Source organism: Meriones unguiculatus, chromosome 17 (assembly GCF_030254825.1).
Source record: "Meriones unguiculatus strain TT.TT164.6M chromosome 17, Bangor_MerUng_6.1, whole genome shotgun sequence".
Taxonomy (NCBI): Eukaryota; Metazoa; Chordata; class Mammalia; order Rodentia; family Muridae; genus Meriones; species Meriones unguiculatus.
This window is the reverse complement of record NC_083364.1, coordinates 37234525-37520142: the sequence shown is the minus strand read 5'-3', so window position 1 is coordinate 37520142 and position 285618 is coordinate 37234525. Positions and strand designations below refer to the sequence as shown.

Here is a 285618-nt window from a genome sequence, read left to right as displayed (position 1 = left end):
GTTTGTGTTCCATCTGTTTGCAAACAGGCTCTAATCACATACTAGACATTTACCCAGGACTAGCTATTTTACATATCTTTTGATCCTGATTTGAGATCGTCCTTATGAACCTAATGAAGAAATTAGGGAGAAATGAAATGAGGTGAAAACATTGATTCGCCAACATGTGGCAAATCCAGGGGGATGGTCCTGAGGTACAGGGGAGAATAACAAGCGGTTCCTGCCCTGAAGAGGTGAGGTCCGCCTGCATCTTTCCTTCCAAAATACTACGACAGTGAAATGGATTGACTGCAGAAGATTTGGAAAGTCCATGTAAGAAAGAAAAGCTGAGTAGCGGCTTGCCCCTTTAATCCCAATCCTCTGGAGACAGCCAGCAGGTAGAGCTCTGTAAGTTCAAGGCCAGCCTGGTCTACAGAGCAAGTTCCAGGACAGCCAGGGCTGCACAAAGAGAATCGAAAACAAAATGGAAAGAAAGAGAGAGAGAGAGAGAGAGAGAGTAATTGGAAAAGTCACCTAAACATTATATACTGTTTCATAAATAGGGAGAGTAGAGCTCATGTCTTCGTATTTCTGTGTCCACAAACCTCGCACACATCAGCCAGTGTTTTGGAGTAGGAAGAAAAGCCTCCTGTAAGCTCGGGTCTGAGTAACCACCATCAATATCTGGAAATCCCCTTAGCCTCTTTTCAGTGTCTGCCAAATAACTGACCCAGACAGGGTTCACCTACCTTACCTAGGCCAGGCCCATTAGTGTGTGACCTCTTTTGCGCCCCCTGCTGGTACCATGGCACTGCTGTGGTAGTTAACTGAACACTGGGCTAAGTCTTCCATCTTTCCCTCCTCTACCTTGGGCCGGAATACTTTCACACAGAGAGGTCTCTTAAGTGTGAGACTTAATAGCTTTTATTTGCCGCATCCTTCCACGTGCCACAGGAGGCTGGCAGGTTGGAGATCCCTTGTCTTGCCCAGACGGCATCATCCAACAGTGGTCCTTCAACCAGGCCACCTGGGGCTTTAAAAATGGACTGTTGTGGGCAGGAAGGGGGCGGGGGGTCGTAGTGGCTCACAACGTTAATCCCAGTACTGGGAAGGCAGAGTCAGGAGAGTCTTTGTGAGTTCGAGGCCAGCTTGGTCTACAGAGTGTGTTCCAGGACAGCCCAGGGCTACACAGAGAAACCCTGTCTCGGAAAACAAAAACAAAGAAAAAAAAAAAAAAGAAAAGAAAGAAAGAAAGTGCTGTTCTTCCTAGCTCCCAGGACCAACAGATTAGCACAGCTTTTAGTTCTCCTTAGAGCGGCTTCTTTGTGAAGTGGACAGTTAATATGGAGGCCCACAGCTGGTTCTGAGTGGCTAACTGTGGAGTGATCAACCCTAAATGAGAAGTCTTATTTATCACAGCCCCCCCCCCAGAGGGAACACTGAAGACCAGGGACAGAAAGGTTAGGAGAGCCAATGGCTGAGGACGATGACCATCAAAAAGTGTCTTCACAGCAGCACTGGTTCCCTGGACAAGACTGAGCCAGTCGAAAAGCTAACCTAGATTAGAGGAGGGACACCCATCCCTAGCCAAGGAGCTTTGGCAACTGAGAGGGTCTGGAGTAGGGAGAGTTGGCGTTCCTCAGGAAAATGGCTCCTGCAGGCAGCCTGTGCTCCGGTGGGAGGCCCTGAAGCAGCACATGGACAACACTGAGACCTATGAGAGGACATGAGATTGGGAGGGGGAGACGGCAGAGAGTTCTGGAAGGAGCTGGAGAGGGGGCGGGTGATAGGATCAGAATACATGGTGTATATGTATGCAGACCTCTAAGAATGGATACATTTTGTGTGTGTGTGTGTGTGTGTGTTAAATGCCAGCCAGACATAATGGCACATGCCTGGAACCCCAGCTATTCAGAAGGCAGGAGAAGCCCCAGCTCACAGCATGTTCTGTACGATCTGGTAAGGCCTCCTCCCATCAAATTTTCAGATAAATTTAGGTCAGCACACTTCCTAACATGCGAAGCTGTGGGTTCGATCCCCGCACACTCTCCCCTGCTCCAAACGCCTGCACACTACTTCACACCAACCCAGACGGGGGCTTTTGTCACGAGGTCCAGGCACTGGCTGGACTTTCCGTTTTTAAGCTGACCTCAGTCGAGGAGCGGCATTTTCACAGTAGTAGAGGGGACCGTTCCAGAACTGGTATGGCAAGGGAGCCTACAGCCCTCGTTGTGAAAAACATCCGTGTAAGTGGGCAATTTGTGTGCAGAGGGGAGCCCCAGGGAGGAAGAACATTTCCCAGAGGGCTCCTGCCCACCCCTCTGTGTGGGCCACACAGAAACTGTGCGTGTTTACAGGAGACAGGGACAGATGCAGGGAGACTATGTGATAGCGCCTCCCCAGCTCTTCCTTCTGGAAGGCAAATGCTCTCCACCCCGGTTGGCGGAGATCAGGTGCCTTGACAGACACTCACACGGCGCAGGCCATCAGAATGTCACATTTTTATCTGAGTAGGGATCCATCACTCCTTTCTCCACCAGCGCCATGCCAAGCACCTGGCACTTATCTCTGCAACAGCAAGTCGAGCTGGATATTGGGTTGTTTCTCCCATTTCACAGCGGAGGAAAATTATTACCAATCAATGCTAAGCAGAGGGCGTGCAGCCACGTCGGGCGGAACGGGTGACACCTGGCTCTTGCTTCGCTAAAGCTTTTTTTTTTCCCAAGCTAGAGTTTATGAACCGGGCTTGCTTTTGCCTGGGGAGAGGTGATCCAAAAGGTTGGGGGTAGGCCTAAGTGAGCAGCCACTCAAGAAAGGACAGCTTTCCAGGCTGGCTAGCATGGCCGGGTGTTCTGGGGCAGGGCACACTGAAGGCATTGCTGCTTTCTCCTCAGCCCAGCCTGAATCTTCCTTTCCTCCCTTAAGTAGCACAGAGATCAGGTGTTTGTCCCCCTCGGAGGCGAGGGCCACAGAGGACACACGAGGACCAGAGAGACATCGAGCACTCTCACGTCTTCTGTTTCTGTCAGAAATCTGTGGGGGAAACCGTTGCCATGGTATTGACAGAGGACATGTTGAACGGGATGGGTGTGACCTTGTACCTGGAGAAAAAGCAAACAGAAAGGAAGGGAGAAGGAGGCCACAACCACCATCGGGCAATAGGCCCGCCTGGAGGCCATCTTAAACAGGAAGTAATCCTCTCTCCTTTAGTGTTGAAAGGGCATCTGTGTCTGAGACAGGGTGGGCTCATGGTGTCGTCACCCTACATGGTACTTGCTTTTGACTGAGTAGAGTCTATCATTTTCTCTTACTCAAGCAACTTTCTGTTCTTTTATGTGTTTTGTTTTGTTTTGTTTTTCAGATCTTAAATCCAAATTTCATCCAAGAAGGTAAGTTTTTAAAGGGGATAGAACTGAGAATGTAGGGACTGGCTAAACAAATTATGTTATATTTGGCTTTAAGGTAGCTTTAAGCAATGGCCATATGCTTCTGTATTTATGGACAAGGAGAGATCATTAAGATGAACTATTAAGTGAACTATTAACTACTATGTAACGGGTTCCACTTTGATTGAAGAGATAAACAATACGTTTGTATGAAACCCAAAGACTGCATAGCGAAATGTTCCCAAGTGCCACCTCCTCATTATGCCACCATGGAGCTGTTGCCTCTTTTATTTCTGTTTCTAATTTTGCTATGAAGAGGGGCACAGAGATAGGCGTGGTGGCACTCATCTTTAGTCCTAGAACCTGGAGGCAAAGGCAGGCAGATCTTCCTGGGGTCAAGGCCAGCCTGGTCTACAGAGTGAGTTTCCCGTTGACCAAACAGTGTTAGGCCGAAGGCCGCCTGAGTCACGACGTCTCTGGGGGTGAGAATCCTGCGTCTGAAATGGCTGTTGTGCGTTTGCTGTGAGTAACGTGGATGTGTCTCAACGCAATTGCAGTGGCTCCAGAATTCCTTGTGCCCTTGGTAGACGTCACCTGCTTGCTCGGGGACACGGTGCTGCTGCAGTGCAAGGTCTGTGGGCGGCCCAAGCCCACTGTCACCTGGAAGGGTCCAGACCAGAGCATCCTAGACACGGACAACAGTTCAGCCGCGTACACCATATCCTCCTGGTAAGCGATCACCCAGGGGCTGGGCCCACAGCACCCAGGGGCTGGATTCAGGGTGAGACAGCATCTCTCATGGGTTACTAATCACCCCCAAAGGAGCTATCCTTGTGTTTATTCCCCATCACGCACTTGGGCCTTGATGAGGAGACAGACTGAGTTAAAAGCAGGAGTGGTTTAGCCCCACACACCAGAGTACCCCGTGTTCGAGTCTTAAGCACAGCCTCAGCTGCCCACTCTGTGGCTGGCCCTTCAGTTTGAGCCTCTGGACTGTGCTGGCATGTCCAGAGAGACATACCCGAGGCTAAGAGGAACCATCTAGAAAGTGTCTGTGCTGGGCCTACAGACAACCAATAAAGCATTATCCTTGAAATCATAGGCTAAGCCTGAACTGTAGACATAAAAGCTCCTGTGGTCCTGTGTCATAGCCACCCTCTGTCCAGGCATCCCCAGGGAGAGCTGTCAGGAGCACTAAATGCTAACTGGACACCCCAGGATGCTTAATGCCTGTCAGGGTGCTTTGAGATGGTGATATGACTCATCCCTTACCTAAGAACAATTTTGTGAGAAGTGAGGGTGGGGGAGAGGCAGGCTGGAGAGGAGGCACATTCCAGAATGTGTAGCCAGACACCAAGCTACGAGGCGTTTCTACGCAAAGGCCGCTTGGTTGATGCCTCCCGACCATTTTGCTCATTTGTCATCCCCTCCACCACCTGAATTCTGATCATCACTGTACGTTGCCGCTTATAGCAGACAAGCAGTACCGAGCTATAATGGCTCATTGGTCACTTAAAGAAAGGACTAGAATTGAGCACATTTCACTGATTGGCTTAAGGGGTGTATGTGAGTGTGTGTGTGTGTGTGTGTGTGTGTGTGTGTGTGTGTGTGTGTGTGGTGTTTCCAGAAGAGATGCCTCAGTCAGGCCGTAAAACCTCACGGGCCTGAGCGGCTCAGACTGAGAGCAATCTTTGTTTGGCAAAGGCCATGGAGGCCTCAGACTATGTCATACCCCAGGGATGGTGTCTTAGTGACCTTTCTATTGTGTGAAGAGACACCATGACCAAGGAAACTGATAGAAGAAAGCATTTAATTTGGAGCTTGTGCTTCCGGAGGGTAGTAGAATCCATGACCACCATGGCAGGGAGCATGGTGGTAGGCAGGCAGGCAGGCAGGCAGGCAGGCATGGCTTGGGAGCAGTAGCTGAGAGTTTACATCTCATCCACAAGCAGGAGGCACAGAGACCTGTGAGACAGAGACAGGAGACCAAGCCTGGCCTGAGCTTTTACAGTCTTAAAGCAAGCCCCCAGCGGCACATCCCCCCCGCACACACACACACCAGGCCATACCTCCTAATCCTTTCCAAGCACTTCCACCAACTGGGGACCAAACATTCCTATGAGCCCATGGGAGCCATTCTCATTCAAACCTCCACAGAGGGAGAGGGCTGGCCTCCCTGTAACTTAACCCTTTCAGAGCCGTTCCTTCTGTGAGGTGTTTCTGAACCCCATTCCAAGGCAAATGAGAAAGTTACCATTTAGGTACAGGAATTTACCCTTCCTTAGAGTTCACTGCACACGCATTGTGCGGTGTGTGTGTGTGTGTGTGTGTGTACATATGGGAGGGTACAAGCATGTGGAAACAAGAGGTCCACTTCAGGTGTCTACTTGCTCTCTGCCTATTTTTTCAAAACAGCATCTCTCATGAAGCCTGGCACCTACTGTTTCAGCTAGACTAGCTAGCCAGCAAAGCCTCTGGATCTGCCTGCTCCCCAACCCACCCAGCTCTGGGGCCACAGGCACATGCGGCACCCGACTAGTTACTAACTGGGATTCCCAAGCACTTCATCATCTCCTCAGACACCCACTTAATGATTCTTAGGGTCCCACATGTAAGATTTGAAACAGTCAAACACAAGGTTCCCTGTGTTATGTAATTAACATTGCAAACCAGTAGATTATAGGATTGTATTTATTTCTGGTTTAGATCTCACTCCATCCCTATTCCATTCCTTATTTACCCAAATCTGGGCGGTGAGAATAGCCAGAAAAGAATATTTCCCTGCACAAGGTAGTGGGTGCAGGGTGTTCGCCCAGGTGGTGGAAGGAGCTGAGCTGGAGGTACCCACTCTCAGCTCCGCACACAACCAACCAACCCGCTGGCATTTTACTCATCCCGCAACCGGATGGGAGTTTGAAGGAGATCCGTTTCATGTCCTAGTGATTCTGGGGAAATCACCCTCAAGATCTGCAACCTGATGCCCCAGGACAGTGGGATTTATACCTGCATAGCAACAAATGACCATGGAACGGCATCCACGTCGGCGACAGTTAAGGTGCAAGGTATGTTGTGCTCTCTCTCTCTCTCTCTCTCTCTCTCTCTCTCTCTCTCAACACAACAATAAGACTTAACATCTTAACCACTTTTAAGTGTGGTGTTTAATGGCCTTGAAGACACACCCGTGGGCTTGTGGCCACCACCACTATCCATCCACATAACTATTTTCCCTTTTTTATTGACTGTTTCTATTAAGCAATAACTCCAAATTCCTCCCTCCCCACTGCCCTGGCTGCCCCTCTCCTCCCTTCCCTATTGCAGCCTCAAAGGCTCCACCCTGGTCATTTTAACTGAACATGACCAGGACACCCTGACACTCAGGGAAGAAAGCATCGAAAGCAGAACCCAGGCCAATGGGAGGAGAACCGTCCCCGCTAAGAGCACCTACCCAAGCCTCCAGCATGGTTCCTGACCAGCTTTTCCCCGTGTGTGTGCGGCGTTTCATTGAGGGAGGCAGTCAGGCATCAGGTCCCATCTCCTAGGCCTCCCTGGGGCCTGGAGAGAGCTGTGCTGCTTGGACAGATTTGAGACAAGTCCAGTATGTTTCCTGTGTGGCACGCTACTCTGGTGTGCAACTCGGGGTTCTGAGAAGCCTCCCCGCCCCTCATCTGTCTCGGCAGGTGTTCCTGCGGCTCCCAATCGCCCCATCGCACAGGAGAGGAGCTGCACCTCGGTCATCCTCCGCTGGCTACCCCCAGCCAGCACTGGAAACTGCACTATTTCAGGATACACGGTGGAGTACCGCGAGGAAGGTGTGTTACTCTACTCTTCCGTATTTGCTCCCTCTCGGGAAGTCTTCCGGGTCTGGAACCCGAGATTTCATCTATCCTCCGTTTCACTGGAATCAACCTGGCTCCTGCGCCCTGGGAGTTGAGCACAGAAGCCTGGGACCAGGCTGCAGCTGCCCGCGGATGACAAATGGAAACCTCCTTGGTGTCATCTGGGCCCATCCACTGGGTGGCAATGTGTCTCCATTGCACTGTCCTGCTTACCCAGCTCAATGGCACAGTTAGGGGCCATTGAGCCCATTTTACAGATGTGAAGGCTAAAGCCTGAAGAGTAAAGAAACAACGCTGTGCTTAATAAGGAGCAGGCTTCCACTAGATCACGCTCTTTAGTTGGTTCCTGTGGTTTTCTGTCCATGGTTTTCATGGACAGAAACCATGACAGGATGATCAGAGCTCCACCCCTCTCCCTCCAGATAAAAGCTACAGCATGTGTACATACATCTGTCTTTAACTGTGTGGTAAGAAAGAAAGTTTAAGTCAGTTGTGGTGGCTCACACCTTTAATCCTAGCACATGACAGGCAGGATCCCCATGAGGTCAAAGCCAGCATGGTCTACATGGGTCAGCTAGGGATAGTGTAACAGTAGTAATAGTGATAATAATAATAATAATAATAATAATAATGTTTTAAAAGCTGCTTCCAGGTAATTATGCTTGTTGTGACATAGCTCTGAACCCCATCACGAATTTCTCAATGGAACTGGAAGCACCTGCTTGCCCACGCCCGCCATGACCACTTGTTTCGCTTTGCTTTCCATTACTTAATTCTTCTTTCTTTTTCTCTTTACCAGGCAGGAGCTGTGCACCTATAAAGCGATTTCTTCCTCCTTTTTTCTAACGCGGTCTGCGGCAGGGTGCTCAGGGCCAGCACAGCTGTGACTGCTCAGCCAGGGAACCCGTTTCACTGTTTCCTTCTCTTCGTCTTGCACGTTTGAGAAGGGATAGAGCTACAGGCCAACTTCTTGAACAGCCATCACTTAATCTGTTGTTTAGGAAACTGGGCTGAAATCCCCCACAGTTGTCCCACAAACTTTCAGAGCCCAACCTCGACCACACTGTCCTCTGAACTAATCCTGTCCATTCTCCTATCTTTATTTGCCAAAGGCCTTTGAAACAATGTCTTTTTGACCCTGTCTCTCTCCATTTCCTTGGAACTGCACACTAGGTTCCCAGGTCTGGCAGCAGTCCATAGCTTCGACCTTGGACACTTACCTCGTCATTGAAGACCTGAGTCCTGGGTGCCCTTATCAGTTCAGGGTCAGCGCCAGCAACCCCTGGGGCATCAGCCTTCCCAGTGAGCCCTCGGAGTTTGTCCGCCTTCCAGAGTATGGTGAGTGCCAGCAGACCCAGGCCAGCGAGGCAGCAGAAGCAAGGCAATGGGCCACTGTTACAAAATCACTGGTGTTTTTTAACCCTATGGGGAGGTGACTTGGGGCCGCATGGCAGCTTCCACCAGGCCATCTTTGAGAGGTAGAGCATCTCCAGGAGGTCTCTTGGAGCCAACATTACGTCTACCACCCTTGCTGACCCTGGGCCTTTTGGGGTTCCTCAGGGGAACCAAGAGGGACAGGCAGGAGACCTTCTGGCTCTGGCTCTCCTCTGGGACCTCTTGTGGAGTTCAAAGCCTGTTTTCCCCTGGGTGCCTCTGGCAGACATCTGTTTCCCACCGTATCAGGGACTGCTGTGCTTAACGACTTAAAACGCAGTGAGAAAAGCAGCCCTCACGAAGGACTTCCCTACCAGATGAAACGTCGATATTTGCCCCTTCCTTCCAGAATTTATTTTTCAATAGGATCTACATAAACTAGAAATTGGCTGAGACATGCATGTAACTACCTAGAAAAGAATATTTTACCAGTGCAGTTCTTATTTTACTCACCTTTTTTGCCAGCCCACCTTATCTGTCCTTCTCGGTCCCATAGACACTTTAGAAGAGAAAACTTGGTGATCTGAAGAAATATCCCATTGGTGACACTTTGGGCGGTGCACAGAAGTGGCTTGTGTGTGCTGAGGACGGGACAGGAAAGGATGGGAGTTTCTCTATACTTAAAAGTTAGCCAACTTGTGTCTCTGTGGGATAAAGGAAGTCTGGAGTTCCCGGAGTGCCTTGGGCTAAGCCCTGGCCCCAGTCCCAGGTCATGGTCAGCCCAGTCAGTTGCCTGCCAGTGACCTTGACTTGTTCTCACAGGCCTGTGACTCTGGAAAACCTTGGCCCTGGGTCCACACATCTCCAGCATTCACTGTGGGCACATCACCAGCTCGTGCTTAGGGAGAGCAGAGGTCACTGGTCGGTGTGGGGTCAGAAGAACTGAGCTGCCAGTGTGGTTCCTTTCTTTCCAAGCCACTAACTCCGTGTGGCTCGAGATGGCCACCGTTTTCCTTTGGTTGCTTCTAAGACCCGATCCTCAGCAGACAGCACAAATAAATATGAGTGTGTGTGCTTGTGTGTGTGAAGAGAACTCACACATCATACAAGGCCAAGCTGGGTCACCAAATCACCCACAACTGGCTTTCCTGGGTGATTTGGCAGTTGATTGTCAAGCTGTGAATCTTAACCCCAGATGGGTCACATATCAGATATTCTGCATATCAGACATTCACATTACGATTCATAACACTAGCAAAATTACAGTTAGGAAGCCATCATGAAGATAATTTGATGGTTGGGGGTCACCACATGAGGGGGTCACAGCGTCAGGAAGGTTGAGCACAGCTGACATATGAGAAAAGCTCACACAAAGCTGAGGACAGCGAGGCCGGGCAGAGACGTCTCTAGAATGCTTTGCTCACGCTGCTTCCTTTTCCCCTCCATGACCATCAGCTTGGTCATTCTCTCTGCGTCCTCCCACGCCCTCATTTTCACGGACTTTTCTAGGCCTTCAAAGCGGTCTTCTTTCCCCTTGTCTATGTTTTCTCTAGTTTTTTTGTGAAGCTACATTTCTGATCATGCCCCATGTCCTCCCTTTGTTTGAGGAGATGACAGACTGTCTGACTCTGCCGTGACAGACATTTTAAAAATAACATTCTGGAGAACCACAGCCTTTCCCCACTGGGTGGCCTCTATAGTTGGTCATAAGCATTTCCCTGGGGCTATTATGCTGGCGTATCTTCCTGATGTCACGTGTGGACTCTCCCTCTCCCAAAGATGCAGCCGCCGACGGCGCCACCATCTCTTGGAAGGAAAATTTTGATTCTGCTTACACTGAACTGAACGAGATTGGCAGGTAAGGATACCAGCCATCTCACGACAGGAGAATGACTGGTTTGGTATTGTTGGTGCTTCTTTCTGTCTTGTAAATGCATTCTCCCTGTAGTTAGAAAACAGCTAGTGCATTCCAGGGAATTTTCTACCATACTTTTTCTTTACTGGAGTCGGAAGCTTGCCTTGTCAACACTTAGCCTTTCAATTTCTAATATAAGATTTTTAAGCCTCAAAACTTTCCTGTGAATAGAGTTTTAGTTACATGTCTCAAGTTTTGATATCTGGTATTTTCATTTTTGTTGTTTCTGTGTATCTTTTCAACTATGGTTTATTTTTTGAACCACTTATAATGGGTTATAAATTATATACTTATAAATTATATAATTTATAATTTATATACATATAAATTATATAATTTATAATTATTAATTATATATACATGAGAATTTAAGTTATAGTTTGTTATTCGCTTCTAATTTCATTGCAGTGTGCTCTAAGAACTTGCTCTATGGCAAAATTTTGTAAAAAGGGTTATGTATTCAGGATCAGTGGTGAAGAACACTGGCTGCTCTGCCAGGGGGCCCGGATTCAATTCAGAGCACCTACGGGGCAGCTCATAACCATCTATAGCTCCAGTTCCAAGGGTTCTAATACTCTCCCCTGGCCTCTGGGAGCATTACACACGTGTGGTGCACAGACATTCATGAAGGCAAAGTAGCCAGACCATAAAATAAAAATAAAGGGGAAATGTTAAAAGTCTCATGTGCTCATTTCCCTTTCTTTTAAAAAGTTAATCTATTTTATGTGTGTAACCCTTTTGCCTGCGTGTATGTCTGTATACCACATGCATGCCTGGTCCCTGTAGAAGCCAGAAGAAGGTGTTTTAGGTATGGATGGTGGGTGCTGGGAACTGAACCTTGGTCCTCTGCAAGAACAAGTGTTCTTAACCACTGAGCCATCTCTCCAGCTCTATCACTGTGTATAGAAGTATACTCCGCTTAGGAAAAAAAATTAAACCCATACTTGATGCTCAAAATGGCAGAAAAATATCTTGGCTAAGAAATTATATTCATTTACCTTCGGTGTCTCAAAGAGCCTAGGATGCTAAGAAAAGAGAGATGATTTTTTTTAAAAAATAATATTATACTTAAAAGCTCATAAGGAAGGGTTCCTTTTCATTTTGCTATGTATTAGTATGTATGTGCATGTACTTTGTAGGGTGTGTGCATGCATGCCATAGCCCATGTGTGGAGCTCAGGGGACAAATTTGTGGAGTCTGTGCTCCTGTGCTTTTATGTGACTTCTAGGCATCAAGCTTAGGCTGTTAACTTTATACCTTCAGACAGCAGGCGCCTTTATCCACGGAGCCAAATCGCCAGTCCCAGAAGGAAAGATTTCTTCTTCTTTTATTTTTTTAAGTGTATTTGTTTTTATTTTATTTTATTTTATTTTATTTTATTTTATTTTATTTTATTTTATGAATACGGTTCAGTACCTGCATGTAAAGCATACGCACCACATATGTGCCTGGTGACTGAAGAGTCCAGAAGACAGCATCAGATCCCTTGGCACTGGAGTTATAGAAAGTTGTGAGCTACCTTGGGTGCTGGAAGCCTAGCCCCGTCTTCTGGAAGAGCGGCCAGTACTCTTAACCTCTGAGCCATCTCTCCGGTCCTGGAGAGGTCTCTAATAGTGCTTGATTAAAATGCTTCTTCAAAATGCTTGGGGTCGGAAGTGGGTCTGCACTGAGGATTTTGGGAACCTGTGTATGTACACAAAGCGATGTCATGAGGATCGGACCAAAAACATCCATCTCATATTTCCTGCCCACCTTTGCCTGAAGCTGATTTTATGTGACACGTCCAGTGTACCTGCATTTTAACTGTCACTCGTCATGGGAAGTCAGGTGTGGAATTTTCCACAGTGATTTCATGTCTGCACACAGAAGGTGTCAGGTTTTAGAGCATTTTGGATTTTGGAGTTTTGGATTAGGGACCCTCAACCTGCACGATGTTGCTGTCTCAGTGATGTCCTGTGCATGTACACACACACACACTCTCTCTCTCTCTCACACACACACACACACAAACCTAGTCTGACGAATGACACCCTGCTGACTGAAGAGCCTTGGAAAACCTTTCCCCTTTCTGTCTCACAGAGGCCGTTTCTCTATTGTGAAGAAATGCATTCACAAAGCTACCCGCAAAGATGTTGCTGTGAAATTTGTGAGCAAAAAAATGAAGAAGAAGGAGCAGGCCGCCCACGAGGCTGCCCTGCTTCAGCACCTGCAGCATCCCCAGTATGTCACTCTCCATGACACCTACGAGTCCCCCACATCCTACATCCTGATTTTGGAACTGTGAGTACAGCAGTCACGGTTCTAGCGTAGACCTCACCTGCTTGGGTTACCCGTTGGCACAATTAATGGGCAAGAGTCAGTTTTGCTCCGTGTTTTATGGTTTACAAAGTGCTACATGAGCCTTAGACTCTTTCACCTCCAGCTTTGTGTTAATGTTGCTCTCATTCTACAGACTAGAAAAGTCAAGACTAGAGAAGGTCTTTAATGCTAGCTCAATAAAAGTATGGGTAAAGAAATGGACCTTGAAACCACCTCCTCTCCCTCTACTTTTCCTTGTCTTTCTAAGCTTTATTTCATTTTTTTTTATATTTACAGGGTACAGTGTTTCATTGTGTGTATACATTGTGTGATCATCAAATTGGGCTATTAGTATTTCCCTCACCTTAAAAGCTGTCATTTCTTCATGACAAAAATGTTTTGGAAAAAAAATCCAGGCTGGAGAGATGGCTCAGTGGTTAAGAGCACTGTCTGCTCTTCCAAGGTCATGAGTTCAACTCCCAGCAACCATATGGTGGCTCACAACCATCTGTAATGTGAACTGATTCCCTCTTCTGGCAGGTGTATACATAAAATAAATAAATCTTAAAAAAAAAAAAAGACAAGTAGTTGTTTAAAAAAAAAAAAGAAGAAAAAATATCCCCTTCTCAAGCTATTTGCAATATATTAACATTTCATGTTGTTAACTATAGCCATCTTACTATAGACCAGAACACCAGAAGTTATTTTTCTTCCTAGCTGTAATCTGTACTAATTTCCCACTCTTGTTTTCATTTTCATCCTATCATGTACATTCAAGCTTGGCCGCTGTTTAAGAAGAAGACTTTCCTGGCGGTAGGCTGATTGACAGGAATGGAGTTGGCATGAGAGGAGTCTGTCCGTCAATCTCTCGCAGCCCCAGTCTACTGCCCTATTCTTTCAGGGTAGAATTCCTCCATCCAAGACATTCCAGGAATGGGAGATTATCTAGATGTCAAATGTAGAAAGATACAGCTCTTATCCTTAGGGGCCATAAGTCCAAGAGATAAATAATGCTTGGGAAATAATAATAATAATATTATTATATATAATAAATCATTGCTTATAATTACTTATTTTATATAATAAATAATGTATGGGAAATGCTAAAGACCATACATTACACAGGGTTGTGAGGACACAGAACTGTGCTTTGTTGGCTATGATTTTCAGGGAAGATGTGTGGGAAGCAAGGCCTCTGTAGAACCCAGCCTTACTCTGCTTGTAGGTCTCCTGTGGTGGTCAACAGAGATTGCTGGTGGGACCCTCCTCCTCCAAGAGATTGAGATTTTGATTAGACCCTTTCCAGGCTTGGAGCAGCATTGCTTCTCAATTTCCCCCGTGTTTGCTCCAAGTGGCTGTGGGAGCTGCATGTAATGAACACGTGGCCACACTTCTCTGCTCTTTCTCCTCTTACCTCATACCCAGTAGATTATAAGGAGGTAGGGAGGCTTCCAGGAGCTCCATCCTTTGTTCTGTCAAGGAAGGAGAAGAGTCCCATAGCAAGGAACCAGTTAGAGGAGAAAATGAAGACAGCCGTACAGGTTTCAGCTACGGTTGAAAGTTATTCCTGAACTGGATCACACTGCTTGGCATGGGCATTCCCCGAGATGTATCTCAGATGACCCACAGATGACCCACTTTACACTTAAGGTTTGATCACTTCTTGTTACAAAAGGGCACAGGAAGCCCAGAAAGAGCTACTTTTTAGTCAGCACCACCTTAGTTCTCTGCTGAGATACCATGGCCATGGCAACATATAGAAGAGAGATTTTATTAGAGGCTTACAGTTTCAGAGGGTTAGAGTCCATGACCATCATGGTGGGGAGCATGGCAGCAGGCAGGCAGGCATGGCACTAGGGAGGCAGTTGAGAGCTTACATCTTGACCCATAAGCACAAGACAGAAAACTAACTGGGAATGGTATGGGCTTTTGAAAACTTCAAAACCTACCTCCAGTGGTACATCTCCAACAAGGCCACACCTCCTAATCCTTCCTAAACAGTTCCACCAACTAGGGACAACAGACGAGCCTAAGGGGGCCTTTCTCAGTCATACTATCATAAGCATACTACCATATGCTATAGGCTGTGTCTTAATGCCTCATTGCTTTTCCTGGCTCTTGCACAGGTCTTATTTTGTCATTGATGGTGTTGTTGTCAGTGTCCAGTTGGTATTCTCACTTTAAAAGATGGTGTGCTTCCGGAAGCCAAAACACAGAGAGTTTAAATGGTTACCTGCAGCCACCAACTGGTGAGTTGGCAGAACCAGAACCTAAATCTGCATATGACTGGCTCCACTTATTCCATTCTCAATCAGTCTTTAGAGGTTGGCAAACTGTCAGAAAGGCGAAGGAGTTAAGAAGAGATCAAATATGTCAAGGACAACCCTTTCCTACTTCATATTTCTCCCGTCTAAAAATATTAAAAGTGAAACTACCTTTAACATAGATGAGGCTGGCTGCAGGCACACAGACTACCCGCGGCCCCCCCACCCCAACCTAACCAGGTTAGACCTCAAAGTCAACAAAACAAGTGTTTCGCAAGCAAGGCTATAAGGATTTCTCATGGAGCTTAACCCATTTGCAACTTGATTCATTTTAGTTCTGAACGTGGCTCTCACTTTGGGCTCTAAAGTATATGTGTGTTGCAGCACTAATCGTCACTAATAAGAGACATCTTAGGGCTCTTTTGGCTTTATACATACACGTGTGCTTTCTCTCTTTCTTCCCAAGCATTCCTTTCTCCCCCTCTTTGCTTTCAGGATGGATGACGGCCGACTCTTGGACTACCTTATGAATCACGATGAGCTGATGGAAGAAAAAGTGGCCTTCTATATCCGAGACATCATGGAAGCTCTTCAGTACCTTCACAGCTGCAGGGTTGCCCATTTGGACATAAAGGTAATAAAAAATCAATGCCTGTAGCAGTAAGATAGAGCATTCGAACTTATCGCCCACTTCCTTGAGGAGTGCCATTTGCTTTATTATTATTATTGTTGTTGTTGTTGTTTTTTAATCAAGACAGGGTTTCTCTGCGTAGCCCTGGCTGCTCTGGAACTCAGGGATCACCTGGCTCTGCCTTCCGAGTGCTGGGATTAAAGGCCTGGTGCCACCACTGCCTGGGAAAATTTTGAATTTCTTTTGTTTAACTTACTGTGACATCGTATGACTGTTAAATTAAAACTTGGCTTTCACCCAGTTTAAGCTCATTATTCGTGAATATAGGAGAACCCACCAGAGACATGGAGGCACATGGGGTAAGCTTTAACCAAGCCATCTACTTTTACAGACATCACTTAATGTCCTATTCTCCTTCTTCTGATAAACAAACAAACAAATAAATAACTAAATAAATAGATTTTTTTTTTTAAAGGAGCTTCTCAAGGCTGGAGAAATGACTCAGTACCTAAGGCCCACCTTCTTTTCCCAGCACCCACGCTGGTTGGCTTACCACCACCTGTAACTCCAGCTGTAGTAGATGCAATGTTTTCTTACGGTCTTCAATGGCACCTGCACACACGTGGCATACACTCACATAGATATAAACACATAAATAAAAATAAATAGTTTTTTCAAGACAGGGTTCTTCTGTGTAACCCTGGCTGTCTGTCCTGGAACTTACTCTGTAGATGGGGCCGGCCTCGAACTCCAGAGGTCCGCCTGGCTCTGCCTCCCAAGTGCTGAGATTCAAGGTGTATGTCACCAGCGTCCAGCCTGTGTGGATAATAGATAATGTATATAATACGTATGTATATATTTTTAACGAGAAGCTTCTGTTTTCTTAAAAAGCTATTTGTTTTCTTGATTCATTACACAAGCAAAGGGTAGGTAAGAAGGCATGCTATTCTGGGTAGGTTACGACTCAGGAGCAGAACGTCCACTTAGCATGTATAAGGCCTTGGTTGTATCCCTAACGCCAGGGTGGAAAGTACAGCAGCCATAGCGTTAAGCCCAGCAGTCAGGAGGCAAAAGACACAAGTATCTCTGTAAGTTCCAGGCCAGCCTGCTGTACATATTGAGTTCCAGGCCAGCCAGGAGTATATGGTTAGCTCTGTACCCTCCTCCCAAAGGCACAATTTTCGATGCCAGACTACTTATCTAAAGTACCACCTGAACTCAGAGTTCCAGGAGTTCAATGCCATATTTTGAAACCTCCTTTGCCTTTGCATAGAGAATACCCCACATGACAAGCTGTATCAAAGAATAACAGAACCATGATTAGCTAACAGAGTCCAGCTATGGGTCAACAAAGACCTGATCTCACCTCTCTTGTCCCTGCCTTCCTGGGTTCCTGCAGCCCGAAAACCTGCTCATTGACCTGCGGATCCCAGTGCCTCGGGTGAAGCTCATCGACCTGGAAGACGCTGTCCAGATCTCGGGCCACTTCCACATCCATCACCTGCTGGGCAACCCTGAGTTTGCTGCCCCGGAAGTGATCCAAGGCATCCCTGTCTCCCTGGGCACAGACATCTGGAGCATCGGGGTTCTGACGTATGTCATGCTGAGTGGGGTGTCCCCCTTCTTAGATGAGAGCAAAGAGGAGACCTGTATCAACGTGTGCAGGGTGGACTTCAGCTTCCCCCACGAGTACTTCTGCGGCGTGAGCAACGCTGCCAGGGACTTCATCAACGTCATCTTACAGGAGGATTTCCGGAGGCGGCCCACAGCAGCCACGTGCCTGCAGCATCCGTGGCTGCAGCCTCACAATGGCAGCTACTCCAAGATCCCCCTGGACACCTCCCGCCTGGCCTGCTTCATAGAGCGCCGCAAGCACCAACATGACGTGCGGCCCGTTCCCAACGTCAAGAACTACATCGTCAACAGGGTGAACCAAGGGACCTAGCCGTCTCCCACCCCAGGTTTCACATAGAAGCGCGGTGTGAACCAAAGCGAGACTGAACGTGTCTGTAAATAACTCTCTCCATCATTTCACTCCATGTGGTTCTCTGGACTGAGGGAGGGTCCTCTTAAAACTTGTCTGTGGTCACTGGGGCGGGGGTGTGGGCAGGGTCAAGGTCACCTTAATCCCAGGAGCACTCCAGAAGGTCATGCTGAAGAAGTTAAGAGGCAGAAGTTGCAGGAAGCATGAAAAGAAAGGGCAAGGCTGATGAGATGGTAGTTGGCATAAAAATGTTAATTGTACATTCCAAAATGGGCGGTTAAGGGGGCAAACTGTTCACCCACTGTGAGGAGGATGGTAGGTCTCTGACTCCCTTGAAAAGTTAAGCAAAAAGTTCTATTTAACAGAGATTTCAACTATTCTGCTTTAGATGGCTTAGATATAGTTTCTTAACAGGATACATATACACATACAGTATACTAGATCCCATTCAGGTTTCAGAGTTTTATAATATAGAGTTCTATATGAAATCAATCATAAGTAACTTTGAGTGCTCCCGTTACGACCGTAATTTATTTACCGAAGCATTGCATTATTTTGACTAAGCACAACTAGATGACGAGTTTTTTAGAGCATTTTATAAATCTTGTATAGAAATCTTTTATCAGAACCTGTGTATTAAGAGAAAGCAATGTGACCCCTTTTGCGATCTGTGAATGAGATATTTTTTTCTCCATCATGGGTTGCTCGACTAAGATAGGTTCTGTGTATCAAAAGCTCCCACCCTGAACTCACTGGCAGCTCAGAGTTCCTCCCATGGGAGAGCCTGCCAGGAAATAAATCCAAATCTAATAAGAGTTGGGGGTTTGTTTTTATGTCCCGCTGGGCCTGACATAGGTAAATAGGTAAATGAATATCACAAACTTCATCCGAAAGGGCACATAGAAACTTTTCCTACAGTTCCTGTGAACAACGTAGCAGCTCTTTCTGATTTCATAGCTGTAGAATACCGTTTTCAGAAAATCAGCTTGCTTATACCTAACCCCTCATAAAGCTTCGGGGTGCTTACCAAAAGGAGGCAGCCATATTAGCCTTTTAAAGGCTAGTTCTAAGTCCTTTCTGAAGCCATGGAGCAAAGCCTGATCCATCACTCTAATACAGCATGGGTTTTTAACTGTGATAGCAATACCTATCACCACACAGCCACCGACGTCTCTGGACTAAAGGGACTAATTATATGTGAGGTCAATGCTGCTTTCTCCATACAAGATTATTATGCCCGGTGCCCTCTGGAGGAAAAACAAATTTACCAGGGCATTTCATGGTTTTTTGGTTTGTGTTTTTTTTGTTTGTTTGTTTGTTTGTTTATCCTGTTTTTTGTTCTTTTTTTTTTGTCAGTTTTAGAGTGGTAGAGGGGTTTTTGTTATTTTGTGTTTGTACATGATCCACCCTTTTGTTTTCTAGAGTGTGTTTTAAAAATTGCTTGGATGCAAATAATACTCTTAAAAAAATAGAACTGAAGTGTTTATGTAAATCAGGTTCCATGTCATCCTGTCTCTCCTGCTAGTCGGACTGAGAACACTGAACTCATGTAGCACAAAGTGCAGTCAGGGAAAATGGAACTGCAAAAGTACTTAAACTATTTAAAGAAGAAATCATGGGAACAGCCTGAACTTTAATGCATAAAAACACTTATTCCCATGGTGGAAATATAGAATTAAAGTACTCGTCATCACCCCCCCCATCGGTTTCAAAGTCGGATTACCCATCATCTATCCTCCATCTGGTCTCATCCAAGATTATAGAGAAGTAAATTCGTAGAAAGTAAAAGCAATAAGACTAGATAGCACCTAGTATTTTGGGGATTAACCAAATATGTGGAAACCGACTCTGACTGTATAGCTTCCTTGTCTCTGGGAGTCCTTGGGTCATCAGGCCTCACTCCCTCAGAGCTTGCTTACTGCCACATTTTTCCTTTAAACCGTGATGTGCACACAGATACACAACCACTGATATGATCGTTAGAACGTGCTTACTAAAGCTCTTCTAGCAAACAAGTCTCTAGTATGAAATGCAGTATTAAGGCCTGGGCCAGAGGGCTTGTTGTAAGATAAAATGCAGGCTCTGAGGACTCCAGAGACCCAGAAAGTGATGAGGCCAGCTCAGTTCTGCCCACTTGTTCACTATGCCTTGAAAGAAGGGCTTCCTGCTGAGTCGCTTACAATTGTTTTGACCCGTCTGAGTTTCTGCTAGGGAGGAACAGCCTATGACTATGATGTGCAGAGGCTACAGAAGGGCCATCTTGGGAGATGACGGAACGCTACACAGAGCCAAAGTTTTCACAGCCACGTTTGTGTCAGAGTTGGGATGGTCCGAACATGGAGCTGCACAGAATTGCCCCAAGGACACAGGGAAGACAGGAAAGGACAGACAGAAGGGACGTCCTAAGAGAAAGGGAGCATACTTTGTGTAGTTTGTGATGACTGAAATGAAAAGTTGGGGCGCAGGGGGGGAGGTCCTATCTGCAAAGCGCCTGGTCCCTCCAACAGGGGAGACTACGGTCTTGGCTCAAGAATTCTCCCTCACAAGCTGGGAATTGGGAGGAATCCCATTGACAGGGATAGGAAATATGGTTTGGGGTGCAGTTGTGCTCAACTGTGGCTGCTCTCCTACACCTGCTTAGGCAGGGAGGTTTAGTCCTAGGAGAGGAGAGAGGAGAGGGGAGAAAATCTCCCACTCCTAATACCATCCCAGTTGTTCTTACTGAGAGCAAACAGCCAGCTGACCCCAGGAGAACAACAGTGCTGGTGAAAGTCATAGATTTCCTGTTTGGCTTGTATCCATCATTTTGAGCTCTTTTGTTTTATGTTAAAAAAAAAAAAAAAAAGTAGGGTACAGAAAGATGGAAAAGATCAGGACCACTCCAGGATCCCTGAGGAGAAATCTAGTAATTTTTGCACCTTTTACATTCGTTTTGAATTAAACAGATTTCTATCCACTGAAAACTGAATGTGGTTAAAAACTGTTAAGAAAAAAACAAAACAAAACATCATGCTGTTGGATGTGTCCTTCAGGTCTCTACCAGCCATAAGCAACCTAAGTGGGGGTGAAGGGGACAGAGGGCAAGCTTGCTTCACAGCTTTGTGCTTCGCAAAGCCTTTATAAACAGTAGTGCCTTTCAGAGGGGAGGTGGAGAGTGAAGAAGTTAGTGAACTGCATTTAGATTTGCTGATACTGCAGTATTTTTTTTTCCCCTTAGGTTTAAGATGTCTTCTTAATGAAAACATCTGAATGTAGGAGGGGACCAGGAATTTCTGAGTATCTATCTCAGCTAATTCTAAATTCATTCTTTCTTCCAGAAAGTCTTTCTTGTTTTCTGGCCCAACGTCCCCACGAATAAAATGGAATTTGGGGAGGAGAGAGAACGTTAATCTCTTAAGAATGTTGAGGAAGAATGTCCTTGTTGACACATCTATAAGATATTTTGATTTTCTTAAAGTGCTACACACTGCCAGTACTAGGAATTTTATTGATGGTAACTTTGAACATTCCACTTTCCCACAGTCTTATCTTTGGATACCATTCACAAGCTCATGAGGTTAACCCCTGAAATTGCTTTTCCTTGGAAACTATGGATACTCCCCGTCTACATGGAATTTGTTCTTACCTTATAGTTTTCACCCTTTAAGAGCTTGTCTACAGAAAAGGGTTAGGAGAGAGGATGAGGCCTTAACTGTCCATAAGCTGTTTTCGCCAGTATTTCCTCTGGTGGACATGAGAGTCTGATGCCTTTCAAGACAGCCAGCCATTCCCTTCTCCCCCCACCCTCCAAGCTTTATGCTCTGGGGGGAAAAATGTACAAAAAAGAACTCAAATAGCTACTTTCCTCACTGGGAGGGCAGATGTGAGAATCAAAACACTCCCTTGTCACAACTCATTTCTTTGGAGCCTCACAAGAAAAGGCTGGAAAAGGCAAGTAATATGCACAGGAGGGAGAAATAATTGGATTTTGGAGAAAAAAAAGCTTTGGCCCTTGAGAGCTGTCCCCAAAACTTCATGCCTGTGAGCCATTTACTCCTTCCTTTTTTTCTGTCCTATCTGGAAGAACATGGAAATTTAGATTTGTGAGAATATGAGGGAGAAAATACAATATAAAAATAATCATGTGAGTTTTGAGGAATGTAGACCATATTCTTTTCTTGCCTGGGTAACATTCCAAAGGAGTCTGGCTAAGGCCAACATATCTAAGCTTTCAACAACTTTATTTGCAAAAAATGCTTCATAATTTTTCTTTGCTATTTGAAATCTAAAGACCTGTAGGGAAGGAATTATTAGACCCAGGTAAGGCTAAAGGAAAAGCTCACTTAGATTCCACTGACAGAAAAGACAGTACTATGATAATAATTGTTTTCTGAAAACCTTAAGGCTGTCATTGTCTCATTCACTTTAAAGAGCTCAAAAGGGCTGACATTTGTCCATCGTCTTGGATGTTTTTTAATAGGAAATGTTGTTCATGAAAATTCTACATGGAAATTGAATGCAGAAATATCATATGGTCATACTTTTTATGAAAGACATTTTTCTCTTATTTTTAATATAAGTTGAAGTCATAGGAGAAGAATACTGTCATTTTACTACAGTGCTTTAATATTAAATGACACTAAGTAAAAACCTAAAATTAACACTTCCGGGCTATTGTCTTTTTCTATTAGCCTGTTTGCTAAGAAATTCCAAACTGTGGCCAGATTTAGTTTTTATCCAAATGACCAACCTAACAGTTCAGTCAGGTAACCTACTTTAGCGAAGGGGGAAGAGCGAGAGAACATGCAAATAGCAAGTCTTGGAATTCCTAAGAGTTAATTTAACCAAGCAAATCTGCCAGCGCAGGGATAGGAATTGCGTTAATTCCCCACTTCCATCAAGAACTAAGTCTGCATTCCAGAGTCCATGGAGACTATTACTGTGACCTCAATGACTGTGGCTACGAATCTGAAGTTAATAATGCTTTTGTCTTCTCTTGCTAACGTAAGCCATATCTATCACCTCTGTGTTGGATTTTTTTTTTTTTTAAACCCTGGTGCTTTTACTTCTGTTTCTGCTGAACTTCAGACTACTCTGTGGGGAAGTAAATAAAGCTAGAAGAGGGACAAAGAGAAAGACTGTGAAAAACTAGACATACCCTTGAGAAAAATGCTATTTATGCAGAGAACAGCAGCAATGGAGGGCAAACTGTTGGAAAATATGGATATATGTACATCTGTACATGTATATAGTGTAAAATATGTATGTATATGTTATTGCTCATATGCAGAAATCTATCCATTTGCAGGCAGCCCAGGTGGGTCAGGTTTTCTATTGGAAAACCATTTAGGACCATTCAAAACCTTTAGGAACACTATATGCAGAATTCTAGTCACATGGGAATTTATTTGCTGTCTTTTGAAGTCCATCTGGCCAAATGAACAAAGTATGAAACATATTGGTACCATAATTTATTTGATTATGTTTACTCAAAAGTCTATATTTGAATACTTTTGAATGTGTGTGTTTTGGCTTTTGTTGTTTGTTTTTTGTTGTTTGTTTGTTGTTTTGAGACAGGTCCTGGCTGTCCTGGAACTCATCCTGTAGAGCAGGCTGGCCTTGAACTCACAGAGATCTGCCTGCCTCTGCCTCCTGAGTGCTGGGATTAAAGGCACGTGCCATCATGCCCAGCCTATATTTAAATTTTAATATCTGATTTGCAAACTGTGCCAACACTTCTTGGTTTTGTGTGATCCCTTCCCCCTAAGCTTTCTGAGAATTTGTGGTGGGCTTCTCTGGCCATTCAGATAAAAGGCCTTATCCATGACTGGACAGGTTTCCCCATAGGGACCATTACACATATACATATAAGTACATACTTCCATCAGGCTTGTAACAGTTGATTTAAAAACCACTCCACAGTATTGGTAAATAGCTCTATATTTTCAAGGTGCAGAAGAATTCCACAGCCTTAATTATTTCAGTGTCTTGCTGGTCTGCCTTAAGTGTATCTTCCGGGGGTTTTGGGTTTTGGCTGTTTTATTATTTTAACTTCTCCTGCAGTTGTTCATTTTGTATGCACACGATGTTGTTTTGTAAAGGTAGGTTGTAAATATCTTATTTGGAAGTCAGAACCACTCATGTGTAATGTTGTAAAGTGCCGACCTGCTGTCTTGATATTACTGCTGCAGTAAACGTTCTAAGTTGTGGATGAAACTTCAAAAATGTACATTTCACATGTTATGCATTCCTATAAATATAATATACTGACGATACTATTTTTAGTCGCCTTTCCCCTTTAAAACTGTTATAACATTTATGTGCGTGTGTGTGTGTGTGTGTGTGTGTGTGTGTGTGTGTGTAAGTAAGTGGTCAGCCTACAGGAGCTGGTTCTCTCCTTTCACCAGAGTCCAGGAGATTGAACTCAAGTCACTAGGCCTGAGTCCCTTCACCAACTAAGCCATCTCATTGGTACTTGTTTTTTTTTTCTAACTAAAACTTCTGTCCTTTTATCCCTCCCCACTGGGGTAATTTTTTTCTCTCTCTTCCTCCCAAATATTTGAAAGCCCAGCAAGCTTTAAAAAAAAAAAAATTTTTTTTTTCACATTAGTGGACCAGCAAGATGCCTCATTGGATAATGGTGCTTGCTGTCAAGCCTGAGGATCTGAGTCACAGGACTGCATAGTGAATGGAGAGAATTGATTCCCGGTGGATCTCACAGGTTTATGCATACGGCTAGGAGTCCAGTCATCTGGGAGATCCTATACAGGAACGATCAGGCTTTCAATGGCTCCAGGAGCCTCACTGGTTGGAGTGAGGCTGACGGACGGTGTCCTGTCAATTAGCAGCACACAGAGAGAAAGTTGTTCTGATTTGGCAATAAGAACAAAATATCGTAACATTTGAATTCTATTTAATCAAGGCTTTCCTGCATTTACTGGTCAAAACTCTGAGTCTTACTGGATGTGGTGATGCATACTTTGAGTTTAAGTACTCGGGAGGCAGAGGTAGATGGATCTCTGTGCATTTGAAGGCAGTCTGGTCTACGTAGTGAAGTCTAGGCCAGGCCGGGCTACATAGGGAAACCCTGTTTCAAACACAAAACAAAGGCAGGGTTTTTCACACTGGGAGTTCAACACAATCTCTTTAGAGAAAACAAAAAATACAGAAATTAAATCTCATAGTCTGTTTGATTAGTAGCATTTGAGGTTGTTTTCTTTAAGATACAGCCTTAAGTTATTATTTATTATTATCATCATTATTATTATTATTAACACAGGCTCACTAGTTACTTGCAAGTATTTCTGCTTCAGGTTCCTAAGCAGCCAGGACCACAAGAGTGTGCCACCATAACCGACTAAGGGATTTGCAAACCAAATATGCTCGGGTTTTCAAACTGCCCACTGTTATCCTTCCAGATAACCGGACACTTGTCAGTTCATCCTCCCCGAACTCCCCTCCCGTCCTTCCTCATCCCCGTGCACCACGGATGGTTCAAAGGAAGTAAGCACACGTCTCTCTGCCAGCACCAGAGCGCACAGTGACCTGCTTTACATTTCTGTGAGCAAATTACTGTGAACCTCTCCCAGGTCGGCTGCTGTGAAGCTAATGCAAGAAGGGAGCCTGTTTCAGAGAACTAGTTTACGTGGAGAATGCTAGAGAGAGTAGGGGGAGTGGTGGTTAACAGTGGATGTACCAGATAAGGAAGCGCTAAGCCATAAACAAACCAAACAAAAACCAAAACAAACAAAAAAAAAAGTACGCGGCCTCCTGACTCCCCTAGGAGTTTTCGGGCTTCGTTCTAGCCTGCAGGCTTAAAATCCCAGGGCTCCAGCCAGGAAGCGGCGAGCACCAGCCCAGACCCCGCGGCCCAGGCCGGAAAGGGCGGCGGAAGAGGCGGGGCTTCGGGCTGACGTCACGGACCCCCACGGGTCTCGGCTTCCAGAACGAACCGAGCGCGCGAGAATGGCGGTGTCTAGCGATGCCCTGGGCCTTCTGGTCGCCGAGCTGTACGACGTGCAGGCTTTCAAGTTCGGGAGCTTCGTGCTCAAGAGCGGCCTCTCCTCCCCCGTCTACATCGACCTGCGCGGCATCGTGTCGCGCCCGCGTCTTCTCAGTCAGGTACCAGCCCCGAGGGACACGATGGCCATTCCGGGCGGTGGCGGGAAAGGAGAACCGGAGATGGCGGGGGTGGCCGGAGTTGGGGGCGAGGGAGCGCCACAGACCAGGCAGGCCAGCTCACCCTGCTGGGGGTCTGGAGAGACGTGTGGAGGAGCACGGAGCCGACGGGCTGGGACCTTGTTTCTCGGGCGACCCCGTGTCGACACGTGCTCTGCGGGAGTCAGGAAACCCTGTGGGGCGGAGAGGTCCTTGGGTGAGTTCTGTGTACCTACCCCCCCCCCGAATGTGAGAATTAAGGGAGGGAAGGAAAAAGGCAGGAGCGTGGAGAAATTAGCATCGGGTCAAAGGACTCAATTTTGCTGCACGTCCAGTAGCAAGAAATTGAAGCCACATGGTGGACACCGGGAAGGCAGGTTTATTTTTCGTTTTAATTTTTGGTTGGTAAGGGTAAACTACACGCTGGGGTTTCGGACCCGATGCTTCTCTTGCACGAGAATCACCTCAAAGGCGGCTTTTCTAGCGCGACAACCAGCCAGCTGCACTGCATATGGCACTTTGAGTAGAAGGGTGAAATTGCTGAAGTATTGCCACCAACTCCGTGAGCATTTTGAGCACTGTGAAATTTTTATTACGTGTGCGTGCATGCGTGCATGCGCTTTGGTACCCTTGCAAACCTGGCAGGAGTGTGTTCTCTCCGTCCATCATGAGGGCTGAAGGTGAGCTTGAACTCAGCTGGTTGAGCTAGACAGAAAACAGCTTTACCAGGTGAGCCAATTTGCCTGCCAGAATTGTTAATAAAACACTAGGTCTGGAGGCAGGGGTTAAAGGTCATCACAGTCGGCTTCCTAGGCAGCGTGAGGCCAGCGTGGGCTACGTGAGAAACTGTCTCAAGAGCAAACAAACTGAGTAGTTATAAATCAGAGTGGCTACCGTTTGACTAGGATAACTGTAGAATATTTCCGTCATTTGCAAAGGTCTGTCAAGACAGGTAGTCAGGCATTGATGGCGCACACCTGTAATTCGTGCATTTAGCAGAAGTAGAATTGTGAATTGGAGGTCTGCCTGGGTGACACAGGTTAAACAGGAAGACCCTGTTTCAAAAAAAAAACAAAACAAACAACAACAAAAAACCAAACATCCTCCTCCAGAAACTTACCCTTAAGTTCCTGTCACACACGGACGGTGTGTTTCTTGGGTACCTGTTTTGCCTAATTACTGAAAACAGACTGATAGATGGAGATGGCTTGAACTGTTTCAAAATTTTACTATGATCAGGAATCTTGAAATAGCTCTCATCAGCGTAGAGAAACTGTATTACTAAGAACTTTCTGGTGAAAACTGCATTTTAAAGAGGTTTATGTGAATAGGGGCTCTTGGTATATACATTTCCCAGAAAAGCAGTAGATTATATGCTTACTTGTAACTTCTTAGCTCTAAGTGATAATTGACTGGTTGTGTGTGCACATAATCAGCTGGAGGGAAACGGTAGTATTTGTCTCTCTAAAAAACAAATTCCTCTTCTTATACTGTATATTTAGGTATATGGCCACACCAAAATAATGCAAAAGAATCTCTAGCAGGCTTAAGATCATGAAATTGATGTGACTCTTAAATTTCAGTTAATATACATCTTGGTTTAGATACATGTAAAGAATGACAGATTAGTAAAAGCCTGCAAGGAAAAAAAAATGTATTGCAGTGTAATAATTCTGTGGATACAGTAGAGTGGTAATTTGAAAAAACATTTTCAATTTTTTTTTTAGCATTTGTGTGTGTGTGTGTTACTGAGCATTGAGTCCTGGGCTGTTGAGTATACCAGGCAAAGTAAAGGGCTCTGTCATTGAACTACTCCCTTATCTGCCCGCTCCCCACATTCATTACAGATAATGAATTCTGGAAGTGCTTATGATTTTTGTATTAGAAATTACACACTTTGCAACTTAGAATTAGTCACAGGCTTTTAAAAATACAGAAATAAGATGTAAAAGTAACTTTTATTCGTCTAAAGTAATTGTCTCAGCTTACGGCTTCTATCTGCTAACTTACGCCTAGTCCTGGAAGCTTCTAGCCTCCGTACAATCTTATCTAGGACTAGAATGTTTTCACGCTGAGACTTACTGCTGAATAAGCTCACCCTTTCTAGTTCTTTCTGAACTCAAGCTGACCGATTTGAATTGGCTTCTTTCCTATTCTCGCTGAATTGCCCTGCTTTTCCTCAAACTAACTCTAGCAATCTGTTCTACTCTCTGGCTCCTTCTCATTTTCTGGCTTGTTCTGTCCTCACTTGTGTCTTAGCGTGTTCTCTCTTCAACCTGTTTCTGTAAAACTCCCTCTGATCTCCACTGCCTCTCAACTCACTGACTCAATCGAACTAACTAGAATTTAGAGATCTGCTTGCTTCTCTCTCCTGGGATTAAAGAGTGTATATTCCAGCTGGATAACACAGACCTAGAAGATCTTTGGATGTGATCCCTTATCAGAGCAGCCATGTTCTAAATTAAAATTACATTACAGTAAGAAGCTAGGCATGGGTAGTACGTGCCCATAATTCCAACACTTGGAAGGCTGAGGCAGAAAAATCAACATGAGTTTGAGGGCATTTTAACACTTCAAAACCTCAAAAAGGAAACAACTGTCAACCCTCCCCCACAGGAGTAAGTGATAGATGATGAACAAGAATAAAATATTTTAAAGAGCTAACCTGGTTTATGAAGCAGCTCTGAGCCTTTAAGTTTTTGTTTTAAAATAAGGTAGTGTTGGGTGAGAGCACGCATTCTAACATTAAAATATGGTTGATTTGGCCTGGTGTAGTGGCATACCTTTAATCCCAGTGCTTGGGAGGCAGAAGCAGGCAGATCTCTCAGTTGGAGGCCAGCCTGGTCTACAGAGTGAGTTCCAGGACAGACAGGGTTGCACAGGAAAACCCTGTCTTGTACCTTCCCCCCCACCCCCCCAAAAAAAGAAAAAGAATGATCTTTATGGAAAAGATAAAATATTTCACATAGCAGGCTCTATACTTAGGAAAGTCTTCACTGAAGAAGACTTCTTTCAGAAAATAGAACCAGCCATGGGTCTGGAGATTGAAGGCCTGGTGGAAGTCTGGAAAGCATCCTGGGTCTTCAGTGTGGCTCATTCTTCATAGCACAGTTCATGTAGCCCTCAGAGCAGGTCCTGAATCTAGGGAACAGGTTCATGGCGTTTGTGTTTGCGTACCGGGTTTCAAGGTTGGTACGAACTGTTATGAATGCTTCTATCTTAGGATTTAATTAAAAGGAGAATTCCCCTGGAGGGGGGTGTTTCCATCTCTGTTGTTATGCTGTTGTGTGACTCATAGCATTCTAAGTAGTAATAACGGGAAGTTTATGTGTTCCTTTTCTCACAGGTCGCAGACATCTTATTCCAAACTGCCAAAACTGCCAGCATCAGTTTCGACAGCGTGTGTGGAGTTCCTTACACAGCGTTGCCACTAGCCACGGTTATCTGTTCAACCAATCACATTCCCATGCTCATTAGGAGGAAGGAAACAAAGGATTATGGTAAAAAAAAAATAGCATAAGCCTCAGGGTAATATGTAACCTGTTAGAATTTTGTTTTTTCCAGCACTGATGTTTACTAGAGCTGTTGAATGCTCTTCAGAGGCCCGGTCGGCTGTTGCATTGTCGGCAGAAGACCCCCTCCTGTACAGTCTGGGTGTGAAATGCTTTGTGTTGACTGGGGAGTAGAAACAAAGTGCTTGGGGAACCCCGACCTCGGTGTTGGCCCTTCTTCCACCAGGAGAATGTTCTAGGAGCACATAATTCTAGGTATATTTACATGTGGATGCATGCAGTCATGAAGAGTGAGATAACTATTACGAGCCTACATAGACACCGAGAATTAACAGGATGTTTGTTTATGTTGACCTGGTAGCGCTCTGAGTTTTTAAAAGAGATCTTTTAAGATTATGCTGTATCTGGGATTCGCTTCTAGAAATTATGAGAGTACGGTGCCGGGGCCAGCCGGGCAGAGTCAAACGGTTCTTGAGTTGGGTGTGAGGATTAAAATTAATAAAATAAACACACAGCACACAGGAAACTTTTTAAAGGTCCAGACTTAACAGCTTTTGCAAAAGGCAGACTGCTGCATAAGCAGCAAGTCTCAAGTGCTGCCTCATCCTCTGCCTCCAGCCTTCTGACCACTTTATTCTTTGAGGAGTTACTTTAGCCAGTAAAACATCTCAGAACAATAGTTTAATTTGCACAAGGAGCCTGAGGAAGAGGTGTAACCCTCACAAGCTATCCCACCTGTTGTCACAAACAAAAGGAGATGGACTTGCAAGTTCTCCTCTGCCATTAGTAAAAGGCCTCCAAAAGCCATCTCTCCGCCGAGATTTAAATAACAAAGCAGGCTGCTGAGTCATGGCTCCCGACAGTACGGTGAGATAGCTCAGCAGGTAGAGGAGCCTGTAGCTGATGCTGATGACCTGGGTCCTCCATGGTGGAAGGAGAGAACCTACTACTGCGGGTCGTCCTTTGACCTTTACACATGTGCCCATACACATGCATGACATTGTGAGGGAAAGGAAGGAAGGAGGATCTGCATATTGGCTAAGAGGTACTGAGTGGTGAGTTTCTTATCTGTACACAGGGAGCATAGTTCTGTTTCCTTATGCCTTCGGTGTCTGCAAGTACTCTGCCTCATTTCAGCCTAGGGAGATTTAGTTAAGCTATGGGAAAGATGAAAGTTGATGCCTACAGTAAGCACCCCCCCCAAAAAAAAAAAAAACCCTAAACTGTCTATTTATTTTGTTTCAAAAATATGTTAGGTAGGAGAAAATATAAAATTGAGTCTTAGTATGAAGTTTAGAGCCTGAGTTACATACATTTTGTAGTGGGGCTTAATGGTAGAGAAGTCATTGTATAACTCATTGTGGTGTCCAAGAAGTTGTGAAATGTTTCCCTTCTGAGTTTAGTTTATGAACATGAGTGTTGCTTGCATTTATTGTATGTGTACCGCATCTGTGTAGTGCCAGCAGAGGCTAGAATAGGACATTAGATCACCTGGAACTAATTATAGTTGTGAGCTCCATGTGGGTGCTGGGAACTGAACCTGGTTCTCTGCAAGAGCAGCCAGTGCTCTTAACCACTGAGCCATCTCCCTAACCCCTATTTTGTTAGAGGCAGGATCTCACTGTAGATCCCTGGCTGGCTTGTGTGGCCTAAGCTGATTGTAAGGCTCTAGCAGCCCTCCTCTTTGCAGCCCTCCTCTTTTATCCTAAGTATTAGGATAACAGGAATGTGTCTCACCTGGCTTTAAATTGCTTTAAAAGATATTTGTTCAGTTGGTCAGTATTGATGGGAAAGGAATGATTTTTAATATAAAGGCTAACATTTAATTAGAGCTGGCTTATAGTTCCAGAGGTTTAGTCCATTATCATCATGGCAGGAAGCATAGTGACAATGCAGGCAGACATGGTGCTGGAGAAGGAGCTGAGAGTTCTCCAGCTTTATCTGAAGGTAGCCAGAAGGACATTCTGTCCTACTGTAGCCTGGCCTCCAGTGATAAACTTCCTCTAATAGGATCACACCTACTCCAGCAAGGACACATTTTCTAATAGTGCCACTCCCCATGGGCTAAGCATTCAAACATGAGTCTGTGGGGGCCAAACCTACTCAGACCACCACCTTCCACTCCCTGGCCCACACAGGTTTGTAGCTATAACATACTACAAAGTGCATTCAGTCCAACTCCACAGTCCCCACAGTGTTTAAAAGTTCAAAGTCTCTTCTGAGATTCATGTGATCTCTTAACTGTAATCCCCTATAAAATCAAAAAGCAGAACACATACTTCCGATATACAGGATATACATTGTCATTCCAAAGTGTAGGGAAGTGAGCACAGTGAGGAAATACTGGACCAAAGCAAGAACGAAAACCAGCTGGGCAAATTCCAAACTCTGCATCTCCCGTGTCTGATGTCAAAATGCTCTTCAGATCTCCAGTTACTTTCAGCTTTGTTGACTCTAACACACTTCTTTCTCTTGGGCTGGTTCCACGCCCTGTTAGCAGCTTTCCGTAATGTTTCTGGCATCTCTAACCTCTTGTGGTCTCCAAGGCAATACAGGCTTCAATTTCACAGCTTCACACAATGGGCTTCCATGCAAGGACACTGCTGACGCATTTCATGGCTTCGGTGGCTTTCCTTAGTCACAAAAAGAAATTCATCTTGATTCTAAGGCCAGAACCACCTAGCCAAAACGGCCAACTTAGTTCTGCCCCCTTGTTTAATTACATCTTCACCACCAGTTTTCAGTGGTTTCTTTTACTGCCTAAGCTTAGCTGTTCTGAAACTTGCTCTGTAACCGGGCTGGCCTTGAACTTAGATCTGTGTGCCTCTTTCTCCTAAGTGCTGGGTTTAAAGGCATTGTACCACCACACCTGGACCCTAAGCTTTTCTTTAATTCCTTTTCATTATATCTCTCTATAAGCATAGCCACTGTGCCTCAAGATCTGGATCAAAAGCTTGTCTCTTCCAGCCTCAAAAGCCAGATCAAAGGCAGGTTGTCTTCCTGACTCAAGGTCCGGATTAGGTGTGCCCTTCATTTCTAGATGGTAGTCCATTTCAAGAATAGCCATCACAATCCGCCCCTTGTCAACCTGACACAAACCATATCTCCTTATGTCGAACTGAAAACAATAACCAGGTCATAACAACAACTAACATGATGTGACTCCCTTTTACGACAGAAAATGCATTGTAAATTTAGAATAGGTAGCAATGTCCCTTGGGAGGAACATCCTTTTCTCAAGATGGAAGCTTAGCTGGGTAGGAGCTTGCCCCCAGGTCATTACTCCCCTAATTCCATTTAATATCTTTAATTTGTTCATCTCCCTGAACACAGGATGTAGCTCCATTTCACTTCTTGGTACCCCTTTACTCCTTGAACCATATATTTTGTATTTTTCCTTTCTCAGTTTTCTACATTAGAATTCTTCATAAGTGTGAGCCACAGGACAGAGAGTATATTTGGCTGTTTTGAGATTTCCTTTGTCAGTACAATTAATACAAATCTCTTTAGCCTCAGACAGACTCTTTAGACAAGGGCAAAAAGCAGCCATATTCATCAAAATATCACAAGAACAATATCTAGGCAACATAATAAAATTCTCCTCTGAAACCTCTTGAGCCAGGCCCCCACTGGTTCAAATTACCCTTATCACCACTGTTTTCCATGCTTTTCTACTAGTATGGCCATTAAGTCCTGCTTAAAATATTTCACTGTTTTCCACCTCCCAAAATGCATATTCCTCCAAATAGGCATGGTCAGACCTATCCCTGGTACCAACTTCTGTCTTAAGTTGGGATTTTATTGCTATGAAGAGGCACCATGACCAAGGCAACTCTAATTAGGGCTGGCTTACAGTTTCAGAGGTTTAGTCCATTATCATTATGCATGTAGACATAGTGCTAAAGAAGGAGCTGAGAGTTCAAAATCGTGATCTGTAGGCAGCAGAATGGTATTCCCCAATACTAGCATATTCTGTCTTTTATTACTGTGTAAGTGATCTTGCTTTAAGAAAGTCCACATTTGTTCAGAAAGTGTTTCTATTTACACTGAAATAATATGTTGTACCATAACTTTCTATGTAATTAGCAGTTTGGCGATGCAGAGGACACTGAATTGTGTCACATGGAACTCAAAGTCAATGATCATAAATAAGATTTCAGTAATCTGAACTCTATAAGTACATAGCAAGTGTAGACACAGGAGACACCTTGAGTTAGCTGAAACATTAGTGTTTTTCAACAGAAGCTTTTCTTTTCTAGGTACCAAGCGTCTTGTAGAAGGAGAGATTAATCCGGGGCAAACCTGTCTGATCATTGAGGATGTCGTCACCAGTGGAGCCAGTGTTTTGGAAACTGTTGATGTTCTTCAGAAGGAGGGCCTGAAGGTGACCGATGCCATAGTGCTGTTAGACCGCGAGCAGGGAGGCAAGGACAAACTGCAGGCTCATGGGATCCGTCTCCACTCAGTGTGCACATTGTCCAACATCCTGGAGATTCTTGAACAGCAGAAAAAAATTGATGCTGAGATGGTCAGGAGAGTGAAGAGCTTCATTCAGGAGAATGTTTTTCCAGCAGCTAATCAAAATGGTTTTTCCCCTCCAGAGAAAAGAGCATGCAAAGAACTCAGCTTTGGTGCGCGAGCAGAGCTGCCCAGGATCCACCCACTCGCCTCAAAACTTCTCAAGCTTATGCAGAAGAAGGAGAGCAACCTGTGTCTGTCTGCTGATGTGTCCGAGGCCAGAGAGCTGCTGCAGCTAGCAGATGCCTTGGGACCCAGCATCTGCATGCTCAAAACTCATGTCGATATTCTGAATGATTTTACTCTGGATGTGATGGAGGAGTTGACAGCTTTGGCAAAACGCCATGAGTTCTTAATATTTGAAGACAGGAAGTTCGCTGATATAGGAAACACAGTAAAAAAGCAGTACGAAAGTAAGTGCATTGGAAAGAAGAGGTATTGGCTCATTTAAGTGAAAATCAGCAGTAGAACAAGCCATCAGGCACCGGAGTGAAGCCTTTGTCATTGTTACTTCCCATCTTGCAGTTTTGTCCTCTGTGTTGCTCTTTGTTGACTTGTATCTCAGGTAGGGATTCCACACCTCACTCTTACCTCAGGGTGTAAACAAACTCCCTTCGCTAGCTGGCCTGAGGAATACACCTGCTCCTGGGAGTACACAGTTGAGCTCTGACATCTTGGACTGAGATTTCTGTCAATTCCCTTAAAGAAAGTGGGTGAGCTGCTATCAGAAGGGTGCACGAATTCTAGGCAGGCAAAACAAAATGTGTTGGCCCTAACTGAAAATTGCCAGTATAGGAAAAGTTAGAAAAAAAATATAAAGTGATACTTTTAGCAGAAAAACTCATTGATAAGCTTTTTTCCCCTTTAAGTTTTTAGTATCAGGCAAAGCAGCTTAGGGGTGGCCTGGGAAATGCTTAGTCTTTTCTCATGCAGATTTCTGCTCTTAGAAACAAGGGCTGCAGTTTGTACTATGTAGGTCTGATGCTTTTTCTTTTGTCTTAGAACAGCCACATGATTTCCTATTTTTTAGTGCATGCCTATGCCTAATCCTTTTTCTTTCAAGTAGAATTGTCTGCTGCGCTATGTATTAATGATATCCTACCCGGACTACATTGCTTTGCTTAGTTGAGCTTCCTGGCTGAAGAGTTATATAACCTTTCTTTAATGTGTTGGTTTTTAAAAAAATCTGCATTTTTACTGTCAGTTAAAATGTGTACAGTTGCCTGTTAAGATTGGGACATCCAAGAAACTTTTAGAGGTTAAAGTTGCTCATAGATCTCTATAGGGTGAAAAATCTGACCTTTTTCTTCAAGAGACTTTCAGAATGTCACGCTTGAGTTCTGTTACAGTCCAGCTTCTTAGGAGTCCTCTCTAATGGCATATGCTTTATTGGTGGTCTCAGTCTGCAAAAAAAAAACAAAAAACAAAAAACAGCCCATTAGTGTTCCTGACAAGCCATGGGTCTACTGATAAAGTTCTTAAAGTGCTTACTAAAAGGTCATTTCATACTAAAAGGTCATTTGCAATTGATTGGGCGAAAGGGTATAGATTTATGTTTGAATCTTTTCTTAATTCTTCCTCAGGTGGCATCTTTAAAATAGCTTCCTGGGCAGACCTAGTAAATGCCCATGTGGTGCCAGGCTCAGGAGTTGTGAAAGGCTTGCAGGAAGTGGGCAAACCTTTACATCGAGCATGCCTGCTCATTGGAGAAATGAGCTCCGCTGGCTCCTTGGCCACTGGAAACTACACCAAAGCAGCAGTAAGTGCTGGGGTGCGACAAGATCTGTTTGTAGGGCAAGAAAGTACCTTCATCTGAGGTCTGTGGGACCTGTGGCCTCACCTCATGCCCCTCCTCACTTCAGCTATTCTAACACTTTATTAACACCAGTTGAATTGAAGTCTTTGATCTTGTAGCAGGTGAAGGGTTTGAATTAAGACATATTCCTATGCTTGACTGAGGCAAAACTCAAGGTAAAGGTTGAATTTTAAGTTGCTCTTCACCTTTTCCTATGGTACATTTTATAGTTGGATATTCGTCTAGAAAGTGGTTAATGATATAGATATTCTAAGGAACATAATTTTTGTATGGTGTTTTGCCTGCCTGTGAGTCTGTGTACCACCTATTTTCTTGGTGCCCACAGAAGCCAGTAGAGGGCATTGGATTTGTTGGAACTGAAGTTACAGATGGTTGAGAGCCACCATTGTGTGTGCTGGGAATTGAACCTGGGCTTTGTAGAAGAGCAACCACTGAGCCATCTATCCAGTCCTCTATGGCAAATTTACCCTGAATGGACCATAAATACTTGCTTCCCAGGTCTCAGAAGCAAAAGGTCTGGGAGTGAGGTCTGGCTCAAGGACAAGCTGTCCCTTACTGGAAGTAGCTGGGGGCAAGAGTGACCTGAGCCTGTGAAGACATAGTATGGGAATGAGAGGGCCAGTGGAGAGCAGGTGCAAAAAGAGGGAAAGTGTGGAAGAGTGCTGAACAGCTGTTGAAAATGTAGCTATTTTATCTATGATTAGACACCTTAAATCCTTCTTGGAAGGAGGCATGTTATAAGCATCTTGTTACCTGATGCTTGTACAGTCAGTGTTCTGATCTTTGCAAGCACGGTTCCTTGGAGGAAGGGTCATCTCAGGATCTTAGTGAAGGCAAGTGTGTTTTCTTCGTCACAGGTGACAGCTAAGCTGGCCTGTTTGAGATGGCAAGTTTCTCCTGTAATAGCATTTTACTGTGGCTGATTTTTCTGTGTTACTGTGTCCTTGTAACGCTGCCTATTGTATCCCATTTAGGTTGGGATGGCTGAGGAGCACTGTGAGTTTGTCATTGGCTTTATTTCTGGCTCCCGAATAAGCATGAAGCCAGAATTTCTTCACTTGACCCCTGGAGTTCAGTTAGAAAAAGGAGGTAAGCATGCTCACTAGCTGTGTTCCAAACGTGCTTCTTTATCCATGTCAGTTCGAGTGACACACTGTATGCTGTGCTCAACCTGTGGGTCGTGGTTCTTTTGGGAGGTCGCATATCAGGTACTTGCCTTACAATTCATAACTAGCAAGATTACAGTTGGGAAGCTTTTCAGTGAAATAACTATGGTAGGGGGAGTCACCACTACAGCATTAGGAAGATTGAGAAGCACTGATCTAGACTAGTGAATGGGCCCTTTGACCTGGTGATAGCATATGCTGTATTTATATGACAGCTTGCGGTTTAATTTAGGATAATAAGAATTTAGAAGGCTACTGGAATTTGTCCAGGAAACTTTTGAGATGGGCCTAGCTCACTTGGACCTTGGAGAGATCTGCTTAACTCAGCCTCCAAATGTTGGGGCTGAAGACATGTCCCTCCATGCTGGCCAGAAACCTGATTATTGTAGGTTAGCATTTCCAATCGCTGCACCAAGCACGCCACCCACAGAAAGCATTTTGTGTTTCAGTGGGGAAAACCCTTGGCTAAACAGAGGATTGACAGCAGCTTTGATGTGCCAGTGTCTGGCTGTGGTCCTTAAACTAGGACCAGTCTCAAATGCAGTTGGAAAGGAGTGAGCCAGGATTTACAGACGGGCGAGGATAAAGGCTGGATGTAGTTCTAAATAGTGTGTGCTCGGCCAACATGAGGCTCTGGGGCTCAGTTTCCAGCACCTCACTCTGGCTGCCAACAAAATTGTAGCTGTCCTGTAGGACAGAGTAAACGGGTCAGGTCGGTTTTGAAGGTGTAGACGTGACTAGTTACTATGTCTTGAATATTCCTAGGAATCTGTTCTGTATGCAGGATTTATGCCAGGGTCTAAAAGTACTGATTTTCAAGCACTGAACTCTTAAGAGTATTTTATATAGTATTTGCCACATTTAGAGAAAAGTACTGCCTTCTGGAGTTACTTTAAACAGTCTCAGATTTTACACAGTCTACGTAGTCTTGGAAATCAACATTTTTAAACTCTGCAGTTGAAAAGATTTCTGTTTGGCTGAAGAGATGGCTCAGAGCTTAAGAGCACTGGCTGTTCTTCCAAAGGACCCGAGTTCAATTCCCAGCAACTACAACCCTCAATAATGAGATCTCCGTGCCCTTTTCTGGTGTGTAGGCACACCTGCAGGCAGAATACTTTCCATTCTTAGCCCATCCATTGTTTGCTTTAGACAGGATCTCTATTTTGTCCTAGAACTCTCTATACACCAGGCTGGCCTTGAACTCAGAGATCCTCCTGCCTCTTCCCCAGGGGTGTGCACCACCACTCCTGGCTTTTTTTTTTTTTTTCCTTGTATAGCATAGGCTGGCCTCCAACTCCTGAGTGCATATGCCATCATTTCCAGCTGGCTAAAGTGGGGCTTTGCACATTCTAGGCAGGTTCTAACACTGAGCTCCAGCCCCATCACTAAATAAACGGTTTCTTTTTATTTTTAATTAAATGCATAGTCTTACTTGAGGCAATATTGAGGTGTCCCTTAATTCAATAGGGAGCCTCATCCGAATAGTAAAACAGGAGTGGCCTATTGTCATTACAGGTTCATAGTATGACCACTTAGTGTTGGGAGGCATATGGGCGGGGCGTGAATAGCCGCAGCGTGGCGCCCTCGCACAAAGCAAAGCTGGATTGGACCGCTACAAATTCCTTTACTAGATGGCACAGTAGGCCTTAGGCTTCTAGGAACCCATTTAACCTAATGTTTCTACAACAACAACTAATAGAATGCATTCATTATCCAGGTGTGTTGGCACTAGGGAGGCAGGCAGATTTCCGAGTGCAAGGCCACCTTGGTTTACATTGTCCCCCAAAACAAAGGCTTAGGGTCTGAGGCCTTGGTGGGACTGTAGCAGAAATGGTTATGAAGAATGTGTTATTCATAAATAAAGTGTTCTGCACTAATCCTAATACCTTAGTTGATTCAGTGGGCCTGCCACCTCCTGTGTTGCCCACAGGCTTCCTGAGTTTGCATTCTGTTAAATAGCCTTTTTCCCCCCTACAGGAGATCACCTTGGCCAACAGTACAATAGTCCCCAAGAAGTGATTGGCAAACGAGGTTCTGACATCATCATTGTAGGCCGGGGAATCCTTGAAGCAGCTAACCGCCTGGAAGCAGCTGAGATGTACAGAAAAGCAGCCTGGGAGGCTTATTTGAGTCGGCTTTCTGCTTAAAGAGAAGACACTGAAGATGGGCGTCCCAGCGGTCCCTGTCTTCAAACCAGTAGTGCCCAGGCTCCTGCCTGGGGCCTGTGACAGACTCTGCAGCTATCACTCATGGTCTTTAACTTGTCTTCGCTGAAGAGCTCTTTTAAGCTCGCTTTCACCGAGACTGGCATTTGTTTGGCAGCTACCACCTCTCTGATTCCCTGGACTAGACTGCTTGATTCTTTTAGTTGCAGTGAGACTCAGTCACATCTCACGATAGCCACTTACCTCCTTCACTGCCACAAAGCTGATCCATTCTGCTTCTCGGCAGCCAGGGTAGAAAGTCACAGTTTCCTCTTGTCTTATCTGGATAGCAGGCTGCTGTTTTAACTCCTTGTCAGTGCTGAAAAGGAGGAGACTGTTACTGAAGTGTTTGCTGACAGAGAAATTGGGTGGCCCTGGCAGTGTGATCTGACTGGTGTTTGGCACGTAGCGCTTAGCTGTGCCCATTGCAAGTGGAATTCACAGCCCCCATAAGCTTGAACCATTTCCCCGAGTCATATGTTTACCAAGCAGTTGCCCCGGTTTCTGCTCTCCATGGGTTATCAAGTTTGTATTCCTGCCAAAAGGAAAGATCCTTTCATGCTCGGATAGCTGTTCGTAAATAGTCCAGGTTTGAGCAAACTGCTGAGTGTCAGATGGGATGGTCTAAGAGTGAGTCTATATGTTAGCCATGTAGTCTGTTAGCTTCCTTATAACCGAGTCAGTGTAAAGCTTCCTTGGCCTGACTTCCCTCGGTGATAGAATGTGACCTGAGGGTTGTGAGCTGAAATAAACCCTTTCCTTCACAAAGAGTTGGGTATCAAGAATAGACCACTGTATGTTTTGGTAGTCTTCCCAGCATTGGGGGCTTGTTTTGGCAGTGACTCATTTTGGCCAGTTTCTTGTTTTGAGAAGGGATGTTATGTTAGCCAGCCTGGCCTTGAATTCACAATCTTGCATCAGCCTCAAGTGCTAGGATTACATTTCAGGAGTTTCAGAGTAGCCACCATACTGGGGTGTGCTGGAATTCCTCCCACTTTGCTCCATGAAAGTTACTGTGGTGCAGAGCTAACAATGGAAGCTTTACACACAAGGAAAGAACAAGTGGCTAGTCAGGCCTCCATGGTGACACACACCTCACACTGAATTGTCTGTTGCTGTGGCCCTGACAACTGGATATGTTGACCAAGCTGGCTTGGAACTCGGCCATCTGCCTACCTTGGCCGCCTCAGTCCTGGAATTAAAGGCCTATGCTAGCATACTAGGCAGAATTCTTTCAAATACTGGTTTTGTTTCTCCAATGAAGGTGTACACCAATGTGCTAATACTACTATAAAGGGCTACTGTAGGGACTAGAGAGATGGTTCCGTGGTTGAGTAATATGCTGAGGATCCAGGTTCATTTCCAAGCACAGTCCCAAGAGGATCCAAGGCTCTCTTCTGGCCTCTGAGGACACTGTAGACATGGTGCAGAGACATTCATAGAGCAAAACATATATACACAAAACCTAAAGATAGAAAAGATTTTAAAGGCTGCTATTGGTAATTTGATTTGAACCAACCTTACTGAATTTCTTCAGACATCTCATAAAGCAACTGCCAAAGAAGCCAACAGCTGCAGGAAAAAAATCTCAGAATCCCAACTGTCAGTGTACCTGGTAGGTGCTTATTTATGTGTGACCTGGAGAATCTCAGTTCAGATCCTCAGCGTCCATGGAAAAGCCAGCAGCACATCACGGGACACAGATACAAGCAGACAGACACATGGAACATAAAAGGATCCCTGGAGCTCATTGGCTAGATAGCATAGCCAAATAAGTGAGCTCCAGGTTCTGAGAGACTCTGTCTGGGGGAGGGGGGAGTAGATGGCAATCAGGAAGCAGAGGCAAGTGGATCTCGAGTTCAAGGCCAGCCTGGTCTACGTAGTAAGCTCTGGAACAGAGCGCCACATAATAAACACCGTCTCAAAAAAGTAAAGTGAATGACAGCTCTAACCCTGGGACCCACATGGTAGAAGGTGAAAACCAATTCCTGCAGATTCTCTGACCTTCATGTGCAAGCCACAGCCTACACACACAAGATGGAGAGCAATTGAGCCACCTAGTGCCAGTGCCTGGCAACCACGTACTTGCACAGTGGGCGCTCCTTCTGCTGCTGCTCCTTGGTCTTCAGCTTCTCTTTGCTTGGTGAGCCGGCCGTGCAGGGCTCCATAGTTCTGGGTGGCAGGTCCAGTAGCTTGTCCTTCTTGGCCTTGCAGAGTTTCTTGAGGTGTTCTGAGTCTTATTAATGAGAGGACACGGGTGATGGATTTGGAGAGCTTGGATGCAGTGCCTTGGCGACTTGAGGCTGAGACAGCTCCAGATGATCCAGTTGTTTCCGAAGCTCCTTGCCACACAGGCCCTGAACCTTCATTTTGGCCACGAACCTCTGACCTGCACACATGTGTGTGCATACGCAAACATACACAGTCAGCTTTTCTATGTCAAAGTAAACAAGCTCAGGTTCCCACTAAGGCCAGACCAAGCCTGGGTTACCTATGTAGCAGCGCACTACAGGGAGGAGTGGGCTCCAAGGGGGGCCAGGTTCTAATTTTGCAAGGTACACCTTACAGCCTCACTGTCTGAAAGCAAGCATTCTTCACATTTTAATGTATAGTCACATTACTTAAAACCAGTAAAATCTAGGCAGAAATTGGTTTGGTTCGCATTTCTGTTTTGTATATACCATGTCATGACCTTAAGAAACATGTTTTCTCAGTCCAAAGCTTTTGGTGTCAAACAGAAATAACTCCTGGCTTCCCTGAACCACATAAAGCCAAGATGCTCACCCATTAGTAGGTTTTGGATTGTTTGTTTTGAAATGGGATTTCTCTGTGTAGCCCTGGCTGGCCTTGAACTCAGTCTTTCTGCCTCCTGAGTGCCGGTACTAATGATGTGCGCCACCACCACCTGTCTTCATTAGTAGATTTACCAAACGTGAATCTACTAATGAATCTACACGGTGGGTGCAGCTCACCACTCATCTGTATATAAATAAATAAAAGCACAGGTGAGGGCAGCCTCACTTTGTAGCCCTTAGCGTGGTGCTTCTGTACATTTCATTGTGGGTGGGTGTCACTGTGAGGCCACGCCCACCTTGACTGCCAGTGCATCTTTGACCACAGTGTGAAAGAGCAGGCTGGTCAAAAGCCTGCTGAGTGAGTGCATTCCATCACCGAGCTTTCTGCCTAGTCAGGGCATTTCCAGACTTTCTGGGTGGAAGCTGGAGAAAGCTGTTTCTGTTTTTTTTTTTGTTTTGTTTTGTTTTTGTTTTTTTCAGAATAGTCTTATCTATAGCCTTTCCCAATCATCAAAACTGGGAATCAACAGTAGTCAAAAACCACATTTTCAAACTACTTTCTATCACAGTAAAATCAGCATGGTTAAGGAACAAGTGTCAGTATTTTTATCTCAGTCCATAAATTCCAAAAGTACCCATCACTTGTCCAACACCCACTATTTACCACCTCTGAAAAGTGGGGTTCCCCAGACCATGACATCATCCTTCACAGATTGCTATGCTTTTAGGTTCTATTCATTATCAACAATTTATGCCTTAAGTTATTTAAGTAGTTAGTCATTGGCTAACTACATTCAGAAAGACCACTCCAAAATCAGCTATGAGCAGTGAGCTGAAAAGGCCTGAAGAGGAGCAAATTCAAGGCTAAGTTCCCTTCCCTTCCCTACAGCCCCGGAGGCTCCCAGGCCTTCAGCCAGCTCTTCCCACAGATCTCCCTATGCCAGGAGAGGCATGTGACAGCCAAGGGCCCACTTATTAAGTCATCTATTCGTAGGGCTTCTTCAACCCGACCATTTGGCTCATTGCAGCCGTTTGGCAGCATCCAGAGCCTCTGGCCCTTTTGAATCTGTATTCATCCAGACAGATTTCAGGCAGATGAAGACAGCGTGGTAAGACACCTAGCTCAGACAAGGACAGAGGCAAAGCTGATATGCAGACATCTGCCTCTTCACTGTGAAAGTGCCCAAGGGTTCAGCTCCCTCTCCAGGTGTAGACAGAAGCTTTCCTCCAGAGAAGGTGTCTCCTTTACCCAAGAACTGAGCGGAAGGCTCCGTAGCTCCTTATGGCCTCCGGGGCTTTTTTTTTTTTAATTTTTTATTTAACTTTTATTAATTTATTAATTTTGTATCCCCCCATAAGCCCCTCCCTCCTCCCTTCCTGGTCCCACCCTCCCCACCAGCCTCTGGGGCTTTTAACTGAATGACTTCATGCAGGGCGGGGACCCCCTACCACCGATAAAGCAGCCAGGGCTCTTCATGATACTTTGCCATCAAGACTCAACTTTTAGCAAGCTGTGTGCTAACTCAAAGATGCAGCCCACTTCCTGCAAAGTCTGATGCCTTATTTTTACCCTATGTTCCCACCCGTTTCTAAACTCAGGACCGAGGCCTGTTTCTGTCAGGACTTTCACTGCCCTGGACCAAAACATTTGCTGAAACTTGCCTCATATCCAGATCCCCGGAGCTTTGGAAGCCAGCACAGCTGCGCCCGACAGCAATGGGAGCATATTCCTTCAGGTGTAACCAACAACGCCCTCACCCACACAGAAGCGAGGCGCAGGAAGGACTAACCGGTGGGCTACGGCGGGGCCTGTTCACAGCTTAGTTCACTGCTGTGGGAGACCCGCTCGCTGTGATGTCACTGGTGGGTCTAATCTGCTGGGCCCAGCGCAGGGCCAGAGCCATAAAACACGGGCTGTAAAGAGAAAAGTGCTCAGCAAAAGCCAACATTCATGTTTCCGGGGACTCGGATCCTTTCCTCACCGATCCCAACATTCTGTTTCTTGCCGAGGTTCTGGAAGACCAGCGGCTCCTCCTTGGCCTCAAATTAACACACGCACCAAAATGTTGCCTGTGTCTGGGACCATAGATTCTGCTCCGGGGGTATGGGGTGAGGCCTAGTAAACTGTATTTCGAATGGTTGTCGCAGGGAATCTGGACATTTCTTAAAGGTTGGCCTTCAGGCCTCTTCTCTAAGCAAAAGATAAATAGCATGGGGCTCACGAAAACAGTACAGGAAGAATACCACCAGAGTGCCCACAGTTGTGTAGGACTGACCCAGGATTCTGACTCGGGCTCAGGGCACACGGTAGCACTGAGGCCTGTAGGGTGTTTGGTGTGGAGGAATCTAGGAGGCGGTCAGTGTCCTCCCCACCCCCACCCCCACCCCTCTCCCTGTTAAGAGCTATCCTTCAGATCTGGAGTCCGCTCAACCTCACAGCCAGCCCTGGGCCGTCATCTTTTACCCTTACCCATGCTGATGTGAGTGGGTCCTGCCCCTCAGGGAAGCGCCACACAGCAGCCATGTTGAAGATGATGGCCCGCAGGTGTCTGCAGAACCAGCCTCTACCGGTTAAAATGGCAGCCAGGAGCAGCGAGCAGAACTAAATTCTGTTTGATCTCAGGCTCCGCTGGAGCGCCCAGAAGGACGGTGTAGGGTGTGTCTCCTCAAGCTGGGTGGGGCAAGGGATGATGGGAAGTGCTGGAGACTGTGGAGGAGTGAGGAAGCCGGCCCTCTCGGGACCACCTGTGTCTCCTTGGCTCTGCAGGCACAGAGCTTTCTGAGGCAGCTTATTAGCGTCCTGGTGTGCACACTGCTAAGTGGTCAATTGATTCTACATGAGGGTCTGAGGGAGGGAACTAGCCTAACGCCTCCATTTGTCCCTCTCTGGCTCACTTACCTTTTTTTTTCCTTTCTTTTTTTATGCTTTTTTTTTGGTTGTTGTTGTTGGTTCTTATTTTTGTTTGTTTGTTTTGAGATAGGGTTTTTCTGTGTAGCCCGGCTGCCCTGGAACTCATTCTGTAGACTCAGCTGGAACTCAGAGTTCTAAGTGCCTCTGCCTGGGATTAAGGGTGTGTGCAACCACTGCCTAGCTGACCTTTTTCTTGAGTCACTCTCTTCTGCATTTACCTTGGGTTCCGAGGATGACAGGACTGTTCCCTGTAGTAGCCATCTTTGTGACAAAGGACCAAAACTAATTACGTGCAGCGAGCCTAACAGGAGCTATCACCCCATGGTGAGATCAGTCAACAAACAGTTCCTGTGAAGGAACCCCTGAACAGGACAGGAGCCATCATCTTGTTGGAAACCAGATGGTTCACCTCAGGTGCCGAACATGAAGAAAAATTTCTCCAGCAGCCCTAAGAGCCAGAGCTGTCATAATAATCAGTCAGACCTCAGGCCAGACCAAGACGGCCTGCTTTTCGGCTGTGCATACCCCAACCACAGGCTTCCCCCTCACAGGAACACGTCAAGGTGCCTGTCAGCCTTGAGAGGACGGATTTGGGGCTCACTGAACCCCTTTAAAGCTCTCCCTCTGACAAGGCAGAGTCTTACTCCTATAAACCTAGCAGGGAGGAGGATCACGGGTTCAAGCAACTTAGTGCCACCCAACAGGCATGGCAGTTCACACCTGTAACGCAGGATCAATAAGATCCAAGGGATAGCAAAAGCCAAGTGTTCACCTCTGAGCGCTGTAATTCCCAATGTTTTCTTTTAACCTCATGACTTTATTTCCTATCTTGTCCAATTAGAATTTATTAGAAAAACGTTTTTCAAGACAGTCTATTAAAAAAAAAACACTGAGGGGACGGGCTTTCAAGTGCTTACCTTTATGTCTTTTAAATTATTAAACGACACACCTGTAATCTCAGAACTCAGGAGGTGGGGAAAGAGGCTTGCTCTGAGTTCAAGACCAGCCAGGGCTACATAGTCCTAAGGATGTCTGAGTTACAGAGGGAAGTCCTGTGTCCTGGCTCAATAATAAAATAAAATAAAAATAAAGTCAATGACACAGCTCAGTGAGTAGCCACTTGCCTCATGAGCCTGCAGACTTGAGTTCAATATTAGAACCTACAGAAGATGGAAGAACCAACTCTACGATTGTCCTCACTGTCGCACACGCACACCTATCCCTGCCGCCAAACCATGTGATCTATGTATGTTGAGACGGGTTTTATAAAATGAAGCGTTTGGAATACAGGGCCTCCTTATCACTTCTGGCTCACTATGCAACTTTTAAGGAATGAGGAAATCGCGGTTGGCCTTGGGTCAGAAGCTTGGGATACACTCTCCTGGCTTATGTCAAGAACTTCCAGCAGGGGGCAGCAGGACACCGTCAGGCATCTCTTCCTTGGGTCATTCTGGAAACACCCCTCATCAACCTAGGCATCAGGTGGAGACAAGGAGCTGGTGACCCTGAGTATTAGTCTGTGGCTCAAGAATGTCAGGCACTCACAGCACTGCCGATAAAAAACAGGGTTTGAGCAAAGTAAATAGAAGAGAACGAAGTTTTTTTCCTAATATATTTTTTCAGTTTACAAAGTCTCAAAGCCACCATTTTCTTGTCTTATATACTTTCGAAGGGGCTTATGGCCTTCTCCAAGTTCCAACAGGAAGGCCTCTTGTAATAAGTCCTCTTTGTCCCACATAATCGGCATCCACCCAAGAGCAGGCCAATCATGAAAAAGGACTTTGGTCTAAAACCCATCCTAGGCTTGAACCAGCGCACTGACAAAAATCATTATCAAGGGGCTGAGAGGGCTCAGCAGTTACGATTACTGACTGCTCTTGCACAGGGCCCCGGTTCAGCTTCCAGAACACACAATGATGGACTGCAACTCCAGTTCCAGGGGATCTGATCCAACACCTTCATCTGGCCTCTGTGGGTACCGGGCACACATGTGCTACACAGACATATATGCAAGCTACACACTCATACCTAGAAATTTTTGAAAAAGCAACTGAAAAAAATAAAACACTAGTGAAAGATTTGTCAAGGAAGTGGGACACTGGGAGCCCAGGCCTTAGCACCACGGGGTCCTCGGGTAGGCTGATCCTCAGCGAGACACTTTCCCTTAAAGAGCGTGCATGCTCCTCTGTACTCAAGGCAATGAGCCCAGAGGCTACTGGGAACTACTTTCTCCAAAGGGAATCTAAGGAGTGTAAGGACTCCGAAGCAGACAGTAGCTGAGAGGAAGTACGCCTTTGACCTGGGCGGGGCCACAGGGTTGATAAGGGAAGGGATCGGGTCATGGGGGAAGCAACAGTTTGTGTGGAAGCCACACGCTTCAGCCCTCTAGCATCCACAGCATCTATGTCTGGCTTTAGCATCGTTGAACACAGGTGGGAAGCATGCGAGCTTTGTACAGCTTCCACCTAGAACTCTAAGCAAAACCCGGGAGGCCCAACGGTACCTGCTCAGCTCTCTTGAAGGACTAAGTTCCCAGGCACCTGTTCAAGCCCCTGTAGAGATGGACAGGTCAAGGACCACTCAAGACGACTCAGAAAGGCAGGCACATGCCAGAGTGTATGAAGCCACCACAAAGTTGCTTGGTTTCGATTTTTTTTTTTTTTACTTCCAAATCCAGATAATCTGTCCATTTCATTACAAAAAGTACTAAACAGACATGGGCAGGAGGGGGGAAAAAGCCCCTAACATTTGCAGGCAACTCCCCAGTTCTGCCACTAACACCCACAGATGCCAGGCAGGCAGTCCTCAGGGAAACAGTAATCAGATCTACACCATAAATGCGTGACCTTTTTATTTCATAGAAAAAAAAGAAAAAAAAAAGATCAACCCAAAAAAGCCAGGCCGCACACTAGCTTTACACACACAGACTCTTCCGGATACCTTCCTGTCTGGCCAGGCAGGGAAAGGAGGGACAGGCCCAGCCTTCGGCAGTTCTTGGAGACAGCAAGCTGGAGGCACCGGGGAAACGGAGATCGCCAGGGTCTCGCCAGGGTCTCCTTGCTTTCCCCGGTTCGAAGGGAAGTGGCCCGTTGTGGTGCCTCTGTGCCTGCAGCCAGGAGTCAGGGGCAGCTAGCTGCTGTGTGGGTAGCAGGTCCCTGACGGCTGGACAGAGGGCGAGCACCTTGGTGCTTGCCTAGCTAGCGTGAGCAAGTGGGGAGTAGCCCAAGACACATCAGTCTTTGTCCTTCCTTCCAGCTCCCCAGGACCCTCAGTCCACCGAGCCGTTGTAGGATTTGTTGAACTTGTTGAAGGCGAAGTCTACGGTGTGTGTGGAGATGGGCTTTCTGTACAGGGGGTTTGAGGCCTGCGAGAGAAGAACGCCTGTGTTAGCTCGGCCTCAGGCCCAGCGCCTCCAGGAGTGCCTGCTTTCCTGGCTGGCTTTGTGCTCTGGGGGTTCCCTGTGAGCTTTTATTCTTCATCTCTGAAACGCAGGGCTCACGCAGAGAGCCCTGCAAGTCCTTAGCACCTGAGCACACAGACCCTCACTCTGGGAAGGCAGAGCTGCTTCCCCCGAGCTCCGCTCTCCTGGGCCTGCAGTGTGCCTGAGGCCGAAGGACTTGCTCACATGGCCATCTAGCTGGATCCGAGCTTGAGCTTTTGTCTTGGCTTGGGTCTCTGTATCTGTCCAACTCCCCACTGAACCCGCAGCTGCCGCATCACCCCACAGCAGTCCCCACATGCATCAGGGGTTTATATGCCCATCACAACTTCCGGGTGTGTGATTCTCCCGCCCAGCACTGAAGATGTTGATTCTTCATTGTTCATGGATTTGCTTGTTAGTTCCGTGATACTAGGGGTTGAACCTGGAGCCCTGCACATGCTAGGCTAGAGCATTACCACTGAACTAACTCAGATTTTGGTCCTTTTTATTTCGTGACAAGGGCTTGGTAAGTAACCCAGGCTAGCTTTGAACTTCAAACCCTTATTGTCTGGCTGGGTTTATGGGTCTATCCTAGCATACTTAGCTCACTCTTTGTTAGTTTGGTTCTTAATAACAAAGATAGGCCCCGGCTCTAGGCCAGCAACCTCTTCTGTACCCATCCCCCACTCACCATTTCATAGCGGGCCCTGGAGCGCTCACTCTGGAACTTGGCAAACTCTCGGCGGTCGTGAATGGTGACGAGCAGCTTCCAGATGGCCAGGAGTGCCATCCCGATCAGGAGGATGCTGCCAACCACAGCCAGCAGGATGGTCATGGCATTGGGGGCACTTCCACACTCTGGAGGGGACAAGGAGACAGGTGGACAGAGCCGTGAGCATCGGGATGGCTCCACCTCTGACCTCAGTTATATCCTGAATGAAAGGCTGCCTTCCCTTCTGCCCCCTTCATGCTGCCTCCAGGAGACCGAAGGCTGGGCTGGGTTCGGGCAGTCTCCCCAGTGAGCAGACAGCAGAAGACTCAGAGAACTCAGTCACTGTCTCAAGCTCACACGGCCAAGCGGTGACAGAGACGGGCATCCCGCTGAAGGGCCACACTTCCCCCTATTGGGCTGTGTCCCAGAGGCTCAAGCTTGGCCCAGCTCCAGTGCAGGAGGCTGGGCCACGGCTCAGCTTTCATGTCAGGGGCTTCATGGAGAAACCAGGCAGACAGGAGGTACCACTTCCGGAAGGGCTGGGCCAGGGCCAGGCGTTTCTGAGCCCTTAGCAAAGAGCTGGCTCCAAGGAGCAAATGTGCTTATTTCCAAGCAAAGACAGGGCTTGGGAGCAAGGCCTCATGGCTGCAGGCAAGCGCCCTGGGCTGGTACCGCACTTCCTCTGCCTCTGGCCCAGAAAGGCAATGGCTCAACTTGCAAACTGGGCTCCTTGACCTGGAGTCTGCAAACCTTTTTCTACTCCCTCCCTGATCCAAAAACTGAAATGTCTGAAGTCCCAGTCACTCTGAGGCACAGGCCTTAGTCCCAGTGCCTGGAACACAGGACAGAATTGTTGACACTGAGCAGGGTGGCGGGAAGGAAGGAATGTGAGGCCCAGGGCGACATCCGCCACTGGAATCTGCTCTGGGAAACAGCGGGAACCAGACGGGCTGCAGTGACCCAGATGACCCCCAACTGAAGAGGCAGCCCAGCATCGGCGGACCAGCTGCCCTGCACCCTCCCTGCAAAACCCGTTACCCCAGCATTTAACCCAGCATGCTACGGTTTCCTTCACAGTGCTGCTCCACAGCCTTGCTGCCCCAGTCCCAGGCCCTTGTTTCAGCAATACGGCTGGTCAGTGTGCTCCTCACACATACTCTGAGACAGGGCTTGTGTAGCCCAGGCTGGCCTTTAAGCACTCTGAATTTCTCATCTTCCCGTCTCTACCTTCCACAGTGCTGGGTTCGCAGGCTTGTGCTACCGCATAGGGATTGGCACAAGAAAGTCGGCCCAGGATGACCCCTCGGGCTGTCACCTACCTGGCTCCCTGAGGACCGTCAAGTTGGACCTTCCGCTGGGCAGTTCCGTGTAGCTGAACATCATGACGCAGTCCTTAGCAGTTTTGTAGAAGCAGAGCACAGCTTCCTGGTCATCTTTGACTAGGAGGGAAGCAAGCAGAAACGTCCTGAGCATCTCTCTGGGTAGCATCGGAACCACTGATAGAAGCCAAGCACCCCAGGAAAAGATGGGTGACTTCAAGGGGCTGCGGGGCTTTAAAATGAGCTCAGATTTCTCGCATCATGATCACAGGCCCAGGGCTGAGTTTACTGCTTTGGGGACATATGGCTCCCATCAGGACTGTCAACCCTCTGAAGGGTTGGCTGGTGGTGACATGAAATAAAAGAGGCCTTCAACGGTTGGGTGCGGGCACGGATGAATGGAACTGGATGTAACGGGGCCGAGTGAGCATCTGCTTTTGGGAACTGGTCCAGTCTGCAAGGCTGAGCTGACTTAAGAGGACAAGAGGTTGCTCTTCTTGGAACTCAGGGAGCTGAGGTTCTGGGGAGGAGAGGCTGGCTTCACGGCGTTACCCAACACGGATACCGCGAGCCTGTCCGAGGCCAGGCCATTGAAGACGCAGCTCTGCGCATAACAGGTCTCGCTCCTGACAAACCTTCCTTGGCTGCCACAGCCCTTCTTGCTCCCCATACCACCCCTGACCAGAGTGGACACTGTCACTATCCTGTCCAGGCACCAGGTCCCCAGAAAAGACTGATGTTTGGGAGGTTAAAGGGTTGGAGAAAAGGCCACCAGGGTACCTCCATCCCAAACCACAACCGTAGGCTAATCAATGCTGTGACGCTAAATATGTTTCCTTTCCTGTCTTTTCAGGCTGGTTGAACAGGAGCTCCAGCCAGGAAGCAGATGGACAGGTATGGCTAGCAAACACGAAGGCCCAACCTTTTCTCTCAGCCCCCTCAGACTTGGCGAGGGTGTCTACTTTCGAAAGCGCAAGGGAAAACTGGACGCCGTGGCACACAGTTATGATCCCAGTACTTGGGTGTCTGAGACAGGAGGATGGAAAGCTTGAAGTCAACCTGGGATATACAGTGAGAGCAACATAAAAACAGAAACAAAATAATAAGGCTGGGCGCAGTGGCGCACACCTTTAATCCCAGCACTCACGAGGCAGAGGCAGGTGGGTCTCTGTTGAGTTGGAGGCCAGCCTGGTCTCCATAATGACTTCTAGAACAGCCAAGACTACCAGCAGGAGACCCCGCCTCGAAAATAAAGAAATAAGCAAGCAAACAGGTAAATAAATAAGGAGAGAAAGAAAGAAAGCCTGCCTAGGGGCACATGAAGGCTCGGACTGAAGCAGAGTCCCCTTGGAGGGTCAGGCAAGGAAGGAGCTATGCATAAAGGCCTAGCTTGTTTGTAGGAGGTGGGAAGGGATCCCTTTTTCTTTCCTAACTATACCTGCTTCGTACAAAAGGAGCTCAGCCAGGCCCTGGAGAGCAAGCCAGGGAAAGAGCAAAAGGCAAGGACTCGAGGGTTTGCAAAGAATTCCCTACTCCCCAGGGCCTGGCTCAGGCCTGGCCACATGGTAGTCACTCACTGTATGCTCCTGGGATTTACAGACTCAGCATACACAATGCCGTGGTCAGGCCAAGCAGCCCACCAAAACCGGGGAAGAGGGAACAAGAGTCTATAAAGAGGGAAGCCAGGACAAGAGGTTTACAGCAGCCGGGGGTCAAGACAGAGGGCAAGCCTGCTAGCATTGGTAAGGCTGGAGTGAAATTTCCTCCTTCAGATATGCAGTCCCTCGGGAATCGTTTAATCATTTCAAAATGCAGTCAATTTAAGAAACTCAGTGTTGTACCTCCACTCCCTTAACTCTCCCCCCCCAAAAAAACCCGTCCACATGTGTTAGCATTCAGTCTCGACTCCCCTCCTCCACTTCCTATTCTTACTCAACTGAGGTTGCCTACCATAGGCTTTTTATTTATTTATTTGTCATTTTTGGTCTTTGTTTTTTTTTTTTTAATTTTTTTGGTAAACATTTATTTATTTACTATGTATACAGTGTTCTGTCTGCATGTACACCTGCGTGCCGGAAGAGGGCGCCGGATCTCATTATAGATGGTTGTGAGCCACTATGGGGTTGCTGGGAATTGAACCCAGGACCTCTGGAAGAGCAGCCAGTGCTCTTAACCTCTGAGCCATCTTTCCGGCCCCCACGCTGTGGACATTTTAAATAGCATCCTGTCATATCTATGTTCTTTTCTGCCCAGCTTCTTTACTTAACCCAATGTTTTGGAGGCTCATACACACTACCATGTCAGTGCTCTGCCTTTTTTTTTTTTGTGGTAAAATAACACTCCGTTACGGATGGATATATTACACTTAATTCATCAGTTAATAACAACCGACTATTACAATCAATGCTATAAACATGTATGTAATAAAAAAATCAGCCCCAACTCTTTGGAGCATGATTGTGTGATAATCCTATTAGTAGCTTTTTGGGCAGCTACCAAACTAATTTCTGTATGACATTCCTGCCAATCGTGTGTGAGGGCCCCACCAAGGAAAACTCAAGGCGGAGACCCTTCATTCCTCAGGGAGGAAAACAAACAAAAAAAAAAAACCCTAGATGCCTGCCAAGGTCCACGCCTACGCAGAACACTCACCGATGGCGTCCACCCACGTGATCACCTCGTCTTTGCACTGGTGGTGGCAGGTCTGGTTGTCGGGCTTCCCAGCGTGAAGCAGCAAGCATTCTACACAGTCTCTGGGAAAATGAATGTGGTTGTTAGCTGCTGTCTAACGCCCAACAGGCTCAGCTGCACTCTGGCAGTCAGGCCTCAGGGACGAGGTGCTCCGTCACCTTGCTGGTGTTAAAAGGAAGCCCCAGGGTCTCAGGGAGAAATGCATGCGTTTAGAGGTCTAGCTGGTAGACGGGCCAATTTGCCAGCTGCAGACCTCCCCATGCCTGACAGCGGGAACCAAGCCCACGCCCATCTGCACCCTGCTGCAGCGAACTGGCCAAGCACTCAGCTCCACGGAAGAGGCGGCAGGGTATAAAAACTACTCGTCCTTGGAGGAGCCTCCGCAGTCCCGGAGACAGCACTTGAATCCCTTGCGCTACCCCAGCCTCGTCTAGACCGGGCTCTGGAACACACCCTCTTCCAGGGGCCTTTTAGCAGTAAGCCTCAATGCCTGGGTAACCAGAGGGTGGGACTTCTAGGACTGATGACCACTGTCTGGGCACTGTGGGCCCCCACCCCACCCCACAGTGCCCACCTGCCAGCGCCCTTCAGGGCGTGCTTGCCACTCACCTGGTAATTGGCCTACACTACAGCTGGTACATTTTATGACAGAGACCTTCTCTAGAGAATAGATGAGGAGGCAAAAAGAAGCCCTCTCAGTGGCCCACCGCCCACCTTGGGCCGAGAGCATGTGTAGATGCTTAATTACATGGGAAGCCCTGTTGAGCGGTTATCAAACCCAGGTCCGGATCATCTACCCTCCAGGGGTTGCATCGGAATAGGGCATTTGGGGACATGGGTGGGAGGCCAGGCCTCAGCCAAAACCAAAAAGTTTGTGAGAGGGGAAGGGTCCCCGCCTCCTTGGGAGGACCAAGGTGGTGCCGTGGGAAAAGCAGAACGAGCAGAGCCAAGCAGGGCAGGGGGAAGCAGTCTCAGGACTGTGGGGACGTGGCACTTGGGGTTCTAAAGACACGAAAGGGGAGATTCTAAAGCCAGGTGTACAGGGGGAGGTGCCCTGACACTGAGGTGATGGGTCAGGCCACCCAAACCCAGCCACAAGGGTCATCCTGCTCCTCCTACCTGTCTACGGGGGTCAAAACCAAAGTGTTCTGGGCATCTAGAAAGCATCCTGGTAGCAGAGGGAAGCCACATATAACCATCCTGACTCAATTCGCATTTCCAGTGCAGGAGCTCTGGACCTGGACCTCACGGCAGGAGGGAGCTCCATCACACAGTAGGAGGGCTCCACAGACAGAGCTGAGGCCCAAGAGAAGCAGATCAGGGCCCCTCCCAGTAGGGCTCATAGCTGTGGCCTGTCCTGTCTGCTCCCACTCATACCCCTCAATGTAGCCAGGCTCTGCCAGGGGCCAGGAAGGGGTGGGCTCCGTCTTTGGTCATTCACGCTTGCTGGACCATCCTCCAGCCCTCCTGGATCAACACAAGCAGCCAACAGGATGCCTGCTTCCAGCCGGCTGGAACCACAGCTCCAGGTCACACACACAGCTCCCAGCTCTAGGTGGCCCTCCAACAACCCACGTGAATACAGCAGCCTACAACTGAGCCCCCTTCCTCCCAATGGGCTGGGGGAAACTCAGCATGTCTGCTCCTTTAAAGAAACTAGCTGATCACGGAGTTTTTTTTTTTTTTTTTTTTTTTGGGGCAAGGCACGTTAATTAAAATCAGCTGGAGCCGACTGCGGCCTCACCAAAGCGAAGGATGTGTTTGGTTAGTTCTAGAACACAAAGGGCGAAGGACTGAAGTATTCAGGGCCTCTCAGAAAACAGCAAGTAGGGAAAATGACCTAAAATTTCATTATCAAAAGAACTTGGTAAAAAAGAAAAAAAAAAAACAACAAAAAACAAACAAACAAACAAAAGGTTCCATTAGGCGATAAAAGAGACTAAAGGTCGTTGTGGTCCAGGGGTAAAGGAGAAGGGCCAGTCTTTATCTCTGGGCTTCGCCAAAGTGCTTCATTTAAAGCAAGGGCTGTTTTTCCCTGAGGCCCTTTTACTGCTCAGGACAAGCCTACACTGCCCGAGGCTCCCTGGGTGTGCAGAGGAGCTCTGTGTCCTGTCCTAAGAAGTGGGAGTAAGGCTCACCAGGGTCTTCCGGGAGCTGTGGGGGCCGGAGGATGGGAGTCCCTTGATCACAACATGCTGACTGGGGAGGGCCATGAGCGCACTCACAGGGGCGTGCTGTCTGGGCTACTCCCTGCCTATCTCGTCTCTCAATCTTCGGGCAGGTTCAGTTGGCCGCGCCCAGGCTTGTCTGTGGCACACGGCCAGGGAGGGTCAGGCTATTCAGAAGGCTTCTGAGCACAGCTGACCGGCAGCAATTGCAGGCCCTGCGAGCATGAACTCACTTCATTATCAGCCTGGCCAGACATTCACAGGGAAATCTGCCAGAAGAAAAAAAATCACACACTTGCGCTCCTTCGCCAAAGAGTAACGCAGCCTGTATGGCCGCTTGTTTCTGCTTGATGCCTGGCGTCCCCCCCTGCCTGGCTCCTCCATACCGATGATGACACAACTGTTATCCAGCAGGTTCTGACAGCCAATGTCGCGCCTGTGCTCCGGGGAGCAGCCTGGCTTGACACTGCCAGCGTGAGGAGCAGAGCCCGGGATGGCCATGGGGCTGTGTAGCCTGGCCCTGGGCTGGGCCAGTGTCTGCAGCCTAGGCAATCTCTACATTCAGCCCTGCTCTGTTATCAGCACAAATAGAGCAGAAAAACGCAAAAGCCCCTGCGATTGCTTAGGGCGTCGCTATGTAGGTCGGCTCCTTTCCATCCTATTGGCCTTTTGATTACGTTTTGTTGAATGCAGCGGTTCCCACAGGCCTGGTCTGGGATGCATTGTTTGGGAGACGCTCTGTGGAGGATCAAAGTCATCTGGGGCAAGGTCGCACGCCACATTCCCCTTTGGAAACAAACTGCACCTCGCTCAAGGCTCTGAGAAGGCGCTGCTTTGGCTGGAGCCGGCACCGGTTTCGTCTTGTCCAACTGCCACTCCTCCATCTATCTCTACACTGGCTTAGAATGGATCGATGAGCTCATTTTTTTTTCTGGACTGTTTTACTTTTCTTCCACCGATCCCCCAATTCCTTCCCCCACAACCACCAACACCAGCATGTCACGGCTGGTGTTTTGGGGACCGTTAGCACAAGTTTTGTTCAGCGGCTGGGAGGTTGGACGGCAGGCATGAGAGGCTCGCTGGGGAGGGCTGCCTGGTGAAGGACAGGTCTGGGGGTTGGGGTGGGGGAAGAGCAGAGCCTCACCTCTTGGAGCTACATGCATCTGGGCAGGTTGGGCATTTCTCACACATCTCCCCAAAGGCTCCAGGCTCTGTACACTGGCACTGCCCACAGACGCAGCGGCCTCGGTCACTGCAGATCTGCCCGTCCTTGCCCCGGCACGTGCTGATGTCTGTTGAGCAGTTACAATTGTCCCCAATGTAACCTGCATGGCACTTGCATTCTCCGCAGTGACACTCGCCATGGCCTAAAAGGACACATGCACGCATCAGTCAGGACCTGCTGGCTTTTATATATGAACACAGGGAACTCTCCCCACCCCCCCAAATCCCCAGTGCCTGCCATGTACCAGGGTGAGGAATCCCACAGAGAATGCGGCACTGACTTTTCCTCAGAGCCAGAGAGGGACTGGTGGTGCCACAGAATAATATGCATGACCTGGCAGGATCTGGACTGGTGCTTCGATTGGTCCAGACCCTGGTCAAGTCATGACACAAACCCAGAAAAGCTTCCTGATTCAATAGATGGCGTGAAAATGGTCCTCCATTGTGCCCGCTCCAGGAGCTGTTACTACAAAAAGGCAAAACTGCAGATGAGATTAAGCAAAGGCGCCTCTTCCAGACGGCCCAGTTGGGCCCTGAACCTAGCGATAAGGTCCTCACAACACAAGCAGGCGCTTGGGGGATGACGACAGAAGGTTGCCAGGGGACAACAGGAGCAATACACTGTGGCTGGCTTTCAAGATAGCTAAGAAATGCAAGGAACGCCAGAAGCTGGGCAAACCTAATGCCTCCAGGAGCATGGGGGAGTACAACCTCACAGGCACCCTGACTTCAGCCAGAGGAAACAAACTCTGACCTCTGACCTCCAGCGCTCAGAAAGAACAGATCTAGATGGCTCCAATGCACAAAACATATGGTGATTCGGTACAGGCCCAAGCACAACCAGGAACAGTCATGCTTCCTGAGTCCTAGGGAGATGCTGACTTCTGGCTCTAAGGCCCTGCCATCCTGAGGCAGGGGCCGGGGGGTGACAGGGGGAAGCAGGGAGGGGGCTGTGGAGCCTCAGCCCTCACTGGCACCGAAGTACTCTTCCTTGTATTCGTGTCTGGCACTGACTGTGGAGAGGTCGGCTCCACCCATTCTCACGGTAACCCTCAACGAAGGGGTTGGCACCCAGCTCTTGGGAGCCAGAGTCAGGTAGATCTTTGAGTCTGAGGCCAGCCTAGTCTATAGAGTGAGTTCCAGGACAGCCAGGGCTACAGAGAAACCCTGTCTCAATGACCACCCCCCCCAAAAAAAAAAAAAAAAAAAAAAGACAGAATCTTGAGAGATGAAACTGATACAGCAGGCTTGGCCATCATGAGATGCTACTGGGGACAACCTGGTTCTCCGTGCTGGATGGATCCTGTCCCCAGCCCGTCAGGGCGGAGGTGTAATAGGAATTAAATTATACTGGCAAACTGTCGTGTGCTTTCCAAAGAGCGGACTCTGAGCACGTGCGCTTCAAATGTCCTCCGAAAGTGTCCTGAGCAAGCTGGCTCCCCCGGCCCCGTGTCAGCAAACAGCTAAGGGTATTACAGACATGGCTTGAGAGCAGCTGGAAGGCCGACCGTCTCCAACAGAGGTCTACTGTTTGTCCCACGGTATAAAAATATGCCTGCCGTGGAAAGGAGGAACTCACATAACCCACAAAAAGCACTCTCGGTGGGGAACCCCAGCAATCGGTCTCAGCAGGGCTTCCCCGGGGGGGGGGGGTGAGGGGGTTGGGGGGTGGATGTTGTAAGCACCAGATTTGATGAGGTTTGCTCCTCAGGTCATCTCTGTTGAACGGCGGAAGTGCCCAATTTGACAACATTTCTTCCTGTCTATCCGGGACTTGCCGCCTGTTCGTCTGCTTGCTAGATGCCTAGCAAATGCACTCACTCAAAACAAGAAACAGGACTATCGTAGATAATTGTCTGGTACTGTAGAGCATCATCGCCTTAAGGTTCTGCAGGCGCCGAGGACAGTGTCGTCACTGAGTGGGGGTCCGTGTGATTACCTGCTGGGCACAATGTGGGTGCCTTGAAATCCGTGGCAACCGTGTCCTCTGGGGATCTCAACCTTCCAGTGCTATAAATGGCTCACTCTCCCCAAGGTTATCGCTATTTGCGTGTCTCTGGGGTCGATACATACGCACGCGGATGGGAGCCCGCTGATCCGGAACAGGGTGTCGTAGCCCTCAGAGCTGGACCTAACAGGCTGTTGCGAGCACCCTGGAGTGGGTGCTGGGAACTGAACTCAGTTATTCTCTAAGAGCAGCGAGTGCTCTTACCCACTGAGCTCTCTCAGTTTTTAAAAAGCTGACTGTTAAGAGCCTATCTTCCTCCTTGGCATCCTGCTGCTAAGGCTGACATCATCAAGAAAACCAGGCGTTTGCATGACCCCACCCATAGGTGAGACTTGGAGAGCCCAGCTTTGGGTCACAGTGGTGCTCAGTGACTTTACTCCACTTTGGAGTCAGTTATTCTGACTCTGGATCCCAGCATGCTCGTGGGCACTAATGAATTTGGTCCACAATAGAGACTAGGGACTCTAAGGGAATCACAGCCCTCAACTTCCCGGCCCTCCTCCTCTCCGGCTCAGGTGCCACAACCTGTAAGGGACATGGGGTGTGGGGAGACACGGGCCATCTGGAGTGTTCCTGTGCCCTAACCTTCTGTCACAGGACAGTCTCTTCACTCGCCCTGGGGCTCCAAGCCACAGAGCATTTCACAGGCAGCGCTAAGGCACATGGCCAGGCCTCTGGGAAGGGAAGAATGCCAGGCAGGCCAAGAGGAGGCTGAGGAATGCAGCTCACACTACGTAGGAGCTGGCACGCCATGTGGCTGCCACAGGAAGGTGCCCGTACAAGGTCACAGGCGTATGGGATTCAGGATGACCTCTGCCTCACCATCAGCATGTGACCGGCACTACTTCGGGACCTGAGCAACGGCAGAGCCCCACAGGAGCCTTCAAAGACGAAATGGATCCGACACACACAAGCCCCCTCACTCCCTCCACAGGGGCCGTGTTGGTCAAGAGCCTGGCTTAAATTAAAGCAGTTCACGGCTAAAGGCAACCTTGCCCAACATTTCATTACGAGAGACCTGCAGAAAAGGAAAAGACTGTGGAGTGGGCACATCCACTTACCCACACTCTGCCAGCTGGTACCTGGTGTGGCTTTATCATGTCTATCCATTCATCATGTATATTTTTAAAAAATGAATCTTAGAGTCTACTTTAGGGGATAAGTATCGTTTCTCATTTTCTGCTCAGAGACAAGCTTTTACCAGGTTGCCCAAACTGCCTTGAATTCACACTACAGTCCAGGAAGGCCTTGGAGCCCTGACCCTCCCACCTCAATTTCCCAAGCAGCTGATGTACCACCAGGCTCAGCCAGAGAACAATGATACACCATGGCCCCGGTGCTCTCCAACAGCTCACACATCACAACCCTCCAGAAAGCAGGGGCAAAGGAGTCGCAGAAGGTGCCAGACTTCCCAGCACGAGAAGCTGTTTTCCTGAGATGTAGGCCCCTTCTTGATGTTGGCAGCACTGTAAAAAGGATCCACGTGTAATTTCAAACAATATCCCAAAGTATCAAAGTTTTGGAGGCGTCCATTACCCCATGGGTGGGCTTGGGATGCAGCGGGTGTGCTGAAGGGAAGGAAGCCTTGATTTTTCTGATGACGGAACATCTCCATGCAAAAGTCATCTCGCTATAGAATGGGCATGCCTGAAGCTGGAGAGATGGCTCAGTGGCTTAAGCATTGGCTGTTCTACCAAAGGACCCAGGTTCAAATCCCAGCACGTGACAGCTTGCAACTGTCTATAACTCTAGTCCCAGTGGATTTGACACCCTCACACAGGCATATGGGCAAATACCAACGTAAATATTTATATATATATTTAAAAAGACAACAAGAACAACAACAACAACAACAACAACAAAATAGGCATACTCAGCAGAGGTGCCTGGAGCTCTGTACTCCCACCGTAATGGCAGAACAGCAAGGAAGCCCCATTTGCCTGGGAGCACATCTGATACCCTGTGGATCCCAGAGTTCCAAACGCCCAACCCAAGGCTACTGTGGCTGAGTGGGCTCCAGATCCAGAGAGCAAGAGAATCCAGGGCAAGAGATGGTGGGAGGCGGTGGTACATGAGAGGCCACCGTGGGCTCTTGTGGGGCACGAGATTCACCGGAGACGCAGCATGTCCCTAAAGCACCCCCTACCCACAATGCAGTGTGGACATGACAGGCAGATAAAGCAGCGTGGGGTGAGCCTAGCCTACCCAGGGAAAAGGACTGGGAGACACAGAAAACCTCCACATGTGGCTTTTTGGCTTTCAACATTGGAGGATTCCAAAGCAAATGACAAGAAAGCCAAATGGGAAAGGACAGCCAAGGCCTGTGCTTGGGAACACTGTGGAGGCCACCAGCACTCACGTCCTGAAGGGATTCTTGTCCCCAGCGGAGACTTTAACGGTTACAGTTTGGTGACCACGTGGCTGCTCGCTGCTTTTTAAAGACAGCAGAAGAGCTGGGAGGGGGTGGGGGGGCGGGGTTAGTGGCACAGCCCTAGCCCAACGTGCACAGGGCACTCACTGGCTTCCGTCCCCAGCAGCCCAGAAAAGGCTGAAAGCACTTAGGTGAAGACACGGCCCCTGCCACTGTGTCTTCCTTCACACTGACTATTGTTCCTGACTACTGACAGGGATCTTTCTCAGGGAGGTGGGCCAAGCCCCAAAGCCCACAACACAGTACTGCAAAGTATGTTAACTGGTAATGGGTGGCAGTTGGGAGACTTGCTGTCTTGGCTTAGTCTCCCAAGGTCCTTCAGAAAGTGTAACCAGCAGGAGCCCTACAGGTCTGATAACACTGTAACCTTATTCGAATGTCTGATCTCAGACAGCTTCAGCATCTTAGTATCTGCACAGCTTTGCCCTCCCCTCGCGTAGGAATAGTAAAATGACAGGAGGCATTTGGCCACTGCTCCCAGGATCAATAACCATCCATTACCAGCATTACAGGGCCCAGAGGACTTAAAGTGAGGCCTCTCCATCAAAATCAAGCCAAATGGTAATGCTGTTGGGACAGAGGGCACGGCATTCAATGATGTCTGCTTAGTATCACGCAGACGTAAATATGTCTTCATCGCGCACAGAGAGGGTATGCTTAAGGAGAGTGAAAACACTGCCGTGAATTGCTACCTATGTAATTTACGATTAGCACCTCCTTTGTCGGAATGATTGGCGGCTAAACGGACAGGAGGTTGTAAATGCCCCTGGCTATACAGAATTTCAGAAGTTCACAAAACAGGGCCTGTATGGGCTGGGAGCCACGTCTCCCTCCTGCCTCTTTTTTACCAAGCAGGATATTGGTTATTCAAAGAGGCCTGGGTGGGAGTTGGGGAGCCAGTGACCTGGAAGGAGCCAGCTAGAGGGAGCCAGCATTAATGCTTCAGGGAGACGAGGACAGGAGAGCATGGATCAGGCAAGCATGTGGGACTGTGAGCACAGACATCTCCCATGGGCAAGCTGGACAGGATGGGATGTGAAGCAAGCATGAGGATTGTAGAGCAGCCTTCTGAAAGAGAGGTTCAGGAAACCCGTTCGGGGAGACAGAGAAGTGTGGAACTCTGAAGGAACCACAGACAGGCGGGACAGAAGATAATGGAGGCCAAAGCTGTGCCTTTGTGAGATGCCCAGAGAGGCGGAGCTGGGCTGAAGATCATCAGAGTGGATCATGGAAAGCAAAAGGGGTTTGAGCTGGACCAAGTTCAAATCCTTCCTGTGCACTGTATGACCTTGGAACGTGTTTTCTTTCCTGTCAGTAAAAATAACACTTTGTGGCAATGCCTTAAATAATACTTGCCCTTGTGCAAGGAAAGCCCCTGGAAATGAAGGACAGAAGTGCCTGCCCCAAACAGTGGGGGTGGATTGAAGGGAGAGCTGTGGAGGGAGGCACTAAGGACTTGAGGAAACAGGACTGTCAGTGACAGGAACCGTAGAGGACCTGGCCGATAGCAGCATCTCCTTGAAGGAGGGAAAGGAATAGAGAGGACGGAGAACTGAGGACTGTAGACATTCCCAGGCAGAGAGGAGGCGCTGCTCAGCCTCCCCTGCCCCTCTCTCCGCTCACAGAGACATCTCAGGACAAGCAAAGGTGAGCTTCCATATAAGGCTGAGGTTGTCCACAGAAGACAAGTGGGAGACGGGGCCGGGACACTATGAAACATCGAGATCCTGAGGCAGTGGTCAGCAGGATTCTGGAACCGGCTTCTAGCCTGTACCCTGATCTGCAGGCACTCATGTCTTGGGCTCCTTATTTCTAGGTGAAGCTGTTAGAAACGTCTCCTCACTAGGTAGTCCAGTGAGGTGAGCCTACCTATCACTAGGGGCCTTCCTGCCAACCTGACTGAAGGCCTCCAAAGCTGAGTTCCCACAGATTACCCAATCCACACCCTCGCAGGCTGGGGTGCAGAGCGCTCACCCTGCCTGCGAGCACCAGGGCCTGGTGGAACTGCTGGAGCATGGCCACGAGTCTAGGTGGAGTGGCTGACAACCCAAAGGCCCGCTCAGCACCTGCCTGGGGAGCTCCCTGGCGCCCGAAACACCGGCACATTCAAACCTGAATACACGCGTGCACTTTGAGTCAGCAAAGAAGTCTGCCGGCCTCAGTCCTCCGGCTGCAGGCCCAGGAGGCGCCCACTCTACCTCACCACAGACTGGGCTCCTGAGAGCCTGGAAGACAGCGGCCTTGGAAGAAAGGGGCCAGCTTGATGGTCTTCATCTTCCTGTGTTCGACTCCAAAGAGTCTCAGGCAGGCAGAAGTCCCAACCTTGGGTACAGATCATCCCTCCACAGATGTTTCCGAACCAGCTCCTGTCTAGAACCCACTGGCTCCCTCCCCTCGGGAAGGCATTCTAGCTGTGGGAAGGCTGAAGGGTAGGTGGTCCTCAGCCTGGAAGGGCGCTTCCCTTCTCTTCGAGTTCCTCCTACCCCACCCCCACCCCGACAGCTCACCCTCCTGTGTATATACACCTCCTCCTCCTCCTCCCCTGTGGCTGTGCCTCCTCTCTCCTCACAGCCCCAAGGTCGAGGTCATCTTCCCACTCTTCAAGTCACAGCTGAGCCTCAACTTTCAACGCCCCCCCTGCCGTCTCCCTCAGCCTCAGAAAAGACCACATGAACAGGAAGTAGTTAAAGAAATGGAGGGAGTCTGTGAGCTGGAGGACTTGGAGCATCAGGATAACTTCCCTGGTACCTCAAGTCCAGCCTCACGTCTGTTCTAGACATCTGATGAAACCCTGGGCAGAGGTGGTACTCTCCAACGGCTGTAATGAGAAAAGGGAACCATGATTGACAGCGGTGTGTGATCACCCTGCAACACCCCAAGCCAGCTTTATGTGCTGTGCGTGTGTGTGTCTGTCTGTCTATGTTCCACAGCTCCCTGAGTCAGGGCCTACAGTCTCTGCCTTCGTGTCTGTGGGAAGGGGGAGCGGGAGGCCTCCGCACTCAGGCATCCCGGACACTCTGATGCCAGGCTGTACAGCCTTCACAGGTGGACTGACTCTGTGCCCAGACACACACCCAGGACTCTGTCTGGGACTTTGAAGAGGAGGGGCAGTCCCTCTGGAGACATGCTATTCCTGGTTCTCTGGTGACAAACTGGCTAGAGTTATGTGATGGAGCCTCGCTGTCCTCACATGTCCCTGGTTGGCCAGGGTGTCTTCTCCGCTGACCCTGCTCCACTGTTTGACACTTCCCCACCCCCTGCACAGAATTAGTTACACAAAGAGCCCAGACAAAGGACTTCTGAGATGCTGGGGTGTTCTCAGCTCCCTCACCGGGCTCTCAGCGGCAACAAGATACACTGCTGGCAACAGTGTCTCTTCACCAGGAACTCCTGAGCTCAGGGCAGCCCCTCCCACAGGGAAGCACACAGCGGCAGGTTTAAGCAGGCAGCAAGGGAGAGAGCTCAACTCAGCATCATCCTTGCCAGTCCCGCCCCTGAAACCCAGCTAAACTGGAGGGCTCTGCCCCAACCCCTTGGCGATCTCAGCACCCACTTGCTGATTCTGGCCAGACTAGTACCTTCCACAGTAACAGAGAGCGCCTATCTACCTTGCGGGGGAAGGGGGGCCTTTGTGAACACGCAAAAGAAAGATGGACAGTTTGCTTTGACATTTAATCCCACTTAGATCTGGCCATCCTCAGAGAAAGTGACAGGACACTGGCAATGGGCCAGTGCTACACCGGGGCCTGGACTGCCTCCCAAAGGTGACTGTGTTTAAAGCTTGTTCTCCAGGGTTGCACAACTGCGACAGTGTGGGGCCTATCGGAAGGGAGCGAGCGAAGTCACTGAGAGTATGCCCCTGGAGGGGATGTTGGGCCCTTGGCCCTTTCTTTTTTTCTGCTCCCAGACGTGACGAGGTCTGAAGCCCCTCAAGCTGAATCAACACAGGAGACAAGGAATCAACCTGAAACCCCCGAAACCATGCCCCCCCCAAGCCCCCTCTTTTCTTTTCTTATGTTGAATTTCTCAGACATTTTGTCACTGCAGTGGAAAACCAACACAGCTAGACACTATTCTAAGCAATGCACACAGATCACCTTCGTCTACCCAATCACTCTATGTAGGGAATGACAGGTGTGGGAAATGAAAAAGAGAGGCAGTTCACCAAAGCTACACAGCTGATGGCCGGGATGTGGGCCACATGTGCCTGACTCCAGAGTCTGTACTCTGGCTCTGGGATATAGGTCAGTGGGCGGACACTTGGCTACAGGAGTGTAGACATTTTGTTTGTTCTGGCCTGGAGTTTACAGATATCCAACTCTCAAGTACTGGGATTAAAAACATGTACCACCACCGGGCGCCCTGGTGCGCACCTGTAATCCCAGCACTCTGGAGGCAGAGGCAGGCGGGTTCCTGTGAGTGCGAGGCCAGCCTGGTCTACAAAGGGAGTCCAGGACAGCCAAGGCTACACAGAGAAACCCTGTCGAGGAAAACAACAAACAAACAAAAACCATGTACCACTGTACTCAGCACAGGAGTCCGTATTTCTAGCTATTATGCACCTCCTCTCTGGGGAGTGCATCATGACTGAGAAAAGCCTAAGGGGACTCACGATAGGACATCCAGAAGATGACGGAGCTGCACGCACAAGCCCAGGTCATTTCATCGGAAGGATTAGTCAGCCTTGGCCTCCCTTATCTTCTCTGCCGAGCAGGGTTAGATTTAGGTTGGTTCCTCCCACCACAGCTGCTACCGATGTGTGCCTGGGGCCAGGAGGCTGGGGCGGGCTTCAGTGAAGCCTGAGAGTGGAGGAGGGAGAGCATCTGGGGTAGAAGTTAGCAGGGGTTCAGAGGGGCCTCTGAAGTTGCAAGACACAACAGGTAGTAGCCTAGAGGAGCCCAGGGGTAGGGTATCGGAGTGTTTGCTTAGGACCTGGCAGGAGCTCGAGGACCTGAGCTTCCCGGAGTACCACGGCCCCTCCCAGGCAGGTCTCATTCCTTGTCTGCTCCTGCTTCCAAGACACTCTCAGTGACCTCAGCTGCAATATGAACCAGGCAGTGCTACCTCCACTTCTGCTACCGGTGGCTCCTCCTCCTCAGACAATAACATCTGCATTTCCATGGCACGCAGAACCTGCAAGGAAGCCCAGGGTCGGACTCCCTCTGCTCCTCCTGGAGTCCCTTCACCTGCTCCTCTTTCTTTCTTAAGATGACTTGGGGTAATTTTATGTACACTGGTGCTCTGCCTGCCTGTATGTGTGTGTGAAGGTGTCAGATCCCTGGGAACTGGAGTTATAGACAGTTGTGAGATGCCACGTGGGTGCTGGGGCTTGAACCCCGGGTCCTCTGGAAGAGCAGCTAGTGCTCCTAACCTTTGAGCCGACTCTCCAGCCGTGCTCCCTGACTCAGCGAGTCAGGACGTGGGCAGAGTCTCGTTTTGAAACCATCATTCCGGCTGCGGTGCGGACAGCACAGATTGGGATAGCAGGAGCAGAGGTGGAGAAATGACAGGCTTCAGAGGAGTGGAAAAGGTCAGTGGCAGATGGATGATGACGTTGGAGAGAAGGCAGGATCCATGGTAGTTTCTAGGCCTCTGCCTCCCAGCATCGAATGAACCGAAAGGGAGGCGAAGACACCAGGGGGAGCCACTCTGGGAGGAAGAACAGAGTTCAGCTTGGGGACAGGCTAGAGTAAGGGTCTGTGAGGGAGAGAGTGTGAGCAGTTGAGCAATCTAGGGCTGTTGAAGGCATCCCAGAGGGTAAACCCTAGAGGGAAAGGGGTGAGCAGGTGAACAACTCCGACCCTGGCAGTCGGCTAGGGACCAAGGGCAGGAAGGGAGAATTGCTAGGACACTGGTGAAGGAAATGTGGGATGAGTTCAAACGGGACTGAGGGAAGGTGACCAATGAAGACGCTGCCCCACGCAGACAGCTGTCCCGAGGAACATGACTGTGAACAGGGAAAAGATGAGCTGCTAGTGAACAAAGAGCCTGGTGGAGCAGTTTGTTTTTCCTTTCCGACGTCTTTCATTCTCTTTTCTCCCTCCCTCCCTCCCTCCTAGTTTCTCTTCCTCCCTTCAGACTGGCATACGTTTGGAAGCTGACCGGAGTTAGGCATGGTAGCATATTTCTACATATTCTCAGTTGAGAGAGGCAGGAGAACTGACACAGCTTGGAGGCCAGCCTGGTCTACCTAGCGTATTCCAGGCCAGCAAGTGATCTATAGTGAAACACTGACCCACAAAAGTCAAAGAGCCTAATACTTGTCTGTTTGTGTGCCTTACCCCATGAGCCCACAAATCGACACCAAATCAAACTTGTGTTTGTTTGGGCCCAGTGCCTAGCATGGTTTCCAGACCTCAAGTCCTGGGGGAAGACACCCAACAATGAATATTAAGTGACAGTACAACATACCAGGTGTCACTGATCTACTTCAATGTGATCCTTGAGACAGTTCAAATTATCAACCAACATCCATGAATCCCAGAGGCTTTGGGGTTACCACAAAGAAGAGAACTAAGGGTTCTCCTTCCTTTCCCACAGCCGTGGTCAAACAGAAGTCAGAGGCTCTGCACCCCGGGTGTGTACCTGTACGATGCTCCAATCTCCCAGCATGCACATCATCTGGCAGTCACACAGTGATGCCTTCTTGGCCTCTGCACCTGCTACTCCTCTGCCCTTGGCTTACTACTGACAGAACAGCCAACTGAAAATGTTTCCCCACAGGCGTGGCTCTCACCCTCTGCCTTTCATGTGTGGTCCAAACCTGAGGAGCAAACTGCAATCGTTATGACATAAAACCGGGCAGCACTGCTTTAAGCCAAGTGTCTGCAAATTCCCACATCACTTTACTCCCCCAACACTGTGCTGGAAGCTAATACTCCCTTGTCAATAGCCACAGGGCCCTCCCAAAGAATACTATTCCCTTCCTGGTCTTGGCTCGTTATGTCCACGATCCTAGTGAATCATCCTTGATGGAGGGGGAAAAGATGGCCGTGACTGATGGAATCTAATTCAAGAGAGTCTTATTTAGAAAAACAGATAAAACAGTTCCTAAAATTTTGACCAAGATATAAAGACCGACTAGGAAAGACTTTGAAATGTGGGCTAATGCTACAGTGATGGTACCGAGGGCTGAATGAGGGATCCAGGTTTGGGCAAAGGCACAAATTAGTTGAAATAAGGCAACCATGGAAGAAACGGCCACAATGCAAAAGGCAGTACAAGGCTCTTCTGGTTTGAACCTATAGTCAACACCTTTATGGAGCAGGTAAGACAGGATGGTACACACCCCCCAGCTAGTCCAGAGGCTGAGGCAAGAAGATTGCTTGAGCCCAGTAGGTTGAAACCAACCTGAACAACATAGCAAGACCTATACAAAACTTTTTTTTTTTTTTAATTTTGAGGAACTTTAGTCTAGAACTTTAGTTCTGGGCCTCAGTTTCTTCAAAGTAGATAATATATACTGACCTACTATGTGTGTCTGGTATTATTAGAGAAAGCATGTGATATGAAACAAATAAGCAAACAAAAGTATCCTCTTGTTGCAAGTATCTACTTGATCACACCGTGATCCCGAGATTATGTTGTTTTATTGGAAAAACCTGTTTCTAATTGTGGTGTGGCTCAGCCCTAGCACACACCTTTAATCCAAGAGCTCTCTGCTTGTAAAGAGGATTATATAAAGTCAACCCTTATATAAAGTCAGGAGAAAGCACCCAGGTGACAAGGAGTGAACACAGAAAAAAAAAAACAAAAACAAAAACAGAGAGTACAAGGAAGTCAGGAGGAAGGGAGGAAGAAAAGAGAGATGCACAGGAAGTAGAAGGGAGAGACACTGACACTGAGTTTGAGGAGTTTTTAAAAATGGCATGGAGAGGGAGAGTTTCTTTTGGGGATGTTGGCTGAGGAGGAAGGTCAGCTGGGTGCTTTCTCTGCTATTCTGAGCTAGCAGTTTTTCACCCTAATCTGGCTCCCAAGTCTTTACTGAAAAAAAATTGAACGATTGAGATTTTGTTAAAAACAGCACCCTCTTACTTAATACTTACTACTGATGAATGCAAAACACTAATATTCATCTCTTTCCAAGGAAACAATCTCCGTGTCATAAGAAGTGCTTAAACTTTAAATTTATTTTATATGTATGAGTGTTTTGCCTGCATGTATGTATGTGCACATGCTTGGTACCCAAGGAGGCCAGAAGATGGCATAGGGAGGGGCCCTCCTAGAGTTACAGACAATTTAATTAGTTGCCAGATGGGTGCCAGGAACCAAACCCAGGTCCTCCACAGTGCTCTTAACACCAGAGCCATCTCTCCAGCCCTGTACAAAGTGTTTTAAAATTGTCTCCTTGCATTATTATGCCTGCCTGCCTGCCGCCTAAGGTCAGCTAGCTCTGTGGTCTCACGGGACACCGGCCTAGGACTTTCTTCAGCATGGGGTACTGTTGAGCCCCTCTGAAGGATTTGGCGGGGTAGGTTTGTGGATAAGCTTGGAGGACAATGGCATCCCGGAATGTGCCCCAGAAAGAGGAAGGAAACATTCAAAGGACACAAGCACCCTCACGTGCTGCCCTGGCCCTGCCAATCATTGGGTGTACTGGAGTACCCTACCCCAAATCAGGACCAAAACAAAAACGTCGGCTCAATGCCTGGGACAGAGAAGGAAAGTGCATCAGGAATAGCTGTTTCCACCACCAGAGGTCTCTCGTTTTCTAAATTCAAGAGTGGAAATATTTTTTCAACACCGTTATCCTATGATGTTTGACAGAGACCTAAGCTTTGGCATCCTCAGGGCCTCCCTAAATTTCCATCTTTGGCTTATTAAAATGCTGTTTCATTCTTCCCAGCCAAACTTCATGAGCTCATGGACGAGGCCTGCAGTTCAAAGGCAGAATCCTGGGCATGAGGCCTTCCATTTGCATACTTCCCTTGCTCAACAGACAGAAAAGATGGTGAGGGGAGACCTCATGCCTAGCTCATTCCCTTTCCGGTATCACCAGTAGCCAGCTAAGAAGTCTCAGGAAATAGGGCCTAAGCAGTGAAGCAACTCCATTCCAAGAGCTGAGCTCAGAGCATGGAGCAAGGCAGGTGCTCGGTATGGCCTGTCCCATGGCTTCTCCTCTTCCAAGCTCACAGAACTAACCAGAAGACACAGGGAGAAGGTTGTGAGTCTTCAAACCCAGCGGAAAATTCCAGAGGTGACAAAAACTGAGACATTCACGCACGACTGCACGCCCTGCTTCTAGAACAACCGTGGCATGGGGCGGTCAATGTGCAATATGTAACAGACTCTTACGGAACGGTGGGTAGCAGCCTGGCTAAAACAAAATGAGGGAGACATCGCTGGCGTGTCCTCATTGGCGCCTGGTGGGTTTTCACCACCCAGCTCTGCCTTTCCAGACAGCTTTCCCTACGCACAGACTGCTAGAGGCTGGCTGACTGGACACAGGAGACCCAGATCATTGTGTGATGGAAGAAACCGCTACCAGGGTTCCTAACGTTTTCTCTTTGGGAGAAGGAGGGTCCAAAAAGGAAAACTTGAAGGGGTGTGTGTGTGTGTGTGTGTGTGTGTGTGTCAAGGAGCACATACACATGTCTGTGTGTGCGCACACCTGTAACCTTATCTTTCACAGTAGCATGTGAATATAACCATCAGTTGAGTCTCTACACACAAGATTACATACGTGAAACAATCTCGATTTTCCTGAGAGTTTCCAACCTGAAGCCCAAAGGCCCTTTGGGGATTAATCTTGGTTCACTGACAAGGTGCTCTTCAAGAATTTGTCATGGAAGCATGTGGATTGATCCTGTCACAAGCTATGGGGTCTAGATAGAGTGGTGCACGCATTTAATCCTGGCACCTGGGAGGCAGAGGCAGAGGCAGGCAGGGCTCTGTGAGTTCCAGGCCAGCCACGTGGTGAGAGCCTATCTTAAAAACAACACAAGCAAAACCCACACCACACACACACACACACACACACACACACACACACACACACACAGCCTCCCTAAAACATACATAATAACAAGCTACAAATAGCATATGTAGTAAATATATTAAAATATTTATAAAATATGCAAATTTCAATGCAACCATCGAAGATATAGCAGTGACCAAAGCCTCAGAATAATCATCAGGCTACAGATTTTGAGTGTGAAAATAAATCTCTAAAGAAATCTATAAGAGTACTGGGTGGTGGTGGCACACACCTTTAATCCCAGCACCGGAGAGGCAGAAGCAAGTGGATCTCTGTGGGTTTGAGGCCAGTCTGGTCTACTGAGCTAGTTTCAGGACAGCAAAGTCTACACAAAGAAACCTTGTCTTGAAAAACAAATAACAACACAAAGGAAGGAAGGAAGGAAGGAAGGAAGGAAGGAAGGAAGGAAGGAAGGAAGGAAGGAAGGAAGGAAGGAAGGAAGGCAGGCAGGCAGGCAGGAAGGAAGGAAGGAAGGAAGGAAGGAAGGAAGGAAGGAAGGAAGGAATCTTTAAGAATGGCAGGGTGTATTTTTTAAAAGTCAGGGTAATTCTAGTGGCTGGAGAGATGGCTCAGTGGTTAAGAGCGCTCACTGCTCTTGCAGAGGACCCAGGTTTGATTCCCAGCACCCACATGTCAGCTCCCAACTATCTGTAACTCCAGTTCCAAGGAATCCAATGCACATACAAAGGCATGTACCAAGCTGGCCTTTAACTCTGCTGCAGTGCCAGGATTAAAGGTGTGCAATCTCATGCCTGGTTCTGACATTTCTGATCACCCTTGTAATATTTTGTTTTGTTTTTGTTTCTTGAGACAGGGTTTCTCTGTATAGCCTTGGCTGTCCTGGACTCTATTTGTAGACCAGGCTGGCCTCTGCCTCCCTGAGTGCTGGGATCACAGGTGTGCGCTACCACACCTGGCTTAGCACACCATCTTTTAAAGTGGGGACTCTACCACTTTCGGAGGAAAAATAGTTCCCACCATTGCCCTTCTGCCCGTGGTTCACCCACTCACCCTCCTGCCTACTTTTTTTTTAGAATGCAAACTATCTGTCCGTGAAAGGCTATTTTTGGAAGCCCTACTTAATCTCTGTGAATTGAGAAATACTTTTGGACATACCTGGATAATGTTGTCATGGCAAGAAGTAATAGAGCCGAGCCTTACTCACAGGAGCTGTTTTGGCTACAGAGGCCTGACAAAAACTGTTTTAAGTTTACCTAGAACCCTCAGCAACCCCAGGCTCTGTTTGTGGATGCTGGCTCTGGCTTATTAGGAAAGATGCCTCAAGTGTCATACTCCATTCTCCATCTTCGGGAAAGAACTACAGGTGTGCTTTGGTCCCCCGTAACAGAAGTGGGGTGTGTATCACAAAACCCTGTTACAATGGACTTTGGGGGCCTCACGGTCGTAGACTAAAAAGGTTCCGCTCAAAATTTTACAATTGAGATTTTTAAATTTCCCCATTTTTATGAGACCCAAGAGGTAGGCTTGCCCTGACATTAGTAAATGTAAAATCTCGACAGTGACGGGGAGCCCTGGAGACGATTGACAGGGACACAGATCACCGGCTGCACAAAGTCTGACTGAGTCTCCTTCACTGCATTAAAAATAACTGAAGAGACCCCGGCGTCTCCTCGCGTTTTAAAAAACCTTTGAAGGGTCAACACTTCCCAAGAATCAGAAGAATAGAAGCCCTCCTAAGGGCCTCATAAAACTCCCGTTACACATGGAAATGGTTTGGGGACAGAACTATTGTGTAAATTGCTTCTCCTGGAGACCAGAGGAGAGGCACAGTGAGAGTCCTGGGCACACACGCGGTCCCTTGATGATGTGTCATGAGATCAGTAACAACTGCTCAATTGCTTCCAGACCCAGCCTCGCTCGCTTTACTGCTCATTTTGAGGATGAAAAACCTCTCCCAACCCACAGTCTCTTGCATCCCCCTACTCACCCCCCCCCCCCCCGCCTCTCTCAGCAGGGGTCAAGGACTGCAAGCTCCGAAGAGGAGGCACCCGATAAATGGAACGAGCTTATCTGGTGTCGCCACCGAATCTGGCCCTAACTGTCTCAGCAACTTCTTACACCGCCCAGCACCCTGCCCCCCAAGACAGAAGACCTCAACCACACAACCCACTTCCAGGATGGGCTGCAGGGGCCAAGGGAAAGCAGAAGTGCCAGAGAATGCTGAGGTTGCTGGTTAGAGAACCCGAGTCAGCATCTTACAGGAACAGAGTCCTTAGGAAGCAAGCTGCTCTCCCACGAAAACCCCAAATGGAGCAGCCACCCCACGAACCCCAACCAGTGTGTGCAGCTCCCAGGAGAAAGCTCGGGCTGGCCACGGGGACCCTGGGACTGGAGGAAGGCATGGCTCACCGCTGCTCGGCTGTGTCCAGAAGGAGCAGATGGTCTGACAGACAAGCAGGGCAAGGCACCCCTCCCTGTCAGAGCAAGTGTCATTAAGCCCTGTCTGGAGCTACGTTTGCCTCAAGCTCATCTTAAACAAACAAATTCAACAGCGATCTAAGTGCAGAAACCCCTTTCTCCAGTAAGACCTGGAGAGCTCCGACGTTTCAACTAGTGTGGCTTTTAGAGGGAAGAGATGGAGGAGCCAAATCGTTCTAATCAGCAGTATACTCAAGTAATTCAAGTTCCTCTCTGGAGGAGAGGGAGGGAGAATGACAAGACACAGACTAACACGCGAACACAGATGCTGACTTCGGGAACGGGTTGGAAGGAAAGAGACTGACCTCTTACAGTGATGAAAGCACGGGTGATTTTAAACGCTGCTGTCTACCATTCAGAACTTTCCAGATTTAAGAGTAACCCTCCCGCTCTCTGGAAAAGCAGTGCTCTTGACAACAAAGAGGGTGGGGCAGAGGGGGTTGCACGTGAAGTAAGGAAGGGGCCCCTTGACTGGTTTGCCAGATGGTCTCCATCAATCCTCACCACAGAGAGACACGGCATAGCCTGACCACGTTTCCATCAACTTCCTATTTCCCAAGTTTTCTTTAAGGGCTGAGTGTAATTTGGTGTGTTGGAGTGGGGGTGGGGGAGAACGGGACACCTCGTCTTAGGAAGTCAGGGAGCTGGTGCACTGTTCACCTGGGACCTTCAGATCTGGTACCGCCCTGTTCTCTCAATCCATGGCCCATGAGTGTCTTAAGGTCACAGGGTTAGATGGGGGAAGGGAAAAGGAAGACCACCAGGGGACTTTCAGACACATGCTCTGGCAGAACTCTGCAGCGTAAGATGAACTCAGAACTGTGGGTTCTGGTGGGTGGATAATAAAGTGTGTTTACTCAGCCTCAGAATCCCCCAAATGTTAGGTTTTGTCCCTCAGAGGTCCGCTCACACATCCTGTACCAACTGCCCTGTGCCCGCTAGGCTGTACGGTCTCCTTCCACTCCCAAAGGAACACAGAAGCAAGCAATGCTGGCCCCGTTTTAGAGATGGGAAAACCAATGTCCAAGACAAGCCAAGTGTCTGGATATTAAACTGTGCAGATGGATTTGCACGGGCAAATCCACTTCCAGACAACACAGGCTAAAGAGGCTTCTGGAGCAGAAACATTCGCAGGGGTTATATCCAACTCCTGATTTCAAGAGGAAAACACTGTAAGATACTATGACTGCTACTCCAGGGCAGCCGCCGTGACTAAGGAGAGTAGAAACTCCACCTACCACGCTGGAGTTCTTTAAGCCAGGTACTGTCAGCTCCCAGGAGCACGGCTTGGACCCATTAGAGAGCCAGGCGTGTGCTGGGTACTTCATTCGGCCTCATTTCTCACAACTCCGCCTCTGCAGCTCCGCAGCCCCCCTTTCCCGTGAACCTAGAGGGAGCCATCTCGCTAACAATGGCGCATCGCCACTCTGATGGTGGGCTTGCTCCCCGTCAGGATTTGCATATGGATTCCAACTTCTCCACAGGACACCCCCACGTCCCCCACGTCCCCCACTTGGCACAACGATTCTGAACATTTCACTTCCACCATCCCCCGAGGTGTGCTCCAACGTGTCTCACGGGAGCTCTGTTCAGAGAAAGGAAGGCCCCTCTCCTCCCCACCTGGGTAAGCAAGCCTACCACGTGTGCTTTCCACAGGGTCACCCTGGGTCATCTCCCACCACACTACTTCATCACATGTCCCTTACCCCTACCCCATGCTTTATCTCCATGGCCAACCCCTACCCGTCAGACATACTGCGCAGGCAAGACCTGCCAGAACTGACCCACAGCAGGCTCCCTCAGGCTTGGCGTTTAGGTTCTGGAACACCAGGGGGCAGGCAGACAGGGCTCGCCACAGGCATGGTCCTTTTCCACCGCCACCCCGAGAAAGGCAGGCCTGAGCGGGGGGCTCAGAGCGGGGGGCTCAGAGCAAAGGTGATGGCTGGGGGCCTACCTGAGCACAGGACACCCTTGTTCCTGGCGCAGGAGAAACTGTCACATTCGCAGAAGGGCCCGTAGATCCTCCCGAACTCGCTCTCGAAGCAGGAGCACTGGTTGCAGCTGCACTCTCCGCGGCCGCTGCAAAGGGGCTTGCCTTCCGCCTCCCGGCACAGGTTCTGGTACCCGCTCTGGCTCTCCCCCTCCTGGCACTCGCACCTGGTGCCCAGGTAACTGGGGTCACACTCACACAGCCCGCACACATATGTTCCGTTCCCACTGCATCTGGTGCTGTTGGGCTCCAGCCCAGCGCTGCAGCTGCACGTGCAATTGTAGGCGACTTCCACCCGCAGACTGTCCCGGAAGCCTACGGGCCTCAAGGTGAAAGCTTGCGCCGTGTGTCGGCCGGGGCAGCTCCGAGCCTCCACAGACACTTCAAAGGACGCCTGGGGAGAAGGAGAAGAAAACATCGTATCATAGGCATAGCAAGCCAGGGCTCCCATCCCCCAAGGTGCCTGGCCAGATACACGCCGTTAGGAGTACTGTCCTTTCCAGCACACAGGTGGAACCCTGCTAGGGAGAGACAGCGCGTCAACCATCCCAGCTGCTTCATGGAGAAGAGCAGTTGGTTCTGCTAATATTCAGTAGGTACTGGCCGTGAGACTTCACCATCCATTCTCATCAACTTTCAGACCCAGAGTAGAGGGGCTGTGAAGAAACGCATGAGGAGTGAGGTTTGCACGGCTCCCGCTCTCCTCTTTATCCCTGCTTCTATCCCATCCTTGTCCCACCCCTGCCGCCGTACAAGTCTCTCCTCCCATCTCAGAAGCCATTCATTCAACCAGCATTTACTGTCCGTGCCAGGCCTGCCTGGATGCTGAGGTATGGTAGCAGCACCTGGCAGAGAGCAGCCACCTGACCCAGAGGGTTCCTTCTCTGTTGGAGAAGGGGAAGGACGGCACACCTGGATGTCCCCTCTCACGCTCCAGCTCCAGTTCCCTGCAAGAATGGTCCTCACGACTATATCTTGCCCAATCCGCCCACAGTCCTGTGGCTGTAAAGGACACCCACTTCCTGAATAACTATCACACACAGGGACACTAAAAAAAAAAAATTTAGGGAAGATTTCCTTACAGGCTGCCTTGGAAGCGGACAGCAAAATGGACCTAGCAGGGTGACAGATGACAGACACCACAGGAGCCAGGTCTGTAAGCTACTCATAAGCCTGGAGGGAACAAGAGGCTAGAAGGAGGCTCGCTTTGATTCTTAGGTATCAGAACATGATGCCACACCTCGCCTGCCTCTCCATCTTCAGACGAAGGAGCTGTGTGGGGCGGGATCCACACTGGTGACTCAGTACAAGCCCTGAGAACTCCACAGAAACTCAGACAGGCAGGTGAAGGGTGAAGGAACCTCACCGACATGCACCCCTCTGGAAGTGGGGATCCCCTCCTCAAGCAGACATGCCTGGCCATGCCTCCAAGTGCCCCTTATATCTGAGCCAGTGTCTATTTCCAGGACACCTCAGATTATTCTGGGGTTCAGAATTCGCTGGCTGGGCAGCCATGTAAGCCAACCTTTCACAGGCTTTAATGGCGGTCTTCCCTTCAAGGGAGTCAGTGATGTCAGAGGGATTTGAACTTGTCTGGTTACATAGCAAATAGAGGTTGTGCTCACCTAGAACAGGCCCACATGTGTTCTCCTAGCACATTCTTCCTAGGAAGGAGAACAGGGTCATGCTCATACAAAGATATGGATAGAAGGTTGATTGATGGAGGTGTACAACTTTAATCCCAACATTTAGGAGGCAGAGGCAGGTGGAGATCTGTGAGTTTGAGGCTAGCCTGGTCTACAGAGCAAGTTCCAGGACAACCAGGGCTACACAGAGAAACCCTGTCTCTTAAAAGTTAAAAAATAAAATAAAATAAAATTATATAAAATATGGTAGCCTGGCTCAATCCAGAGACAGCATGGTGGCTGCCCCCAAAGTGATGGTCACAGGCTTCTCTGAAGCTTTCTGCCTTAGGGAGTGTGCTGAGCTTGCACACAGACAGGGCTTGAGGGCTGAGCCTAAGCAAAGTTATCTATGGGGCCTTAAAGAATTCAGGAAAACAGAGTCTTAGGGAGCCTGATGTCATTCCTTCTCTGTGACTTTGTGCGAAGCTGCTACTTCCTGTGCCTGGTAAATGAAAAACTGGAGATCAGAAATTCAATTAACTGCAAAGGAATGACATGCTGCAAAAGCCAAAGGCCCTCGGCTATCGAGACTCTGGTGAACACAACGCAGACCCACCTTTGTCAAGGGAGAAAGTAAGGAAGTAATCGGAGAGGAGGATAAGGAAGGGGAGAGGAAGAGGAAGAGAGAGGAAGGGAGGGAGGGGGAGAGAGAGAGGGAGAAAGGAAGAGAGAGAGAGAGGGAGGGAGGAAGAAAGTAGCCTTGCCCACATGTACCAGGATAAATGGAAGTGTTGGGAGCCTGTGAGTTGGAGCCAGGACACGGAAACTCTGTCTGCCTGGCTAAGATGAGGGCTTGGCTTCCCCGTCTCTGACCTTATCAGCCCAGGCTTCCATCCAAGTGGAGGTACTATCTGCCCGGCCTGCAGCCGGCTCACTGATAACCTGAGAGGAGCATTGTCTGTCTCCTCCACTAGCTTTTGGCTCCTGCTGGACACAGGAATGCTATAAAAAGGCAGTCAGGCCAGCAAGTAAGTCTGTTTTGCTCACTACCCCCACTGGATCAACAAAGAACCCAGACACTAGAAGGCACTGGGACACAACTCGTTGGCTTCCCTCCCTTGGTGACCAAGGTCTCGGGATCAGCAGTGATACCGAGGGCTCCCCAGGTCCTGGAGACTTTCCAGGCTCCCATTCCAAGACTCAGTCTGGAGGAAGGGCACTGATGTCGCAGCCATCCTGGCCAGACTGCTGATTCAACCTCATTGGGATGGTTTGAGTTCTCCAATGGAAGCCCACCCTTCAAAAGGGGTGCCCAGACCCGACCCCCCCCTCCAGGGTTCTACAGATGCCAAGTTCATTCAGATCTCAATAAACAAAAAGCTGAGGTAGGCCCAAACCCAGGGCCCAGAGGATCGGACAAGAGCAGGGGCGAGGCGGGGAAGCGGGGTAATGTCGTGAGAAGCTGTGACAGTAGCTCACTGGGCCCTTTGTGTTGGCTGCTAACGCTAGCTGGACAGCCAGCCACTTACTTGCATACTGATTTGTCAAAGCCAGTTTCTAAGAACACCAGCTCCCAGGTCAACCTGGTCAGGCTTGTCGGTGAATGGCCCCGGGTGGGGTGGGGGTTTGTTAGAGGACCACCTAAGAACTTAGAGAAGGGAATCTGGTTCAGGGCTTTGGGTTTTAACTTAAGGATGGTTTCTCGTCCAGGACTTCCTTGCTTCCTCTACCGCCAAGTCTCCTGTTTCTTAGCCACAGAACCACCTCTGTTTGGAAGAGAAGAGACCGTAAGCTACTGCCTGCCTCTCCCTCACCTTCTCAGGAAGTTGCGAGGTCGACTTAGCCCACCTGTCCCAGTGCTGGCCCCAACCCAACAGACTGCACTGCTGTCTCCAGGCTGGACCCTGAAGTACTTGCTGACAGATGAACTGTTCTAGCCCTAGAGCCTCAGAGCCTTTGCCGGGACTGTCACCATCCCGACATGTCCCCTTATCCTTCCTAACTTGTGACATCCAGAAAAGAACCTGCTGTCGAGGACTAGCCGGGCCCTGAAGTCTGACACAATTATCCTTCTGGTGTAGGCCAGCTATTGTTCCTTTGTCAACCATCATCTCAGCTGCTCTCTGACACTCCCATCCACCCGCCCACCACAAGGGGCGGCCCTTTTATTCCCTAGCAAACTCACCTCACCCACCACCTTGTAAGGCAGGGTTTCTCACTACTGGGGACCCCACCTTCCCTCTGTGTCTCAGCTCCCACAGCTCTGTTGCCAGACCGTCCTTCCTTGCTTACCGGGAAGATTCGCTTGCATAGTCACCCCGTCTACTGGACTCTACACCCCTCTCTCCTCACCTCTGCAGGCTGGTGAGCAGAATGCCAGCACGTAACCATTTACCGAACGGTACATTTCTGCACAGTCACCAGCAAGTTGGGACATCCCTGTGTTAGGCGCTGAGTTGCTGCCAAAACTGAGATGTAGGCTCTTGGGAGAGCACGGTTCGGGCAGGAGGAAGAAGAGAAAGCCTCCCTTCAGAGGCCTCTCAGGAGTGTCACAAGGATGCTGTTTGGAAATGCACCCCCTCGGCCTCACAAATGAGAGGAAGCACAGGACACCCCCAGACACACCCACACACCTCAGTAAAAAAGAATTGAGGCCACTAGTCAATACAGCCCCACCCCACCCCCAACATACTCTGTATGCCCTCTCAAGTGGATGTGTTTCCCTGGAGTTCTACCCAGAATGCCCTGACCTTAGTTTTAGATTTGTTTTTTGAGACAGCCCTGGCTGTCCTGGAACTCTCTCTTTCTGTAGACCAGGCTGGCCTCAAACTCACAAACTTACTGGCCTGAGTGTTGGGACTAAAGGTGTGTGCCACCACTCCAGGCTCTAGCTTAAAGTCTTAAAAAAAAAAAAAAAAAAAAAGGCTATTTTTCAAAGTCAGATATGGGGACACACACCTTTAGTCCGGGAGCTCAGGTGGCAGAGGCAGGTGGATCTCTGAGTTTGAGGCCAGCATGGTCTACAGAGTGAGTTACAGGACAGCCAGGCTATACAGAGAAACCCTGTGAGTTACAGGACAGCCAGGCTATACAGAGAAACCCTGTCCTGAAAAAACCTAAAGTAGTAAATTAATTAAATTATGTGTATCTAAGTGGGTGTGGGCATATGTGAAGCAGGTTCCCTCAAGCGTCCAGAAGCTGGTCCTGGATCCCCAGGAGCAGGAGTTACGGGCATGTGTAAACCACCCAACGTAGGTGCTAGGGCACCCTAATCCTTAGCCCATCACTCGAGCCCCTTAAAATTCTTATTCATCAGACAGACCTCCCATCTCATGGTACCGGGCTCACACAGTCCAGAAAGACCTACTCTTGTGATCTGCATGACCAGGGTGGACACCCGGCACACCCAGCGGAGAAAAAGAGCAGCTCTGTGCAGCCGTCTACACGCAGACAACAAAACCCACACAGCTCTTGCCAGAGGGGCCATGTGACTGTGGCCCTTGGACATCGGGACAACACTGGGACAGAGAGAAGACAAAGGGCTGGCGGAAAGGCTTGCCTGGAGACCTGCTTTTGTTTTTTGCACGCCTTCTGAATTAGCTGTCAGAGACGGTTGTTTGTAATGACCCTACTCTTCTGACAAATTGACCTTTTCAAGTTGGTAAAAGCGAAATGCACTTGGGAAGAATCTGACTAGGAGAATGACCTGCTTCCTAGTCATCAGGGCTCCCCAAACTCTCACCTTCCAGACCGTACTTCGAGCTGCCTCATTTGGTGGTAAGGCGTCCCTGTCACTGTAGGATTGTAAAAAGGTGGGACCGTGTCTTTATGTGGGGTTAAATGGGTGAAGGGCCACTTAACGTGAAAACCAGGGAGGAAGAAAGAAGAGCCTAGAATGTTCCAGCTACTTGTAAGCAGCTGCTTCCTTGTCTTCCTGAGGCAGGGGAATTGCCTTAGTGCCACCTTAGCTGGCATTGGTGCCCAGAAGATACTGTCAATTTGACTCAGATCCTCTGACATATGCAAGGAAGCTTTTCTTCACTTTATTTTCTAAGGAAAGGAACAATCATCAAAGCTCATCGGAGGGGGCTGGAGAGATGGCTCAGTTGTTAAAGCATGCCCTTCTCCAGAGGACGAGAGTTCAGCTCCCACCACCCATGTCAGGTGCCTTACTACCACCTGTAACTCTAGCTCCACGCCAGAGCCTCTGTGGGCACCTGCACTCATGTGCACAGAATTACTCATAAGTAAGAACACTGCCTGCTCTTCCAAAGGACCCGGGTTCAATTCCCAGCACCCACATGGCAGCTCACAGCTGTCTGTAACTCCAGTTCTGGGGAATCTGACCCCATCACACAGACGTACTGCATGGAAAACACCAGTGCACATAAAAATAAGTAAATCTTTTAAAATAAGAATAATAATGGGGATAGAGAAGATGATAGGGATGAGCTGGGAGAAGACAAGGGTGGGGTGCCGTGGTTGGGATGTGAAATTAATTAACAACAATAATAATAATAGCATGAATCCTAAAAATAAGAAAAATTTAAAAAACTCATTGGGATGGTCTCTAGTCTGCTTCTAACAGCAGACCTCCAGAGGCTGTGTGGAAAATCCTCCGGTCACCACCTGTTGCCTGTGCCACCACGGGGCCATGCTCTCCCTACTCACAGAACTCCTCTGTGCATTCATCTCCAATCTTTGGTTTGGCCTATGGCTTTATCTTTCAACTTTCTGGAAGACAAGGTTCCCCCTATGTAGATCAGGCCAATCTCAAAAACAATATTCCTGCCTCGACTGATCATGTGTCATCATGCCCAGCTTATATGTGTCTTTGCATCTTTACATACATCCTTTATTCCTGCTATCTGACAGGCGTCTGTTCCCATGGCTGTGGGATACCCTTTAATCTCATCAAAAAGGACCCATGGAGCCTGGCGTAGTGGCACAAGCCTGTAATCCCAGCACTCGGGGAGGCAGAGGCAGGCGGACTTCTGAGAATCCAAGGCCAGCCTGGTCTACAAAGTGAGTTCAGGACAGCCAAGGCTACACAGAGAAACCCTACCTAGAAAAACAAACAGAAAAAAAAAAAAAACACATGGCTGTCTGTCTGTCTTCATCTTTTCCAGAAAAGATGAGATTCCCCTAGATCCCTGCCTATATTCTTCTACCTGATTGCATCCCCGTCAAACTACAAACAATAATGGCTAAAGCACCAAGAGTCCTCAGGTGGCAGTACATTGCAGGGCCTACAAAGCGGAGCTCTGTAACCCATCCACCTCGGGCTCTGCACACAAAGCGCAGAAGCAGAAATGGCAGCTTGGAAAGGATGCTGAACTAGCAGGCAGGACACGAGCTCCCAGAACTCCCGGCAGCTGCAAACTCTGTCAGAATCAGAGACCAATCACCCAGGTGAACGCAGACTCTCACAAACTACTGGTGACCACTCACCGTGTCCCCTATCTTCAGACCCTCACACTTCCTCTGACCGGGGTAGGATACACCATCTTGGCAGGTGGCAGTGAAGAAGAGATTAAGGTCCTCCGGCTGATCCCACACCGACAGCTCCACTTTAGACCGGATGCTCTGAACAAAGAGAGAAAACGAAGCCCTTAGGAACGGCTACAGTGAGGTGCTCTCCACCGTGGCTTTCTCACATCACGTGATTTCTTTCTAACTTGCGAGGCTCAAGCCAGGTTAGAGACAGGAGGCTTCCCACACACCGTCTTGGTGGACCTGGCATGGGGCCTCCCATTGTGAGCTTGGAATGGTTGGTAACTGTCCCATCTGTCAAACTGTATCATCTCCTGAAAAGACTTCTGCTGTCTCTTGCTTGCCTCTTCAGCCACCTCTCATCTCCGCCCTGAGCTTCAGGCACACAGTTCCTGAAATCTAGCCATGTGCTCGCTCAGGCTTTGGGTGTTTTGTGTGCACACCCAGGACAGCCGCTCACCGAGTGAAAGGAAAACTAAGGACAAAGGATGTGTCAAAGCAAGAAAAAGAAAAGAATGAAAGCGGCATGTACTAGCCGGGTGCGGTGGTGTATGCCTGTAATCCTAGGACTCGGGGAGGCAGAGGCAGGTGGATCTCTGTGAGTTGGAGGCCAGCCTGGAGGCCAGGCCAGCCAAGGCTACACAGAGAAACCCTGTCTCTAAACAAACAAACAAACAAACAAACAAATAAATAAATAAAAGTAACATGTACTAGGAATGCAGGAGAAGAACTGGGGTCCTAACACGGCTGGCCAGAGTGGAAGTTGGTACAGGCTTTTAGAAAAAAACAATAAGTAATGTCTTCTTTTAAAACTCAGGCCAAGCTCAGTCCTAGCTTCCCCTGAGGATTATAAACACCAGAAATGTGCAGGTCACCTAGAGGCAGGGGCAAGAATGCCTGAGCAATTTAAGAGCAAATATCTGGAAAGCAGTCAAAAGCCGAGTAGATCTAGCTAAACTGTAGTATAGCCACATAGCAGAGTACCACAGCAGTGACAATGGCTCAAACACAACTGAGGAGTATACTGTTGCTCAAAAGAAGCCACGCATACTGCATCTATCCTCTTACAAAGATATTCCGGTCCACGGTAGATCATGTGTAACAGAGGCCCCATGAGATTAAGAGAGCAAGAAATTTCCCATGCCCCTCGGCGATGTCAATCTACCTTCTGCATACTCAGGTGCACAGTGGCTATCACTGTTACAACTGCCTGCGCTGTTCAGCGCCTCACCATCCTGACAGGATTGCAGCCTGGGAGTGAAAGGCGACAGCAGAGAGCGGAGACGCGTCGCCGTAGATTACACACCATCTAGGTTAACACGCGTGTACTGTTTGCACAATGCTAAAAACTGCCTGAGGCTGTCTCAGAATGCATCCGTACTAAGTAACAAACACTTGTGTGTGAAATTCAGCAAAAGGCAGAACTAATGGTTACCCTTGGGGGACAGCGAGAGAAGGAGGGACTTCCCAGTGCTGGCAATGTTGTTCTGTGGCTGTGTTTTCTTTGTGTATTTTTGTTTCTGAGACAGGGTCTTGTTACGTGGTCTAGGCTGGCTGTGAACTCTGTGATCCCCTTGCCTCAGGCTCCGGAGCAGAAATAACAGGCAACCAGCCCAGCCATGATCTGCCTTTTACCTGGGTGTTAGGTCCTCGGATATATTTAGTTTTATACAAGGTTTATGGAGAGCTTTATTTGCCTCTTGGTTTTTAAAATCCACCCTTAACCAGTAGGGGACCTACTATTGCTGTTCTGTTCAGTGTTCAGGCTGCCAGATTGCCTTCCAAATGTTTTTATGTTCAGATCTGTAAATAAGAGCTACGCTCACCCTGGGTCAGAGAAGCCTCTTCTCCAGGGAGCATCAGATGAAGCAGAAAGAGGGAGCAGAAAGAATGTAAGAGCCACGGGATGGAAAAGAATGTTGTCAAGTGCTGTCTTCTGAACATGACGTGGCCATTGCACTCATGAACGAGGTAACTGTGCTTATCGGCACAAAATCTGTACAAATTCGAGCAAATCATAATGCTTGTATAAATGGAGGAGGGGTTCAAGAGACCCTACCCCTGAACAACTATTAGCAGGCAATGCTACAGGGCTAGGGCCAAACAGAGGAAGATCAAAATATCCCTTTATACATGCATGAACTCTCAAAGAATAAAAATATTATGTGTATACATATATACATCTCAAAAGTCTCTATGAGGATGTCACATTAGACACTGAGGCCAAATGAAGGAACCAGCTTTATTTAGAAGTCCTATTTTATCAAGCATTTTTAAAAATCCATTTCTAACATCCACTTCAGGACCTACTCTAAGAGACACAGAACCAAGCTGCCCCATGAACAGCAAGCCAAAGTGTCACTTGCTTCTGTGGATTTCCCACCCCTCCCCCTGTCGCTGGCATGTGTTAAGCTTGAGTACATGAAAGAGGCAGTTTTCACAACAAGTTCACAGCTTGCTGAAAATACTCCACGAAAGCTAGTCGCTCTCCGCAACAAGCAATTGCCAAAGTGCTTCCACAACTCTAAAAATACCATCCCCCTGAAAGCCACTGCCTCTTCAAAGTGCCATCCTTAATTGTCCAAAGGTCACAAAAGTGCTACTCAACACGCGCCACACTCTTCCGCTGAACGTGGTTATTTAGAGAGCTGCCTTCCCACTGCACTGTGAACGCTGAGGACCAGCATCCTTCTCTCTCCAGGATGCAGCGCAAAGCGCAAGGTCTTGCTGAATGAACAGATGGATGTTAGCGTAGATCTTTAACAACGGTTATGTTCTTGGGGGGTTGGGGGGGAGATTGGGCCCAAATAAAGATTAAATCTCTGGAGAAAAGGCAGTAGGGACTGGAGGAATGAATGGCTCTGAGCTGAAGAGTGACTGGTAGCTCTCCGAGGGGACTCAAATCGGTCCCCAGCATCCACGCTGGGCAGCTCAGAACTGCCTGGAACTCCAGCTCCCGGGAATCAAACCCCTCTTCTGGCTTCCAAGGGCACTGACACACATACATTTATATGAAGATACCTGTACGCCAAGGGGAAAATACATACACACATCTGCACATATATTTGTATGTATAAAGAAGTATGGAAAGGGAGCTGGGAAAGCTTGGTGGTTTCTAGCTGCTCTTCCAGTGTCAGGCCCAAAAGAAACTCAGGACAAATGACTATCTGTGGCATCTATTAGCGTAACAAATATGCTAATTTGGCATTGGAGGCTGGCTTGCTGGCTTCCAGGCTTCCTAATATCACATCCCAGTGGCTCTTCTCACCTGGCCCCTGCCCTAAACTTCTCCAGCTTCTCACTCCCATGAGCCTGTCATCTCAGCCATGTGCTCCCTTTTGGCTTCTCTCTTGTCTTCCTCTCTTGACCCTCTCTCTCTCTCTGCCCACCTTCCACCCCCAATGGCCTGGTCCAGTCTGCTAGCCATTATTCAGTTTATTACTTTCTCTCTGGACTCTTCCCGGTGCCTCTGGCTGTTCTCTCCCTCTACCTATAATAAAAACCACAATCATCTAGTTCCGAAATCCTCCATTTATACACCGAGGACCTGGGTTTGGGTCCCCACACACATAGCAGCTCACAATCATCTTTAATTCTAGTGTCAGTGTCTTCTGTTCTCCAAGGGGACAAGGCAGGTACACACTGCACTTACATACAAGTTGGCAAACACACACGTAACAACAATAACAAATTAAAGTTAAAATAAAAAAAATTTTTTAAGTAGGGAAAGAAGCTCTATGTTCTATGTAGGCCACTAGCCAGCGTTTTGACTGGCAGGTTGGTTTTCTCTCGTTTGCCACAGAGCCTCTGGGATGAGAACCTCCTTCGCTGTTTCAGATGGCAGGAGGACTCGGCTCAGATCTCACTTACTATAGTGGCAAAAGCTGAAGCAAAAAGCTTCCATTGCTGAGGCAGGGCTCATTCTGATCCCATCTCCACAGGCTTCCTCCCTCAGAAGAGGAAGCGTGGATAGCCATCCCATGGCTATAAGACTCCGCCTCCCCGAGATGCCACAAGCTCTTGCGGGGCGGAGCTCTGCCTGGTTCAGTGTCCCGCTTCCATGTGTCATACAGTGCTGGCCACGATTATCTGCTTAAGATGCATTTGTTGACAAAAAGAATGAAGCGACGTATCAGAGGGTCAAAGCCACAGGAACCAGTCCCTAGGCATGAGGACATCCATGTGTAACCCATGAATTTACTCAATTGCTACCAGTTTTACCCCGTCCCAGAAAAAGATGACGTCAAGAATGTCGGCCCTTTCAGTGTTATCCTGTCACATACCCGGTGTCACCTTAGGTCACATCTGCAGTTGCTTTAGGTTGGCCCAGCGGTGGGGGGTGGGGAGCGGTTGGAGCAGACTTTATGGCAGCAACCAAAAGAGAAAAACATGTGCTCTGCTAGGGCAGAGCCCACCATGGGCTCTGATGTCACCCTCCGCTGCTACTCTAGCGGTTTGCCGTCCTGCTCTCCCCCACTTTAAAGAGAAGCTCCTGTGCTTTCTGTCTGAGCCTCCCTTCCCAAGCACGGGACCATGTTTCTGTACCAGGACCCAGCGCCGAGCCCTAGAGGAGACTCTCCTCTGTGTAAGACTCCATGCTGCCAAACACCCCTGGGCAGAGCATGAGTCTGGCACGGCTAGCAGAAGGACAGAAATCTAAGAGCTGACAGTTCCGCGTTGTGAAAGGCACATATGAATCAGACTCAGCCAAAGACCACAGTCATTTTCATCTGTAACATATACTCTGACTGGAATCTTCCAGTATCCACACAGATCCGCTGCCAGCATCCAGGGAGGCAAAGTCAAGACCCATGTGTAGCCCTGGTTATGTGACTCATGAGATGCACCACAAACCAAGGCAATGCTGAAAATGGCAACCAGCACTAGCAAGCGCAGCCATGGTGGAGCCTGGCATGGAAAAGAGCGGGAGAGAGGCTAGCCAGAGCTGCCGAGACCCTCCTGCTGCCCAGAGCTCACGTCTTGCAAGAGAGGCCTGTGTAGGCTCAGAGTCACGAAAAGCTGGGGATCCTGAAGCCCTGTAGTGTAGCCAGCGTTTGTTACTTAAGGGTTCTTATTTCTTCCACCCTTCTCCACCCCTTTTCTTTCACTCTTTCAACCCCCTAACTTCAGATAGGAGAGAAAAAAAAAAGGATAGAGAGGAGAGGAAAGAAGTCCCCGAATAAAGTCAGGGGTCAGAAAGGGGATGAGGTTATTGTTAGACTACTTGTAATAATATATTTTAAAATGTCACGCCCAATAGGATCTGGTACAGAGAGATTTACTGTACAGAGGTAGGGAGAAGGAAAAAGAGAGAAATAAGAGATAGGAGGAAAGTATAGGAGAGAGAAGGGGGTGGGTAAAGCGTCTCAGAAGAAAAAAAAGTCAGAGATGAGGTGAGAAACTAAGGCAGACAGAACAAGAGAGGAGAGAGAGAAACAGAGAGAGGGAGGAGAAGAGACAAGGGTCCTTTTATCCCTTGGCCCCTGGTGGTAGTGACAAATGATGACATCACAGGCTGCAAAGCAACCTAGAGGCAGGCTGCCTATATGCTAACACTACTTCCTGCTGATTAGGGGTGTAGACTTCCTTGGGGCAAGTTTGATCTACTCCATCAGGATATCTAGTTTCTTCTTGTTGTTTCTTCTTTGTGGACTACTATTTAACAAACTGTAACCAATAACAACCAGCAACCCACCTAAATTATCAACAACCCCCAGCCCCACCTACTGGGGCTCTAGCTTTATACACCCTCTGAAAAGTTCCCAGAATTTCAAATGTCAGAGTCGCAGAAACTGTATCTGCAGCTGGCAGAAATCACGCCTCTGCTAGAGCACGAGGCAAACCATAGCCAGCTGCTGAGAAGTAGCCCCATATCCCCACAGCTGGGATTAAAATGAAAACATATTCTTATAATATTTCTGTTTTTTTTTTTAAAGGAGCCAAACTTCCAAAATTGTCACTACCCTACAGGCCTTCCCTGTACTGGCCAGGCAGGCAGTAACAAGAAAATGGGTATTTGAAGGGCAAACACACTCCTTTCCCTACTCTCTCATCTTTAGCCTTCCACACCACACAACACCCACTGCTAATATCAGTGGGTGGACAGGACACAAAGCAGCTGTCCATGGACAGCAGCACCTGGCTGTCCTCTAATCCAACGTGACTCTGATACTGCCTGTAGAGTCAGTGCCGGATCCCACGGGTTGTGGGCTCAGTAAGCACAGGATTGTCACCTCCCTACAGATGCCAGCTGCAAGTCATAGGCTGTCACTTATCCTTATGACCAGCTGTAAGTTAAGAGTTCTTCCCACGCCCTCTGAGTCCAGTGACTTTGAAGCCAAAGAAGGTTGGAAGAGGAACATGGGGCGGTGGGTACAGGAGTATGCTATTCTCCACACACGTCCGTGTGTTCACGAGTCAGGGCTATGCACCCAGGCCTTCGGGGATTTTTATGGTAGCCTTACTACATGAGCAAGGTCGATTAAATTACTATCTATTGGTAGTCCACCCTACCTTGGTCACCTCCCCTCCGAGGAGGTCAAGAGTGGTAAAGTTTCAAGCCCTTTGTTGCCTTGGTCTGGCCAAGGACGTGGCCCACCCTGACGCTATTCAGGAGGCCACCAGGAGTGACCTCCTTAAAGCAAAAGGTGTCCTTATCATTTAGGGAAGGCAGAGAGATCTTTGGATCGAGGGCAGAGACAGAAAGTTGGGACCCAGGAGTTTTAAAAGTCTTGGTCCGCAACCAGGGCAGAATCCAACACAGGTCTGTTTCTTCATATGCAGCAGGACTGTGGGTTCCAACATGCACAGCGCGGCCGCGACCCACCAGACTTTGCTCCAAACACCCGCATTTCCAGATGTCTGTGTTTAATCTCCCGTAATCTTGCAAAAGTGGAGTAGACAGAGGGGAACTCCAGAGGGTCACACCTTGGGGAATGACAGGCTCACTCGATACGCTGACAAAGGGATAGTTTTTCGGGTGTACGCGTTTCCAGCTCTTAGCAAATTGTCCTGATTTAAATCTGAATGCTCTCGTGTGTACACTACGCCTGGAAGAACCCTTAAGAGCTTTCCCCACTGAATCCGGATATTTACTGACAGTGGTCTAGTAATTTTCACAGTTTTAGGGGTCGAGTGTCCAGTGTTCACTAAGGCACATGCTTCATTTCTTAGCACGTTTTCCCAGAAGGCAGTTTAATTTAGGAATCCAAGCAGCAATACCAGGGCCCTCAGTTGCTCAGGGAAGATGATTCACTCTGGTTTTTAATGCAGCCTAAGAGGATCATTTCCCCCAACCCCAACTTCTAAATAGCAGAGTGTTCTCCCCTTTTTGCTCCTCGATCCCCACGTCCCCAGATATCCATTAAAAAACAGTATTATATACACATAACAAATCCTGACCAGGGAAAATGCCACAAATTACGCAAAGAACAACCTAAGCCATACACACATGCAGGCCGCTCTAGTTTGATTCCCAGGACCCACGTGGAGGCCTGCAACCCTCCATAGCTCTAATTCCAGGGGATCCAACACCCTCTTCTAGCCTCTGCAGGCCCCAGAGCACAGGAGCTGTGCACGCGCACACACACACACACACACACACACACACACACACACACACACAGGTGGAACACTCACAAACGTAAGAGAAAAATAAATAAATCTTTAAGATTATCCCCGTGCATTCAGGAGGTCCCACCATACTTTGATTCCAGTGGTCCCACACATGAACATATGGAACATTCAGGTGCACGGTGGACAAAGCATGTCCCCAGTCCTGTCAACAACACCCAGCCAGCTCTACAGAGCCAGACAGAACTATACCTTTTAAAATTTTTTAGGATATTGGAAATGCAATCAGGGGAAGCTCACACATGCTAGGCAAGTGCTCTACCACTGAGCTACACTGCCTGCCTCCTTTTTAATTAATGTTTTTTTTATGATATTTTTAAATAGACATCGGTGTTTTGCCTGCATGTCTGTCTGTGTGAAGGTGTCAGGTCCCGTTGTGAGCTACCGTGTGAGTGCTGGGAATTGAACTCAGGTCCTTTGGAAGAGCAGCCAGTGCTCTTAACCACTGAGCCATCTCTCTAGTCCTTGTATTTTTATTTTCAAGACTAGATCCTGCTGTATAGGCTAGGGTGGCCTTAAATTCACAGTCACCTTGCTTCACCCACTCAAGTGCTGAGATTAAAGACATGCAGATCACAACTGAGTATTACTGTCTTTTTGATCAAAGCCATAGGAGCACAGCGCCAGGCCTTCACCAGAAAATGCTGTGGTGGAACCTCCAGGGTCTGCAAGGTCTGGATTTTGCTGAGCATGGAATTCTGAGAAGTGGCTACCCCAAAGAAGCCCACCTTACAGAGCCCAGACAAGGCCACTGCTGAGCTCTGTCTTCTCCTTAAGAGAGAAGCAGTGGTCACTGGGTCATGATAGTTAGGCTGGTACTAACTGCCCTGCCCTGTGGGGGCTTCAGCCTCTACAGCCACAGAGGGACCAGGTGATCATGTGGGGCAGGGAGTCTGATTCCCACTCTGGTGAAGGCCTGGGGAAATTGAGTACAGGCCTAGCAATACCTCAGACACTGGGGGTCTCCGATAGAAGCGGGGAAAACAGAGCTAAGCCTCCACCCAAACCTGTATCAGCTCCCAGGCCTCAGTGTTCCAGAAGGAGCAGGATGGAGGTGGGAGCGGGGGTGTCAAAGCCAGTGACTTACGCTGTACGCGTTGATAATCAGTTGAATAATATTTTTGGAGTCTCCGTGCAAAATCTCCACGGTGGTTCCGGGAATTAGGGCTGTAAAATTCTTGAAAAACAAACAAACAAACAAACAAACACATAAAACAGAGAAATAAGACCATTTGTCTCTGTGAAGGCTAATTTTATGTCAATTTGGCACAGGCCAGAGTCACCTGAGAAGGGGGAACCTCAATGGAGAAAATCCCTCCTTAAGACTGGACTCCAAGCAGCCCACAGAGCGCTTTCTCAATTAGTGATTGCTGTGGGAGGGCTATTCAGCCTCTCAGGTCACCCTGGCCTTCACACCTGGTAATCCCAGGCTTGTTTCCAGGTGACTCAGCCTGTTCTACAGGAGCACAGAGGGCCACTCCCCAAGTGTGTGAAGCTTCTCAGTAGGGGGCTGAGATACCAAGGGTGTCATTCACTCTGAGGACCTTTTGATAGCTCTACGTAAGGCCCTGGGACGAAGCCTTCGGCCCCAGCACAGCTCCAGAGTGCTGCGTCCCCATTGCTCTCGGGCTGAACAGGCCTCCCTATTCTGTGGAAGGAGGCTGAAGCCAGGCAGGACTTCTTCCCTCGTGGAACAAAGCCCAACACAGCTCCTGCGATTAATCCTTCTAAAAAATGCAGTTTGTAGCGGACAAGATTTCACCCGTAATCCTGCACCAGACAAAAAGTAAGTGTCTTTACATTTTATCATCCAAGATAGAGTCGGGCTCAAGGAGGATCCAGAACTCAGGAAGACACTGTGATGTTTTCGTGGCTGATAAGGCAGGAGGAGCCTTTGAGACACACTTGAACAAAGGTTCTCTGGGGGAATAATTAAGGGATTCCTGATGGCCTGCCCTATGTCCTCATAATGTACGGGGCACCGGGGTGAGCTGGGTTTACGCTTCCCTCACATGAGCCCTCGTGCAGCCAGAGGCCGTGTGTGTGTGTGTGTGTGTGTGTGTGTGTGTGTGTGTGTGTGTGTGTGTGTGCGCGCGCGCACGCGTATATGTGAGGGCACACGCAGAGGCCAGAGATGAGACCAAATGTCCTCCTCTACCTGTGAGTGCAGCTTGCAGCTCACTGGGATAGCCGGGATGGTGGCCCAGGCGACAACCTGAGGAAAGACTTGTTGGAACAAGCCCACCGATCTCTTCTCGTCACTGACTGATTCTTGGGGAAACTACTGGCCCAGGCCACTCCTTGCCCCCACCCTCTGCAGGAAGGCATGCAGCTGGAATCCTGAGTTAGCCATGCAGGCTGCCTAATGGTTCAGGTTCCTCTGTACAGAGCTTCCTTTCCTGTTTTCCTTCTCAACTGGAACAGGCCTCTGTGTCTCCACCTACCTTCTGAAAATGATGAGGATTCGTGCTAATTAAATAACCCAGATTAAAACTCCTGGCCATAGGAACACTCAGGAGTTTCCTTATTATTTCCAAGCACAGCTAGACAGGGTTGTCGTGTCCCTTCCATTGACCCTGCCCACTCCCACTCTAAACCCACCGGGCCCCCGGGCCCCCGGGCCCCTCCCTCCCTCAGGAGTACCTTGTAGAGCATATAGTGGTTCTTCGTCACTGCAAAGATGAGGTTGATGTTGTTCTCTGCCAGCTTCTCCCCAAGCAAGGCAAGCGATGGATAGTCCTAAGGCCAAGGCGAAAGTCAGGACTGTAACAGCCGCAACCAGCTGTGAGGCCAGCACGTGATCTGCAGTGTGCAGAGCCTGCCACTGGACGCATCTTTCCCGTGGGTGCGCCCGCCCCTGGGACCAATAACCAAGCCCATCAGCAGCTCCTGAAGAGGCTACAGGAAGTGAAGCTCGGAGAAAGGCCCTTCTGGTGCTCACCAGACACTCCCAAAAGGGCAGGGTCAAGGAGTAGGGTGTCTATAGGTGTGATCCGTGTCCCGCTCCATCCTTTCAAGAGGGATGGGGGCAATTATGGCTCCAGGAAGAACAGCTCCACCGTCTACCATCCACCACCAGAGCCCATTAACTTGCTTCCTTCCCTATGGCCGCTCCTTGCCCTTCTTGTAAGCAACATCTGCAGCCCCTGCTCATGGCTCAGCACAGGCAGAGGAGGCCACTGCTCTCTGGTATTTGGCTGTGATAGTGGGAGTGGGGGTGGGGGGGTGCCCAAGTGAGGAGACGGGAAGGACCAGGGGCAATTTATTTAACGAGGTCCTGGTGGGTATACCAGGGTCACTACTGGGTGAGGTCTTATAGTTAAAAAGCCGTTTTTCTAGACTCCAATACTCCTGGATAATCTGGAAAGCTTTCTCCTAAGCTGGAGAAAATGGGCTTGTCTTGCAACGACAAGCCAGATATCAATTTGGATCTAGGGAAGAAGAAGGAGACATACCTTTCTTGAAAAGCCTGCCTAACACGTGTGACAAGGTCTTGGAAAGCAGGCTCCACCCTCGCTTCAGATCACCCCTCCATGAGAACCACTGGGCTCCCAGGTCACCTCTTTTGCTCCAGTGAAATAGCCCCCAATGGGTACACAATGGCAGAGATGAACCAGCTACCGAAATCCCTGACAAGACTTGGTTCACAAGGAGGTTGTAAAACTTAGTTGGAAAAGACAAAATAATGAATGGGGCGGAGCATCAGCAAGTACTGAGGTCCAAGGAAGTTTTCAGGGAAGGGGCAGGCAACGGGGTTACAAGCAAAGGTAAGGGGAGCCCTCCCAGCCCTCACCATCTCGTTGGACGCAGTATACTCGTTGGCTTCATTCAGGTGACACTGGCCATCATGTGGCTGGACCAGGCCACCGAGTTTTCCATCCAGCGCGATGTGGGGCACGTCATCCGTTGTGAACACCAGCAGGTGCAGGGCGTCCTTCCGCCACCCGATCTTCTCCTGAAAGACAGAAGATGGAGGGAGGGTGGGATAGCCTTCCTGTACAAAGCTGCCCCGCAGCCAGCTGGTATGATGCCCGTACCGCTCCTGGTCAGCCACTGTAGCCACAGCATTACACAAAAGCCCCCAGGGATTATCATCGGGGTGGGGGTTGGGATATATGGTCACCCACTTAGTATTGGTGAAAGGGCATCCCTAAATGTGTTGGTGATTTCAACATCGCTGAGAGTTGGCTACTCTCTACACGTTAGACAGGGAACTCACGGAGCTGGGATTCACAGACCTGAAAGGTTAAAAAGCTATCATTCTCTCAATGGCAGATGAGAAGCTGGAGTACCACCCTCTCTCCTCTTCATCTGAACAGCTATGATGCTGTTTCACTCGCTTCCAAAAGCAGCATAGACACAGAAAAAAAAAGGGGGGGGGGATCAAACAAAAAGAGGAAGAGAAGAGGAAAGCAATTCAACAAAATGCCAGAGGAGACTGAAGGCCTGCTGTGGGCACAAGTGGTCACCTCAGGAGTCAGTTCTGAAGTCATATAACTTTTGTCCAATACACAGCTGCTCGTCTTGATCCCTTGGAAGGTCCGAGATCTACCAAAAGCTTATCCTGCTTCTTAAAGGCACTCCATTCAAATGAAAACAAAAACAAACAAACAAACAAACAAAAAACAACAGCTTCAACTAACCATGAGGGTGTCAATGAAGGCAAATACAATGTTAATGGAGGCCAGGAGGGGAGAAGGATGGAAATGAGGGAGGAGGAAGGAAGAGGACAAGAGGATGAGTATGATGAAGAGGAGGAGGAAGAGGACAAGAGGATGATGATGAAGATGAGGATATAGAGGAGAAGAACCGAGGTAGAAAAAGGTTTTCCCAATTTGGATGAAATTCAAGGTGCTCTGGAAAGATAGGGAGAACCCTTCAAGGAAACAGAAAGAAAAAACAGGGAGGGAGGAGGCAAAAAAAGAAGCAGGTATTCTAGGCATTGGCAGACACACTAAAGAGAAGGACTGCAAAGAGACCCTACATCTGGGGAGCCAGAAGCCCCTCATAGCTACACCAGGACAAGCTGGTCATGGGACAGGAGCTACAATGAGGCTTTTCTTGGTGGGACAGAAAGAGGCAGGAGAAGCTGCTGGGATTCTGGTCTATTGATTCTTGCTCCATTATTTTTCACCTTCTGAATGCATGTGTATGCACTTAAAAGAAGTGAATACTGCACTGCATAAATTATCCCTCAATAAGCCAGACTTCAAAAGACAAAATACTCCAACTCGAAACAGTGTCAACTCCGTGATTCTATTTCAAGAGCCTCCGGCCGTAAGAGCACTAAGTTTCAGCATCCTTCAGTTCCTACCTGTTATAGGGTATGGCTGGCATGTCCCCCTCCCCCAACCTTTTCTACCTTGAACTCTCCGGACCAGGGGCTGGGTTGCCCTTCCCCGAGAGGCTCTTCTTTATATAATCCAGACATTTTAGTTACCTGCCCTCTTTTGGTCCTTTGGTACCTCTGGCCTCCTGGCTGCTGTATTTATCTTGACCACTCTGGACTCTCCCAAATGTGTCTGCTCCTGGCTACATACACTCTTCCATGTATCTATAATAAACGTTCTCCTCCATTACACCTATGGGCAGTCATGTCCTTTTCTTTCCTTTATGTTTCTTTTTTCCATTCAAAGAGTGCCATGAAATTATGCATGGCCGCGGTTTATCAGTAGTGAGAAAAAATGGAAAGGCATGGATATCCTCGAGTGTGAGAACAGGGAAGTTAACGGAGGTGGCCTTTCCCTCCACACCAGAAATTACCTTCATAAAAAATCTGAAATTATGTGCGAACAGGGATGGTGGAAACAAAAAAGCAGATATTTGCAGTGTGATGATTATACATTAGGTAAGAAACATAAAATCGTATTTCAGAAGAACACAAGATATTGAAATAAAATATATCATAATGTATTTACGGTTGGATTATGGGTAATCTTTTCCTTTTCCCATTATTCCTCTTCCCAATATTTCCCATATTCCCATTATCAAGCTATAAGCACTACTTCTGCAATACTGGACTTTGAATGTCGTTATTTGCTTTGTTCAGGCTCCATTTTTTTTTTCCTCTGACAGCTTCTCTGTGGTCTCAAGGAGATAGAAACAGATGAGGGGTTAAGTTTAGCAAGGAGCCAGACAACATGGAACTTGAATGCTTTAAGACGGACATTTGAGTTCTCCTGCTGCGGACCAATCAGTCTATTTATCTATTTATCTGTTTGTTATTTATCTGTCACCTTGGAAGCTTCTTCCCTTGTCTGTAGAGCAGGCATAAAAACATTTCACTTCTACTGAACACATCCAAGATTCCATCAACCCTCCCCTTCAACCCCTGTGAGGCAGGCCGGACGTTGCTATCTGTAGTTGAGCAAACTGGAGCTCAGAGAGATAAACTGTCCAGGTCCACTCTACTACCAAGGCAGACTGAGATGGCCTGTGTCTCACTCTCAGAGTTAAATCACCTGATCGTCTAGGGAGAGGAAGCTGTGTGTGTGCAGAAGAGACGATAACTCAGAAAAAAAGGCCAGTATACCACAGCGTTTAACCTATGACTGCCTCATCCAAAAAAAAGTCAATGTTTGCTGAAAGAAAGGGAGAGTGTGCAGCAGAAGCTGCTCCACAGAATGATGATAACTCTATCTCCTCTTAAGCGGGCTCATGATCCGTAAATGGTGTCAAGAGCCTTGGCCCAGAGTCAGGTCTCGGGAATGGGTCAGGACACAGACGAATTATCCACCCCAGGCTTTCAGCTTGGAAATTTCACAAGGTGACTCCCGAGCATTCATAGCTGAGAAAAAAAAAATGTCTGCTGATTGCTCCTGGGGTTATTTGTTTTGAAGGCTTAAATTTTGCATTCCACATTTAGGGCAAGGAGCAACACTGGGCAGTGGGATTTTGTTCTTCCTGTTCAAGAAAGCTGCTGAACTACAATACAGTGTATCCATGGGAGCCAGAGTCCCACATCTTTGAAAGAGATGAACTGGGTTCAAGCCTCTGCTTTTCTCCAACTGTGGGGGCCCTATGAGAGCCCCTTGTTTCTTCCAGCCTTTGGAAGATGGAACTGAAACTGCTTGGCAGGGCTGGTGCCAGATCTTTCTATACAGTGTATCTGAAAAGTACTTGGCACATAAAGGAAACTATAATGGGACTCTAAATTACTATTCAAGGGCCAGGATTAACCAGTTTACATTTCTCCTCTTTTACTATTTGGTAATAAGGTCTTGCAACTGTTGCTAAGCCACAAAGGGAATGAGTGGAGACATTTACCAGCAAGGAGGAATCTCAGAATAACTGTGCAGAGGCAAACAGGCCATATATGTACCTATATGTATTGTTTATATAAAACTTTTGCAAACGGATCTTATGTGTAGTGGCAGGGAGTGATGAAGAAAGGAGAAATGAGAAGGGCACAAACTCACTCACAGGTATAAATGATATGCTCATTAGCTTTGCCCTCAGGGGTGGGGCCTTGCACTCCTGCTAAAGCGCCTACGTGATGGTCAAAGGACAATTTGTGGAAGTTGGTTCTCTCCTTCCTTCCACCATGTAATTGAGGGATCAAATTCAAGTTGTCTGTCTTGGTGGCAAGCATCTTTATTGGATGAGCTACCCCACCATCCGGATATCACCTTGGTTTTGATGACGGTTTCTGGTGTATGCATGCATGTCACATTTTTCAAATGGGATCAGGTATGGTGGTATGTAATCCTAGCACTCAGGAGGCTGAGGCAGGAGGATTCCAAGTTTCAAGTCAGCCTGGGCTACATGTATGGCTTACGTATGCTAACTATACTTCAGCGACAGGTATTTTCAAACAAGGCTTGTTCAAAGGCATTGTTTAAAAACAATGTTTTCCATAGGCATGCCAAAGGCTAGGATCGGACTAGGAATCTCACACATCAACACTCTTCCCTGGAAGCAGTGGCATCCTTGAGGTCCTGGGTCCGGCCCTACATCTGCCTCATCTCGCCTGTGTGATCTTGAGCAAGGTATTTAATTTTTTGCTAGCCTCAGCCTCCTCATCTATAAGGCAGAGATAATGACTACTGATAAAACACAGCTGCTGAAAAGATTAAACAAAACGACACACCCAGCAGCCACGCAATGTGGTAAATAGGCAGCAATTGGTACTCGCTGCCACCACGGCTATTTCCACGGAGCCAAAAACTCCCAGTTATGTCTCTAACTCCTAAGTTCACCACTTTCTCTTCAGTGGGGAGTCCACACTTATCTCCTTTTTGCTTATTTGCATCTCTTAATTTTTATGTTGAATGTTTTCTTTCATTAACAAATTTTCTGAAGGGTCCATTGTTTAGCTAAACCTCTGTTTGTCTCCGAGTAAAACCCACATGTAAACAAAACTGATGTCATTAAACAGATCAAGGTCAGCCCTCGGATGAAAATGTCATGGGTGGGCGGGGCGGAAGCGCACTGGACGCCAGCAAAAAAAAAAAAAAAAGCCTGGCGCCTGGCCAGGCCTCTCTCTCCGCAGGCTAGATCTGTATCCAATTCACTGCCAGCCCTCTTTCAGCTTTAAACCTCTTGGTCCACAGTCAAGTGAGGTGACCTTGCCTCTTCTGTCACTGAGACACAAGCAACTGGCCCCTCCTCACCTGGTTCCTACATTGTGCCACCGTCCCAGAAGGCCCCAGAAGGAAGGTGCGAAGCCAGAGTCCCTCTCTGTTTAAACCTCAAGGCTCCTGCCCTCTGCTCTGATCTCACTGTCTCCAAGGAAGGCGGGCTCCACCCTCCTTGAGAAAACACAGTCCCGTAAATCCTACCCTCCCTGGAAAATGTCCCATCGGTTAGTCTCTCCCTGGTTCCTTCCCACGTGCTTAAAAATATACCCGGAGTCCAGTGATCATAACCCTTCAGTGACCCTTGCGCTTCATCCCTCTGAAATGCTGCCTCTGTTTCTCCACTCAGTTCCCCATAACCTGACCTCTCTCAGCAGTCCATAAAAAGGAGAAGCAGAGATTGACCAGCCCTTCCCTGCTAAGAAAATACATAAAAGCTTGCTGCTTCCCGGGGCCAGACAGACGAGGCTGGCTTATTCATCTATATCCAACAGCTGGCCCCAGAGAGCCTGAGGCCTGGGAGAAAGGACTGGGAAGCAATGGGCTCCGTTTCTTGATTTTGAGGACACCGGTCTCTAGCCTGTGGTACAATCCAGTTTCTTGAAGATGGAGGGAGTCAGTCCGTGGTTACAATGTCTTACAAAGGAAAGCGGGGCCCCCAAATGACTGAATAGTTTCCACCTTCTGGTTCCTGGGGAACTCCCCTGCCCAACACTAAAGTGGTTGCACTGGGCAACCAACCAGAGAGAGTGGCCAGACACCAGTTCAGAGCAAGCTGTGCTCGGCAAATAAAATTGATGTGTATGGGACAGCGAGAGGTCGTGTTGGCCAGCTGCTGAGATGTGTATAGGAGACAGGCCTGAGGTAGCTACTGCAAGTCTAAGCTACCAGGGAGTGACTGGGGAGATGAGCAGACTTGGGAGACTGGGGGTGTAGCTCAGTGGCAGAGCACCTGCCTAGCATACCATGGGGCCCTGGGTTCGATCCCAAGTACCGAAGAGGGGTGGGGAGAATGGAAGGAAAGGGAGAAGAGTAAAGAAGAGGAAGTGGGAAAGAAAGTGTTTCTTCTTTTTTGGGGGGAAGGGGGTGAGAATTTTTTTTTTTTTTTTTGCAGACAAGGTCTCACTATGTAGCCCTGGCTGTCCTGGAACTCACTCTGTAGACCAGGCTGGCTTCAAAGTAAGCCAAAGCTCCCCAGACCCATTTCTAATTGCTTATTTACACTCGGGGACCACACAGAGCATGACAAAGGGGCATGCTCAAGGATATCCTGTAGAGAATTCGGAGAGGGCCTGGGAATCTGAGAGAAGGCCATGTCCCTCCTGTCTTAGGGAACAGGAGGAGGTGCCCTGGATCACTTGTGAGCAGACTGCACTCATGAAACTCTCTATGGAAAGCTGGTCCTAGACTAGAGAGGCCCATCAGCTTCAGTGCGGAATTACCCAGCATTCTGCTGTCAAGATCACACCTCCAACCACGAAGAGGTCCTTGTGCCAAATATCAACACTGTCCCACAACCCTACCTGTCCCTGGAGAATCACCCATCCGCCAAGCTTCCCTCTATTAAAAAAAATATATATTTATTCTATGAATGGCAGTGTCTGGCTATGGTCACTCTATGAGAGCCTAGGAGAAGAAGCCGTGGGTCTGAAGCAGCACCTTCCAAACTGGGGCAAATAAGGCAGAGCACAAAGCTCCCTCAGCTTGCTGGCCTTGGGACCACCCAGTAGAAATCCCAAGCACTGTCACTCATGGCTAACTGAGCCTGATAAACAGGAAAGTCACAGCTCCACAGAGGAGCAGCGGCACAGCCATCTTAGCTGCCCCACAGGATTGTGGGTAACTGTGGTGGTGCCTTAGGGCAGGAATGTGCTCTCTTTGGAAGACCCCCCTCCCCCACCTTCTCTGCTTTTGTGTGATTTCAAAGATAGCACAGGCTCTAACTGGTCAAGGATAAGTACATTTAACGTATGCACATGAATCTATCTGCCAGCTCCGGCTTTGCCATTTCTGGTTTGTCACGGGGGGGGGGGGGGACGGTACTACCACCAACAAAGGAAAGTGTTGCTTGGTACACTTCCAGGGGGAAGTGAAAGGACCAAGCCAGCATTTTGGGGAGGGGGGAGGAGCAAAGGAGAGAGGGAGGCTGTCCCTGACCACTGAGGTTCCAAGAGGCCAGTTTGCCCAGCTGCACCTTAGATCTTGTTCGAAGTAAAGTTCACAGAGGCAGGTCTGTGGCCACCTTAACCTGGAGCCTCCTCACAGCACTTTGCATGAACATTTCCAGAAGGCAGTGGGAGGAGGAGGAAACAGGTGCTGGGAAGGAAGGAAGGAGGGAGGGAGGGAGGAAAGAGAGGCCAATGGCCTGTTTTGGCCAGTGACGGATTCCAAAGCAGATCCAAGTTTGCGGACTAAAGAGTCTTAATTCCAATGTGGCCCACGGGGCAACTCAAGCTTTGATTGTGGGATTGGTTCCCTGAATGACCAACCACACTGACATTCGGGGCCTGTCTCCATCACTTTGTAACAATAAACATGTCTTGTCCTCCTTAGGAGTTTGTTTTTCCTGCTTCTAATCATACTTTGCAAGGAAATATACTTGGGGGAAAAAATCTGCTCTGTGGTGGTTACATTTAATGAGGCCACAGTGTAATATTCCTTTCCTTAGGAAAGAAGCCGCCTGTGACTCAGGTTCTAAACATCCACCTCAGGCCCAACCCCCACGTCTTCCTCCCCTCCACCCTGGACAAAGAGCATAGCAGGGTGTCTCAGAAGCGGCCTCCAACCTACTGAAGGCACCGTAGAATGGATAGTGTTGAGCCATGTTAGATTTTACGTTTGGAGGACTAAGAATGTAGCTCAGTACAGAGCCTTTGCGCGAGCAATGAAGACCTCTGGTTTCATTTCTAGTACTACAGAAAGTAAATGAACGAAGCATTTGTTTTTGTGGGAATGCTACCAATAAGAAAATAACAATGATAAATAAACATCAATAATGTCATATGGGTCAGTGAAATGCTTATAAACAGGAGGCTTAATTTACCCTCAACTGGATCCCCAAACTCAAATAAAATTCCTGAGTAGCTGGGCGTGGTGGTACACGGCTCTAAAGGCAGATCTCTGTGAGTAAGAGGACCGGCAGTCTAGTCTACATAGTGAATTCCAAGCCAATCAGGCAGACCTGTCTTAAAAACAATCACAAACCCTGAGGCCAGGGGCCTTCTATTTTCTTTTCTTTGCTCTCCACCAGAACTGCTACCGAGGTGAGAGTACTGCCAATACACAGGACTGCTGGCTCCACTTTGAGGGCAGTTACATCACACTATAGATACCATGGAGATGGCAGAGCATTGTGGGAAGGTGGACAAGCGAGGAGCAGGGGATATCTGGCTATTTCCCAGCATCCTTCAGAAGCACAGTGGCACCTGTGAGCACAACGCACTGTCTCCCCATCAGATATGTAACAAAGACATTGCCCGCGCCAGGCAGCGTCCTTGGTGCCAGGGAAACACAGGTATGACAATGACAGCATCTCCAGTGTCTTAACGAGGATGCGTGCCATCCAAGCAGCGGCGAAAATAAAAATAAAACGATAAGTGGGACAGAAGTGACAAAGCACTTACCACTAGGAGACCCTGACCCAGTGAGGGTGTAGATGAGGGTGTATTTCCCCAGTGGACAGTCAATTAAGCTGACGTCTGCTACACAAGCAAGCCAGGTTAGACATGCAAAGGAAGAAAGAGCAGTTCAAAGGGTTGGGGCTGTCATTCCGTGGTAAAGAGCATTTGCACAGCATGTTGCAAGTCCAAGGTTCAATTCCCAGTCTTCCAGTTCTAAACCACCCCTAACACCACACACGCGCACGCACGCACGCACACACACGCACACACACGCGCACACACACACACACACACACACACACACACACACACGTTTAAGAACAGGTTTAGCAAGGGATGATATAAGAACATGAGACTCTGGGAGTGGGAAAGGCTGCCCGGACCGATAGTATGATGGGAAGCAGGTAGTTCCTTGGTTTGTTAACATCTATAGAGAAGGCACAACAAACACCAAGACTGTGCCCGAACTGTGTCAACAATGGCCCGCTGGCTACAACAAACATACCACACTGATGTGGGATGTGACGAAGCAGGAGGTTGGGAGGTGGGGTGGAAACTGCTTGATGCAATGAATCTATTAAAATGAAAGAAACAAAAGAAGAGCGGGGACTGCTGGGGAAGCAGAGTGAAGCAACGGAAGCAGCATGTGCAGGAGCCCAGCAGCAGCCAGGGAAGTGGCTCCAGGCCACTGTGGCTGCCATGCAGAGGCCAAGATACAGAGGAAACTGACATACTGGCCAGTATAGAAGCAAGACCTCAAAACCAAACCAAACAACAACAACAAAACCAGCTGGGTGGGGGTGCCTTTAATCCCAGCACCTAAGAGGCCAGAGGCAGGGCTGGAGAGATGGCTCACTAGTTAAGAGCACTGGCTGCTCTTCCCAGAGGTCCCGAGTTCAACTCCCAGCAACCACATGGTGGCTCACAACCATCTATACTGGAATTTGATGCTCTCTTCTGCCATGCTGGCCTACATGCAGATAGAGCACTTACACATAAAATAAATAAAATCAGGCAGATGTATCTCTGTGAGTTCGTGGCCAGCCTGGTCTACACAGTGAGTTCCAGGACAAATAGGGTTACAGAGAGAAGCCCTGTCTCAGGGGGAGGGAGGATGCAGACATGGAGACTTGCCCAGCCTTTTCCCTGGCTGCCTGTCCCTGCCGTGGTCAGTGAAGTTGCCAGCATGTGTCAAAGCCATTTATGGCAGGAAAGGGAGGCGGGGACACAGCTGATCTATGCTAGAGGGTAATCAGGTGGTTTATATAAAGGGCAACAGACATGCGCTCTCACTAGTGCCCTGTTGGTAATCCCTTCCCCTGTGTGAGAATACCCAGCTGTCAGGAGGGCAGTGTGACCCCCAGCGCAGCAGACCAAGGGTCACAGACTTTGAAATGTCACCAGACTAGTGGAGTGATGTGAAAGCACGCATTAACCGCAGTCACGGGAAGAGGAGACGGCTCAGCCGTCTAGCTGCACAAGCCTGGCAACCCAAATGAGAGCCAGACCCAAAAGCCTGCCGTGGGGTGCATATCTGTAATTCCAGCGCTCCTCTGCTGGTGGGAGCAGCAGAGTCACCCCTTCGCTTCTTTGGACCTGACTAATTTCTTGTAGACCTTTTGTCATTTTTCCAAGCCTTGTTTTGGAAGCTTGCTGGCCAGTTAGCCTGGGAAGTGCAGCATAGAAGCAGATACAAGAGAGTCCCTGACTCAACGGGGTAGAAAAAATCCTCTGACCTTCACATGTGTGGTCACACACTCTCATTCCTCACAGAGAGACAGAGGGGGGGGAGGGAGAGAGAGAGAGAGAGAAAGAGAGAGAATACTTTAATACTTTAAGTTTCCTGAAGACACTGATGTGAAGGAAAAGCAAACAGGCTCTGGAAACCATAGCTCTGAGGCCACACTCAGCAACCCACCCACCCCTCATCCTCGGAGGCCAACAGTGCATCCGGTTTGGGAAAGTAGGAAAGCAACCACAGCTCCAGTCTGAACCACCCAGTCACATATCAACCTGTACAATGGAGAATAAGGAATAGGCAACTTAAAGCCAATTTCTAGAAAGTTCTGAGGGAAACAATAAAACTGATGATAAAAGGAGAAACCACAATTCTGACCCAGAAAAAGTATAAACAAACCCAACCATAGGCTCATAACAACATTAAAGGTAACGGCCCACTCCAATTCTAACCCAGTTGTGGACACTGCACCGGAAGAAGATGCTTTCATGGGAGAGCCATCTCTTAGCTGTGTGTGCTGTTAACTGCTGCCTACAGCAACCTGAGCAGCTGTGGGAGCGGAACACACACACACACACACACACACACACACACACACGATCTACTACCACTGGTAAAAGCAGGGTCCTTGTCCTGAGTAGGAATCCCACAGAAAAGCAGGTATTTCTCTTCCTTATCTACTGCAAAGAACACCTTTCCAAGAAATACACAGCATGCCTTAGAGGTAGACCTTAAAGACAAGTTGATAACGAACAGTCCAATCCAGGGAAGCCAGAGCCAAGGAAAACCCCCTGATGCTGTGAGTCAGGCCTGTTCTTAGATCCATCACAAAAAGCAAAGGTCAGCAGAAGCAGAGGTGTGCAACTCTGGCCCTCATGACAGCTGGCCAAGAGCACAGGACTCCGGCCTTTCTCCCTCTGTTGCACTCGGTTGAGAGGACTAAGAGGAAGAGCCTCTAATCTGGGCAAACAGGAACAGGCCCAGTAAAGAAAGAAATGCTTAAACGTTGTAAATGATATCTGAGCTATCCCTCAAATAATATGAAGACAGGGTCGCTGTAAACACAAAACAAGATCGGCCATGAGTGGTGATCACTAAGAGTATGCACGGACTCATGGAGTTAATTTCTCTATTCTCTCCACTATTTTGATTGAAATGCTTCATAATAAAAATAGCATATATTTATCGTAGAAATTTAGACAAATGTAAAAATTTTTGAATGACCAAGAGAAGTAAAAAAAAAAAAACAAAACAAAACAAAAACAAAACACAACAACATATAATTCTGTAACCTAAAAACACTGCTCTCATTTTGGTCTATTTCCAGAATTTTTTTCTTTCCCATGTGTATGCACTCATGCCATGATAATCGGAGATAGTGAGAGGACAATTTGAAAGAGCTGGTTTTCTCCTTCCATCATGCATGTTCCTGGGACTGGACTCAGGTTTGGCAACAGGTGCCTCTACCCATTAGGCAGTATCACCAGTCTATTTTTCTCTTATTTGCCAGATAGGGTCATTTGAGCCACAGTGGTTTTTCAGCCTGCCTAAAACCACTCTTAATTAGTCCACTCTTAATTTCTCTTAGGCATTGTTCAATTTGCTAAAGATTTAGTTTATTGGATTGATTTTTTAGACAAAGTCTTTTGACAGAGCCCTGGCGGCCTGGAACTCACTTTGTAGGCAAGGCTGGCCTTGACCTCACGGAGATCTGCTTGTATCTGTCTCCTCAGTGCTGGGATTGAGGGTATGCACAACCCTGCCTGGCCCTCAAGTTGCTGAAGATTTCTGAAGGTATAATTTTGTTGCCTAGTCATTCACCCAAAGCTAATTTATGATCTTTTCCTAACATTTTTTTTGCCACAATAAGAAAGTCTGGGGCTTGAGAGATGGCTCAGAGGTTAAGAGCACTGGCTGATCTTCCAGAGCTCCGAGTTCAATTCCCAGCAACCACATGATGGCTCACAATTATCTATAATAAGATCTAATGCCCTCTTCTGGCGTGGAGGTATACACGCAGACAGAACACTGTATACATAACAAAGGAATAATTTTTTTAAAGTCTGTAATAAACTAGGGGAAATGACATTTATTAAAAATTAGGAAATTTCAAATGATAAAGAAATGTCCTCATACATCTCTAAATGTAACTGCATAGCACAGAAGTGGGGGAAGGTAAGGAGAAACCGGTGGCTTGCAGACTGCCTAATTCTAAATAATTATTAACTTTCCCTGTGGCAAAGGCCACGGTGAAATGTGTATCAGTTCTAAGGCTGATACGGCGCACACCAAGCCACCCTGTCAATGACAACTCACCAAGTTCAAGCAATGAGTTCAGGAAGTCTGCTAGGAACCTCTGAAATACTGAACTTCAAAGGGCAGACTATTCTACCCATTTGGGATGGTACAGAGGTGGCTCTGGCTTCACTCCGGACCAGACGCCAGCGGTCCCAGCATTCACTGTGCTCTTCATCCAGTAGAATGCCCAGTGCTGGGCATGGCCTGTAACTGACTCTTCCTCCCACCCACACAGCCTTAATGATGACCTCCCCCCAAATGAAAATCCACCAAATTCTCGGGGTAAGGAGTTGAAGGCAATCTTACATTTTTTTTTTCCTGCACTATTTGTCCAGATGCTACAAAATGTAGCATTTGGCTAAATGTCTGTGAAGGCATCGCCTCTTCAGTCAATATCTGAGTGCCAGTAAAAAAGAGGGAGCGTACAACCCGCAAACCATTTCATGACACATGGGCGATTCAGAGATGAGCATGTTATAGCTGTATTCCATCTGGCGTCAGGCTGCTGAAACACACACACACCAGCAACCTCTGAATTACGGACCACGTGTTACTGGACAGCAGCCAACAGGATGGAAAGCCACTGTGACCTCCCACTCTGAAGGAACCCTCAGGCCTCCTCCATGACTCAGCCAGAGAGATGGGGAACCCATTGCTTTCTATGCCTTCTCCTTGCCCTTAGCCATCCCTGTCTACTGTCGGGGGTTCTTCAGAATCTAAACTGGGCTTTCTTCTTATTCTTGCCAAAGGGTGATTACAGAGGAAGGAGAGTATAGGACAAACCCAGCATACACACTCGGAAACCGGAGAGTGACAATCACCGAGGAAGGAAACAGCAGTTACCGTGGGTGTGGCCTTGAAGTTAAGATTTAAGCTTTTCCAGTGTAGTGAGTTTTCTGGTTTGTTTGTTTTTTTTTAAACATAGAAATGTTACATGAATATGTTTTTGTTTTAATCCCAGGTGGGGGATGTGGGGCTGCTTCAGACTGTCCACAGCAGCCGACTAGGAGTGGCCTTGTGCTCTAGCAGGTGCGTGACTTTGCCAGCTGAAGATAGTTTACGTTTAGAATTCTGGGGACTCTGCCGAGGGTATAAATGCTGGTAGAGCCCCGGAGAGCCTGCTATGGCTATTGTTCCTCCTGTTGTTGGCCCTGCTGCTCCTGCTGCTGTTGCTGGATTGCTGGTTTCTGGCTGGAGCTACCCTGAGGAGGAAGATCAAACTTGCCCACAGGAACTCGATGTCCCTAATCAGCAGGGAGTAGTTTAACAATATTGATGCCCCTCTTTCCCCTCTAACCATTCTTCTCTCCTACCTAGTGTTGGGGTGGGGTTGGGGGGGTTGGAAGGGATAGAAGTAGTGTAGGGAGGTAGGAAAAAGAACCCAATAATGTGGCCAATGTAGAGGGAATTGGGACTTTCAAACCAACCAGCAGTGTAAGTAATGACGTAGAGGCTTTTTAATATCTTAAAGTTTAAGCCTTTTGGCTAGAGCAGTCTCTCAGCCACCTATCTAGCTTGACCCCACTACCCCCAGTAGTACATCCTACCACCTCGCTCTACCTCTCTGACCCTGCTCACATCCGTCCATTTTCCTGTGGTTACTGGCAAATCTCCCACCTTCTTCTCCGAGTCCCTCTCTCTTTCCCAAAAGTTCCGCCCTGTACTTCCTGCCATCCTTTGGCCATCAGTTCTCTATTACTATTAATAGACAAGTAAGGAAGGATGAATATATACAAAATATAAGCCAGGCCTAGTGATGCAGGCCTTCAATCCCAGCTCTCAATCCCAGGCAGAGGCAGGCAAAATCTTTGAGTCCGAGGCCAACCTGAGCAAGTTCCAGGACAGCCAGAGCTGTTATACAGAGAAACCCTGTCTCGAAAATCAAAACAACAACAACAAAAAACCCAACAGCAACATTTACAAAACATAAGACTGACAGTGGACCACAGAAATAACAATACCAAGACCTGGCTAGTACTTAGCTCTTTGCAGTTTTAGCAGTCAACAACTGAATACAGAGAGACACACCACCACACACCGTGCCCCATCATTCCCCTGACCTCCCAAACAGTTAGGTTCCTACCACTCCACTAATGAACTCCCATGGGTTTTCAAAACATCATCACCAGGAGGCTGGAGAGGTGGCTCAATGCTTAGAGCACCGTTGCTCTTCCTAAAGGACCCAGGTGCAATTCCCAGCAATTCCCAGCCAATCACATGGAGGTTTACAACCATCTGTAACAATTCCAGAGGCCCTCTTCTTCCAACCCCTATGGATGCTGGGTACGTGTGCACACTAACATACATGCAGGCAAAACCTCCCACATGTAACGTTTTTAAAAAACAAATAAATCTTTTAAAAAAGAATGCACTGCCGGTGTGGACACTCTAGACTTCACTTACTGAAAACTGCTAAGCACAGAGACCAGGAAGACGAACCAAACAACAATGCACACATGCTCCAGGAATGAGCTCAGAATAATTAATCTTTTGTTGCTGCCATTAGGTTTTTTTTTTTACAGAAGAAATTTATTTTAATAATAAGTTGTTAGCAGTATTCCACATATATATATTTCTCCCAGATGGGAACCTCTCAAAGTCTAAGCCCTCCCTCTGGAGTCACACATCACAGAGAACTGAGAAAAACAAGAACATAGTCATGCAACCAAAGACTTCGCTTGATTCTATTTTTCAGCTGGATTCCCCCGTACAGCAATCTTTAAGGTTTAAAACAACTGGGCCGAAAAAAAAAAAAAAAAAGCAACGCATAAACACAGAACAGCTGTCTTTCTGGCAAAGACACTGTCGCACTGCACAGAGCCACACCCAACACCAACGAGCTCAAGTCATCCCAAGTCCAGCTGACTTGATTGCTAGAGATTTCCCCAAGGTGCAGCTGAGCTCAGCCTCTGATGCAAGAGTGGAGCTGCAGGCTCAAAACCTGTCTCATGGAGGCCGAGACCGGAACGTTACCTTGCAGACGGCTGCCTGGAGGACGGCATCAAAGCCCCCCTCGGGGGCATCTCGGTTCCGGGACACCCTCTGCTTCCTCACTTCCTCGTTGAAACTGTCGACTCTGTCCGTGAGAGGCAGCAGATGGCGGAACCCGAAGGACGGGACGCAGTTCGGGAATAACTTGTAACTAGAGAGAGAGAGAGAGAGAGAGAGAGAGAAGAGTTGCTTTTCTTACTGTCGTCTGTAAGCCTTTTCAATTTTTAATTATTTTTCATTATTTTAACAAGTGCACAAGTTTACACACACAAGTCCAAGTGCAAGTGCAGAGATCGGTTGTCTTCTACCATGTGGGTCCCGGGAATGAAGCCCAGGTCATCAGGTTTAGTGGCAGTCGCCTCTACCCACTGAACCCTCTGGATGGTCCCGTCTCTAAATATTCATCAAGTGTTCTGTTCTTCACTCAGTACCTAGAAAAAATATCAACTAACATTTACCCAGCACCCCTTGAAATGAGCACAGTGGAGAGAACAGAGACAAACAGCAGCTCTGAACAGGCAGCCCTCATGGTGGGCGCACAGCCAGACCACGGAAGTGTGCAGAGGTCAGAGCAGACTCTGCGGTTGGGCCTGGGAAGATGAGTGGGACGAGCGGCACACTCAATGACAATGGCCAGTTAGGGCAAGAGAGGCAGGGCTCTTCCGGGAACCAGCTTTTCCACATCAACCGTGATGCTGCCAGGCTCTGCTGGCACAAGAGGAGATGTGGAACGGAGCAGGAACTGAGGACATTCTTCTGCTTGTGAGGACATTCATTGGTGACATTGCAATGATAAAGCATCCGCTCGCCAGAGACACCTAACCGTTGTCGAATGGGAAAAGGACGTGCATGTCAGAGCACTGCCAGGTTAATTATCCAGGGCAGGCCGTAAGTGCCTCCTTTCCTGGAGTAGTTCAATGACAGGATCAAACCTGGGCAATGAGACAGGAAGGGGGGGCCTTCATTGGGTTCCTGGGATAGAGGAAGTGAAGGCAGAGTGCAGGGGAGAGGAGGCAGAGGAAAGCCACTGGGCTGGACGCAGTTAAAGGGGACAGACTGAGAGGACAAGGGGCCAGTCTGGTCCAGGCCTGCAGAGTCTGTGACCATGTAAAGAAGCCTCTCTTCAGAAAAACAAGTAGTGACAGACAGGCCTGGGAGAAAGGCTTTAGAATCCCATTCAGGCTGTGCCTGGGAAGGGAAACAGGCTTAGCAACTGCTAGGTCCTGCCATCCCTGCTGCCAAGGGCAGCCCCAGCAGGACAGGTCCAGGCAGGCTCCTCTCTTCAGAAAGGCAGCTCACAATGGTGCACAGAACACCACACACACACCACACCACACTCCTCCAGAGTGGCAGCTCTTTCTTTACAATTAGTCTTTCCCCTGCCTGCTTCACCCCCCCCTCACACACACACACCCAACGCAGTCTTCACAAATGCCTTTTTGTTTTCATTTTGGTTTTTGTTTTTTCAGGGTTTCTTTGTGTAGCCCTGGCTGCCCTGGAACTCACTCTGTAGACCAGGCTGGCCTTGAACTCATGATATCCACCTGCCCCTGCCTCCCAAAGCGCTGGGATTAAAGGCGTGCTCCACCACCATTCACAAACACCTTATGCTCTGACAGGCGAGCTGATCTTAAATGCCTGCCTCAGGCACCCTGAGATTTTTGTGTAGGCCCCTCATTGTGTATAGAAACAAGCTCGGACACTGACATTCCTGTTGGAAACAGGAGCTGAGAGACTCCATCCACACTGACCTGACAGACAGACAGACAAGCCCAGGAAGGAGGGAAACACAGCCACAACTGCATTCCATTCTCCTGCCAAGCTCCCACTTCCCTTCTGTTGTTTTGGGCCACGACTGAGAGTCTTGGGTGTGTGTTTGTTGTGACGGAGGAGAAACTGAATAGCTTCGGTGAAATGAGAAACCAGGAGGGCTGAGAGGAGCCCGGAGATGGCTCATCCTTGGCATTCACACCTCACTTCACTCCCGCAAACAGCAGGAGCAGTCCCCACCCTCGTGGCCGTGTAATGGAGAACCAGAAAGTGTGTCTGCTGGAAAGAAGCCTGAGCTACACAGAATGAATGTGCAGCAGCCCAGTCAGGGACACCTCTCATTGATGTCACACAGTCTCCACTGTCACTGAAGCAGCACCTGTGACAGGATTCCTTGGAGTTGCTCCAGAATGGCCTGGCGATCTGTTTGCCAGACGAGTAACACGCCCAGCTACACACACGCACGCACGCACGCACGCGTGTGCGCACAGGGTCCGTGCTTTGGAATCCCAGTTGAGGGATGTTTATAAAGAGTTGCTCAATTTAAGATTATTAACCAGGATGATGAGAATGTAAGAAGGGAAGCTGGATGGTGGTGGCGTAGGCCTTTGATCCCAGTACTTGGGAGGCAGAGGCAAGCAGATCTCTGTGAGCTCAAGGCCAGCCTGGTCTACAGAGTGAGTTCCAGGACAGCCAGCGCTATACAGAGAAACCCTGACTCAAAAACAAAAACAAAAACAAAAAATAAGGAAGAGAGAGAGAGAGAGAACCTCACATAAAAATCACTTCAGGGCTAAAGACAGGCTCCGTGGCCAAGAGCTTGCTCCTCCTCAGAGGAGAGAATTTCAATTCCTGCACCCAGCTGGCAGCTCAGTATTGCCTGCTACTCCAGCTCCAAGGGATCCAAAGCTCTTTTCTGGCCTCCCTGGGCACTAGCACACATACATACACATAAAACACACACACACACACACACACAGTGACGCAACATTATGAAAATACCTCTTATACTGGAAGAGACTGGAACTTTTGCTGGACCTCACCACTCAGGTAATAACACACCTGCCATCCTACTGTGCGTTCGGCCTGTTTGGTTTAACATGCCTTTAAGAAAACAATGTAACACCCAACCTTGCCTGCCTCAGATTTCCCGTGTAATCAACTTTTACAACCTAAGCTGATATACAGCTGCAATCTTGAGCCATGTCCTTTTCCACACCCCTGACCCAGACAATGCCTGTGAATCATTCCCTGAAAAGAGCAAAAATAGAGGCTGAAAGCAATCTTATAAAAAGAATATCCATCATAAATGTTGTACATAACATTTGGGTATTACTTCATAAATGATGATGTTTGTAATACTGTTTTGTTATCTCAGTTGGAGTCAGTGACTTAACCCCTTCCAAAATTCTATTATAATTTTCAGTGAAATATCTCTCCTTGGGACCAAGGAGACTGGATCCGTCCAGAAATATGAGACCTGGGAAATGGTGAAGAAAACTGTAATCAGCCAGCACGCCAAGTAATTCAGAAGCTCCTTCGATGGCAAGATCAAGATGAAGAGAAGAGCCACTGGCAAATGGCTCTGTTTCCCCAAGAAAACAGTGTCTGTCAGGGCCTCGACCTACAACACCACAAAGCTCCTTATTAAGAACAGACACACAGACACACAGACACACACACACACACACACACACACACTGAGACAGGCACAGAAATGGGGAGAGATTAACAAGAGAGCCTTCGGGCAGGTGTAGATTCAGGCTCACAAGACAGAGGACAATGACACAGAGAGGGTGAAGTAGAGAATTCCAATCTGGGCTTGCTCTTGGTTAAATGACACCAAGAAGTGCTTATCCCTTTCCTTAATGGGACACCAATACATTATTGGTGACTTGGCATTTATTACTGAGTACAAAACACACACAAGCACAACATACATACACAGATATAAAAAAACATATGTATGTGTTATATGCCCTGTATATGCAGGTGCTGTGGAACTAGAAAAGGGAATCAGATTTCCTGGAAATAGGAGTTACAGGCAGTAAGCTGCCTAGTGTGGGTGCTAGGAACCAGACCAAAGTACTCTGCAGAAAAAAAAAAAAAAAAGTCACTCTAGTCCCCAGTGATAAGAATTCACAACTTTTATGATAAAGAAACTCCCAGCTTCCAGGCTGTGGCACATGCCCTTAATCCCAGCACTCAGGAGGCAGGGGAAAGGCAGATCTCTGTGAGTATGAGGCCAGCCTAGTCTACATAGCAAGTTCCAGGCCAGCCAAGGCTACACAGAGAAATCCCCAGCTGAGAAATTCACAGGCAAACTAGTCCCCACTGTCAACATGGAAGGTTCCTGACAACAGCAAAGATGAAAACGGTGCCATATGCCAGGACACACAGGGCCTATGGTCCTCGATGGAAAACAGCCTCCAATGAAGATGAGCTAATGAAAACATTTCACACCACGGAGAGGCCAACAGCCCCAAGGAATGTCAGCAAACCCCACACTCAAGAACGGAATGCTCCGAAATCCCTCTCCTAAGACAAGGACTTTTGAAACAGTCAAAAAGAGAAAGGAATGACAGCCGCAAGCCAGACAGGAAATTACTAGAAAAATTAAAAACAAACAATGAAAACTAGACATTGCAAAAAAAAAAAAAAAGTATCTAAAACACAAGGATCTGAGAAAAGGTCCAAGTTAAGAATTATAGGGGAAAGAAAAAAAAAATACAATCACTGAAGTCCAAACTGAAGTTTTAGTCTATAGATGAAATGGCAGAATAAAACTGTAACCTGGAAGGATTCCTAGTATGGACCTTGAGGGGAGGTGGGGGTGGGGGTGGCAGAGGCTGCGTGAGGAAAAGGGAGAAACATCAAGTGAAGCCCTATGAGCAGATGAGCACGGAGACAGCAGGGGAGCAGAGAAGGGGGGTAGAAGGGGAAGGCAGCTGGGCTATATCTGAAACACCTGGCCCAGGTGATGACACAGGCCATTGTCAAGACCCTCAAAGGCCCCCGAGGGCAGGCCAGTTGGATTGCCTGCACAGCATAGCACTGGACAATGTGAACAACTCCAGCCCAGATGGAGTCAAAAGCATGTGACAGAGCACAGAGGAGACCAGAATGACATAATCAGGGCCTGTCACTTCAGCCACAAGAATGGCAGAAGGAAGCAGAATGACACCTTTAATGTGGCAGAGGAACACTGTGGCTTCCTGGGGAAACACACCCAAAGGGTAAAAAAATCTATCAATACCAATGGAGATGTTTTCACATGAATGTGTCTTGATTACTGCTTCAAAGAACAAGTACCACAACTAGCAATAGAAAATTGGATATCATCGAGCATTGGGATTTCTTAGAGTTGCTCCTGTGACTCATAATAACTCTCAAACTGGTCTTTAATCTGATGCTTGCATTGCTTTTTCCTCCCAGAGCAGGCCTACCACTCCTTCAGATTTAGTGTTTCTGGTGCATTCTATCCCAAGTGGAGAAAAACCAGGAAATCTAGTCATTTGTAACTCATTGTTTTTTAGATGTGAGTAACTAACTTAAGGGGCCTCTTTTTTTGTTGTTTTTTTGTTTGTTTGTTTGTTTGTGTGTTTGTTTGTTTTGGAGACAGGGTTTTTTCTGTGTAGCCCTGGCTGTCCTGAACTCAGTTTGTAGATCAAGCTGGCCTCATATTCACAGGAATGGTCTGCCTCTACCTCCCTGAGTGCTGGGATTAAAGGCGTGCACCGATGCGGCAGGGTTCATGGGGCCTTTTACACAGAAAAGCAAACATTTGCAGTTGTCCCAGACCTGGTGTGGGACAGCTAGATTACTCTCTCTGGCTCGCACTGTCCCTCCCAAGTTGCAAAACGCACTCTCCAGGGAGATTGGGACCCCAGGATGGGAAGCTCAGCCTGCACCCCCGTCCCCCCCCCAAAGTTACAGTGTCTCTCCTAGTACTTCCTGGCATACAAAAGAGAGATTTGCATGACTTAGATTCGATGTTTCCTTCCTAACACCCTTTCTTCACTGATTTCCTGTCTTAGGAACAGCTTTTCAGAGCGCTATGCACTCAACTGTCAAGAACGGCTCTGTCTGCCACTGTTTCTGCCTGGAGGGCCTCGAGTAGGAGCTCCGAATAGCTGTGTGCGACGGCTTTGACTATTTGGATGCTAAGCACCCAAACTGGTCCTTGATCCTCTGCCAGCTCCCAGTCCAGCATCTCTGTGGGTGCAGACACACCCTGTCTGACTAGAGTCGGCGGAGCCCAATCAGGGCAGGAACAGAAAGGAGTGGATGGAATCACTGTTCCGATGAATCCAAAAAAATGTTTTGATTAAGATGCTGTTGCTCCCAGTAAGAAGTAAAACTGCAACAATAAAACATGTGACCTGGGCACAGCTGAAAGAAGCCTTGGAGATCTCTGTGTTGGTTTCCGACCCCTGAGGAGGATCTAGGTCAGCAACAAGCATAAAACTAACAGAACCAAGGAGACTCAGAACACAGGCTGCTGGAACATCATCTCACCCAACACCCAACCTAGCTTGGAGCTGAGAGCAATTTGGGCTGCAAAAAGACTTGAAGAAAAGTAGGCCCAGGGTGTTTAAAATAACACTTTCCCCTTCATGGCAGCCAGAGGCTAAGAATCAAAACCGGTATCTCAACACCAAGAAGCCTGGATCCCTGACAGAGAGGCGCCAAGCACTGCTCAGCCGTCCTCAGACTTCGTACAAATGAGGACAAGCTCTGTAGATGTTTAACCACGGAGGTTTGGGGATTTCTCACTGCAGACAGGGGAAAGTCTGGTGGGCTCGTGGGAGCATGGGCGTGCACACCGTCAGGTAGCCTCAGATAAAGTATCTCGGATGAGGAAAAAATGTCATTGTGTTAGTGAGAATACGGACTCTGGTTAGTCTACCCCTTAGCGATCTGTATAAAGGTATTTATTCTCTGTGGGCATCACTTTCCTCATCTGTAAACATGGCTTAGAAGCCTCAGGCACCTGAGGAGGCCAGCTCGGGATGGAATGAGATAATCTCAGTAAAGTGTCCATTTGTTAACAGCATGAATGGTGTCTGATGCTTAGTGGGAAGAACTGAAAGTTTAGTTCTTTCCCACCTGGTGACCATGTTGGGCCTTATATTCCACAGACTGGCTGAGGTCAAATGTGGAAATGAGTCAAGAAGAGGCTGGAAGTTTTCAGTCACCATTGTCCCTCGAAACCTTGACATCTCACGTATCACTGGAGACACTGGGAAAGAGAGAAGCCAACCCCATCGCCATTGGGTCAACTTCAGTTCAGCCTGCTTACTAGTCAGTCCTGTTGCTTCTTTTCCTCGTTACACACCCTCACACAGACATATATGCAAGCAAATCGCCAATGCACATGAAATAAAAATTAATTAATTAATTAAAAAAAAAAAAAAGAGTTTGGAAAGCAGACAATCCCATTTAAGGTACAGCCCTCTAGGCAGGGTGAGAGTGAGCTTGAAGCCATGTGCGGAAGGGGTCTCTGTCCCTGAGAAGAGGTGTACTCAGATCAGGAGCGCCCCCCCCCAGACTTACAGATCAGCAGGAAATAAGCCTACAGTAAGTTTGGCCAGTATAAACTTCCGGATTTGTTTTGTATAAGAAATTTTAAACTCCTGTTTACTGATAACTCGTAAAACTATTTCTAACTCATGCACGTGAATTATATTTAAAAAGAAACAACAAACAAACAAAACCTCCTTCCTTTAAAACAGGAAGGTAGGCAAAAGAGAGCAAACACCTATATATAACCTCAGCACTTGGGAGGCAGAGGCGGTCGGATCTGTGAGTTTGAGGCCAGCCTGGTCTACAGAGCGAGTCCAGGACAGCCAGGGCTGCTACCTGTCTACCAAGCAAAACAAACAAACAAGCAAATTAAAACTAAACAAAAAAAAAAAATAAAATAAACAGCGTTTCCATTTAGTTATATGGAAGTAAATTATACCTGTTAGCATAAACAGGGAAAATTTCTGAATGCAATTATCCTTTTGAAGTATGTATTTGTTTGTGGTTACGCACACACATATGTGTGCACAGGCGTGTAAACCTCAGAGATGAGTATCAGGCATCTTCTTGAATCATTCTCCCCTTGAGACAGTCTTCTACTAAACCTGGACCTCACAAATTCTGTGAGGCTCATAGCCGGAAAACCCCAAGGATCTCCCCCTCCCCAGTTGTTGGGATTATGAGCACACTAAAGAGCCTGACCCTTCCATACTCAGCTACTCATGACGTGCAGCAATTGTGTGACCAGCTGAGCCATCTCCCCAACTCCTAAACGCATTTATTAGAGCACACCAGTTACTGCGGACAGAGAAAATAGTCTTTGCACTTTCCTGGTCTTTCCCTGACCTTATTAATCATTAACTACCTAAGCCTAACATCCCCCCTAAACTAGCCTTTTCTGTGGGCTCATTTTCCCCACTACTTTGTCCCAGCCCTCCGGAGAATGTTATCTTGCCACTTACCCTATACACGGGTTGGTCTGGTATCTCGGTGCCGTGTAGGAGAAAGGAGAGATGTCCTTGTCCACAAAAGACCCGAAACCCAGCCGGAAGTTACTGGTGAGCTTCCTCATCTCCTCAGCGAGCTTGGTACCCAGGCTCCGGATGTTGTCCAAGTCATCCTTCATGGAGAGGGAGAGGTCCATCAGGTAGTACAGGTCCACGGGATAGTCCTCCACCTGGCGCACCTGCAGCCGGAAGGTGGTCTGGTCACCTGCGCCAGGAGAGGTCACCCAGGTTAGAGGTGCTGTGGCTCGCTGGGGTAAAACGGTAGGTTCTCACTTCAAAGATCTTTTCCCCACAGCGGAGGGGTTACGCTGTGAAGCGCTTGTCTTGGCCCTGGGCTTGTCCGACCGCACGAAAAAATGAAGACAACTGCCCTTCTTGAGTGACCGTGCACCACTAACAAGACTTTCCTCAGAAGTGCAGCGTCTGAAGAGCCGATGGGGCCGAGAGCGAAGCCCTGGCTGACACCTGTGTCGGTGTGTCTGAGGAAGTGTGGTAGAGTCCTGTCTGTCATCAAAAGAGACCCGTGGGGAACTGTCACCGCAAGCCACGCACGCCCATGCAACCTGGGTTGAAGGCAGCCCACCACCACACAGTAGGCCTGGTCCAGACAGGCTGTGCAACAGCCAGCCAGGGCATTAACAAGAGGGGGTGGCCACGAGTGAGAACTGGGGATGAGGGTGGGGGTGTAAAAGTCAGGGAGGGCACGTGACAAAGCAGCTAATGAAGGCAGTAACTTGGGGCCGAGGAAATAAGTGTGGCCTAGCACAGTTTGTAACATCGCCATTGTGCGAAGCAGAGACAGGAGGAACCCTGAAGATGGCTGGGCTCTAGCCTACCTCCAGATTTCGTAATGGGACTCCTTTCATTTGCGCACAAAGACCACACCCACGCACACACTACAGGCCTGAGAATATAAAGGAAACGTAGGAAGAAGAGATCCAATGGAAGGGGTAAAAGAAGGCAACTGGAAGGGAAGGGATGCGTAAAAATACCAAAATTCATTAAACACATTTATAAAAGTGTTAAGAAAATATACACACACTATGTATATATAGGACACGTGGTATTTTTAGCAATTAAAAAAAGAAGAGCAAAAGAGAAAAGACACTACCGGGTTGTGTACCAAATATAAGAGAGAAAGTCATTTGGGTTTTATAGGAAGACAGCCAACAGGTGCAGAAAGGGGGAATTAATTAAAGGGAGGGAGCAAGGAGACCAAATACCTCACCCCACCCCTAACCCCAGGGTTTGGAGAGAGGCGCAAGTCGGGAAATTAACTGAGGGATAAAACATCCCCAAATCATGCCATCATTTCAAAACACAAACCACTGAGGACTGACTTCAAAGTTCAGCTCTCCTCAGGTAACTGTCTGTCAGCTCACTGGCCTGTCAGGGCACTAGATGTCCTGTTTGGCCTGGGGCAGCCCAGTTCCAGAGCATTTGAAATCTGGGTACATTTTTTTTCATGTGTATTTAGAGATTCAAGAAGCCAAGTGCCTGCGCCACCAAGGGTCCACATTTGGCTGGCGAGGACCAGCTATTCCTCCACACAATAAGACACAGAACCCAATCCTCCGTGCTCCCTCTACTGCTCCCACTGGAGGGAAGACATACTCCAATATCTGGACCAAGGGTGCAACCTGGACCTAGGTTTACCTAAGTATGAGATGAAAACAGTGAGGCTCAGAGCCTTTATTGAGGCTGACATGCACTCCCGTGGGGACAGCAAGGCTCTAGAATGTAAGAGCTTGCACAAACGAAGCACTATGATTGCAACTCCTATCTGCAGTCGGAGTGGCAAGGCTGCATGCGTCTCCTGACTTGGTTTGTTGTTTGCTGTTGTTTTGGTAAGCATTGTTCCAGCTGCTTCCACACTGATGTGGTTTGGGTCGCCTGTTGGCGTGAGCCTATTTTTAAAAACCATCACAGTCTGACTCAGACAGAAGACCATTCAAGATTTCCTCCAGCGGGAATTCCGAACTGCTCCAGTGTGTCTGTGGCTCCCACCCGCCAGACCCAGCACATCTTCACAGGGGACTCCTTGCATGGTTGCCTATCATGGTGGAGGAGAGGTGGGGAGTTAGGAACGAACTTGGAAAAGGTAGGTGTGTGCACCTGTGTGCACCCCGAGTTGGCCTTTACACAAGAAGGCAGACCACAGCTGGGCCAAGCCTCTTCTGTCCAGATCCACGCCTTCTTCACAGGGTCACCTGCCCGCCCTCCTCCTCCATCTTCTCCTGTGCAGAATGTACTACGACCTTCCTGAGGCCTGCAGTTAACTAACAGACGGAGAAGCGGCTTGGCTTCAGGGAAGCCGAGAGGCAGCCTTGGACTGAGCAGTACCAGGCTGGGAGGTGGGACAGCCAGCTTTGAACCCAGGCCTGGTGACCAAGGGCTCGGCAGGGCCCCCAGTTCCTTTCAATCTGCGGCTTAGTTTCAGCTTCCCTGAGGGGAGAAGACATTAATCATAGCGGTGATTAGAACCAATAATGTACATAAATACCGATGCTCTCACACAAGGAACTCTTTGGCTCCAAGGCTTCCAAAAGTTAAAAATCAATTTTAAATTAAAGCAAGTCGTGTGGGGATAAAAAAAAAAAAAAAAAAAAAAGGAGAAAAAATGTTTCCAGGAACTACCACTTAACTGGGCTACAGCGTCAGGCATGGAAATTTAACTCCAAAATCTCCAGAAACGAAGGCAAAGGAGGAAGTGAGGTATGACATACAGCTGCCTCTGCCTGGCACTGGGGAGTGGGCAATATCCTGGCATTGAATCCTAGGGGGAAATGGCTCATGGAGAGAGTGGATGACCGCCTCCACCTCTTCCACAGGACGCTGCAAATATTAAATGGAGCGTTTCTCCCAGTTCTGCGGACAGGGAGGGTGCGACGGGGCGTGTCGAACCAACCACCCGTTACGTGGGAGACTTTAGGTGTCACGCCCTCCCGCATGTGCTCTGGTGAGCAGGGAATGTGTTCCGTCAGCAGTTCCTGCGGGTCGGCCACTCTCGTTCTCTTGGCGTAGACGAAACTCTGCCTCGACCACACCAGCCGCCCAGCGAGCGTGGTCTCTCCGGTTCTCTGGTTGACGTAGAGGCTGGTGGTCCCCCGGCCGTGTGCGGGGTACTTGGCCAAGTCCCAGCATCTTTCCCATCTTTGGGTGTGACTTGGCTTGGACCCACTCCTCCCTTCTACACTTTCCCAGCAAGCTGCTGTCTTCCACTGCCTGAGACTTGAGCTGATGGTGGCCTAAGCGGGGGATGGTGGTGGGGAGGTGGACAGACCTCACCCTTAACCAACAGGGCCAGTACGTGCCTGCCTCCGGTGACAACATGCCTGAATTTGTTATACCCCTCCTCCCAGCTCCTGCACAGTCTCCCTCTCAGCCCTGGGAGCCCTACAGGTTTGAACATCTTCTCTCTGGGGGGTATTCCGCATAATCCTCACCTCAGGACCATCGGAATGTTCAGAGAAATGCAATAAAGTGAACTACAAAGAGGGGCTGATCACGTGCACCTGGGAGAATGGGGATCCCCACCCCGCCCCCAGCGGCCCCTCTCCTACCATGGTTTCCTTATTTCAAAGCACCCAGTGTGCCCGTGTGGAGCCCGGGACCCCTGCCAGTGCTCTGCTGTAAGTACAGGCTCTCCCTCTAATCAAGTACTAAGGAGCCACCAGGCCTGGAAGGTATTTTAACACTTTCTTTTCTCTACCTTCCCTTTAATAAGGCAACTTCCCTTTTGTCCATGGGAACTCGCATCAGATGGTAAACAGGGCTAGACGGAGAACAGAACCCCAAGAAGACTGACTTTGTTCACAAGTCAAGACAAGGCAGGATCTTAACAAATAAAGACTCCTGCCATCTTCAAAGAAATGAGTGGGGTGTGTGTGTGTGTGTGTGTGAGAGAGAGAGAGAGAGAGCACATGCGTGCGTGCATGTGTGCATGTCAGAGGACAGCTTTCCAGAGCTGGTTCTTGCCTTCCACTCTGGTTAGTGGCCGGGTCTCTCTTGTTCCAGCTTTGCCCGTATACTCCTGGCTGCTAACCAGCAAACTTGTAGACAATTTTCCCGTCTCCACTTCCTATCTCAGAATAGCAACGCTAAGGTTACGTAAGTGCACCACAACGCCCAGTTCTTCATATAATTTCCAGGAAACTGAACTCAGATCATCAGTCTGGAGTAAAAGTTGTCCCCTGCCTGGGTGTGGTGGCACACACCTTTGATCCCAGCGCTGGGGAGGCAGAGGCAGGTGGATCTCTATAGGTTCCGGGCTAGCCTGGCCTCCATAGTGAGTTCCAGGTCAGCCAGGTATCCTCTGGCCTCCATACATGCATCATTGCACATCACATACACACATCATGTGTGCACAAATACCAACAACAATAATAATATTTTTAAAGATACTGAAGACACTAAGAGTTTAAGGTGAAGAACTCAAAGAAACCTTCAGCATCCCAGTGTTTGAAATCTACCTCTTGATTTTGCTTATCTCAGTAAGTTTTACTTAAAATGCATAGCCTAAGAATTTCATGCCTTTTGTTAAGGGTTTTTAGAAAAATTCTTATCCTAACATACAGTTTCCAGTGTTGAAATAAAATGGAAAACATGATCCTTGTATTTATACAAAACCCTGCTTAAAGTTTGGCAGTTCTTCAGAAAGTTAAACACTGAATTACCATACGATCCAGCAATTCCACTCCTAGCTATAGACCCAAAATTATTGAAAACATATGGCCCCCCAAAAAACTTGTACATGAATGTTCAAAATTACCCAGTGGAAATAGTTCATCAGCTAACGCATAGCCTAACCACATGGAGCATCATTTGGCCACAGAAAGGATGAAGTAACAGGATGTGGCAGTACCTGCCTTGGGAGGGCTAAGGCAGAAAAGTCACAAATGCCAGGACAACTCGAGCTACACGGTTCAGAGACATCAGAAAGAAGCTGGGCTCAGTGGCGCACACCTGTGATCCCAGTTCTCTGGGAGGCAGAGGCAGGTGTATCTCTGTGAGTTTGAGGCCAGTCTGGTCTAAAGAGTAAGTCCAGTACAACCAAGGCTATAGAGAGAAATGCTTGTCTCGAAAAAACAAACCAAACAAACAAACAAAACCAAAAGCCAAACCAAACAAACAAAAACTTCAGGAAAAAATACATTTTACAACACAGATGGATTACAGGCCCCGTGTTATGTAACTGACAGGCACCATCACAGAGAGATGAAAACTGGTTTAGAAGAGGAAGTTTTGCTTGTTAGATTCAAACTGCCAGTGTAAAAACAACCTGAAATGAGACAGGGCTGCTGGCTGCCCAGCTTCATAGTAGACTTAGAACCAGTGACCTGAACATTTTAAGACTGTAGCACTTGTGATATGTGAATTATATCTCAATTTGAGAAACAGTTTTAAAACCCTTCTAAAGAACTAAAGAAGGAAGGCCAAGTAAGATGGCTCTGAGGATGCTATCACTGCCTCTGCCCCTGAGGGCCTGAGTTTGACCTCAGGTCCTGGTCACATGGTGGAAAGGGAAAAAGAGGCACAAAAAAGGTGTTCTCTCTCTCTCTCTCTCTCTCTCTCTCTCTCTCATATACAGAAACAAACACACACACAAAAACATAATAAAAAAAATCTTTAATGGAAGTAGGCTAAAGAGATGACCCAGTGGTTAAGAGCACTGGCTGCTTTTCCAAAGGTCCTGGGTTTGATTCCCAGCACCCACATGGTGTCTCAAAGCCACCTCTAACTCCAGTTCCAGGGGATCCAAAGCCTTCTTCTGGTGTCTGCAGGCATCAGGCATGCACACAGTGCAAAGATATACATGTAGGCAAACATTTACACATATAAGATGATGATGATAACAATAATGATGATGACGAAGGTCCAGAGAAATAGCTCAGCAGGTAAGAGTTTGCTGAAAAGACAACAACCTGGGTTTGGTTCTGGGATTCCTGTGCGAGAAGCAGAGAACAGGCTCCCTATACTGTCTCTGACATCTGCGCATATGTGCACTTGGCATACAGACAGACAGACAGAATTGTTTTTGAGACAGGGTATAACTAACTATATAGCCCTGGCTGGCCTGCAACTTCCAATGTAGACCAAGCTATTCTCGAACCCATAGATATCGCTTTGCCTCTGCCGCACGAGTGTTGGGATAAGAGCACCACAGCACCACGGCAAGCAAATAAAAGCAACTTTTCATGGCCAAACCACCTGTCCAAACCAACATGCAATTAAAAAAAAAATTTTTTTAAGAATAAGTGAGGGAGGCTGGAGAGATGGCTCGGTGGTTAAGACACTGACTGCTCTTCCAAAGGACCAGGGTTCAATTCCCAGCACTCACATGGCAGCTCACAACTGTCTGTAACTCCCGTTCCAGGGATTCTGACACCTCACACTAATGCACATAGAACAAAATTAAATAAATAATCTTTCTTTAAAGAAAATTCTTGAAGAAGAAGGAAAAGAAGATGAAGAAGAAGAAGAGGAAGAGGAAGTATAAGCAGCAGTGAGGAACTCCTTCTCCATTTCTCTCTTCCTGCCTCCTACCACCCAGCTTCCTTTCCTCTCCAACAGACCTACCATGGATGGTAACCTGGCCTTCATGGGGTGTCTTTCAAGTTATGCTGAGGCTTGTCCCTGGCTAGTCTTGTGCAAGGTTCCCTTTCACTCAACAAATGCTTATTATGAGGCAAGGGGGGCCGGGGCTATGGAGAAAACATGAAAGCAATGCTATGACTGTAGAATGGACTAGCTAATCCTCGAACATCTGACAGCATTCTCCAGAACGGAAGAGCTCCCTGGAGGCAAGAATGCACTCAGGAAACTGAGATTTTTTTTTTCTAAGTGCAACAGTTATCTCCCCTCTCCCCATAAAGGAGGGTTTCACCTATTTCTCTTTATAATACATTAAAACTGTGTTTTCAAAACTTTGAAAGACGTTATTGTTTCAAGTACTTCTGTCTCTAGAAATATATTCACAATGATTCCGGAACTTTAGGAATTCCAATTTTCTTCAGCTCTTGCCTCTAAAACTTATCTATGAGTGTGTCTGGGCCCTCCCTCAGACCAGCCTGCCACTGCACTCACTGAGTAACACTGGAAACTATCCTTCCTTTCTTCCTACTACTAGAAACTACATGAGAGTTAGCAGGATGCGTGACTAAATTCTGTCATCCCGGCTTCTCCATCCACCTGGGCCAACCTGTACATGCCTTTTGTTTGGGCCTCACACTAATCAGAACACATAAAACCAAACGTTCCTCCAGCGCCTGGTGACTCAAGGTTCATTCTAAACCAGCGTGTGGTCACAGAACCGCGAACTAAGAATAGCCACAGCAACAAAGAGCTCTGAGGAAGGCTTGCCTGTGTGCCATTACACTGTGCTACCTAACATTCCACACAGTCCATACCAGATCCCATCCTGGAGCACAGGTAACTTTGACTACTAATCATTATCCTTAAAAAAAAATGATGACTTTAACTGCTGAAAGCTCGCTCCCCTTTTTCATTGTTTGTTGTTTGCTTCTCTTCTGTTTGTCTTTTATTGTTATAGTTCTTTTTGTTTTTGCTTTTCTGGGACAGAGTCTTACTATATAGCCGCTGCAGGCCTGAAACTGTACATTGACCAGACTTGCCTGAAATCTGCCCACCTCAGCCTCTCAGTGCTGGGCTCAAAGGCGTGTCCCATGTGCTCTTTTAGACGGCAGTCTTATGTAAGGCTCTGAGCACTTCAGTGAAGAATGAGGACCTTGTAAAGCCGAGGACCTCCAGGCTAGGGGACCAGCTAGGGCTACAACTCAGGAAGGCCAACCAAATTCATAATTGGCTCCTGCTTCAAGCTGCCCTGAGCTCTAAGTAGCCATCAAGAAACAGCTATGGCCAAGCGTTATAGACAGTGGGCTAGGTAGCAATGCAAGTGGGAAACGTGCCTCACCCAACAAAGCCGGGCTTCCCAGGTTAGCCACAGGCACAGAGTCCTCGACATGCACAGATTCTATACGCAGGACAGACATTAAGTGATGGACGGCTAAACTAGCTCAACAGCCTAGGTTAGGGGCACAAAGCCCCCGGGCTGAGTCCCCAGAACGACATAATTGTATAATCTGTAATTCTAGCACTGAGGAGGTGGGGTCAGGAGCATCAGGAGTTCAAGGTCATCCTCATCTACAGAGTGTGTTTGAGGCAAACCTGGGCTACATGAGACACTCTCAAAAACAAACTTTTTTGGTGACAGGGGGTGGAAGGGGAAGCTTTGAGTAGGGAGTAAGTCTGACAGCATGCGTCTAGAAATAAAACCAGCGTGGTTCACAATAGCGAAAAAAATCGCAACAGCTCCATGTCCCCTAACAAATGAGTGGACAAACAAAATGTGACACCGTGAATGATATACAATGGAGTATCACTCAGCCTTGAGATGTAGGAAATTCTGCCTCACGCTCTAGTTTGGTGAACCCTGAAAATGCTGTGTTAAGTGGCAGCAAAGGACAAACACCGTATGCTACTTGCAGGAGATCACCAGAATAGGCAAATCCACAGGGACAAAAGTAGACATCGGGGCTTAGGAGTAAGTGTGGGTGGAACATTCTCTACTAGGTGGACGGCTTCTGTTTGAGATAAGGTAGTGTGGAAATAGTCATGATGTCACAACATGGCGACTGAATTGTACGCTTAAGGATAACTAAGAGGTGCTTTTAATGCCAAGACTCTGGAGGCAGGTGGATTTCTGTGAGTTCCAGGACAGCCTGGTCTACAACAGCAAACTGTAGGCCAGTCAGGGCTACATAGTGAGTGCACGCCTCAAAAAAAAAAAAAAAAAGAAGAAGAAGAAGAAAAGAAGGAGAAGGAGGAGGAGGAGGAGACAGAGAAGAAGAAGAAGAAGAAGAAGAAGAAGAAGAAGAAGAAGAAGAAGAAGAAGAAGAAGAAGAAGAAGAAGAAGAAGAAGGCGGCTTAAATGTGGGCTGAGAGATGGCTCAGTGGCTGACATCTGGTAGCATCCCTGCAGAGAAACTAAAAGAGGATCTGAGTCCAGTTCCCAGGACCACGATAGGCAGCCTACAACCTCCTGGAAATCCATGTCCAGGGGATCCGTCCTGTGCCTCTGAGGTGCATGCATGCACATGCTTAGATACACACATTATTAAAAACAATAAAAAGAACTATTTTTAAAAGGCATAAATGGAAAATTATATAATATATATCATAATTCTATTATACACACACATCTACTGCTACAATATTGAGTTTTTATCATTGCTTTGGGTTGAGGTTCGTTTGTTCACTCTGTTTGTTGCAGAACTGACGGTGGAACCCCAGGGTACACCTCATGCATGAAGGCACGGCCTCCACTACAATCCTTAAAAACACATATAGCCAAGGCCTTCCACCAGGCCTCATCTCCAGCAGCCTCGCACTGTGCTTCCTGGAGAGAGCCTTTCATCCCATTCCCATCTCCAGGCTCTGAGCTCAATCAAGCCCATTTTCCACTTTAGCACTTCCCACCCACCCACCGGGCTTTTCTGAGCCCACAGCACCCAACCCATCCTGAGACAGACTCACCTGGCCGCAGGCTCACTGCAATCTCCTGAGGCGTCATCTGGATGACGTCAGAGCCTGTGGCACTGGAGCCCTTGCTGCTGAGGGGTAGGCTCCGAAGGACCCGGGTGCTGCTTGCCGGGCTCTCGATCTCGCCTTCACAGCCATTCCGGATGAGGTTTGCCATCAAGTCACACCGGGAGGTGATGGACCGCGGGCTGCCAAGGTACTGGGTAGAGAAAGAGAGGCAAAAGCAGGCAGCCATCAGGGTGGAGCCTGAAACTCTGTGCTCCATTTTTTGGAGAGAGGGGTAATCCCAACCCAAACGCCTCATGAGGACTAAGAAGACTGACTAAAGCTCTGGCCACCCAGGCTCGTCGTGAACTAACGTAAGCATAGAAAAACGACTGCTTTCACTGTCAATTTCAGTGATTATAATATTCACCGTAAGAAGAAACTGGCTGGGTTATAACTTGGTGTAAAGAATGCTTGCCTAGCATGTCTAAGACCTGGCTTAGACCCCAGTGTTCTTCAGAGAAAGAGGGAAAGGAGAGAGGAAAACGGAAAAGGGACATGGCCACTCACAAGAGCAACATGGGGCCATCTGCGCAAATACAGAACGTCAGCAGTATGCTCCTAGAAGTCTTGTTTTGTTTGCTTGTTTGGTTGGTTGGTTTTTCAAAACAGGATTCCTCTGTGTAGCCCTTGCTGTAGTGTGCAGGCGGTCCCACTAGCCTGCCTTTCAATTTCTTACGTCATCACCTGCCATCACCGCGTATGCCAGATAAAAGGACCCCGTCCGCCACCCCAAGCTCTTTCTCTCAGTTTCTCCGTCTCTTTCTCTCTGTTCTCCCTCAATCCCCACGTTTTCTCTCTGTCCTTCTCTGCCCTCGTGGCTCTGTCTCCATCTGTCTGTCTGCCTGTCTACATGTCCAATCATCCGCCCCTAACTCCTCTCCCCTCCCCTCACAAATAAATTCCCTTATACCAGGTATGTTTCAGTGGCATAATCATTATTATGATATTCGTCCTAGAATTTGCTGTGCAGACCAGGCTGACCTCAAACCCAGAGATCAGCCTGCTTCTGCCTCCCCAGTGCTAGGATGAAATGCATGTGCCACCACCACCCTGCAGACGGCTTCTCTCCTAAGAAAACACTCAGGAGTGGAGATGGCTCAGAGATTGGCTGCTCTTCCAGGGGACCAAGGTTCAATTCCCAGCAACCATGGGGTGGCTCACAACTCCAGTTCCAGAAGACCCAACAACTTCACACAGATACACCTGCAGGCCAAACACCAATGCATATAAAATTTTACAAAAGAAAGAAAATACTCAAAAGAAGGGGGTCTATAAGACATACATGCCGCCTTCTCTGACAATATAATCTTACAATCTGGTAAACCTGAACCATAAGAAAAATACAGCATTTCACTCACTTCAAGGGTTATCTAGAACAAACAGGAAGAGGAAGCAAAAATCCAAGGCATCTTACACTATGAGGGCAAAGAACTGGGGTGTAGTTCGGCAACTGCCTGGCATGTACATGATCCCTCTGCACTGGGTTTGGGTAGGAGGGGCAGGAAGCAAGAGTGGGAGGAATTAGCAGGGCAGAAAATACAATCTTCTCTGCATCAGGACAAAATGAGAATAGAAATACTTTCCTTGTCCTCTGTACTGATGTTTTTTTACAGGAAAGAAATACTGACAAGAGAGTTTTCGTGACACTTCCCACACTCAGGAGGCAGGAGGCAAAGGACCAGGAGTTCAAGACCAGCCTCAACTACTAATCAAGTTTGAGGCCAACTTGGGCAACATGAGACTTTCTCTCCAAAAACCATAAAGAAAAAAAGGAAGAGGAAAGGGGTAAGAGAATCTGAGGAAGATTGAGATTGGGGAGTCTGGTTCCTAAATTGGATTTGGGAGAAAGCTACACATGAGCAAACCTAATACAGATCACCAAGAATTTGACGCCTTAATTTTAAAATGAGAAATCGATTTTGCTAGAAACTATGTTACCTGTGTAGGTGATTTTTGAGGAAGGGGTCTAGCTTTTAAATTGTGGTTGTTTTTGTTTGTTTGTTTGTTTGTTTGTTTGCAGGCATGAGCGTGTAGCACAGGCTGCTTTCAAACCTACTGTGTAGCCTAAGATGACATTTAATTTCTGATCCTTCCACTGCCATCTCCCAAGCACCGGGACCGACTTGATTTACAGGGTGTAAGGGATGGAATCCAGGGCTTGGTGCTAAAGCAAGCGCTCGAACAGGAAAGGCTATTTAACAACAGAGTAAGCCCAGGCTGCTCTCCCTTCTGTAGCTAGGTGGATACTGACACCAGGCCACATAATCCCTGTCTGGCTGGCCATCAGTAAGGATGCAAAGCTTCCGATGAGTCAGTATCCCTAGGCTGCTGTGGTTGACGCCAGACTATTGGCAGAAGCTTAAAAATGGGGTGGGGAACACCCTCCATCAAGGGTGTGGCCATTCTAGGACCAATCAATGACTTTTAGAATCTGGGGGGGGGGGGGGACGTCAAGCGTAAAGGTCAAGAAGAGCCTTGGGCATCGTAGCCCATGTCTATAATCCCAACATTTAGGCGCAAGGGCAGGTGGATCTCTGGGTTCAAGGCCAGCCTGGGCTACATGGTGAGACCTTGTCTAGGGGAAAAAAAAAAAGTCAACAAGATTTTAAAATTTGTTCTTGTTTTAGCCCAAATTGACCTCAAATTTGTGGCAATCCTCCTGCCTCCTCTTCTTTACTGCTAAGATTATAGGCATGACCCATCACACACAGCATGCATGTAGTATTTTAAAGAAGTAAAGCCAAACGCTCTCTCCCGGCTCCATATGGTTATTTTTATTTCTGCTTTTCTAGGGATTTTATACATAACTGCTGTTTTAGTTTTTTGGGGGTGTTTTGTTTTTTGTTTTTAATAAAGGACAAGTTTATTTGGGAACTGAGGCAGCAGCCTCAGAGGACGGAGGCCAGAGGAAGTCAAAACCCAGCAGAGCTTAACCCTTAACGAAGCCTAAGATCTCTGCTTTCTTGAGCTCCTTCCTAGTTTTTTGTTTGTTTGTTTAGTTCCGAAAAAGGACAAATGGATATTTAAAGAGAGGAAACCAAAGCCACAGCGACCAGAGGCTGGTGTGATCTTTATGACCTTCCAGGTGTAAAATCATTACATAAGTGAAGAAAATATCTCAATAGCTAGATCTCTGTGAATGAAGGTGCATTATAAAACCTTCTAAATGTTACCTTGGTTACGTGTATGGGGCTTACAGTACACACATGTGAGAACAGGTGCCGACAGAGTTCGGGACTCCTGAAACTGGACTTTACAGGAACTTGTGGGCAGCCCGATGTTGGTGGGAACGGAACTCCGACACTCTGCAAGAGTACTTAACAGGCTCATGACCTCTGAGCCTTCTCTTGAAAGAAGACACTCATGATGGAGAAAGTGCTCTTCCCAGTCTGACATCTCAGGAGCTTCAGATCCCTGAGACCTCACATCCAGCCCTGCCAGGTGTTGGGCATTCCAAATGTCCAGCTGTCCTGTTCCAAAGTGTATGTATATAATCACCCGGTGCCCGTCCCTCCCTCTTCGAAAGACCCAAGATCCAAACATCTCAATTCACCCAAGAACTTTGAGTTCATCTCGTCCCCTGACATCTGGGCCCAGGTTCAGTGCTCTTTGTACCCAAAGCCACTGCTGAATCCTGCAGCAGGAAACTGACGGAGCTCAAGAGTCTGAGAAGTTCTGCAGGGATCCTCCTACCACCCATCAAACTTGAAGGACACGAACTCTTTCCAGTTTGTTTGTTTGATCATTTTGTTTTGTTTTGTTCTGTTTTTGAGACATGGTTTCTCTGTGCAGCCCTGGCTGTCCTGGAACTCACTTTGTAGACCAGGCTGGCCTCAAACTCCTAGAGATCTGCCTGCCTCTGCCTCCCAAGTGCTGAGACTAAAGGCATGCGCCACCACCACTGCCACTGCCGCCTCCACCCCCCCACCACCACCCATTGTCAAACACTTTCTTGATGGGGCCAAAAGGTACAGAGAGGCACAGACCACTAAGGAATTAGGAAAGGACTCACCACAACTCAGAAAAGAGAGAAAACTGATTCAGTGAGAGCTTCCAGTGGCGACGGCATGGCTGCTGCAGCTGCTCACTGTTCTAGTATGGGAACAAACACCTGTCAAGGACTCCCCAGGGAATCACCCTGATCAAAGTCCCCTAAGGACTCCTGAAGAGCCTAGGTTACTGGCAAGGGATCAACAGTGCTACCAGAACAGAAATGGGAGTCCAAGTCCTCCTTAAACTGTGCTATAATGATCAAAGAAAGGAGAGGGAGTGCTTCTAATCTCAACTGGCAAGTCACCATACCGGGCTCCCCTCCCTCAGGCACCTGCCACACGGAGGTCACTTCAAGGGTGCTCTCTGCTGCTGCAACAGAAACTCATTCCCTGTACATTCCACCAATCAAATCCCTTTCCCAGTTTCAAGGCCAGCTCCACAGGCTGCGATCAAGGCCAGAGCGCTCAGGCCCTTCTGTTTATGTCCGGCCATCTTTGTACTATCTCAAAACATTGCTATTCATTATGGCTGAAGAGAGATGTTTGAAGGAAGGGTAGATTTTTTTTTTTTTCTGGAATGGTGAGAAAGACAGAAACCACAGCCCCCAGAAAGGAAGAATACAGGAGGAAAGGAGCCCAGCGAGACCAAGCCTTGGGCTGAAAAGGGAAAAAGTGCAGTGTCCAGCAGGCGAGAGTGCTGGAGGGCTGCTGTCTGTTCTGAGGAGCTGGCCTTGCTTGCTGGGTACAGCGAGGCCAGACCCTCCGACCAGCACAAGCTGCACTCTAGCTTGGCAGCGCCTTGTGCACTGGGGGATGGTAACTGATGACAAACCAGAATGTGTGGTGGGTGCCAGCAACTCACTGCCATGCCAGCTTCCTGCCTGGGGGGGGGGGTTGGAGAAAGCCTTCTGACAGCTTCCAACTGGCTCATTTAATTCAGTGCACAAATATTTGTGAGGCAGCCACGGTAGACCAAGATGACTCCACTCACTTCTGTGTTCTGATTCGGAACCACTCTGCCCCAGCACAGATTCTCGTAATGAATATACAATTCATCGCGAGTTGGCCAAACACTGTTTTTGGAGGTTTTTTTTTTTTTTTTGGTTTGTTGGTTGGTTTGTTTTCCCCAACCTAATGTTTTTATTATTAATATTTGGGGATTTTGTACAATGCACATCAATCACACTTGCTTCCCTTCCCTCCCAGATTCGCCATCTCACCCTTAAAACAAAAACAAAACCAAAACCCAGCAAGCACAATTTGCACTGCCCATATACTCATTGGAACATGGTCGCACACCCAGTGGACAGCCCCTAAAAAAAATGGAGTCCGTTCTGCCCTACCACAAGAAGCCATCAACTGTGAGGAGCTACACTTCAGGCTCTTTATCACAATTTTTAAGGACGCTCTTAATGGCTTCCTGTCTGAACCGTTTCATTTCACTGGGAGTTGGCCAAACACTGTTTAAAGGGTTGTTTTTATTTTTGCTTTCTTTTCAGTGTGTATGTGTTTCATTCCTTCCCTAGCTTAAAAAAGAATAAAAATAAAAAAATGAAAGGGTTCTCTACCTTTCCTGCCACCATCATGTCCCAAAAACATTCATCTTGCTTCCTACCTGTCTCCCTCGTACTTCAACCTCTCTGCTGTCCTAACCACTCCTTCATTCTTCCTTTCCAACCTCACCAAGACCAAGGTCAAGGGCACCCCCACTCCAGCTCACCCCCTTATCCTCCCAACTCCACTTAACCCCTGACCCCTGGCTGGCTCAGACCTCACCAATCTTCTTCCACTTCTGAACTCTTCCCACCCACGCAAATCACTGCCTTCCCATAGGACTTCAGACCCACGGTGCGGCCTTGCCTGGCTCAGCCCTTCTCCAGAAAGTCCCAGTCGCCTCGTACTGTCCATGGTCACATCACCTCACACCGTCATACCCTAGTAACCTGCCCATGCTCCCTGAACCCTCCCAAACCTGGCCCGTGTCCTCCTGGGAGCATCCTCAGCCTGACCTCCTGCAGGCTACACTGGCCTGCCTGCCCAGGGCGCAGACCACTGGGCCACCCAACTCCTTCCCCTTTGGTTCCTGGCACACAGCCATACTATCTCCCCTTTCTCACTGTAGCTGGGCATAGTAGTGTGAGCTTTTAGAGAGTGTAGTGCAAGTGGAGGGAATGTGGGCTGCCCCCAGGCTGCCACTCTCATCCTTGGCAGGGTTGTTAAACTTACTGAGGGAAGACCAAAATTCACATTTAAAAAGTGACAGATGCCAGGTAGTCACCACCTTTAGTTTTTATTTATTTATTTTATTAGTTATTTATTATTTAGTCTTCACTAGTTTTAAATTAGTTATTAATTAACCATTAGTAATTATTAATTATATTAATAATTAACTTATTGTCTATATATTGGTTGTTAATTGATTAGATATTGTTAATCAATTAGATATTAAGTAAGTTAATAATTATTTAATTAAGTGATTAGGAACTAATTAATTAAAAATGTGCACCTTTAATCCAAACACTAAGGTGACAGAGGCAGGTGGATCTCCTAGTTCAAGGCTAGCCCGGTCTACAGAGTGAGTTCCAAGGCAGGCTCAGTGGTACACGCCTGTAATTCCAGCACTTGGGAAGGCAGAGGCAGGCAGATTCCTATAACTTCAAGGCCAACCTGGTCTGCAAAGCAAGTCCAGGACAGCCTAGGCTACACAGAGAAACCTGTCTCGAAAAAACAAAACAAAACAAAGCAAAAACAAACAAAACTAGAATGAGTTCCAGAACAGCCAGGGCTACACACAGAGACCACGTCTTGAAAAAATAAAAATTAAAAAAAAAAAAAAGGTGATAGACAAATTTATTAGGGCAGATAATAAACTGCTGGTGTCTGTTGTGTGTCCCATGCTGTATAGGACAAAGTGTGTAAGTGTTCTAAGAGGCTCAGGGTCAGGTGTGCCAGAACAGGTTGAGGGAGTATGCCATGAGGACAGATATGGGGCCGTGTGGACACTGGTAAGGCAGGGGAAGACAGAGGGCAGCATGCACACCAGTCTTTGAGAAGGAAAGGGTCTGGAGAGGCTGGTGCTAAAGGCAGAGAGAGTAAGGCTGAAGCCCCCGGGAAAGCACAGGAAGCAAAGTCAAGGAGGCCAGGGTGAACAGGGCCATGTTGCAGGACAGGCAGAGAGCCAGCAGGAAGCACGAAGGGAGACAGGACCCGGGCGGCCTCCGACTCAGTTCCTACGGAAGAATACTGGACAGCTGGACATTAGGTCACAGTGAGTGTCAAATCAGAGACAGGGTCCCCCTAACAGACGACCCCTGGGGAATGTGTTCTAGAATTAACAAAGGAATGAGGCAGGTGGTGATAGAGGATGGGCCCGGCACACATTATAATCCCAGCAGGCATAAAGGCTGGGGAAGGAGGATCTGAGTTCAAGGGCAGTCTGGGTTACAGATTAAGTAAGATCCTGTCTGGAAAACACATTAAAAAGCCACTCTGGCTAACTCTGGCTAGGATCCACCGAGGCTGTCCACTGGGTACCAGTTCTGAGGACACTCATGTATCACATGCTCCTGGCAGAGGCCTGGCTCCTGACAGCATCCCAGAAAGTGGTTAAGAAGGCACAAGCCGTTCTTACTCGGCCTCACTAAGGCACAAGTTAGATCAAAACCATTCCGGGATTCTCCAGCCCTAGCATCCCAAAACACAATCCATGCTCAGGGACAGCTCAGCCCAGAGATGGGAAGCTGCATTCCAGTACAGCCAAGAATGAGACTCTGTGCAAGCAGAGAGGGCACCCAGTGGGCCAGCTAGGGACCCCATGTATGGACTAGACCAAAAATGTGTCCATCAGAACAACTTATTCGCTGTCAATACCAGGTGAGACTTTGGGAAGTATTGTTGAAGAAAGGAAGACACTGAGAGTCAAAACAGACCCTGGCTCCCAGAACCCACTACCCATTTCACCAGAATATGCTCGTAGGTGACAATGGTCATCTGCTGGACGACTCATTCAGCCATTTGGAAGGTTCAGATAATCCGTAAGACCTGCCCTAACCTCGTGACGATCCAAGAAGGCTAGGTGCTGGGTGATGCCACCTTCATTCTATGTTTCAAGAAATTAACAGTGGCCTTGGGTGGCATTCAAACACCTCACACCTTGGGTGGCATTGAAACCCCTTAGGCAGAGGCAGATGGCTGAATTTTAGGATAGCCTGGACTACGTCATAAGACACTAAACAGACAGACTGATGGGCTGATATCCCCTCCGGGTTAGGAGGTAGAAATAGGATCATCAGAGGAGGATCACCCTAAGGTACACAGCGAGTCAGGACAAGCCTGGGCTACAAAAGGCCCTGGCTCAGACAAAGAATAAATCATGGCAAAGCTGGGATTTAAACTTTGCCTAACTCTGTGTCTGTTTAGCAGTCAGTCCTCTTTTATCAAATATGAATTCCTGCCCCAACCCCGGAAGGACACTGGGTATGAATGACTTAATTGGCAGCAGGCACTAAAACACAGTAAGCCAGGTTAGAGGAGATAAGGATAGGGAAAGGTTATGATACAGAGGTACTTAAAGACACAAAGGCAAAGGGCAGGTCAGAACCCGAACTCGGCAGGTAACAAGCAGTCATTCAACGAAATCCTTCAACTGCCACCTACGGAGGGAGCAATTATCATGGGCTAGGAGCACTGTGAGTGAGAAGGATACAGCGATGATTAAATCCATGCTGTTTCCAGTGGAGAAGGTTTCCCTTCTCATGGCAGATGGACAAATGAACGGGCAGGTGGCCAGATGGATGAATGGGTCTATCACGCAAAGTTTTCAAAGAATAGACGAGACTTATGTATATATAATGTGTTCTGCCTGCATGGATGTCTACGTGAGGGTGTCATATTCCCTGGAACTGGAGTCACAGACAGTGGTGAACTGCTATGTAGGCGCCTGGAATTGAACCCCCAGGAAACCAGCCAGTGTTCTTAAGTGCTGAGCCATCTCTCCCCTCCCTTGAACTGCTTACTAACAACTGGAAGCTGCTGGCAAAGGCAAGAAGTCCCCAGGGGAGGTAGCAGGGTGGGGATTATGTAGGCTTTTCACTCAGGAGCCTCGGTAGTTCCCTCAGTGAGAGAAGTGTTGAGGGTGGGCAAGGGACAGCAGTGGGCAGGAAGCAGGCACGTTGGAACCTGGATCTGTCGTGGAGGTCAGAGAGAACCAAAAATGGTTCCAGAAGGTTCGTAACAAAGACACTACAAACAGGAAAGGGCTGGCTGCATAAAGATTCCTTTCCCAGCGTAACCTGTTTAGTTACGCTGTTGCACGTTGGTTAGAGACATAGTACAGAGACACACTGTCACCTAGAAAACCCGAGGCCCAGTAACGAGGATGGCAAATTCTAGCCCAGTTTTGACGTGTGCGTGGTTTTGCACAAGCTGCTCTACCTCTCCGGGACCCTGGAAATAGCCTCAGTAAAACAAGACTATTATTACCTTCAGAAGTCACCTCCTGGTCCTCCCTCTCGGACTACACACTGGAGAGACTGAGCTAGCCCCAAACTACAAGCCTTGCCTCCTTGTACTAGCAAGGGAAAGGTTTGTTGCCCCATGGTTCTAACAAAGTTTAGAAAAGTGATCTAAAAACTTCCCTTAAGACAAGGGCGCTTGAGCTGGGTGTGGTGGTACTCGCCTGTGACCCCAGAAGTCGGGAGGAAGAGGCAGGTGGATCTGTGACTTCCAGCCCAGCGGAGGAGGAGGAAGAAGGAAGAAGGAAGAAGGAAGAAGGAAGAAGGAAGAAGGAAGAAGAAGAAGAAGAAGAAGAAGAAGAAGAAGAAGAAGAAGAAGAAGAAGCAGCAGCAGCTTAGAAATTGACCATTTTCCCAAACACTGGCAGAGCCCAGGATAAATATTAAAATTTCACAATGAGAATATTAAAGTGCCCAGTTCATGCAAAACATTATTCAAAACTACATATCCCTCATGAACCAAATATAAGATGAAGCTTGTTCTATGCCTCCCTGCTTCTACTGACGTGTTTTATGGCAAAGTGACAGCAAATCTGGTGCTAAACATATTCTAGTGGATCTGATGTCATTTTCCTAGCAACCAAGTACCATGTTTGTGTTTGTAAGCACTAAATCCAGGTGGAAGGAAGGAAGGAAGCAAGGAAAACTGGTGTGCTGGTTTGAATAGAAATGGCCCCCAAAGGCTCAAATATTTCAATACTTGGTCATTAGGGAGTGGTGCTACTTGAGAGTGATTTTAGGAGCTGTGGCCTTGTTGGAGGAAGCATGTCACTGGGGGTGGGCTTTGGGTTCAAATACTCAAGCCAAGCCCAGCACCTCTCTTGTCCTGCGGCTTATCCATCCAGATGCAGGACTTGTAGGAACTCTCCAGCACCCTGTCTACCTGACCACCAGGCTTCCTTCTCACCACACCGATAACAGTCTAAACCTCGGAAACGGTAAGCCAGCCCCAATTAAATGCTTTCCTTTATAAGAGTTGCCATGATCACGGTGTCTCGTCATAGCTATAACACACTGACCAAGAAAACTGGAAAAGTAGTGTGTGTTCTCAGCGCCTGAGCCATCTCTCAACCCTTGTTTAGCTTTGGATATAGGGTCTGGCTGTATAGCTCAAGTTAGCCTCCAGGATACCAGAGAATGGTTCTAATCACAGTGGGTGGGTCTTCCTCACTCAATTAATGCAATCAAGAGAACTTCCCATAGGAATGCCCAGAGCCCATCTCTCAGGTGATTCTAGACTCTATCAAATTGACAATTAATACTGACCACCACAAAGCCTGTCTTACAAACAAAAGAAAGCGGCACAGGCCTTTATCCTAGCACTCGGGAGGCAAAGGTAGGCGGATCACTGTGAGCTTAAGGCCGGCCTGGTCTACAGAGTGAGCTCCAGGACAGCCAAGGCTACACAGAGAAACCCTATCTCAAAAGAACAACAACAAACAAAAAAATTAGATATAGATAGATAGATAGATAGATGAAAGTATAGGAAAAGAACCCTATAAAAGAGATCTGCAGCTTTGCTCTAGAGCCTAATAGTCCCACCAATGTTAGCAGCAAAAAGAACTCTGACTTCCTTTTGTTCTATGATTAAAAAAGTTCATTTAACTTGTCGACAGGTAGAACATACTGGAAACCTTGTTCCCAGACCACAGTGGCTCAGAATAAACTTTTTTTTTTTTAAATTCCTTTAAAGGCAGAGCCATTATTTTAAATTATGGTATTTACTTCTCATTACACCACCAGCCCAAGGCCTGCTTTCAATTGATATGCAAGAAACTCACTTTCCAAGCTCAGGTCTTCCTCAGAATGCTTATCCAAAGATCAGGGGACTATAGCTGAGTCCTCATTAGTTCTCACACAAAAAGAGAACAAAGCCTGTTTTCTCCAAAATATGATTAACATCCAACACTGCAAAGAGACCAGAATGTGTGGGCTGGGGCTCTGTGGTAGATCAAAGCCCTGAATTCAATCCCCAACAAGGAAAGTTAAGTGTGACGCAGTGAGCCACCCAGTCTGCCGAGGACAGAACATTGCTCAATGGCCAAAGCTCTTGCCCAGCATGCACAAGGTCTTAAGTTCAGTCCTCAGCACCACACACAAACAAAAGAAGAAGGGTGGAACCCAGAAAAGAAAGCTTTGGGTTGGGTTTGGTGGTGCAGGTCTACAGTCCCAGGTACTGGAGATACGGAGGTAGAAGGATTGCAAATCCAACCCTAGGCAGCAAAGTCAAAGCCAGCCCAGGCAACAAGGTGAGTCTGTCTCCAAAAGAACAGGAGAGGTGAGGTGAGGGGCTGAAGATGTAATTCTGCAGGGCCACGAATGAGCCGGCGCCTGTTTGGCTTTTGATGGAAACTCCTGTGCTACGGGCCTCCACCCCACCCCAAGTGCGCCCCCTCTCACTTACCTCTTTGGAACACCAGGCACATTTGGGGTGAATTAACAGACATTCTTCACACGAGGCGGCGCTTCCGCTAGTGCATATGTTGAGCCCTTCAAAGCAAGAGGAAGATACGTCAATTAGTTTCTGGCTATAAACATCGTTGCCAGGCGCCGGAGGGATGGCTTGGTGGTTAGAAGCACTTGCTGCTCCCCCAGGGGACCAGAGTTTAGTTCCCAGCACTCCCAGGCAGCTCACAACCACCTGTAGCTCCAAGTCCAAGGGGATGCCCTCTCCTGGCCTTCTTGGGTACACATGCACGCAGGTTCCAGGCATGTGCCATTATGTCTGGCAGGCATTTAAACACACACACACACACACACACTAATTATAATATAATATATAATTATACATAATTATAATTATAATAAAATTATTTTGGTTTTTTGAGACAGGGTTTCTCTGTGTAGCCTTGGCTATCCCGGACTCGCTTTGTAAACCAGCCTTCCCTTGAACTCACAGAGATCTGCCTGCCTCTGCCTTCCCAAGTGCTGGGATTACAGGCGTGCACCACCGAGCCCGGCTACAATTTTTTTAATTAAATTAAAAAAAAAAATAACAACTACTAATGGCGCCTTTGAGTGTCTAGGGGAGCGACAGAATGGGAGTCACTCCCTTAACAGGTCTGAGGTTATAGAGGACCCCAGTGCTAATTTCAGGTTAAGGTTCCTTTGCTGAGGCTAATACAGTCTCTGAAGTCTCTGCCAAATGGATGCCTTTTTCTGCTGGGCCCACATGTGTTCCATCTCTTTTCCCTGTAAGTTATCATAGCCTCTCCTTTAAGGAAGGAAAAGTGCTCTTTTACACTTAGAGCACCCAATAATTAGAGGGGGAAGTGAAAAAGAGATCAATTTAGATGTTAAAAAAAAATCCTAAATCTAATTACTTGAGATACCATCTCATCAAAATCTGCAGCTAGTCAAAGAAGCCAGCACACACCCCTTAGAGAAAACACATTGTGCTGGTTAAGATAAAGGGACACCCACTGATTCAGCAAATCTACTAACAGGTCAAGTAGGAAAAACCTATCGGTGTCTGCTAGGCGACCAGAAAGCACTGGGCTTAGTCACTAGGGAGAGGCAGGAGATCAGGAGCTAGGCCCGCCTAGCCACACAGGGAATTCACCCAGCTGGCTAAGCTACATAGGGGGACTTCTTTCAAAACTCATTTAAGTTTTGCTGGTGTGGTGGTGCATGCCTTTATCCCCCTCCGGAAGCAGAGGGTCTCTGTGAGTTAGCTCCAGGGCTACACAGTGAGAGCTTATCAAAGGATGGGAGGCCGGAAGGGAGGGCAGGTTAATTCAGGGGCTGTTGAGATGGCTCAGCAGAGGTGCAAGAGTGAGAACCTGAGTTCAAATCCCTAAGAAGCTTGGCCTGGCCAGACACACAGCTTTAACCCCAGCACTTGGTAGGGGAGCAGAGACAGGAGGATCGCTGGGACTTGCTGACCAGCAGCCTGGCTCGGTTCCTGAGAGACCCTGCTTCAAGGACAGCCAACGTGCACATACATTTTTTAAAAACAAATATTTTTTGTTTTCTTTTTAAAGACAGGGTTTCTCGGTGTAGCCCTGGCTGTCCCGGAACTCACTCTGTAGACCAGGCTGGCCTCGAACTCACAGAGATCCGCCTGCTTCTGCTTCTAAAGGTGTATGCCACCACCTTTAAAAATTAATTCAACACATATTTCTAACCACAAAAAAAAAAAAAAAAAAGTCAGAAGCTAGTATTAGAAGGAAACTTCAGAGCCGGGCACACCTCCCTCCTCCCACCCCACTGATCTGGGGGAGAGGACTCAAGGCAGATGAGATTGAATCTACTGCTCTCTCCTCCCTTTCCTCCCCTTGAACCAGCAGCACAGTTCTCCCTGGGTGGTGGAGCTGCCTGCCCATCTTTCCCTTCCTCTCAGAAACAGGGCAGATGGCCTCCGGCCAAGAGCAGAGCCTGAGGCTCACGCATTTTTCTCTGAATGAGAATGACCCAATTAGTCCCTAAAAGACCCACTGGTCTCCTGGTCAAGGCTTTGTAAAGAGGACAGGGGAAGTACACCCTAGACGGAAGAGGAAGGCTCCCAGCTTTTGTTTGGTTTCTGCTTACTCTTCTTTCTTAAGAAGGTTCTAGATCTCCTAACCCAGGCTGGCCTCAGTTCCCAATCCTCATACCTCTGTTTCCTGCGACTTACAAAAAAAAAAACAAACAAAAAAAAAAAAAACAAACAAACAAAAAAAAAAACGTGTCAACACTGCTGACAATGCTTCAGCTCTTCAGGGAGGAAAATGGGACAAAGAAAATTAAACAGAACGGTAAGGAAAACACAGGGAAATAGAGTGTTCTCAAGTTCCATTAAATATCATGAAAATAATTATGTATAGGGACCCACAACATGGCTCAGGGGGCAAAGGCACTTGCCAGACGAACCTGATGACCTAAGTTAAATCTCTGGAACCCAATTACGGGTGGAAAGAGAACAAACATCACAAAGTTGCCCTCTGACCTCCACAAATAAAAAGATAAAAATTAAGGCTGGGCGGTGGGGTGGCACACGCCTTTGATCCCATCGCTCAGGAGGCAGAGGCAGGCAGACATCTCTGAGTTTGAGGCCAGCCTAGTCTACAGGGGGAGTTTCAGGACAGCAGGGGCTACACAAAGAAACCCTGTCTTGAAAATCCTCCAGTCACGGTGGCTCACACCTGTTATAACCTAGCACTCAGGGAGGCAGAGGCAGGTGGATTGCTGTGAGTTCAACACCAGCCTGGTCTACAAAATGAGTCCAGGACAGCCAAGGTTACACAGAGAAATCCTGTCTCAAAAATTAAAAAAAAAAAAAAAAAAAAATCACAGAGATTTAAAAAAATAAATAGAAATTTAAAAAAAAAACCCTAATATTGTAAATACTCAGTACAGTGCTATACACAAACAGCAAGCCTTCTGAAAAAGAAATAAAATGATCCAGTATACAACAACATCAAAACACAAGCAAACAACTTAGAAATAAATTTCAATAACAAAGGGGATTTCCAAACTTAAAGAGAGAGACAGAAAAACGAAGAAAAAGGAATGGAGGGGCCAGAGACAGGGCTGAGCAGTTACGAGCACCGGCTGCTCTTGAAGAGCACATGGCAGCTCACAACCCTTTGTAACTCTAGTTCAAGGGATCTAGTACAGCCTTCTGACCCGTGCAGGAACCAGGCACACACATGGTCCACAGTAAGACATTCATTCACATTAGAGTTAATAAAAAAATGGAGTGACGTGTGCATGGGTTGGAAGAACGGATAACTATTAAAAAGACACATGCTACCCAAAGGGACCCGGGGACTCCTGCAGCTCCTATCCAATTCCTATGCATTTTTCACTAACATTGTTTTAAGAAATCCTACAATCCATCTCAAAGAACCAAAGCAGTCGTGGACAAAAAGGACAAAGCTGGAGATATCATACTCTTCAGGTTCAAATACATTCAAGCTACATTAATCAGTGCTGGGATTCAGATTCCGGACAAGCAGCTGAGGTGCCTATTTGAAAGACTAAAGCGGGCCTGGCCTCCAGGTTCTCCCAGCATCCCTCAGTCCCTACCTGAACTTTTCAGCCCAGGACCTGGGCTTCTTCTCCCCCCAAGGGTCTTCACTATATAATCCAGACATTTTGGTTCTCTCTCGGTGAGTACTTTCTCTCTCTACTTTCACCCTCTTTTCTGTCTCCCTCTACATGGCCACTTCCCTTGGCCCGTTCCTTTGGGCCCTGAGAGCTGGCCCCCATAAACCTGTCTTTATGCACTTTAATTCTGCTTGAACCGGCTCATTTCCTCGGTGGAGAATATTTATCAATCAAAATGTCAGTGGGGAGGGAACAGAGACACAGTTCCCCACTGTCACCCTCAGCAGCCTTGAGCACCCTAATCTTTCAGGGCCATGACTTGAGACAAACCAGGGTTCATGGCTTCAACACTGGAAAGAATTTCAGGACTAGCCAGTTTATCAAGCCAAGTCAGGGAATTTTTATTGAAGACATTGCAGTATAAGCTTAAATAAGAGGAAAGTAAGACACACCCTTATTTTCATTTTGTGCATGAGTGCTTTGCCTGCATGTCTGTATGTGCACAGCACACCAGGCCTGAGGGCCTCAGATCTCCTGGAACTGGAGTTACAGACTCCCGTTAGCCTCCAAGGGGCTATCAGGAACCAAACCTGGGTCCTCTGTGCAAGAGTCACAAATGCTCTTAATCACTGAGCCACTCTCTCTCCAGCCCCCTTTGTCTCTCCGCAAGAGAGACGCCCTGAGTGAGATTATAATCTGATAAAGTAAAGCCAGAACCCACTAGGGTTGCACAGGATTTTAGGTGTCCTTTCTCTGTAAAGGTGATTTCTCAGATTCCTAGAAAACTACAGGTTTACAGATGGGAAGCAGGAAGGGCCTTAAATGGCTGGCAATTGTTTTTTGCTTTTCTGCAGAGGGGCTTCAGCCCGATTCCTGAGGGAGAGGCTCGTATCCTCATGTCCCCAAGGTTTCCCCTGCCTTTCATCCTGCCTCAGAACCAGCATGGTATTGACTGCCTCCACCTCTGCTCTGCCTCACCCCCCAAAAAGAAAAAAAAAAAAAAGCAGAACAAGACAGAGCCCCGTAAAATAAATCTTCACATTTATGGTCAGCAGATTTTCAACAATGGTGCTAACAACCACAATAAAAGCTTGGCCTCTTCAGTGAGCAGTGTTGAGACAAGTGGCCTCCCACAAGCAACAGAAGGCAGCTATGCCCTTAACTCATGCCACATGCAAAAAAAAAGAAAGAAAGAAAGAAAGAAAAAAAGCAACTCAGGCAGATTATAGACTCAGTGGTAGGATGAAGCTCAGTCCAGTCTTGCGTGGCACGCAGCAGGCTCTGGACACCCGGTGAGGTGCTGTATACCTATAAACCTAGCGCTGGGGAAGGGGAAGCAGGGAGGGCCAAAGGTCAAGGTCATCCTCATTAACACAGCAAGTTCAAAGCTAGCCTGGACTGTGAAAGACCCTATCTCAAGGGGATGGAGAGATGACTCAGCGGTTAATAGTGTATACTGCTCCTGCTTAGGACCCTCTTTGGTTGCTAGAACCCAGGCCGGGCAGCTCACAAGCACCGGTAATTCCAGCTCTGGGCAGAGAGGCACATGCCTTCCGCCCAACATCTGGGAGGCAGAGGCTGGCTAAATAGGGAGAATCTGCCTCAAAAAAAAAATAATAATAATAATTTAAGAATATATAAAATCAATGATAAAGAAAATTTAGTATATATATATATATATATATATATATATGTAATAAAATGTTAAGTTTTTAAAAATGAAATCCTACCACTAGAGGATTTTGCTTTTCTTTTTTTTGTTCCTCGAAACAGCTCCGGCTGTCCTGGAACTCACTCTGCAGGCCGAGGTGGCCTCAAACCCACAGAGATCTGCCTGCCTCTGCCTCCTGAGTGCTGGAGTCAAAGGCATGCGTCCACCATTGCCCAGCTTGGAGGATATTATGGTAAAAGAAATAAGCCAGACAAAGGAGGACACCGCCTTGCAATCTCAGCTGCAGGAAGCAAGAGCATGGAATCTGAAAGTCAACCTTACAGAAGCAGACAGCAGAATGGTGGTTGCTGAGGGCACACGGAGCAGGGAATGAGATGTCAAGATGGGAGAACCCCTGCCCACTGCCTCAGGACAGGGGAGGGGCAGAGGACACCCACTCCCCCCCTCCTCCACCACAATGAAGAGAGGTGGAACCGGAGATAAGAGTAGTGAACAAGGGCCAGATGTGAACATGCTTGAGGCCATGATGAGGTCCTGGCCTGAGCTGCCTCTGAGGGCCGCGTCTGTGTCCACCGCCTGGCAGCAGCCAGGGGTCTGTGGTACTGTCTGTGGCACATGTAACCACCACGCCACCTGGGGCTGTGCAGAGCCAGCTCTACCCCTCCCACAGACAGTCCGAGAGAACTGGGGAGCTGACCAACTCAGCGACCACCTAGACCATATCCGGGGCTCATGAGTTGACCCACCCCAGCAAACCCCATCGATGAAGTGCTAGAGTGTGGGAAGGGCCCTGTCCTGCAGGATCTCCACGACACAGGACAACAGCAGGGTATCTGAGAGGAGTCCCAGTGAGCATCCAGTACTGATGGTGTAGAAGCCAGAAGCCTTGAAAGAGTCCTCGTAGCGATGAACATTTTACAAGTAAAGCTGTTTAGGCAAAAGAGTAAACTGTGTGATACAACCTGACACACTGCAGCTTTCAAGGCGAGATGTGCTTTTGTTTGTCTTTTGTTTGTCTTTTTTGTTTTTGTTTTCTTTTGGGAAGGAGGTTGCAAGGGCAGAGGGTAGATATGGATGGAACAAAGAGATGAGCCGGGTTGGTGTGCTTGTGTGAAACTCACAAAGGATCAATAAAAAGCCTTAAAAAAATTATAGATGAGATGAATATGTTCTAGAGACCTGCTGTATAGCCTGATGACTGTAGGCAAAATAATACACTGTGTGCTTGAAAACTAATGAGGAAGATCCTCCTTTTCTCGGGCTTTATTTATTTTTTAAACGTGTGTGCTGAGCCAGAAGAGGGTGTCAGACTCCCTGAAACTGGAGTAACAGATGGTTGTCACACACGTATGGGTGCTAGGACCCGCTCCTGAGTCCCCTGTAGGAGTAGCAAGCGTTCTTAACCAGTGAGCCATCTCCCCAGCCCAGAGAAAGGCAATCATAAACACTCTCACCACACACACACACACACACACACACACACACACACACACACGTGCGCGCGCTCCCATACAAAGAAGTCCTCATCTCTCTAGCCTGTGGTATAATTTCATACTGTACATATATGTTAAAATATCCCCGTATAATGTAGATCTACACCTTTTCTCTCCTATACTTGTCAACCATACAAATAAAAAAAAAAAAAAAAAAAAAAGCACGACTGCAAAAACTGAAAGAGAAGAAAGAATCAAAGTAGAGGGAGAAAGGCTTGGGAAAGGGGCCCAGTAGTCCTTCATTTGTACTCTCACCATTCTGCTTCTCCTCTGTCACTAGCAGTAAAACACCACAAACACCATGAATGGCCAAGGATCGGAAACAGGGTGCAGAAGGGGGTGGTTAAGAAGCGGCACTGTCCAGCCAGGTGCGGTGGTAGCTAGCGCACGTCTGTCATCCCAGGTGGATCTCAGTGAGTTTGAGGCCAGCCTGGTCTACAAATTGAGTCCAGGAAAACCAGGGCTACAAAGAGAAACCCTGTCTCAAAAAAGCGAAAAAGGAAGGGGAAAAAAAAAAAAAAAAAGGAAGAGGCACTGGGTACTGTCACCCTGAGGGATATGAGAAGGGGAAACACCAGCTGGAGTAAAACTGGAAGCTGAGATGGTAAAAGACAAAAAGGGCCAGGCCCAGAGGCTTGGCATGTGAGGGAGGGAGGGAGACTTCAGAGAGCCTAAGGGGAGAGAACCGTGGTTTCTGCCAGGGAGGATCCTGACCCTGGACTCCGGACTCCCTCATTCACAGAGGCTGACCCACAGCAGCTGTCTGGCTGAGTGTCACCCATTTCACACCCCTAGAACTGGAACACAGTGCCAGCATTAACCTCAGGCTGCAACTGGAGTTCATGGGGACCACTGAGCTTCCTCCTCTGCATAGGACCCCCATCAGCAGGAGGTGCCACAGGCAGGAGGAGTCACAGGCAGGAGGAGCTACAGGGCCTTACGCAGGCCAAGGTCCTAGATCTTTTTAAAATTTTTATTTTATGTGCATTGGTGTTTGCCTACATGTCTGTCTGTCTAAAAGTGATAAGACTTCCTGGAGCTGGAATTACAGACAGTTGTGAGCTGCCATGTGGGTGCTGGGAAGTGAACCCAGGTCCTCTGGAAGAACAACCAGTGTTCTTAACCACTGAGCCATCTCCCCAGACCCCGGCTCCTAGATCCTAATAGGGAAACAGCACCCATGTGCCACCCGCTCCCACTGACAGAGTCTGCTTGCTACTTTTGTCTAGTGTGGTGAGATGAAATCTCATGAAGCTGCAGCTGGCCTTGAAGCTCCCTGCTTCAGCCTCCCCAGTGTTGGGAGGGGTATGGCCATGTATGCGCCAGCACGCCCAGCTTCCTTTCCAGTTTTAAAGCAGTGAGTTCCACACAGGTGTCTATGCCCTCGAGAGCAGGTGTGCGTGCTGGAAAAAGTTCTGGTTTGGGCCGAATCCCCCTTACCTGTCAGAAACTGAGGGAAGGAGAAAGCAACCTAAAACAAAAGTTGCTGTTCTCTCTGCCCCTCCTCAACCTCAAGCCCTCCTGGCTTTTTTTTTTTTTAATAAAGACTTTGGAGGCTGGGAGCTAGGAGTGTTTTCAGGCAAGCTAATTAAGCTTGCCACATTCTGCACATAAAACAAGGGAAGAGGAAAGCTGACAAAGTGACTGGCAAGGAGCCCTGGTTGACTAGAAGCAGGTCCATGGGGGTGTCAGGGAGGCTGTGTTCCTCCTAGCCCCACAGCTCCTGGGGGAGACCGCTAACCACGCGGTGATCTGAATAGAGTCTGCGGTCAGAGCCTTCACTTGACGAACTCACTGCTTACACTTCCCGATTACCTGAGCCCCAGGACTCCAGGCTGAGGACCCAGGGCCTGGGAGTGCAAACTCCTTATTTTCTTTATTTCCTCCTGGTCTACCACCTCCAAACACCAAGCACATACAGAGGCTCGATTACACAGCGGACCCATGGTATGACAGTAGTCAAACAGCCAGCTGGGCATGGTGGCTCATGTCTGTAATCTCTGCGCTCTGCAGGTAGCGCCAGGAGGGCTATTACAGGTGCTACAAAGTGAGTTCCAGGCCAGCCTGGGCTAGGGTGAAGTCTGTCTCAATAAACAAGAACAAACAAAAACCGTAGGACGATCAAGCGACGCTGATTAGTAGTTATTTATATTAATATTCCATAGTCACACTTGACAATGAAGTACTTTTATGACATTCAACTCCCCTAAATTAGGTTGCCCTTGGGACAACCAGATTCCAGACACTGTGTTAACTAATCTCTGAGCTCTGGACTGGAGAGGTTAAGCCACAGGTGCTGTTCCTAGGAGCTTGGGGGAGTCCAGCAGGAAGGCCCAAACTCCAAAAAAACATAGGCTGTGTGCCACACACATACCAGCGTGACAGTCACTTCCCTTGGCATCTCTGCTCTCCACCTATTAATATTTCAGAGTTTGGACTTGGCCACATGAGTCGCTGGCACCACTAAGCATTCTGAAAAGGAAGGAAGCAATGAATAAAAAGCCAAGCAGACAGAGTTCACCAATGTCGCAATGTTGTGTCTAGGTCACAGAGATAGGCGTTGCTGGCCCTGTCGGCAGCCACATCTTGGTTATTTGCAGCCCCCGGTGCCAGCTCGGCTTCAGCTCTCTGAAGCTCTGTAACCTCAAGTCTCTCTGGGGCTCACTACAAAATATGATCTAAAAATCTGCTCTACTTCCGAAAACTCACGGACTCAGCCCCTCTCTCATCAATCATACCCAGGCGGGCTTCATCCCGCCTATAATCTGTCCAAGATGTGTGAAGCGTTTTTCCTAATCCAACCCTTCCTGCCTGGCCCCTCCAGAGCCAACAGCCGAAGGCAGCCCCCTCGCCTAATTTCCCGCAGACCCTCCGGATCACCCTTGTTGTAGCCAGCCCCTTACTTCTGCCCAACCTGAATGTCCAAAGTTCGAGAACTATTACTGAAGCAGACAGCCAGCAGCTACAACTGCCTAATCTAAAGCGAATAAAAGCAGGCACTCAATTAGAGCGACCCTTCTGGCTTGAAGGTGACCAGGCACCGGGTGCTTCTCCCCACACCTCGGCTCTGCCCCACACATTTGTCATACAAGACATAAGATTTTGAGCAGGGAATCCGGCAACTAAAGAGGGACCACAGAACTCAAGTCTCAGTCTCATCTTAAGGCTGCCTGTCTAAAAATCAGACATCTACCAAACACCCATAATACTAGATTTATAGATATGACTTGCTTGTTTTTTTGTTTTGTTTTTTTTTATTGATTGGTTTGTTGAGGTCTCACAGCCCTGTGGATGACCTCAAACTCCCTGTGTAGGTAAGGTTGCTGGCTTTGAACTCCTTCTGATCCTAGTGCTTCTACCTCTCAAGGTGGTGACCTTCCATTCTGAAACAGCAGTTCATACAATGAGATACTATGCAGCTATAAAAAAGAATGAGCGTCCTGATGCGACGCTTACTCCAAGGTACGGCTAATTAAAAAAAATAAAGAGTGTGATCCAGAAGTATATTTAGTGCTGCTTTTGATTAAAAATAGAGGAGGGTAAGTATACATCATGGCAGAAACAAGAGGTGTGCTGCCTTATCAAGATACAGAGCGGACTCCTGAAAGTTGTCCTCTGACCCCCACAAATACATCAAGGCACACATGGACACACAAGTGCACGCTCATACACACATACACACCCCCCCACACACACACTTTAATAACTGGGGACAAGAGGCCATAGAGGTGGCTCAGTAGTAACAGCATTTGTTATAGAAACATCAGGACATGTGTTCGAATCCCTAGTACCCACATAAGAACTGAGCACAGTTGCACATGCTTGAAAACCCCACGTGGGGAGGCAGAGATGGGCAGCAAGCCAGCTTAGCCAAAAGGCAAGCTTCAGGTTTGGTGGGAGACCCGGTCTTACTGAGAAGGAAGTTAGAAGGCAGTAAAAGAGGACACCGGATGTCCTCCTCTGGCCTCTCTACACGTATGCTCATTGGCCTGCACACATATGTACCCCCATGTGATATGCACACACACGTCCAATTCTTTAAACAAAGAAGATGTTTTTAACAATTCTATTATTGTTAAGTATGTGTACGGCATGTCTATGTGTGGGTATGTGCACACACATGCTGGTGCCCTCAGCACCCCAGGAGCCGGAGTTACAGGGAGTGTGGGTTTCAGGACTCAAACTCGGGTCTTCTGCAAGCGCTCTTAACCTTGGAGCCAGCTCAGCTAAGGCAATGGTAAGCTGGGCTGTAGTGAGCTGGTACAGTGCTAGATTCAAGAGGCCCAGGGTTTACAAGCCGGCACTACATAAACAGGGTAGTTAGCTCAGCACCCAGGAGGTGAAGGCAGAAGAATGATGAGCTCAAGGACAGGCAGCTTGAGGCCAGCCTGGGATGAATGCGTCCTTGTCTCAAAAAGAGAAAGAAAAAAGGAGGCGGCCAGTTACACCTACAACCTTCCTCCCTAAACATAAAACCCTGCCTACTCGAGAGAAAGAAACATCAGTGTCTATAAAACAGCCAAGAGGTGCCAGGAGATCAAGACAGATCCATGTACTGTGCTGCCCCAATGGGATCCCAGAACAGAAAAGGGTAAAAACTCATGTGGTTAATCAGAGTATGTCAATACTGTTCATCCGCTGTGGCAAACACACCACCCTAATTAAAGCAGGATGCTGATAACAGAAAAACTGGGTGTGAAGATCTAAGACCTCCAGGTTCTTTGAGGTTTTAAAGCTATGGGAAAGAAGACTAATCTAGTACCAAAAATAAATAAAGATACTGAGCAAGTCAGTTAGCCTCTCCAGACACACAGTTCAGATCTTAAAGCACGTGGCCTTTACCATGGATTCCAGCTCAGTGAATCCTGACACATCCTAATGCGGTCTCTCTCCCCCAGAATGATTCCTCCTAATCGCTGCTGCCCTAACAGAGCCTGACTTCAAAGCAAGGCCTGGGGGGAGGAGGGGCGGCTGAGAGAAATGGAGAAGGAACAAGGAGGGACGGCAGGTTGGGGTGAGATGCCTAGGAGAGAAACCAAGGTAGGGAAGAAGATAGGGGGAATGAGGCGGCAGCTTTGGATGAGAGCGGCTGGGGACCGTGGGCTGAGTGGGAGACACCGCGAGGAGGCCTGTGGGATGAGGGAGGCCGCCTGACAGAGGCTACCTGGAAAACAGTCCAGGCAAGGAGGATGCATGGCCAGTGGGACAATGTGAAGTCTGTGAGGAGACAATGGCGAGCAGTCAGAGAAAGAAGGAGGCCATGGGGCCGCCGGCAGAACCGGAAGCCTGCAAGGCTCTGAGCAGCTGGATGTGATCTGAGGAGTTTTACCCAGGATTACTCTGGGTAGGGGATGAAAATAACTGAAGGTCCTGGCTCTACCAGAGACACATCTGGCAAAGCTGCCGAAGGGATCCGGGGAGGCGGGGCCCCACAATGCCGGACTCAGCCTACTGGGTGAGTCAGCTGGCCGGTCCTAAAGCAGACTCCTCCCCCAGTGGACCAAAATCTACACCCCATCCAAGCAAAAAGAACCATCACCAGCAAATGGGTGCCTATCACCCTTTAAAGCGGTTTCAAAGATTTTCAGCCTTCCTAACGCTGCATCCCTTTAATACAGTTTCCCAACCATAAACTTACTTTCATTGTCACTTTATAACTGCAATTTTGCTGCCGCATGCATTACGAATCCTAAGATCTGTGCCTCCCAAAGCTCTCATCCAGCCACTGAACACACCTGTGACGAGACCCCAGCCCACATCCCCAGCAGCACACAGCCTCTGAAAGACACCCTGTCATTCAAGTACTGCGTAATTACCCCACATGGCTGATCTTGTTAAAAACCTCCCAGAAGATTTCCATGACCAGGCTGAAAAAGAAAAAGTTGTTACTGGGGCAGGCAGGCACGAAGGGCCACTTGCCAAACTACTTAGGTATCTTAATTCTCCGTTGCCTCAGTAGCTAAATAAGCATAGAGAACAAGCAGGAGAGGAATACTAATTAGAGCTAATTAGGCCCTGCCCTCTTCTGCCTCAGTCCCCTTGATGAAAAGTCCCCCCCCCCTTACTAAGGACGGTGAAGTTAAACTGTAAATCCCAGAAGGTAAATAGTGGTCTAGGAACCAAGGCCACCCTTTTGCAAGGCAGTGTCTGGGCCCGGTTACCTAAGGGGAGCTGCAAACCCAGCCAAATTCCAGCAGCCCCACCCCCACTCCAGCATCTGCCTACAGCCGTGGTGGGCCAGGGACAGGGTGAGGAGGAAGGGGGGGGGCCACTGCCAACTTGCATTCTCTAAATGCAACAAAGGGCCCTTGGTATTCGGAGCATTCTAATTTGCCGGCCATTCACCGAAAGCACATTTGATTGCTTATAAAATAATAAATCGGGGCAGCAAACATGACTCCAGTCGTGCAGCGGGAGTGAGACCAGGCTCCTCCCTCTGTCTCGGGAGCGGAAGTGGGCATGGGAGGCCTCCCCAGCGCAGCCCTCCCCTGGTTCTGTGTCAGGTTCCAACCTGGAGACTGCGGGCCCCAGGAATAACTAAGGAGATGCTCCTGGTGGGGGTAGGGTGAGGGCACCGGTGGGTTGGCAAAGCAAAGGCTTGTTTACAGTGAGCTCCTTAAACTTAAGGTCTGTGGCCTGCTGGCTCGGTCACTGGTCTAGGAGGCCCCCATAACAGCGCCACACTTCACAGCACTACTTCTTTCACGAGGTAACTTTGATTTTCCTTTTAAGCTAAGTTCCCGTTAGCAAGGGAGAAAACAACTGGACAAAGTTCCCGTGACCTTACAAGAGAAAAAGGGGAGGGGGCTGTGGGGGGGACATGAGGAAGGGGAAGCAGGAGGAAGGTGGGTCAGCAACATTGGGAAGCTAAGTGCAATGACCCAAATGAGCAACTCCCTCTGTCCCTGCAGAGCACCCTAAGCAGGAGGCGGCCCAACCCCAAGGCTGGCACCAGAACTTTCCAAGAGGCGAAGTCACAGGCAAATGAAAAACTAATGCCTCTCACGATTTGAAGGGCACCTCCGGGGGTGGGGCATTCCTTTAATCCCAACATTCAGGAGGCACCGGCAAACGGATCTCCGTAAATTCCAGGCCAGCCTGGTCTGCTTGGTGAGTCACAGGCCAGGTGGGGATATTTAAAAAAGACCTAGGTCACTGATCTATTGACAATGCTAATGGCAGGGAGGTAAGTTTTCTGTGAGAGTGCAGCCCCAGGTAAACGGAGCAGCGTCAAGTTGAGGACCACTGGGCCTACACTATTTGGACGGCACAAACTGGTCTCATTGTGTGTGTGTCTGTGTGTGTGTGTGTGTGTGTGTGTGTGTGTGTGTGTGTGTGTGTGTGTTTTAAATGGACACTGGGTTGGGCGCATAGGGAATTGGGGGGTGGATCTAGGAAGAGCTGAGGAAGAGGAAGTAAATAAGATTAAAAAAAAAAAAAAAACGGTTGCCTGAAACTGAACTAATAAAGATGAAAGTCTTTGCAACGGTAAATGTTTGAGTTTTCATTAGAATCAAATAATGTCTAGCTGGAAGGAAACTAAAGCCATTGCCGATGTTGAATTTCACCAAACGCTAGTAAAAAGAAGAAACTAATACTGCTGTATGTTTATTCTGACAAAAAAAAATTAAAAACACCATCACACACACCAAAAGCTAAAAGAAAAAATTTCCACCAAACAGTAAAGAACATAACTTCAAACTAAAAGTCTGCCCTAAAGTGAGGTCAGCCGACATATCCCAGAGGGTAGTGATTCAAGCTATGTCTCTGCGTTTCCCTGGGGACCTGAGAACACCAAAGCTGGGCCCCGGTTGCCAGACTGGGGGCAGGGAGTGGGACCCACTGATCTACTTATTTTCCCATAAAAGCAGCCTTGCTACACTATTAAGTTTGGACCGGGGCCTGAAGGACGTTTTTGTTTTCCTCAACTCCCTCCTCGCCCTCGGATGGAAACCTCAACCTCCTTCATGTAAATGAGACGCGGTAGGGGAACGGAGCTCTTCCCTGCAGCAGCCCGGCAACGGCTGGGCTGGGAAAGACAAAACAAGTACCTCGGGCTGGAAAGTGAATAGCACACGCCTAATCAATAGCACGGTAACTTCCGACGGAAAGGAGAAAAAGTTGCCCAACTCCTGCTCTGAGTGGGTAGGTCTGGAAGAGGGAGGGCACGCTCTTGTCCCGGGCAGCCCCAGCGCCGACTAGCATCCTTCCTCTGGGGACTTCTTCAACTGCCACCACCACGTCCCAAGACGTCAGGCAGGTAGCCGGGAGTGGGGGTGGGGGGGCTCCTCCAGGAGCCGCCAGGACGAGGGCGCATCCGGCTGGGGCGGTGCCAGCAGACCGTCCGCAGCCGGGACGCCGTGTCTGCGAATCGCCGGACAGGAACAGGATCGGATGGCGGAGTCATCCCAGGTGGGGGCCGCGACTCCGGACAAGCGGGGAGAGGTGACAACTTTCAATTTAGACCAGGCGCAGAGAAAGTTGCATTCTCCACGCCGCTCTCCGGGCGGGCCACCACAAGGGCCGCTTTGTAAAGGCGAGCGCAGAGCCGGGGGCCCCAGCCCCGGGCGGGGGAGGCCTTCCCCTCCCCAAGTCCCCAGAGCCCTCGGGCCCGGCCACCAAGCCGCACGCTGTTTACACGGGAAGGGAGGGCTCCCCCTCCGCTCGGCCAGCACCCGCGGGTTCGAAGCCCCGCGCTCCGCCGTCCCACCGGGGAGCGCTCCGGGGTGCCGGGCACCCTCGGGCCCCTGCAGGCGGCCGCGGGCGAGCAAAAGTTCCCGAGCGGACGGCGCGGCTTACCTGCGAGGCGCGGCGCGAGCGCGCAGAGCCCGAGCACACAGGCGCAGAGGGTCGCGGACACCCGCGGCATGGTGCGCGCCGCTCGGCGGGGGCGCGCGGCGGGGACGGAGCGGGGCCGAGGCCCGGGAGCGCAGCCGCATGCCGGGCGCTGGGCTCGGGCTTCACGGCGCCCGTAGCCGGGCTGGCCCGCGCCCCGCCGCCACCGTCATCCTTCTCGCCTGGCTGGCCGGGACGCACCGTCGCCGAGTCCCCCCCGCGTGTCTGCTCCCGGCGGGGCCCCCTTGCCTTCTCCCTGCGCAGCCCGACCCCACTCTCCTCGGCTTTCTCCTCCCCTCTCTCTCCCGCGGGCCGCCACTCGGTCAGTTTACGGCTAAGGCGGGACGGGGCGGGGCGAGCTCCGGGCCGGACCAGCTCCGCCCTGCGCCGGGACCCGCCGGCACGCTTAGGTCCCTGGGTGCTCAGGTTGGCTGTCAAACCCGATGCACTAGGTGGGGTGGGGGGAGGGTTGGGGAGTTCGAAACTTCTAGCTAGGGGCTCCCTCCCGGGCCTTAGCAACTACGGGAGGGTGCAGGGAGCGCCCCATTAGGCCCGCAGAGACTACTTGGGCCAAAGCAATCTCAGTATGACTTCAGGATCGAGGGCAGGTACCACTCGGATCTGCCAAGGGCATTTCGTCACTTCGGGGGCCCATGCCAGTCCGAGCCTCGCCCGAGATGGGACAGAGGCGCCCGGCGTATTCAGCCAAGACGCCAGGCTTGGGATGGGCAAGGGAGGACACGTGGAGCGCAGAGGCACAGGTGAAGCCGAGGGCACACTGCTGAGCAGGCGTAGGGCAAAGTTCTCGCTTCCTTGAGTACTGCCAACGTCCCGACTGTTATTTAGATGGGCGAACTGAGACACTAAGGGTTAACGTGCTGGCGAAGTGACTGCCGGGATGTTTTGCCCAGAAACTGAGAATGATTGAAGGCAGAAGTAAGGCAGTCTAACCTTTGCAGGTCAAAAACCAGCTGGAAGGGCGGGACTTGGAGTTGTGGGTGCAAAACCTACCTGAGGTATTTGGGTCTTAAGCTTGGTTTGTCCCCTCTTTTCAGACTCTGACTGGCCGGTGCTGGCAGGAGTCGGTTCGTACTGTAGTGCCCATAGGCCAAAAGGCAGCAATCCATAGCAAACTTCAAAATTCACCCTTAGACCTTAGACCGTGTGCGAATACCGTACCCTGTATGTAACAGCCTCCTTTGTTTTGACTTAAAATTCATACCGGCTGTCCAACCATTGTCAGGTAAAAGCAGCTCAGGTCCATTTTAGGATTACCTGCCCCTAAGGGCATTGGCCTTGGGGCTACTCTTATCCCAGCTGAGAGGCTGTGGTTCTAAGTTATGGGAACTGATCAAAGGCTGTGCGAGGGAGGGTTGATTTGCCTGGCGGGAGTATGCCGGATGGGTCAGCGGGAAGGAGAGTTGTGGCCTGAAGGCTGGTTGAACACTACCGTAAGCACCCGTGTGCTCTGCCACGTGTTAAGTTCAGGCCCCACAATATCCCATCTTCTCTGCACCCGAAACGGGCACTTAGTAGCTGTGGAAATACCCCACTTTGTCCCACACCCGGCACAGACCACCATTTACCTAAATTGCAGCTGGAAAGGGCTATGATCCAACTTGCCCTAATTCTTCCCAAGCCCCTCCTGGAGTCTTATCTGGTGGTTCTCTGGGTGTCCTCAGCCTGCCTAGACCTGCCATAAGCCATGACTTCTGAGCAATCCAGGCTGCCTCAAAGCTGGTTTAAAGATGCCTTTTCTAATTCGAACTGCTTTGTGGTTTGCGTGCCCTCCCCCCACCCCCTCAAGAATCCTTCCTCTAAGTGTTCACAGATAATAAAGTGTCAGGTGATGAGCAAATATGATGATCTGTTATTTGATCTTAGGAAGAAATGGAGCCTGGTGAGGTGGCACACACCTTTTGTCCCAGCACTCTGGAGGCAAAGGCCAAGGCAGGCACATCTGTAAATTTGAGGCCAGCCGATCTATACAGTGAATTCCATGACAGCCAGAGCAATAGAGAGAGACCCTGTCTCAAAAAAAAGAAAAGAAATAGAATGGAATCCTGACACTGCAAAATTAAAAACACCCTATGTGATATAAGACAAACCCAAAGGGACAGATATTATATAATTTCACGTGTTTGTGTTGGAGGAGGCGACTCTCATCTAGCCCAGGCCGGCCTTGAACTCTCTGTAGCTGAAGAGGATGACTTTGAATTATGGATTCTCCTGTCTCCACCTCCTGTGTGGTAAGATTACAGGGGTGTGCCACCATGCCCACAATTGTACTTGTATAAAGTGTCTAGAACAGACGAAGCCATAGAAACCAGTAAAACGGATGTTACCAGAGGCTAGAGGGAGGAGAGAATGGGGAGTTTATTCATGAGTATAGAGTTTCAGGTTGGGATAATTGAAAAGTTCTAGCAATGGGTAGCAGTATCGGCACAGAATGTTAGACTTAAAATGGCTAAGATGATAGATTTTACATTATGTGTCGGTTAGCATTCAAAGAATAGTTAGAGGGCTAGAGAAATGGCTCAGTGGTTAAAATGTAAGTGGCTGCTCTTGAGAGGACCTGGGTTCAACTCCCAGCACCCATATGGCAGCTCGCACACACCTGTCTGTTGAACTATGAAGACATTCACATGTGCACCACATAGGGACATACATGAAGGCAAAATACCAATACATACAAAGGAAAAATAAGCTAAGTCTTTTTTTTTTTTTTAAGGTTTAAAGATTCTTGTATAGATGATGACTATGCAAGATGGGTATGCACAGTGCTCCTGATGTAACCCAGCACTCAGTAAGCTAAAGCAAGAGGACCAGTCCAGGTCTGAGGGAGGAGGAGAGGTAGTAGCAGCCCCACACAAGAAGTTGAGATTTATTATGGTGTAGCTAGCAGACACTTGGCAAGTAAGTCTTTCGCCTCTCTTCATATAATCATCATCAGTTCTGGAATTTTTAATTATTTCATTTTCCTGAGAGGAAAGAGGCGAGGCTTGGAAATATTTTTAAAATCATATATTCCAAGGGGAATGTGTTTTTCCCCCAGCCTTTATGAAATGATTTTCAGGGTTTGTTGACTGTTTGAGGCAAGATTTCATTATTCTGTAAGCTTTTCAAACTCCTGCCTCCGCATCGCGTCTCGCAGTTGCTGGTATTACAGTCAAACATTGCCATATACAGCCTAAACTGAAATATTTAAAAATAATATCTGGGGCTGATAAGATGGCTCAGCTGTTAGAAGCTGCTCTTCCAGAGGGCCCAGGTTCAGCTTCTGGCATCATGCAGTTTACTCCATCCTGCCTGTAACTCCAATTTTCAGGGCTCTCATTCCCTCTCCCGGCCTCCTTAGACACCCGGCACACAGCAGGCAGTCAGTTAACATTAGTTCATTCTGCGTTGTATTTCATAATTTGGGAGATGGAAACCGAGGATTCCCTAGAGCTCCCTCCACCTTGACCGCTAGTCTTCTAAGTCACATGACTCAGGGGCAAGCCAGGCACGACTCTGCTTTATAGCTGTTCTTGCGACACTCATTTCTAAACCACACTTGAACCTTCACTGAGAGGGAACGCAATGCCTTTCAACACATGGGGACAGGCAGTATAAGCTAAGGGATTGGATGGGGTCCTCCCTCACCACTAAGCCATCCAAGTCACTGCCAGGTCAGGCCAGACAGCTAAGAGCTTCTCTCTCAAGCTTCTCCATGCTTTCCCTTCCTGCCAGACAGATGCCGCCGAAGAGACTCAGGATCACGTGCATTGAAGCTTCAGCAGAGAGCTAGAAGGGAACGAGAGACCACATTATTGAGATCCTCAAGTAGGTCCATTGTCCAAATGTCTATGTATAATAATTCTGTAAGCTTTTTCCAAGCATGAAACTCAGGTTAATCACAGAAAATGATGTCCTGCAATGGAATGAGAAGTGTATAGTTTAGAGGGTAATTGTAGTCCTTAATTGTTTTCACTAAGAAAATGGAAGTGAGGACCAGGGAAATGGCTTTCCTGGTAAGCACAAGCCTAATGAATGGCCTGAGTTCAATCCCTGGATCTCCTAAAGTGCCAGTGGAAAACTGCCAACTTGTCCTCTGACCTCCACAAGAGTGCTATAGCACACCTGTGACAAGATACATACGTGCACATACTCACACAAAAATAAACAGATATTTTTTTACCTGGTGATTATCTGGGCCAAAGTTCTATTGCTGTGAAGAGACACCACGACCATGGCAATTCGTACAAAGGAAAACTAATACGCCAGTTCAAGGCAAATTAGAGTAAAATTCAGGTTTATTATGGGCCGGTCTTGGGCGGGTTCCCTGACCTCACAGGAGGGGTCAGTGAAGTGGCCATGCAGAAGGAGACAAAAAAGCAGGGGTGGGCCGTGGGGGGACATAAACACAGGACAGAGAAAGTGTGTGCAGAGAAAGAAGAGGGAGAAGCGGCAGAGAGAGTGTGTGTAAAATGTCTGGATTATATAAGGAAAAGCTTCTGGAAAAGGGGGATTCCCAGCCCCTAGGCTAAAAGTTCAGGGCAGAGGGCAGGGCCTGCCAGCCATACCCTGTAACAGGGAGGGACAGAGGGATGGTGGGAGAACCTAGAGGCCAGGTGTACTTTGGCTAGTGGGCACCTTAGCCATGGTCCTGGGTCTGGATCCCAACAAAAACATTTCACTGGGGCTGGCTTACAGTTGAGAGGTTTAGTCCATCATCTTCATGGCTAAAAGCATGGCGGCTAGGACACAGGCTGGTGCTGGAGAGTACCTGAGAGCTCTAAAGACACTGGGCCTGGCTAGAGCATCTGAAACCTCAAATCTCACACCCCCAGTGACACACTTCCTCCTACAAGGCCACACCTCCTAATAGTGCCACTCCCTATGAGCCTACAGGGGGCCCATTACATTCAAGCCACCACAGTAATGACTCTTAATCCGAACTGGCTCACAGATGCTTTCTCAGTGCATGGTGGCATACACCTATAATCCTAGCACCCAAGAGATGGAGCCAGAAGAATCAGGACTCTGTAGCCTGAGCTGCACCCAACCCTGTGTCAAAAACAACAAAACTCCCAAAGATGCCTTTCCTTAGCCTGGATCTTACTGATTTGCTTTTGTGTTCCAGGACATTCTTTGCCCTAGCATGCTCCTTACATTCCATGAATACCACAGGGGACTCTCTTCCTAGTACAGAACTAAGATGGGGGTGGAGGGGCATGGCCTTTCAGAAGCCCCTTCCTGGCTAGGATCTATGGAAAACGCTGGAAGGTCCTCAAAGCAGAGCCAGGCCCGAGGTAAAAAGTAACAAGCGAGAATATCGTAGGTGATTTTTAAAAACGAGTTGTTTATTTTATTACCTTATGTGACTGGATGTTTGGCCTGAATGTGCGTGTATGGGAATGCACCACGATGCATGCCTGGTCCCTGTGGAGATCAAAAGGGGCATCGTATCCCCCGGAAGAGTTACAGATTAGCCGCCTTGTGGTGCTGAGAATTTAATCCAGGTCCTCTGCAAAGGCAACAAGTGTCTCAACCCCTGAGCAGCTCTCGGCCTCGTTTTGGGTGACTTAAAATGCTTAACTCCACCAGGGAGAGTATGGGGTGATTCGAACATTAGTAATGGAAAAACTGCTCAGCTTTGGGACTGTGAAGGCTCGTGAGCTCATCAGCTCTGGGAACGTGAAGCCTGTTTTTCCTCCACTGCATCTGTCACCAAGGCCCAGGAAATACAGGACACTGCCCAGTTCGGAGGTGGGTCTCTCAAACGTTACTAGGTGGACAATTTGTCGTTCGTGTCATGGAAGCCGGCTCTATGAGCTGGACTGTCTGGGCTCACACCATGGCTGGCTGTTTTACTAGCTTTCTGACTTGCCCAAGTTAGTGACTTCGCCTCACTCAGCTTCTGAGCAGGAGTAATAATTCTGCCTACTTCATAACAGTCATGAGAAATAAGGGAAATTACATAAGAGGTACTAAGAATCGTCCCTGGCTTCCAGGGAGCGTCCTGCCATAGCCTGGCTACTGCCGCTGCTTTTCACTTAGAAGCCACTGAGCTTTCTGGAATGTGCCAGGGCTGTGCCTGTGGGCTCAGGAATTCCCAGGCCTGCAGAATGGCAGTTTGAATGGCTTGCCTCTGCCCTTGAACGGAAGAGAGTAGTTCCCAACTGTGAGGTGGAAACTCCTCCATATGTACTCCAGGCTTCCCAGGGCCCCTCTCTAGCCTTTCTTTCTGTGCTGTGCGTTGTCAACTGAGGCCAAATCAGAATACACAGAGAACACTGGGAAGTCCCAGCAGCCTTTCCTCGCCTCATAGACGATGATGGAAAACAAAAACTTCTTACTGGGAACCTTCTGTTTTTCTTTTTAACTGAAGGAAATAGCTTTATCTCCTTTTTTATTTCATAAAATTACCACTAAATAAAATGTTTATTTTTTTATTCACTTATTTATTTTCTATTTTTTTTTCCCCCAAGACAGGGTTTCTCTGTGTAGCCCTGGCTGTCCTGGACTCGATTTGTAGACCAGGCTGGCCTTGAACTCACAGAGCTCTGCCTGCCTCTGTCTCCCAAGCACTGGGATTAAAGGCATGTGCCACCACACCTGGCAAATAAAATGTTTATTATCTGAACAGTTGTACTCCGTGTTATGTGACAGGAGCATTGCTCAGTTCTGGAGATGTAGCCCCATGGTGGAGTAAGTGTTTAATGAGAATGGATGACTTGCCAGGTTCAAACCCTAGCACCAGGCTCGCTCAGTTATATCAGAATAACAACAAAAGAGGTTGTTGGCCTAAGGCTCTAGTGAAAAGGTTGCAAATATCTCAACACAGTGCAGCCAAGCCAGGCATAGTGGCACACCCCTGAAGTGTCAACAACTATAGATTTTGAGGTGGGACTATCACAGGCTCAAGGCCTGCCTGGGCTACACAATGAGTTGCAGGACACCACAGTTTACATAGCGAGACCATGTCTAGAAACAAAAGACAACAACTACACAGTGGGCTGGGGCTATAGCTCAGTTGGCACCGTGCGTGCCTAGCATGTGTGAAGGCCTGGGTTTGCTCCCCACGACTGCATAAATTCTGACTAAGGACCCGAAGATGGCTCAGTGTGCCAAAGTACCTGCCTTGAAGGTGTGAAAATCTGACTTCAGTACCTGAAGTTCACAGTGGAGAGAACTGATTCACCAATGACATTCTCAGACCTTCACTTGCATGCTGCATGCTGTGGTATTGGATGGACACACACATACACACACACACACACTTAAAAAATAAAGTTAATGATGAGTCTTGGATGTGATGAGAACCTGTAACCCTAGCCCTTGGGAGGGGGAGGCCAGGTGGGCCAATCATCCTTTGGCTGTATGGCAGATTCAGGGCCAACTACCTGAGACCCTGTTCCCAAGCAAACAACAAATGAAAAAGCAAGCAAGCAAGGAAGAGAGGAAGTCAGCAGTTAGAAATAAATGAGCCTTTTTGAAAGAGTGGAGTTTCCCCGAAAGTTATAGGAGACAGCGCCATCTACTGACCACAAAGTTTCCCGGCCTCTAGGAATGAGCTGGGACAGGAATGAAACGGTACTTCCACAGGAGAATGCTTAAGGTGTGGTTCTCCTACCTGGCCAGAGGAAGGATGGTTTCCTGACCTATTCAGATGATTTTTTTTTTCCTTCTAATGTGCTGGTATCTGAATGTCTGGGTTTCACCCATGTTAATCCGTCCATTACCAAAACACTGGATAAATCAAGTGAATTTTAAGAGAGACCAGGCAAAGTGCTTACTGAGCAAGCCTGGTGGCCTGAGTTTGATCCCTAGGATTCATGTGAAAGTGGAAGGAGAGAATTGACCATCTTCCGACCTCCATGTGTATGTTGTGGTACACATCTGTCTGCCTGTCCATATTCTCTCTCTCACACACACACACACAATTGAAAAAATGTAGCATGCCTGGTCCTGTCTGCTGTCCCAATTCGCAAGCCAGGCAGAGTTGTGCCGTTGCTAAAATTCCTCCCCTCCTAAGGTCCCAAGGACAAACACAGCTGTGATTCCACCGAAGTTCACTGAGACAACCAATGAGTTCATCAGGTTTATTTAACAGAGCAGTTGGTGAGGGGTTGTGCACAAGGCCACACTCAGTGTGGTAGTGATGGAGAGGCAGGCAGCTCTCTGAGTTTGAGGCCAGCGTGGTCTCCCAAGTGAGTTCCAGGACAGCCAGGGCTCCACAGAGAAACGCTGGCTGGGGGGAGGGGAGGGGAAGCCAGTTACACTGGAAAGCCTGCATCCCACAGAGATGACAGCTTCCCCAGGGCTGTGTAGATGGATGGGGCCCCCTTTCCTGGGATACATGAGACCCTGTCTCAAAACAGAAACAAAATGAGACTCACTGCTATGAGACTCCCAGAAGAAAGGACACTGTCTATCAAATATGTTTTATTTCATCATTGCCTTGCACAATGAACAGTCAAGAACAAATAATAATAATAATGACAACAACAACAAATAAAAATACCTTTTGAGAGGACCGGACATCAGACAGACACAAGGGCACAATTAACATTTGAAAAGACAGGTGGCTGTATTATCCCGTATGTGTGTGTATACACACGTGTTGGTGGACACTGCTAAGCTTCCACATGGCTGAGGCCCAGTGGAGCGTCATAGAGTGGACACCTTTGACATCGCTCCAGACCGAAGCCCTGCAATGTCGCAGGCCTTCACCCTGACTCCTGCTTTCAGGACCTTCCCAGGATCTGTGTCCTGGGGAGGGCAGCCCCTGAGAGTGCCCATTTGCTGCCTGAGGAGGGATAACATCAAGGGAGAAGATGCCACCTGCTTCCTTCTTCCTCCTTCATTTCCCCAGCATGGCTTCCTTGGCCTCTCTCCACTACCTATGCTCATGTTTTCCCTGCTTCTCCTACGAACTAACGTCTGAAGGACTTGACTGTCCCGCATGGAGGGCAGATCTAGTCCCAGCTAGGAGGTGCTTGTGTCTCTTGCCTGTCTTCTTGAGGTGAGGGCCTATCACAAGCCTCTGTCTGTTCAGGAGTGGCACTGTCCAGAGGGTGCTCCCTCTAGACTGGAGATGCTAACTGTTGACCCATCAGGAAAGGGAAGCCCCACACCAATCACCATCACAGCATTTTGTACAGAGTGGAGAAAAAACGCTTACAAAGGCCCATAGTGTTGCTGTACATTTAATTTCATAGGTGTGTCTTCAGCAAGCAGCATCTTCACACAGGTTCATACTCAGAGGGGTTGGCAGACAGGGTGGAGAGGATCCCTGAGGTCAGACCTCTGTCTCTGCCCATTTCTCCTTGTTCTCTAAATACTCAAGATCACAGCTTGTGTGGGCTGGGTTAGGGAGGACTCCCAAGTCTTATCATTCTGTGTAGGAGGAGAGAGAGACAGAGACAAGGCTTAGAGAAGATTTCTAAATAGCAACAGGGGAAAATTGAGATCTGTCTTTTAACACTTTTTGCCTCCAGCTTTCTCCCTATCCTTCCTTATATCTTTGGGGTGTTTGCTTATTTGTTTTGAGACGGAATCTACAGGGCCCACCCCAATGTGGAGGTTTGAATGAGGATGACCCCTGTTGACTTACACGTGTTTAAATACTTGGTTCCTGTTGGTGGAACTGTTTGGGAAGGATTAGGGGTTGTGGCCCTGATGGAGGAGGCATAGCACTGGAGGTGGGCTTTGAGGTTTCAGAAGCCCGTACCATTCTCAGTCAGTTCTCTCTGCCTCCTACTCTCAGATAAGAATAGAAGCTCTCATCTATTGCTCCAGTGCCATGTTTGCCTGACTGCAGCCATGCTTGCCTGACTGCGGCCATGTTTGCCTGACTGCGGCCATGCTCTCCACTGCAATGGTCATGCACTCAGTGAACTCAGTAAGCCTCAGTAAACTCCTCTACAGTGGTCTTGGTCATGGGTCTTGTCATGGCTGAAATAACTAAGACACCTAACTTCAGATGTGTGGTCCTCATGCTTCAGCTTCACAGAATGCTGGCATGTCTGCTGGTATTTTCCATCACATTTGTTTGGTTTTGTTTTGATGTGCTGGGGTCCCGATATGTGGCCCCAGTTGGGCTAGCCTGGAAGTCACAGGTAGTCCGGGCTAGCCTGAAACTTACAGAGCTCTGCCTGTCTCTGCTTCCTGAATGCTAGTATTAAAGGCATATGATATCATGTTTTTTGTATGGTTTGGTTTTTGTTATTTTCAATGTTTGAGGTTTTCTTTTTTTTTTTTAAGCTACATCTCAAGACCCTTTTCTTTCTCTTTTAAATTTGATTCATTTGTGTGTATGTACATGTCTGTGAATGTGTAAGTGCTTGCATGGAATGTATGCCTGGAGATCAAGCTTTTAGGGGGTGCTGGGGAGTTGAACTCAGGTCCTCTTGCTTGCTCAACAGGTACTTTACTCACTAAGCCCTCTGCTCAGCTCCCTTTGATATTTTTTTTTCTTTTTAACAAATCTTTATTCTCTCTTCCCTTCCCTACCCCTTCCTTTCTCTTCTTTCTTTTTTGTACCTCAGGTTTTTGTCCCTCTTTCCTCTAGAGTCACCTCTTATCAGCCTCAGGCCAACTAGTCTTCAGAGGTCCTCCTAGAAAAACAAAATAATTCTGGCCAAACTTATTTTTTGGAATAGACTTTTTTTTTTTTTTTTTTTTTTTTTGCAGGAATGGCCTAAGGCACTAGAATATATGTGTATATATATATATATATATGTGTGTGTGTGTGTGTGTGTGTAATACATATATATAGTATGATGCATATACACATCTATATAATATATATGTAATTTTATTATATATGTGAGTGTTGCCTGTATGTATGTCTCTGTACCATGTGTGTGCCTGATGCCTGTGATAGCCAGAAAAGGGCACTGGGTGCCCTGGGACTGGAGTTTCAGACAGTTGTGAGCTGCCATGTGGGTGCTGAGGATCAAACCTGGCTCCTCTGGAAGAAGAGCCGGAGCTTTTAACCGCTGAGCCATCTCTCCAGCCCCGGTGCTGGATTCAGAAGTAAACTGTTGCCCGGAGATGTGGGGGAAGAAGAGAGCTGCTTTGTGCATTCGGCTCACAAGGTTCCCACGGACTTACCCTGTAGCCATCATCCTCTCCGTGCCTTACTTAGACCCTTTACAGCCTGGGTGCTGCCATCCCAAGCAGCATAGTCATGGAAGTGGATATTTAATTTAATTTTTTGTTTTGTTTTTGGTATTATAACTCATATATAGGGCCTCGAGCTATATTACTGAGGCCCCTTTTAATTACTATTTTAGTAATGCAAAGTACCGAGTTTCATCTTGTATTTTGTTCTTGATTGTTCTCCTCATCTACTCTCTCCCACTTTCAAGCTCTCAAATCATTCTCTTCTCCTTTGAGACAGCATGTTGCTGAGTTTTCGAGGCTGGCTGTTCTGGAACTCAGGCAGGCCATGCATTTGTTCTCTTCTTATATCCTGAGGAGCTATTACGATTGGCTCTGGCTGGAGGATAGTTTCCATTTTGTCTATTTATGACATTTGCACACTTGAGAGGCGGGGGCACACATACCACAGTGTGCATATGGAGGCCAGGGAACAATTCGTGGGCGTTGGTTCTTTTGCTCTAGCATGTGGGTCCTGGGATTCAGCTCAGGCCATCAGGCTCAGAGGCAAGTACCTTTACCGGATGAGCGACCTCACCAGTGGATAAGTTAGAGGCACTCAAGGATGCTAAAACTGAGCCACTCTGTTTTATAAAAGAGGAGCTAGAAGCCGTGAGAAATTCCGGGATAAGGCTGACACCATGTAGATGGCCGTTAGTGTCAGGAACCAAGTGATAGCTGTTGCAATGGCTGGGACCTCTTGGTTGTTTGCTAATTTCTTTTTCAAAAGATTCATTTATTATGTATGCAATGTTCTGTCTGCATGTACACCTGCACAGCAGAAGAGGGTACCAGATGGTTGTACGCCACCAAGTAGTTGACTGGGAATTGAACTCAGGACCTCTGGAAGAGCAGCCAGAGCTCTTAACCTCTGAGCCATCTCTCCAGCCCTGCTAATTTTTTTTTTTAAGATTATTTTTCTTATACGTTTGAGTGTTTTGCTTGCTTGCATTTGCATATGCGTACCAGATGCTTGCCTGGAATATATGTAAAGTTCAAAGAGATCATTGGATCCTGAGGAAACTAGAGTTGGGGATGGCTGTGTATCACCACGTGGGCGCTGGGAACCAAGCCCAGGTCCTCTGCCAGAACAACACGTGCCCTTAACCGATGAGCCACCTCTCCAGCCGCACTTCTGTTTTCCTTTGCCTGCCCGTTACATTCTGCCAAGTCTGGGAGAGAGAGGTCACTCACCTAGTAGTCTGGGCGGGGCATACTTCGCTGGTTTGCGTAGGGATTTGAGGTCTGACTTGGGATCCCCGTCCGGACTTTAGGAAAGATGCTCTTGTCGGCTCCAAAGTTGCTGAAGCCTGTTTGCTGCAGGCGCACATTGTGGAAGTCATCCTCGATCAAGTTCTGCTCTTCCACATCCTTCTTTTTCTTCGTTGATCTATAATCAGTAAAAAAAGAATTAGGACCCAGGAATGGCAACGAAGTTTCTTGAAAGTCTTGTCTTGTGAGACAGGCCTCGCCTTGTCCTGTTGGCTGTCCTGGAACTCACTGTGTAGACCAGCCTGGCCTTGAATTCATGGAGACCTACTGCCTCTGCTTCCTGAGTGCTGGGATTAACCCTGGGCCGGCTTAGTCTCACGCATGCACAGTACCCGCACTAGGGTATCCATGCTTACGCAAATGGCCACAAACCACACACGCATACACGATGGAGAAAAAAAGGAAATAGGGCTTGGCAAGATGCGAGGTCTGGCTGGGCACGTCAACGGCCTCCAGTGGGGAAGTTCTAAGCCAAATCTAAGCGTTCGTCCTCACAGAGGTGTCGTCCAGCCTTACTGTAGTTATGAGTCTACACGCCTTCCTGCCCATGAGCCAGATCAAGAGGGTAAGGACAGCTTTCTCTGTGACGCAGGCCACTCCCAGCACACCTGTGCTTCAGTCACATCGGGAAAGTCACTCGCCCGGTGCCTTAGGTAGCCAGCTTCGCTTACGCTGGGGATACTCTGGGGATCCTGCCTTTGACATTCTTGTGCAAAAGCTCCTCTTCCTTATGGACTGATCAAGGAAGCGGAACTGAATGCCATATTCCCAGGAACCCTGACTCTGTGGCTGGGCTAAGAGCCCAGCTCTGCCACAGGATAAGGGAGCCATGAGGCGAAGCTGTCAGAAGGCCACACCATTCTGTAGGAACTCTGGTCTCTGGAGGGCCAGGACAATCATTAAAGAGGACATGGGCTCGCTGCAAAACCAGGAATGGTCTGCTTCTCTTCCTAGAAGTGAGAAAGTTGGATGCCCGTGTGGCTGGTCCAAGCTTTGCTCTGGGAAGAGTTAACATCAAACATCATACCACACCCCTCAAATGCATACAATTCAAAAATAAGATTCACCCGTGTGGCTGGCTCACACCTTTAATCCCAGCGCTGGGGAGGCAGAGGCAGGCGGATCTCTGTGAGTTCGAGGTTAGCCTGGTCTACAGAGAGAGAGTTCCAGGACAGCCAGAGCTATACACAGAGAAACCCTGTCTGGGAAAACCAACCGAACTAACAAAACAAAAAAACCTGAGTATCTGTCCATTCTCTACAGTTATAGGGGGAGAAGGCCTGAGCTAAATGCTAAAGGTTAGGGGGGAAAGTAGCTGCTTTTCACAAAGTGAACCCCACTGCCGCTTGCAGATGGGAAAGGGGTCACAGTATTCTCTGCCTAACTCCTGGGAGAGCTGCAGCCCCAGGGTTTCTGCAGAGCTTGCTTTGGGACCGTTCAGCGGGGTCCTAGGTTTGTGGGAAGTTATACCCGACAACGTTGGTGGAATTAAGTATATGTTTGCTTGTTTCGAGCCTGTCTTAGGGCTGAGGCCGGCCTGAAAATCTTTATGAACCAAGGATGAGCCGGAACTTCTGAGCCTCCAGCCTCCCCCACCCCACCCCTACCCACCGTCACACCTGGCTTATGCTATGCTAGAGTGCAAATCCAGGTCTTCATGCAGGTGGCTATGCAAACAAACCATCTCTCACTGAGCCTGGCCCTGGATTTTGTTTTTGTGAGGCAGGATCTCATATAGTCAAGGCTGGCCTCAAACTTGCTACGTAGTTGAGGATAGCCCTAATCTCTTAATCCTCCTGCCTCCACCTTCCAAGTACTGAGTTTACAGGTGTGTACAGCTCTGCATAACTTGAGTTCAAGGGTGCTAATGGAAAGTTGTTTTTCTGTTGTTTGAGACAGGGTCTCTCTACATAGCCCTAGCTGTCCTGTAACCACTATGTAGACCAGGCTGGTCTCAAATTCACAGGGATCTGCCTGCCTCTGCTGTAGACAACTGACTGTCAGGTCTGATTAGCATGAAACAAATATTAACTTGAACAAAATAAATAAATAAATAAATCATAAAGGATGTATAACCATGTATATATGTGTAGCACCACTTAAAAAGATAGGATTAAGTAAGGGCTAGAGTGATGTTCAATGGTTAAAAACATATACTGCTCTTACAGAGGACCCAAGTTCAAGTCCCAGCACTCAGATTGGCTTACAACTGCCTATAGCCCCAACTCTAGGGATATGACACCCATTTCTGGATTCCTCAGGCACCTATACTCACATATACTTGTACATACATACATACATACACATTAATAAAAGTAAATCCTTTTAAAAAAGAAAGAAGATTATTTAAATAAGAAAAGAGTTCAGCGGTGGGAGGGCGGCCTCGCTTTTTCCTTTCTCACCCGTGAGAGTCTAGGAGCATTTGGAGAGCAGCTTATGCAGCATGATCTGCAGATCCCCTCCCCCGCCCCGTACCTCACTGAGACGATAAACGCGATCAGCAAGATGAGGATGAGGGCTCCGGCAACGGTGCCTACAATGGTGAGGATCAGCTGGAAGGCTGAAAAGGGAAAGACAGGAACAGTGCTCTGGTTAGCTTTCACTGTCCCCTTGGCCTAACCAAACCTGGGAAGAGAGTCTCAAATGAGGCACTGTCTAAACTGGGTGAGCCTGTGGGCCGGGGGTTGTCTTGACTTGGTAATTGATACAGGAAGACCCAGCCCGTTGTGGGAAGCTCCATTCCCTAGGCAGGGGGTCCTGAACAGTAAGAGAAGAAAGCCAGCTGGGAGCAAGAGGGCAGCGAGCAAGGAGCAAAGTATTTATTTTCTTTTTGCTCTTGACTGTGGATGCAATGTTTGAGCTCCTCCCTTGATTTTCCCAAAATAATAGAATGTATCCTGGAATTATAAACCAAACAAAGCTCCCCTCCCCTTTCCTCCCTTCCTCCTTCTCTCCCTCTTTTTCTTTCTCCTCCCTTCCTCCACCTCCCTCTTTTCTTGACAGGGGAGGGAGAAGTTGGGTTTCCTCTGTGTAGCCCTGGCTGTCCTGGAAGTCACAGAGATCCGCCTGCCTCTGCCTCCCAAGTGCTGGGATTAAAGGTGTGAGCCACCTCTGCCTGGCTGCCTTTCTCTCTGACGCTGCTTTTGGCCAAGATGTTTGTCTTGGCAACAGAAATGAAACTAGAAAAAATGGCCTCCAGCAAGTGGGTGCTGCTACCCACTGCACAGAGGCCCCGTGTTCCCAGTGACTCCTGAGAGCTCAGTCAGGTTCTCCTGATTTAGGGTGTCTGTACTCACGGTCTTTGCAATCCACCCCGCTGTAGCCAAATGGACACCTGGAACACAGTCACAAGAGGAGGCCACATTAAAGAACATCCTTAATTCCTACCCCACTTTCCACTTCTCCCTTCCCGTCTGCCTTTCATCCTGTCCTTCCTTGCTCTTTCTGTCATCTTCATTTTGCCTGGCAACTCAGAAGAAGCTGAATCTAAAAGGCATGCAGTAGACGGAGCCTCTCAGGGGGCAACTGCTACCCTGTGGGCCAGGAAGGGCACATTACTCATTCAGTTTTGTTTCCTCGTTTCGTAATAGACACCTAGCATGTTTCTATCTTATGTATGAGAGGTCCTACCTACTGTGGTTTCTAGATACAGGATGCTCAAACACTCTTGGATGGCGATGGCACAGCGATGCTGTGTGCCCGACAACCAGCGCCAGCTTGTCAGCTTCCTGATACTGAAAGCGCACGTGTGCTTCGAGCTCTAGCCTGGCTATGCTGTGACAAGGTAAGGATGGAAGGATTTCTTACTCTTCACACTTCCCGTTAGCCTTCTGGTAGCCCGCCATGCACACACACTCCCGTGTTCCGTCATCATTTGTTATGCATTGCTTCCGGTCCTCTGTGCTGCAGGGCTCAGCACAGCTTACAGCTGCAGTTTTAAAACAGAGTGGTTACTAGGTCATTTCCGGAAACAATCAAAAAGCTTGGTGTGTGTTCGTGTGTGTTCACGCACGCGCGCGCGTGTGTGTGTGTGTGTGTGTGTGTGTGTGTGTGCGTGCGCGTGTGTGTTTCTTTGTGTTTGTGTGTGGTGTGTGATACAGAGCACATGCCAGGGCACACGTGTGGAAATCACAGGACAGCCTTACAGGCAAAGTCAGTTCTCTGCTTGCACCTTAACCTGGGTTTGGGGGATAAACTCAGGTTGCCAGGCTTGCTCGGCAAGAGCCTTTGCTGGTTGAGCCATCTCACCAGCCCAGAGGTAACCTCTTCAACCCCCATTGTATGTAACAGCTTACAGTTTTGTCCATTGGTTTTTCTAAGTAATACAAGGACGTACCTCGGTGAAGGTGACCGTGGGCACCTCACCAGCTCTCAGCCCAGGATCTAGTCTAAAGTCAGAACACACGTGGGGACTCAAGCAGCCATGGTTGTCTTTTTTGAATACCAGAGGAGGGAAAGTGAGAGCTGTGAGGGAAGTTTGGGCGCAGTTGGAACACTTACAAACACAGAAAGGACTCAGTAAATGAAGCCTCTTCAGCCCAGGTTTGCACGTGCATTGTAAAGCATCTTGGCAAATATCAGTGCCATTATCCACACAACCACGATAGTCACACACATTTATATCTGTGAGAGGAATAAATACCCAAACCACAAAGTTAAAAAACAAACAAACAAACAAACAAACAAACAAACAAACAAAAAAACACATTGCATACACCCAGACAGAAAATTTGTGAAAGCGTTTCACTCCCTCACTGTCTATCCAGGCATTCAGTCATTTGACTTTTTTGATGGGTCCAAGTTTCCGCCACCTAGAAAATGAAGCTAATAATTCCTGCATGCACGGTTGCTGTGAGAACAGAGAGAGCTAATGTAAATGACACTGCCCACAGCCTTCATTCTTTTGTTTGTTTGTAGATACGGTGGCATTTAAATGTTAGGCTCTGAAGGCTTTTTTTTGTTTGTTTCTTTGTTTTGGTTTTGGTTTTTCAAGACAGGGTTTCTCTGTGTAGCCCTGACTATCCTGAGAAATGTATAAGTTGTCCTTAGCTGATGTCCTTAGCACCTGTGGTCAGTGCCCACATGCCGATGAGGGCCCTCAACTTCTTCATGTGTGTGCTAAGTCCTGTCTCGCCCCAAACAGCACAAGGCCCAGGTCACAGCGGCAATGGCAATACGAACGAACTAGTACTCTAGACAAAATTCTGAGCCCCAGAGGAAACAGATCAGTGGATAGCAGCAGCAGGCCCCTCAGGAGAGCTTTGTCTCAAAGCATCTATGCTCCAGGCCCCGACACAGTGAGGAGGATCTTTGTAAAGCCCCGAAGGAAGAGGAAGGACGTTGGGGAACTCTACATGACCCTATTTACTTCTGTTGGGTTGGGGAGATGGCTCAGTCAATAATGCCAGCATGAGGGCCTGAGTCCAGTCCCAAGCGACCACAGGAAAGGGGCAGGCATGGCGGTGCCCACTTGTAATTCTAGCTCTGGAGAGGTGGAGAGAGGGGCTCCTCGGGGTTCGCTGGCCAGCCAGCCTAACCTAATCAGTGAGCTCAGAGATGAGGGAGATGAGAGCCTGCCCGTTGAAAGGCAGACTCCTGGGAGGTTGCCCCGTAGTGGGACACTTAACCAGCATCCAGGAGGTCCTAGGTTTCATTCCCAGCACTAGGGAGGTGGCCCGGACTCAAGGTAGAAGATGGCTCCTGGGGGAACAACGCCTGAATTGACTTCCAGACTGCACCGAGTGATACAGAGATGCACAGGTGGTTAAAAAAAAAAACTAAACAATTAACTAAATAAAATCTTTTTAAAAAGAAAAATTTGGAGCTGGGCAGCAGTGGCACACGCCTTTAATCTCAGCACTCAGGCCGCAGAGGCAGGCAGATCTCTGAGTTCGAGGCTAGCCTGGTCCAGGGAATGAGTTTCAGGACAGCCAGGGCTACACAGAGAAACCATGTTTTGAAAGAAAAAAAAAAAAAGAGAGGAGAGGGGGTTGATTTGGAGACAATAGTCAATCCCTGGACTTGCTCCTTTCTCACATATAATTGAAAGATTAACAGAAAGTTAGGTCTCTAAGGCAAACTTGAAGCTGCTCAGTACTTACTAGTATAGCCTGACACGTCATCGCTATCATTAGCTGCTTTTTCGATTGCAGCAGTTACAGTGGTTTCATTTTGACTTGTATTTTCTCCAAACATATTTATGAATGATACAAAGATATTGCTTCTCTTATCCGTCATTGCAGATCTTGCTGACCGAAACGAGGTGGGGCTAAAAATGAAATAAAGATGTCAGTGGATGAATCAGACTGAAGAGTCAACAAATAGTATTTGAACCTCCTTGATGCCAAAATCTGTTGCAGTCTAGTCTTGACCCATTGTCCTGTCTCCACAACTATAGACCACATATGGAGGTCCGGGTGTAATACAGTGTCAAATTTTCAGCCGGGTGGCTTCGATCTGATGTGTGTTCAGAGAAAGCGATAATGAAAAAAAACAACATTCTACCGGAAGGTGCTTGGAGTTCTCAAGCCAGCTATGAATTGCAACCAAAAGATCTAGCCAAACTAGTCCATCTGGTGGCCTGGTCCATATGAACAAGGTCAACCATCAATAGCCCTCCTCCTCCAAGGCACAGCCTGCTCACGCTGGCCAGAGTCACTAGGATATTAGGGGCAGCCCTGAGCCACACAGTTCCCTGTGCGGCACTCTGGCTGGCCACCTCTTCTTCTGTGTGTGCATTCACAGGGAGACCAGAGACTGACATCAAGTGTCAGTTGCTCTCCACCTTAATATTATTATTTTTTTAGTCGTTTGGTCAATAGGTGTTTTGTGCTTGAGACAAAAAAAGAGGGAAAAAAAATCATCACAGAAAACTACTTTAGCTTAGTTCCCAAGCTTTGAGGAAGCGTGCCTTCTTTTGAGCTGCCCAGTCTTGCTTCTGGGCAAGGGACATTTGGGGGTCATGACATTTCTTTTTTGGAGGAGGTCACTACATTTTCTTTAACATAAGTTTTATTTTTACTTTATTGTGTGTGGGTGTTTTTCCTGCATGCATGTCTATGCACTGCTTGTGTGGTTCCCACAGAGGCCAGAAGAGGGCGTTAGGTACCCTGGGAATAAAACCTGGGTCCTTTGGGGGAACAGATAGTGCTTTTAACCAGTAACCCAGCTCTCCAGCCCACAGTTCTTTCTAGCTTCTCTCTTGGGCTCTTTCTCATAGACCGGATTCTGTTACAGAGAAGCATGAGCTTCATCCCCCCGCCCTTTATTAATTTTTTTTTCCAAGACAGGGTTTCTCTGTGTAGCCCTGTCCATTCTGGAGCTCACTTGTATAAACCAGGCTGGCTTGAACTCACAGAGACTCGCCTGCCACTGCCTCCCAAGCGCTGGGATTAAAAGCATGAGCCACCCTACCTGTCAGAGCTTTCTTAATCACATCCTCCTTCATGTCTGAAGTTACATTGTTCATTATATACTGAGAGGACTTAAAAAAAAAGTTTAAATTATATTTATGTGTGTGTGCGCAGATGTGTGAGTCCATGAGTGCTACAGGACACATATGGAGGGCAGAGGACAACTCTCCAGAATAATTCTGGAAACCAAACCCTGGTCATCAAATTTGATGGCAAAAGTCATCTTGCCCATTGAGCCATCTTACCAGCCTGAGATCTGTTTTTTTTTAACAAGCATCTTCATCTTCTTCCCTCATACAATCTGTTCTGTCCCATGATGTACTTCCTGTATGCTTCCCTGGATCATGACAAGGGGGTCATCTGGCTCCTTTCTGGGCCCCAGAACTTTATTACCAGTTGCCATTCTAGAAGTGGCATCTGAGAGCTAGTGAAAGCCTTGGCTGCCCACCAGTACCCTCCATGGTGTATTTTTCTCCAAGTGCCTCCACTTGCTTTTGTAGACCTTCGCCATGCCAAACCTGCTGAGGAGCCTGAGGTCCAGCAGCAGGCAAGAGCTGTAGCCTGTAGCTTTCACACAGCATCACGGTGGCTCATGATGTATATATACCCAGTGATGTAAGCAATCTGAACAATGACGTTCTTGTCGGCTAACTGACTTGTCTCCCTATATTTGGGATCGTTGTACTTGTTTTTGCCCTGGCATGACTGTCTCACTGTCTCCTAGATTCTCCTGTTGTCCCCTAACGTAGCCTCTATCCTTGATGACATTAGCAAACCCATCCTGCAACACCATGGCTCTACACAGACCTGCAAGCCCACCCGTCGGTGGAGAGGTAGGCTTAGTCCACCTTCCCTGAACCAGGAGCTCAGCTCACCAGTTTGGCTAGGTTGGCTGGCCCGTGAGCTCCCAGGATCCTGTCTTCATTCTCCAATCCCAGACACAGGTCACTGAGCGAGGCTTTGCACCTAGGAACTGGGGCTCTAAACTTAGTTCCTTGCGTTTGTGGGGCAAGCACTTTGCCAACCTCAGTCCTGTGGCTATCTCTTCTGGACTTGTGACTTAACACGAGACGGCTCGTGGCATGGGGAGCTCAAGAGAAGAGCAAAAGTGAAGCAAAGATAGGCTGCCTCCAAAGTACATTACTGGTCCAGAGAAAACTTACCTCACTTTAAGAATTACAGTCTGTCCAAAATCATCATCCTTAAATATGTTTTTAAACTGTGGAGGATAACAGATACAACAACAAGGTGAAAAAAACTTTAATTATATTCTAGGTTTAAACATTTCTTTCCTTTTTCTTTCCTTCCTCCCTCTCTCTTTCCCTCCCTCCCTCTTTCTCTCCTTCCTTCCTTCCTTCCTTCCTTCCTTCCTTCCTTCCTTCCCTCCTTCCTTCCTGAGACAGGGCCTCTTGTAGCCCAGGCTAGCCTCAAACTTACTATGTAGCCAAGGATGACCTTAAACTTCTAAGTCTTCTCCAGCCTCCGACTCTGAAATGCAGGGATTACAGGCATGTACCACCATACCCAGGTGATAGACTGCGGGAGATCGAACCTAGGACCTTGTGAGTGTCAGGCAGGCACTCTACCAAGAGCTACGTACATATTGGGCAAGTACTTTACTATTGAACCCTTTGCATGTTACACACTTAGGTATCTATGTATCTGATACACACACACACACACACACACACACACACATCTGTTACTGAACCCTATCTTTAAAAACAAAAGCTAAAAAAAAAAAAAAAAAACCTGAAAAAAATAACAAAAAGAGGGATGTGATATGCAAATCTGTATTCCCAGCATTCTTATGATGAGATGGGAAACAGAGAAAGAAGACTTATCCAGAAGTTGGAGGGCCAACAAGCCTAGAATGCGAAGCGTGGCAGAAACAAGAGGCCATGTCCCAGCAAGGTGTCAAGAAAGCCAACTTCTGAACGTTGTCCTCTGACACAAACACTGTGACACACTCACACAAAGTAATGTGTGAATGCCTTTGATCCTAGCCCTGGGGGAGGCAGGGGCAGGCAGATCGCCATGAGTTTGGGCCAGCCTGGTCTACAAAGCGAATTTAGGACAGCCAGGACTACACAGAGAAAAACTGTCTCAAAAAAAAAAAAAACTGAGCCAAAACAAACCAAGAATCCTTTTTGAAACTGTAAGAATGGTACCCCCAACCCTGGCTGAGCCCAGATATCTAAACACTGGCTGGCTGGATGAAAAGTTTCCCAGGCTCTAGAATGGCTCTCCACACTCCACTCCTTTGCTGCTAACACATTTGTTCTCTCTCTCTCTCTCTCTCTCTCTCTCCTTTTTTTGGGTGACAGTGGTAGGGATCGACAGGTTTTCTGTGTAGCCCTGGCTGTCCTGGAACTCACTCTGTAGACCAGAACAGCACTCTCGAACTCAGAGATCCACCCTCTAAGTTCCCAAGTGCTGAGATTAAAGGCGTGTGCCATCACGCCCGGCTGAACATGACTTAAGACTCATCAGAGCTCCTGTCTATTTAAAACCTCGCCAATAGCTTCTTTAACAGGCAGGCCTGGATCAGCGCCCCACGGCTGCTTTCCGGAGGCATGGCAGGCCTATGCTGGTGCTCTGTCTCAGGTGTGCAACCCTCTGAAGCTCAAGAGTCCCTGGGGACCCACCTGCCCACCAGGAGGGTTGCATTTCACTTTGTCAACAACAGACACAGTTGTGCCATCTGGCCACATGACCAGCCCCACACCCTGTAGGAAGCTACTTCACAGATTGGAAAAATGGAAAAACACTTACAAAGTTTTCAACATGGTTTTGCAATTTTTGATAGTTTTTAGAGGTTTTATCTTGCAAGTCGGCTGCTTCAAATTTCATGGTGATCTCTCCAGGGAATGTCTTTCCTGAAAATCAGGCAGGTCATTTCTGAACTACTTAATGTCAATAGCACCATTTCAATGTTGTGTTTAAAGCATATTACTTTTCTTCTTCTTTTTTTCTGTCTTTTCTTTTTCATTTCCCTCCTCCTTTAAGCAGGGTCTCACTGGCTGGTTTGGAACTCCATGTGTAGACCAGGCTGACCCCAGATTCATGGAGAACTGCCTGCTCTGTTGCCCAAGTGCTGGAATTAAAGTCTGGCTTACTTTGTTGTTGTCATTGTTGGGGTGTGTGTGTGTGTATGTGTGTGTGTTTCCGAGACAGGATTTCTCTGTGTAGCCTTGGCTGTCCTGGACTTACTTTGTAGACCAGGCTGATCTTACAAAGATCCCAGCAGCCTCTACCTCCCTAAGTGCTGGGTCTATAGGACTGCACCACCACGCTTGGCTTATTTTTTCACTCTTTTTTTTTTTTTAAAGATTTATTACTTTATTTTACATATGAGTGCTCTATTTGCATGTACATCTGCATGACAGAAGAGGGCACCAGATCTTATTATAGATAGTTGTGAGCCACCATGTGGTTGCTGGGAATTGAACTCAGGACCTCTGGAAGAGCAGACAGTGCTCTTAGCCTCTGAGCCATCTCTCCAGCCCTATTTTTTCATTCTTGAACTTAGTGCATACTACTTAAAAATGGAAGGACCTTTGGGGGCATCATTTACATAGAGTAGATACAGAGAAATCAGATTAGTAGTGTTAAAAATACAAACTTTGGGGGTCATATCTCTAACTATTGTTAGTCCATCTACTTCCTGTACAACTGACCTGCTTTAGCAAGAAAAATCACTTCCTAATCATGAAGTAGAACAAAAAAGTATCGGATAAACCAGTGGTCTTCACCCTTCCTGATGCTGCGACCCTTTAATACAGTTCCTCATGTTGCGGTGACCCCCACCCATAAAATTACTTTTGTCGCTACTTCATAACTGGAATGTTGCTGCCGTTATGAATTGTAAGGTAAATATCTGTGTTTTCTGATGGTCTTGGATGACCCCCAGGGGGAGAACCACTGATTCAAACAGGCAGGCTTTGGGATCCATGGTACTGGGTGACCTAACCCGGCTTGTACTTAAGCGCTTTCAAAGTCCATTTCTGGAGCTCTGAGAGCTCAGAGCAGGCTCCCAGCCTGCTGCCTTCTTCTGCCTCAGTGCCCCAGTGTAGCAATTATACACTGCAGATAGGTCTTATTGTATAGTCAGTTTTCAGGGACTCTGACAGCATTTGCTCTCATGTTGTAGCTAGCACATTCCGGAGCAGCGGAGGGAAGGTTCAGCCCACACCAGAACTTTAGCCTAGCTTGCAAATCTGCCTTAGTCTATCCCTACTTCCCCAGGATTGGCTGGGTCAAAAGCAGACTCTTCCCACCCTCACCCCCGGCTTCTTTGCCTTTGGTCTGTCATCTGCCCCCTTTACTATCATTTTGAGATTCCTGTAAAGCCCACTTCAGCTATGAGATGAAGGGCTCTGCCATGGTTATCCCTCATGACTTACCTCTCTCACACAGTGATGATGAAGAATTGTAGTACCAGCCTTCCGAACACAAGCAGATAAAGATGGAATACAGATTAACACACGAAGCTTTTCCTCCACAAGAGTCAGGCTTGCAAAGATCTAGGGGATATTAGATAGAGAAGGAAGACGTTACAAATCCACAGAACTCGGCAAAGAATTCCTAGTGACCTGTGTCAGTTCTTCATGCCCTCCCTCTGGATACACTTGGTTTTCTTTTGAGACAAGGTTTCACTGGGTGGCTCTGGCTGTCCTGGAGCTTGCTATGTATAACAAGCTGACCTTTAACTCACGGGGATCTGCCTGCCTCTAGCCCCTAGTGCTGGGATCAAGGGTGTGCACCACCACAACCTGGCCTCCATATCATTTTTTTGTGTGAGTACATAATACATCTTTAGAAGGGCTGGAAACAGTCTGTTTGCTTCCATCTCCGGGGAAGACCAATGCTGCAGTTTTGAGGCTGAGTGCTTGCTGATGGTGAAAGGTTAGAGATTGCTACCAATTTGCTTTGCTTTTTGGGAGCCCTGCTTGAGAAAGAAAGGTGGCTTCCTAATTCTAAAGAGTTGAGGATCTTTAGATCTCTTCGGGTCTCAAGGACATCAGTGCCTGTTTTCTACCTCTCTATCAAGAAGTAGGGCTCCCCAAAACCTTTTAAAATAAAGCATCTTTTTACAGAATAGCGTGGCAATCGCCTTACAGAGCTATCATTACCAACCAGTAGTTATCAATTTATATTGATAGAGCGGGACAGGAGAGAAAAATGCAGATTAACCCAGCGAATTTCCTCCTCTCCAAGTCCAGCCTTGCTTAGCTTCCCACGAAATCAGGTGCATCAAGGTAGAATGGCCTGGGCAACCCGGAAGCTAAGGACAGCAGCAAGGATGGGCTGCGAGGTTCTGCAGGGGAGGACTCCAAATAAAGCAATGTTATAATAGCTCCTGCACCCTCACCTGGATTCCCCGGCCAGGTACACCTGGCTCAGGCCCTCTTTCCAAAGAACTGGTGAGACTGGAGGAGGGATGTTCTACCAGGTGAGCAAATGGTGATCTCGGTCGGCCTCCCTTCCTTCCTTCTACAGGACTGAAGATTGAACCCAGGCCTCATGCACGCGAGGCAAGTGTCTACCATCGAGCTATAGCCTCACCTCCACCACGCCCCATTCAAAAAGCTGATTTTTAAGGCGCAGTGTGTATACACCGTGACGAGAAAGCAAATGTACTTCCTGCATTTGCTTAGGTTGTCTCTGGAAGCACAAGGAACTGGCAGCAGAGGTTGCTTCTGGGGTTCTCCAAGGGCCATGAGGTTTAGGGGGAAAGGATGTTAGTTTTAACTCCGTACACTTTTGTCCTGCTTGAGCTTTACTGACATAATCGTGTTTTTGTTTTATTGGGATTTTTTTTTTCATTAAAAAAAAAATTCTTACATTTACTTAGTGTGTAACAAATAGGTACTTATGTGTAGGTCCTGGGGATGAAACTCTGGCACTTAGCCAGTTGAGCCATCTCGCTGTCCCTTTTTAAAAACTTTTCAGAGGCTGGAAAGATGGCCCAGAGATTAAGAGCATTGGCTGTTCTTCCTAAGGTCCTGAGTTCAGTTCCCAGCAACCACAAGGTGGTTCGCAACCCTCTACAGTGAGATCTGGTGCCCTCTTCTGGTGCACAGGTGTACATGCAGGCAGGACGCTGTATAAATAATAAATAAATTAATCTTAAAAACTTTCAGGGAGGGTCTCATATAGCTCAGGCTGACCTCAAATTTGTTATGTAGCTGAGGACAGACTTGAACACTTGATCCTCCTGACCTTCCAAGCCTTGGGGCTACACTTGTGTGCTACCCTACCAGCAAAACCAGGTATGTTAAATAAACTAAATAGAAAAAAAAATTTTCAGCTCCATAGCAAGGATGATCTGGAGAGCACTAGCAGAGGAACAGAATGCACCTTCTCTCTGGAGACAGCAGATTAGACACTCAGGACATGCTTTCTTTCTAGCAATGAAGGACTAACTCAGCAGTGGTTGCTGGAGAGGTGATTAAGTCACAGGATGTTATAGTTGGAAGGGACTTGATTGCCACACCTTAGATACAAAGTCTTTTGTTGTTGTTTTGAGACAAGTTTTCTCTGTGTGGCGCTGGCTGTCTTGGAACTTGCTCTGTAGACCAGACTGGCCTCAAACTCACAGAGATCCACCTGCCTCTGCCTCTCGAGTGCTGGGATTAAAGGGATTCATCACCACCACCCATCTGACATTAATTACGAGGTCTTAAGTGAGTTTACTGAAGCCAAGAGAGAAGCAATTTGCCTCAAGCCAGCCAGCATGAGCCCCTCACAGGACTGCTGTGGAGGAAGCAGAAATGGCCTGGAGAAGCTACCATTCCCCTCTGCCCTTCTATACATAGAAGACTGGGAAAACAGCATCATAGACAAGCTGAGTTCTATAACCATCCATATATATATATACTTATATACATATATATATACATATTTAGATCTATCAAGGAAAATTTGGAAAGTGATGGAAATTGTAGAGAGAGGCAGACTTACTCTCTTTGGGCCTCATTCTTGAGAATGACAAGGTATGTTTGGACTCTAGAGTCCTCTAGACCAGTAGTTGGTGAATTATGGGTCGTGAGCCGTAACTGGCCGACCCTTTTATTTTGTTTTTACAAATAAAGTTTTGTTGGGATATAGCCAAGTTCATTCACTTATACACGGACATGGCTGCTTTTGTGTTAAAAAATGTCAGAAGTGAACAGTTTCAACAGAGACACTGTCGACAAAGCTTAAAATAGATGCTATTTGTCTCTCATTGATAAGCTTTGTTGACGCTTATTCTAGATCAGGCTTGGAGAAGTGAGCCAAGTGGCTTAGAATTATTGGCTTATGGCCGGTTACACACAAATGCCTGTGTTTCGGCCCTGGTCAGCCGACAACTTTTTGAGGAGAGCCATGCTTTGGCTTCCTAACCCATGGGCGCTCAGTTTCTGCCCTGTGATCAGCCGCCATCTCGAATGATTCCTGGGCAGAAGGGAGAACCAGTGTGGAGCTGATCCCTTCCTTAAGCCAGGGCTTAGTCAAACCTTGTCTTTTTGGAGAACCCGAAGCTACCTCCAGCTCTCCCATGGTTAGCTCTCACAGAGACTAAACTTAGGAAACCACACTCCACAGCTGGCAAGTAGCTTGAGTGGCAGGAAGGGAAAGAATGCAGCAGAGCGCTCACTTGGGGGCTCCTCCGTCATGACTGAACTTGGGAGTTTTTCTAGCCATTTCCCTTCCTCACCAGAACGCACTGACACAATCGCTGTAAACCACAGTGAGGGGACTTTTAGGGACCACTCTTACCTGTGGTACTGGCGCTTGGGCTGTTTGGTGAAAGAGGGGTGCTTATGGAAATGCCTGCTGAGGTAGATTCTCAAATCGGCCCCGTGGGAGAACCAGCCAGGTTAGGAACCAAGGAGGGGTTGGCATCACTACCTGGAGCTCTTACCTGGAGAGGGTGGCTCTGTGGCATTGGGAGGCTGAGTTGTCCCCGAGGGCAGAGATGAATTACCGTCGGGCTGAGTTATACCCCCTGGAGGACTGGTACTGCTGGGATCCACGGAGGAGTTGGCATCGATATTTGGAGACGTTACTAGAGGAGGCTGTGTGGATGTATTGGTAGGCTGGTTAGTCCCCTGTCCGTCAGGAGGCTGAGTTGTCTCTGAGGGCACAGATGAATTATTGTCAGGCTGAGTTGTCCCCTCTGGAGGACTGGTACTGCTGGGATCCACGGAGGAGTTGGCATCGATATTTGGAGACGTTACTAGAGGAGGCTGTGTGGATGTATTGGTAGGCTGGTTAGTCCCCTGTCCGTCAGGAGGCTGAGTTGTCTCTGAGGGCACAGATGAATTATTGTCAGGCTGAGTTGTCCCCTCTGGAGGACTGGTACTGCTGGGATCCACGGAGGAGTTGGCATCGATATTTGGAGACGTTACTAGAGGAGGCTGTGTGGATGTATTGGTAGGCTGGTTAGTCCCCTGTCCGTCAGGAGGCTGAGTTGTCTCTGAGGGCACAGATGAATTATTGTCAGGCTGAGTTGTCCCCTCTGGAGGACTGGTACTGCTGGGATCCACGGAGGAGTTGGCATCGATATTTGGAGACGTTACTAGAGGAGGCTGTGTGGATGTATTGGTAGGCTGGTTAGTCCCCTGTCCGTCAGGAGGCTGAGTTGTCTCTGAGGGCACAGATGAATTATTGTCAGGCTGAGTTGTCCCCTCTGGAGGACTGGTACTGCTGGGATCCACGGAGGAGTTGGCATCGATATTTGGAGACGTTACTGCAGAAGCAGGCTGCGTGGATCCAGCAGGAGTCTGGGCAGACGTCTGTCCATCAGGAGCTGTTCCCAAGGATGCAGATGCGCTATTACCATTGGACTGAGCTGTCACAGGTAACTCAGTTGAAGTGCTGGCAGACGTGGTTGTCACATTGTCAGTACCTGAGGGAGAGACTGTTGTGATTTTGGTTGAGGGAACAAGGAAGCCAAATGTCAGAGGACAGTGCAATGGATAAATAATGGCAATTACTGTCTGCTCTAGTCAGTACTCAACTTGGGGTTTTCTGGGAAAATGAAAATCAACATAGGACTATGTTGAAAGCAGAAACACGGGGGCTGGAGAGATGGCTCAGAGGTCAAGAACACTTGCTGCTCTTCCAAAGGTCCTGAGTTCAATTCCCAGTAACCGCATGGTGGCTCAGAACTATCTATAGTAAGATCTGGTGTACAGGCAGAATGTTGTATAAATAATAAAAAAAATCTTAAAAAAAAAGAAAGAAAGCAGAAACACATGACTACTTCTAAACACACAAAAAAAATAAATAAAAATTAAACAGACAAAAATGGAAAATATTATTGAAAACGATGACACCTAATGTAGCTTAATGATGCCTGGGAAGAACTGAGTGTAAAGTTGTGGTACTAATATTTATGAAGTGTCAAGTCAGGAGTGGTGGTATATGCCTGTGGGGGCCAGCCTGGTCTACATGAGGCCATGTCTCAAAAAATGAAAACAAAAGCCAAAAAACGCTGAGATAGGTGCCTGGACTTTGGAGACAGAGGCAAGAGGCTCAAACAGCTTTTGCTACCTGTTAAGCTTAAGGCTAGCCTGAGCTACAGGAGACCCTATCTCAATTTTAAAAAGATGAGTACCAAGAAATAGCAAAATTTTTATCTGTACTTGGGAAACTGTCAATCTTTGTTTAACAAATTCCTAGGAAATTTAGAGGCAGACAAGCAAAAGTGCCACGAGGTGGCGCTGTCACCACTAGGAAGTGGATTCTTTGTGGCTTTCTACATTTGAGGCAACAGACCCCATTCTTCATCATTGGGCAGTTTTCTCTGTTGGTAGATTATGGAAGGGGGCCTTAGAAGGTGGTGTTAAAAGAACAATTACATGGAAACAATTAAGTGCTGATTAAAGTTCTTTCATGTTTTTGTTTTTGTTTTTGTTTTGTTTTGTTTGAGACAGGTCTTGCTATAGAGTCCATCTGGCCTCAAACACATAATCTTCCTGAGCGCAGGACTAAGGTGGGTCTTTTTTTTTGTTTCTCTGGCACATTTCTCATCTAACAGTTCTATACACATCTGCTTTGAGAGAATAAGATAAATAAATGGTCCTTGTCCTAAAGACCATAGTAGACATCATAGCTACATTTACCGCTCCTAGAACCCTCAGGAAGCTTGGAAGACTGACTTTTAGTGACCCATTTCCTGGACCGCCTTTTGTCTCTACGAACTCTGATACTGGCAAGAGATCGTACAAATCATTAAAAGAAAACCTTTGTACGGAGAGAGCAGTTCGTGAGGTCTGTGGTACAGAATGCTGAAGATTCACTCTGACTCCCCCGGGGGCCTCTCAGCCCCTCCAGGCACAGGCTGCCCCTCACCTTGGACAGTGGTTCCTAGTGGCTCAGGGGGGGACAAAGACGTAAGCAATTGTCCTTCTAGGGACAAGAAAATAGTCTCTAGCTGGTCACAGCCTCGTGTGGACCACTACCCTATGCCTGATGGGACCTAGGAGACAGGCATAAATGTCCACCCGTGAAGAGACCATCAACATGGGCTCAAGGTGCTTCGCCCATGCCACTGTCTTAACTACGGCTTGGCCACGAGCCAGGAAAGGCATGTATGAGCATGCAGAGGTTAAACAGAGACTGTTGGATGCCCTAGAACAGGAGTCCCGGGAGGTTGGAGGGAGTGGGAGCTGAGACCAGGTCCTCTGCTGTAAACCCTCTTAACCACGGAGACATCCCTGCAGCTAGCTCCAGCTTCCATCCTTTAAATCCCTCAGACCTGAGAGCTGTGTTCTAACAGCCCTATGCCTACAGAACACCCAGAGGGTGCCAGCTGTTGGCTTAAATGAGAAAAAAAAAAAAAAGAAAAGTTCCCCGAATGGGCTCGTTTCCGGAGAACGCTCCAGGGCCACCCCTCCACCCAAGGCACATGGTGCTTAATGCTAGCCGAGGGCCATAATAAAAGGCTTCTGACAGACGGAAGTCCTTAACAGTAAGACATGTTGGTCCCGCTGGAGGCCACGGGAAAGAGCCGCCCCAGGGCTCAGGGAGAGTGGAACACTGACTAATGGTGTCTTCTGAGGAGACACGGATGCCAGCTGAGCACGGCTCCTTTGTTCAGTGAGCACTTCTGACGGGGAGGATGTGAAAAGGTGTGCAAGATCTACCTCCTGTCCTTGGAACTCATGCTTGACCTGGCAGCTGCACCCCCACCCCGGACAAACCCTAAAGATGCCATAGGAACGAAAAACATACTTTAAAAAAAAAAAGAAAGAAAGAAGGAAAACCTGTCCGCCGCAGTCTAGGCGAGGATGGGCTGCCAGGGCGTGGATGGAGGGGCAGGCGCTGCCTTCATTTGCATACATTTCTGGGTGCCCTGAACGTCTTAGAGCCAGTCTACGTCGCTAAAGTAACTTTCACACAAACAGGAGCAAACACGAATGTTTAAATATTGGGCACAGGGGCAGATATGACAGTAAGTGTCATATCTGCCGACTACACACGGGCTTCCTGCCGTGGGCTGCAGTGCTTCAGTACAGGGCTGAAACGCAGGGAGAAACCACAGCGAGTAACTGACCACGTAGTATTTGGACCCCTGCCTGCCTTGCACTGAAGCAAGGACTGTGTTCCTGTCCCCTTCTGGGGGGGGGGATTCTCTAGCCCAATTCTCCTTTCCACACCTATAAGGTACCTTGAGATCCACGACTACGGATCCTCCGACCTCCAGCCACTTCCCCAAGCCTTCCCAGAAAAGCAGTCCCTTCTCAGCCCTTACATCTACCAGAAGGCATTCCTTCTTCATGGTGACTCCCGGAAATCAGACCTGGGGCCCTTGGGGTTGGCAGGGGAGATCTGGAGAGGCCTGACCTCCCCCAAGCTTGAAACCAGCTCTTAAAAGAAAAAAAAAAATCAAATCTTGGGCCAGAGATACAGCTCAATAGGTGAAGACAGGAGCTTTCTGCCAAGGCTGAGTTCAGTCCCTCTCATCCCCTGGGAGGAGAGAAACCACTGCTGCGAGTTGCCCTCTGACCTCCACTTGTATGCACCCCTAGGCAAATAAGAATGTCCTCATCCCTAGGTGAATAAGCGTAGTAAGAATTTTCAAAAACTCCTGTCTTGCTCATGCCTCTAACCCAGCCCTCCAAGGCAGCTGGCTCAGAAGTTCATCTGCTATGCAGAGAGTTCAGATCAGCCTGGGTAGCATGAGATCCTGCCCCCCGCAAAACAAATCAGAACAGATACTTCTCCAGACTGAACTCAATTTCTCTTGCCCTTCTCACTGCATCAGAAGCCTTACTCCTTTCTGCATCTGGCTCCTGGATCTGGAGTCCTCTCAGACCTGTGGGCGAATTCCTCACCTGCTCACACCCGAATAACTCTCTCCCCAGGCCAGAAGAGGAGCACCGGTATGAGGCCTAACCCACACTGGAGCTGCTCTTTTGCGCAGATGATCTCCAATTTCAAGTGTTGGTGAAAACAGAGATATTTCCCCTGTTCTGGGCCTGGCTCTCTGATGATCACGGGAACAAATCCAGCTTGCTACAGTAGGGTACCTGACCCTTGAAATAGCAAATCATCGTTATTCAACTTCAGACGACCCTTTGCCCTGCCGAAGTCCTCTGCCCTGTCCCGAAGTAAGCCAGAGACGTCTTTTGCTGCTGTTGTCTTTTCCGTCACAAATGAAAAGACCAGCATCACTGAGCTGAGCTGGGCAAGGAATTTCACTCACAGAACGGTCCCAATCGAGACTACCAGTAGCTAAGCTGTAAGAAGCGGCAGGTGAAAGCCTGATGTTTCTCTCTGAGACTGCAAAGCTGGCCAAGTAATCAAGTTACAACAAGAACAACGTTTTCTTACCCTCGATCACCAAAAGGAGGCTGAGAGAGACAAGCAGGAAGGCTTTCATGTTAGCTGCTCTTGCTAGATCGTCTGAGGAGGAAATGAGTCCTCTCCTCAGCCGCCCCGAGTTTTAACTGTCTTTCAGGTCCAAAGTCCAGTCATTATCTACGTCAATGTAGGCGAAGGCAACTGGTCAGGATCTGGTCATATAGCTCAGGCTGCTTCCAGCCTCAGAGATAGAGGACCTGAGCTCGGCTTCAAGATGATTTCCTTGACTCAAAGTCCAGAACAACTCAGGAATCCTGAGTTCTCTTTCGAAATCCCTGCAAGGTCAGAGGTGGGTGCCCTCAGTTAATCTTTGTATCTCAGACATGGTTGACCTATTTCCTGTTCAGAGCCCACTGTCCCTTTAAGCACTCCGTAATCTAGGTGTGAGTAACTGTCTTACCTCCGACTCGCCCTTTTGTCTTAAAACAACAACTTACTTATTTTGTGTGTGCGCGCGTGCCGCCATGCTCATGTGGGCATGGAGGGTCGATCCTGACCCTCCACCATGTGGGATCAAGGGATGGAACTCAGGTCGTCAGGCTTGGTGGCAGATCCCTTTCCCACCGAGTCATCTTCTCTGCCCCACCCCCGCCCCTGACTGCAAGGAATTTCGTTCTCTCCACCCGCAGTTCTAACTTTGGTGTTTTCCTCATCTGTCTGTGACTTGTCATCTTTCTCTGCGGACTCCCACTCTGGGCTTCTCTCAGTGGTCACCTCTAGAAACTCCTACACTCATATCTTCAAGCTTCCGTGGCTCTCACTCGTCACCTTACCTGGACATAGTGGACACAGACCCCCAAATTTCATGCTCCTATTAGAAGCAGGCCTGAAGGTAATTGAGGAAGGACTCCCTCTCTCCTATTTAGCTTGGCCTGCCATCTTTGGTGTTCCCGATTTCGATTTTAACAAGGGGTACGTATCACAATTGCCTCCCTTTAGAGTTTGAAATTCCACATGCAAAGAGAACACGTCGGAGGCAGAAGAGGCAGACAGATATCTGTGAGTTCAAGGCCAGCCTGGTCTAGGGGGAAAGTTTCAGGCCAGCCAGGGTTGCCTGTCTTTAAAGAGGGCCAGTAACTGCCTTCAAACAACATCAGAACAGACACAAAAGAGCAATCACCATGTGAATGGAAAGAAAGCCTCTTAGTTACTTTCCCTTAAATATTTATAGTATGATATGAAAGATGTAGGGATGTGGCTCAGTTGATGTGCGGACTTGCCTGGCACGCACAATAAACTGGGGCATGGTGGCACATGACTGTAATTCTAATGCTTTTAGAGGCTCTGGCCCTCTCTCACACACAGAATTATATCATGAAACCAGATAAGTAAAAACATTCCTTCCTTGCTATTGAAAAAAAAGGGAGGGGAGGAAGGAGGGCAGGGTAACAGTTTTTTTGAGGCCCATTAACGGGAAGCCGGCTTCCTCTTGGCAAAGCGTGGCTGCTGTTACTGGTTTTTAACGTGCTCAGCTTTGAATTGTAATTCTGGCTGTGGGTAGAGATCCGGCTTTCTAGAGAAGAAACAAAGGCCTACTAGCCTCCCTTCTCCTAAGACTCGATCCAGAGGGGCCTGTCAATCACCTGGGCAGGGCACTGACCCTCAGAAGAGCTGTCTGCAACCCTTGGGGAAAAATAGACTAAAGTCCACCTTAACCTGAGTCGGCCCAATGGGTCCTTTGGTTGTTATCCGCTGTCACCCCTCTGTGGCCATTGTCCCTTCTCCCTGAGAACACTCCAGTCTCCTCAAGAATAAAGTTATCTGTCTTCTACACTAGGCTCCCTGGACGGCAGTTCAAAGACGGTAGAGGACAGTGGGGGAGGCCAGAGTGACAGCCCTCTTAGAGCAGCAGAGCTGAAGGCTTCTGGGTGATGGGCCACCGACTGGGAACCCGCCAGGCACTTGATTGCAGCACTCCTGGGTTCCCCGGCCCTTTGTTCTCCTGTTCTCCGGCCCCTGAGCTCCCTCAGTCTCAGGAGCCAGCTCTGTCACCTGATTAGGCTTTCTTAATCCAGTCCTTTCTTAAGGCCCAGCCCAACCCAGAGGAAGAGACACCAGCAATCCCCGCGACTTTTAACCGAAGCCTTCACTCTGTCCTCAATTTAAAAATTGTGTTCACACCCAGAAGCGTGAAATGATTTGTGATTGTCCCCAAAGTCTCCATTCAAGAATATGCTAAGGGGCTGAGGAGATGGCTTAGAGCTTAGAAGTGCTTGGAGGTCTTGTACATGACTGGAGATCTGGTTTCAGCACGCAGATCAGGTGGCGCACAACTGAGCTTCTAACTCCAGTCCCGGGGATTCCAGGCCTCTGGCCACTGTGGGCACCTGTGCTCGTATGCAGGCATGCACCCCCCATAAAAATAATAAAAATTAAAAAATTAAGGAGAATACGATAAGGAGGCTGGGGAGATGGCTTAGTCAGTAAAGTGAGGGCCTGCCTCAAGACCCGGGATCCATGTTAAGAGATGAACCCGGTGGTGCAGGTTTGTGACCCCAGTGTGGGGGCGGGGCGGCCGATCCTGGGCCTTACAACAGATACTAAGGACTAGCCGAAAAGGCAAGCTCCAGGTTCAGCGGAAGACCCTGTCTCAAAAGTTAGGCAGGGAACGGAGTTGGACAGATAGTTCAGAGGTTATAGAACACTGGCTGTTCTTCCAGAGGTCCTGAGCTCGGTTCCTTGGTGGCTCGTAACCATCTATAGTGAGATCTGGTGTCCTCTTCTGGTGCTCAGGCACACATGCAGGCAGAATGCTGTACTGTTATTATTAAATAACAAACATGTTTATTATTACTTAATAAGAATATTAAATAACAATAACAAATAAATAAATAAATCTTTACAAAAAGCAGGGGAGCCCTAGATTCCCCTGGCGTTGGGCTTCCTGGTGGTTTAAGCAGCCTGACTTGGGTACTGGGGACAAACCTGAGTCCACCGGAAGAGTGAGAAGCTCTCTCAGCTGCTGAGCCACCTCTCCAGCCCTTAAAAAATGTTTTTCTATACTCAGGATGGGGTCAAACTGTAGGGTGGACAGTGAGGTTCAGAAGGCCTTGCAAAATTAACATGTGAAAAAGCCATCTGGCAGAGAGGAAGGCAGGAGCCACCCCAGCACCCCTAACCATCTCCACCAGGGCTGACTAGAACCTCTGGGGCCTGTGGCTCAGGCACTGGGGCATACCGGAACAATGCAGTACCAAAAGGCACACCCCCGGGTGGAGGTCCAACATGCTAATCAGACATGGGACATACGAAGTTGTATGCAGAACTACATGTATAAGAACACATTCGAAGGCTGGGTGCGGTGGTGCACGCCTGTAATCCCAGCACTCGGGGAGGCAGAGGCGGGTGGGTCTCTGTGAGTTCGAGGCCAGCCTGGTTTACAAATAGAGTCCAGGACAGCCAAGGCTACACAGAGGAACCCTGTCTCGAAAAAAAGAACACATTTGAGAAACGCGGAAATATCCCATGGCCTGGTCGGCCTGCCTCTGTTACACAGGCCCCCATCCTTTACCCCACAGTGTGGCCGAGCTTCTAACCTTTCTTGCTACGTTAGGTCTGCTTCTGCTACAACCGAGTGTTCCTGTTCAATCCCTTATTCACGGATTCAAGGCCTGGAACTCCTGCAGGCCCTCAATAAAACCCTGATAGCCACTAGTATCCAAGGCTCACCATGCTGTGAGCTTGAACGGCACCAGGGTTTAAGCAAAAGCCTTTTCTCATTCTTTTTCCATATTCTCCTTTTTGTTCTTTTCGGTTTTTTTTTTTTTTTTTTTTTTTTTTTAATTAACTTTGCTGAGATGTAACTTATAACAATAGATCCTGTCCAGTTCACTTGTGAAACAAAAAAGTTTTGATCACTGGGTAGACGTGAATTCTACAGAATTCAAGAGACTCTGGTTCCCTCCCTCCACCCCCCACCCCAGGCCACTGGCCCATTTCTGCCATTTGCATTCTCTCGAGTTTTATGTCAGTGGGACCCTACCCGTGTGCTGTATTTTTTTCCCCTTTTGTTCTTTCAGCACACTCAGTTTGAAAGTCATCTCTGTGTCAACAGTTGCACATTTCTGTAGAGTGTTCTAGAATATGAATACACTGTTGTTTCTTTTTATTGATGAGAAAAAGCCCTACGCTACAGTCTTCAAAACAAACTCCATTTTGTTGTTGGAATAGTTGTAGGGTTTGGTTTGTTTTTTGTTTTTTGTTTTTTTCATTTTAGATAGTCAGGATGTTCTAACTTGTACAATTTCGCACTCCCACTAGCACTGTATGAGAACTACAGTTGGTCTGCCTCCTTGCCAACACTTGATACTGTCAGCTTTTAGACCAGCATTCTAAATGGCAGGTGTAGGCTCTCACTCTAGTTTTAGTTTGCATCTCCTGATGACAAAGGATGTTAAACATGTTTTCATGTGTTTATTACGCCTTTATGTTTCCCTCTCTGAGTTTTCTGTTCAAATAATTTGTCTTTATTTATTTAAAGTACACACACACACACACACACACACACACACACACATTTGCACGCAGGCACACAAGCACTCACGTGTATTTGAGAGAGGACCTCATGAGCACAGGCTAGCCTGGAATTCTCTGTATGACTGAGGATGACCTTGAACTTCTGATCTTCCTACCTCTGTCTCCCATGGAACATGGGCGTATATCATCAGGCCATCATGCCTGATTTTTTCTAGTGTCTGGCACTGAACCCAGAGTTTCATGTGTGTTAGCCAAGAGTTCCACCAACCGAGCTACATCCCAGTCCAAATGTTCCTGTTATAAATTAAATTGTTGTCTTGTTTTGGAGTCCCAAGAGCCCATTACTATCTATCTGTCTGTCTACTATCTATCTGTCTGTCTACTATCTATCTGTCTGTCTACTATCTATCTATCTATCTATCTATCTATCTATCATCTATATCTATTTATCTATCTATCATCTATTCATCTATCATCTATCTATCTATCTCTTTATCTATCTATATGTATGTATGTATGTATGTATGAGATAGGGTCTTACTATGTAGCAAGTGTAAGAATCTGAGTTTAGGGCTGGAGAGATGGCTCAGCGGTTAAGAGCACTGACTGTTCTTGCAGAGGACCCGGGTTCAATTCCCAGCAACCACATGGCAGCTCACAATTGTCTGTAACTCTCGTTCCAGGGGATCTGATACCCTCACATAGACATATATCCAGTCAAACACCAATGTGCATAAAATAAAAATAAATTAATTAAAAAAAATAATCTGAGCTTAAACCCCCAACATGCCTGTAACCCAGCTTTGGAGGCCAGAGATGTCATTCTTGATCAGTCTCCTCTTTATTTGTTGAGGCCTTTTCTCTCACTGAACCCAGAGTTTGCTGATTCTGGTTTAGTCTAGCTAGACAGATGGTGGGGAGAGGGGCGTCCCTGTCTCTCTCTCCCCAGAGCTGGGGTTAGAGGTGGCCACAGCGCCTCCTGGCTTTTACATGGGTTCTATGGCAAGGGCTTTCCCCACTGAGCCATCTCCTGTCACCCTCAGCCTCCTCTTTATGTTTTCATTTACTTATTTGTTTTCCATGGGTTGTTTTGTTTTTTTGCTGTGTTGCCCAGGCTGGCCTGGATGTTCCTTCTGTCTCAGCCTTCTGATGGCTGGATGATAGCAGCTCAAAAGAAGCAACGGAACAAAGTTAGTATTTTTCTCTGATGCACTTTCTGTCTTCTCATATAAGGAAAACCCAGACTGGACAAAGAGATGGTATTTGTTAGCACAACCTTTCTGTATCCTAATTATTTCCTCTATAAACCAAGAGTACAGGGTTAGCTTGTCTATAGAAAAGATGTTACGTGTATGTGACCTGGTCACAGAGTCAGCTGACAGGAGGGAGGTATATTATCTATAATTATCTGCAAAGCAGAACTGTTCTTCAGGGGTGGCCAGAATCTCTACCCTCTCCCCCCACCGTGTGTGTGTGTGTGTGTGTGTGTGTGTGTGTGTGTGTGTGTGTGGTTTCTTGCAGCCGGCCATGACCTCCTCATCCTCCTGTCATTAGTGCTTAGGTGCTAGGATTGCACCCGTGGACCACATGCCTGGCTCCCAGCAGGCGCTGAAAGCATCTCTGTACAAGACGGAGCAGAGACAGCAAGATGGTTGCCTCCCTGGAGCTTCCGTGAGCTGACGTGTAGTGGGGGCCAGCAGAACACCAGTGAATGCTAAGCGCTACGAAGGAAATAAAAACAACAGCAGCAGGACGCTGCCTCACGAGGCGGGAGGTGCAGGCCTACACGGAGAAGTTGCCAGGGTCTTCCCACACGAGCTGGTGGTACTCTAGACCCGATGCTCAGAGGCCTGGGAAGAAACAGAGCCTTCCAGGCTGAGGCAACAGCCAGTGCAAAGGCCTAGATTCCTGGGCACATCTATAGAGCCGTGTGGCTTAGCGAACATGATGTCACAGCAGACTGGGCCTGACCCTGAAGAGCCTCCCAGGTAGCAGGGTGAACTTTAGCCTGCTGCAGCCATAAGACATCAGGACAACAGCAGGAGAGGTCCTCTTTGTTGCTTTATCTCAAGGATCAGCTCTACCCAGTAGACTCTATCCAGCAGCCTTTTCTCTTTATTGGTTTAGTGAACAGGCCCCTGCCCTGTTCACCCCCACCCTGCCGTCCTCCCTCGGGACAGCTGGCAGATAGAACTTGTTGAGTAAATATTTATGAAAATGAACGAATGGGTGGGTAAACACCACCGGGTTTGTTTTGGGTGTAGGGAGCAGGAATGCAAAGCGAGGAAAGCCAGGAGCTGGGGCAGTGGTCTCCCTGAGCGCTTGGCTCATTTGTACTCCAAAAGGGGGAGTAATAGCTAACAGGTTGGAGAAACAGCTAACTTTTCACAAATTTGAAAGGCATGCAAATGCCAAAAGAAAAATACAATTATATTTTCCTGTGTGTGTGTGTGTGTGTGTGTGTGTGTTACCACGGAACCCTCACTGGCCTGGAACTTGGTATATAAACCACTGGCTTCAACCTTTCAGTGCTTCTGCCTCTGTCTTTGGATTTCTGGGACTATAAACTAAGCCCACTTAGATCAACTAGTTTTTATAGTTACATTTATTGGTGGGAGGGGAAGAGGGCACAAACCCAGAGGACAACTTTTGAGAGCTGGTTCTCTCCTTTCAGGGATCAAACTCAGGTTGAGAGTTTGGGCCACAAGCCTCTCTACCACCCTGGTCCGTCCTACCTGTCCCTGGGTTAACTTTTATGGGTGAGGACTGTTTTGCCAGTCAGCGGTCTTGTTTTGCCTGTCCTAGACAAACGGTTCTTCCTGGTCCTTTGGAAATGTCTCCACCCAGGGCTTGAGACACAGCTCTGCCCACTTTCTTTTCATGAAAAACCACGCAGCAGCAGATTAAAGAGAATTAAAGAATAATATAAAATAGCCACAGTCCCCCCCTTCCCCTGCCAACCTTCACCCCTAGGCTGGGGCTTGAACCCAGAACCTTCTCTTTGTTTGGCCAACACTCTACACGGAGCAAAATCCCCAACCCTTGTAAAAACAGCCTTGCTCTGTGAGGAAACAGCCTCACCCTCAGAGGGAGGAGGGCAGTGTCGATCACACTGGAGCAGCGTTCGGAAAGAACGTGGCGGAGAAAACGCCACCGCTGGCCGCAGTTTGGGGCGCAGCCAGGCAAGTTAATCTTGTTCCTCAGTGGCTTTGTCTCCTTACACGGGATTAACAGGGTTAGTGGGAGATTCAGAGACCAGCCTGTAGGGGTTTTGTTTTGCTTTGCTTCATCTTATTGAGAGACAGGAGCTTACTGGGCAGCCCAGGTGAGCGTGGAACCCCTTCTGTAGCCCAGGCTAGCCCCAAACCCATGTGTTATCACAGGTGTGATCTACCGTACCTGGGGTATGTGGGGTTTATACACCAGCTATGCGTCCGAAGATTCTTTGGCCCTCCAGAGGGGCAGCGTGTTAGCTTGTAAAGTTTACCTGTTCACCCCACAGGGTTAGTCAGCTCTTAATATTTTGTTTTTATCCCATCATGAACTGTTGAATGCAAGGTCGAATTGCTTGTGTTATCTATCTTCTAGGATAGAACTTTCTAGAAGTTCCATAAAGGGGCTCCCCCCAGGAAGCAATTTGACTTTTCACTACTTCCTCTTCCACATGCCAACTGGAATTATGAGAAGCTTGACTGAGATTAAAAAAAAAAAAAAAAAAAAAGGCGTCTCCTGGAGGTCAGAGGTGTACGGGAAGTGAGAGGTTCCGGGGATGAAAACCTGATATCAGGGTGCAGCCCGGCCCTGGAGGGAAATTGAAAACCACAGATGAAAGGCGTCTGTACTTTCAGGGCTTGAAGAAATTCTGGTTTGCTCCTGTCCGCTTTCCCCAGTCCAGTGCCATCCCCGACCTGTAGGCTTGCTCTATGTTTCAGGCCCCAGACAGGTTTGATGATCAGGGTTCATCACGGGGTGTGTGTGTGTGTGTGTGTGTGTGCGCGCTTCTGAATGTATTTCAGTTTTTCTGATTACACAAGGAGAAAATCTGTGGTTCATTAAGTTGATCTTCAGTTGTTCTCTCTGAGGCAGGGTTTCTTTGTGTAGAGCTGACTGCCCTGGAACTTACTCTGTAGACCGGGCTGGCCTTGAACTCACAGAGATCCATCTGCCTCTGCCTCCCAGGTGCTGGGATTAAAAGCGTGCACCACCACTGCCCAGCTTCAGCTGTTCTTGAATGCGAGTGTATCTCTCTCCTAAGAGAGCGATCGGCCTCAGGTGGGACCTTTGGCAGTCAAAGATGACCACCTGGAATAAATGTTTTATTCTTATTGTTTTTATTTTATAATTGCTTTCTATCTATGACCAAGAAAAGTAGTTTTCTTTTTTTCCTAAATTTCAGTTTATTCACTTTACATCCCAAGGGTGCCCCTCCCTCCTTTCCTCCTGGTCCCTTTTCACCTCCTTCCCCCTTCCCTTCTCCTTTTTCCCCTAGAAAAAGGGGAGCCCCGTCCCCTCCCCCCATTTCAACCCTCCCCAGCACTTCAAGTCACACATCAGGACTGAACATACTCTCATCCCCTGAGGCCAGGCAAGGCAGCTCTGCCAGGGTGAAGTGATCCAAAAGCAGGCAATAGAGTCCATGTTAGAAACAGCACCCCGCAATACCACTCTCTAGGCGAGTTCTCTTCTCTGTGATTGTGACACAAGCTTTAAAAGTAATTCATGGACCAGTAAGATGGCTCAGCAGAAAAAGGAAATTGCCTCCATGCTTGGTGAGCTGAATTTGATTCCTGGAATCCAATTGGTGGAAGAAGAGGACTCCTGCAAGTTGTCCTGTGACCTCCATACACGTGCTGTGATGTGCATGCACACACATGTACACACACACACATGTACACACACACACACACACACACATCCACACACCAAAATATTTTTAAAAATCACAAGGAAATTTGTTTAGATCTTTAAGAATGCAAGTGAATGTCAAGTAAAGTGTCATGTAATGGAGTGCAAAACTGATGCATAGTTCGTCAAGAATCCTGAGGTCAGTCAGACATAGCAGCACATGCCATTAATCCCAGCACTCCAGAAACAGAGGCAGGGGCATTTCTGTTGTGAGCTCAAGGCCAGTCAGGGCCATGCACTGAGACCCTGTCTCAAAAAAAAACCTAAATCTGGAGAGGTAGCTTAGTGGTTAAGAGCACTGTCTGCAATTCCAGAGGACGGAGGACCCGGGTTCAATCCCCAGCACCTACACAGCAGCTCACACCTGTCTGTAATTCACTCCCAAGTGACCTGACACCCTCACACAGATACACAAGCAGGGAAACACCAATTCACATAAAACAAAAAAGTTTAAAAAAAAATCAAACAACAACACAAAAACCCTAATACCTAGTAAAGAATCCGACTAGTATAACAAAGGTAAAGTTTGGGCAGTTCTGATCTAGGGCTCTTTGTAGAGCTGGCAGGGGAGGGGCCTTCTATTCCACAGGGAAGCCACTAAAGAGCAGCACACTTAACCTGCTTACAGGTGTCCTGTCTGAACGTATTTCTGCGCACACCAGAAGAGGGTATCAGATACGGTAGGACCAGTTACAGATGGTTGTGAACCACCACGTGGGTGCTGGGAATCGAACCCAGAACCCTTGGAAGAGTAGCTGGTGCGCTTAACCACCGGGCCATTTCCCCAGCGCTCCACCAATCCTTAGCTCTACCCTTTATACTATTATTCCAAGTCACTGCATTCCTGTGACAGCAAGCTTTCCCATAATCAGAAAAACCTCACCTTGGAACCTTCCACACTGGACACAAAATGGACAATACACAGCACACAACTCATTGGCTTTTCGGGGGGAGGGGGGTGCTCAGATACTCCTGTCTCGCCACCCTCTGCTGTGCCAGGAACGAGGGGCCCGAGGCTGCATCGTGGAGTGACAAAATATTGGTCCAGTGAGAGTTGACCAAAACATTTTTCTTTCAGATTTATTCATTCTGCTTGCGTGCACGAGCGTTTTTACCTGCCTGAGTGGCTGTGCAACCACCTGGGTGCCTGGTGCCCCAGGGGTGCAGAAAAGGGTGTTGGGTTATCGAAACTGGAGTTATGGGTAACTTTATGTTATGGGAGCCAGTTAACCACCGAGCCAGGCCACTAATATAAAAGTTTTAATGGAGAACAGTTTTAAGTGTTTACTGGGAACCTTGACATTTTTCCCACAGGGGGAGTGGGTCCTTGCATGCCAGTTAAGAGCAGTTTTTTGGCCTCTGACTGTGTGGGCCTCTAACTGAACAGATAAGAGGAGAACAGCTCGCTGTCTGGCCACACAGCATGCTTTTATCACTCCACTTGCCCTTTCCGAGACTGGCCTTTCGGGGTGAGGCACCAGGGGACATTAGGAGCCAGGCTCTGGGTAAAGCAGTAGTTTTCAAACTGTGGGTCGAAATCCCTTTGGGTCGAGCTGCCTTTTCACAGAGGTTGGTCGAGACCGTAGGAAAACACAAGATATTTACATTACAACTCAAAACAGTAGGACAATTACAGTTGTGGAGCAGCAACGGAGATAATTTTACAGTGAGGGAGGGTCAGCACGACATGAGGAGCTGTATTAAAGGGCCGAAGTCTCAGGAAGGTGGAGAGCCTCGGCTCTAGTGTGAGCCTGTCCCTTGAAGACTGGCAGAGAAGCGAGAGGTCGCTCTATCTTCTAGAATGGACTGAGCACCGGGCTTCCAAGAGAGGCCCCAGACCTTCGTCTAGAGTGATTTCCTGGTGCTGGGGTGAACATCATGCTGCCTGTCGTGTAAGTGAACTCAGAGAGGTCAGTTCTGTGCGCAGACATCGGGTCAGGGAGCTTTCAGTGACGACATGGAGTGTGACAAAACGGGAACTAATCTCAGGTTTCTAGAGTTGTGCTTTCTACATCACACACGCCGCACCGCACCGCACCGCACCGCGCCTCACCTCACCTCACCGCACCGCACCGCACCGCGCCTCGCCTCGCCTCACCGCACCGCACCGCACCGCACCGCACCGCGCCTCGCCTCGCCGCACCGCGCACCGCACCGCACCGCACCGCACCGCACCGCACCGCACCGCACCGCACCGCACCGCACCGCACCGCACCGCACCGCACCGCACCGCACCGCACCGCACCGCACCGCCATCCAGACATCTGCCTAGTCTCCAGGCCGGCTTTCTCAAGAATCACCAGGAACGCCCAGCATGGGTGGCTCACACCTGTAACCCCAGCCCTCGGGGAGGCAGAGGCAGAGGCAGGAGGATCTTTGTAGACTAGGCCAGCCTAGTCTACAAAATGAGTCCAGGGCAGCCAAGACTACACAGAGAAACCCTGTCTCGAAAACCACACCAAAACAAACAGAACAAATGAACATAACAAAGAACCGCCAGGAGCTTCTGCATTCGTTATGGAGTTTGGCTCCCTCCATCAGCCACGCTGAGCTGTTTCAGCTTCCTCCTAGACACTAACTCTCGTGCTCTCTAGGCACATACTTTCAGAAATGATGCATACCCGGGATAGTGCAAAACACTGGACATTTAGACCCTGGGTCTCCTTAGAATCCCTCTACAAACAAGCCATATAACCTCAGGAAATCATCCCGCCTCTCCGATTTTCAGTTTCCTCTCCCGTAAAAGGGAGTAGGGGGCTGAGCGATACGTCATTTCCAGCTTTAGCCTCCATGAGTCAACTGTTTCCTATCATGCTTTATTACTGGCGGATTGCCACATCCCTTTGCCCACACTAGCAACGGGAAATTGCGTATAGGGACGGGAAGGCCTGGCCTCGAACCTTGCTATGAGATATACAACCCATTTTTCTATTAATAGACAGAGCACCCGGAAATACCAACCTGTTGCCACACTCACAAGGCTATCCGATTACAATCTATTGCAGTTGTTTTGTCTTATTGAGATATCTTAATAGGTAGGCCTGAACTGGACTTGAACTCGTTATCTTCCTGCCTCAGCTTCTCAAGTACTTTGACCACAGGTACATGCCACCATACCAGGTTTGACAACGTATTAGCAAGCAGAGACCAACTGTGTGTGTTGATTCAAGGGCATTTCCTATGCTACTACAAGGCACTACAAGCTACTCGCATTGCTCTTGAGGTCACTGCTTAGGTAATAACATGCTAGGGAATGAGAGGAGTAGGCCCTTCTTGCTCTGTTGTCATACTGTGTCCAAGGAGGTTAACCTTCAGTTATGAACAGACCTTTATTGTGTCAATAATTATCGCAGTACCATATTTGTTTATGGTACTGAGGACTGAACCTAGGTGAATACTGTATCTTAGCTACATTACTAGTATGTCCTCTTTATGTGACTCTCCACTTGTTTTATAGCTTAGAGGGCTGTCAGGGAATGTGATTAAAAAAGACTGCCATGGCTCCAGAGAGGAGGTTCAGAGGACACTTTGGAGAAGCCGGCTCTCTTCTTCCACCATGTAAATCCCCAGGGACAGAACCATTTCATAAAGTACAGGCAGCTCTATAACCGAACCAATAGAAGGGACATTATCTCCTTACAAGATAACAATGAAATTGAGCACAATTTTTGCTTTTTGAAAAAAATAAAACAAAACAAAAGCCTCCTCACCGATTTTATCTGTTTGCCCTCTGCATCACTTCTGCCTGGTTTAGCTCCCCCACTCAGGGAAGATTGCAAATGCTGGGTTAGATGGCTTCTCTAGTACTAAGGGAGAGGTGGGAGGCGCTCCGTGGGGTGTGTGGGAGGAGTGGGGGATGGGTGGCGGGGGCGGTGATATGTTACAGGGGTTACAAAGACCACACCAGGTCCAGAGGGCTTCAGAGAGGAACTGGCAAGGAAAAGATATAACCCAACCAATCACAGTGTAAGGAACAAGATACCCAGCTCTGGGAGTTGAGCCTGAGGAGGGAGAGGATACAGACTGTTTCCTGATTTCTTATCAGAGGCTAAATATAGACTGATCCCCATGTGGTTATTACATGGGGTGTGTCTCCCAGTACAACACCTACTTTGTTGAGGATGGTCACTGCGGCTGAGTAACCTCGCACTACTCTGGGGTTTGCACAGCTGTGAAGCAGGTACGAGGGAAGGTCAGAAGAACCAACATTCTATATTCTTCTAGGTTATAGGACGGCTCCTTCGAGCACATCTACCACGAAGCCTTACATACTTTTATTCAACATTTGCTTCATCGCAGATCCAGAGATCCAGAGTCTTGTCAAATACATTTAGATCCACTTTCTTTTTTTTTTTTTTTTTTTTAAGGCTGACTCAAACTCAGATCTTCCTCCTGCCTCTGAGGTCATCATCTTAATTGAATCCTTCAATTTACCTCTGAACTAGGAAGTATCATTTCTTCTATGGTACAGCAGGTATGAGGGCTAAAGTTATGTTTTAAGTTATTACTGTGCTTAAGAGTCTATAAAACAGAAATGCCTCTAAGCTGTAAGCCCCACTCGCCCAAGGACAGATAACTTCCTGAAATGCTGTTGTTCATGTAAGATAACAGGCCATGTGTTCTCATTTCTGTACACAAGGTTGGTTACCCCAAATGCACAGGATGTGCTTGATCACACGTAGGCCGGAGGTAGGTAGGCAGGAAGTGTGTCAGCATCTGTGCCTGCCCCTGACTGAACAACGGTGAGAAGTACATAGCCTGGTGGATTTTGTCTTCATAAGCACCTGACTAACATAATTTGGGGCCATTTTCTAGGCTATGGACCTGGCTATTGTCCCAGCCAGTATTTAATAAACCTTGCTTCAAATTCAGCTCAAAGATGTTGGTTGTGGTCTTATTCTCTCCTGGTGGGATTAACATAGGAACTTGAAAGGTGATACTTGCTATGTAGTTTACCCTGGCCTTGAACTCTTCAGATCCACCCGCCCCTGCCTCCCAAGTCTGAGATACAATTAACTACACATTCTAATTCTTAAGTCATTTTCCCTCAAGTGACACTTTTTGCCTTCACACACGTCTTTAGCCAGACCAGGCCTCTCCAAGTGACCGGGGAAGGGCGTTGTACTTCGTGACTGGAAGGAGTGCTGGAGAGGTCTGGTGACCGGAAACAGTCTCCTTCCCAACCTCCTGTCAACCACTCTTTCACTCTCATAGTTTCAGCCTTTCCAGAATGTCCTACAAGTGGAGTCAGCGTGTAGGCTTCTGTGTTTAGCTTAAAGATGTACCATTTGTGTATTTTTGTGTCTGTGAATGTATGTGTACCACGCGTACCTATTTGCAAGACCCCAAATGGGTCCGAAGAGGGCATCGAATCCCCTAGAACTGAAGTTACAGGCAGTTGTGAGCCGCCATGTGGGTGCTGAGACTAGAACCTGGGTCCAAGAGCAGTGAGTGTTCATAACTGCTAAGCCATGTTTCCAGACCCATCCATCCATCCTGTCTCTCTCCTTCCCTTCTCTTTCCCTTTCCCTTCCCCTCTCTCTCTCTCTCTCTCTCAACACAAGGCCTTTGAGGCTCACCTTGTGGCCGCACTTCTCCCTGTCACAGCAGCCTGTTCCTTTTAATTGGTGGATGATAGTCAAGTGCATAACTCTCCCACCTTCCGCAACGTGGTCAAGCTTTGGACACTGGAATACAATGCTTCATCTAGAAATATTCTGTGCTGCAGCCATAGCTGTCCTGGGAGGCCCGTGGTCCGTGGACCACAGGTTACCCATGTCTGGCAGTCTCTGTCTCTGAGACAAAGCCCAGCTAGCCACCTCAGTCTGTCCTCTTACTCATAATGTAGTCCAGGCTGGCCTTAAACTTGCCATCATCCTTCTGCCTCAACCTCCTGTGTGCTAGGATCATAGGCACAAGCCACCGACACAGTTGCTTTACAGAACTATTTATAGCTGTGGGCCAGGCCCTTAGCATAGAATAACTGACAAGCCCATACTGCTGTCAAGCCCCACAGTTATGATTCTGAGAAAAATGCTCCCTTTATGTTGAGGGGGCCAGGTTCAGACAGTGAGATAAACTCAGCCTCGCCATGTTAATTTAAGAAGAAATAGTAGGGAAGTATAGAACAAATGCCTTATTCCAAATGATAGCGCTGAATGACTTTATAACGTCAATAAAAGTCAGCATAGACGTTTATTCCTGGTATTGCTCTGTCTTTCTAATCTGAATTCTTGTTCACTATGCCAAGGGCTGCATGATATCACAATGCTGTTCTTGGGGCTGAGAGCCGCCAGGACCTTCACCTCCCAGCACAGGAGGACTCTGCCCGGAAACATCATACAATGCACAGCAACCTCTGCTCCCCAGGCAACCAGAAAGCGAGTGACAGTGAGTGCTGAAGAGTCTTCGGGCTGAGAGTCTGAAGATACTGGAACTTTCTTTCCCAGCAAACCAGACCCTGGGGCATAGGCTTAGGCAGAGTGGAGGCACAAGCAGACTGGATATGAGGGCCTGCCTGATGTGCGGGCAAAAGCCTTCCATCTTGGCTTTGAAATGGTCATCAAAATGTGTCGGTCACAGAAACCAAGACGTAGAAATAACCTGAGCTCACTGATGAGTGGCTAAAGAAATGGCTATAGGTGTTCATTATATTTTTATCTAATGAAAAAAATTTAAGAGTTAAAAAGGGGGAGGGGGACTGGAGAGACAGTTCAGCGGTTAAGAGCACTGGCTGCTCTTCCAGAGGCCCCAGGTTCAATTCCCAGCCCCTACCTGGCAGCTCACAACTGTCTGCAACGCCAAAAGCTGTCACCTCCCCACACATCCACATGCATGCAGGCTAAAAACCAATGCACATTAAATAAAAAAAATTTTTTAAAAATGGGGAAAGGGATCCTTTGAGATTGTGTGACTAGGGAGAATATTATATTGAGTGAAATAAGCCAGGCAGATCAATATTGCATGACTCACTTATACACACACATTAGTGTCCACTGTATGTGTGTGTGTCACTGCTATTGTGAAAGACCTGAGGATGAACACTTTATAAAAAAGAGACTGCCGGTCACAGTGGCCCAACTCTGTAATCTCAATGCTCAAGAGGCGGAGGTGGGAGGATTCTAGGTTTGATGCTAGTCCATATTTCAAAGAATGAAAAAAGAGAGAAAGGGATGGGGAGAGGAAGGATAAAGGGGGAAATGGGAAAGAGGACATGAGAGAAAGACAGACACAGATTATTTAGGTGGAGGCTCAGCTTTGGGTATATCCCTCTTGGCTGGGTTACATAATGGAGGGAGAGTCTAGATATGAGGGAGAGATCACAGTGCAGGACTAGGTGACAGGGAGACACTGGGGTCTCACAGTCTGTCCTCTGTGGGCACATCCCTAACTGATCTACGACTCTTCCACTGGGTCCCACCTATTAAAGGCCCTGTCACGAAGAGGACCAAGTTTCCAACACATGGACCTTTGGAAGACCACCCATATTCCAACCTCAGTCACATGGACTCTGGAAAAAAATCACAATAAAGAGAACAGAGCAGGGGTGGGGCAACAGAGAGACAAAGGTTAAAGGGTAACTACAGATGCATGGCTACTGTAGTCAATAGTATCAAATGCTAAATATCTGCTGAAAGATCTTATATCACTATGCATACACGTACAAGGGAGAAGTTAATTTTTTTTTTTTTTTTGTCTGTGCAGGAACCACTTCCTTATGTATATCAAGCAACGTAATGCATACAATTAAATACACACAATTGAAAAGATAAAGTTCTGGAATTGATGTGGTTTCCAATGTCTGGCTGGGCTGAGCAGGAACAGGGACCAGTCACCATCAGGACTATGTTAAGATCTCCGTGGGGCTGAGAGTGGTGGCACAGGCCTTTAATCCCAGCACTTGGGAGGTAGAGGCAGGTGAATTTCTGTGAGTTCAAGGCTAGCCTGATCTACGAGTGAGTTCCAAGATAGCCAGGGCTACACAGGGAAACTATTTCAAGTAAAACAAACAAGCAAGCAAAGAAAAAACCCCAGCCATCCAGCGCCATTTGATGAGTTTTGTCTGACAAGATACCCTCATGCCCCAAGATGTGGTTATCGGCATCCACTCGTGCCAAGTTTTTTTTTTTCCATAAAGTATTTAAGAGGCTTCCAAGGAAGCGATTTATGAACAAATCAGTGAACATTTATCCAGCCATGTGTCCACATCCTTGGCCACAAGTGAAAGGTTCGTGGACCAGTTTTAAAGTTCCACAGATTCTCAGACATGCTTAACTACATTTCCACCTCCAAGACAAGAGGAGTTGGCACGGAGCAGTCACAGGCAGCAGTCAGTGTCTGACCCTGCTCTCCAATTTAGAGAGGGGCTGGGTGTTACTGCTGAGTTAGGCCTTCATCACTTAGGTAGGTACATCCATCCATCCATCCACCCACCCTTCCTTCCTTCCTTCCTTCCTTCCTTCCCTCCCTCCCTCCCTCCCTCCTTCCACCCATTCATCTTCTTCACATCGGGGCACCTAGAACTGAGAGGTGACTGTCTTGATTTGCCATCCAGAGGTTCACGATTCACGTCAGCTATTTAAATGGTGCGCCCGTAAGTAAGAGCCTCTTACACACTCATTTGCTTTTTTGAAGAGAAAACCAGTGGGGATGATATTAATTTTATTGCATCATTTTTGCTGACTAGAACGCCAGACTTAAGAGTGGATATAAGTATAAAAATAACCGAATTCTTACAAATAATACTTTGCTACTACAGTACGGAATAATTAGTGGAGGTGACATCATAATACAGCTTTAAATAACATTCTCATGATGGCTTTTACACAGTCAACCTGGATGTTGGTTTAAAGGCGCACAGAACAGAGTCCAGGACAAAGGGGGTGGAGCTCGCAATGCAGCCTCGTCTCCACTTAGCTGTCAGGCCTGCAACACACATGTATCACCCAAACTCGCAGCACCTCATGGCGAACTGGCCCTTTTCTCTGTACAACAGGCCTAGGTAATGCCCCAAAAGCTAAGCGAGTGGGTTCAGTTCCCCCTGACAAACTGGCTCCATCCCACTATTCTCACCCCACCCTCAACCACTCAGAACAATGGCATTAAGCCCATCATCCAAAATTATAGCAGAGTCTACCAGGCAGCCCCTTGGAAATGTCCTCTTGGAAAATGCCCAATGTAACAGGTGTAGGCCAGGACCTGCCTCTTTCAGACCTAAAGGGTCCATCTCCCTTTGGTTTCACAGGCTACTCTCCAGGAAAGAGTTTTCATCAGACATAACGGAGCGTAACCCTGTGGAGACACTGAAGTACGATGAATCTGAATCGACAGGCATTTAATACTTTCAGGTTTCTATTATTTCAACCAGTTATTTTTAAAGGCTTAAAGCTATTATTTTAACTTCTATGTTCCCACTGTTACCTCCCCCCTCCCCTTTGGGATCTGAGAAAAGAAAGGGAAAGAACGAACATACATACCCAAAGACAAACTACAAAATCATTTCTGTCTCCAAACACGCTGATGAGAACCTTAGAAAGGTATTGTCAAGAAAGAAGGAATGAGAGGCGGTGTAGCTCTACCATCTAGCACTTGCCTGGTATGTGCAAGCCCTGGGTTCCATTCCTGGCCCTACCTTCCCAAAGAAGAACACGGGAGAATAAGTAGAAGAAGAAGAAGAAGAAAAAAAAAAGCTTTCAGGTAGAGAAAGTATCTGCTATTGCAGGCTGTTTTAAATATAATACCAAAATACAAAACTCTGTATTGTCCTTCTTCCCAAAGAAGTGCTCTGGCCTAAAAAGAAAAAAATCAACATAAATTTAGAAACAGGGATAAAGTCCCTAGTTTTGAGTGTGTTATGGGACACTAAGCCAAGGACAACTTGGCTGTCCAGCTTTACTGCTTTAGTTAACAACCCACAGTTACAGAGACCCGGACACGTCACTACCGGGCAGGTGGCTTCAGGAAGTACCCAAAAGCCACATGCCAGGGGTGATCCTCAAGTGCCCGCTCTGGAGCTTCACACTTGAACAGACAGCATCTTTGAAGACTTTCCTCGTGTTGGTCAGCCAGTCTCCCTCCAACGATGCTGCTCTCTCCTGTGGGCCGACTTTCATGACTTCCTCTCTTCGACCATGGCAGTCATCTCTTAGTCCTTGACCTCAAATGCCACCAGGCAGCTTCTTGACTGCACCAATCATACAGTAGTTCCGGTTCAACGTGACTTAGGTGCTTCTAAACATAACCTCCCCAGTTGGAAGGTCATTTGTCATCCCACTGGGGTCAGTTTCGATCCCAGCTCCCGAAGGTTCACAGTTGTGACATGTGGGAGCCATGGCCTCCCGCTGAAAGTAAGGCAGGCATCCCTCAAGTCGAGTGCCTAAGCCCTGCTGTGCTTGTCAAAAACCCACCTAGAGCACCCCCCTTCACTTCTGACAGCCCAAACCACATACCAATATGCTTCCTGCCAACCGCAAACCAGTCAACATTTTTCATTTTTGAGACTTTTAGAGTACACGGGTGTCAGGTACTCCAGGAAGGCCTTGAACTCCTGATCCTCCTGCCTCAACCTTCGGAGGGCGGGGATTACAGGAGTGTACTCCTATGCCCAGCTCACTTGGTGCCTGGGAGCAAACCCAGGGCTTGGTACTTGCTAGGCACGCACTCTAGGCTCTAAGCTACATTCCCAGGCCCCTTCTCTGACTGCTGCACACCATCAACTAACTCAGGTGCAGCCGTACGGCCAAACACCTGGCATAGAGCCTGGCCCAGGGTGAGAACCCGGGACACTATTTATCCCCCTAAGAAACAGGACCCAGGGTCGTGAGCTGGGTCGTGAGCTGGCTCGTGACGCATGAAACACACCTTGCTTTTGCACAGAGCTCAGGCTGGATTTGGGAAGAACCCCTTTCTTACACAAGGACCCCACCGCAGGACTGTGCATTTCTATGTACAGATTACACACTCTAGGCACGGGGGCTGACTCTGAGCACTCGTGTGCTTCGAAGACTCTGCCTGCCCAGGCATGGGCTCAGCCTGTCTGTCCTGCTCATGGGCTGCTGGTGGCCAGTCTCCAGGCTCCTTCTGGATGTAACCCCACATAGGGGAGCACCCACTCTCTCCGTTCCTCCCAATGGCAGGAAAGGGCCTTTCTACCTCAAGCTCTTCCCCCACCTCAAACAGTGGACTCAGTGTGAACTCACCCTTGCTTGCTTCTCTCGTGTTTTTCACAGTTAAAAAAAAAAATACAAAATACAAAAAACCGAAACACTCTCTCTCCACTCTATTTGGGCCAAATTCATGAGTCAGCATGCATTTTTGGAACTGACAGGAACTTTTCTGGATGTTGGAATTCTTCCTAGGATTTTGTTTTCTTTTGGGACAGAGCATTTCATTCTGTGGGGCTTGAGGCTTCCAGCCCTGTACAGGTACCCGCCAGCTGTGCCTCTGCCCCCTGAACAGGTGCTCACCAGCTCCCATGCCAGCTGAAGGCATTAGAAGTGTGTCCAGGATCAATCACCACACTGGCTCTTCCTACGGCAACGAGGCTTGGGACAAGCAGGGATACTTCCGGAGTGGCTAGAACCTGGCTACCACAACAAAGGATCTGGGCCCAGGCAAGTGGAGCACAGGAGCTCACAAAGACACAGGGAGCTGTTGGTACACACACACACACACACAGACCCATGGCTTGTAGATGACAATGCTCTGCAACTTTAAGCTAGCATCAACCAATAGCCAACAGGACTCTCACTGTACTAACCTAAGTGCAACGTGATGATTAGGATCCAATGCACCTGACTAAGGGTCCTGCTGGAGCAAAGGACGGTGAGCAGTAGGGACCAGGGTATAAGGTTCACACTTGAAACAGGATGAGGACCTTCGTACATTTTAGAGGAACCAGAGAACTCCACAGAAACACATTCGGAATCATCTCCAACAGCTGCCCTATTTCCAGAAAGGTATGATACCAAGATCCCAGCTTCAGGGTCCCAGCAACGCTTTGACCTCTTCACTTCACCCCAAACCAGGACATCCCACAAGCGGAAAAAGGAACACAGTTCCACAGGGGACAGAGCCCCACCCCCGCCTCCCCTACCCCCAGGGTCCCACCCCAAAACAATAAATAAGACACAGGACTTCCTTCCCCCAAAGCAAGCTCTAGGACCCCTAGCTGGGCACGCTTTAGTTCGCCAAAGCTGACGTGGGCCACAACTAACTAAACTCCCTCTTGAGGGAGGCTCTGCACAAGAACACAGACATGGCGATGACCGGGCAAGAGAAACTAAGCTTCTCTTCAATGACAGTGGCTGACGTTTCCGTGGCTTTGTGGACGTGATGGGTTCAAAGATTAGCAGGTACCCGCCCTTACCTGTGGGCTCATCCTAGCTCCCTAGTCCTGGGGCTTTTGCACTTGGGGGCGCAGGGAATGTGCCTATTCCTCTGCTACATTCAGCTGCGGGGTGGGGCTCAGGGCAGGCTGCTTTTCCTTCAGGTGAGACGCTGGCTCAGACGCACCCGCGCTTGCCTCTCCCTTTTCTCCTACATCCCTGCAGACTGTTTCCATGCTGGTGGTGGTCAGAGCCTCAGGCCCCACGCAGTCCCCTCACGGAGGACCAGCCTGATACTGCCTGCTTCGGCACACTAAGGGGAAGCTTGGTTCTCCTAATGAAAACCAGGGGAGAGTTGTTTAGCCCTGATTCGTACTTGCTTGGGAAAGTAAAATTAGCAGATCGTGAGCAAACATGTCACCTTGACTTACAGAAGTTATGCTCTGTGCCTTGCAAATGTCAGGTTCCCATTTGTGGTGTTGGCTTGGAAATGAGCACAGACGACCTAGGAACCTTAAAACACTATGCCCCTGACGGCAGATCACAGCGGAATTGCTCACCTCCATCTGTTCAGCACAAAGGCACCAGGCAGGAAACCAACAGTGCCAGCGCCTGGCTGCCAATCAACCACCCAAGTGGAAGGCTTTCAGGGACAGTCTGGGAATGACACCAAAATAAAACCTCCCTGCTCAGTCCATTAAAGTGCAAATTAAGGGGCAACTGGGTCCTGGAAATGATGCCCAGTGGTCTGCTGCAGAAGACACCCAGTTCTACGTGCCGGGCATTCAGAGACTCGGTCCTGGCCCACGCCCATGTTCACAGTAACAACGGTGCGGACCGAGTGGCCTGGGTTCCGCCATCCATCTGTCCCTTCCACTGTGGTCACGCCCCTCAAGCATGGCTCTGATGAGTCCGGGGAGCACGGTGCTCCCTTCCAGCACAGTCCTCCAGCCAGTGGCCAGGGGAGGTGGCGCAGAGAAACGACCTCCGCCCCCTTCTCTCCTGGACTCAGAAATAGTCTCTCCTCCTGCTCTCGTCACTGATGAAGGATGGGTTATACTGTCCCGGGAAAATGCACGAGTGCCGAGACCCAGGCAGTCCAGTGTAGGCTGGGTACAGTCCGTTGCGTTCAAGTTCAGGGTTCCTTACGTTTGTGGGCTGGGCGCCAAAGAGAAAGGAAGAAAAGTCAGTCATTCTGAGTCTTAAATAGGTGTCAACATTTTTCCATTTTAATGAACCCAAGCGGGGCCATCTACGAATAGCAAAGCACCGCCTCACAGCAGTGTGGGAAGCACAACCACGGGTCTATGATGTCCAGATAAGGTGTGCAGGCCGGGGTTGGGGGCGAGGGTGGGCAGAGCTGTGCTATCTGCTCCTGGTGACCTGGAACTCAACGTCTCCCTCTTCTTCTTCCTCTCTTTTTTCAACGTATGTGTATGGACATTTTGCCTGCATGTATGTGTGTGTGTACTACATGCATTCAGCGCCTGGAAAGCCAGAGGAGGATGTCAAATCCTCTGGAACTGGAGTGAGCTGGCATGTGGGTGCCGGGAATGGAACCTGGGTCCTCTGAGAAGAGCAGCTAGTGCTCTTAACTGCTGAGCCATCTCTCCAGCAGCGACCCCCTCCCCCCCCCCTGGCAACTATCTTGCCTCTTTTAACCATGTGCTAAGATTACAGGGATGTGCCACTATGCCTGGCATACAAGTCTATCTCCTTATGGATGTAGCAATTTTTAGATTTTAAAGGGGACTTAAAAAAAAAATTAGTCAGGCCAGGCCAGGTATCCAAAAAACAATAAAGAAAATTCTCATGCAGCATTAGAGATAAATGTTTTTGGTAGAGAGAAAATCCTAGTGTGCGCTATAAACACGATACCTATGAGAGCCCAATGTGGCACTGCCTGGACCACTTTGTGCCCGCTGCGAGGGACAGTGGCACTCAGGTGACCACATCATACTGTAAACTTGGGTTCTGTTTCCACGAAGAGAAGATGGGACTTATCCTGCTAGTGTTATGACATCTTGACACAAGCTAGAGTTATCTGAAAGGAGGGAGCCTCAATTGAGACAGTGCCGTCATAAAATCCAGCCGGAGGCCATTTTCTTAATTAGTGACTGATGGGGGAGGCCCAGCCCATGGTGGGTGGTGCCTCCCCTGAGCTGGTGGTGCTGGGTTCTATGAGAAAGCAGGCTGAGCAAGCCTTGGGGAGCGAGCCAGTAAGCAGCACCTCTCCGTGGCCTGTGCATCAGCTCCTGCCTCCAGGTTTCTGCCCTGTTTGAGTTCCTGTCCTGACTTCCTTCAGTGATGGACTAGATGTGGAAGTGTAAGCCGAATAAACCCTTTCCTTCCCAACTTTGTTTTCAGACATGGCGTTTTGTGGCAGCAATAGAAGGCTAACTAAGACAGGCTCACCCGAGCTCTCAGCTAGATCTAAGGCAACCCTTTAGTCCCGGGAGACAGCTTGCTTGGTTGCTGTGATTATCACACCACACCCAGGCTGAGGACTCCCTAGCAAAGCTCGAGGGGCTCAGATACACTCAGTGCAGCTACATCTAGGGAAGTGGAGACATGTCCCTGACAGAAGGAAAAAAAAGCCAATGCCTGTTCAGAAATGGGATGTTTAACGAGAGTTTAACTAGAGGTGTGTCTTATTTTTGTTTCCCCCACCTTTCTTGTTTTTCCTCCTTGATGAAAATTTTCAAAGAGTACACTGGAACAAACCAGCCCCTCCCATCCAAAGTCTGATCCTCCCGGTTGGTCCCCATAGCAACCAGAGGGATTATGGTTTCTATAGTGAAATGTCTCCACAGGGCAAGCGCCCTGTTTATTGCCACACAGCAAACTGCCTAGCGGTCACCTGACATCTGTTTACTTTTCGGTCCAGATATTCCCACGTGTGCTGCCTTATGGCTAACACGGTGTGATTCAAGATGAAAGAGGAGAGCTGTACTGTCTTCGGTGTGGGACAGGAGAAGAGGCTGAAGGCAGCGGTTCTCAAGCTGTGGGTCACCACCCTGAATGACCCTCTCACAGGGGTCGCCTCAGATGCTCACGTTATGATTCACAACAGTAGCAAAATTACAGTTACGAAGTAGCAGTGAAGATAATTTTGTGGTCGGGGGGTCACCACAGCACGAGGAACTGTGTTAAAGGGTCACAGCATCAGCAAGGCTGAGAACCCCTGGCTTGAGGTATGCTCCCGGCTTTCACGATGACAATGACCTAGTCCAGGGCTGGGCGGGGCCCATGACTAAAGACCTACTGAGTTCCTAAAACCTACTCGCTGAAGATGAGTCACTCTTGTGATGCTTCTCCCAGCCCCCAGTTTTGAGCGACAAGCCACAGGAGGGGAGATACAAGGCGGCAAACGAGCTAAAACGGAGAGGGAGAGGGCGAGGGGCTGAAGCAAGTGTAGGAATTACGGCTCCCACTCTTAGAAAAGCAGCTTGCTCTGTGGGCGTGTCCCTCACACGCAAACTGGCCACCGCTAACCTGGACGACGAATAAGCCGTGTGTCTAAGAGGTTTATGTGTCTGGAAGCCTTCATTAACTGTGCTCCCGGAGCCGGGGGTCCTGAGGCCGGGGGTCCTGAGGCCGGGGGCACAGGCACCTACCGAACAGTACACGTCTGCCATCTGTAGGAGGTTTTTGGTGCTTCCGTTCTCGTGCATCTCAATGGCCTCCCGGCCCCAGTCCTGTGAGCGAGGGTTCTTGGGGTACTCGGCATATGGGGACATTTGGAAGTCCCCGCTTTTGAAGATGAGTTTACTTATGTCGTTTTTACTCTTCCTGTGAGATTTAAGAAATAAATTTTTTTTTAAAAAGGGCAACAGATCCCATCGGGAAACGTAGAATTCCTATGTGTCAGGAACTGAAATCTGCGACAAGACTGACAGAGTGTGTTTCGCAACGGAAATTGAGACTGGGAACGGCCCCTGTGTTTCCACGCGGCTGCCCACCAGAAATGCCAGTATAATTTAGAATTTGACTAAAAAAGTAGAACTGCCATTAGGTGTCCCCAATTCCACCCAAAAAATAGGACAAAAAATAAAACTTCCCAACTTAAAGAGCCTAAGCAGACCATGAAGATAGTTTTAAAGAAGCTACTGTGTCCTCTAGAAACAGAGGGTGCTGTGCTTTGGGGTAGCCAGGGAATCAGCATTCATAGCCAGCTGTGGGCACAAAGGCCACGGGTGACCATCAACGCTGCTCTTGGGTTCCTGAGTGGGGAACCAGAGCATACGGCGGTTCTAGCTCATGAAGACAGCTGACTTAGACCCTGGCTCACCTGCAGCTATAGAGCCTGGGGCGTGGGGGGTGGGATGGGGGTGGCCTGTCCTCTCCCTAGTCAGGGTTTAGTCCCAACTTCACAAGCCACAAAACCTCAAGTGGGGCCACCTGCTTACAGACTCTCCACGCTGTCATTCTAGCTGCCCCAGGAAGCCCAGAAACCCTGAGGTTTCCCTGCCTAGACACGGACAGGGCAACTGCCCTAAAACCTGTCTTGTGGGCGGAGGATCAGAGATGTTTAATTATGTTTGCTCTGAGTAAGAACACCTGAAGCCTGTTCCCTCGACCCCACTTGTGAGTTCCTGGGAAGGGCACAGAAATGACTCAGCATCGTAAAGCCAAAGCCCAGTAAATGGCCTCGGCGCTGTCTCCCTTCAGGCTCAGAGCTGGCCTACCACTACTTCCCTTTCAGTAACCGAGAGTCCAGGCTCCCTCCAAAAATGACCACGTTGCGTGATATAGAATGTTGCCAATGCAAAGCCTGCGTCCTCCCAGCTGTCAGGCTTTGTTTCCCTGGGTAACTGCTCTCAACCGGTTTGTTTCCGCTGGTGCTTATACTTAGCAACAATTTGATGCAAGGCTATACGTGTGGCCTGCACACCTGAGTGACTGCTTATAGTAAGATATTCTTGGTGGCCTTCCTGGAGGCGGGGGATGCCTTTAAAAGTCCTTTTATCACTGGCACAAAAAAGATAACTAGCAATTTGGGAAAGGTCCCTCCACCTGTCATGTGCAAATGACTCCTTCCATTTCATATCATCTAGATCAACATGGCTGTAATTTTCCTGTACTCGAACAGGTGGCTGTAGACAAGGAGGATTCACTCTCTCCTTTCTCTCCCCTTCCCACAGACACTCCGTTGCAGGAAGCCTTGAGCAAGGTTCGGCTAAAATAGTTCAGGCAGCCCCTTTCCTCCGTCTGTCTGCTTCCCTAGATTACATATATATACACAGCTCTGAGAGATGACTAGTACAACTATATGATTTACTCATTTAATGGTTTTTAACACATTCACGGTGGTGTGACTGTCTGCCGTCACAATTTTAAAACTACTTTGTCATCTCTAGAAGAAGCCTCAAAATTTTAAAACCACTTCGTCATCTCTAGGAGAAGCCTCAGACCCCTTAAGCCATCATCCCCAGTTTTCCAACTTCTCCGCCCCAGACTCCAACTGGTCTACTCTCTGTCTCCATTAGACACAGGCAACTCCAATAACTCCTATTCCTATCACAGCCCAGGGGATCTTTCAGGTGCCTTTTCACATAGGATGAGGTTTTGACGGTTGGTCCCATATGTCAGCCAATGGCTGAACAAGGATCCAAGGTACTGCTCTGTCATGTTTGGCTTTTGTATTCATCAGCCCATAGGCACTAGGATTCTTTCCCCTTTTGACTCTTAGGAATAGAACTGCTGTGAATACAGGGATATTGTTCTTGTGCGGGTGTGTCCACTGCAAGTCCTGGGCTTAGCAGACCTTCAAAGGTGCTTATGTCCCCCAGCCGTGTAGGGATGTAAGGACCCAATTCTGCCACACCCTATCTATCTATCTATCTATCTATCTATCTATCTATCTATCTATCTATCTATCTATCTATCTATGACAGTCTCACTGTACAGCCCTGGCTGTCCTAGAACCTGGAGCCCGCTGTGTAGACCAGGTTGGCCTTTAACTCAAGGAGATCCAAGTGTCTCTGCCTCCTGAGTGCTGGGATTAAAGATGCATGTTGTCACCAAGTTGGGCTGTTTCCTACTTTTAAAACAGTCGCCTGTATCTCTGGCTGGCTCTGCACTTGCTTTCTAGCCGAGATGACTTTGAATTCTTGATTCCTCCTGCCTTTACCTCCTTGGCTGGGATCACAGGACAACACCGTGCTTATTTTTTCATTTCTGCACGTGTGGGGAGCAAACACAGGGCTCCATGCACGCCAGGCAAGCACTCTGCCAACTGCACCAGGTCCTCAGCTTCAGAGCTTGAAAGTTCTTAATTTCAATAAAGTCTAATTCACCTATTTATTTATTTATTTATTTATTTATTAACTTTGGTTCTTTTGGAGACAGGGTCTTACTATGTAGCCCAGGCTTGCCTAGGTCTTGCTATGAGCCCAGGCTGGTCTCAAAGTCATATTCCTTTCACCTCAGCTTCCCAAGTGCTAGTTTATTCACAGCTGAAAAATCAACCCTCATGTAGCACAGGCGGTAAATCAGGATTTAAATCTGAATTCTCATCACTTACCTGCAACAGGTCACAATAAGCGCAATGCCCAGGATGAGTAGGAGGCCGCCTCCCGCTGCTGCGATCACCACAGTGATGAGTTGATAGGCTAAACATGTCCAGCAAAAGAGCAAACAGGATGGATTGTCAGGAGGTCCTGAGTAATGAGCCTCTGCCCCACCCCTACCTCTGCCTGTGTGGCCCTAGCCTAGCCCTCTCTTCTGCCGCCTGGTCTCTGGCCCAGAGAGCCTCAGAGGCTGGAGTTCCACGTTCTTTGTATTGATCGGATATCCATTTTCCTCTAGGGTGATAGCCCTGAAATTCTTCAGTCTCAGATGTCACTAAACCACAAAAGGGAAATAAATGGACGAGCATCAACTTTCCCCAACACTGTTCTGAAAGATTTTTATGCTTACATTTTCTGTCTCTCTCACCTAAGATGGGTGCCTTTAATCGTGTGAAAATTATACATCTGGAAATTTAACTTTCTTAATGGTAACAGTAAAGATAAAGATGCTAGATTCACACTGAAGGCAGAGGCAAGCAGAGCTCTTTGAGTTCAAGGCCAGCCTGGTCTACATAGTGAATTCCAGCCAAGCCAGGGCTGCAGTGAGACCCTGCCTCAAAAAAAATCAAACAAAGGAGGCTGGAGAGATGGTTCAGAGGTTAAGAGCACCAGCTGTTCTTCCAAGGGTACTGAGTTCAATTCCCAGCAACCACATGGTGGCTCACAACCATCCATAATGAGATCTGGTGCCCTCTGCTGGCATGCAGGTGTACATGCAGACAGAACACTATATAAGTAATAAATAAGTCTTAAAACAAAACAACAGATGCTTAGTGCAGTTTTAGGGTCTTACTTGGTAAAACAAAACTGAGACAGGTTAAACTCTTCAATTTCAGAAGACATATATTACCGGTCTGCTAAGTACAGGGTCTAGGTCATTGCATAAACCATGCCAGAGACCCAGGAAGCTACTTATATATTGACTTAATTACCAGAAATTAGCACTGATAGAGGCATATCATATAAAATAATGCTAAAAGATCTAATTAAATGTGTTTTATACTTGTATATTTGTAGCAAAATTATAATAAATCATATTAAAATTTCCATTTTTTCTTGTGGGAAATATGATTAAAATTAGTTTATCAAGTTGCAAGACAGAGTATGAAAGGCCAATAACTAGGGTTTTTGTTTGTTTGTTTGCTTTCCCCAAAGAAAGGGTTTCCCTGTGTAACCCTGGCTGTCCTGAAACTCTATCTGTAGACCAGGCTGGCCTCGAAATCAAAAAGATCTACCTGCCTCTGCCTCCTAAGTGCTAGGATTAAAGGTGTGCTCCACCACTACCTTTTTTGCTTTTTTTTTCCTGCTATGTTTATTTCAAATTAATATCACAGATCAAGCCCACAGCTAAACAACACATCTGCCTGAGGTTTGCATAGCAATTCACAATATATTTTTATTCCTTTTTCCCTTAATTATGGTTCTGAAGCCTTTTGACACTCTCTCCTTTTTTTTGCTTTTTTAGTTGAGACAGGTACTCACTCTTCAGGAGTGTAGAACTCACTATGTAGCCCAGGCTGGCCTCAAAGTTGAAATAATCCTCCTGTTCCAGCCTGGGGTTACAGTCACGTGCTACCATGCCTAGCTTTTTCTGTTCTTAAAAACCAAAGTCTAAACTAGGCATAGTGGTGCGCACTTTTAATCCCAGGACTCGGGAGACAGAGGTAGGCGGACCTTTGTAAGTTCTAGGCCAGCCTGGTCTACACAGCCAGGATAGCAAGACAACATAGACCCTGTCTCAAAAAACAAAAACAACAGAAACAGTTTAACTCTTACTTATCCTACACATCAAGCTACTTTTTCTGACTTTCAGCAAAACAATCGAATAGCTGTTATGAGAGTGATCCTTGCAAGTGGCTGCGGGTTACAGCACATTCCTCTTTGAAGTAAACAGTTTTGTCTGAAAAATAACATACTTGGCAGGAAGGGACTGGATAGCATCATGTTAAGTAAAATAATCCAGGCTCAGGAATATAAACATTGCCTGCTTTCTCTCATATGAGAAACCTAAATTAAAAAAAACACGTTACACACACATACACACACACACACACACACACACAAGCACACGAGAGACACGAAAGCAGAAGGCAGACAACGAGGAGGGAGAAATAACTCTGGCTATATAGCCTAGGATGACCTGGCACTCACCACGTAGCCCAGGCTGGCCCGATCTCAAGATCCTTCCAGCTTCCACCTTCCAAGTACTAGAATTACAGGCCTGTGCCACCAGACCTGGCTGGATGGCTTTTTAAAAAAAACAAAATAAAGCCTTACTTGTTCCCCCAACTTTCCCTCTAGGGATCACCTATCACACACTGCCTTTTCGTTTTCTTTTGATGACATCTGCCGTCGACCCGTTGTTAAAACGCAACGATCCTGTTTGTAAGGGTCCGCCTGCCTGGATGTCATAGGAATGTAAATACTTCCCAGTGAGTATGCGACAACAGCATGAGATCTGCTGTAAAATGGATGGAGCAAGGAAATACGCTAAGTGAGGTAACCCAGACTCAGAGATCTGGCGCCCAGCCTGTAATGTTTATATGTGGGTACATGAGCGGGGGTGAGCATGAGTAATAAAACTGAAAGAGAGACCATGGGAGGCAGGGGACAAAAAGGGGCGGAAGGGGGAAAGCAGAAGAATACATGTGACACGAGGAAAGGGGGAAAGGCTCTAGGGGTGGGGTGGGAAGGTCTTGAGGGGCATACAGGGTAAAGAGAATTAACATAAAAGGATCCTGTCTGAGAGAATGTCAAGATGAAGCCTGGAAGTGTGTACGCCAAGGAGAAACTCTGAAAAAAGAGAAGCAATAACAGAAAGAAGCAGGGTGGAGAGATCTCACGTGCCCTTTACCATCTCTATCAAGGACAATGTCACACAGAATCATTAAAGCTCATTTTTGGGGCATCGGCGCCGACCTCTGCTTCCTGTGCCTCAAGAGCTTCATGGGGTCTTCCCTCTCCAGTGCCAACTGTCACGTCTACTTCTAGCTCTGCAGGCGCTGGGAGTGTTCCACCGGGATACGGACGGGGACACCATCTCTGTCTGTCCTGGGCTTTCTAGTCTGAGGAGATGCTGCAGAATGAAGCCAGGGTCCCTCCTTCCACAGGAACACGTGTGCAGAGTGCAGCCCTCCCGCCACCTCTCGGGCCGAGGCTGCGCTCTTTGCCTGCATTTCCCACCAAAACAACAACTCTGGGCCTCCGCCTTCCTCAGGAGCCCTCAGCTTCGCTTACATGGTTACTCGGAAGAAGCCGGCCATCTGCATAGCCCACCCTGTCTGGGAAGTGTTTACTCCCTCCGTGTGCGGTGGGGATGCTCGCTCATGTTGACATCCTTGGCCACAGCCAATGAGAAATGAGTATGTGACCCAAACTCAGGCGGGAAGCAGAGGGAGCGTTCTCCTTCAAGATGGCCGAACCACAGTATTTCACGCTGGGTGAGGGCTCTGTTTCCCCACCGCGTGGTCTGGGAAGAGCAGAAAGCCTGTGCACAGCCTCTCGGAGCAAAAGCAGAGAGGAGGCAGGGTCATGCTTGGATGGGTTCTGGAAGTTCTGACCTCAGCTGCCAAGGCGCCCACTCCAGGGATTCTTGCCACGCCTGACATGTCCTTCCAGTAAGCTCTGCAGAGCTCACCCGCTTCTTACGTCAGTTTAATCGACGAACATACCGTCTTTCTTTAAAACTGCTCAACAGAGCATTCTAGGTAGCCTTACCGGTTTTCTTTTAAAATTCATTTAGTGCTTAAGCGCCTATGGCCCATGTTGCCTTTGAAGCTTTCCCATCTCTGAGCAAGGCCATCCTCTCCTTCCTCTGAAGTCTCCCTTCCTCAGGTCTCTAGGCTATGCGGGAATCGACCCTGTGCCCTCCATTAAGACAGTTGACTTTGTGACTTTTCCACTCTCTGCTGGGGGTTCTGTCTCTTCCATCTCACCAGGGCTGTGGGGATATCCAGCACAGAAGAGTGCTCTCCTCCGGCCAGCCCTGCTCTCCTCCCATCCCGATGGGAAGGGAAGCCAGCTGAGGCCAGTGGAATGCCTGCTTGCACTGACATCTGGGAGACTCGGGGCTCCTCCTCCTAAGTGGTTTGTTTCTGTCACAGAGAAGAGGGTCTTCCCTCTCTGGTTTGAATCTCCGTGTAGCCCCATGGATGACAGACAGGAAAGTGGGTGGGTCAAGACAGCGGGAGTTTCGTTAAATGGAATGCTTTAGATGGTGGGAAGAGACTGTAAACAGAAAAGACAGCTCTAAAAGTCACCCAGAAGGGGTTAAGGATGAAAATGCGCCCACAAGAGCTAGAGCCTTTGAAGGAAAGGGCACATGGAAAGGGTATGAAAGACGGATGGACAAGAAGGTAGGAAGAAACTGATCCGGAAGAACAGTGTGAGTTCTACCGTTGAGGCGACAGTGACTATAAATCAAGAGAAATGGCTTAGAGGATGAGCCCATAAAAAAGCGTCATAAAAGGTCACCAGAGGGAAGCACTCAAGTAAATGATAGTGTAAAACAGTATGGCACTGTCCAAAGGGACACAGCGAGAGTACAGAAACAAACACCGCACCGCTAACCAGGCTACAGAGCTGGAGACACGGCTCAGCCCCGGCTGCTCTTCCCGGCGGCCTGGGTTTGGTTCCTGGCTCCCTCGCGGCAGCTCACAACCTCTGTGACTCCAGTTCCAGAGGACCCAGTGCCCTCCTCCAGCCTCCGAGGACACCGGTCACGCGTACGGTGCAGATATGATGTACACGCACGTAAAATGCTCATTTACAGAAAATAAAACCTTAATTTTAAAAGTTAAAAATAGTATATCCAGGGAGGCCCGATTCCTTGAAAGAGAGACACACATCCACACGGATGACATCTGTGCTCTCTAAGCTGTAGGATGCGTGCAGAGCACACGCACGTGGCTGAGTTTGGAAAATCTCCAGATTCTGATTCCATCGGTGTGGAGGGAGGAGGTCTGAAACTCTGTCAGGTTAGGTGCCTGGTAACCGGAGCTGCCGGTCCTCACGCAGCCAGTGTGAGGCAGGTGAGTGACGGGTGTCGGGCAGTGCACACGCCCTTTCTTTACCTTACACCTCTGCTCTAACTGACTTGGGGTTTGAAAAGGGAGATCAATGATTTTACATCGTTCTCTGCTATGGCGATGTAAACTTAATTTTAAAAACAGAAAAAAGTGTCTGGCATGGTAGTGCAGACCTGTAATTCCAGCTCTTGGAAGGCTGAGGAAGGAGGATTGTGAAGCCATCTGAGGTTACAAAATAAGTTTCAGGCTAGTATGGGAGATATGTTAGATCCTAATTCAACAAACACACACATACACATATACATACACACATATATACACAGACACAAATACACATGTACACACATACATATGTACACATACCTACATACACACACATACACATGCACACATACAAACACACATTAACAAGATGGGAAAAGGGTGAAGCAATTCAAAGGGGAGACTACCCACCTGCACAGGGGAATCAACACACAATGCAGGCAACAAAGGAAATGTGGAAGCCTAAGAGAACAGCAGAGGTCTAGGGACAGGTCGGGTCACACAGTTAGGAAAGAATTCTGGACAAGGGGGACGGAAGACACAGCTGTTAGAACACGGGGTATAAACAAGGACAGATGTTCCATGGGAAGAAGAGAAATCAGCCAGTTGGCGTCCTGAGCCCTGGGTGTGGGTGGCCTGCATGTCCTTGGAGAGCAAAGCCTCGGGAAAGAGGAATCCTACCCCTCTGAAGGATATTTTCTACAAGACGCAAGGAGTGGAACCTGAGCAGAATGAGAAAGCTAGCAGCAAGAACCTTTAAAAAGGCAGGACACAGATGATCCCTCTGCCTAGAAGATCCTGGAACTGGAAGACTGCCAGGACTGCAGGACTGAGAGAATTCCAAGGTCACGCAGTAGCTGGAAAAAGCTGGCTGAGACCTCACTGGGCTTGACAACAAGCCAGTGAGGAATCGAGTGTCGAGGAATCTATCCAGAGACATTTCCTGCCTACAGAAAATCTAGCCTGATAGGGTGGGCATGTAGAGCACACTTGTTAACCCCAGAACTCAAGAGGTGGAGGCAGGAAGGATGGCTGAGGAAGGAGTTTGAGGCTAGCCTGGGCTACATAAGAGTAAGCTCACATTTCCAAACTAATGAAGAAAACAAAGATCAGGTTGAGTGACGGCTCCTGTATAAACACTGAATGGTGACCCACAGCCTCCTCGGGTGTTTTCATCAACAGTGGGGAGCTACTCAGGTGTCCCCCGACTCTATAACCAACCAACAGGGCTGGGCCCACACTGCAAATAAGGAGCCAGGTAGTAAGTGCCTCTCAGCATGGGCTGCTGAAGCATGAACAGCAAACATCATTGTAAACGTTATCACAAGTCATAACATTTTTATCAGCTACCATAAAATGCTTTACAGAGGTCATTTGACAGAGACATCAGAGTCAGCACAGTTTAATATAAACTGTCAACAGCAGTCCAGGCAGGTGCCTGCCCTCTGCTGGACGTAATGATGGTCACTTGGATAAATGGAGAGAGAAAAGTGGTCTCAGGGACCTGAGAGAAATTCTGCTTATTTCTTAGACTCCACGAACAATGGGGTTGGCATGATTATTTGACCACGAGAGCATAGAGAATAAATGGACACAGGGTATGCATGTCCTAGATGGCTAGTAGCGATGGCCATTCATAGCAAGACAACCACCAATGGCACACAGCCCAGACACGAATGCATGCAAATACCACCACTGCATGCAGAAAGATAGCCATTCACTGGAACAGAAAGTAGAAAGATGTTGAACCCAGCACTCGGGAGGCGGAGGCAGAGGCAGAGGCCTCTCAGAGTTCCAGGCCAGCCTGGTCTATAAAGTGAGTTCCAGACCAGCCAGGGTTACAAAGAAAGACTTTGTCTCAAAAGAAAAAAAAAAAAAAGAAAGAAAAAACAAAGGTAGGGTAGGGGAGAAAGGCTGAGCTAAGCCTAATGGGTACACAGAAGACAAAAAAAGTGAGGCATACAAGCAACGGGGCAGAGCGCTTAGTGCACAGAGAATAAAATCACAGCTGCTTCCAACCTTAGACAGTTACCGTTCGCACGTTTACCTGCACAACAAGGGTCAAAGCTATCCTAAAACCATCCTGATGGCTACTGATTCATATACACAGATTGTTTCATAATTTTGAAGCTAATTTCTGTCTCAAAAGTATCTGCAGATATGAAAAATGCCAGCGCAAGCTGATCGAAGCTTGCCTCAAACTGCTCCTCAGAGCGGACTGCCTAGAGGAGGCCTCCCTGCTTGCCACACTGTCAGTACCCGTGGCCATGCTTTGACGGAGCTGCACGCTCCTTCAGGGAGTAAGGCTCTGTCGCACAGCGTGTGACTTCTGAGGCTGGTCCTCCTGCCCAGCTGTACTGCACCGGGAGTCTCCTGAAGCTACCTTGCTCTCTGCAGTCTTGGTGGCTTTCTCTAGTCATGTAAGTCTTCTGTGCTGTGATCACCGAGTGCCATCTGCCCAACAGTTGTTTTTCTCTCTCTCTCCCCACCCCCCTCTTTCATTTATACAGCATTCTGCCTGTGCAGCAGAACTGGGCACCAGATCTCATCATAGGTGGTTGTGAGCCACCATGTGGTTGCTGGGATTGAACTCAGGACCTTTGGAAGAAGAGCTAGTGTTCTCAACCTCTGAGCCTTCTCTCCAGCCCCCTGCTTCCTCTCTTTTTCTCACACACCTAGCGCAGGATTTAAGCACACGGTGGAGAGGAGAGGAGCTGATCAGCAGGCTGGGCCCCACCCAGTCACAATTCTCTATTTGGAATACTTACGATTTCCACAGTTGAGACCACCGAGGCCGAATGGGCAACTGTAAGTCAAGAGAGACAAAAGAGGGTTCAGCCTCAAATCTCAAAAGCTATAATGAGGCAATGTTTGTGAGAAACTTCTGTATTTAGGACAATTCTTTATTAGGATGGTCTGCCTTTTTCTCTTTTCTTTCTTTTCTTTCTCTCTCATTTGTCCAGAGACAGTGTGTCTTTGTGTAGCTTTGTCTGTCCTGGAACTCACTCTGTGGAGCAGGCCAGCCTCCAACTCAGAGATCTGCCTCCCTCTTCCTCCCGGGTGCTGGGATCAAAGGTGTGTGCCACCACCATTCCACCTGGATGGTCTGTCTTTTAGGGCAGCGTTTCGAAAAAAACATTTGTAACCGCTTCATCGGAAAAAGGGAATGGGAAGCCTACCTCATACAGGTTTCATTTTCAAGCCGATATCCATCTTCACACGCTGAGAGAGAGAAGGAAAATCCATAAGGATCTACATGGCCACAACTTCCATCCAATCAGACAGCAGCTACCCAAAAACCCACAAGAATATTCTAGAAGCAGAAAAACTCAAGTCTCCCTTCGTAATTATTGTCCAGTAGGTACAATTCTTTTAGGAAGTGCCCCAGAGAGGAAGACCGTCACACATGGAAGAGCCTTCCATTATAACAAAGGCAAATCTTTACCCACTGTGACACCCTCACTGTGACCTGGCTCCCTTGGCTCTCTTCCATGAGGAAGTAGAAGCGTTGTGGGTAACACCCTCTGGAACCCAGTCCTGGCCGATGCCCAGGTTTTCATAAGTGAATATTTACCCCATAATCTATGCCAGGGATTCTAGGCATATCTAGTTGTGTCCCATTTTCACCTTGCCAAGAGCACAGCTTTGAACCCTTCGGTGGTGAAGCTTGGTGCTCACTGTTCAACAAGACAGGCTAAGGCCCGCCTCTCCTCAAGCTTGTCTGAGCGCAGGGTACTTTTGATAGTTCAACAACTCAACCAAATACCAGGAATGGTAATGCATAGATGGATGGAAGCAGAAAATGAAAAGTGTGCCCCTTCTCCCTGTACACAAATTCCTTGTGGCAAGGAATGATAAAAATTTGATTCACAATTAATGCCTGATACGCAACTGCATAAGATCAGACCGAGAGGGAGAGAGAGACAGAGAGAGAGACAGACACACACACACACACACAGAGAGAGAGAGAGAGAGAGAGAGAGAGAGAGAGAGAGAGAAGCACAGAATGTAGACCTGACAACAGGGCAGGTGGGAGAGACACGGGGACAGCGGAGAGTAGCAAGGGTGAGCACAGGCTGGAGACGGGACGCCCTGCAGGGTGGGAGGGACAGGGCAGCCTGGGCTGGTGTTAATGTCCCACAGACTTCCTGTGTTCACATGAATCTGTGCATAACTGTATTATCTGCTGTAGATGCTTAATGTTTTTCTTCTTTTAAGTTTTTAAAAATTTCCTTTCTACATGCCGTTCAGTGTTACTTGTTTTTTTTTTCTTAATATGTTATTTATTACGTATACAGTGTTCTGCCTGCATGTACGCCTGCATGCCAGTAGAGGGCACCAGATCTCATTATAGATGGTTGTGAGCCACCATGTGGGTGTTGGGAATTGAACTCTACTTGATGGGCACCTGGACTGTTTATCTTTTTGTTTTGTTTTTGTTTTTCCAAGTCAGGCTCTTTCTGTGTAGCCCTGGCTATCCTGGAACTCTCTGTAGGCCAGGCTGCCGACTGTTTTTATCTTAAGCAGCAGTCACAAGAAATCCCTATGGCACCTACTGCAGGATGCCATGGACCACACCGCCACAATACCACAGTAACCTTGGTGAGCATGTCCAGAGAAACGCCTTGTGGGCCTCCATGCCTGGAGCACACTAGTGTGCTTTCTTTGCCTTATGGGACCTGACTCTTTTCGAAGCCACGATCTTTCTGGTTCTTCGTTAGGATCTGATCTTAGACTTCGACTGTATGGCAAATACATCATTTAGCTTTCTTCGTGGTCACTTTCCTTCAAGCCTCAGCAGAGTAGCCAGTTTTCCCTTCAGCCTGACTCATCTTTTAATTATGGACATTTGCTGGCTTGGCACTCATAATTCTCTTGCTTGGGAGTCCCAAGGCTGAGGTCACAGCCAGGTAACCTATGCCCATTACCCTCTTTAATGCCATATCTAACCAGACAAATTGGTGATGTTTTTAATAATAACAATTTAGCAAGGTGCAGTGGTACACACTTTTAATCCCAGCCTTCCCGAGGCAGAGGCAGGCAGGTCTTTGTGAGTTTGTGGGCGGCCTGGTCTACAGAGTGAGACTCGAAAAGAAAATCACGTTACTGGAATGAGCTTACAAACACAAATATCACTCAGCTACCCACTGAAACACACACTCGACCTGATCCAGGGTCTAGACATTTTCGTAAACTTCTATTACAGTTAGATTGACTATGCGGAAGCCACAAGCAGGGTTTTACACTTTAACTATTGGTTACATTTTTATGCATTTACCCACCACAAAAAAAACCCAAAAAGCATGATACAGCTGAAACTATAAAAATAACATAGTCTCTTTGGTGTCCTTTGGCCTTTATTCTGCCCTCCTCATTATCTGCTATTATTCTTATTTGGTCTCCTTTCTAAATGTTATACTACCCCCCCAACACTGTTTGTGTGTATACATATATACATTGTAGGCCAGGATCTGCGTGTCAGAGAGAACATGTGGTTTTGTTCTGGCTTTTTCCTTTCTGGATTTGGGTGACCCTGCTTAACAGTACACTTTCTAATTCCACATATTTCCTGCAAATCTCATGATCTCGTTTTTCTTTACCGCTGAATAATATTCTATCTCATTTTATATATTGACCCGTTTTTTATTACCTGTTTACCTGCTGACAGACATCTAGGCTGGTTTCGGTTCCTTGCTATCATAAATGGAGTGGCAATAAATATGGGTGTGTAAGTATCAGGATGCTAGGGCATGGGGTTCTCTGGGTAGATGCCAGGAGTGAGACAGCTGACTTGCACAGTTCTATTTTTAACCTTTTCAGTGACTTCTCAACTGATTTCCATACTGTGTATTGATTTCACCATCACCAGCAGTGAATGGGGATAGAGGGGGCGAGGGGGGGGTCTCTTTCTTTCCTACATCCTCTCTAACATCTGTTGTCAGATTTGTTGATGAGAGCCATTCCGACTGGGGTGAGGTGCTATCTCAAAGCCGTTTTCATTTGCATTTCCCTGATGGCTAGGGATGCTGAGCACTTTTAAAAATAGCTACTGTCATTTGTGCTTCTTCTTTTGAAATTCATTTCATTCTCCCTGCCCAGTCAGTACCTTTTCAAATTTGTGATTTATTTTACTTTGCATGTGTGTGTGTGTCACGGAGCACAAGCGGAGGTCAGATAATAACTCTCAGAAGTCATTTCTCTTCTGTCATCTTATGGTATGTGGGAATTGAACTCAGGTCATCAGGCCCATGCCTCTTCCCACCGAGCCATCCTGTTGGTCCCCTCTTAATACTTAAAAAATCTTGTTTCTTTCTATGAATGTTCTCCCCCCCACACTCTGGTTTTTCAAGACAGGGTTTCTCTGTGTAGCCCTGGCTGGCCTGAAACTCACTCTGTAAACCAGGCTGGCCTGGAACTCAAGAGAGATCCACCTGCCTCTGCCTCCTGGGATTAAAGGTGTGTGCCACCACCACCCAGATCATTATGTGAATTTTCAATAGGTGTTTTAAATCGTTTTTTCAACAAGATAGAGCAGAATCATGTCCTAGTTTGAGAAGAGATGACATTCTGAGTTCTCCGCTGGCCTTCGAGAGCAGGCAGGCCCTCCTCTACAGAACAAGCAGAGTGCTCCCGCCTTTTCCTGAGCAGAAACCTGTGTGCCCCCCCACACTCATGCCCTCCTCCCACCCCGTGCCTCTGTGTCATGCTACCGTGGGGCTGTGGGACTGAGGGAAGCCCCTGAGGGAAGATTCCTGCCTCCCACTGCAAGAGCGCTCTCCGGGGACTGTCCACCTGTCTCAGCACCGAGGTAGGCTGATGTCACCGTCCTATTCTATTTGGAACATCTCTTCCTGAAATCGTTTTTATACCCATCTACCCTCAGGTGCCGAGCGGGAGCTCTCCACTCCCAGCTGTTACCCAGCCATGTACAAAGTCCATCTGTTGCCCTGCCTATGGGTTCCAGCTGGTGGCTTGGGCTACTTTCATTTAGTATTGAAAGTATCCCAACTCCCTGACGTAATGACAGTTCTCTAATCAAAAGGACACGAGCTGGTGAGGTAACCCAGTGGGTAAAGGCCCTTGCCGCCAAGCCTAATGACCTGAATTCGGGCTTCAGGACCTACATGGTGGAAAGAGAAGCCACTTCCCACCAACAGGCGTATAACCTCACAGAACAGAAGACAAACGAACAGAGAAAGACATGCAAAGTATTTTTTTAAAGGGTGTATCTATCTTTTATCAAAGACTGAGTGTTCCCGTGTGCCTGGTGTTGCTCTTGGGTCTCTCAGGGAGAACCTTGCCAGTAAAGGCACTCTGAGTTCCTCATCCCAGAGGAACTCTGACTCCCAGAGCACGAGAGATGGAAACCATGTGGCGAGAATTTGCATATATGACCTCACTGGCCTTCTCCTACTGCTAAGGAAAAACAGAAAGAAAAGTCAAGCTTAAAGTACATGGTGGAGTCTTGATAACTCCTTTGCAGGAAGGACACGGAGTAAAGAAACACTGATCATCCCAAGACGTAGCTACTGTCCTATGGTCACTTCATTAGACACTTGAACTTCATCCTACAGTTCTGGCTCTGAAGGCACTTGCTGTCTGACAAGCTGAAGGCTCAGAATCTGGGCTGCAGAGGTCGCTCCGTGATTGAGAGCACGTACTGATGCCAGGAGACAGGAATTTGGCTCCCAACCACCTGTAACTCCCACTTGAAAGGATGTGGTGCCCTCTCCTGGACTTTTAAGGTACTTGCACACATGTAATCCACACAGAGACACACAAACACATAAAATTAAAATGAAAGATTGACAGATGTGATGGTGCATGCCTTTAATCCCAGCACTAAGAGGGCAGAGGCAGGCAGATCTCTCTTCAAGGCCAACCAGGGCCACACAGTGTAAAACCCCATCTTAAAAAAACAACACACTGTCTGTGGTGGCACACACCTGTAACCCCAGCACTCTGAGAGGTAGAGGCAGGTGCATCTCTGTGAGTTTAAGGCCGGCCTTGTCTACAAAGCGAGTCCAGGACTGCCAAGGCTGTACAGAGAAACCCTGCCTCAAACAAATAATCAAATAAACAAAAACAAAAAACCAGTCCTCCCTTCCCCCCAAAAAAACCCATTACCAGTGCTAATCTCAGTCTAGTCAGAGAGTCAAAAAAGGTTGCTAGATGGAAGGGAGCTAAGAAATACAGAAGGGCACGTACTTTATTTTAGATCTGTCTGGCCAGCGCGAATGGCCAGAAGGTGTCACTGCTAAGCCATCTGATAGGGTTAGCGTCCATAAACCTCTAGAACCTGTTCATCAGAGGCCTGGTGGCCATGACCACTGCTGAGCAAGGGCCTCGTGGGGCCTCGGGAACAAGCCCCAAGGCTAGCCAGGGTCTCTCCTGCTGCTCTCGGTCATTACCTGACAAACAGAAGGCTGATGGTAACCTGAAAGGCATCGTGGTGACCTAGGCCTGCCATCCTTTGGGAAGCTGGGACGGGAGGAGCATGAGCTTGAGGCTAGGCTTTACACTGAACTCCAGGTGAGCTCGGGCTACAAAGTGAGAGCATTTCTCACCTTTCTCCTCAGGTCATCTCAAAGTCAACCAAATCTCTATGTAAACAGAGGAGTGAGATATGCAGTGTTTTGTTTTCAAAATTTCTGCAACTCGAGCTAAGTTTTTTTATATGGTATGCATACATGCCTCTTACTGTCTCACACAAGGTATCACTATATTGTCTTTGCCATACTTCCAAAGCTACATATAAAATCAAAGAAGAGGTCCTTTTTATAAAGGAGTGGTTCCCAACCTGTGAGTCACGACCCCTTGGGAATCAAATGACCCTTTCATAGAGGTCAGCTAAGACCATCAGAAAAAAAAGACACTTACGTTATGATCCAAAACAGTAGCAAAATCAGTTATGAAGAAGCAACAAAAACACTTTATGGCTAGGGGTCACCACACCATGAGGAACAGCAATAAAGGGTTGCAGCCTCAGGAAGGTTGACAGCTGCTGTTATAGATGCTTCCCCAAGGCAACCTCTGGCCGTCCTATGACTAATGCTAAGACACAGGTTAGGGCACTGCTGACTTGGAAGTTAGAAAAAAGTGGCCCAAGCCAGTCAGGAGGGAGTGTGATAGGCAGGGCCAACCTTGAAGTACTGTTCTTGAGGCCAGCTTCTCCAGCCGCCCACTGCCCTGCTCATCTGTGTCACAGGCACCATAGCACACAGCACAACACAACACTCGGGACTTCAGTGCCTTCTCCTTCCCACATGCAGCTAAGCTTGAGCCCCCGTTTCTAAGAAGGGTGGGAAAGCAGGTGAGAAGGAACTAGGCCCATTATTTCTTGAGGCCAACCAACAGTCTGACACGGCTATGGGATGCCAGGGACCAATCAAGCCAGGCCTGATGCCCAACTTAGAAAGCTGGTGTTTTCCTAGACCTATCACAGGTCCATTGCAGAGTGGTGACAATGCCCGCCTCTAAAGAATTTCCTTTCTGGGCTGGAGAGATGGCTCAGAGGTTAAGAGCACTATCCGCTCTCCCAGAGGTCCTGAGTTCAATGCCCAGCAACCACATGGTGGCTCATAACCATCTATAATGAGATCTGGTGCTCTCTTCTGGCCTCCAGGCACACATGCAAGCAAAATATTGTATACATAATACATAAATAAATCTCAAAGAAATATCCCTATCTAAACCTAACACCATCAGAGGGGTTAAGGTTCGAGATGAAAGTGCTGCCCCCAAGTATATATTTATATACTTTTGGTGAAATGAGTCCTGTAAGCGGAAGCCCTGACCGAGGAGGCACATCACCTTGCCCTTGTATGTGGTTTTTTTTTTTTCATTTCGATCCCTGTACACCTGTCACCAGAAAGAGGCTGACTCGGAGGAAATCTGTGCCATCCGCGTCGTAACTGGAGACAGCGCTCTGTGAAAAAGTAGCCTGCCCACTGCTGGCCTTCCTGTTCACCACAGACTGGAGGAGTCCTTGAAGCCAGGGAACACAGGACTCTGGATCTGAATAGGATTCATTTTAGGGCAAACTTTCTGGACCACGCTCACGGAGGGCGGTCCTGGTCTCAAACGGAGCGAACTCCAGCTTCTTCTAGAGAGCGGGCAGGATTCGGTTTCTATTCTCCATCATACCAAGCAATCTTTAAAAGGATAACTCGTCAAACTATCGACAACCTAGATAAATGCGAGACCAAGTGCCCACGGGTTACAAAGCACGGCTCAAGACAGGGCTTTCTGTCATCCTCGGGGTGTCTAGCGAGGGTCACCACACCCGTTTCAAAGGAGAGGAGCCAAGGCTCAGAGAAACGAAGTCATCTGCTCAAGATGACACCTGAAAGGTGAGGCGGAACGTGGCTCTGACACCTGTGTCCTGGGCATCAGTGAGAACACTGGCTACCGAGCCACAGTGGCCCCTGAAAGTGCCAGGCCCAGCTCCGTGCCTGTATTTCCACCTTGAATGATTAGCAGGCATCAGACAGATCTCTGGGGATAAAAACATTTCTTCTAGCTCCCTCTATCTGGAAGAGGGAGGAAGGGGACCCCTGTGGCAGCTTCCGCTTTCTTTCCCTGTGGATGGGACTTTGGGTAGACCAGCACACGCCAGGAGATACATGCGAGGGAACACTGTATTCATCCCTGCTGTGAGCCAAATAGCAAGAACCGGTGACCCCCAATGTAGAAGCGTTGCACCCAGAGCAGAGCCCACCGGCATGGCATGCCCTGCGCCTGCCTGTCTCAGGAAGGCATCTAGAACTGCAGGGGACCCTGTCGCTACCTCGGCAGGAGTGATCCATCTTGTTGAACTGAAAGTAGCCGGACTTGCACTGGCACAGTGCGACGCCATCCAGGTCGGTACAGATGGAGGTCTCCCTGTCGCATTCTGGACTCTTCCGCTTGCACAGGCTGCCCGCTGGGATGTGAAAACAAGACAGTGAGACCGAACCAAACCTCCCCTTCCCACCTGACAACGCATGAACTTGTTCTTTCAAGTGGCTCAGGAGAGTTTCCCAGAGTCTCCTCAGAGCCACATTCCTCTCACAGGCCCTGTCCAGCCTCTGCCAAGCCCTCTCTGGTCACAAGTGTTCCCTGTGGAGAAACCAACCTGAAGAGGGGAAGGGCACTTCCCAGCCTGCAAGCGCAGCCTCAGTGTACCTTCACGTTAAAGGCCTGCATGCAAGGGCAGGTAGGGGAGCTGGGACAAACCCAGAAAATGTGACCATCTTCTTACGGGGCGGATAGCTTGGACGGAAACCAACCAGTGCCGGCCAGACCAGTCTCAAGGGGAAGCGTGTCCGGACGCTCAGTGACCGAGGGGCCCGGGATCACTCCTTGTGGTAGGGCAGCTTGCTTTGCTGCCTTTTGGGGGTTTACTACAGGGTCAAGGTTTAAACGGTAATCTGAATCTCCAGGGCTGGCAGGAAGCTGTCTGTCTGTCGGTCTTCCCACTACAGTGGTGGGAAGGTTTGTTCAGCACTGGGTCTTCAGCACAGAGACTGGTAGGTGAGCATGGGGTAGGGTGAGGGGAGGTCCTCCTGGACCACCAGTCACCACACCATCACCAGGAGAAACAGAGGCTTCAAGGAAGGAGCCCAGTCTGAAGCTGTGTCCATGTGCATAGGGGCTTTATTCACCTCATGGCTGATGAAGAATCAGTTCATTAGTGTCAAAAAGTATCCACTGCTGGGCACATGGTCCTCTGTGAGGGTTTACACAGCAAACACAACGAGGGGAACATTTTTCACCACCCAAGACAGGCGAAGGTGCGAATGTAAACGGGTGCACAGAAAGAACAGAATTATGAGACCAACTTGATGGAGACTACACATGCCCAAGGCAGAGTTAAGACAGATGTGTGCCAGGCTGTTAAGACAGGCTGGTGGGGGCGAACAGCAGTCAGCAGGAGAAGAGGGCTGCGACGAGGTGGGAAGTAAATGCATTTCACAGTGAAGAGTGGGCGTCGGTCTCCCTTCTCTCTCAAAGAAAGGACCCCAAGCTCTTAAGATGGTTCCGGCTAACACTGCAAAACTAACCCTGGCCCAGGCAAGTTCTGGTGAGGGGAGCAGACGTCAGGCCTGATGGCCTGAGCGGTGCAGAATTCCCAGCATCCTCCCCTTTCCAGGGTCCTGAGAACCGAGGCCCGCAGACCTCCTGCCCCCAGTGGGGCGAGTCAGGACATGGTTTCAGTTCTCGGTGCTGAATTTCCTGCCTTTATCAGTGGCAGCTGACGTGTTAAGTCGGAGTTCCTTTGTTTGTTGTAGAAAGTTTGTATTTAAAGGGGGAACTTTAAACGGAAAAAAAAAAAAAAATCTCACCAGGCGAACTCTGCAGAGCTGGCACCAGGGAGGAACCCAGCCTCCACGGCCTCGCATCTGGCTCCTTTGAAGGCTTTGCCAGCCAACCAGACGTAGCAGAGAACAACACCTTCAGGACAAAGAGTCTCCCAGGCCATCCCAGCCTGGGAAGTGCCCTGCCTGGGGAGGTATTTTTCTGGAGACCAATGTTCAGTTTTCTTTCCACCCTGGCTACTGATCTGGGCTGCCGGCAAATATTCATCGCCACACCAAAGCAACCATTTCCTGCCCACCATGAGATTTCCGTTGAACAGGGAGGACAGATCTTGTCCCTGCAACGAGGAGCCGCTTTCCTCAGCCATCTTCAAGGAACATTTTTTTCAAAAAGCCACCCAACAGGACCAGGCAGAGTTTCAGCCAGGTCGATCGCTGGTGGTGTGAGTCTTCTGTGGTCACCATTCCCATGGCCTTTCCTGGGCATAACGTCCGTCAAAATAGACAGTGAGCACTCACGTGAGCCTAGGGTTGAGGCAATTGACGGGGGATTTCTGTGGTCTCTAACTAAACCTCAGGAGACCATGAGAACTGACGTGCTTTGATAGGAGAGAGGTGGACATGCTGTGAACTGAGGAGAGAAAACCCTCTTTGCCCGTGGCAATATCCAGAGCAGCCCATATGCCAGAAACCCAGATGTGTGGTACCTGCTGGTCTAGCTACCTTTCTAGCTCCAGAAAAAGTACCAAGAGACAGAGCTGGATCTCTTGGCAAAACCCAGAGAAGGTCTAGAGGAAAAACTGTGACACAAGCCTAGTTTGGGCTAACAGGCATGGCTGTCTTTAGGCTCAAGGGGTTGGAAGGGAGCAGCTGGAAGGCTGCACCGTGACGGGAGTCTTCCTATAAACCACACGGGGGCAGTCCAAGCAAGGCAGCTGGTTGAGCAGGCACTGATGCCAGGGACAGGCTCTGGCAAATCCATACAACCTAGCCAATCTGATCTGCAAAGCACAGATGCCTGGGCTGGCAGCAGAAAAATACCCTGGCTCTGTGCTGACCACACAAAGTGCAGTCCAGAAACGGTTAGCAAACTGAAGGGTACCTACCTCACTGGGAGAAAAACAAAAAAGACACATGGTACCCTTGAGTCCTCGGCAAGAGAAACAAAACCATAAAACCAGAGACCCTTCAAGTTTCCAGCATGAAACTAAAACAGGGCATGGAACTGTGAGATGAGAACCTCCAACTCTACTATGTTTGGTCCTTCCCCTTCCCCCCCCCCCCAGTTGCTAAGTAGCCAACCCCTTAGAGTCTACCTCAAAGTGGAAGGGTAAGTGCCAGCCCCAAGCTCTGCAGTGCACTTGCTCGTGCGAGGAAAGCTCCGGACCAGCAGTTACAGGATCCTGACCCACTGGGAATGTCCTAGACTATCCGGCGGATACGGCACCAAAACCAGATCCCTTCAATTTATGTCTAACATCTGGATGCCAGATGGGGAGGCTTAGCCTGAGGTCTCCTTCCTTTGCTAGCCCTCACCCAGTGGTGCAAAGAGCTAACCAGAGTCCACTTTGATCACTTATAATTCACCAAGAGGGACCAGCCCTCTCTGCCTAGAGGCGCTTCAGATTCCAGCAAGTTTTCCTCTCCCAGCTGTAAAACCATCTCCACAAGATGCAACTGTGCCTTCCAGACTTGTCCTTCATCACCTTCCTCTTTGGCCTTACCCCAACACAAGGGCAAGGGCCTCTGACAACACAAGAACCAAAGACGGGAGCCCCTCATCACTCTGGCACTCCTGGGAGCATCCTGCCTTGCACTCTTGATGGCTGTATGTTTTTATGATAGAAAACAAACAAGAGACAGGCCAATGTCTCTAGGGTCTTTGTTTCTACTTAGCAACCACTGTATGAAGGCTGTTGGACTGCTGACAAGTCTACACACTCTGTATGTCACTTTCTGTCTCCCCAGGAAACAGGAGTTGTATCTTTTTGTGCCATCAGCCCCTTTCACCCTGTGCTGTATAGAAGAAGCGGAAGGAGCCAGATGCCAAGGAGCAGACACTCTAAAGGCCCGTGTGCAGACCAAACTGTGTGCCTCTGAGTGTCGTGAAGGCCTGTGCTTACACATTCTCAAGACAGGCTCTGTGAAGGAGCCCGAGCCCCAAACGCCTCCCATTGCTAAGGCTGCCAAGGGCAGGCTTCTCCCAGAGGACTCCCTCCTTACCTCTGAAGATCCGTCTCTGAGACCCCAAGAGCTGGCACACTTCAGCAGAGGACCTGCAGGAGTTGACATATTTCTGGATCCCGTCAGCCAGGTCAAAGAGTGTCACATTGGAGGCCAAGGCAAAAGTGGTTTGCAGAGAGATGACCGCTGTACTGGGCTCTCTGTGGGTGAAGTCAGCAAGGCTTTAACTGACCGAAAATGACACATGGGTCCCGGGGCAGTTTGCAAAGTAAATGTTACTGCCGTTCTCCCGGTGAAGAACAGGTGAGCGCAAAGGTACGGTGGTGACCTTGGCATTGAGTTACCCAGTGTAAAACAGGGATTGGCCTTATTTTGATCACACATGGGAGAACAATCCTCCCCCCCCATTCCACAGACAGGTTCATAAGCAAAAGAAACTCCCATTTCCTACCTGGACACATGGACTGTAGAGCGGATGTAACCAGGCAGTGTTGAAAAACACACGTTTAACTGAAATGAAGAACAGGACTGTCAGACAAAATCCTTGAGCCAAGAAGCTGTTTCCTATTTCCAGGATCAAATGGGTAGTTTCTAGCCATCAAGTTATCAGCAGGCAGCTCTACCCAAAGCAGTGTGGCTTTTGTGTCCCTCCAGCTCCAGCCCTCCTGAATATCTTTCTGCTGTTTCCCAAGAACAAAGGCAGCAGGGCAGATAGGGGATACGTGGGGAAATGTGCTGAGCAGCACCCTTGGAAACAAAACATCTTCAAAGGAGAAGATCCCTTCGAAGACCCAGGGTTTCAAAAAAAAAAAAAACACAAAACCCAAGCAACATTTTTTTTTTGGCTCTGCATAATGAACAAACTCTCTGAAAAGGCTCAGCTCCTCTCAGCTCCCCAGGTCTGACGGGCCCCACAGGCATCTCCTCATCTGCAATGAGTTGACCTAACTCAACCACAGGTCCTCCTCAGAAAGACTCTCTGTGGGAAATTACATGACGAGGGTCAAGAGCTCTTTTGTTGGGAACAAATTAAGAGCTTCGTGCGCTGTGTTTGCCTTGTGCTCCAGAGAGAGCAGAAAGCCTCTCAGCACACAGCGTGTGTGCCTCCTCCTTAACAGCATGGCTGGAGGCGAGTTTATACCTGTCTGCAAAGTCCAGCGGCTCAGAGCCCTCTAACCAGGAAGATGGAGTCAAGCCTGTAATGTTACCAAATGGTTTGTGGGTCTGAACGTCACGTTATTTCAAGTTCTAGTAGCAATGATTATTATTGCTTTATTATTGACCTTTTACCCAGGTATGACCAGAATCCCATCTTGGGAAAGCCCGTTCCAGCGGCTTCCCTGATGGCACTTTAATTTTTCACTGTTAGTTGGGGTCAAGTGTGTTATGGCTCAGTGTAACATGAAGGACTGCGATTTGGCACGGTGCCCTCACAGCCTACACTACATTAGAAGAAAATATCTATCTACAGAATAACCAGCGGGAGAGGTGAATCTACTTTTGGCTAGAGAGGTCACGCCTCTACCCTTGCAAGTCAGTTTCTAAGATACTACTCAAGAGCTCTGCTTAACAATAACAATTTTGTTGAGCTGGGAGTCCTGGGTCATGCTAGGGTACCTGGCATAGCTCCTGTCAGTACCATATGATCAGTAGTGTGGACACTAGAGGGAACTCTGGGTTACACAACATCAGCTCAGCCTCTAGAGGGTTGAGGGACTGCAGTCAGCCAAACGGGTAGGCAACCGTGTCTCTGTGACAAAAGTCCAAATAAATGCTTCAGACATGGAGGCTCAGGTAAGCCCACGGTTGGCAGTCCTCCATTACGTCACACACTGTCACCAAGAGGAACCAAGGACGTCAGTAGCACCACAGGGACAGAACAACTAGAAGTTCCGCGTTTGGGACCTCCCCTCCCCACCTTCCCGACTCTGTCTCGTGCAGCTCTTCCCTTAGCTAATTTGAACTTAAAACCTTTCAGTGCAAAGAACCGTATCTGTGAAGCTAATGGCCTCCAAGAAGTTCTGTGGGTCCTCTTAGTGAAGTGAAAGTGAAATTCAGAGTGCTCTTGGAGACCCCCAGACTCTCAGTTAGTTAGTGGACTGCTTCAACTCCGTTTCTACTTCTCGTGGACTCAGACAACGCCATCGGCTTCCAAGAGTCCCAGTTCTCCAGTGTGTTACCTATCCTCTTACAGGACTGAACATCTGGTACAGTCCCTGTCACAGATTAAACGCTCAACAGACAGAAATGCAATTAAAATACAAATAAAATCCACAGTCCTAAAAGAACACTTAATTCCTGGCTAATGCAGGAACTTTAATTCAATGTAATGGCAAATCTAATTTAATTTCATCTCTAATTTAGTGTAATGGCAAATTTCAGTTCCCAAACACCAAATCTTTGTCTTGGGCGGCAGCTGAGAACAAAATGTATTGTGTGGGTTTCGTTCTCATTTCCTTTTCTCCTTCTCTCTTTCCTGATAGAAAAGCAAAGAGGGGCACAGCAGCATGGCAAGGCCCCCAGATAATTTACATTAGGAGCTCCCAAGCCCAGCTAACAGGAATTAGTTATCAGGCCCCTGGCGTTCTTTGAGGAGACAGTGGCCTTCCTCCAAGCTCCGGGAACACAAGGAGGGGGTCACATCAGGTGTCAATGGCAGATGGAACACAAGGCTCTCTGCGTCTTTCCTCTTCATCTGCAGCCCGCCCTGGTGCAGGCCATCACCACGCCTGTCAACTCCGTGTTTGCACATGAAAAAGCCTAGCAGGTAGGGACCGCACATGAAGACGGACCTGAAGCAGCATTCTTCCCGGACACCACCAAATCCCAATACCTGTCTTCTATTTCCAAGACACTTATTTCACCTTGAACTTTCCCTCTAAACACAATAGCGAGTCTGGGCGATGCAGATGGCCCTGAGTGGTGTCCAGTTCTGAATGAGATCTAGTCTAGACAAAGGATTTGAGTGAAGGGTCCTTTCGGGGAACTTACTGTTTGAGCGATCTCGTTTTCCACCTCATGGATGTTGGAATGGCCTTCCGCAGTGGCATTGAGAAAAGTCTTCTTTAACTTAAGCTCAGTCACGAAGGTTCTAACTGAAGGGGAAAATGTTGCCATTAAGCCACACAACAGAGACCACAGAAAGCTATGTGTTCGTAAACCTCTGTAGTGGCTAGCTTTATTCTCCCACAGGATGATCTGTGTGCGTCTTCCTGAGGGTAATGATTCTACTCCTTCCGCTTCTAGCAGGTGACCAAGGAGTAACAGAGGAGCAGGACAAACATTTGTATGAGGTTTAGACTCCGAGGTACTAAAGGTTATCAGCCACAAAATGAAAACAATCCATGCTAGAAACGCTGCTAGGTCCAGAAAGTGAAAGCACCCCTAATTTTAAGGCCCACTTCACTCAAAATAACATTTTAGGAAACACCAGTTTGTGCTGACTGGCCTGAGGTTCTGGACTGGGATTTGAAAATGGGCAGACAACCAAAACTTAGTATAGTCCATATTTTAGAGCTGCCTCTTCCCATTCATTATATTAAATTCATCTGTTTCCCCTGAACAGACAGAAAATAAGATGTGGAGGCCAGTGAGGCTTTTCTATCATGAAAGCTTACATGCTGAATTAAGGGGAAGGCCGTCAAGCGAGCCAGGGAAAACATCTAACATCTTAGAGTTAACCGTCTAAAGTCCCTGGTCCTTATTTAACATCCTTTGCTTGTTCCACAGCTGCTCTGGACTCTTTCTAAACAGCAGGCAGCTCTTTGAAAACACTCTTGGCCAAGCGAAAGCATTTCAGCATGCTCTAATTTGCATGTTCCTCTGGTGTTTACAGACAATGAAGCCAAATGACTTGAAAAGGAAACGCTAGCGCAACTGAACTGCTCTGCTCCCATCTGGGCTACCTGTGGGATACTCTGTATACAAATCACCTGACCCGGTCGCCTCACTTCTCACAGGCCTGGGTTCAAATCCAGACTCTCCACACAGAAATGTGCACAGTTAAAGGGCTAGGCACACAGACGTTTTTCTGAACGTGCCTTCGGTTTTTAGCATGAGTAATATTGTCCATCCTCTCCCCGAACCCTGTCTCTTTCCTGGAAAGGATTTGTATTTCTGTAGACACAAGCCTGTGCCCGGCTTTAAGTTACTGCTTATTGTAAAAACAGCAACTTTCAGCCTATGCTTTGCCCTGGGTGACTCCATTTTACGAGCACCATTTGGCTCTATTTCACATTGAGGACAGGGACACTCCCTCCTATCCAATACCACCCATGGGGCACAGACTGATAAATAGCTCCTTGCAAAAGGGTATCAAATTAGATTGTGTCTGTGTGAGTACAGGGGCGTACTAAAATTCTCCTTGGAGAGAGAGGTCCTAAGAGCTTAGGAAACACCAAGGCAGGGTGCGACACCTGCTCCTGCACCCCACAAAGAGGAGGACGCCCGACACTCTTACAGCAGTGCCCCGGCAACCCGGAATCCCATCACCCAGTGTGCGCGGGGTCTGTGTAACTGCAGGGCTTCGCTCTCCACCGCTGACACGGCCTCCTCCGGCCCTTTGTCCACCTGGACCCAGTTCTACATAAGGCCTCACCGTGCGGCCTGTGCTTCGCCTCCCCAGTCTGCTCCTCCATAGCTTCTCTCTCCATCACGCTCCCAGCTCGAGCCTGCAGGGCCACAGTGGCTCAGGGTGCCCCTCCGCACCTCTCCAACTCATCTGACTGCTGGCTGCTCTTCTCACGTGTCAGCTCTCTGTCTCTTTAACCTTCTTGAACTTCTCTGTGGCCTCTTTAACCCTTTGGCAGCCACTGTCTCACGCACACACACACAGCCATGTGTAACGTGTGATCTGAATTACTATCAGTAATTAAATGTGGACTAAAAGAACCCGTGTTTGCCAATGACCAGCTATCAAGGGAAATCAGGATAACTTGGCAAATGATAGCAAATGAAATCGAAGTAGCTCGTGAACTTACTGTTAATAAAATCTGACATCACGAAAAGACACGGATGTGTCTGTGTTTCTAATACAGTTAGCACATCCAAGACAACTTCCGTGGCTGCAGCTGCACCGTCTAGCTTTAAGGCAGGTATTTTTAAAAAAGAATTACATTGCTTTGCTTTGTGTATGCGTGCGTCTGCATATGTGTGTGTGTGTGTGTTCTTGGGCCAAGCTCCCCATGGGAAATTCAGACAACAGCTCGTGGGAACAGGTTTCCTCTTTCTATCACGTGGGTCCCAAGCATCAAATTCAGGTGGTCAGACGGCCTGAAGCGCCTTCACCTGCTGAGTCATCTAACTGGCCCCAAGACTGATCTTTATCTCAGTTTAGCTGCTGATTTCACTATTGACCGTCCCAACTGCTCCGTCTTGAGGGTGGTTTGTTTTCATAGCATCCAGTCTGGCGAGCGTTGCCTCCCATCTGGAGGGCTCTTGACCACGCTCAGAGCTTGCTCAAACAGAGAGGTCATTTTATTCGACCTTCCCAAGACCCTGAGTGAGGAGCGGAGCACACCGTAATCTGATTTCACAGATGAGGAGACCGAGGCGCTGCAGGTGGTTGGCTGAGCGCCTAAAGCCAGGCACTTGAAACCTGGCAAGGGGACTTTCCACTGGCTTCAAAATACAAACAGCAACGACAAAACATTCCCAGCCCCTTCACTGTTCAGCTGCTCACTCTCAGCTAGTTCCCTGCAGGTTGTGGCCACGTGAAACGGGTCAGCCAGATGCGTATCAATTATTAGAGTAAGAGGATTTCTTGTTTCTGACTTAGGTCTACATATGTAGATTTTTCTTTTCTTTTCTTTTTTTTTTTTTTAAATAATGCTCAGATCTAGTATTCCAAAATTCTTATTTTAAAAGAGTGTCAGCCTCAAGAAGTCCCTTCCAACTATGGATAATAGGGGTTCGTGCAGATAGCGCTGCAGATGACAATGACATCCATTCTCCCCAAAATATGGACCAATCAATTGTGTATGAGGCCACATGCTGAGCAACTGAAGCTTATTCAAAGGTGAATTATTTTACCTGACAGCTGCAGCTTTGAAACTGTATTTCTCCAGCAAGCAAGGGGTTAAGTTCAGCAACCTAACAGGGTCATGTCCTGCCTGCAAGAACCCTCTTACACTAAATACACTGTTGTATAATAGAAAGGACTGTGGGCTGGAAATCAGGCCTCTTTCAGGCCGTGACCCACGCTTGGCCATTGAACATCTCAGGGCCTTAGTAGAAATGCCTTGGTGCCTTTCTCTGCTTTTTAACCTGTGAGATAAAGGGTCAATGTAAAATCAACAAGCTTCATGGACCTGTTAAACGAGGAACAAAGTATGACCAATGTCGTGGCCAGATTCCAGGCAGCAGCTCCGTCAAAATGTATCTTTCTGTGCCTAACAATTTGAGGGCCTCTCTTAAAAACAAGAAGAATGTGTGCACACAGAGGAAAATCAGACTTTTACTCTTTTCTCACTCTAAAATTAAAAAAAAAAAAAAAAAAGCCCAACTAACGAACCAACCAAATAACCCTGTGTAGTCAGAATACCTTTTTGATTTCTTTTTCTTAACTGCAGGGCAGAATGGTTGAGCAAATAACGTTATGCACAAATGAGCATATTACGGGCATGAAGACATTTGTGCTTCTCGGTAACACAGGGATATACTTATAGATATGTCTGGAATTCAGTGTGTAAAAATGTAATGTACATCCACAGATTGTGAAGAAAAGCACTGCATCTCCAAGTGTCGGGAAAACAGGCGAGGTGTTTCCTTCCTTCAAGATTCCCGAGCTTTTTAGCTTGGGAAAAAATACCGGCTTGGGTTAGGAGGGAAACAGCCAATAAATCCCGAGGCAGACTGAACTCTCTTACCCAGATTGCATATTCCTTTCTCCAGCTGATAGCCGACTGGACATCTGCAGGTGAAGGATCCCTGAGCGTTGTCGCACGTGGCTAGGGGAGGGCAGGGGCTCGACAGGCATTCGTTCACGTCTGCGGAGGAGGAAAACGAGAGCACGTCCACGGGGCGGCAAAGGATCGTGATGTGAGCACACTGAGTGGCACCCTGTGGAGCATGGTACAAGGGAAGGACAGGAAACCAGCCTCGTCCTCCAGGGGCGCCTATGTGTCAGGGCAGGGCAGCCACACAAAGAATCAACCAGAACACAAGGCCGGATCTGGATGTTCAAAGAGATGCATAGATCTAGTTTTGTTTGGTGGTTGTTGTTTTGAGAAAGGGTCTCATCCTTTCACCTGGCCCGGAACTCACCCTGTAGACCAGGCTGGTCTTGAACTCTGGCTCCCCGGGGTGCTGGGATTAAAGACATGTTCAGCAGAAGCGGCAGATTTTTGATACAGGGGAGAATTAAAGGCTGTTTTCGATTACATTTAAATAATAAAGATGACAAAAGGGACGTCAATAAGCAGATCTTTTTGGGAGGAGGCTAGGGGAGGGCAGCAGAGTACTGAGCTGAGGGACCAGCAGAGTAAACTCCCAGGGAGGGAGAGCGTAGGTGTTTTTAGGGAGCCGTGGCTGGGCCAGTGTTGCAAGGGTGCAGAGAATCAGCGGGGCAGACTCAGGCCAGGAGCTCGACTGTATCGTGCTGTGATCCTTCATATTATCATACAAACAACACCCAGGCATGCAACACTCAAGCAAGAAGACCGTTAAACTAAAAACCTTACCCCTGTGCACTCTAGGAGAAAAAGGCTCTTTAAAAAAAGATGATATTTTAAAATTATGCGTATGTATGTGCACACTTCAGTGCTGGAGGCTGCAGAGGCTGGAGGTGTCCAGCTCCTTTGGAGCTAAAATTATAGGCGGTCACGAACTGCCCGCTATGGGTTACGGTACCCAAGCTTGAAGAGCCCAGTAGCCCCAGGTAACACCACAGGAAAGTATTCTGCCTCTCTTACCCACACTGCAGTTGTCCCCTTGCCAGGCGGGCGGGCACACACATCGATACCCACGACCGGTGAGGTCCACGACGCATTCGCCACCATGAAGACAAGGATTCACGGTACAGCTGTGGACTAAGCACATCACAGGGACAACAGGGACAAGGTCAGGGCAGCTCCGCCAAACATCTCCTCCTCGCTTATGTCTGTCTACTCGCGCTGAGAAAAATCACACCACTCAAACAGAACAGGGTCCCAAGAGGTGCGAAGACAGAGGCAATGAGACTGGACGCTGCTGGTACGAGTTTGCGTTCGTGTTCAAATGTTAGATCGTGGCTCCCTGGATGCAAGCGTGCATGTTAAATGCTCCTTGCAGGCCACATGGTTCAGGACATAGCAACCTTATTCTTCACGGCCGTGGCTGAGATTCATTATTTTGAAATTATGTGTATGTTGGGGGGAGGATAAAAAAAAAGCACACGGGCACACTGTTTATGGAGGTGTTGCATCCCCTGAAGTTGGAGTTACAAATGGTTATGAGTTGCTCCATGTGGGTGCCGGGACCCAAACTCAGGACCACTACGGGACCAGGATGTACTCTAAGCAAACACCGAGCCATCTCTCCGGCCCCATACTTTAAATGTTACCTAGCTTCCTACATGAGCGGAGCACCTATTTCATTAAACCCCGTGCCCGTTATCTAACTCTATAGCTTTTAGTGACTACGCTGCAAACACTCACCTACAGCAGCCGTGACACCTAACACTTGCTCTAAGGGAAGCTGGTGAACCTGGTAACTGAATGAAATGGCCAGTGGAAATGGTTTTTTTTTTCTGGAGAAGCAGTTATCTTTTACTTCTTAGACATACTTAGATGGTGGAGAAAGGGTTGCTGTAGCCTGGCAGTGGGGATGGCTTCTGACCCCGCCCACCAGGTTCGTCTTCACTGACTGACTGAAACGGTACCACTGACTTAGCTCTCTGCTGTAGCCACCATGTGACATGCCTCTCCTTCCCCTGTACAACTTAAGCTGCCAGTCTTGCCTTCTCCAACAGCAGTTCTGGACCGATGACAAGTGAACCGCTAACTCCACATCCTCCTGTATCCTGCTTCTGTCTTCCTCTGCCCTGTGTTGGCTCTCTCTTCCTTACCCCAGCACCCTCCACATGCCGTCCAGATAACCTTATGTACCAGGCAAAGAAGCTCTGGTCACGCAGTCACTGAGAACAGGTCTGTTGGACTTCCTTTTGTTTACATGTTCTATGGCTGCCAGCTAGCAACAGAATCAGGGAGAGAGAGAGAACTCTGAGCCTCACTTGATGGGCAGAAGCCTTTGACCCCCAGAAGGCCCTGAGCTGACTGACTCTCTTCTAGAGGACAGCCATTCAACTCACCCCTACATCTAACAGATCACCCCAGAGCTTCTTTTGTCTTCTGTGGTGCTAGAGGGCTTTCAGGAGGCCATGTATGGCAGGCAAGAATTCTACTGCCATTCTATACCCTAGTCTAGCAAAAGTCAGTTTCAGTTTCTCCACTGTCCAAACCCACAGCCACGCCTGACTCAGACCTCGGCTAAGTTACAGGCATGCTCGAAGAGCTTGGACAATTTCACGGCATTTCTACTATGCACGTCCTCTGTCCTCTTCAGAAAGAATCATGTAATCTAAGGGGTTATTAGGAAAATATTAGGCCCCTACTGCCCATATTTCATGCTTTGCATTTCAAGGGATTCATTCTAGTTCATAAAGCAGACACTGTCTCAAACACTAGCCCTGTCTGCACATTCACACAAACTCCAAGCCCCTTGCAGCTCTAGTGCCGGACAGGACCTGACGGTCAAAGTGTGTGTTTTTTAAGACGCGCTTCACCTGAGGTTGGAGGCGACAATGCTGTCGGTGACGGTGGTGGGGTGCTCTGAGCAGCAAAGGTGGTATATCTGGAAGTCAACACCGCAGCTGTAGAGACACCTGTGGTTTGAGGTGAAGACGTTCTGAGAGAATGTGACACTGGGCTGGACTCCTCTGCATGGTCAAGCCTTGTGGTCACTTCCTCTGCTGAGATGGCTGTGGTGGTCAGAAGGACTGAGTGAGTGGTTCGATCCACAGGTACTTGGCTCTGTTCCATGGTGACGGCCCCTTCCGTTGAACCTAGAATTTCAGGATCGGTGGGCAGGAGCTGTTTCTCTGGAGTAGTGTGGACAGTGCCGGAGCCTGGGGTAAAAGCTTCCGTACTTGACAGGGTCCTGGGACTGGTGACAGGAGGCTGAGTAGTCTGAGGCATGGCAGCTGTCGACGCTGGAGACGTCTGGACTAAGCTGGTGCTTGTGGCTGGCTCTGTGGAGAGCCCCATTAAGGCTGGGGACCACGGGGTCCCTGGAGGGAGGCTCGCTGTTACTGCTTTGGTAGAGTCTGTGGGCAGAGCCACCACGCCTGGCGACTTTGCCTCTGTGGTGGTTTCCTCTTGCTGTGGGGTGCCCTGGTTCTTAGGGTCCGCTGTTTGGTTAATGGGGAACAGCGCGATGGCCGGCGCCACGGTTGACATCTGCACTGAAGTCACCCGTGGCTCCCTGGCCCTGTGAGGGGCAAGGGCAGAGGATGGAAGTGGGAAGGTGGTCTGTGAGGCAGAGGGTGGGGCAAGAGCCGACACCGTCAAGGAGATAGGTAATGGCGACGGTGAGGGTGGCAAAGGCGTGGTCGGGGCAGAGGTAGACTTCAGCTGCTGGGCGGGGGACCCAGCTGATGGTGAGGTCGGTGAGAACGGGTGGGGCAGTGACAGTGAGGGTAGAGGTGAAGGGGCCCCTGCATCAGATGGGTCCTCAGCAGGGTTGGTACTGGCATCAAGAACCAGTGTGTCTGGCATGCGAACGGTGGATGCGTAGGATGGAAGGCCGGATGTCTGCAGGACCAGCGGCTCGGTGGAAGACAGAGCAGGGTCGCCATCGTAGGAGGACGGCACGTTCGTTCTTTCAGCCTGAGCCTGAGAAGGGGAGGAGGAGTCTAAGCGTGGAGAGTCTGAGATCCTAACGGAAGAGGTTGAGCTCTCGCTGGCCTCTGAGGAGGAAGAGTTATCCCTGATGGACAGTAACGCCCTTTCTCCCTTGGTGAAGGTAGGTGAAACATAGGCGTGGTCCGTGTGGTCGCCGGAAGTCCTCTGCTCAGCGTCTGAGCCGCGCTCCTGACTGTAGCTGAGTCTAGTGACTACAAAAGAGAAGAGGCAAAGTTGGGGCAAGCAAACAGAGACTCTCCGAAACAAGCACTGGAAAATACCCTCTGTGCCTTATCCTCTTTGAGAGGCGATTTCTCGTGGCCAGCCCTCTCAGTGAGGACAACAGCAGAAGGCTGAAACAGCCAGGGTCGGCTCGGAGTCCACACCTCCTGTGAGGAGTAGTGATGGTGGCAGAAGTGGCAAACAGTGGAGAGGTAAGGACCAGGTGCCTAGAAATAGGAAATGTTCCCAACGGCCCTCCTCACGCCCCCCTTTAATAAAGGCAATCTGCTGCCGAAAGGCTCCCCAGATCCCAAACAGTAATTGCCACTGTCAAATGGAAAAATGAAGACACTCCCAACTTCCCACTCCATTTAATGAGGTTGTTTCTTCCTGGGAGATGGCCTTCACCACAGCTACCGTTCTCCTTAATTTTAAACCCCTCAGGCAGATGTCACCCCATGTACCTCAAACAAGCACGAAGGGCTGGGGGTGGGGCTGGGGGTGGGGGTGGGGGTGCTTCCAGAAAGTTCTTTCCCCAACGAGCTTGTAAGCTACTCTTTGGCTGGCCAGTCAACCTGACCATCCCAGGACTGAGAGTCAGTCTACGAACGGGGAAGGCGACGGTGGGGAGACACACCTCCGAGGGCAGGTGCCCCAGACAGCAGGCCCGCGTGCTCCGTCACGCTCTCGTGCGGGGTGGGGCGCGCCGGGTGGGTCGCCGAGTTCGAGAAGCTGAGGGACCGCAACGTGCGCTCCCCGCTTCGGGGGAGCATCGCGGACGTGTGCACGTGCGGGGAGCGTCCTCCGGAAGTACTCTCCACCAGGTCCCAGCTGTCACGCAGCAACGCGCCGTCTCCCGGAGCTGCCCGAGAGACAGAAGGCAGGTGACTGACTACAGGGACGGGACCGTTAGCCTCACATGCAAGCCCAGAGGCTTCTCTGAGGCTCTTTACCTGTGACCGGGGAGTTGACACCTCTGCCCGGGTGTCCTGAATTCACAGTAAGGACTGTTAACTCCAGCCGAAGGACCCAGAATACTGGATTTCTGCTCGGTGATAAATATGTAACAATTGGAGTTGTATCAGAGGAGTTGGTGGTGAGTTAAGGGTGGGGCCTCTGGAGTGTCAGTCATCATGGGTTAAAAAAAAAATAACACAGAGAGAGGTGGCTCACTCGGGAGGCAGAGGCAGGAAGATCTCTGAGTTCAGGGCCAGCCTGGTGTACAGAGTGAGTTCCAGGACAGCCAGGGCTACACAGAGAGACCCTGTCTTGAAACCCGCCCCCCCCAAAATACCTAAAGGTTGGTGTTCTTTCAGTTTTTATATTTATGTATTTATGCCGGGTGTGTGTGTGTGTGTGTGTATGTGTGTGTGTGCACAAGCCACAGCAGGCGTGGGGAACTTGAGAGGATGACTCTGTCCAAGTCTGTTCTCTCCACCCACCCATCTGCGTTCTGGGGATCAAGCTAAGCTCATTAGGCTTGGCAGCAGGGGCCTCTATCTACTGGTCTATCTTGTCAGCCATGTCTTTATTTTTAATGCACGTGTTCTACTTTGTTGGACTAGGAGAGGTATGCCTTTCCTCTCCGTTGAGAGGGTAAATGCTGTATGTTAAACTTAGAACTAGCTTACATTATTAGATTACCAAGTAAATCCTTTTTAGAAGTCCACACTCATGAAGATATGTGCACATACACGTAAATAAAATAAATTAAAATGTTTTTAAAGTTCTGGATGTGTATGAGTGTTTTGCCTACATGCATGTTTGTGTTACCATGTGTGTGCTGAGGCCTGCAGAGGCTAGAAGAGGCATCCGATTCCCTGGACTGGAGTTACAGTTCCAGGGGAACCGTAGGCAGTTGTGAGACACCATTTGGGTGCTGGAAAGAACCCAGATCCTCAGAAGAGCAGCAAGTGCTCAGGGTTCTCAGCCACTGAGCCACCTCTCCAGATCCTTTATTTTTATTTTTAAATTATGTGTGTATCTGAGTGTGGGGTTTGCAAATGTGAGTGCAGTACCCATGGTGGCCTGAAGAGGGCGTCAGAACGCCCGGAACCTGAGTCATTTGATTGGGGTGATGGGAGAACTCATGTCCTCTCCAAGAGCAGTGTGCACTTAATACAGAGAGCCATCTCCGAAGTCCCATTAACAATTCCTAACATCACTGTCAGTGTTAATGATAAGTTTTGGGTTATACTGTAAGCACTCGTTTGTTTTTCTGTAAATAAATAAAAACACTGACTCATTAGAAGCTGCCAAACTCTCTCTTGCTGCCCAAGCAGTCTTGAGCAAAAGGACTCTGAGTCTAACTGCCAAACTATCCTTGTGGCAGCAGCAGTCACCAGACACCTATACAAAGATTACAGCTGACCGCCCTGGCTCCTGAGCACACAGTCCCAGGCAGGCCTGTCTGAGACTGGTCAGGTCAGATTTTCTGCAATCCCAACCCTGGACACATCATTTCCATTTCAGCTTAAAGAGGAGCACTTCCTCCCATTAAAGGAAGTGCCCGGACTGGTGCTAAAGAGTCAGTCTGTGATTGGTCCAAAGCATAGGTCAGTGACTGATGCTAAGAGCAAGGCTTTGGGTTCTCTAAAGCAAATGGCTGTGATTGATCCCTTCTTGGGCTACGTAAGCAGGTGGCTAAGGTACTCCAAATTCTCCTTCTCCTGTGCTGCCTAACAGTAGACCCCAAAAGTCTTCTCTGGAGTGGTCTTTTCTTGCTCCTTTCGGAAGGACGTCAGCAAGAAGTAGCGAAGGCCACAGACAGTTGCATCTGGACAGCTGAAGATCTCAGGCACGGTGCATCCAGCCACAGCACCCAGCACAACGCAAACACTCAGTGCCACCGGGCAATTGTCACAGAGGCCCCATTGGCCTTGGAAAAGATCCTGCAGCTTGCGCCTCATTCAGGTTCTCAAGCCCCAGACCCGGCTCCCTGACGCACAGCTCAGCACCTCTCACCAACTGCTGTTGTCATTGTGAAAGAGTGGGAAGCCTTGGAACTCTTGGCCGTGCACATGGCTCATCCCACTTGTTTGCTGGGATCCCCACCTGCCAGTCAGTGGGTGCAGAGGCCTGTGCCTTAGTAATCCTGGCAGCGCCTGGCACCCAGTGCCTACTGTGCCTCTGACTGCACCCAGGCTCCCTGATACAGTCCAAAAAGAAGTAGACACTCCGGAGTGGCCAGAGCAGGAAAAAAGCGATGCAGACACAGCAAAAGAGAATGAGAGACGTACAGTAGAGAGGCAAGGAAGAGGTCCCAGAGGCCCTGCTCAGCAGATCACCAGAGTCAAGCCTTCAAGGTGAAGAGTCTCGGAGCCCAGGCTGAGAGCTGCTAGTTACAGTGATCATCCCTAAGGGTCCGGATGCCTGGGGCCCACACAGGGACTGTAACATTACAGGGTCCCACTTGCCACTGCCTGATGCCGTCAAACACCAAGGGAAAGAAACGATGCCGGAGACCAGATCTGGGAGCTCCTGCCTCCCCATTCACAGAGAGGAACCTTCAACCGGAAATGAGCATGCAGACAGGACCTCCGGAACCTAAGGTGACTGAAGGCAGGGGGAAGGACCTGGGAGGCACCGGGTGCCTAGTCACCCAGGCAGGCACTGAATTCAGATTTACCTGCCTCTGCCTCCCGAATGCTAGATTTAAAAGGCGTGCACCGCCACACCGGGCTCACGCGTGTGTTTGATTCTATCCTGATCAGATGCTTTTGCGAGGTAACAGCTGTAATGTAATCACAAATAAGCTGTGATCTCCCTCCATCCGGGAGGACTCTCATGTGGAAGAAATGGGAGAGTTATTAGCAACGGTGGGGAAGTAAGAAATCTGTTAGAAATGCAATGATGAGCATGTTTCCTTTAACCAGCGCCTACTCTGCGATGATAAAACTACTGGGAATTGTTTTCAAAATCACTCAAAAAGCATTATTAAATAGCCCACAAGACAAAATAAGACAAACAAAACAAAAAATGTCCTAAAATATTCATATTCGATGTCACCAAAACTAAAAACTTTCATGCTCCAATAATTCCATCAAAAAGTAAAAATGAGAGGCTACAGAGATGGTTCAGTGGTTAAGAGCATTGGCTGCTCTTCCAGAGGACCGGGTTCAATTCCCAGCACCCACATGGCAGCTCATAACTGCCTATAACTCCAGTTCCAGGAGGTCTGATACCCTCACATAGACACGAATGTAGGTGAAACACTAATGAACATAAAACAAAAATAAATTTAAAAAGTAAAAATGACAAATCACAGAATGGGAGAAAATGTAGTTAATAATACAAATCAAAAAATACAAATACTAAGGGTCCAGAATATACATAAAACCCTTATACTCAATGAGAAAAATGATAGCTTAATTTTTAAAGTCAGAATATTCAAAAATGCATCTTCAAAGAAGATATACACACATGGGCAATGACTATATAAATAGATGTTCATTATCATGAGAATAATGAACTGAGACATGCAAATTTATACCATATATCTCTAAGTGTGTATATATACACACACACACATTCACTTTGGAAAATAGTTTGGCAGTTTCTCAAAAACTTATAAAGGATACTACTGTTTAACTTGGCAATTCCAAGACAGCATGTATCCACGTAAAATGTGTCCCCAAACAATCACAGGGACACCACAAATAATAATGCATCCTGATGAAATGTTATTCAGATGCATACTTGATGACTCTTGAGGCCATGTGAAATTACAGGCCACATATGATATGACTGCTTTCACAGGAAATGCCCAGAAGTTCTGTGATTCGAAGGTATTGGGGGTTTGGGGCAGGCTACACCATGGGAGGTGTGGACCCACAAGTCCCCAAGTTCTATATAAGAAAGAGGCATCAAAAGCTCCTCAGATGTGGAGCTGGGGAGACCGCTCAGTCAGCAAAGGGCTGGCTGTGCAAGCATGGGGACCGGAGTTCAATCCTCAGTGCTCAGAGAGAGCCGAGCACGGCAGCATGCTCCTGTAAGGGCCACACTAGGGACATGGGGGCAGCCTTATTTAATTAGTAAGCCCGGAGCCTAAAATAAAAGCAGACAGCTTCTGAGGAACAATACCAGAGGGGGACCACTGGCCTCCGTCTGTATCTGTACACTTGTGCACTTACACACACTCATACACACACCACAGAAAAAGAAAAGGATGGGACACATAGGAATATTTGTATTAATCACTCTCCTAATGCACGCTTCAGTAGATCAAAGGATCAGACACACCCTATGCCCAGTGGAATACTTCCATGCAATAAGGACTCACTTGGGTGTTCTCCACGCGGTGCTGAGGAATCCAGATTTTCGGAGGAAGATGTAGAGGAAGAGGAGGAAGACTCTGAGTAGCTCCTCCCACCCAACCCTGAGCCACCACCTTGGGGCTGTTGCGCAGTGTGTGAGGACTGAGTCAAAACCTCTGTGCTCCCAGCTTCTGGATGCAAAGCCGGGCTTTCTGCCGTATCTGTGGATGTTTCATTCTTGGCGGGGAACCACAATCCTGGGCTCTCTCTGTCACCAGCAGATGGGACTGACCTAAACATAGTCTCAGTCAGAGGCACGGCACTTCCATTTCTTTCTTCTGAGCTGCTGGCAAGCTGATGTCCTCCAAAAGCTGTAAGATTCCAGAGGGTGGAAGAGGCCATTAGTGGGCCTAGAAAAAATGCTTACCAACTAAGATGAGCATCCTGCTAAGGCAAGCTTCCCTCTGACAAGGGATCCTGGTCACCCTACACACGACATCAGGTTCTAAGTTTTTCTAAAAATTTTGGATGCCAGCAATACAGTACTGTTAAAAATGAAACAGGAGACTTGTGAACCGCTTGGACAAACAGTAATTTATAGGCCTGAGTGTTTCTGTCCCTCGAGAATCGTAGGTAGAGCGTGTTTTCTAAAAACAGCTGGAATATTGATAAACATTCCTCCACTTCTGATATATAGTAAAATAAGCTGAGGAGAAACGCAAACTATCAATTTGGGAAACATACAAATTTGGCGATTTATTTATAAAGATGGTCTGTACACAAAATCACTAGATCCAGCCATGAAGAGCAGGCCAGGTCTCACTTTGAAGATGACATCACAGAACGAAAAGAAGATGGACCCAACCATGAGCGCCTCTAGGCGGAGGCCTCCGTTCTGCTGAGTAAGGCAGGAAGCTGTGCTTGCTTTGCTAAAGCCCTCCAAGTCTCAGCGTTCTCATCTTAGAGATGGTACCTGTCCACACCCTAAGATAAAAGGTGATTGTGTGATGGAGCAGATAAAGGATCTGGTGTCACCAAGGTCACACATTCCTTCAGAGGCTGAAAATGGTCTTAAAGAAACCCCCTAGAGACCCCCAGCTTTATAAAATGTCCACGAGTCAGATAAAGGTGGGCTACTTACCGGGAGAATCGCTTTGCCAGCGTATGGATGGAAATCCATATCCATGTTCTGTAGATGGCTCGGTGCCTTCTCCCTCTCCCAGACTCTCAGCTGGTCTGCTGTTTGTCCTTGAGTCTACCCCAGAGGGTGAAGAGTGGACTGAGGCTGAAGTTATGGCAAGTCTGGAGTGCTCAGAGGAACTCTCTGTCTCATTTATAGGTTCCACACCGACAGTCAAAGACTGGAGCAATCTTTGGACACCGTTCGTGAATGTACTGGTGACATGTGTACTCTTCGTCTGGGTGACTGAAGAGCTTTGGAGAGAGGTGGAGTTATTAAGACTCTTCTTTATACTTCCGGAAGCTGTAACAGGAGGGAAAAAAAAAAGGGCTTCAAAACGACTTCAATGACTAGGAAGGTCAGGATTCCATCTAGGTACAAATAACCGTTTTGTTCAAACGCTATCATAGATTATAATCCAGTCCACACCGTAAACCAAGTTTCAGCCAGTTTGGGATGTGCAATCCTCAGTCTGCACTGGGGCTCTGCAGAACACAGTCAAGACATGACTGGCTTAGGACACTAGCTCCCAGCCTCTTCATCACCAAAGGCTCCTGTTTATCCCCTAAGTCGTGGCCAGCATAAAGCCTACGCTTTGAAAGACCATTCAAACGGGACTCGTTAACAGAAACTACTAACCAACAGGAGAATATATTATTGCCCCAGGAATTTTAGTCAGTGTCGCCTAAAAGTAGACAGACTCCACTACTGTAGTTACTAAGTCTCACTAAACTAGAAAGAGCTGTCTTCAAACCAGCATAGTGCTCCCGGGAGCACACTGGAAATCCAAAACTAGGCTGGGCACAGCTTATCAGTGAAATGGACGGCATTCCTTGGGTAACTTTGAAGAGCTTCAAGGATTCAGTTATATACCGTGGGTTAGAGCACATGGTCTGCCCCTCAACCTAGCTGCCCGGCTGTGAGCGTCCTCCCACAGGGAACCTTTCCAAGGGTTCTAAAGAACGGACCACTAGCCACACCCAGCCCCAGGACTGGAGAGGCAGAGGCAGGCACATCTCTGAGTTTGAGGCCTACCGCTCTCCTGAGTGAGTTCTAGGATGGCCAGGGCTTCACAGAGAAACCCTGCCTTGAAACAAGAACAAAAACAAGCAACCACCACCAATGAAACCACAGACAAAGACAAACAAAAACGAACTGACTTCTGGAAGGCACCTTAAACCCCTAACACCAAAGGCTGAGGATGTAGCTCAGTGGTAGGGAGCTTATTTAGCAAACATGAGGTCCTGGGCTCAAACCCAGCACCACGAGAGAGCCTTATGCCAGGCAAGAGTAAGGTAGGTACAGGAAAGCTGGGAGAGCAAAGCGATGGCAGGCAAGGAAAAAAGGTGCTTTATTTTCTTTTTCCACTTGAAGCCAACAGCAATAAAGAGCCCTCTATACCTACGCCATAAAAGCCTTCCAGCCGTTAATCATGGCTCTGAAAAGGGAAAAAAGGAAGCTGCTATTATAAATAGTTCTTTGAAGACCAGTCTTATGGGGAGCCCTGGCCAAAAGCACAAACAGATTTGAAACATAGTTAGAAAGAAAGTATATGGGAGCTGGAGAAATGGCTCAGCGGTTAAGAGCACTGGCTGCTCTTCCAGAGGACCCAAGTTCAATTCCATATGGCATCTCACAATTATCTATCACTCCAGTTCCAGGGGATCTGATGCCCATGTAAGCAAACACCAATGCAGATAAAATAAAATAAATAAATCAAGTGGGGTGTGTGTGTGTGGTGTGTGTGTGTGTGTGTGTGTGTGTGTGTGTGTGTCTGAGAGAGAGGAGAGGGAGGGTGGGAGGGAAAGTATAGGAAAGAAATGGTTCCTTGTACTCTCGTGCAAAACCACAGAGCCCCTGACACTGGGAACACAGCCTGCAGCTCTGATTATTGGACCTGAATGAAAACAGACGCAGGTGCAGGCTATCCCACAGAGACAATCAACCAGAAAGGTGTGGGTGCAAAGGCATCCAGCCCTGCAAGAAACAAACAAACAAACAAAAGCCACTTTTACATAAGCAGGAAGTGATACAGATATGCATGGACCTATCCTGAAACGGTCTCCAAATTGCTGTTAAAACATTTTTATTTCTAATCAGTTACATGATGTCATTTGTTCTATAGCATCATCTAAACATAGTGGCGGAGGACAGAGTTGACTTGACAATTAAGTGTGTCCTGCTCCTCCAAACGACCTGAGTTTGGTTTGCAGCACTCACACAGGATGGCTCACAACTGGCTCCAGAGGATCCCAACATCTTCTTCTGGTCTCTAAGGACCCCTTTATTCATGTACATACACCTACACACACACACACACACACACACACACACATATGCACACCACACAATTACAGTAAAACCTTTAAAACAAAACCCATTGTGATGACTATCCTGGGTTCAGCATGAGAAACCCAGACTTGTCCATTTCTAGCAAAACCAAGGCAGTTTTAGCAAATACAAGACCTCAGAGGTACAACCACAAACTCCACAGACACGGACTCACAACGGAAAACAGCTCTACGTCCCCTGGTCTGAGGACTGTGCAGCACGCTGCCATCCCATTTCATCGCCGTAGCGAGCTGCCGTGTTTGGACGTGCTGGCACATGCTGTGACCCTAGGAGCCAGTTTCAGGTCCACCTCAATTACGGGGTACGACCCCGTCTCGAGACTGAACCCAGCCAAACAAAACCGCTTCCCCTGAAGTGAGTGATTGCAAGGCCTCGGGCACTTTGCTAACAGATCCATTTCCTTTCGTCCTCACAGGGAAGGTGTGTAAACACTTCTGCCAAGCGGGCGTCCTCAGAAGGGGATGCTTGCCTAATCTGTCCACAGGCATCGCGTGTGGTCCTGCATTGGCAGCTCGAGGAGGAAATGCTCTACACTTCTAGCCAGCACGCTGGCATTGGTGATCGCCGAATAAGTGCCCTTCTTGGATGGCTACCCTGTGGCAGTCATTCAAGAACGGGAAACCCTCTGAGTTTGAACCCCAGAAAAGGCAAAAAGGAAGGAAGGAGGGAAGGAGGAAAGGAGGGAAGGAGGGAAGGAGGGAAGGAGGGAAGGAGGGAAGGAAGGAAGGAAGGAAGGAAGGAAGGAAGGAAGGAAGAAGCTTTTTAAAAAGAAGAAGAAAAGAAAACGGATGGAAAACCCAGCCGGTGAGCTGACTCAGCAAGTAAAGGCACGTGCCAGCAAAACCTGAGGGGAGTCCAATCCTGTGCCCTCCGTGGTAGGAGGTGAAGAACTGGCGCCCACGAGTTGTCCTCTGACTCCGCACACGGTGGCACATGCACTCCCCTACTCAATAGATAAATCCAATACAAATTTTAAATAAAAAAATAGAACACCGCCCACTAGGAACTTCCATTGTAACCAGCCACGGAGAGAACACCTGCACTCCTGGTGAGGGCCTATGTCACTTTCCCGACACAGGACAAAACCCCTGGGCCTCAGGCCTCATCACACTGCTCAACCTTGACTGTTGTCCAGAACTCCCCACAAGTGTATAGCTGCTGTGAGAGCAAAACTAAATCCAAAACCTTCCAAGTTATTTATGTTCTCCCCCTGCACACAGTGGCATCACCACAAAGCAATTTACCTGGACCACACCGGCTCGGCTGCCCACAGGAAATACTCCCATAGGTCAAGACCCGTTATTACACCCCGGCTCTGAATGAGTCTCTACGAAATGTCACCTTCAAAGAACATTAGCACAGTTCTCACAAGCCAGCAAGGGAGCTCACTTTCTACTAGGCTCTTTAGCGTCCCTGAGATAAATATTCCTCTTGGAATTACTGCCCCGGAAACACTCGCTGCCTATGGATGAAACTGTATGCTTACCCTGTCAGACAACAATGGCATGCTCCACCCTGCTTCCCTTCATGCCCCCATTTCCGGGAAGTGCATACTAAATTTAGTGCTCAACTGCAGTCACCCTCACACAATTCAACACACACATACGTTTCTGCCTTCAGAAGACAGCTTCCTCCCCTCCTCACCCCTGCCATTGTGGCTTTGTTTACAGCCCCACCCCCACACCGTGTCAAACAGCAGTACGAGAGAATCAAAGAGACTATGGAAAGTCAAGAGAGGCAGCAGCAGGAGCAGGTGGAGAGCAATGCCTTCTGGTCTTTCGTGTAAGCCCTGGCTCATTTGTCTTCCTGGGCCTGCTTTGGTACCGTAAGATACAGTTTCTGTTCAGAAACAGGTTAGCTCCTGGCTACCCAAGGTGTGGAAGAGGCTGTGGTGAAGTGAGTTCTAGTCTATGTCCTATGGCTGTAATAAAAAATACTGACCAAAAGCAACTCAGGAAAGAAAGAAAGCTTATTTTAAAGCTTATTTAAAGTTCTAGGTAAAAGCCCACCACTGAGGCAGGAGCTGAAGGAGAGCCATGGAGGGGTGCTGCTTACTGGATTGCTCCCCATGGCTTGCTCAGCTTGCTTTCTTACAGCACCAGGGCCACCTGCCCACAGTGGGCTGGTCCCTCCTACATCAATCATTAGTCAAGAAAACAAACAAACAAACAGCCCCACAGACTTGCCTACGGGCCAATCTGATGGAGGCATTTTCTTAATTGAGGTTTCCTCTTCCGAGATAACCCGAGGTTGTGTTGACAAAAGCTAAACCAGCACCACACACTTGGATAGCTAGATGGCAGTAAAGGAGGCCCAGATGACACGGGCTGAGTATGTAATGAAGCACCAAATACTGCCAGCTTTCAGATCATCAGCTCCTCCTGCCATGCCCTTAGCTTGCCCTCTGTGTGCACAGCCCCGTGCTGGCATCACTAACATGACTGGTCTGAGCGAAGGGCTTTTCCTCAGCTCACACTGTTAGAAAAACCACAAACTCTTCCCCTGAGCCAGTACTCCATTGCTCATCCTTGTTCACCGAGCTGGCCGGCAGGTTGACTCCATGTCTGCCTTGGCAAGTCCTGCAGGCTCTCTCTTGCCTACAAGCCTGCAGCTCCTGCATCTCGGACTGAAAAAGGGACGGTAGAATCTCAAGACTGCCATTCAGTAGAAGGGCAGGTACCCAGAGCTTGCTTGGAAGGCTCAAAGGTGGCAGGCTAACTTTAAAAACAGAGCAGAGGTGCGTTTCCTCGTTGGCCTCAGGCGATGGGGTATTCTCTCTGCACCAGAGTCCCCTCTAGTGACCTTTAGAGGGGCTACTGACGTCATCCACAACAGAAGACCCAGGTCACTATGACAAATCCTCAGACTCAAGGACTATAAAAGAGTCCAAAAATTAGACATGGAAGGTTGAGAACAGCAGCTCTCAACCTGTGGATGTCCACATTTTTGGGAGTCGCACCTAAGACCATCGGAAAACACAGATATTTACACTACGATTCATAACAATGGCAAAAATTTCAGTTATGAAGTAGCAACAAACTAACGTTATGGGTGGGGGTTAGCACAACATGAGGAACTGTATTGAAGGGTCACAGCATCAGGAAGGTTGAGAACCACTGCACCAGGGCAAGTACTCAAAGGATGAGGGTCAGAGGCAGGCACGGTGGCTCACGTCTTTAATCCCAGCACTTGGGAGGCAGAGAGAGGCAGATTTCTGTGAGTTCCAGGTCAGCCTGGTCTACAAATCAAGTCCAAGACAGCCAAGGCCACATGGAGAAACTCTGTCTTGGAAAAAACAAAACAAAACAAAACAAAACAAAAAAACAAAATAAGAAAAAGAGAAAAGCATGAAAGTCTGTAGCATGAATTATATGGGTGAAGAGAGAGTCGGGTCCAGTAAAATAAGAAATGTGGATTCATTTCAAATACACCATAGTACTAGGTTTAATGTGTATTATTAACATTGAATGATCTGACCAGAATCACATTCCTTGGATATTCCTTGGAAATTCGTCTTTTCCTTTTAGCAAAGCTGGTTGTAAATCACCAAGCCACAGGATCATAGCTTTTGTCTAATCTACCTAACACATATGAATAACCTTTAGAAAAAAGATTGATTGACTGATTGATTGTGCAGATGATGTGTTTGTGTGAATGTCTAGAAGAAGACACCTGAGCCTTTGGACCTGGACTTACAGACAGTTGTAATTTCAATGTCACCTAACGTGGGTACTGGGAACCAAACTCGTGTCCTCTGGAAGAGCAGGAAGGACTCCTAACCACTGAGCATCTCTCCGGGCTACTTAGGAATCATCTCAAAAAGCAATCTCCTACAAAGATGAACTGTGAATTCTGTCCACACCCCATCAGCGGGGAACTGCACAACAAGCCTGTGTAAGAAGTGTCCTCAAAAGGATTGCGGTCTCGGGGCAGGCAGTCATCGGCTGGGCCGGAATGGCAGGTGTGTGGCATGGTGGCCCAGAAGACTGAAGAAATGCTAGTGGAATAGAATAGCTTAGCTCACAGTGATGCACAGGACGTGCCACGGCAGAATGGGGCAGGGCCATTCTCCACAGCCACGGGGCCTAACGAAAGCCATGTGAACACCCGGACTGGGTGGGCTACTTCTTTTGAAACAAAGCCAGGAAAAATCACGCACCTATCTTCTCAAAGAAACTGCTTTTTCGAAAATGAACAGACAAAGCTCGAACTGTTCCTCAAATGGTGTGACAGTGGCCCGCTCACATTTCATCCAAGCACCCTGGCACGTGGCCTCTCCCCTAAGCACACATCCCAGTCACGCTTTTTCTTTGCTCATGTGTGTATAGAGAAGGGGAGGAAAAGGAAAAGGGGAGACAGGAGGTGGGGAACATAGCAGCCACCACCGGCCAGCTGATATTTTCCTCCATAAACAGCTAAAATGTATTCTGAGCACAAACCTCAACATTGGGATAAACTTCCACCCAAAGTCCTCGGCATGGAAGGAATGGCTTTCAAATCTCCCTTTGCTTATTGTCCCCCCTCTCAGCCTGACACAATGCTTAGCCAGCTGGTTACACCCATCGATTTGGGGTTATTCTGAGATGGGAGGAGTGAACTGGGGACAGGAGTACTCACAGGCGGGATGGTCTGAGGAAGGAGGGCCACTCTGGGTCCAGGAGAATGGCAGCCCGGAGTGCTCCTGGCCCGATGAGGTTCTCTTTCGGGAGAACACAGTCGGCTCCCTAGGTTCCAGAGCGTGAAGGGAGGCTTGGCTGGAAAGCCAGGTGCCAGCCATTTGTGTGTGCACAGTGCCTTCTTCTGGGGCTTCCCTCCCCCTCTCCAGGAAGCCTGGGGATGTCCCAGGCTCTGTTTGAGAAGAGGCGATTCTTCCTTCTGACCTGGGACTGCTGGGTGACTGCGGAAAGCTCTCCAAGGCTGAAAGCAAAGACAACAACAATTGAAGTCCCACCAGCGAATCCAAAGGTCTTCTTTGGGCTCAACAGTGGCATCTACCAAACACACAGATATGAGGGAGGAGACTGGGAGAAATACTCATTTTAGGGAGAAGGAAATGCCAGAGGGACCACCAACCAGAGACCGTCTTTTGACCTCACGCAACAGCCTGCCCTGCGGGGAGAAATTATCTGGAATGGAGCTGACTGCTGCTAAGCCTCAAAGGTCGGTGTTGGACCATGGGGACTCAAAGGGCTCCTGAAATCAACACAGCACAAGTCCCAACACTGGCCAAATCAGTGAATACCCATCCTGTGCAGGGCTTCTGAGCTCCGCAGCCTCCGTCTGTAGACGGAACACAAAATACCTTCAGATACTTTGCTTACGGATCTGAGAGGCCCTAGCCAGACCTGTAACAAGGATATGAAACCAAAGGGTCACCTCTGTGGCTTTAGCCTCTACTTTGAGGTCCTTACCATCAACCTTTCTTCTTCTTCTTATATGAATCTTTTATATGAATCTTTTGATGTTGCTGTTTTTGGACACTGACTATCCTGGAACTCACTATGTAGACCAAGCTGGCGTCAAACTTAAGAGAGCTCCGCCTGCCTTTGCCTCCCAAGGGCTGGAAATAAAGGTATGTGCCACTATACCTGTCTCAAGAACATATATATTTTTTTAATTTTAATTTTTGAGGTGGGGGGTCTCATGAAGCATTGGCTGGCCTCAAACTCAAGGATGATTTTTAAGAACTTTTTAAGAAAGATTTTTATTTTTGGGGGTGCGTGTGTATGCGCATCTGTGTGTGTGTGTGTGTGTGTGTGTGTGTGTGTGTGTGAACGTATGTGTGTGTGCAAGAGTGTGTGTGTGCCCAACATGTGCCTACGGAAGCCAGAAGAGGCATTAAATGCCAGAGTTAAATGCCAGCTAGAGTTGCTGCTGGTTGAGAGCTGTCCAAGCTTGTGAATTCAAGCTGGGGCTTCTGAAAAAGTGATTTTTAGCTGCTGTGCCATCTCTCTAGCCCAACCTTGAACTCCTAATCCCCCTGCCTCCGCTTTCTGAATGCTGGGCTTACACATGTGGTGTATATGGTGCTGGGGACCGAATCCATGGCTTTACACTGACGAGGTGTGCAAACCCTCCTTGTTAAGACTTTGCTGAGCAATTCTTCAACACCTAGTCACCTGCTAGATGTCTACCTAGATGGTCTAGCTCACTTCAGGTCCTCTTTACCCCCCTACGAGACACCTGATAGGCTGGCAGCCCATTGGCTCCTCCCTCAAACCGTTAACACTCTAACTCCGAGGTGCAAAACCCTGCAGTGAAATCTCCCCAACCACCCCCGAGTAGAAACAGGCTGGCTTGCAAAGTATGACATCACTGTCCCTACCCTCCACAGCTCCGTCCTTGCTCTGTGCTCTCCCAGGGAGGGTGCTGGCACTGATGCCCCACAGGAAGCCACACGCGTTCTTGTCTCCCTTTTATCTTTGCTCGCCCGGGGCATGCCACTCCACAGCTGCAGTGCCCACTCACTCAACACCCAGGCTTAGGCCTTCCTCACCGGGAGACCGGCTGCCTGCTCTCTATATACTGGGTTAATTAGCCTCTGAGCTTCAGTTCCCAAAACCCAAAAGCGAGAATGACCCGACCTTGTTGGGCTGCTGGAAGGACTGAGAGAGCGCTGACAGGCTCCGCAGGCGGAGGCCTAATTAGCCCTGCTTTCCTTTGTCTTCGCTCTTAGGTTGAGCTGTACTCAGAGAACTGCAGTCCTTGGCTGAAATACTAAGCTACCAACTGTGCAGACCGGAGCAGCAAGAACCACTCAAACTCCATCAACACAAACAAAGCCCAGCCATCTTTCCCAAACCCTGGGACACGCAACGGTGTGGCAGGATGCTGGGAGCATAGATACCTAAGGACCATCCAGTCTGCTCATCAAATCTGCACCCTCCCCTGGTCTGACTATGCCAGCATGGCTCCGAGAAGGACTTGCCTGACCCACCTTAATGCAGAACCCCTAAATGGACACAGCTGCTCTGGAGGTGGGGGTGAGGTGGGAACGGGGCAGAAAATTTGTTTTCTGGGGCTGGATATATATAAACGAGCATCCTGACACACACTCACAGGAGGAGCTGCCGTGGGCGGTCAGGGCTGTGGTGATCTCAGGCGAGCGTCCAGCGCGCAGAGCCGTGACGCCTGCACTCCTGGAAGACTTGTTCCTCCCCTCAGCACTTGTCTCCGGCAGGAAGGATGGGTTTCCTGGGGCTTCTGAAGAACCGTGGCTCATTTGGGCAGTCTGAGCTGTCACTCCCTGTCTGGAACCTGAGGCGTCCTCTTGACTCTGATAAAGGGGGCTATTTCCTAGGTGGGGTTCAGTGTTGGTACTTTCTGGCCAATGGTTCCTGGCAGTGGCTGAAATAAGAAAGAAATGCCATCAGTGAAAACTCAGTGGCTTTTGAAAAGTAAACCTGAAGACACCTTCGGCACCCCAAAATGACCCTTGGATGTTATTGTATGACTGCTTCAAAAGTCAATTTAGGGGGCTGGGGTGATGGCTCCGCCATAAGAGCACTTGTACCAGAGTCCAACCCAGCACCCACACTGAGCGTCTCATAACACCAGAGTCTCCAAACACAGGGACTCTGACGCCCTCTTCTGGCCTCTGCGGGCACCTGCACTCACATGCATTGCCCACGCTCACACCCAAATTGGAAACTTAAAATCTTTATAACCCCACCATTTTTATTTCCCCGATCTGACACTATTTCTCTCTGTGCTAAAAGGCTTGGAGGCTGTGGCACCATGGAAAATTCCCAGTGGGGAGCGAATGAAGTCACTTCTATCTTTATAAGCCAAGGCAAAAAAAAAAAAAAGTCAAGCCATCTGATAAGCAGAGACTGTGGCCAGGCAGAACTATCACTCGCATCTAAATATAACAAACACAGAAAAGGAACAAATTATCTTTTAGATTAGTACTGCCCAGAAAATAAAGTGAGCAAATTATATATATGTGTGTATATATATAAAATCTTATTCTGCATATTCAAAATATTTCAATATAAACTTAATATGAGAAGTACCAAGACAGTCATTATATTTTTGTATTAAACCTTTAAGTCCAATTAATATTCTACTGTTCCCCCCACCCCTTTATATGTGTGTAGAAGTCTTGCCTGCATGCACATATGTGTCATTTTCATGTGTGGTGCACTCGAAGGCCAGAAGGCGGCACTGGTGGGTGCTGGATATCAAACCCAGGTCCTCTGGAAAAGCAGCCAGTGCTGTTAACCACTGAGCCATCCTCCCAGCTCCTTCCTGGTCATGTTTCAAGGGTTCAGTGCCCAGGGGTGTGGCTGCAGCTACTTGGATACACTGTAGGGGTGATGACTTGGTTTTGTTTTTGTTTTTGGTGGGTTGGGTGGTGATTACACAAACTGGCCCTAGGAGAGATTCCGGGAACTTCCTAAGGGAGTTATTTCCAATCCCAGCCCCTTGAGAATGACTGTTTCCTTGTCTTGATTCTACTTTCCTGGAGGTGATAATTAACAGGGCCTTCCTGGACGGGAGCGAAATCACCAGGGCATCTGGACTCCTCTGAGGGGCCCAGCCTGACAGGCTAGGAACTAGATGTGGGAGGGTGCTGCCAGAGACAGTCACAAGTCTCTAAGGTTGCGAATGGCAAGAGACACAGAGTATGCTTGCCTGATCCTTCTTGCTCTGCTGCAGAGATAGTTGGCTTCCCCAGAAAAGGCTGAAGAGGATGCTTTCTCTACTCTCTTGGTTAGTTGAACACAATAAGAAAATTTACTCCCGAAGGAAATGAGGGGGAAAAAAAAGTTGCAGAAAGGTGGAAGGCTGCCCTAAGGCTAGGAAGCCAGGAGCATAAGGAAGATAATAACAGACCTAGCTCCATCAGTGCCTTATAAAAAGGCAGAGGCCCAGTCACTGGGAAGTGTGGCTGGCCTTGGACAAGGCAACAATAGCCCTTTCTTCAGAGGGTAAGGGTAGAAGTCCCAGACCCCAGTCAGCTGAAGGAGTTCCAATGTAGGAAAAGAGTGGCCACAGGCAGGCAGGGCACTGCTTGCACCGAACGGTGCTAGCTCCCTCAGAGCAGACTTTAGATGTAAGAATGGAAAAATGCACACTATAAATAAAACTGCAAGGCTGACAATGGTCCCCTGCAGTGCCCTCAAAAATCCCGCCACCATCAACAGCTAAAAATGCCGAGGGGGAAAAAAAAAGAATCCTAACCGCACTTCTGAGCTGGTGAATAAGGAAAGACTCAAACCCTTTGAGGCCAAACCCCCAACCAACTCTAGGAACAGAGAAAGGCGAGCAGAAACTGAGGCTGACATCTGTTCAGCATCTATAACCTTCACCTTCTGATGGCTGCGGGGACGCAGGAAGCAAACAGTGTAAACTCTCCAGGAGGCTAGTGGGAGACTACCGTGCGATGCTGGAATCAGAAGGACTAGACCCTGGACGGCAGACAAGCAGAAACTAACCCACAGAGGGACAGCAAGGAAACCTGGCCCCTCAATCTCCGTTTAAGGAGGAAGCTAAAAGCAATCTCAGTGTAAACTCTCTGACCACAAAGCCAGGCTTCTGCGGGTAGGCAGCACAGATTTACATTCCCTGTATGATCCCGGCCTCAAGTTGAGGGCGCACCTGAGAGGGGCATAAAGCCGTGTGAATACAGTAAAAAAGACTGAATCTTTAAAAAGGTCATCTAAAGAGGTCCGAAACCCTCCTCCTCATCCAGTGAATAACGGGGAGCTAAGGAGGGGCCCTGATAGTGCCTCGAGGAAGCTGGCAAAACCATCAAACACTCTCTACAGGAGCAAACTTTCAGATCAGTTTCTGCCACGTACTGATAAAAAAGTAGAAACTCTGATAAGACATTGCAATAAAACAAAACATCCCCCCCACAAATGTACCAGAAAATAAAACAGTCACAAACAAAAGTTAGCAAATCAGATAAGCTTTCAAATACTAGAATCACTGAAGAAGATGGGTGTGTAAATGGACGCCGGGACTCGGGGGCATGCTCCCCTGCACAAACACACAGGCATATTAACTTCATTAAAAAAGGGGGAGAGAATGCTAAGAATCAGACAAAAAGACAGAAATTATAAACAAAAGTTTAGCAAATTAAAGAAGCCAAACACTTATCTAACTGCAGTGTTTTTGAAACTATTTTTTTAGTTATGTGGGGGTGGGCTGGCGTGTTCCCGGAGGCCACGAGAGTGCTTAGGATCCCCTAGAGCTGGAGTGACAGGCAGCAGCTGTGAGCCACCTAGCATAGGTACTGAGAACCTAACTCAGGTCCACCGAAGGAGCAGCAATCTCTCTTAACTTATGAGCCAGGTCTCCAGTCCCTAGTTAGAGAGTTCTGGAAGCGACGGGAAGGCCAAAGGTCAATATTCACAAAGATAATGGCCGAGAATTTTCCAGAACCAAAGAGAAGCATAAATCTTCAAGCTAAGGAATTCTAATAAAATCCTAGGGTGTGTGCTGATATCATATCGAACCTGTGAAAACCCATAGAAATCTTAACTCAACCAGAATAAAACCAGCAAGTTTTCTATAAGAAGAGGTACCAGCTACGAAGGAAACCAAACAAAACCAATAGATCAACGTTTGCGATGAGCTAAGAGGGGACCACTGGAAACACATATGCAGCAAAACCATCTTTCAAAAGTATCCTGAGAGTATCAAGTAAAGTGATTTTCACTCACAGGTGAGTTAACGAACCTCCCCCCTGAATGAAAAAAAGAAATGAAAGGATACAACTGCTTCTAAGGGGTTGAAGTTTTTTATGACAGACATAAAGAGAGCCCAGGCAGAGGCAGAGACATCTGCGAGAATCCAGAGTGAACATGGCCAGACTGAGCTTCAACCTGTGAGGACAGAGGGGGAGGAAGAGCAAGAGAGGAGGCCCTGACCAGGAGGGGTGGTCTGGGCGGACGGACTGACCCAGAGGGAAAAGGGGCCGAAAAAAACGAAGGAACCAAAATGGCCAGATTATACAGAGAAGAGCAGCTGGGGGAAGGGCAGCCCAGCCCCTGGGCTGGAGAGTTGGGGGGCGGGGTACGCCAGCTATACCATGGTAACATGTAGGACTGACTGATTTGAAGCAAGAAACAATCCTAGAAAGCAGAAGCAAGGAGAGCTGATGTGCAAGACAAGCAGGTGCGTACATCTAAAGAAACTGAATTCATTTTTTAAAAAATATCGCCAAGTGCAGTAGTGGACACCACTGATCCCAGTACTCTGGAGACAGAGGCAGGCTCTGTTAGTTCAAGGTCAGTCTGGTCTACAGCCTGAGTCCCGATCAGCCAGGGCTATGAAACCCTGTCTCAAAAAAACAAAACAAAAGTTTCATTTTTTTTTTAAACTAATGGATTATTAAAACAAAGTAGAACAAATCCTGGCCAACAAGTGCATGCAGAATGGATCAGAGTCATCGGCGACGAAGGGTAACTCCACAGACAACCTCACGCTAACCCTTGAGGTTGCTCAAGGTGACTGAGAACTGGAACGTGTCGTGTCCACCCTGGCAGACCTTGGCAGGACATAAAATTTCTATAGTGAAAAAAATGAGTGGGCATCACTCAAAACGGAAATAAAAAAAAATAGACACGGACAGAATTATAAATGGGATCAATTAAAAGGGTTGAAAGAAAAAAATAAAAAATAAATAAAAAAAAAAAAGGGTTGAAAGTGACCAGAAGTTTCACTATAGCTTTGACAATGGTCCCCTGCAGTGCCCTCAAAAATCCCCCATCTACTCTTTAAACCGTATGTTGGCTTGTTAAAAACAGAAGCTAATGAGGGAGGATTAAGACACAGCACACTGGTGGCCTAGCCTGGTCTAGAACTTACCGTGTGGCCTCATAAGCTCTTCTGTTTTAATACTTGGTTCCCAGAGGGTGCCACTGTGTGGGGAGGTATAGGAGGCACGGCCTTGCTGAAGGAAGTCCATCATTTCAGGTGGGCTTCCAAAGCTAAAATCTCGTTGGCTCTCTGCTTTGTGCAAAGGATGTGAGTCCCTAGCTTCCTGTTTCTACTGCCACGCCTGCAGCCATGCTGACCCCACCATTACCGACTCGAACCTTCTGAAAGGCAAGCCAAAACAAACTCTTTCTTCTCTCCGTTGTCTTAGTCACGGAGCTTTTTCAGAGCAGCAGTAAAGCAACAGATACATCTAGCATCTTATTATAAAGGCCCAAAGGCTGGAGATCTGGGGAAGTCATTTTTGTAATGACTTTCACTGACCTCCAAACTGCCCCCTCGGTCCGTGGTCTGTGGCCCTTAAATATGAAACCCATAAGCAGTGCTGTAAGCTGGGGGCCCAGCGACATTTTTATTGAGCGTGGGCATGTGAGTGGCCTCCTCACATAACTTGAATTTGGGCTGCTCAGTCCCCAGATGCCCAGCCTCCGTCTGTGCCAGCTGTGGACAGGACTAGCGGCCCAGTCAAAGAGCACCCAGAGACAAGGTACACCCTGGGTCAGGCTATGGCCGCCCCTGGCAATCTGAGACCTGCTGGCTGTGGTTGCTCTCCGCCTCCTCAGGTACCAGCGCTGCCTAGATTGAAGAAGTCATTAAGTGTCGCTTCGTGCTCTAGGTTCTAGCTTTTTTCCACTTTAGGATCAGAGGTAACCTCTGGAAAGCTCAGCCAAAGCTAGCCCATCCACGCTGGCAGCCCAGCCTTCTCCGTGTGAGAAACCCACTCAAGCCCATGTCCACGAAGCCATACCAAACCCCGGAACTGGTGTGTCTGGACTCTCAGCCACCCTTGATCAGGACACTGTCCCTCTGTACTCAGCCACCGTTTCAGGCCAGAGCTTTCCCCCTGTGCTACGAGCGGAGATTAAATTAACAAAGAGTTACGCTACTTTGCTTGGATATTCTTCCCCCTCAAGTTGACAACTTCCACTTTATGTAGCATCTGAATGTTCTAAAACATCTGTTTGGGAACAGGCATTCAGGACGGAAGCTGGCACAGCCTGGAATCGGATTTCCTAATTAGCGACTGCCTCGGCAGCAAGCCCTCCAATCCGCAGCCCCACCCCACCCCCACCGCCTTACCCCATCCCAGCGAACAGGCGTGTGTGTGTATGTGTGTGTGTGTGTGTGTGCGCGCGCGTGTGTGTGTTCAGCTAGCCTTGTTCCTGAGCAGTGATGGGCCCCTGTCACCTCCTGGAGGTCTCACTCCTGACCTCACCATCCAGCCCTACAGAAGGCCAAATGTCAAGCACAGCCTGATACCAGCTTGTGTTTGGGGGGCAGAGTTGAAGAATGAGCCCTTTATTTCCCCAGCTTATTCTGTGAGGCTTAAAGTCATTGGCTGATAAAGCTGAAGGGAAGAAAAAAAAATCCCACTGGCCCTTCAAACTTGAAGCTTTAATGCAATTTTGTCAACCTGTTTCTCCCTGAGAGGAGGGAAACGGTGCCTACTGCACGGGCTTTGAAGTCAGGCGTGACGTGACAACGGCTGCACGTTATTCTCTAAAAAGACCGCACAAGAGGATGTCTAGATCAGCTGCCAGCAGAGAGGGGGTCTACGGATGCTGAAAGGGATGGCAAGGGAGGGAGTGGCGCGGGCACAGAGAGTGAACTGCGGGAGAACAAGAAAAGCCTGCTCCCCAAAACATGAAGCTGGGGTGAGGTTATGACTTCCAACCACGAACATCTTGGTTAATGCTCAGGGCTGCTGGTGAGGAAGAAGGATGGCGGACGGAAGACAGGATGAAATTAAACGCAGGGCCTACAAAGAGAAAGGAGGCACAAGCGGAGGGGCCACAGGAGACCACCGGATCCGGTCCTGCGGAAAGGCCACGCAGCTGTCCCTTGGTGAAGGGTGAAGGTCAGGGTAGGGTTGGCTAGGGTTAGGGCCCCTAAGGGGAGGGTCTGCAGCAGTACTGCCCCGATTCCCAGCCCTGGTACTCCCGTCCCCACCTCCCCTTGGAGCTTCATGAGATCCTGAACTTGGGTTTGGCACCTTGCGCTTAACTGTTAGAGTCCAGCAAAGTGGCTCTCATGCTTATGACTGGGTTTCTTCGTGACTTTGATAGTTTCCCTAAAATTCGATTGCTCACGTAGGGAGGAGAGAAAAGTCTTAAGGGGGAGAGAGGACATTTTTCCCTCCCCCTCTTTTGGTTCCTTTAGGGTGTGGATTGCCACAGACTGAAGTGAGGCGGAGCACAGCTCACCTTCCTACAAGAATGAAATTATGCTTCTGTCCTGAGAGAGCCAATTAAGAAGCCCACGCATTCCCCTGCCCACAAAGCACTTTCTAACGGGAGAATTTAAGGGGCCTAAATTACCCTTCTAGAGCCTTACTATCTGAGTAGGGCAAGCCTGAGGGTGATTCTTCCCTCTGTAAAGGAAGAGGAAACTGAGGCATAGTACTGAGGTCACCAGGCAGGTTAACCCAGAAAATGCTGGCAGAGCAGAGACTGAAGTCCAGCTCTTTATGCTCGGCGTCTTTCTCAGATAATCACAGATGAAGCCAGTGGGGTCCCAGAAGGGAAGTCCAGACAGCTTCTTCCAAATTAATTTACAGCGTGTGGCCCCGTCACTTGCTGCAGCACTGCTCTGTACCATTCATTCAGGCAGGCACTGGCTAGGTTATCCCTGGTGTCCCTCTCTTCCTTTCCAAAGGTGACCAGGTCCTTTTGGGACCATAATAACTCATTTAGTCTTAGCCTTGAATGTCAGGACGGAGGATCAAGAGGGAGGAATACAGTTCTAAATCTACTGTCTAGCCAGTGAGTGGCAGGTATGGATCCAATGGAAAACAGTATGACAGTCCCCCCAAAACTCAAACATAGAGTTAGCAGATGATCCAGCCATCCCACCTGTGGGTATCTAGCTCACAGAACTCAGAGTGGAGACTTGAACACACACTGGACACACTGTCACAGCAGCGGCATTCACAGTGGGCAAAAGGAACAGTCAGCGAATGACCCGGTTAACAAGGTGAGGTATGAGCCGACAAAGAGATATTACACACCTACCAACATGTAGGAGGCGAAACGCGCCAGTCACAGAAGGACAAATTCCGCATGATTCCACTCATGACAAATACTTGGAATGAAAACATCATCAAGATGGAAAAGTGAACCAGCGTTTACTTGGGGCTTGAGGTCAGGGGTTATTATTTAAGAGTTTCAATTTGGGAGGAAAAGTTTCTGGAAATGAATGTGATGGCTGCAATGACACTGTCATTGTTGACTGTCACTCAGGAATGGTTAAAGACGGCAACTTTTACTTTAGGCATATTTAGTTGCATGGAAAACCAGAACGTGTATTTTTTCCTGAGCACCAGCCGCAGGCTGTGAAGGTGACTTAGGTAGGAGTGAGCTATATAAATATACCAGTTGAGTTCCTCTGGGGTGTGAGAAGTGGCCCAGAGAAGCAGAGCTTGTGCCCTGGGAGTCTGTAAGGCACAGACTGGAGGTGGAAAGCCCTCCTTCCTTCCAGAGCTGCTGAGGCCTCACGGCCTTCCCCTTCCAGGAGCCCTTGAAATGAGGGGGATTTCAGACCGGATGGCCAGGGGTGGGATATTCTGGGGGCAGGCAGGAACCTGGGTGTGGTGGTGGTGGGGGGAGGTGGTTGTAATCTCCCCAGAAAGGTGGCTGGCTACCCTGCTTAGCCATTCCAGGCTCTGTTTTGAACTGCTGCTGCGGATGTAATGATTTTGGGTGGAGGACGTTTGCGAGCCAAATGAGTTTTTGTGAACAAAAGACTCAGCCGTCAATGTGGACAGTCCAGGGCTCTCAGGGACTTTTGCTTCCTTCCTTGTTCTTATCCTAAAAGAAGTTGCCCTAAGGAAAACCACACACATTGCAAAGCCTTTGGATGTGAGGTCTGAGGATGACATATTTTAAAAACATCCCCTGGGACAGGCTCTAATGACGAAGAGCGTCAAGCTGACAAGGCACACCCCGCCCTCTGCCCAGCCTCTGTCAGCTGCTCTCTATAGCATCCTTTCCTCTCAGGAAGAGACAGACCTGCAGATCTGAGCTCAGCCAGCTAGGACAGCGGCTACCTTGGAGCCCTAAGTCTGGGGTCAGCCTCCCTGAAACAGACCTGGCCAGGATGGGGGCCTTGAGGATCACTAGGCAGCAGGAGGAAAGGCTAAAAGACCTCGATGCAACCTCAGCCTCTTTGCTTTAAAAGTAACTCATGGTTTGTTTTTGTTTTTGTTTTACCTTCAAGAGAAAGTCTCAGGGTCAGAATATTCCCATTCAGTTAAATGAGAATACACAAAATAGCTTTCTGCAATGGGTAATCTATTTTGTGTTATTGTTTTTGTTTTTTTTGGGGTCACCTAACCTTGCAGCCTGCATTTTCTTTGCCCCTCTTATCCCATGAAAAGCAAATAAAAAGTCTGCTGAGGAGGTTCCTCAGCCAGGGGGGACCTCTGGAAGGGAGCCGACACTGGCAGCCTGTGCCATGCCTGGCCAAGAGCTGAGAAAGGTGCAGGGTGAGAGCAGGCCTCTGGCTCCTGTGTGCTCACACCCAGAGCGGAAGCTGTGGCAGAGCTCCACCAAAGGAGACCTGCCAGGTTAGTGAAACAATAAAGAGGCAAGGAAAAACATCCTGGTTCCGAGGAGGAAGAGGGGGAGTGGAGAGCCAAGAAGGGGCAGGAAGACACTGCCTGGGCCTGCAGGCATGAGCTGGACCTGGGCCCTGGGCTTCCACCATTTACACAGGCCTGTGAGTAACTTTTATAAGCTCTGCAGCTAATTTATTCCTAGACCTCTGTGAAGTGGCCCTGGCCTCCAGGGCATCATAGAAATAGAGTTTGTTTATGCCTGCTGGAAAATGGATGGAGCAGACTCTGGTGGGCACAGGGCTCAGGCAGAAGTGGGAGAGAAGGGTCACTGACTCTCCCTAGGTGGGTAGGTGGGTGGGGTGCCTGCTCAGGCATGAGTGAGGCCAGTTAAAGAGAACAACAAAAAAAATTGCTAAGAATCAATTTATTATTATTATTGACACAGGATTTCTCTGTGTCAGTCCTGGCTGTCCTGGGATTTGCTCTGTGAACCAGGCTGGCCTCGAACTCACAGAGATCCTCCTGCTTTACCTGCCAGGTGCTGGGAGTATTGGCACACGCCGCCACCCACGGCTTCCTAAGAAGTTTCTTTAAAAGCTGTTCACTCCCTTCAAATAGAACCAACAGGCTTCTCCCCGGGTGGCTCCAAGGGCAGCTCACTGAGGACATAGGGACCTGACAGGTCATACAGCACAAAGGAGGGCGCTACCTCCTGCTGCTCTATGCAGCCCACAGCGGAGGAGCCGTGTTCTGCTGGGACTTGGGTGGAAGAGAGGCTGCCAGCAAGGAGGGAGGAAGTGTTGGTGGTAAGAGCAGGTTAGAGAGGTCGGGAGCAGAAGTGATGGAGTGGTCCAGTGTGGCTGGGATGCCACCTTGCATCTGTAACTGCTACCAGTGGGCTTAAACACAGGACCCCCTGGCAGCACACTGAAGGACCAGGACTGAGCTTCTGAGAGGAGCAAAGTTCCTGCAGGAAGCATCTGCTCAGAGAAGGCAGACAAAACCACGCTGGTTTCCCAGCCACGCCTCTGTCCTAGAGGATGGTAGACCGGCCTGCCCTGTCCTCTTCCCTTCCCTCCCTCCTTCTGGCAAAACCTGGTTGTCTCTCAGAACCAGTTCAGAAACTAACCACCTCTCCGTGCCCGTGGGCCCTTCAGGAGACAACACCACCTGTGCCCAGAAATAAAGTTCTCCCTCAGGACTCCATGTTTGCTCTGTGAGACAATGTTCACCTACTTGATCACATTCTTACTATCTGGCGGCATTCAAGAGGCTGTGGCTCACAAGGCCAGGGGAGCTGTGAAGGGCATCATATCTCTTGGAGGAAGAGAGCAGGGGGACTGGTCACAACAACCAGACACAGGTGAGAGGACAGAGGCAGAGGCTTGGAAAAGGCCATACACATTGCCTGCGAATGCCATCCTCTTCTCCTCTTCCTCTCCAGCCGTCTTCCCATCCTTCCACGTCAACCTTCATGAAGGCCCGCCTGGTGTCTAACAGCCTGGCATCCAGCATTCGAAACAAACACAGCATGTACGTGTTTCCAAAGCACGTGCATGTGGCTTTTTTCTTCCCCAAGCTTACAATCATGAAATCAACAGGGCTGGTCATGGGATCCCCGTCTTACAGACGTGGAGAAGTCCAGAGGAAATGACCCACCCATGGTCTTTCGTTCACGGTATTAAGACTAAAAATCACTCACTGCGTTACGGATGCCTTCACGGTCAGAACTGTTAAGAAGCAGGAGAGACATGAATGGCCCCGTTTTTAACAGAACCCCGAGATACTGTGAGCCCCCTGCCACACAGCTAGAGGTAGGAGTGCTAAGACAAAGGACCTCTGACCACATCAGAGCTCCCCAGCCATGGCTGGCATCTCTCTACCAGCAGCCACAGAAAACAGCACTCTATGACCACAAGGCAAGCCTCTACTATAAATAATTCCTAACAAGCCACAAACCTCACCTTTGAAAAGCCCCTTCAAGGAAGTCTCACAGCCATAACACTTAACTCCGGCGGTGCTGTTCTCGCCCAAGCCATTTTCCAAAGTCTGATAATGTTCAATACGGGCTCAGACCCACCCAGACATACACCTATCTAAAAATAAAACACACCTTTATTCTCTCTTCTTTTTTTTTCGTAAAGAACCCCCAGAGGTTCCGACTCGAGAACGCTCATGCGAGGAGCTGCTGACCTGCTCCTCGGAGGTTTATTATCTTGTATTCACACCTTGCATCACTGTTTTCACTCCATCCCAAGCGCCTCCTATGGGCTCATCTAGTCTCAGAAGGTCACAGGCAAGGGTGGCCGCACTGAGCTTTTCTCGCTCTAGATCTGGCTCTTTTCACTGTCCTAGGCTAAGGATGAAGAGCTCTAGGGAAGAGATGAACAAGGATGGCAGGGCTCCGGAGTGGAGGAAGGCTGGGTAGCAGGGGCCTCTAGAATGCGGACTTGAGCCTCTTGCTTTTAGAACTGGCACCCTGCCTGACAGGACAGCCGGAAGACAAGTGTGTGCGTGGCGGGGCGTTAGCAACACGGGTGTCTGTGCTGGGTGTATTTTTATCCACCTGACATAAACCTAGACATGTTTGGAAAGGGAACTTTCAAAAGAACTGACTCCATCAGCCTGCAGAAGTCTGTGGGGGCATTTTCTTGATTGCCGTTTGAGGTGCCAAGCTTACCTGCGGGCAGTGACACTCATAAGGAGGAATTTCTGGGTTATGTAAGAAAGCAGGCTGAGCAAGGCCAGAAAAGCAAACCGGCAAGCAGCGCCCCTCCATAGCCTCTGTTTCGGTTCCTGCTCCCAGTTCCCTCAGTGATGGACCATGAGCTCTAAGATGAAATAGACTCCTTCTTCCCCCAATTTGGTTTTGACCCAAAACAGCAGAAACCGAATCAAGACAGTGCCAAATGTAAACAGGCCCAGGTTTCAGCAGTAGAAGCATTTGGTAGTATTTACAGGATAGTGCTGTTCCTGCTGGGCCCAGGGCTGGGGGCTTTTCAGGGTAGATGGAACCTCTGGAAAGAGCTCCTTAGTAGCCCACTTAACAGATGAGAAAACAATGGTACCAAGGGGCTGAAACCTACAAAATCCCACAGCTGCAAGGGGCAGTGACAGGGTCTGAACCCCAGCTGGGGTCTATGCCAGTAAAGGCAGCCGGGCTCTAGCCACTCCCCCCCCCCAAGTCTTACCCAGTATCAACAGCAAAAGTCACAGTGGCCCCAGAGGCTCTAAAAATGAAACCCATTCCCCAAATTTAGTCTATCCCATCCTAACTTCCAGGGTGGAAAAACAGCGGCTTTCAATGCTGCTTAAAGGTGACAATGTTCAAGGGTGACCCCTCCAGGTGACAGCCTAGCACACTCTCTTGTGTGCTTTCCAGCCCATCCTGGAACCTGGATGCTTCCAAGGATGGAAGCAGGATGCTCTGGAGAGCCCGAGCCCAGTCTCTACCCATTTTCCTCCTTGGCCTTTACCTCCCAACTTTACCAGAAACATTGAGGAGAGACATGTCAGCTCACCAAAGCCAATTCTTCACCTCCTGCTGCCCAGCACCCTCCTCATGCAAAGGGGGAGGATTCCTGAGCAAGACCACAGCCTCTCTCACCAACCTGACCCTTAACCCCAACAGCTCCGGGAGGGAGAAAAAGAGGGTTTTGCCCACCTACCATGCTATCTCACCAGTATGCTTTCCCCCAAAAACTCTACACAATAGAACGGGTAAGACACTGCTACTAAGTTCAAGTAGAAAGAATGTGCCTGGTTTTGGCAGGCTCTGTAGACTTAAGAGACCGTCTTTCAGACACCTAAGGGATCTGGTAGCCATCGCCCTGCCACATGTGGTACAGTCCCTCTGGGGCACTCAGAAGGAAACTCGGCCTTCTTCCAGTTTTCCCGGCTCTTCAGGATCTACTCCCCACAGCCAACCTGCCTTCCTTCCAGTCCTGAGGCAGGTGAGCTTGGTCCTGCCTTAGGGAATTTGTGATAGGAGATAGAGGCAGGGGTCACCTTGGGTCAAGCCTCCAAGACACACACAGACTTATGGTAGTGCTCATCTGTGATCCCAGTGCTTGGGAGGCTATGACGCAGGATCCCAAGTTCGAGGCCAGGCTGGGCTACAGAGTGGAGCCCTGCCTCGAAAACAATGAAGCAAGAGAAAGCACTGTCTGCCGTGCGAAGCAAGCCGGATCAGAGCCAGGGCCTACAAAGGAGGCAGTATTCGCCTACAGAACTATGAGAGGTTTTAAGGTAAGAATTGGGTGACCTGAATCACGCCTTAAGAAGATCACCGTGGCTTTCCGGGGCAAACGTTAGTGGGAAAGAATGGATGAGGTGAATAGAAAAGAACAAGTGAGACACAGAGGGCAGACTCCTGGTGCATTCTGGAAGCAGAAGCAACCTGAATGATTGCTCCCCAAGGGCACGTGGAAGGCAAAGGAATGAGACAAGTGGACACTGACGGCCACGCTTCCGGGTTAAGCAGGCTTGCTGCTGTCTGTTACTGATGTGGGAAGAAGTGGGAAGGCATGGCAGTTTGGAGGGGAGAGTCGAGGAACGCTGGATCTCTCTGATTTCCTTTCGCCGCTTCACGGACCCCCTCTTGCCACCAGGATGCCATCGTCGCTCACTATTGCGCATACAGGCTTGACTCTGCACTCTGCCCAGTCCCCACTGAACAGCTCAAACCAAACGGAGCGGCAGTTTCCTCAGGGTCATTTGTTGAGGCCAGTCCCGCTGCTGCTCCCATTAACCTGGACCCAGCAGGGGGGAAGGACACACACTAGCTTACTCTCACAAGGAGACCGACAGTTACCAGGTTGCATAGCTAAACTGGTTACTGCGTTCATGTGTTCCTACAACCACAGCCAGCTTCCGAACCACCCCGTCTCCCGCCGTGCCTCCTCGCCCTAGCCGGCGCCTAGGCCACTGCCTCTTCCTCTTGTCCAGACTGGATGCTCTCCACCCAGGCAGAGCCAGTTTCCTCTTCCCATGTGGCTTCAACAACTGCCCCTCCAGGCTGAACCTGACCTGGCTTCTCTCTAGGTCAGGCAAGTACTATCAAAGGACCGCAGAATTCTTCCGCTGGAACCTGCTAGGGGCCTTTACAAAGAAAAGCAGCAGCTGGAGCTTAACAAGAAGGCAATGCTACTCCTCTCCCGGCCCCACCCACAGCATCTCCTTGGCTGGCTGCCTCAGGCCCTCCTGTAGTCTCCTAAAAGGCCTTGCTTTGTCTCTCTCGCCCTCCAACTCCCACAGCCCCCAACCCAGCCTGTGCCCCCTTTTTGGCTTTTTTCCTCCAAACTCACGGATGTCATATGCTTGTGAGCCTTCCACAAATCCACAAGACCTTGTGGGCGGGTGTGAGGCAGGCCTGCCAGGGGTTCATCCACAAGGCCTCCCACACCAGGCGCAAACAAGCATGGATACACAAAAGGCACTGCTGTCCCCTCTAGGACCATACGGATGGGGGAGGGGACTCCAAGACCCTCCGTAATGGGCCCTAGTCCCCTTTCCAGGCTGTGTTAAATGACCAGCTATTCTCAGTCTCAATTCATGACCCCAAGTCTCCTCTGGCCTTGGCTCTTGATTACCTCTATGCAGAACTAAAAGTCTAGAGCTAATATGGAACCAGCTTAGACAGCTATCAACAAATGAGCAGATAAAGTATGTGTGCTGTCTATCTACAATTCAGGTTTATTCAGCTACAAACAATGAAACAATGCCAGAGAAATGCATGGAACTGGAGATCATATAGAGCGAAATAAGGCAGACTCAGAAAGACAAAGATAAGCACTGTGTATTTTTTTCTTACATGTATATGTATCTATGTACATGTGTACACACACACACACACACACACACACAGAGACACAGTGGGGAGGCATGAAAATAGATGGGAAAACGAGCCGAGGGTAGAAAAGGGGACCAGTGGGACACAAGCAATGCATAACATACATGTATGAAAATGTCACAGTTAAACCCAACATTTTGTACAACAACTAAAAATGAACCCAAAATATATAAACAAAAGGAAAAAAAAAGTCATGAGCTTTTCAACACGTGAGGTTCTGGTGATTGCCAAAGCCTTTGCACATGGCCACATCCTAGTGAGCCCTCCGAAGCTAAGTCTACTCCCTGCTTCCTCATGAGGTCTCCCTGGCCCTCCGGCCCTCTGCAGCCTCCATTTCGGGTAGCTTGCTCTACCCGAATCATTTCTTTGGTTGGACCTTTCTTAGGTTATGAACCATTGCTAACTTGTCGCTCCACGTTTCACATCTTTAACGGTTGGGCTCCGGCAAGACAATTCCTGGTGGTGGTGGTGGTGGGGTGCACTGGAGATGTGCCTCCGTGTCACCTGCCACAGCTCTCCACACACAGCAAGGCGTCAGTACATCAATACATGGTTTTTTGATGTATAAACCAACCGAATAAGACGTGGGTTGCTTGCTCTTGCCTTTTCACAAGATTAGGAACCATGATTAGAAGAGCTGGCAATCAAAATCCTGACAATACGTAGAGGAGAGATTTAAACAAAAAGAATTTTTGTTGTTGTTTTTGTTTTTCAAGATAAGGTCTTTCTGTGTAGCCTTGGCTCTCCTGGACTCACTCTGTAGACCAGGCTAGCTTTGAACTCACAGAGATCCAACTGCCTCTTCCTCCCTGAGTGCTGGAAGTGGCACCTGGCCAAAAAAAAAATTTATGTTGTTGTTTTGTGTGTGTGTGTGTTGCACATAAATATGGGTGACTGTTGAGGCCGAAAGCTTTAGATCCCGTGTTGCTGAAGTTACAGGTGGTTGTGCACTGCCCAGTGAGGTTCTGGGAACTGAACTCAGGTCTTCTGAAAGAGTAGTATGCACTTCGAGCCACTGATCCATATCCCCAGCCCTGAGAGGGCAGATCTTAAGATTATTTTTAGGATCGGGGAGACACCTGTCATAGTCTTACAAAAGCACAAGAGGAAAAACCGGACAGGAATCTCTTTGCTTATGTCTCCGGGGAAATGAAAAGCAGGTGGCCAGAGAAAGAACAGATATTAAAATGAAAGTGATCTGACAACTTCTGAATGCTTTCCCACTTAAGAGAACAGGTACTGATAGCAAGTGACAAATGCCACACAGCATTAGTCACTGTCCCATGTTCCCAGCCAAGAGCCCACAGACAGCCAACACGCCATTTCGGTTTGGTTGATAATGAATGCAGCTACTCCAGGCATCTGTAACCTGGCACACACACATACATGTCATACATCACAATAACAATATAAAATACCATTATGTACATGTATATACTTAAAGCCTTTCATAGACAACCTCCCCCCTAAAAATAATCTTAAAAGCTGCCCTCTTGGGGCTGAGGTACAGATAGCACAGGGGTTCAGAGTATACAATGGTCTTTCAGGTTCTGTTCCCAGAGCCCACATTGGGCAGCCCACAACCACCTGTGACTCCAGATCCAGAGGATCTGATGCCCCTGGCCTCCACAAGCACCTGCACTCACATTCACACACACACACACACACACACACACACACACACACACGCCTTTAAATAGTAAAAACAAATAATTTAAAAATTAGTTTTGAAGAAAAAAATCTCTCCTGTCAGCATCTTGATGGCCGCCTTGTTCTGATCATGACCCCCAACCTCACGCAACGGCAAGAGAAAGAATGGTGAGCCGGAGAGAGCCCCGAAGATCTATAACAAGGTTGTCGCATCCCACAGATGAGAAACAGAGGCCTCGTAACCTGGTGAGATGGGCTAATGAATTTAGCTGACACCGCCTGAAATCCAGCCTCCTTCCTTTCGCAGTGGCCCAACCTTGCTAGGCTTCATTTCCCACACAGGGAGAGTAAAGGGGAAACAAAACCCCTTGCAGGACTGGACGGTGAAAATGTGTTAAGAAGCATAAATGCACTGACCACACATAAGTGCTCAAAGTCCTAAGAGGGATCACAGTCTCCTTCCTGTCGCCTCCACAGGAGTCTTCAAAGAAAGGTACTGACTGCAGCTCAAGCATCCTGCTCACACAGAGAAGATGCCTGGGCGGAGGGGAGATGCTGAAGAAGATGGCAAGTAGCTAAGAACATGGCAACTGCCATCTGCTGCCTCTTCCTTCCCAACTCTGAGTAAGAGCACTCAGACAGCTGGCCAGCGCCAATGGAAAACAGAGAGAGATCACCGAGAGGCCAGAGGCCCCTGCCCTTGCTCTTGAGTCTAGGAGACAGTAACTGACCAGCTGGCATGGGCACAGTGAAGTCTCCCCTGGTCCACACAAGTCAGCTGGCAAGCAGAAAACACCAGCTCAGCATCTGCACGCACCAGGAGAGAGGCAAGGTTAAAAGGATGTGGCTTCGCAACATCCCCCAAACACCACGTCCCTATCTCTGCTTGTGGCAACCTCTGTCATTAAAGAAGCAGGCGTCTGGATGCTTAGAGCCTCCTCTCAGCTGGTAGGGTCACATGCCTGGGGGGAAGCCACTCTCCCCTCTCTGAGAGGGCTGACTCCTTCCCCAGCCAGCCTTTAGAGCACCTTGCAACGGGCCTGTGGCAGCCAAGCTACACCACAGCAAAGTTGGGCCACAAAGAGCAATTTAGGAACAGCCAATTAACAGCTGTGTCAAGAAGGGGCTGGGCTCAGAGCTCTCTTCCTTCAGGGAACCACGTTTTTCTAAGATTTTTATTCCCTGGACTGTCTGCCTAACTTCTCAGCATCATTTCCTCTTTGGGTGAGAAAGTTCTTGCTTTCTGTGCAGATCCTCATTATTGGTCCCGCCTCCTTCCCACCTCCCTGCCCCTTCCACCATTCACAGATCCGACAATGAAAGCATGGTCTGTGGACCGAAAAGTTAAACCTTAGCACTCGGCTCAGGGCTGTGGCTCGAGGACCCTAGGCCAGCAGACAGAGAGAGGAAATCTCTAGCCCTCAGCTTCTTTTCGCTGATGGCTCAAGCAACAAACACGGCGGAACAGGGTGACAGGTGGGCCACAAAGCCAAACAATGGCTATACAAACAGGGGCTGCTCTCGTTAGAGGACAGTCTAACGAAGGCAAACAGCCCACAAATGGAATGCAAACACAGCTACCCAGCAGTGAAAACCTTGAACTCTGTGGGAAGAGAAGGGCTAGAATGGCCCTCTGGGGAAGCACTAAAAAAAAACAAAACAAAACAAAAAAAAACAAAAAACAAACTCTAGTCCCTGCTACTCATGGGGTAGAGGGGATATTTGGAAGCCCAGACCACGATGGCCAGGCACGGGCCACCAGCACCCCCAGAAAAAGCAGCTCAGGGCAGGTTCCCCAACTATCAGATTAAGGGCATTCTTTGTACGACTCAAGGCTCATTACCAGCTGGAATACCCACCTCCCTAAACACAAAAATGTGGACTCAGAGCACGGGTGACCATCTGTCCCGGTGCCAGGGTGGCTGGAGGTCTGCAAAGGACAACAGGGTTTCTGCAGACGTGAAGCTTAATCGTCTTACCGAGCAGCGTGTGATGGCCAATCAAATTGGGCCAGGAGAATCTTAAGAGGTTGTTATGAAACGCTGGCTCCTTGAAGTCACTAATTGCTGTTGTGCTGTGTCAGTTTGTTGGTTGTGTTTCCTTTTCCTCCCAAGTGACACCGCTGGAGGCATTAACGGAAACCGAAGAGAGGCGATGCGTGCATCTTCAGCCACACCGGTAGCTTGGAGCAGCTTTCGGCACGCCATAGATGTCACCTCGTCTAATCCTACCTTTCAGACCTCCCTGTCCTGGACTGGGCCTCAGGGCAACAGAAGGGCATGCGCTGTGAGGACAATGATCTGCTGGACACACCAGGAGATCAGGAGACCTCCTCAAGAGAAAGTTTTACATTAGTCTACTTCCTCCCTATCCTGAAATCCCTGTCCTGTTCAACCCAAAATGAACGAAACAGAGAAGGCTCCAGGGCCGAGACGATGGCCATGACGAAAGCATGGCTCGCTTAAGGCCCCAATTCTTACCTTGTTCTCCCTAACTCAGTTAAGACATAGTCCCTTTGCTACAGTTGCCTCCATGTGAGCTGGGGAGACTGAAGAGTCCTATGCCAGCCTCAAGCTGGATCTCACAGGTCAGCATCCCTCCCTCACAAGACGGAGCCCTCAGATTGAGTAGGAGCCGGTGACACCTGCCTTGGGCTCGTGGGTGGCCCCCCGAGTTATCAGTTCCTTACATACCAGTGTGGCCAGAACATTCCACAAAATGCCCTACCAGAATCCCCCGTCACCTTTGTACAGTAGGAAAGTCCGAAAACGTCTTCTAAGTCCTTAGTTCTTTTCTCTGGAACCCCATAAACAAGGTTAGGAAAGTTAAGCATGCATCTGTAAGGACCTCCAGGGCTGCTTTCCTCTCCCTCTGCGCAAGGGTCCTCAGTTTCCCTGTTGTGGGCCAGTGACTCAGAAGTTCACAAGGTCAAAGCAGTCTTTGAAGGCAAGAGTACTGATGAACTTGCACTGGGGGTTTTACCAGGGTGGAAAAAGGTTTCTTATTCAATTCTAGGAAATACCTCTATGTTCTGAGGATGAGCAACCTGGAAGAAAGTTTGTGTAACATGCAAGACAAGAGCAGTGAAGACTGCACAAAAGCTTGCCAGTCCCGGCAGTGTGACAACAGAGCCCAGCGTGTGCCCTGTACCTCTCACAGGAAGACAGAAGGTTAACATCAGCTAGTGTGCGCACAGCATTTTCTAGTATTTTTACTTTCATTTTTGTCACATCATTAGGAAGCCAGGAGGAACGGGGCCCTTCCATTTCGCAGATGGGGAAACTGAGATCCAAAGACAAGAACTAAGGGGAAGGTCATATTACGTTAGAATCCCACCCAGGCCGTGGCATTTTCTTCCACCAGAAAAAAAAAAAAAAAAAAAAAAAGGAACCAGAAACAAAGGCGGCAGAGACAGGAGCTGGGTTCCCATTCTGTGACCAGGACAGGCAGTGCCTGCCGAGCAGGGGGGCTGGGGAGCAAAGGGCTCCAGGACAGTGCAGAATCAGCGAGTGTCTTGAAGGGTTCAGCCTCGCAGCCCCCCACCCCACGCAGAGCACCCCTGCTCTTAAAGCTGTCTAAGGTAGCTCGTTTTGTTTTAAAGTGCACCCTTTGTCCTTGACGACATCCCAAGTGCTCTAAGGAGCCGTTCAAACTCCTAAATCCGTTATTTACTTAGACTGGAAAGTCAAGCTCTGGACCCAGGACGACCGGTTCTCCAATCGCTCGGGATGGGGTGGGTGGGGGGAGCCGAAACTGAGGGACAGCAGCCAGAAGTTAACACCCCACGAGGAGGAAGAGGCGCTCTGAGGGTCTTTTTTTTTTTTTTTTTTTTTTTTGCAAAAGGAAGAAGGGTGTGGGCTACCCCATGAGAGAGTTTTCTTCCAAAGCTTGGGGCTGGAACCCACGGGTACACTTTATATTCCCAGGGGCTAGGGACAGCGTCTTCCCCTCCGGGGCCACCCTCAGGGTTCCTCCCGCGGGGTGGGGCGGCCCCGGGGGCGCCCACGCCCCCTGCCCCAAGCTGGAGGCTCTCACTCACCGGCGCCTCGGGGGACCCGGCCGGAACGTCCGGACCTCCGTGTGGCCAAGCCCGGCCCGGGGGCCGCGTGTCCGGGGCCGGGCGACGGAGGCGGCCCCGCGGCCGGGAGGAGCGCGCGGTGGGCCCGGGAGGGGAGGGGGCCCCGCGTCCCGGGGGCGGCGGGCGGCGGCAGCAGCAGCAGCAGCAGCAGCGGCGGCAGCAGCAGCGGCGGCGGTGGCCACCGCGGGGCGCGCGGCGAGGCCATGGTGGCGGCGGCCGCCCGCGCTCACATGCCGGGCGCCGGGCCGAGGGCGGCGGCGGCGGCGAGCGGAGCGGGGTGCGAGCGCGCTCCCCGGCCGCAAAACTTGTGTGGACCGCGGGGGAGGGCGGAGGCGGCCCGGGCGCCGCCGCACGCCAATCAGCCCGGGCGGGTCGCGGGGCGGGCGGCTCCTCCTCGGTTGACATCACTGGCCCCACGAGGGGGCCCGGGGGGGGGGGCGGGGAGAGGGCAGGAAGAGGGCGGGGGCGGCCTGGGTCCCCCGGGGGAGCACCCCCGGCTGAGCTCATGGAGCCCTGTGCAACTTTTGTCGCGGGGGCCCACGCCCTGGAGCATCGCTTTGGCTTTTGGAGAAACGGAAATTGGGGTCGTGAGGCCCCCACTTTTCAGGCTCCTTAGATGCCCAGCAGGTCTGTGAAAAGTGGGTCCTGGCAATGTAATGACACCAGGTGAGTGAGTATACAGTGCTCTCAGAGGACAAGAAAGTGGAGCCTAGAGCTCCACGTGGACCTGCTCTCGGGTCCCCAGCGGTGGTGACAAACTTGCTTCAGCCACGCGAGGAGTCCGAGGCGGGAACCGCCACCCTCCCTAAGGCTCACAAGCCTGATTTCCTTCCCACGTCCTCAACCGTCTTCGACTTACACCATAGTTCTGCAGAGATGCCGCTGCTGGGAAACCCAAAGAGGCCACGGAGAGAGAAAAAAAAAACAAAAAACTGTGAACCGAGGTTGGGGCAAGGGAAAACCTATAGTCAGGAAAAGGACAGCAATTTGCAAATTAAACAAAAAACAAACAAACAAACAAAAAAACAAAACAATAAATGAGGCCCACACTGAAATTGAAACGAAACCATTCGGGCAGATGTGCCAAGACTGATTGTCAATAAATTTGCTTGGTAAGTAAAGTTCTCTGTGTCCCTATTCCCTCCCCTCCCAGGAGTCGAATGATAACAATGTCCAAATTTTAGGACCTCCTCACTTGTAAAGAAAAAGCAGCTCAAAACCGGGAAATGACTTGCTTAGGACTGACTCTAGGGGAGCCAACAATTAAAGGTTTCTTATTGACCGACCATGTGGCTTCATTCTTACCTCATGGTTTAGAGTTGTCAATAATTCAGACAGTGTCTCATCCAAAATGAAAACCACAGATCCCCTGGGACGCTCTCAGATGTGCGAGGGTCCTTTGTCTGTTTACCAAATGCTCAGGAAACAGGCTTGCCCCTCGCCCCACTCCCCCGCTTCTCTCTGCCTCCAAGCCTCCAGGACCCGACCAGATCATAGTTCAGGGCAGCAGCAGATGGGCCTAGACCCATTTTCTGGTGACTCAATACAAATGAGTCATTTGGCAGAAAACAAAGGATGCTACATATAAACAAGATTACCTTATACAAGTGAACAAAGAGTGTAGAATTGGTTTGGGTTTGGGTTGGCTTGGGGTTGGGGTTTATAGAACGAAAAAAGAAGCCTAACTTTTCAGGTCTCACATGAAATGTTCAGAGCTTCTCTCTTGCTCTCTCTCTTTTCCCGAGCATGGCCCTAGCTCAACACCTCTGGCCACAGCTCCCCGGTTGACAGGCAGGACTGCACACCACCCAGATCCAGCTACACCAGCTCCGGTGGAAGGTCAGTACACTGGACTCAGAGGATCTGGTCACTGCAGCTCTCTCCCTTCAACACAAAGGAGGACTAGCCAGAGGACCAAGTCACCCTTTCAGGCAAATGGGAAGGTTTAAGGGCTTACAGGGCCGTCCAGGCTTCTCCTGTGTCTTCAGAAAGCTCACCTGGGAATCTTGCCTTTCCTGCCCCTTGGCCCTCCCATTAAGCACCACAGATTGATCTCTCTAATCTCTCTACCTTCTAAGTCAACTGGATACTCAGAGTCACTGACAGCTTAACCAGAGGAGAAAAGGGGGAGACAGAGGAGGAACCTGCAAAGATTGATGGCAGGGAGGATGGGTCCTAGAACCTTTTCATCTCCTAGGACAGAGCAAGATCCATCAGCAAAGGCTACACTCAGGACAGAAACTTGCAAACAGCCTGGTCTTACAACCTGGGCTTTCCCCGCCCCCGATTTTGCCACCGTTCAACTGTGATCTTAGTTTCTTCTTCTATAAGATGATTCTATGGCTGACTGATAGGAAGGATGCTATCCTAGTGTTTCAGAGTCAGGAGCAAGGCTGTTGAAACAGGTGCCGAGGACACACAAGCCAGGGTGCAGTGAAGCCACCAAACTGGACCACTCTAGGCATGCATTTCAAAGAGAGGTTTCCTGTAGATGTGAAAGAATGACCAGAGGCATTTGGGGAGTTCAGAGCAGCCGTGGCTGTCTCAGGGACAGAGACCACAAGAAGAGAACTGGCCGCGGCCAGGAGCTATCTCCTGGGA

General features: G+C 48.5%; 5 protein-coding genes and 1 long non-coding RNA gene across 27 annotated transcripts in view; 3 read left to right on the top strand and 3 right to left on the bottom strand.

Annotated features, from left to right (window-relative positions):
• Kalrn (kalirin RhoGEF kinase) overlaps positions 1-23924 on the top strand; it is a 582551-nt gene extending 558627 nt beyond the window's left edge. For all 17 annotated transcript variants that reach the window (XM_060370291.1, XM_060370285.1, XM_060370286.1 and 14 more), the window contains 9 exons: positions 3341-3368; positions 3923-4094; positions 6306-6427; positions 7043-7174; positions 8375-8539; positions 10355-10433; positions 12570-12770; positions 15548-15686; positions 17083-23924. In XM_060370291.1, coding sequence (XP_060226274.1) covers positions 3341-3368; positions 3923-4094; positions 6306-6427; positions 7043-7174; positions 8375-8539; positions 10355-10433; positions 12570-12770; positions 15548-15686; positions 17083-17628 — 1584 coding nt within the window. In that variant the 3' untranslated portion in view covers positions 17629-23924. The remainder of the gene's footprint in view (positions 1-3340; positions 3369-3922; positions 4095-6305; positions 6428-7042; positions 7175-8374; positions 8540-10354; positions 10434-12569; positions 12771-15547; positions 15687-17082) is intronic.
• Positions 23925-25550: 1626 nt separating this feature from the next.
• Umps (uridine monophosphate synthetase) lies at positions 25551-39789 on the top strand. Its single transcript, XM_021640294.2, has 6 exons — positions 25551-25767; positions 29150-29303; positions 33575-34246; positions 35417-35592; positions 36624-36738; positions 38793-39789. Exons 1-6 carry the CDS (start codon positions 25612-25614, stop codon positions 38960-38962), a joined length of 1443 nt encoding a protein of 480 aa, XP_021495969.1. The 5' UTR covers positions 25551-25611; the 3' UTR covers positions 38963-39789.
• A 7763-nt stretch (positions 39790-47552) lies between these two features.
• Positions 47553-154857, bottom strand: Itgb5 (integrin subunit beta 5). Of its 2 annotated transcripts, none has more exons than XM_021640288.2 (15): positions 154489-154857; positions 138899-138984; positions 126936-127140; positions 117336-117585; positions 109060-109228; positions 93648-93809; positions 92498-92593; positions 90942-91031; positions 82181-82315; positions 75069-75498; positions 56181-56403; positions 52830-52930; positions 50178-50297; positions 48838-49004; positions 47553-48089 (listed from the first exon to the last, which is right to left on the bottom strand). In XM_021640288.2, exons 1-15 carry the CDS (start codon positions 154556-154558, stop codon positions 47994-47996), a joined length of 2400 nt encoding a protein of 799 aa, XP_021495963.2. In that variant the 5' UTR covers positions 154559-154857; the 3' UTR covers positions 47553-47993. The 2 variants fall into 2 exon arrangements, with proteins under 2 accessions (XP_021495963.2, XP_021495964.2); XM_021640289.2 differs by having other exon boundaries at positions 48867-49004.
• Positions 154858-155049: 192 nt separating this feature from the next.
• Positions 155050-187271, top strand: LOC132648540 (uncharacterized). 3 transcript variants are annotated; one of them, XR_009586965.1, is made up of 6 exons: positions 155050-156773; positions 158261-158349; positions 170594-170731; positions 179862-183207; positions 184286-184344; positions 186719-187271. It is a non-coding gene; the product is annotated as an uncharacterized LOC132648540 (long non-coding RNA). The 3 variants fall into 3 exon arrangements; XR_009586964.1 differs by having other exon boundaries at positions 158257-158349; XR_009586963.1 differs by lacking the exon at positions 155050-156773 and having other exon boundaries at positions 156793-158349.
• On the bottom strand, positions 162598-187309 carry Muc13 (mucin 13, cell surface associated). 2 transcript variants are annotated; one of them, XM_021640256.2, is made up of 12 exons: positions 187188-187309; positions 182269-183267; positions 178766-178885; positions 177135-177238; positions 175523-175578; positions 173049-173215; positions 171448-171570; positions 170755-170875; positions 170244-170281; positions 169423-169507; positions 166870-167065; positions 162598-163908 (listed from the first exon to the last, which is right to left on the bottom strand). In XM_021640256.2, exons 1-11 carry the CDS (start codon positions 187234-187236, stop codon positions 166870-166872), a joined length of 2058 nt encoding a protein of 685 aa, XP_021495931.2. In that variant the 5' UTR covers positions 187237-187309; the 3' UTR covers positions 162598-163908. The 2 variants fall into 2 exon arrangements, with proteins under 2 accessions (XP_021495931.2, XP_021495932.2); XM_021640257.2 differs by having other exon boundaries at positions 182269-183255; positions 187188-187275.
• A 17908-nt stretch (positions 187310-205217) lies between these two features.
• On the bottom strand, positions 205218-283286 carry Heg1 (heart development protein with EGF like domains 1). 2 transcript variants are annotated; one of them, XM_021640267.2, is made up of 18 exons: positions 282979-283286; positions 261994-262281; positions 259552-259851; positions 252544-252885; positions 251429-251773; positions 246785-247009; positions 244809-246137; positions 242959-243075; positions 241915-242034; positions 238040-238143; positions 235500-235558; positions 235088-235248; positions 231355-231489; positions 223745-223787; positions 223334-223371; positions 215451-215538; positions 212542-212716; positions 205218-210082 (listed from the first exon to the last, which is right to left on the bottom strand). In XM_021640267.2, the coding sequence occupies exons 1-18, from the start codon at positions 283220-283222 to the stop codon at positions 209933-209935; spliced, it is 4263 nt and encodes a 1420-aa protein (XP_021495942.1). In that variant the 5' UTR covers positions 283223-283286; the 3' UTR covers positions 205218-209932. The 2 variants fall into 2 exon arrangements, with proteins under 2 accessions (XP_021495942.1, XP_060226263.1); XM_060370280.1 differs by lacking the exon at positions 282979-283286 and adding an exon at positions 266755-266874.
• Between the last annotated feature and the right edge of the window lie 2332 nt (positions 283287-285618).

Excerpts from the sequence above, each read along its gene's own strand:
- Umps (XM_021640294.2), top strand. The coding sequence starts at position 25,612 with ATGGCGGTGTCTAGCGATGCCCTGGGCCTTCTGGTCGCCGAGCTGTAC. Across the intron at positions 25,768-29,149 it reads GCCCGCGTCTTCTCAGTCAG|GTCGCAGACATCTTATTCCA; the intron begins GTACCAGCCCCG and ends CTTTTCTCACAG. Across the intron at positions 29,304-33,574 it reads GAAGGAAACAAAGGATTATG|GTACCAAGCGTCTTGTAGAA; the intron begins GTAAAAAAAAAA and ends TTTCTTTTCTAG.
- Itgb5 (XM_021640289.2), bottom strand. The coding sequence starts at position 154,558 with ATGCCGCGGGTGTCCGCGACCCTCTGCGCCTGTGTGCTCGGGCTCTGC. Across the intron at positions 109,229-117,335 it reads CAGACCAACCCGTGTATAGG|TTACAAGTTATTCCCGAACT; the intron begins GTAAGTGGCAAG and ends CTCTCTCTCTAG. Across the intron at positions 75,499-82,180 it reads GTCTGAAGATAGGGGACACG|GCGTCCTTTGAAGTGTCTGT; the intron begins GTGAGTGGTCAC and ends CCTTCTCCCCAG.
- Muc13 (XM_021640256.2), bottom strand. The coding sequence starts at position 187,236 with ATGAAAGCCTTCCTGCTTGTCTCTCTCAGCCTCCTTTTGGTGATCGAG. Across the intron at positions 177,239-178,765 it reads ATCATCACTGTGTGAGAGAG|GAAAGACATTCCCTGGAGAG; the intron begins GTAAGTCATGAG and ends CCTGATTTTCAG. Across the intron at positions 175,579-177,134 it reads AAAACCATGTTGAAAACTTT|TTTAAAAACATATTTAAGGA; the intron begins GTAAGTGTTTTT and ends TATCCTCCACAG.
- Heg1 (XM_021640267.2), bottom strand. The coding sequence starts at position 283,222 with ATGGCCTCGCCGCGCGCCCCGCGGTGGCCACCGCCGCCGCTGCTGCTG. Across the intron at positions 262,282-282,978 it reads CCGGGTCCCCCGAGGCGCCG|CCACTGCCAGGAACCATTGG; the intron begins GTGAGTGAGAGC and ends TTCTTATTTCAG. Across the intron at positions 210,083-212,541 it reads TGGCAGACGTGTACTGTTCG|CCCACAAACGTAAGGAACCC; the intron begins GTAGGTGCCTGT and ends TTTGGCGCCCAG.